The sequence below is a fragment of the Mugil cephalus genome, chromosome 10 (genome assembly GCF_022458985.1).
Source record: "Mugil cephalus isolate CIBA_MC_2020 chromosome 10, CIBA_Mcephalus_1.1, whole genome shotgun sequence".
Lineage (NCBI taxonomy): Eukaryota > Metazoa > Chordata > Actinopteri > Mugiliformes > Mugilidae > Mugil > Mugil cephalus.
Window position 1 is genome coordinate 20,979,508 of NC_061779.1, and position 247,618 is coordinate 21,227,125.

The window sequence follows — 247,618 nt, forward strand, 5'->3', positions numbered from 1 at the left end:
AATCGCAATCTACAGAGATAACAGCTGTCGTGTGATGCAACATCGGGAATTACAAAGCATTGAGTAGTTAAAATCTGATTTTTAAATTTCCCAGGCACATTACTGTGTGATGTAACTCACTAACCCTGTGATTGCTTTCTAATTTCTTTCAGCCTGTTTCATTTTTTTTTTGCTCCTTTGGGGCTTTAATTTCAAATTCATTGGTGTTTGAAGTCACTCCCAATGTAACAGAGCTGCCCATGAGACAACCATTTTTGTTTTAGTTTAATTATATCTTTCGGGGCCCTGTACATATGTAATTCCAATAGTTCTTTTTGTTCTGCTTTGGTCTCCACCAGCTCTGGGCTCGGCTCTTGCATTTCTAATATAAAATAAAAACATTTCATCATTATTTTGACTAAAAATTGAATTCTTAGTTGCTCCATAGGCCAAACAGAGAAGCCAGCCTTACCTCAGTAATATAACCAGCAGTATCGCACCATCTCTCTCTATATTATTACTCCTCAAGGTTCAACACTCTCACCTCTCACTACTTACTTTGTACAGTGTACAACCCTGTGCAATTTCCGACAATCATTATCTGTTTGCAATTCAGTACTTTTCATTGCAATTCAATGCTTTTTGTATATATGTCAATACTGGTATATTGTTTATTCTCTTCTGTTTTGTATCTTATTATTTTCATCTTATTTATCTTTTACACGGTCCACTCTTTATTCTGTACGCTGTTGCAAACTGCAATTTCCCCATTGTAGGACAAATAAAGGTTTTCTATTCTATTCTATTCTATTCTATTCTATTCTATTCTATTCTATAAAATACCGAAGATGAACAAAGTTTCCATCACAAGCTGGCCGCTTTGTGAAGCATGACAAAAGTTCTGGATGGGAGGATGGGAGCATTTCATATCACACAAGTTGTCAGAAGTTCAAAGAGGGTTCAGAGAGGAGTCAGACTTGATGTGACGTGAGCTGTTGGTGCAAACAGACCTGAGACTCCACCTGACGTCTCTCGCAGGCTGCCAACATTCCCTTGACTTCTCAAATAGCAGGTCGGCGTGCTGGAATCTCCCCTCTGATGACAAGTTTTTGTTTTTCTCTCGGATGCCGTTCGACCGCTTCAGTTAAATATAACGGGCCACTGCCACGGGGAGCCAGCTCTGGCAGTTCAGGAAGTCTGTCGGAGAAAAGACAATTGAAGCTCTCAAGGTGTGTGGCATGAATAATGGCAGATATGAAAAAAAAAGCATAGGTTGCAAGCACTTTCATACATTCGAGATGTGATTCTCTATTCTCCAATTCCATTCGATGCTGATCCATCCGTCAGAGTTTATTAGATACACTCGAGAATCCCATTTCCTGTAGTCTACTCCTTGTCCTTGAATAAATAACAATGAGACTTGAAATGGCTATGCTACACCTGGACACGTGTAAAGAATAAAGACCACTCAAATCAAATGTTATTCCAGGAAGCTGCCTTTTAAGCTGTTCTCTTTCTGTAGGCCTGTGTTTCTCAACCTGTACCTGGAGCCTGAGTTTTGTCGATGACAAACTGTTCGCAAATGATCCATGGGCGTGAGGGTGCGTTTATGTTGCTTTCTCATTTTACCAGATTGATGATAGATGTGGGATTAGGCTGCATCATGAATCATATCAGTGTTTTGCCAGTCACTTTTGAGACAACTGAGCAACTAACTCCTGTACCTGAAAGATTTTCTTACAAAGGGCGATAAATAATGTTGCAATCTTGTGGATTACCATAGAAAATCTAAACCACTACCACATTTAAATGTGATAAATACCACTGCCTTTCTCAGAATATGAGTTAACAGAATGTCGTTGCTGCTAAATATGAAATGATTATGGGTTTTGGTAAAATGTATCTATAAATTGAATACTTCATATCATACAGAGAAATACAGCTCGCACATATTCTCATCTTATTTTAGTTTATTTGCACATTAAATAATTCCCTGTTAAGAGCAACATGATCTATCTCGGCTGCTTGTCAATTTCATTAATCACTCGCTTAGCCTCTGGCACAAATTTTGACGGACAACAACAGCACACTTAAATGGCTACGTAAATGTCAGGTTTGTCGTTAGCACTGACTTTTGTCCTCTCCTGTCAGCAGGAAGCATACACTCCCACTTACTGCAGTCTCTTTCCATAGTCTAATGTGTCAACAACAGTAGACATCATTAGGGGCTCAGAGAAATCATCACAACACTGACCATCGGCAGACGAGAGTCTCTCTCTCCTCGCTGGTTCAGATTACCACGTTAAGTCACACTTACACACAGACACTTGCATCTGTCTTGCTTGCAAGTATGACAGATCTATGAGGCAACAGTCAATCCATCACTGGTGACATGTAAATACCCTTGTATGACAGGACCTGTCTCTTTGTGTATGACCCACCTAAGTATAGGTTCAGCCACGAATGGTGGTTACATTCTAACAGCCAGGGCGCTTATCAAATGGCCTGACTAGGACGGTGCGTCCTTGCTGCAGGAGAGCAGTGGGTAAACAAGTGCATCAAGACTCAGGCAAGTCGGGCCAGCCCTCAAGAGGCATGGATCAGAAAAGGGAAACACAAAGTCAAAAATGCTGTACATTCCGCAATGATGGAGCTGGTAAATTTATTTTGAACTCTTCAGGTAATTGAATTAGCACGGTAATTTGGGACACGAATGAGTGAACAACACTTCAAGTGAGTCAACATCAATGGGCAGTGTGCAGTTATTTAAGAAATGCTTTAAAATATGCTGCAATAAAAATGTAGATTGTTACAGGAGGAGTTACAGATTAAAAGAGACATTAGATGTGACTGAAGGAAACTCTGAGCAAACATTTGCAACATCACAGTTTACCCTATGTAATACTGCAGTAGATTCATTTATGATTAAAGTAATGTTGGTGTAAGATAGATAGATAGATTACTTTATTCATCCCTGAAGGGAAATTAGGTAAAAGATTAGATTACATTAGATTAGGTTTGAGAGGTTAGACACTTTATTTGGGATAAATACAGTGGGTACAACATAATTGTCAATGAATTGTGACCAAGATACCTGTCAAATCACTCGGTCAGCGGTTTTGATACTCGTCACCATGGTAGGATGGGAGAAGTTTCATTTTCAAATTGTGTTAACATTTATGATATCTTATACATCCATTATGAGAGGAAATATTGGTCTTTTATAACAATACAGTTTATGTACAATCTTTCCTTTTCTATATTCATTGTAATCAGGTTGCTTTAGATATAATCGGGAACCCAAGCTCTGTTTATTGCATCCCCATGGCAACAGAGATTACTAGAGACAGCTTGACTTTAGAGCACATAAACCTACCAACTCCAAATAATACTTCAAAATCACTACCACATACTTTTTCAACAAACAGGCTTTTTTCTTTTTTGTTGGCCTTTTACTTTTTGCTCAATTTCTCATGCAGATCTACTGAACACATCTCACCTGCTACAATCTCCATTGATAAGGCCTTTTCCAATTCCAAAGTTAGCCATCTCAGGATATAACTTAATTGTAATGGGCTGACTCCATGTTCAACAAATGGATCTGTTAAACACATTACAGAAAAGGGTGTACCACCTGAAGACATGGAACGTTTTTACCGGCTTGATTACTGATTATGCCTTGATTAACAGGCAGATTGGAGGAGCCATGCTAGTGTGTGTGTGTGTGTGTGTATGTGTCCATGTGTGTGTGTGTTGTAGTGTCAGCTTACTTGTGCACCCATTTCAGTGGATGCTATTGCTGTAATTAGCAGATGTGACACTCTTTGGAGCCTCTTGTAGTTAGATTGCTTAGTTTCCTGCATCAGAGGAGCCCCATGGTGGCCACAGTGTCTGGCAGATTTCCAGTCGATGCAGAGGCTGGCAGTGCTTACAGCTTAATCCTCTCTGTGTGGATGCAGGGATATAAAATGCAAACATTTTGTAGGCATGCCACGTTTTGTTGGTCACATTACTGTGAGTAGTACCCCATATTGACAAAGACCATTTAAATTAGTGTGTCTGTAATGCCCAGAATAAAGTCTCTGTGGTTTAAAAGCAAAATGCATGTATGGCACAAACACCTGGACTCATCTCTGTGTGTGTGCCTTACATCCCTGACCTAAAGAGTCATCTGTGTTCGGTAGCAAGGGTAAATGTTTTGCCTGGTCCAGTAAGGTCTCAGCACAAGCAAAAGCCTCCTAAGAATAGCACTTCATTAAAATTTAAGCCGGCTTGCTTCTACAACAACTGGCCAATCCATAATTTGCTTTGTTTCAGCTGGAAGTGAAGACCATCGTGTTTCCTGTCCCCCGAGTCACATCCTGATCATGTTGCCTCTCTGGCGAGATAAGAGAACAAACACTGTCAAGCAGCTCATCTGCAAGTCAAGTGTCACTCAGGTTCCCCGTGTTGCGTGGCAGCTGGTAATCATCGCGAATGAGAATACAGGCCACCAGGTGTGAGATATCTAATCTATCTCATCAGCCTGCTTTACAGCATGAATATGGAGATTCACATTTAATTATTGTACATTGTGCTCCCCTTGAAAATAGCTATATTGAATTTTGACAAAAAAATTATAAAAACAGCTACATTGTGTCTGTCACAGATTCTAAACACTGTGTCAAACAAGTGTCCACGGTGGGTCTTTGATTTGGCTAAGAAGTTGCACAGTTCCAGGCAAATATCAAAGTCAGCTCATTGCACTCCACCAGCTCGATGACTCATTGATGCTGTGCATCATCTAGAGGCTAAAAGATAATGGATATCCTAAACAGTCCTGACAGAAGCCCTCCATTCTTTGTCATTCTGTGAATAATGTGCCAGTGTTCGGTCCATCAGCTGTGTGAGAGCTAAATGGTGCTCCAAGCATCGGTTTGATAATGAATACTGGCTGTCAGATATGTCTTGGAAAGTTTGCTGACTGTTCATTACTTCAATCCCAATTAAAATAGTGCACTGTGATCGTTGACAGAGCAGACATTGCACATGCCTATTGAAGTGGATGACTACAGTATGTCAGGCCCTCCTTATCACCGCAGTGTCCATGTGTGGACATTGGCACACAAGTGCATATTCAAGGGAGAGTGATGTTGGCTGATATACAAGAGGGAAATAAAAACCATCTACCCAATACTTTATTACAGTAACACAAAGGGTGACATGTTCAAGCACACATATTGTGGCAGTAGGCTGCCTAATGTCTATGGGTGCTCTCACACCAAACTGGGAACGTTTATCTGAAGTCAGTTAGTTTGGGCTGGTGTGAACACAGCAATCACACTCTGTTCTGGAACGAATGAACCAAGCTGAACCCAGTTACAGAGCAATCCCAACTGCAATTGCTCACTGGAGGAGTCTGTTTGCAGTGTGAACACACATTACTGACAGCCTGATACTACTACCTTACAATTATACATCCAATAAGTTCACCTGACAGAGTGTCTGAGTTGGGCCTTCTCATCACGTATACACCATTGACTGTATAATTATGGAAACGTCTTGCCACTTCCTTGCACTGGCCAAACTGATGCTATTTTATGGGGGATACAGGCAGCACCATTTTGCGACTTCAGAGCCAGAGTCAATCCAAAAATGGAGCCACGCCACAATTACACGCTGGATTATACAGTGTATTTAGTTATTATTTTTTGTACAACTCTCACAGTCCCATGGGACCACTTTAGAACTGCTAATCGCTATTACGTCACATTCTGTTTCTATATTCACTATATTCTGTGCCAAATAACTAACTAACTAAACAGACATCAACATATTAACTACTAACTACACTCACTTGCCACTTCATTAGGTACACCTGTTCAACTGCTTGTTAACACAAATAGCTAATCAGCCAATCACATGGCTGCAATTCGATGCATTTAGGGATGTAGAGGTGATCAAGACAACTTGCTGAAGTTCAAACCGAGCGCTTGAAGTAGTAGACATTGTGATTCGCATTTCAGAAACTGCTGATCTACTGGTATTTTCATGCACAACCATCTCTAGGGTTTACAGAGAATGGTCCAAAAAAAGAGAAAATATCTAGTGAGCAGCAGTTGTGTGGACGAAAATGTCTTGTTGATGCGAGAGGTTAGAGGAGAATGGGCAGACTGGTTGGAGATGATAGAAAGGCAACTGTATACACCGGGTGCCACTCCTGTCAGCTAAAAACAGGAAACTGAGACTACAGTTCACACAGGCTCATCAAAATTGGACAATAGAAGACGGGAAAATCTTGCCTGGTCTGATGAGTCTCGATTTCAGCTGTGACATTCAGATGGCAGGGTCAAAATTTGGTACAACCTGAGCGTGGTTTAAATGCCACAGCCTACCTGAGTATTGTTGCTGACAATGTCCATCCCTTTATGACCACAGTGTACCATCTTCTGACGGCTACTTCCAGCAGGATAATGCACCATGTCACAAAGCTCATATCATCTCAAACTGGTTTCTTGAACATGACAATGAGTTCACTGTACTCCAATGGCCTCCACAGTCAACAGATCTCAATCGAACACCTTGTTGAATGTATGCCACGAAGACAGTTCTGAAGGCAAAAGGGGGTCCAACCTCCCATAAGTAGCAAGGTGTACATAATAAAGGGGCCGGTGAGTGTATATTAACTATCTAAAATGACTGAAACAAAAAAATATTTGACATGTACTTTAGTGTTTTAGTTTCTCACAAGTCCCATCCACTAATATGGAGGAGGTGGAGCTTATGACCTATACAGTCTCCAGGGGGAGCTCTACTGGCTTTGACTTTTGATGAGCAGTTCCACCATCCATGTTTATACAGTCTGTGGTAAACACATTTTATATGCATAGTCTAGATGCTTGTTATTCACAATATCCTTCAGTGTCATAGCTCTGATTTTAGCAAAGGTTTTCTTTGTGTTTCTTGTTTCTGTGTTTCTTGTCTTGTGTTAATCCCTGTTTTTGCCCTTTGATTAATGGACTGGTTTCTCCTTGTGTGCTCTTTCCTCATTCCTTTCACATGTGTCTCGTCACCCCTCTGCCCATGTGTATATATAGCTCCGCCAGTCCCAACAAACCTGTTTGTGGGCGAGTTGTCTGCTTTGTTACTTCTGTTCCCCTGCTGGTCTTAGAGTTGTGCTTCCTCATTTTGTATTAGTTCTTTCCAGATTTTAGATTTTTTGTTCTTTTTTACTCTGTCTCTTAACAAAAATGTAATCATTTCTAAGTTTTCATTACACCTGTTGACTTCATACACCTGCCTCATCCTTGTTTTATATATTAGGGTCCTACCACTACATAACCATGACAAACTGTACGCACATTGTCAAAATAAGTGACTGCAATAGGGAAGGGCTGAGGTTTTTGTGGTGAGCAAATGACTATATAAATGTATGTAAACGAGAGGCAGAGTTTTCACAACTGGAATATTTTGCAGTGAAAATAAGAACTGCCTCCAGGTCAATTCCTGGGTAAAATGCTGAAAGCTGCAGAGTAAGTCACCATTCATCAGACAACAAAAACTGCTTAGAAGCAGGAGAGCTTTTTCTATTAAACTGAAAGTCTTAAACTGCAGCGAGATCATTTAAAAGCAACATAGACAAAATGTTTTTATTTTGTTTGTTTCTCTATTGAGTTGATAATAGAGAAACCAGGAAATAAGACTTGGTAAGAAATTGTCTCATCTCATCTCATCTTGTACTACAGATTATCCTCACTAGGGTCATAGGGGGTGCTGGAGCTCAATTTGTGTGTGTGTAGCACAACAAGTTTCAGTACATTCGTGCCCAACCAAATGGCTAAATGAGAAACTAATGCTAATAGTAATCATATAGCATATTACTAGCATGATACAGTCAGCAGTGTGTTTATTCAAAGCATATTTGCTATTAGCATTTTACTTCATTAGTTTATGGAGTGTCACTGTTTTGGGGGTTTCTATTGGTTACTCTACATAAGTCATGCGTGTTCACATCCCATTGCTAGCCGGTGAAGTACTTTAGCTTTACATTGCTCCACCAGTGTGCAGATTCACAGTAGGAGGAGAGAGTGGAACTGCAGCACATGAACAAAAAAGAGGAGTGGGGGGACGGGGACAGCGCATATTTTACATACTGTGCCTTTAAGCAAAAAAACTTGCTCTAAGTACTGACCCATACTCCAGTCCAGTAGGTGGCAGGAATACAACTGCAGGCTGGTTTGCCATATAAACCAAAAGGCTGTTTTTGAAATCTCATTCAGAACCACTGACTGTATACTACAACACAGTATCTGGAGGTGAGCTTTTAACCGTTTTGTCTGTCTAGTTCAGGGGTCGGCAACCCGCGGCTCCGGAGTCGCATGCGGCTCTTTCGCTCCTCTGTTGCGGCTCTCTGCGGCGAGCGGTGCGGGGCAAGGACACCGATCAAAGCCGTTCACTTTTTCACGCTAACTAACTGCCTCCGAATAGCGGCAACTACCACTCATCAGTGAACGAGCGAGAGTTACACAACAACTGAATGACACTGAATGCCACACCACACTCATTGTTGTATAATCAACCAAAAAACACTGAACTCCCACAGTGCATTGCAGCACATTTAGTAGTTGCTATCGAGTATTTAATTCAAATGTATTTTTATTTTAATGTGTTATTTTAAAAAAAAAAAAAAAATATATATATATATATATATATATATGTAATTCTAAATTTGAATTGATGATGATCTTGTAACATTAAAATAAAATGTATTTAATTTTTTGTCGCTCAAAATATACGTCACAACTGCCGACGTGCGACACCTGCCGGCAGGTCCAGCCCGCTATTTATTGAACTTTTCGACCAGGTAAGCTAACCGTGGATAAATCCCTGTTATGTATGCATAATGCAATTTCGTTTTCTCTGTAGCAGTTGTTTCATTTCACAAATGCAACACACTATAGGCCTAGCATAGAGGTGAAAACGATATATGCAGTGTTATCTTCATTTTAGATGTCAAAGGGGTTTTGAGGCTCCCAGTGTTTTCTTTTCTGTAGGAAACGGATCCAAATGACTCTTTGTGTGCTGAAGGTTGCCGACCCCTGGTCTAGTTAATGCTAACCTAACCTGGGGACCAGATTGTTTACCTGCAAGTTGCTCTTTGTCCTTGTCATTTGTTTCTCATATTCTATTATAATCACTGACACAATCATACAGATTTTAAAGCCTAACATAGTTGATATTAATCAGGGTTGCTACAATACAAGCAATGCGACGCTTGGGAAGATAATCTTGGCTAAGCCTAGGCACGCCTTGGAGGCAAAGCCTGGACTTAATTTCTCAAGGGTAGTGAACTCTGGGATCGATTTGACTTAAACTTCCTCTAGTCTGCCCAATATAACTGTACCTGATTACCTGATTTCTGGGGTTATACTTTAGGTTTCATTAATTAAATTAATCTTTTAGTCAGAGTTCTTATCAGAAAACCACAGGTGATCTTTTTGATTCTTTGCAGCTACTTCTACACATTGGACACATGAAATATTTACTCACCAACATTCTGCAAAATGTGGCATTCTTATTCCTCTCACTGATTTGAATTGAAAAGGAAGCTATGTCCTTTTTTTGCAGGAAGATGAATCATGGGCAGCACATAAGGTCGGTTCAGAGTGGCATGACTGCCTTCTAAAAGGAGTGGAAATTGACAAATGGGGTAAAAATGACTTTGAAAGACATTGTGAGATGGAATGCTGCCCAGCATAGTCCTTACAAGCATGTCACCACCTCTCAGTAGGAAGGTCTTTACAGTTGTTACTAATCACAGTTCCCCTTGAGGGGGCCACGTGTGGTTTGATGGTGATGGTGGTGGGGTACCAGAGACCGGATAGATGCAATCTAAAAGTGAAAGTGTAAGTATATTTAAATGCATTCTAAAGACTATGTGTCAGTCTGTATGGGAAAAGCTACTCTACATGTGGCAGACTAAATAGTTAATGCTGATTTGTAATAATGCTTACCTTCATCTGTTCTGGAAACTTGTATTAAAAAATAAGGCTTTTGTAGCTCTTTCACTACTGCCATAGTGTTTTAGTGTCATGTGCTGTGTTGACTCATTGTATAATGTTGTGTTTTACTGTTTCTATTCTTATCAGCACTGCTTATACTGAAATTAACACTTTGAGTGGAGTGCCTATTCCCCATATTCACAGTAATGTGTTTTTTTCTAAATATATCCAGTAGCCAAATATGTTATTTCATTAAGAGCAAGTATTAATTTGTTTCTTGCTTTCAGCAAAGAAGGGAGAGCTGTGGGTAGCAGGCAGGGCTTTTGTCCGTCTTTACTGCATGCTGGGTGGTGAGCATTAAGAGCCTCATTCACAATAATCATGACAGTTGTGAGTCTGCAGAGGGTGAAATTTGTAAAGGTACATTGTGTAGTTACAGTGCATTCCCAAAGTGGGCTTTTTGTTGATTTTAAAAAAACATAACCTGTGGTTATACAGTTACAATAAAAATTCTTGTGCAAGAGCAATCTGGAAAACTTCGGTCCTGTTTGATTTTCCATGTCTGGAGTTGCAGTGGTGTGATAAAGTTGTCGCCCCCTTCCTGGTTTCTTATTATTCGCATGTTTGTCACACCTAAATGTTTTAGAATATCAAACAAATTAAAATATTAATCAAAGACATGACAGGTAAACACAAAATGCAGTTTTTAAATGAAGGTTTTCATTATGAAGGGAAAACAAAATCCAAACCTACATGGCCCTGTTTGAAAAAGTGATTGCCCCCTAAACCTAATAACTGGTTGGGTCACCCTTAGCGGCAACAACTGCAATCAAGCGTTTGCTTGTAATGAGTCTTTTACAGCACCGTGGAGGAATTTTGGCCCACTGATCTTTTCAGAATTGCTGTAATTCAACCAAACTGGAGGGTTTTCCGGCATGAACTGCCTTTTTAACGTCATGCAACAGCATCTCAATAGGATTCAGGTCAGGACTTTGACTAGGCCACTCCAAAATCTTTGTTTTGTTTTACTTCAGCCATTCAGAGGTGGACTACTTGTTGTGTTTTGGATCATTGTCCTGCTGCAGAACCCAAGTGTTGCTGTTTGCTGCAGTACTCACTGACATCTTTAACCGCTCGCTGCAGCAAGCCACAGTCCCCACCTGCCTGAAAACCTCTACCATAATCCCTGTGCACAAAACCTCCTTCATCACAGGGCTGAATAATTACTGGCCTGTAGCCCTGACACCAGTCATAATGAAATGTGTAGAAAGACTGGTGTTGCAACATATTAAGGTCCAGATTCCACTGGACCTTGACCGTGATTAGTTTGCCTACAGGTCCAACAGATCAACAGATGATGCCATCTCCATAGCCCTCCACACTACTCTCAGCCACGTTGAAAGCCCCAAAACATATGTCACCGTGCCTCCATCATCCTCAATCCGGTACCCTCTTCATGCCGCACACCTACGTTTGCACTGCCACCCGAGATACTAACACCGTCATCAGATTTGCTGATGACACAACCATCAGGCCTGACCTGGTGCAGTTTCAATGACCTCAAGATGTACAGGCCAAGGAACTTGAAGTCTGTGACCTGCTCCACCACCTCTCTGTTGATGCTTAAACCTGCGTGCTGTGTTGTCCTCAACCTCCAAGGTTGATGTGGTTGTCACTGCACCGGTCCAGGAACTAGTGGCACATCTCCGAGGACTGGGCTGGACTGTGAACACCACCCACTTTTTTGCTGAGAATGCTGAGGAAGAACAAACTCCCTTCACCTCTCCTGAAAAACTTTTAGTGCAGCACCATAGAGAGTGTTCCAACCTACGGATGTACAGTGTGCTACGCCAGCTGCACCACTCGAGTTGTCTCCTCTGACGAGCCACAACACTCCGTAGGGACCCCACTCATCCAGGGCACTCACTCATCAGCAGCCTCCCCTCTGGTAGACTGAGGGCCCGCACCAACAGACTCAAGCACAGCTTTTTCTTCATGGCTGCAAAAAGGCTGCTGAAGGAACATTAACCCACTCCCCTTGTTTCAGACAGAGACTTTATGATCTATTATATATTTATATACTTTTAATATATGTATTTCCTTTTAACACCTGACATTAGGTTGCTACTAGTGACTGCTACCAAACTAAATTTCTTTGTAACTTGTGTGCAACGACAATTGAAGTTCTTCAGCTTGAGGTCATGGACAGATGGCTGGACATTCTCCTTCAGGTTTTTTTAACAGACAGCAGAATTCATGACTCCATTTATCACAGCAAGTCTTACAGCAGCAAAACACCCCCATGCCATTACACTATCACCACCACATTTTACTGTTACTATGTTGTTCTTTCTCTGAAATACAGTGTGACTTTTTGCCAGATGTAATGGGACACACACCTTCCAAAAAGTTCAACTTTTGTCTCATCAGTCTACAGAGTATGTTCCCAAAAGTCTTGGGGATCATCAAGATGTTTTCTGGCAAAAGGACCAGGCTTTATGTTCTTTTTGCTCAGCCTTTCTTTTCATCATGAACTCTGCCATGCAGTCTCTTTCCTATGGTACATTCATGAACACTGAACTGAGGCAGTTGATGCCTGCATGTTGTTGTGCAGTCTTTTGTGACCTCTTGGACGAATTGTCACTGAGGTCTTAGGGTAATTTTGTTCAGTCAGCTGCTCCTGGGAAGGTTCACCACTGCTCCATGTTTTCACCATTTGTGGATAATGGCTCTCACTGTGGTTCACTGGAGTCCCAAAGGTTTAGAAATGGCTTTAACCTTTTCCAGGCTGATAAATCTCAATTAGTTTCTTTCTTATTTGTTCCTGAATTTCTTTGATCTTGGCATGATGTCTAGCTTTTGATGATATTTTGGTCTACTTCCCTTTGTCAGGCAGGTCATATTTAATTTGGTCCTATTTGATTTCTTGATTGAGTGTGTCAGTAATCAGGCCTTGGTGTGGTAGAGACACTGAACTCAGGTGTGATAAACCACAGTTATGTTTTAACAGGGAGAACAAACACTTTTTCACACAGGGCCATGTAATTTTGGATGTTGTTTCCCTTAACAATAAGAGCCTTCATTTAAAAACTGCATTTTGTTTATACTTGTATTATCTTTGTCTTATATTTAAATTTGTCTGATGATCAGAAACATTTAGGTGCAACAAACATGAAAAAAATACGAAATCAGGAAGGGTGAAAACACTTTTCACCCCTGTGGTGTCAGTAAATGAGGTTTAATAGTACAGGTCACAGAATTAAGGGGGAAGCATAACAAAACTGTTGTATTTTACTGAAAGAAGAAGGGATCTGATGAGTCTGTGAACAGCAGGGCACAGTAAAATGAGTTGAGAAGATGGAGGTGTGCAGCCTGTCACCCACAGATCCTCATCTAATGGCTCACCGTGGATGTTGCTTCTTGTTCCATTACTCCGTGGAATATTTTAAAGTGATTCCCCGTCAAAAGTTACAAAAACATCTCGCTTTGTTGATGCATTTTTAATAGATAATATCAGTAAGTGCTACATTCACATTGCATTTCCGTTGACTAGTTAATAATAAAAGTCCACTTGTTTTTTGTCTGAATCCTCAGAGATGGATTCTGCACTGACATCTATTTATAGTTTACATTAGCAGTGACTCAATACAGCATTTTCTGTGAAAGTAGCCACAAATACACGATAATGAAAATTTAAATGCCACTATTTGACCTTGAAACATTAAAATTATTATTATTATTTAAATCAAGTTGTTTCTGAACTGATGCACATATGAAACTGAATTTCTATTGTACCAGGTCAGAAAGGGACAAATGGATCAGAGAGAAGATATCAGATCATCAAGTTTCTGCTAGGCAGCTGTCCAGAATAGTTTCTGAATAGAACAAAACTCTATGCCCATTGAGATCACCTAGGGAGCAGTAATCAGTGAAGTGCTCAGTTTTCTCAATTTATAACTCTGCTGATAAATATGGACTCACTTGTTGGTGCCAAAGCCTATAAAATCTAGGGGCTATTTAATCACAATCCTGCCATATTAGTCTCATCCTAGCCTTAGCCCTGTCTCCGGTGAAGAATGGCCAGTCATGCTTAGGGTCATCCTGCAAGGCCTCTCATAAATTCCAGCAGCGTTACCTGTCTTCTGGGACTTGCTTGATAACACTCATTATTGCTCAATGACCTGGAGGCAAAGCTTCACTTTGGGCTTCATCACCTTCGGGCCTTAGCTGGGGAAACAGTCCTCCTTGCTGCTCACCTCTGCTTTTAAAAGCCATAAACTCATGCCCGACAAGTTAGCCAGGAGACAAGAATCACAAGCAGTGATTATTTGATATTGTAAAGTGAATTACACCCTGCCGCCCCTCCTCTAGAGGAAAGAAAGGTTTCTGGAGGACCAAAGGGATGTATCCAAGATGTGAGCGGTTTATGAGGCTCCTCAATCACACAGAGGAAGAGCGTTTGAAACTCAGTTCAACCCGGGGCGACAATGAAAGTTTGAAATCTCTGTCAGTGGTGAGATGAAATAATAAAAGGGAAGAGAAAAGGAAAGAAAGAGAGAAAGGAAAAAACCTCTATCATCTCCTGTGATGTAATTTTAACTCTGCAGTGATCATTTCAGTCCACAAAGATAAACTGACAGACAACGGGTATTCAAGATAAAAGAATGAACTGGAGACTTATATTCCAGTGTGTAGCGGACTTTTTTGTTTTTACTTAAACACTCTTCTAAACACAATCATGCTGCAACATATACTCAACAGAGGCGGGAATGCATTTCAATAGCGAAATAGAGCAAGTGTGCCCTAGGAGACTATTCACACCAGTGCTGATAGTTGTTAAAACCCTGTGTGCTTCTCTTCAAATGGATTTAGACCAGCTTGCGGATGTGAACAGGGCAATGGAGCAACACCATAATACACTCTGGGATGTTCACCTCAGGCAAGCACTCTGTGATGCTAAGCACCTATCTGAAAGCTGACAAAGAAAGTCCATTGATTTCTGTCTTTGTTTGTGGACTTGTTTCCATTGTGGGATTTGAGGGAAACAGAACTACCGAACCACTCTCAAGGTGGAGAAGGTGGAGGCTTCCCAACAGCCACTGGTTCAAAAAAATCAATCTATTACCATGTTTCTGGGTGTTTTTTTGTTTTTGTTTTTTTGTCTTTTTTGGTAACAACAGTTCTCTCAAGACTATCTGAAAACTGGGTCAAACTTAGAAGTAACATGTAACAGGTAGGAGTGCTTTCTGACCTTTTGGTTGTCCTGGGCCAGACATTCACCGGCGCGCCAAGTGGTTGGATGTTTTTGTTTGAAACCTTCATGTTTTTACTTGCTTTTTATTCTGTCATCTACCTTCAGCATTATTTGTTTCTTTACAGAAGGGCAGGTGTTTCGGCACTCCTAGCCACATTTTTGAATATATAGTATGTTATTTCATGTGTCACGGTGCACACATTAAGTCTAATGTTCAGGTTTAAAACATGGCGGACGAACATGTTTTCTATATTTCCTATAGTATCCTTTTGGATGTTATAAGTCTTCTCAAGCTGTAAAGAAATACATATTTCAATCAAGAGCAGAACTATTTACTGAAACAGAGGCAAAATAACTGCATGCTCACTGTTGATGTAACTGAACATTCAATTGCTGATTTTTATGCATATCATGACTCCATGCCATTAGCATTTTAACTAAACACTAAGTCATTGTAGAAGCAAACATCTGGATTCCTAGCTGAAAGATCAGTTGCCTTGTGACGTAACAAGAGAAAAGTCCAGGATGAGAATCCATAATATAACAGGTTTTCAGTTTGTTTAGTTTCTAATTCCTCTTGACCTAGCTGTGCACATGCAGGAGGGTTTTTTCTACATCCTAATTAAAGTTTATTCTGACTGGATGATAATGTGCAATTGGACAGAATTGGTGAATGGATGAGTGGTGTTAGGATAAACAGAGCTGTTGTTCTCACCAGCGGGTGTTTTATGCAGCGTGAGCAGTGTTTGTGTTAGCACTTCAAATGTACACTGAATGCCAGCAACTGACTTTTCTAAGTTTACAAGGAGCGGTTTGTTAAATGTTTCTTGCTACAGCTGGCGGTCCCTTTGGCAGATGCCTTTGTGGCCTTCATATAAAGAAGCTAGCCCTGATCCTTGCAAACATCTGGCCTCTTTAACTTGTGACTGGACCCACATGGGACATTACGAGACATGAAACACCTCAATAATATAAGCTTCCATATTTGGCTATATTTGTGGCTCGTTTGTGTCCTTGTTGTGATGATGCTTTTTGCGTTGTCAGGAACGAGTGCTTCTGGACCTTTTGGTTGACCTGGGCTTGACATTCGCCAGCATGCCAAACGTTTGGATGTTTTAGTTTGCAAACTTTGTTGTTACTTACCTTTTATTCTGTGGTCTCCCATCAGCGTGAAATTTTGTTTGTTAATGCAATTCAATTACATACAGACTAGTGCCCCCCATAACTGCATGTCGATTCTTTACAGAATGACAGGTGTTACGGCTCTCATGGCCACATTTTTGAATATCTAGTTTTCATATATTCAATCTTTTTTTCCTTAGTTATATGTCTTGCAGTGCGCATATTAAGTCTAAGAATTTAAAAGATATATAGGATATCACAATACAAGACTTTATGAGAGTTTCAGGTCTTTCGCAAAACACCTTTTCAATGGAAACACGTACAAAGCGCAATTGTATTTTATCAAAGTTTCAGAAAAATCACTTTCATTTTATGAAACACTGTAATAGAAACGCAGCTAGTGTCTGAATGGTAAGAATCCCTACCTGGAAATTGAATGAATTGCTCACTCTACAAACTAAATTAATAATTCAGACATGAAAGTGAATTCAATTTTTATTGCTGGTTTTGCTGGAAATGCCAGTTTATTTGAAGCATTTATCTCGTTTCTTTTCATAGTTAAAACAGGCGAGCCTTTCCAATAATACAATCATTTTAACAGCTTCATTTTGCACTCCTTCAATACCACCTTGAGCCAAATCTGAATTATCTATCCGGTGGGACGGGATAACCAATGTCGTTGTCTTAATATTCACTACTAATTCACTACTTTTTTTTTTTTCACCCAAACAAATGGAGTAATATATCTTGGAAAGTTGCGTTCACAAGGTTAATAGACATACCGTCAGAGTCAATCATTGAGGTGGATTGTCTCATCTTTCCCAAGGCTCACAAACGCAGCGCTGAGTGGAAGTCTCACCTTTGACATTCACCGTGTCTCAGAAATCCCGGATACCTCAAATGTTAGTTCCGTGTTGTTCTAAACTTTTTTGGGGGGAAACCTACCGAAACCAATGCACAGAGAAAAAAAAAAACAGGTTGTGAGGGCATGAGGTGAAAGTGGTACCTGGACCGCCGTGGCCCTGAGACCTTTATACTTTTTTTTATTTTATTTTTTTTCATGCAATGTGCAGAAGTTTTCACCTCCTGCTGGGCTGTAAGTGCTCCCAGGCCAGCGTGACCTGGGTATCATCCAAGCTCTTTTTCCAACTGGCTTTGCACTGAATGCCACAGCTGAACCACTCCAGCTGGCTCCTGTCACTATGAATGGCTCGACACAGAATGACCCTATGTCATTTGAGAAAAAAGTAAAGTGTTTTTCCGTGCGTGACATTTTTATTTTTTTCAAATCTACTTGCTATTTAAACTTCCACTGAAGTCTAAATGTTTGATTTGTTATCCAAATGAGCTCCACCTCTGTCAAATCTCAGTTCACTGGAACACTTCATCTAATGATCTGAAGCCAAACCTGAGATCAACCATCCTGCTCTAAAACAGCTGATCAGACTATAGGCCCTTGAAAGCAAAGCATTTCCTTGATTGTTAAATAAATGGCAACGCTCCTGTGAGCTCAAGCCCCGTCTTTGCTTTTAGGAACTTCAGATACAGCCGATCTTTCAACACTTGTCAGGCTGTTATCGCACTGATTTATGAGGACTCCTGTGAGAGGCATCAAGGATTTTGATAGAAAGTAATATTCTTCTAGGGGCGACACTGAGGAAAGTCATGCATAAATATTCTTGTCTTGTATTTGCTGGTTCTGCTTAGGACCTGTAGAAATTAAAATGCCATAACTGCTTATGTTGAAAAAAAAGCTGATTTGGAGTCTGAGCTGACACAAAAAAATTAGCTTTGTGTATCTGTTTCCCTGAAGATGAGGTCATGCGGGAATCATGGCGCGTCAGTATAATGCGTTAAACTAAAATTAAAAAAAAAAAAAAAAAAACATACATTGAAACACTTTGAGGTTGCATTGTTACTGAAAACAAAGATATCCTTGACAGATTTATAAGACAAGCATGGCCATGCACACATAAAGAACACACACACACACACACTCTGACCAAGATCAAAGTAGTATATCTATAATATAAAGGACTTGCGTAGGTTGGGGGTCAAATGAATTGCTCTAAAGGCACATACATCCACATGACTTCCAACAGAGGTCAGCCGTACATCACATGGTCCCCATCAATGCTGCCATCTCTGTGTTTTTTTAAAGCGCACCATGACAGGCGTCCCTGAGCACAAGTCAATCAAAGCCGTGCATTCATCTTCTCATATTGTTCATAGAGGGTCACGTTAGGCCATCAGGAACGCAAGCATGCGTGCCGCTCTTGAGGACGCTGGCCCCCCGTCACTCATCGCTCCGTATGTCTAACCCGGTGGGTCCAGCTTTGTGGTGTTTATGTGCAGCTGGCCTCTGAGGAACAGAGCATACTGTACATGGCCTGTGTAACCAGCCATATGTGACCCCCCCCCCCCTCCCTCGGTGGGACATAACTCACTCACATGTAAGGAGTGAAATACAATGACCTGCATGCGCCCGGAGGCTCGCAAATCTGCAAGCCAGGCTCTATTTCACGTTCATCCTCGCACACTTAAAGGGAGCTGACCATGATAACCTGGAGATATTGGTGTGTGTGCGTGTGTGTCTGTTTATAGTACAGACGGCCAGTGTCTCCGTGTATGCACATTGTGTACTTAATTTTGCTATTCATGACTTTGGGTGATCTCTGTTTTAGTGGGGTGGTTTAAATCTCTATTAAGCTGCATTTTTATTTCAACAGCTTTAACCCTCAATATGTTTTTTTGACAGCGAGACATAAAAGCAACATATTTTTTTCCTATGTCTTTTTGACCCTCATTTTGCCTTGTTCAAACATATGTTAAGTGTGATGCTTCCAGGGTGATCCAATAACAAGTGAGCAGCCCTAAGTGCAGGTGCGACCACACGGAAGAAAAAGAAGTAGGTGGCGCATAATGAGATCCAATCACCGAGACCACATTTGGAGGTGGCTTGAGCTGCATTTGACCACATCCTTTCATCAGTGTGAACACCCGTGCCTCCGGGCCCTCATGAATACCACATACTCAGCTGAAGTATTCTGCCCAGGCACAGATTTGCCTCACTTATTTTGTCCTGCGAGTTCCAATCTTGCTTTGAAAGTGTGGGAGTGCTTCAGATGATCACAAAACACACAGCCATCATTATAACTGATGGACAACCCCAAAAAGAGCAACCACCCTAATAGTTGTCTATTCATTAGTAGGGAAATCCCTTTAATATGATATTCCTTGTAGCTCTTAACCGACTAAACTAATTGTCTGAACGAGAATAATTTGCAGAATGAAACGAATGAATTTGAGGAGGCTGCGTATGAATCCGGCACTGGCATGTGGTTAATTAGTCCGGTGTCCAAGTTGATGTGTGTAAAGTAGCCAGGTGGAGTTAAATTATCATCAGTTATCATTTCCCCATTAACGACCGGCGCCCTTATTTAAAAAAATGTTTCCTTCTCCTTTCACCAACAGCAAGACATTACTATGCGTACGGATGCTTTCAAAGTTCAGCCTAGTTTAACGTGTATATGTTCAGCGAGCAAGAGGGACTCCACAACTGAAACGGGAGCAGAGAACCAGTGTTTTGAAAGAGCAGCTGTTTTCACAATATTCTACTGTGTTCACGTTTATTTGCATATAGAGCACGGAACTGGGATCTGGTCACATGGGACGCATGTGGCAATACCAAGAGTAAGCAGGTCCCAGATCACCAGCAGTTTGTTTTAGTGACAGGGGATGTGTATACCTCCTGTTGTTGCTCATGCAGTTCATGCATTTGTGCGCTGCCATACAGCATGTTGTGAGGGCCGACCTTAGGGAGATTGGTCCCTCCGTATGAGCCAGGTTCTCAGGGTTTTGTTTTGTTTAAAGGGAGCTTTTCCATGTCACCTTCGTGCTTGCTCTGGAGGTTTCAGGCTGGGGTTTGGAAAGTGTCCTGGGACAGTTTGTACTGTTATTGATGCTATATAAATAAAATCGAATTGAACTGAAGCGATAAAAAAAGCTTCTGTAAAACTGAATATAAAATTTTGACTCTCTATACACTGTTACCCTTAAAATTGGAATAAAAATATTTTTTATTTCGACCCATGAAATGATTGTGAAATTTGCATAAAGAGAAGAATGCATTAGAAAACAGTGTATTATTATGCAGTGTTTATCATTATATGTATTATTACATGTTATATTATAAGTATGTATTATTATAAGTGTGAATGCCTTTCAAACAATATGCCTTGTATATTAGTTTATATACCTATGTTATATATATCATGAACTTTCACCAGAATGCATGACAAGACAAAGAGTCATTTTTAATTCAGCGTTGCAGCCTAGCAACTGCTGAAATAGGAAACACACACATTATCACCAACCTTATCTGTAATCCAATCGGTCAAAGAGAATTGTGTTACAGGTTCAGTGTACCAAAATGCACAGACAATAAATGCATAGCCTTCAGCTTTATTGTCCTGCTTCTGTTACTGAGGCAATTGCATGCTATCCAAAGCCATTCCGCTTGTCAGTGGCAGCAGGATGCCAGACTGGGGGAAAGACACATTGAATGCAAGGAAAACTTGCTCTTAGCGCAGAAGCGTATCTAAGAAAGTGACAGCAATGTGACTTCAGAGCAAGAGAGAAGTCAGCAAAACTGTGACTGTAAGTGGGATTTTATTAAAGTTCCACAACGCTCATCCTGTCACCCACATTCTTTGCAAAATACAAGGAATGCCAGCGCTGAGGCCATAGAGGAAAAAAAGGTGATTCAACGAATAGCTCAAATAACGCAAATAATTCATCAAACAATGGTGGCCTCTCTGACTCTTGCCAGATCTCTTGTAATAATCCTTTCTGTCTTAACTAGTTTGGTTATCTCTCTTTCCGCTGTCTGTTCCTTGCAAAGCAGTCACTTTCAAAAGCCACTTTGTTCATAGTCAACAAGGGTGGAGGATTAAGTGCAGATGTCAACAAAGAGATGCTTGTTGATGTAGTGACTGGCACTAAATATGCACATCCGTCAGGTCTGGCCAGTTTAGAGCCCGCACACTGATAGCAATGGATTGGTCGGAGGATTACAAAGTAGGTGCTTGTTCCTCTCTGCCCAGCTGGCACACACAGGATACCACTGTGCAGTTTGGGCAAAGCATCCCACTTAAACTAGCCGAAGCCACCATAATCTGGATTCAGTGCAGAGCAAATACTTTCTTGCAGTACTCGGGATCCTACATGTAAACCTGAACCTCAGAGCTCCTAACTATATGGGTGAAAGATGTGTTGGTGGATTGGCCGCAATTCGCAGAGATGTCATCCATAATTCCTCCGTGCCTCCTTCGGCCGTTGCGTTGTGATTGACAGATTCGTTAACCAGTCGACTTGAGAGAATGGCAATTCGCCAGTGGGCCTAAAGTGTTGAGCGTGCAAGGCAGGGACTATCTCGTTTCACTGGAGGCCAGATGATGCCTCCGCTCGGGACTAATGACAAGGTCACGTTATTGTGGGATGCAAAGTCAAATGAATTTGTCTGTCAAACATGCAGATCTTTGTTTTTTTTATCCTTGTTGCTTTAATGAGGTTCATGTTTAGAAAGCACTCTTTCTTCTTTTGGCTTCTCTTCCATTCAGCAGGAGCAACGGGAATCGGTTTGGCTTAGTCACCAGACGAATATGGATTTTAAAACGGTGTATAGAAATGTATTGTATCAATTGAAATGACTGCATCTTTCACTAATGATTTCACTGCTTGGGTCTTCTTTTAAATGCTGTACATGTTTCAGGCAAGGTATCATTTAGACAGAGTACATACTGCAGCTCTGAACCAATGCTCAGTGAACGGTAAAAGCCTGTGGTGATACAGGTCATGTCCCAGTGGTAAATAGGTATAAATGTACAAGCACGGAACATGATGATGCTTGTTCAGCAACTCTTTGCGGAAGCAATCTAGGCATATAAGCCAAGTAATTCTATTCTCTGTATTTCATTGAAGTATAAACATATAGAGTATGCTGACCACGTTATGTGCAGGTGTCCTTCGGTTTGTGTTCTTTTTATGGACATGTCATGCAGATTAAATGCTGAAATCACCCATTTCCAAATGACCAATAGTCAAAAATATCTGTTCAACAGGAAGCGTTGCTCTTGAGCTGAAGCTGTGTCACCCGTCTGCCCTCATAGTGCCAACAGCCCGTCCGGGATCCTATTTGACAGAATATTTCTAGGTGTGTATCAGCCCATAACAATGCAAGTAAAATTATAGGCACACAGGCGGCGGTTGCTCTCCTGTCATTCACAGATTGGAAGACAATAGACAGATGATGAGCGATGAAGATGAACTGCCTTCCACCCAGCTGAGTGTCGCACTGAACAAATGAATTCCAAGGGCGCTCCTCATCATTTCAATGAGCTTTCCCCCCGCTATGTTTCAGCATAAATCATGTTAACCTTCTCATTTTCAAGTTCATTCATTTTTAAGGTGCTCTTCCTCCTGTCTCGGTGGCTGTGGGCTTTGTGGATGCATCAAAGGGATCTGATTGCTACGATTCCATTAAACCTCAAACTGCAGAATATTGTGTCGCTTTCCCAGGAATGCCAACTCTACTATCTGTCATAACTCAGTCCTGTCATTTCAACGCTCTATGTAGCATGCAAATGATCATGGCAGGTCCAAGGATATCTGCGGGAAGAAGGTGTGAAAAATGTGTGTTACGATGTCTCTATAAAACACAAGATTGATCTCTACCTTGACAGGAACACCCACATGTCGAACATGTGACACTCAAAGCAAGCTCGGAGTGCTAAGATGACAATCACTATCACATTTTCATTGGAATTCATGTTAACACACTGTGCTGCTGAGCAGTTCATTTATAGAGGCATTCTTTTCCTGTGCAATCAACAGACAGATTCGGAAAAATCTCAGATCCTCGTAAGCCGATTTGTGTGGAATATGTCAATTCATCTCAGGACAAACTTCATCAAAGGAGCCCAAACCTAATTATCAAAAGTATTTGAATTCTCTGCACGTTTTGTCACCTTCCACAGCAGCACAACCACCATTTAAAAACACAGAAAAATCCTGGTCCAACCAGAACACCAGCATTGGTTGCGCCTCCACGGGACATACGTAACCTACGCAACAAATGTAGCCTATGCCCACCAGTTCAAGTAATTTATACTATACAGTCCCTCTTGCTCTGTCAAAACACTAGTTGGTGCTGTGTCTTTTTCGCCAGCCGCGTTAAGTTTTGTTTCTACTTGCTTCACTTTCAGCAATGGTGACTGAAACTTGTCGAAATTTCTCCGAAGACGAGTCACACAAGTGTCTGCGTCTTTGAACCTCTTCAGTTAACATTTTCTCGATGTGTTCCATCTTTATTAATACAAAGCAGTCAGTTCAAAATTTCCAGAGATGGAGAAGCATCAGGATTTAAGCAGAAATATGCTACTATCAAGCCGACTAATTACAGCTCTGAGTCACCTTGATGCGTAGGTACATTTCTGCGAAGCTGCACGTTAGGTTACGGTGTTACGGTCCGTATAGGGTCTGAGCTATCGCCATAGCTACGCCGCCAAATTGACGCAGAAATATAAAATGCACATTAGTTCAGATGCTAATGTCTGTTATTATTGTAATTCCGCTTTACGGTGCATTTCCAAGTACTAAGTAGTTTAGTAATGCACATATAGACCTATGATAACTAAAGAACTCCTATTAACATTGCACATTGCACCAGCCAATTAAATCATCCACACTGCTCAATAGCACAGTATAGCAAACATCACCTTGTAATTTGACCTCCATTAAATACATACACATTTTATGGTGAATATATGAACACAAGGTAAATATTTATATTTGAAATTCATTCATGGATTTAATATTAAAATATGTAACTATGAGAAAATGTTTCAATAAAAGTTTACGGTTATTATTTTAATGATAAGAATGAATAGACTACTAAGAAAATAATCAATAGATTATTATTATTATTATTGTTATTATTATTATTATTATTATTATTATTATTAATAATAATAATAATAATACAATAATAACAAAACATACTATGTAGTGTTGTGTTAGCTAAATTTTTCACTGAATGAAATGTGGACTTGTCCTGTACATCCTTACAATACAGTGTCCCTGTTTCCTTCAACTCAGCTCAATAGAGGCATTCACTGCATCTAAAGTGAAATTGAAAAAAAGATTCCCACACTTTTTGTCAGTCAGTTCCTTCTACTTTATTTTGTCTTCTTTTTGAATTTCAGTTGAGTTTTTGGGACATCTAGAAACAATGTACCCAAGGTTGCAGTGGTAAAGTTCAATTATTTTTTGTAAAGAAAAAACATCCAGGGATGTCTCTGAAGTTCAATAAATTTCAATGAATTGGTTCAGTGGTTTCCTGTTTGATAAATCGTTAACCAGAAGAATCCAGCACAACCTTTAAGGTGGTTTGCATGTTTATTTGTGCGCTCTGGGCTGCTCTCATTCTTAATGGTTGTTTGTTTCGAGACTGACCAAGTGGGTCAAGGTTGAACCGAAACTGGACACAAAGACCCGTCCTCCCAATGGATTTCATCATGTGGTCTTGGTTATTCTGGTTTTCAGTGATGTGTAGTGAATGAATGAAAGACGAAAAAAGATTGTGTTCTCATTCTTCAGATGTTACCATATGATTATTATTATCATTGTTATTATTATGATTATTATCATTATTAGACTTGAAGGTTGCCTGAGGTTTGTATAAACTGATGTGTGTAGATACAGTACCAGTCTGTTTGGTTGGACGATATGCTCAGTTAAGGTCATACAGTGAATCAGTTATACTGTATATGATGGAGTTATGGCGCTATTGTTTTTTTTCTCATACTGCCATATAGAAATCTACCATGCTGTGGTTTCCATTAGAGTATAATTAACTGTATAATTTAGCACCATTCAGTTGAATCAGATAGACTCGAGATCAGATATAGTTTTATGAGAAAAGCTGTCTGGCACAATGGAAGACAATAACAAATCAAGAATACTTTTTTTTCTTCATTTGTATGAGCGTCTGATTAATGACATAAATATTTAAATGCTAATTATGCACATGTAAGATTCCCAATAATTTTTGTCATTTTCAATTTGGGGAAAAAATGTCTTTGGTAGTAGTAGTAGTAATAGTAGCCTTGTTATTCTCCTTGGTGTGTTATGTAAGTACTTTTCACAATAATGTTCTGTACTTGAATAAGTGTCGACTTTCCATTGACCGTTACAAAATCCTCAGTCTACGCTCAGATTGCTTCTCAACTACCACAACTCGACCGTGGCGTCATTAAGCAATTAGAGAGCTTTGCAGTTATATTGCATCAATGCAGTTTTGACCAGCCAAGATTTTATTACCAGAGAGGTGGCAGTGACAGTTCAATACCTTCCAAAAATACTTCGCCGGAACTGTGTATGTGTGTGTATGTGTGCGAGCGAAGAGATTGATGATTGACATTCTGACAGCGGCATGGAAAAACTGAACACCCCCACGGTTTTCCACTTAATCTACTGAAATGCAAATGCGTGACCGATCAATACCACAGTATATTTACTCCGTCGCCTTTTGCTGATATTGCAATTGCTTGAAACGTCAGGGGGTTGTGAAAACTCTTCTTTTTTTTTTCTTTTTTTTCTTTTTGCCAGTGCTGAATCGAAAGCTGCTGTGGAGAGATAAAGAAAGGGCCCGGCTTTACTCAACAACTGCCTGATACATCTGCGCTAGACAACGTCGAAACGACCCATGAACCAAAATGCGGTAAAGATGTCAACTGGTAGACGTAAGCATGAAAGCTGCTTCCAGGCTTTTCTTGATGGAGGAAAAGGCAAGCAATTTTGACACCATTCACTTCAGCAGTCCTCCCTTTTTTTCCCCCCCTCCTCACCCGTAATGGTGTGTTAGAACAAGTCAAGGGTTTAGATGCATTCAAGCAAATGACAGCGAGCGTAGATAAGGGCTTAAATGCTTCTCTCAGTTGTTGTGACAGGAGGACACAACGTGAGTAACATTAAAGATGGAATGAGTTCAAATATACTTGTTACTCTGGTTAACACCTTTGCATATTTCATATTTAAAATCCATCCACTGTTTCAGATTTTCTAATTTTTTTCATGAGCTGCATTGAAAATCCTTTGTTTGGACAGGAAGCAAACAGAGTGGAACTTTTACGTGACAACAACAGGAAGGAAACAGGGGGAAGTGAGTACGTTTTCAACTCAAATAATACAACAAACTAAATGTATGATTACTACATGCCTCCTGATGTTGCTGCAGTGACGAAGAATGTTCAAACTGAGGGAATTATCCAGATGAAAGAGACGCGATTGGCTTAACATACATAAATGTCTCTTTTTTTCCTAAAATTATTTAACAAGCAGAACATTAATGTTTAATTTCGAGCTGTGCAGATGGGGGTTGATTCATCAGGAACTTCTTAGAGATAGCTTTAATGGAAATTACTCAAACTAATTATGAGGATCAGATGATTTGCAGCATAAATTTTGCAATACTGGAATGTGCGGCTTATTTAACTGAACACAAATGGTTAAAATGTCTCAATCAATTATCTAAACTAAATTGAATAAATGAGAAAATGCTTCCCATTGAAGAGTGTGAGGGAGATTTTGTTTTGTGGGGGATTCTATAATGTCTAATGTTAAATGAATAAATTATAGCCCAATAAATAGTATTTCTGTGAGAGGGTTTCCACTTAACATTTACATGTTTGCACTCTATGTACAGAACAGACTGTCTGTCAGTGTTCATGGTTCTAAAAGTGGTGGAAAAACTAAAATCTTTTGTCTTGAGACAACAGTTAAGCGATTGTCACATATACTGTATCTCTTTTCCAATTGTTGATGTTGAAGTGTTGTTATTTCTCTAAAGATAAATAAATTTTAAACAACAACACGTACATATAAATAGCCTGAAAATAAACTCCATCCTCAGAGACATCCGTACAACCATCATTCACAAGAGATTACATGTTCATTATTTGTGTTTAAAAAAGAAATATACACTCACCGGCCACTTTATTAGGTACGCCTTGCTAGTAAAAGGTTGGACCCTCTTTTGCCTTCAGAACTGCCTTAATTCTTTGTGACATACTTTCAACAAGGTGTTGGAAACATACCTCAGAGATTTTTGTCCATATTGACATGATAGCATCACACAGTTGCTGCAGATTTGTCAGCTGCACATCTTTGATGAGAATCTCCCATTCCACCACATCCAAAGGTGCTCTATTGGACGGTGACTGTGGAGGCCATTGGAGTACAGTGAACTCATTGTCATGTTCCAGAAACCAGTTTGAGATGATATGAGCTTTGTGACATGGTGCATTATCCTGCTGGAAGTAGCCGTCAGAAGATGGTACACTGTGGTCATAAAGGGATGGACATGGTCAGCAACAATACTCAGGTAGACTGTGGCATTTAAACCATGCCAAATTCTGACCCTGACATCTGAATGTCGCAGCTGAAATCGAGACTCGTCAGACCAGGCAACGTTTTTCCAGTCTTCCATTGTCCAATTTTGGTGAGCCTACGCCAACTCTGGTCTCAGTTTCCTGTTCTTAGTGAAGGAATGGCATCTGGTATGGTCTTCTGCTGCTGTAGCCCATCTTCCTCAAGGTTTCATGTGTTGTGCATTTAGAGATGGTATTCTGCATTCCTTGGTGGTAACGATTGGTTATCTGAGTTACTGTTGCCTTTCTATCATCTCCAACCAGTCTATCCATTCTCCTCTGACCTCTCACATCAACAAGACATTTTCATCCACACAACTGCTGCTCACTGGATATTTTCTCTTTTTCGGACCATTCTCTGTAAACCCTAAAGACGGTTGTATGTGAAAATCCCAGTATCAGCAGTTTCTGAAATACTCAGACCAGCTCGTCTGGCACCAACAACCATACAACATTCAAAGTCACTTAACTCCCCTTCCTCTCATTCTGATGCTCGGTTTGAACTTCAGCAAGTTGTCTTGATCACCTCTACATGCCTAAGTGCATTGAACTGAAGCCATGTGATTGGCTGATTAGCTGTTTATGTCAACAAGCAATTGAACAGGTGTACCTAATAAAGTGGGAAGTGAGTTTATTAGCAAACCCAACATCTATGATGGGAGTCCAGTCACATATCTTTAACCTCGGTAGTGAGACAAATTAATTTCTCGCCTACTTACATTTGTTTACACATCTCTGAATCAACTGATTTGCAAATCACAATGTCTATCACACCTTCAAGAGCTATTTTTGTAATAATAAAAATGGCTCTTCAGACTCATTAACAACTATAAAGGCACCCTAATTATCCTAAGGGGTAAATTCATCAGTGTGTCTTGACCACTGTCGCTAACTCAAATATTTCGGGGGAGCATTTGAAATTGATGGAGCCTCATGTAGTCTGTGGCCAATGACCCACGCAGAGACGTATTGACTGGAGCAGGGCTATTGGAAAGATGTCAGGCTCAACAGAAACTGTTTTAGAAAAGTGTCCCCTGGAGGCTGCCTCTGTGGCTTCATTAAAAGTTATCATTTATATGTTGGATTTCTGCGCGCTGAGTGTGGGAGTCATAAGGTTAGACCAAGAACAGTGTGATTTTGTCCCAAAGGGTTCTTTAACTCTGAGCCCTCAGCCCCATGTCAGGGAGACAGATATAACAAATGGTCTCATGGATTAAATGGGGCCCTTTTTGTCTTTGCATTAAAGGTTCAGAATAAAGTTTCTTACTACCTACCTAAATGTCTATCCTTCTATTCATCAATCCAAACAAACTTGATTAAAGCCCTCAACATGGGATTCTTGAATATATAAACACTGTGGTTTCAGCACAAAAAATAGCCGTAGCTGTTGATTACAACAAAAGGCAATACATTAGCACAATATCAAACATCTGTGATCTTACATCTAATGCTAATATCACTTCAAACTGGGCAATTTTGAAGCTCTCTGTAATTTACACATGTATTGAAACCGTGCTATTTTCGTTGTGCGACCTGTAAGTTAGACATCACACTGCAATCAACACCACATAAGCTACACTTCCACAGCTCCACTGTTACTACACGCAGCAGCTCTCCAGCTTGAAAGAAACAAAATAGACTTAAACTTAGACATGAATAAAACATACAGAAAAGCACAATTTGTTTCTGAGTTTTACCACTGTACATAATCAAAGCACATACTGCAAAAATAGAATGTAATATTTTCCAGAGCCATTCAATATGAAATATTTAAAGGGGGGGTGCGATCAATGGGAACAACAGATCAGATAATATAAAACATTTACAAACGTAAAGTGCCTCTAGACTGGAGTAGTTTCCACAAAAAAGCAAAAATCACACTCAGCATTCACAAACTGAGTTTCTCTATCGACTTGCCCATTTCACTGTATTAACTGGGTGGCTTCTGTTGCCCAGTCAGCCTTGTTACCTTCGAGTTACTGCTGACTGGGTGAAGCAATTAACTTAGATTTTAAAGCTCACGCGACTTACACAACCCCGTTGTTGAAATGTGTGTATTGCTTTATTCTTCTAAGAATTAATTTTGTCCTACATATCTGGTATTAATCACACTTCTTAATCCCTCTTGAGCAGGTTTTACTTCACATCAGAACAAAGGGAAAGTCACTGACGTGTGGTTTGAGCAAAGAAGAACTGAGTGTTAATTTGAATAAAGTACCTGTCTGAGGATACATTCACTTCTCTTATGCAGCTGTGTCCTATCCTGACCTGTATATGGGTACATGTGTGTGAAAAAAAATACTAAAATAAAAAATCTGGACAATCTGTGGTGCACTTTGGCCTTTTGTAGGTCACGGGCATCCTGCATGTGACCCTGAACACATTAATGGGAAAGGATAGGTGTGTGATTGGATGAATGGCTCAGCTGAACATGTCATAATACATTTGACTGAAGGAGTAAGAAAGATCACTTTCTGAAGCATGAAGGTAGTTTCAAACCCACAATTTGTTTTTGCTTATTAAAGGCTTTGCCTTAGAATCTATACTAGGGAGATATTGAGTTAAATGTGTTCTTAAATTATTGATATTCTTTTTTTTTATATAGTCTCCAATAAAGCTGCCCAGTCTAGTGAACTTCAGTCCTTAAAGTTCAGTAACCTATGTCCTTCTGTGTCTGTGCCATCAGTTTGATAAGACAACATGATCAGCAATCATTTGATGACATCCACCCTTTAAATACTAGTTTACAAAATGTTGCAGCCCCGCGGAGCTGAGTAGCACCGCGAGACCCGTGAGCCATGAAAGAGTCTCCAGGTCCTCCCGCAACGATTTTAATCAGGAGCTCATTATGTCTCACACACAGAGGCCACTCAGTCACATCAATTGATTAATTAAGTGCCAAGGGCGCTTGGAGACCGAGGTGACAATATGATCCCTTGGGACGCGATGAAGGTCCGAAAGCAATAGCCGTTAAATAAATGGTTTTGTGGGTTGAGCCTAGCTGTCAAATCTCCCTATTTCTAATTAAAAGGAAGACAGTCCTCCCAACAATAACAAAAAAAAAAAAGGTAACTGCAAGGACAGGTGTTCTTTTTGGGCTTTAGGGCATCACGTAATGGCACACACTCCAGTGTTAAGTCCGTATGAGACGTAGAGGAGAGCAAGGAAAAGGATTTGTGCAAGCCAGCATCATAGTAAAGCATGTAATACAGGCTAATCCCGTTCCACTCACTCTACTGTGAGGCTCGGAACAATGAGGGAGCACTGGCTTGATTTTAGTGAAGCTACAGTAACAGCTGGGTAAATACGCACCGCCCAAGTGTTGGCCACTCGCTCACCCTCGCTGAATAGCATTAACACAGGTGGGAGTACTTCCACCTGTTTTGTCTTGAAAATCATGAACCGGAGTCATGGCTCTCAAGCTGCTCCTATAACAGAAGAAATAACACCGAGAAACATTTATTTGTGTCGCCACTATACGAACACTTGTTATTCAAATGCAGAGGATTATGTGTTTCTAGCTTTAAACGTGGACATCAACATCCAAAAGGTCTCTGGAGACTATGACTTTTCTGTTGGGCTCAACTGTAATGTAATTTATATCATGTAGTTACATAAACTTTGTTTCCAACCAGACACACAGTGGTGCACAGTAATAGACAAATTACTGTTAAATATTCACGTCTGCAGGATGCCATTTCAAGGTAATCTTGAAACACGTTGCTGCATTCACATGGACACTAGTATCCAACTAATAATCAGAATTGTAGCCCAGTCAGAATGAAAACGTCTCATGATGATGATTCCTTCCTTCAAAATAGTCTGGCCTGATCGGGCCTGGTAGGAAGGGATTTTCACCTGGTTTGTTCGTAGATAATTCAACTGAATACAAAAATATAAGTGCAAACATTTGATCCAACTGTTTCTTTCTGGATGGAATACCTTCATTCTTCGGGGCAAACATCAGGTGATGTGATGAGTTTCTCTAAGGTAAAGAAATACTGAGATAGCAAAACAACAAGGTGTTCAAACCACTGGCTCAAACAAGTGTTTGAAAAGATAAACGTTGCACTCAGCCTATCGGCCTATCTTGGTCATCTTTTTCCACTGTGTGAAGTCAGTGTTAAACTTGAGTGGAAAAAATAATATATTCTTCTGTTATGTTTTGCTAAATAAAATGCTCTGATAGGGTACATGCATGTCAGTTAAATGTTAATGTCTGGCAGCATGTGGTTTACAGTTTAGTAACATTTGCTATCTTTACATCAGAATAAAAATGTCTCAGTCAGAACAGAGCGGCAAGATCGGAAGGTATTTTTAATTGGATTGGGAGGGGTGATCTAAATGTTTGATAATCCTTTCAAGAACAGTGATCAGCCTAATATAACATATAAATTATCTCTCTGACATGCACAGGTTTGCCTCTTGGGTAATCATCAGGTGACACTGAAGTTTCCAGTAGGGACAGAAACATGGAAAGTTAAAAAACAAATTATTTAAACCCATGTTTACAAGCTCAACAAAGGTCAATGTAGGGCTGGGCGGTACACCGGTTCACACCAAACACCGGTATTTTTTTCCGTTATGATAAGAATTTTAATATACTGGCACTGCGAGAAACTGTTAAGCTTTTAATGAATGAAAAAAAATGTGTGCAAACTACAATTATTACGATAGTCGGCTGCGCTGCTATTGACGTTACAGACAGCAGATTAAATATGATTAAATATGAATTAATCAATGTGAGGTTAGCGTGAACAGCACCATGGAATATGTCAGCCTGTCTTGGTCCATCTCAGGCATCTTCTTTTATTGGTGTAAAGTTTCACAGTGGGTAGAACGAATGTTAACCTATATACACTGATCAGGCATAACATTATGACTATCTTCCTTATATTGGGTCATGTTGTTGGTGGGGGCCTTTGATATGGTTTGAGGGGAGGGGCCTCTGTGGATCAGCCTTGTTCCAGTGGTCGACACGCCAAGTTGTCTTGTTAAAACATTTATTAATAATGTGTATTACTGAGCAATAGCACATAGAACTAAAAAAATCATAGTGACATTTCACTGGGATATTTTCCAACTCTTTGTCACATGCTTTCAGTTAAATATAACCCATCTGATGCATGGAAGTCAAAGCTCGAGAATGAAAGTCAGCATGGGTGTTGGGAATAAAAACCTCCAGAGGGAGGTGTGTGTCTGAGTGTGTCCGTGCATGCGTGTGCACTGCCCAGCTGTTTACATCCTCCCTTAGGACTGACTTGTGCCAAATCAGGAACATGGTCACCATGAAAGGGAATTTTGCAGCATGTGCTCTCCTCCAAATCAAACGGCTCCTCCCTTGCAGGCTGCGGCCAATTACTGCTGCTTTGGACTGTGCAGACTAGAAGTGACTGAAAGCGAGGGCGCTGGTTTAAAGTCCACAAGTTGTTTTGTGGTAAATTCAGTCACAAAATGCTAAGATGAAACAAAACAAGCAGAGAAAAACGCATGTTTGGGATAATGTCAATTGCAAGCACAAACCTAGTAGCAGAATGTGGCTGAAGATGTGTGACACAAATATCGAAAAGTTTGGTTTGCTACTTTACTCTGTTCTCTTTTCTTTTGTCTGTGCTGCAAATTACATTGGAATGTAAATGTTGCTTTTAAAGTGGATTTAGAGCAGTCAAATTGACTAACAGAATTTGTTGCTCCCCTCAGCTCAACAGATGATTTAAGTGTCCTTCATTTCAATGCTCTCTCAATAAGGCGTTTATTCATTTATTTTTGTAAAGTTATTACTACTATTATATTAAAAAGAGAATTCATCATGCTCTGTCCACACTGCACCAAATACCAGATAAAGTTAGCTACTAGGTCACAGTAGTGGAAGAAGTTGGAAGTAGTTGTGCACAGAAAGTAGCATAACGCGCTGTAAAAGTAGAGTCGATATGGTACAACTTCGCCTTCGTCCAAAGTGCGTGAGGAAGGAAATAGTTCCTGCAGCAACACAAGAGTCAAGTTGTTCCATGTAATAGAAGTTTTGTTGGAGCACTTGGCCACTGCACTGTGGAAACACTGTTACAAGAATCCACATAAAATCCTGCACAAGTAGCTTCAGATTATATATGTACTTAAATTATCACAGCCTCCTACCCCCCACCCCACGGATCATCGTGACTAAGGAGCAATCTGTAGCGAACTAGCAAGATAACTGACAAAACCTTTAATGGAAAGCTGTGTGGTGTTTTTTTTTTTTTTTTCTTAAAGCGTTTACCTATGAATTTATTTTCCACCTGAGTGGCCCAGCATTTCGTACATTTTTCCACATGCGGCCCTCAGTGAACAATGTTTGGACATACTCAGTCTAAGCCTATCGGTGTATCAAATGGACAAAACAAATGTAAAATTAGACAAATCATTATAATAAAAAGCAGTTGCTGGGCTCCATCTGAAAGGCTGATAGGATAATTACTAATTATCTAAAACTGTTGGTTACTTTTTCACTGTTGTTAATGCAAGTCCCTCTTCACAACCACCTCGCTTGTTGCGGTAATAGACGGCAGTTTGGCCAAATTATTCTCACATTAACCTTTTTGTAAGAGCCTTAAAATAATCATTACTCTCTGGTCAATTAGCCCAAACTATTCCTCTGATTACCTTCTTTTGTTGGTAAAGCCACAATTACAGGCCTTTTAAATCATGATTTCATAAAAGGTCCACAGGCAGGCCAGGATATCGATGTGGGCACCTCACATGGCCTCTCTGTAGTACTTGTAGTAGAAAACTCTTGAAAGACTTTTTAGATGTATTGACTCTCAGCTCGGTCCGCAGGGGTTGAGCCTGGTGAGTTTCAGCATGGGCAGATTCCATTTAAGAAGATCCCCGTGCCATTTCCTACCGCGGTGCTCGCTCTGAGCCTATGCTCAGCTGACAGGTCAAACGCATCTCCATTCCCCTGTAGTGACAACCTTGGCGTGACCTTCTCAATCCAACTGGCCTTTTAAGAGAACATTTAATCAATAACTCCCATCGTGTAGAGTTTGCTTTCAACAAGAGGCAGAGATGTGCCCGACGCTGAGTCACCCCCCCTTCTGCTCTCAACTTAACCCTCTTGTTGCCCCCCATAAAGAATGCTTTTTATCACATGATAAGCTGTCAATTGAAACCCGCAACACTACAGTTAAGGCTGTCCGTCTCAATACCTATTCACACTGGAGAGGTGAATTAGATGGGACAGTTTTGATGTAAATACCAGTGGTCTGGGATAAAATTACCCTGTGGATTTACTGAGCACTGATAGCAACGATTTACACTTGAGTTGCCATCGTTCTCCTGATTGAACTCAAGGACACATACAAACATGTGTGTGCAGGTGACATGATACACTGGTGGTTTCACAGCATTCCACTGATCCACAGATGGCAGTGATGCACAAAGAAACGGGAACAATGCGTCGGATCCTTTATGAGGAAAGCAAAAAGGGATTCATGAGATCTGTACACACACAAATGCATTTCAATTGTTACTTGTGTTTGCCAATAAAGACTGTTGAAGAATAAAAGCAAGAACTGTGGAACATAGTTCTCTGTATGTGCAGAAAACGACTGTTCCACATTGTCTGAGCCTCACTGTCACCATAAATGGTTGCGTAACAGATATTTAGTGCAAAAGATACTCGATACATATAATGAACATGCATTGCACACTGAACAATGATCCTATACAATCAATATGAAAATCTAAGACACTGTTACGTCAATGTTAACAAAGATATGGGACCACTTCAGCCGTGAATCGATGTGATCATTGAAAGGAAACATGTCAGCGTAACCTTCATGTAGTCACACATGCCCAGGACCTTTTTGCCATTTAACGATTTGCAAATTAGGACTGCTTACTGATCATCCACGAGCTTCTCAGAGGCCAATGCTGCATGTGAAGAAATTGATTCATTTGCTGAGCTGTGTGCAACCGCTGAGGTTTTGTTAAGTTTTGCCTTGAGTCTCAATGATCGGCTGACGTCTCACGTTTAATTCTGGAAGGTGAACACCTCAAAAAGCTGCTTAAAATTTCAATTCCAAAAAGATCAGTCTCAAATAAGATGATGCCGCACACTGATCCACTCCGCGTGTTGTGTAAGTAGAAAACATCTACATTGCAGTACTGTTATTTGTTTTATGTATACAGCAGAACAGTATAGAGTGAGTCTATTACAAGGAAAAGCTTGACTGGAAACATCCAAATTCTGACTCACATCCACCCAGCTGACTTGACACTCTGCCTGGGGTATGATACTGAGCAGCCCCCTCCCTCTCTTGACATGAACAGGCCTCGGCTCACACTGAGCACATCCAGATGTGTTGCCTCCCGATCATATCTCTGCCACTGTAAATCGCTCTGTGCCTGGACCCACAGAAATCAGCTGACACATCAAAACCCCTGAAGGGGTCTTGATTGCGTGCAATGCCAGAAAGTGGGGTCCACACACAGTGCGCTTAGATCTGCACGCTTAAAAATGGCAGATTTTGTTAAAGGCTGGATGGTTGTAACCATCCTCAAAGTGTGCAGCTAGCATTGTCTGTGGTTTTAATGAGTCCAGTTAACTCCTCCATAGCTTAAGAACAGGCGCACTTCACATCTACAGCACCGAATACCAGATTATGCTTTTTTTAATGATAAATGTAGTTACACACAGTTGTCAAATTCTACAGCAGCTCACCTCCAAATGTGCAAATTTGAGAAAGAAAGGCAACTGATTGGTTCAAGAAAATACAGACAAGGCAAGAGAAGAACTGACTCCCCCACCCCACCCCACCATAACAGAATGAGTTCATGAAATACCATTCTCCAAAGCTGATGAAGACACATTTTGATGATGTTGAATAAGGAAAGCCATTCTGATCTCTCTAAATTGGCTGCAGTGCGGCAATATACAGTTGTCACCAACAGGCAGACGTCATGGTTTAATTTCATTAGAAATTGAAATTATACCTGGGCTATTAGTTAGCATTGATGCCAGACTGGTCTTGTACCCACTTGGTAGCTGGGCCTTTTCTATGTATAACTTGCATGTTCTCCCTGTGCCTGCGTGGGTTTTCTCAGGGTGATCTGGCTTTTTCCTCACAGTCCAAAGACATGCTTGTTAGGCTAATTGGTGATTTCTAAGTTGGCCATGGGTGTAGATGTAAGGGTGAATGGTTATTTGTCTCTATGTGTCAGCCCTGTGATAGACTGCGACCGGTCCAAAGTCAGCTGGGATACGCTCCAGCCCCCCTCGACTTTAATGAATGAATGAATGAACAGTCATTTCTACAATTTCTGCTCGATACTCTACTTGTGTAGCAAATTGCCATCTGTGTTCATTTGCTGAAACTCCAGCCAAAGTCTGTTGATTAAGCTTCTGAAATCCACCTTGACGTTTGTTGTGCGACTAACCTCATTAATCCATGTCAGATTCACACCTCTTCAGCCCTTCCAGAAAGATGCTTTGGATTAAACAAAGACTTGCGTGACCTGCAGCCTGCTTATGCACAGGTTTATGTAGTTACCTGGTTAATCTAGCGTGTGTGTGTGTGTGTGTGTGTGTGTTGAAATGAAGCTTGATCCTCTTTATAAGTGCTCAAGCCAGCCTGGCAGCATGTTTGCCACTTCTACAGTAATTAAGTCCGACTGGACTTTGGTGACCTCAGTGAAGCATGCTCAGTGATATCTGAGAGGGAAGGCTCAGGTTTTAATGAGAAAATTAAATGTGAAGTGGTCATCCCTTCATTTCATCCACTTGTAATAGTCAGACATTTGAAATTGTGGCTGAAAACTTCAGTTCAACTAAAGGGACACTTCTTTAATTGCATACGAGAAAAAAAAAATCACATGACTCTCGGTTGTTGCAGTGTTTTCTTAAGAAATAAGTCATTCCCGAAATATGCATGAACCAATTTGTTAACTATAAAAGTCGTGCATGTTGCACCGGAAGCACCGTCAGCTAACAATGCTCTGTAAAAGGCCAAATCATGTATGCTTCCCTTGAAAGAAGTTCATGCACATTATTAGCCAAACTGCGCCGAGCAAAAATCTCCAAATACTCCACTAAAATATGACCAACATGCACAGTTTATTGAAGAGAAGAGTGATGAAATGTTCCTCACTGGCATACAGCCTAAAATGAAGCATCTCTGAGCCAGAGTTTTGCGGTGATTTAGTCATCTCAAAGTTGAAGTGTTTACATTATTATTCCCCGTGCTGTGTTGGAAGCAATACGTATCTACAAATCAATAAGGAGTAATAATGTTCCTCAGAGCTTGACGGAGCTTTGATAGTTCTGCAAAGTCTTCTTTAATAGCTTATGTGTCATATATAATATGGATTTAAGGCGCAGGCTTCATTACTGCAATACATGGTGCAGTAAATTCCAATGCATCCACGTGCCTAGATTAATTTACGTGCCCATTCGCTCTAGGATGTATCTTTGAATAGCGCTGACCTGCAGGGCCCATGGCCATCTGTGGCCCTTCTCCACCACCCTCCCTTGCAGAGTGAGAAAAGCCCCAGCTGCTCTTTTGGCTGTGGCAGAAGTCACCAGGAGGAGTATTTAAAAATCCTTAATCTATCACTCTGCCCAGCCAGGCCTATCTCCCCCTGGCTGACTTCAAACCTACAGCGATTTGCACTGTCCATTCCACAAGAGAGACATTGTTACTGCATAGTTAATCTATCACACAGGGAGGGGGTGGTTGTGGCTGTGCACAGAGAGAGGAGGAGGAGGAGAGAAAGTCATTGGGATCATCCATAATCATTTGGAGATTTACTGGGCTCGTATGTAAACGACCCCTACGGTATCAAATGCCGAAGAAAGATTTCCCCTCCCGGGTTGCCTTAGTCTTTTTCATCATCTTTATTTTTATTTCATTACATCAGATTACCCCAGTGTCATTGGATCCCTTGCATCCTGTGCTGTAAATTGTATACCCGCTCAACACGGCACAATAGGCCTTGGAGGTAATCGGACATCCCACAGTGATAATAGAATTAGTAATAACTATTCAAAATGTCTGGTGGATACAGTATTACTGAACACTGGCTGTGCGACAGAGCAGCTTACACAGAGAGGGCTTCCTTTAATCGGCCTGGTCACATGAATGGTGGAATACATGTATCCATGCAGGGGATTTCTTTTTTTTTAGAAATTAACCGCATAGATTATTATTTGACGTTAATAGCCAGAGAAAAGCATATCTCACTCACAGGTTCATCACTGCACTAGTCTCAATGGTGCTTTTCAGCAACGTGGCGCTGACCTGAGGGCAGGTTAGTTATCAACCCCAAACAGCCACCGTCGGTTGTCCAAAGCAACGGAGCATTTCCATGTCTGTGTATGTGGACATTTTCTCCCCGGGTTTGGATTTAATAGAGGCCACCTTTGGTATGCTGGTTCAGGTTCCCTGGTGGGCTAAGCTCAGCAGTGGCAGGCGGACTTTGTTTCACCCATCTGACGTGTTCTGGGCTTTTTCTTTCTCAAGAATGATTGTGATTCTCGACCACTTTTCAGAAAATCAATGAGACCTCTTGGGGGTAGAGAGAGGGTAAAGAACAAGGTCTGAATACAGCAATCATCCTCCTCCAGCCATTACGATGCAGCATGGACAGTCAGGATCATATACGCACATAGATCAAAGTTCAGGCTTGGCTTATGTCCTACAAAACAAAATGAATCCAGTAATTTGAGTATGAAGACATGCAGACATTATGAAAAGGTTTTGAACGCAGAGATGATGCCAAGCTGGGGAAAGACAATGTATGACCTTTGCAGAAGAAAAACCTATTGTTGCTTTGAAAGTAAAGGCAACAGCATTTTGTAGGTTCCAGTGCACAGAATAAAAAGCCTATGTGAAGCTAAGCTGAGCTATTATCTTCTTTCATGTTATATTACGCTCTATTCAAGGGTTACTACAGTCTCTTTGACATTCTTTTCATCTCAGGTTTAATTTGATGTCTAGCACATGTGTGCGTCTCAGTGAGACATTGTGGAAACAACAATAAAATCGTAATGACTCTCGTAACGACTCCTGTGCAAATGCTCACGTTAAATAAGAGGATGAAACATGCGTAAATCTGAGATAATAGATACTTTTAGAATACAATGAAACCTTGAAATACATAGTAATTCCTCTGTCTCACTTTAAATTCCACATTACAGCACCTCGCCTTTCACATGTCATGGGCTGCAGTCAGAAGGAAAGGTCTGGTTAATTGGTGGTCACGTAAAGAATCTGCCAGTTGGCGCTATACTTCAAAGCTCTGGCCGGAAAAAGGTTTTTCTTTCTGCTCTGTTCTCAGAGACAAAAAAAAAAAAAAAAAAAAGATGGGGCGGGCACGTCAATTAATCCCATCCATCTCTGGGAGCTGGGACTACTCATTAAACACCTGTTTCAGCAATATTAGGCAAATTCGGTATCAGACTGGCAGTAGCTTTGACAACACAGTGAATCACAGCTAACATGAATGCGTTATGAAGACAGGGAGGGACTGGATGGGGTTTCAGAGCTGGTGTCTCTGTGATTAGGCCAACTCCAAGTATAGCTGGAGTGCTGAAATGGGAATGTTTATCTACATATTATATATGAACATAATCTTCCCCTGCTGATATTAAATAGATTTGATGCGCAACGTTAATAATAAATTTATAGCGTATTAATTTGTCTTGAAGTAAAAGAAAAAGTGTGGTTCGACGAATTAGTCAACTGGCTATACTGTAGTGTAGCAAGAGCATGTTGATGAGCACAAGTAATTCAGATCTTACTGTGCAAGTGTTAATGCAGCTCTCTGTGTTGATTAGGATTATTATACAATATGTTTAAGTCTAAACAAATAAAAACAGTGGATATAATTAGCGATTTGTTCTTGTAAATGCATGCAAACCAGCCAAATGGGCATATAATCACCACCAATTTCAAACCAGTAGTATCGTCAAAGCGCATCAGACCGCAAGTGATTCTCGCTTAAAGTCCCACGCGGTCCTTGCCCTGGTCACGGTTGTGTACAGTACAGTCATTACGAAAGCAATGAATGTGTTGTGTAAACAGACGAGAGCCGGTAATTGCAAGTGATTCCCAAAAGTTCCTGTGCGCTTTATTTTCAGCATCAGTGCGTTATTTCCTAATTATCTTGCTGTGCACTTAGTGGAGTATTTGGACTGGTGTTTGTCTCCAGGCAGCAGCATTGCATTCAGTGCTGTTGTCTCTCTTTGTATGTGTGCGTTTGTGTGTGTGTGTGTGTGTGTGTGTGTGTGTGTGTGCACCTGCAGGCAGGGCCTTGCTGGAGATCTGGCAGTGAGCGAGTGCATATGCGGTGAGACATATTCACACTGTGGCACTGATGACAAGCCCCTGCACGTGTTCAAACACATGGTGGGTTCCACTTAAGTACGGGCGATTAGAGGGACTCTGATCTTTCAGAATACAGTCGGGGACGTGCCCTCCTCCCATGTACGCAGGCTTCACTTACTCAAAATACAGCAAGGAGTGACGTAGTTCAGTGCCTGAAGGTGCTTTGTTCCCATAGTTCATTCACAGTGAAGTCAGTTTGTTCTCCTTGTGCCTTTCCTCCTCCTTGTGCTCCAGTTTCCCTCTTACAGTCGAAAGAAATGCAGGTCAGGTGTCCTGAAAACTGCCCGTAGATATGAATGTGCTCGTCTGTATTTATGTGTCAGCCTTGGGACACATGGGCAGGTTGTACTCTACAGACTGTGGTAACATTAAAAGAACATTAAAGCTGTCAACACAGTGTACACAATTATCTCCCTCGGGTACAGATGTGCTTGCCAGGGGTGGCTGAAAGGGTGCAACAAGCAGCCTCTCAGGTAGAACGCAACAGAGGAAGACTTCCATTCAAGTAGCGCTTATTAGTTTCACGCTCGTTGGGCTTTTGGCTGCGTCCATACATTTTCATTACAGCGAAATTTGTTAGAATTACTTCATAATGGGATCTTGTTTCTCCACGAGAAAAGCGTTTCAGCTTTTTCTGACACAGTTTCCAGCGTGGCTTGCGCGCATTTATTATTCTTCTCTAGATGTCTCATCTGTCTCCGTTAAGGAAATTGAGCTTCGAGGGGGAAAAACACCGGCCTTTTTACATTACTTTGGGAAAACACTGTTGATGAATTAAGAGTGCCGTACTTTTGAAATATAAGGGCACTTGTGTGTGTTGCGCATTGCGATTCAAAGCTGTTCTGATCTATTGACTGTAAAAGCAACAGGCGCAGGAGTGTAGCTTCAGTCGTGCGACGCCTGGTACCTACTCTCTCTCCTGCTCCTTTGAGAACATGTGAGAGACACAGTGTGAATACCTCATTAATATGTCACTGATTTAGATTCAAAGGGACAAAGCCTCCCGCCCACTCCTTAGCAAGCTCTGAGCATGGAAATCTCATGATAACAATTCAATTTCTTGCTTTCCTTTGAGTTTCACCACCCTGGGTTGCTGCTGTTCAATGTCTAGGTCTTTGGCAGGATCTATGCAACATGAATAATGCTAGTCAAAAATAGGGTTTGAAGAATATTCAACAGGGTCAAAATCTAAGTCCTCGTTTAACTTCCTGAAATATTATTTTATTCTATGAGCGTGTTGATGGCCCCTCGCTAGGTCATGTGGTGCATTTTCACAGCCTATTACAGCTGAAAAACAAATGAGTGTTGTCAGAAAGCATAACATGGATTTCACACATAGGCTGCTTGGACTACTAAAGTGTGGCATCATTTTCTATAATAAGAACAACAGCAAGCCAACACATCTCGAAGTGTTTGGTCTTTTTAGGGAATCTGAAGTCAAGGGCACAACAGCAGAACTGGCCCCAGCCTACATCTTTCAGGAAGCTTTTTTTTTTGTTGTTGTTCTTCAGGAATAACAGAGCAAACATGCAACTTTGTGAATGTCCTCCAAAGTTTTGTGTTTCCTCAAATATTAATTCCTGGTGTCTCTTTCATGAAATAGAAATAAGGACAACCTTAATTAAAAATACATAACTTTATACACAAAGGCATGTATAAATAATTCCACATGGCATTAAAACATACATGCTGCCGTTCCCCAACACTACATGGACTACTCTTACCCTGCGCTGGCTGGACTTGCATCACGCAGTAAGCACCTATCGCGCTCCACTCATGTCGCGGTGGTTGCGTAAATCAGCCTGCGTCAGAACAAATGTGACTTTCTCACACATACAAGTAAACACGACGCACGCAAACGTGATAGACAGGGAGTGAGGTTAGGGCGGGGGCACATCGCGCTACATCTCATTATCTTTTCAAATTCATTGCATTAGCATTTCATTACCATTTAAGCTGTGCTGATGATGTTGCTCAGAGAGCAGGAGCTCGTATGCCAGAGTCTGGCAGCGATACAGTGCCGTGTTGCTCTGAATAGTCATCCACTGGCAGCACCAGCCAGAATAGGATGATCATAACTATGTTTCATGCATTTGGCCCCAGAGTTTAGCAGTCAGGATTGTGTATTTATATGTCTGGGGTTCAATAGTGCATGGATTTTAGTTGCAGTTTCATGGTCAACAAAATATTTCTGATCTCGGATTGCATTTGAGTGCTTTTGTAAGTCGTGGACGAGTCCTTTTAAAGGATATTTATCATTTGCATGCATAGACCTTCATCCGTTTTATCAATTTTTATTCAAGTTGTGAATGGAAAGTTTTCGTTTTGAACGTTGTTGTATAAGGCTGAGTGCCTGAGGTTTAATTTCTGGTTGAAAATAGTAGTAAAGTATAACTAATTCACAAATCATGTACATACATCACTACTCAAAGGTCTTGGTTAAGGTCTTATCAGAGGTTATCAGCATAATGAAATCAAAAAACAGACACAATATCATTTAATAATCATTTAATTAATTGATTGCTCTTTTTTGGGGACACTGTCCACAACCTGCACGAGTCATGTTTTACACACAATATTCATTTTCACTTGTAGAAAAAACTATTAGGAAATTATCCTTTTTTTTTTTTAATCAAAAGAAATGTTTAAAAAAGGTTTAGATATACTCTTTTAAACTAGGCGGATTTTGGGTCCTGAGCTCAAACCAACTTTCAAAACTCCACTGTGTTACTTTCCAGCAGTCAATCAGAATTCCCAACTTCTGAGTCTCTCTGGAAGGCAGCATAACCCCTTCCTACCTTTTTACCACTGTTGCTGTTTACAACCCCATACCCTGTTCATTTCCAGGACACGAGGGCTACTGGGATTCTCGGGATTAAAAGACGACCCAGCAGGTGGGCGAGCTCCTCCGCTATGGGCAGCCTGCTTTTTGGCGTCAAGGAAGCTGAATCAGTCTTCACTTTGAAGACGCGAGCATAAGATTTTCTTTTCCTCTTTGCACTCCAGTCATTCTTTTAACTCTTATTTTACAAGGGGAAGTCAACTGAATAGGCATTTTCCATCTACAGCCTCCATCATATTCACACAGGCTCTTACTTCTTTTTTTTAAGAATTGAGTGTTTAGTTGTCTGCCCAAGGGGGTCTAGATGGTATTGACGATGCTATTTTTGCAACTATACTTTTCACAATGCTGAAAACTGCTTGCTTCAGTATTGTCCAAAACAGGGGAATCTTTTTAACCATGCTCTGCCCTGGTGCCCAAATGTTTACAACATATCATTCATGGTGGTGAATCAACAGATTCGGGTTCACGCGGCGTAAACTCTTGGGGAACTGTGTTTGAGACACCTGTCAGTCAACCTTATCAATCTCTCCCACTGGTTGTTGCCTCAGTTGTGTGTCTAGAAAAATTTGATTAATCCCTCTCATTACCTGCCCACTCTACTATACGTTTCTGCAACCTGCTAGTCTTCTCTTGTGTGTAGGCCCATTTACTGTTCAAAGGTATGACTGTAGTGTTGCTGTTATGTTGTACTCTGAAATCCTCTGACAGGCCCCTAGTTGAGTTTAAGAAAGAGAATCTACTCAAGAAATAATCATATTTCTAATCATTAATTAGTATTAGTATTATTAGTTTCGGAGCATGAAACAGCAAAGCCATGCCAGTCACATAATACACACGATGTATGAATTCAGTCTGTAATATCAGGGCAGCAAATACATGTGGACTTGTATACATATATATATTGACGTTTTTCTTTCATCCACAAATGCTTGTAAGACGAAAGTGTGCGGAAGTGGTCTTCAATAAAAGTGCCTCCTGGTCATTTTAAGCCAGGCACATTAGACCTAGCTTGTTGCTATGGCTACAGGCAGAATGAATTCTTGTCGTGGATCAGAGCTCGGTGGACTCATCCTCACTCTGACAGGCAGGTTGAACTCTAATTTCCCCTAGCATGTTCGACAGGACAGAATGCAAAAATAACACCAGCCCTAGTGGTCCATATGGGTGATTCTGGGAGGACCAGCTGCTCAGGGCTTTCAAGGCCGTAATCTTTATTTCACGCCCTCACAGATCCATTTTAATTTCTGATGAGGGACTGGTAGCGTGGAGGTACGAGGGCGACAATGAGCAGAAAGACTGAAGCACCTGTATTCATTTACACTTAGATTTTAGTGTTTGGTTTTTTATCGTCAGTGCCCGAACACCATCACAAGCCTGTAGTTCAGATATGAGTACACACACACACACACACACACACACACAATAACAAAAACTTTCACCTGTGCTGTTACCCAAGCAATGCTTCTTATGAATAGGAAACAGATTTGGTGCATACTAAAGCCCTCTCTGTGTTGCATTAGTATTACCAGAGGAGGATGGTAATTTGATTTTGCTTATGTAAATTGGAAATTTCAGTCAGTCATCCAGGCAGTGAAATAATTTAGAAGGAACCTTGGCAGTTCGGGAAAAAGGGCTATGCCTTATGTATCACAGAATATTATCCATAGTAGAGCAAATCCAGGAAACTTTATTTCACTACCTCCATGTAAAAGTGATGTAAGTGTAACACATCAATGGTATCATTGCCTTTGTAATTCAGACACTGTGGGTCCAAGCCAGTAACTGTGTGAAGCATTCAATGTTATTCCAAAAGTGGACCAGAATGGTCCCAGATTGTGCAAATTAACTAGAAAATTCCAGCTGAGGTGGTGATTCAGTTGGATTTCTTTTCCTGCATAGACTAAGATATATAGAACAAAGGGTGATGTCAAGTAATTACTCATTACTGAACTTATAGTTGATGCAAGAACTGAAATACCTTTTTTATGTTTGGTGATTATTTCACAAACTCCCATAAGACTGTACTGCTAACATGGATTGTGTCAATGTCAGTTGGTCTCTTGACTACCACAACTACAGGGCAGACTACCTTTGAGTTTTCTACAGACACTCATCAAATCAAATCAAATCAACTTTATTTATATATCACCTTTTGTACAAATGAACTGCAGCCAAAGGTGCTTTACGCATACAACAAAACATATATAAAACAAGCCGACAGGAACCTTCCACTTCCCACCCCTACGCACACAGACACAGATACACACAGACACAGACACACACACAAGTGAGCACAGATAAAAGGAATGACATGGCTGAGCATGGATGGACTAGTGAGGAGACACCGTCACAGAGGACCGTCCACACTAGGAGCTGGTCACAAGCCCTGAGTGAGGGGACAACACAGCAGGGACAACCCCAGCCCAGGCAGACCGAGGAGTCCATGCCACAACCACAGGCAGTGACCGAGGCCCCCCATCCCACCAAGCCAGGACCATCCCCACCGCTTCATCACAGCTCCCAGAGAGGACGGTCCTCAATGATAAAACACTAAAGTTGGAGGAAAAGATTAAAAGACAATAATAATAAGAATAACATATATATATATATGCTGGATAGGCCAATAAAAACATTAAATACATAAATAAACTGAATAAATATAGTGTTAGTCCAGCGTATATAAATCAAGCTAAAATACCTAAAATAAAGCTAAAAGAGACATTTAAGATTGGCTAAAAGCTAAGCTAAAAAAGTGGGTCTTGAGTCTCTTTTTAAAAATACCAACCCTCTGTGCAGCCCTGAGGTCCTCCGGCAGGCTGTTCCATATACGTGGGCCATAAAACTGAAAAGATGCCTCATCGTACTTTTTTGTCTTAACTCTAGGAACCACTAGGAGGCCGCTACCAGAGGACCTCAGGGCTGCAAGAGGCCGATATGGTAAAAGTAGATCTGATAAATATGAGGGACCGAGACCATTAAGACATTTATAAACCAATAAAAGAACCTTAAAAGTCAAGGTTCCAAGAGGATGAATAGTAAACACATTTTTTTCCTCCAATGCTATCATAAGGGCTGAACTAATGTCGTAATCTTTCCCTTCATGACTTAAAAAAAGTGTCTGACAATGAATTTTTTTTACATTTTTTAGACCCCTCACTAGGAGGTCCAATTTTTGCACATTTGGTGAAGTATTTTGACATTTGCGGGATAGATTGGCCAGATAATTGTCAGACATTTGTTTTTTGTGGAGGATGATTCCTACTGCCTTTGGTGAACCCTAAAATCGAATTCTAATCTAATCAAAGTTAAAATCTAACCCTAAAATTTAAGAATATCCACATGCCACAACAGCAGAAAAAAGCACTCAAAATGTTTTGCAGTGTGGGTGTAATGAAGTAGATCTTCTCCACAATGCTTTCACTGTGTCTTAACTACACAATTGACTGACATCTGTAAAAATTTCTACACTGTGAGATCGAGTGACTTTTGTAACTGCGTGAGAGAAAACAAACATAAATCAGTCTTATGAATGGATGCATCTTTCGAACATGTATAAAAACAAGAGACCATCTGTACCTACAAAAGAAAGAAATAATAATAACAAAATAATTATAAACAAACAAAAAAATTAAGGATTAGGAAGAAGTAAACACTTTAAAAAAATCCTACCACTTTTTCACTATACCTCAGTATCATTATTTATTCTATATAAACATCCATATAAATATGTAATGGCGCTGCCCTGCAGGGGAGGATTATATGCTTTTATTTTTAAGTTTTCAGTGTAAGTTAATAATAAATTCAGCTTTTACCCGAATTAACTGTCCGCAGTTTTCATTTAATGAACGCAATTCCCTCTGTAGACACCTTTTGTAGTGTAGTTGTGTGTGAATAGTTCATTGTGTCTGATGCTGCGTCTATATTTCCGCTCGGTGGGGCACAGTTGAGATGGCCCTGGTCAGCAGTGTTGTGGACTGGTGAACTGCTGCGCATGAATGCACGTGTACAGCGCACACTTCAGAACTTGAACTGAAGTTCAGGGCCCCAGAGGATTCTCCTTGGCTGATTTGAAGCAAGGGGTGGGGACTGTACAGGTCTCGCTTGCTTGGCTAATTGGCTCATTGACTGTATATACCTGCAGTTTAGGGAAGCTAATTCACATTTCATTCGTTAATTGTGTTATGGATGAGATGACTACCTGGCTAGTGTGCCATTTAGGAGTTTACCAACGAGCAGAAGTTGGAGATATACCACATTGACCGGAAGATTTAATAATTTCTCAAGAGTAAAAGGATAAAAGTAGGTCATTCAACCAGGAGTAGTTTAAGCTGACAACTTGCTGTCAAAAAGGCACTTGGTGAGTCTAATTTGTTTTTGGAACTGATAATCTAGTTTACATATTGTTTTAATTTTAATGGAATTTGTGTATTGCAATACATGTGTGGGACACACAACCTCATGGAACTGTTCATCTGTTTATGATCTATCTATCTATCTATCTATCTATCTATCTATCTATCTATCTATCTATCTATCTATCTATCTATCTATCTATCTATCTATCTATCTATCTATCTATCTATCTATCTATCTATCTATCTATCTATCTATAAACTGTACATATACATACCCACACACATACATACATGGGGATGGGTTCAAAGGGGCGGTTTTTGTGTTAATCTTAATTTGTCAGTATTCTCTGAATATGCTGCTTAACGATCTCCTGATAATGTTGAATTCATATTCATGAAAAAAGACATTTTTGTGTTATAGTGTCATTAATCACACATTTGCTGCAGCTCCTTTCTAATGGACCTTTCTAATGCACAGCGGGAGGCATCTATAGTGTACTGCAATGTGGATTAAGTCAGTCACTGATTCACTGCTGATAACCTTCACATTCATTTAGACTTATAATCTTTGATGTTGAAATACACTACATTGCCAAAAGTATTCACTCACCTTTACATGCATGTGAGCTTGAGTGACATCCCATTCTTAATCCATAGGGTTTAATATAATCTCGATATCATAACGAGTGTTAATGGGAATGTTTGACCATTCTTCCAGTGGTGCATTTGTGAGGTCAGACACTGATGTTGGACGAGGCCTGACTCACAGTCTTTATCTAATTAATCCCAAAGGAGTTCTATTTGGTTGAGGTCAGGAATCTGTGCAGACCAGTCATGTTCTTCCACAACACACTCTCTCGTCCATGTTATGGACCTTGCTTTGTGCACTGGTGCACAGTCTTGTTGGAACAGGAAGGGGTTCATCCCCAAACTGTTCCCACAAAATTGGGAGCATGACGATGTATGGCTTAGATGGAGCTGCTGGGCCATGGAAGCCCATTCAATAAAGCTTTCTTCGCTCTGTTCTTGAGATAATCTGAAGACGCTGTCATTTTATGTGGCCTGAGACTTCAATCACTTCAACCTTGCTATAATACTACCAACTGGAATATTTAGTAATGAGGAAATTTCATGACTGGACTTGTTGCATCCTATCACAGTACCACACTAGAATTCACTGAGCTCCTGAGAGTGACCCATTCTTTCACAAATGTTTGTAGAAGCAGTCTACATGCCTAGGAGCTTGATTTTATACCCTGTGGCCATGGAGAAGATTGGAACACCTGAATTCAGTTATTTTGCCAATGGCAATACAGTGTATGTATGAGCCTGTAGAATGAGTATATGCAAGTGCTGTGTCAAAAAAATTGTCAGTCAATGAGTTGCAAACATATGATATGCATGCTTTTTACTACTTATTAGTGCATCGCTTGTACTCACAAGAAAATAAATACACAGACTTGCTTCTTGTCCCCGTCCATGCTGTAGATGCTAATAACACCATTACAAAGTGTACAGATCTGCCTATCCATCCTGAACCCATATTCCTCTGCCACTAATGGACTGTCATATGAAAACACACAAAGAGCCAATCACATCTTTTATTAGTGGCAGTGTTTTTTCTGTCTCTCTCCGGTGGGAAATGTTGTTTTGCTGTCAACCCATCCCTCTTCCCCAGGCTTATATTTGTGGAGACAGCTTCCAATTAAACACAGCAGCCAATGACACATATCAAAATAATACATGCCAGGAACTGGCTGAAATTGAGAAAGTTGCAACTAAATCCCTCACTTTAGCCTGTGATGTGGATGGAATGAGGCGACGGCCACCGAGGATTCTCAGAAAAGACAAGCTGTGTAAGCAATTACTCCAACAGATGTGCATTCTGCTCTATAGGTACTACGTATGGCAGGTATTAGTCTTCCATGCATAGATTTCATGAATTCACAGTATTACAAAACAAAACGGTATGTGGCATTAATTAATCACACAGCAGCTTGTCATGAAAATCAAATTAATTCATGCTGCGCTTTCCAGCAATATCTCACAAAGGACCCAGTCAAGAAAGCTTAAAGATTTTTTTCGTTTTTTTCCCCGCTTCTACATCAAAACATAAACCCTCGAGCACCTCTGGTTCAGGAGTAAATTAATGTTTAAATCTAGAGTGCTACAGTGTAGTTTTGAAACTGAACTTAGCTCAATATGAGCAGTTTGTACCCAGGGGTAAGAAAAATAATAAAATAAAACGGGTCATGAAAAAATAAAATAAAAAAAGGAGTTGGAAAACTTCCTAATATGATATTTAATCTATTTTGTTTAATCACAAACTTATTCTTTATTCAGGAGATTTAATTGGAAGGGAGATTGTGCACTGTGGTAGCTGAGGCAGAAAAAAAATGATTATGTAGGACAAATTTCCAGGGCCCAGGGCCATAGCCAAATACCAAAGTGAAATATGTATTGCATGAGTTGTTTGCAAAACAAGCACACATTTATGAAAGCAGACATGGGGATGATAGTAAAAGTGAACCTTTAGCTTACAAGCATTATTTGCGCTGAATATGTCATGACCTAAGAAAAGCTTACACGACTTGTTCAGTGACTTAGCCTCCGGTTCCACACACTCATAAAACAGCACTTCACCGAGGATATTCTACTCAAAGCCAGGCATCTAGTTCCGCGATGCCGACTCCGAAAGGCATTCAAATTCAGTCCCCCCCCCCACGACCGATGCACACTGCACACCACTTCCATCTAGTAGCATTATTCAAGGTTTATGCAAAGTCATAATGCTGCTAAATTGCTCGAGCAAAGTTAAGGTGCTTAAGTGTAGGGCCAATAATCTGCCAGTCAGGAAAACATGACAACACTTTGCCAAAAACATAAATACATAAAAAAAAAAAAGGAATAATCCTCATATCAACTTTGCTTTTCTGCCTTTTATTTTCAAGTTACATCTTCCCTTATAGGAACAGGAAACAAGAAATATGATTACACTCTTGCTCGGAGAGATCAGTGGGAGGCTATTCAAATAATTCTGCGGTTATCTGACTCTGAATAATGCATTTCATAATCAGAGAGAGCACGAACACTGGAGGGACATATTGTATGTATTATTTTTGACTGATGGAATTTGCCAGCAGCAGTCCGAAGGTTCATCAACTGTGGAGCATTCGCTAAAGCGGTGACCTGCAGCGCCACGGGCCCGCCATCCTATTTCAGTGCTTGATATTTATGCTGCTCTCCGTAAGAAACATGAATCTGATATGCACTGTAAAGAGTTTGTTTTGATTGTAGATAACACGGGCACACGTACCTTAAAGCTATAGAAATAGTGCTGTGTTCATACTTACGTTGGTCTTTCCATTCCAGTAGTTTTCATCTAGCCTCAAAACATACCATTTATATGCAACAGGGTTATACAAAGGGAATCTATCCATTATTAAACACGTCCTAAAGCGCCTGTTTGGGTCGGCAGAGGACATGTATGAAGTTGCAGATATTCCTGAGTGCACGTTAAAAGGGTGGATGCAGTTCATGGCAAGTTTGCTCAAGTCAAATTTTGGCATAAAACTTGTAACACTCACCAAGTGTAAGAAATGATGAAATCTGAAACATTTAAGTTTATGAACTGGATTTTATCGCACTGCTGTACTGATGTGCCCGAGTTATTCCGGGCTAATGAGAAACATTCATTTAGCGTTAATTGTGGAGATTATTATTTCTCTGAAATGCATTCAATATTCTTGTTCCTTATTTATTAGGTTGTAGTGTTTTGTTTTGTATGCAGATCAGATTAGCTTTGCAATTACACACTATTTGGTTCAGCACTTATTATTCTATGTGACTAACATAAAAAAAGAGAAGGAGGAGAGACGACAGGAATTTTGACAAGCAGCCTGGAGACTCTATAGCCTCCACGTAAATGTCACAGAAACCACATGACAGTGTGGTCATATTATTAGAAATTAATGTTTAGAATTTCTGTGCTCCCCTTTGTGAACAATCATAATCTGCATGTTCTGGACCCGACGGCTGACTTGACAGAAAAACTAATCACAGCTCAGGGCAACATCTGACGGTTCTCAGTCATGAATATTGATGTTAACTGCTGGACCAAGGTGCTCATTACAGTATTGTACAGAAACAGCAGACTTAGTCTTAGCTACTTGGCCTTGTAGGTTTAAAAAATCTTAAACCTTAAAGTGTTGAGATCGTCTGCCTACTTTGCACTGCCACAGAACCATCCAAACAAGGCTAACCTTTAACTTACTTACAGTATTTACCTAATCACTGTACATTCAACACACTCCAGAAAACAAATTCTAGTTTAACCAGTTAATGCTAATTTAAAAATTTTACATTTCTGTGAATATATATATATATATTCTACCACACACAAGTTTGTATTGTAGAGAGGTCAACCGCTTGCTATGCATTCTGACATCACAAAGGTGGCTGGATTAGCTAGCTAGTAATTCTCAGTAATTCAGATCTTCATCCATATTTAGTTTCAGGAATTTAGTTGAGCTGAATTCTGAATATCAAACTTTCTACAGTATGTGTAATTTTCAAATACAGTATACAGTCCGTCAACATCACAAATATTCTTGTTTATCAACCACACAATGAGAAATCATGTAGAAGTAAAGAGTGAAAGTATCAAGAGTTTTGATTAGAAATAACAGCACAAAGACTCCTAGATGAACGTAGACCAGGAATCAGGACCTGGAGTGTAGATGCTGGTGGTTGTACAGCTGACTGGCTGGTGGAGACTTCGGTTGAAACCTCCTGGACATCCAGACTGTGGAGTGGAGATGGGGAGGAGGAGGGCTGCATGACATTTTGAGCTGTTCTAAGCTGAGTGACAGAATCTCAATGAATTTAAAGAACTGGAACTGGGGACCAGCTACAAATCGCCTGACGATATGGTGATGCTGAAATTGAATATGATGGAATTTTGACAATTTCAGGAAAATGGGAGAGATGGTGAGGAAGAGAATGGAGCAGCAGAAATAGTCCATACTGACTGTGGAGGGATAGAGACAGAGCATGTGATCAGACTGAACTTTTGTCTAAGCTTCACATGACCAAAACAAAGAGTTTTCTAAAATGTATTTGAACATACATGACTAGTCCAGCAGTAGTGGCTGCCACGTCCAAGTGATCCTCTTTTCATAAACACAGAAAAAGATTAACAATTGTGACAATTTCCAAAATCTTAAGAGACTTTTCTGACAATCTGGATGAAACACAAAATATTAATAGAAAAGATTTGAAACCTGTTATCCAAAAAAAAACCTTATGTTGTTGCGAGTTAAAGTATCTTGTTGGGTGTTTTTGGTCTGCGATGGTCAGTCAGCATCTATCAAAATTGGACCAGCGACAGAGTCAAGGACGGCTAAGGTTCACTGATGAACTTGGAAAGGGAAGTCTGGCCCATCTGGTAGGGTCCAACAGATGAGATGCTTTAGCTCAAATGATTGAAAACTGTCACACCACGGTGGGGTCAAGCTGGGTTTTTGTCTCCATGTTTTGTCTCGTCACTTCCTGTTTTATTTTGAAGAGTAACTTGTTTCAGGTCATTTGCCCTCCCTCATGTGTCACTCGTCTGATTGTCTTCCCTGATTCCCAATGTTTGTCTTTGTCTTCATGCGTTCAACCCAGCCTTGCCACAACCTTGACCACAATCGTGATTTGGATTTTGTTTTGATTCCTCCATAGAGAAGTTTTTTTCCTTTGTTTATGACTTCAGTCTTTTGTGTTTTTTTGTATGCGATTTTTAGTTTTGGTTTTTCTTGGAAGAAGTATTTCGGAAGCCGTTTTTTCAGTGCCTGCTTTGCTTTCATTGTCTTAGATTTTTGAACCTGTGCTTTCTTAATAAAGACTGTTATCAAAGAAACCTAACCCTTGGATCTGTGTCCTGCGTCCTAGCCTGGTCGTGACAAAAACATTAATGCTGGTTCTGATAGAAAGGTGTCAGATTGCACAATGCAACTACGTTCTATGCGTAAGGGGCTGCTCATGCTGACCAAAGTCCACCACCGAAAGCGCCAACGATGGGGACCTGAGCCTCGTCACATTTTCTTTTACATCATGTGCATGGCTGGTGTGTCTCCTAGCTTTTGGGAACACATGACATCATGATTCATTATGGGAAGAAGACCGCAGTGTGATGCTTTGGGAAGTCTTCTGCTGGGAAACCTTGGGTCCTGCCATCCATGTAGATGTTACTCTGACACGTACAACCTAGCTAAGCAGTGTTTCAAACCATGTACACTCTTTCATGGAAACAGTATGTCCTGACGACTATGGCCTCTTACACCAGGCTAATGTGACCTAAAGTAAAGATGGTTCAGGAATGTTTTGGGGAGCACATCTGTGGGATACGCTGGATCAAAAAGTCCAATCTATAGAGCCCTCACCTGCATAGATCACAGCTTAAAGGACGTAGAGCATCTGCTGCTAACATCGTAGTGACAGATACTACAGCAAACCCTCAGGGGTCTAGTGGAGTAAATGCCTTGGCAGGTCAAGCAAAAGGGGGTTAATACAATATTAGGAAAGTGGTTGTAATGTTATGCCTGATCGTCTGATATTGACATCAATGGTTAAATGACATTGATTGTTACTAACATTATGTTCCCTTTCTGTTTTTCACCCAAAACAAAAAATGTATTTTCTTGTGTTTCAAGCAGATATTTTAAAATATTCAGAATGTTTGTTTCATCAAGATGGTTAGAGTAGTCATCACCTCCTGGAAGGGTCGTCTGCTGTTTTGTAAAAATCAAATCTTTGAGATGAGACGCCCAAATTGGTGGTGCTTTTATAAATCAAACTGCACTGCCCGACTTTTCAGTTACATGATGGGAAAGAAATGCTAGTCCATTGTCTGTGCAACCATTTTGCTTGCCTCTTCTCATCCTAACTGCCGCCCCCATACCTGATAAGCCACTCTTGCTAGGACTGGATCGATATCGTGTTGTCACTCCACGTTAAAGTAACAAAAAGCATTTATGTGAAAATGTTACAGACTGTTACTTTAAGTGTTGACAGCCTCTCAATGAGGCCTTGTTTGCTGTTTTCCGTTGCACTCCCAGTCGCTGGCATTTCTTTCTGTGTAGGCTGTCTGTCAGGAAGCTATTGTCCTTGCTGTGAATGACACCACTGATATAGTGGTATCCATTTACCTGAATCACATGCTGATGAGTGCAGCTTGTGTTTATCCATGCAACGCAAGGAATCTATTTCAAGTTTAAAGGTATCATTTTGCGTTAGAGTGATAAATATAGTTGGGAGCCCTATCAGACACGAAGGACTATCAGACACACTTTAAAAGCAGAATATAATAGTCAGATAGTCTGTTCTTGTGACATTAAGGTGATGTGAACCTAGTCCATACCGAATAGAACAATACAGTACCTACCCTGTTATACAGTATGTGTGAATATGAATTTCCATTTTCCATAACTGAAGAAAAATCTAAACCTTATCTAAACCCCTAAATGGGCCTTGTGGTGGGATTGCTCTTTGAAACTTGTTTTCAAGGTCAACAGTTAATAGATAACCATACATAAAATATATAATAGGTAAGTATTTTGCTGGAAAGAATTTTGTATTTAGACATAAAACATGCAGCTACGTTGTTGCTTGGTGTCCATGTGACGGAAGGCTTCAGAACAGTTGTCATTTAGACCTTGGTGTTAGGTTGTCTTATGAATAATACATAATTTATATACATGACCTAAACCCTGATTTAAACATTTACTAAAATGAAAATAGAGCGTCAGCTGACCAAAAGTTTGACATGGTCTTTCACTGTTCACCTTCCCCTACAGCGTCTACTTGTTGTATATGCTTTAATTAATGCCAAATATTTATTAATCCACGCAATGCACATTTTATTCCAGTTTGAGAAGTGATTCCTAAAAAGTGAAGCGTAGGATATCACTGAGACTTTTTAAATTATGAAACTTCAAGTGCACGACCCGTGTTAAGTCAGAGCTAATGGTCTTCTTCAGACAGCCAGAGGCAGAGTCTAAAATTCCAGCAATCTCAAGAATTAGGGACGGCATGGGCTGAAATTAATGGAAATGTGCGGCACAAAGGACACAGTGAAAGCGACAACCTGTCAGCTGAAAGGGGGAGATGCCAGATAATACTGTATCTGCACAAGGTTGATCGACTAAGGAGACACAGGTGAGCTCAAAAGCTGACAGGGACGACACGAAAACACATAAATATAAATATAAAAAGAGGAAGCAAAAACAACCATATGAGAATAGTTTTACTGAAATGGCAAAGTCATCAGTGAATATAAAGTCAAAATATACAACAACATAACATTTGAACTGCACTTCAGAGAGTAGAATAGATATTTTCTAAAACCAGTCAAGATACTTAAGACCTTCAGGTTTTTAAGCCTTTAAGTCATTCATTCCCTTTGACATCTGTTTTGCCAAAACTCTGTATGTTTTCAAGTGTGATCCTTGTAACTTTTAATCATATAAACATCCATCAGCTTTTGGGGATTGGGCAAATGTCAGTCTTTGCTATTCCAGTAGAACCTGAAGGATGAATCAACAAAACAGTACACAAATCCACAGTTAGTGTCAGTCACTCTTCAATTTAGGCAGTACTTGTCAAAACTGCCAGGTTGAACGAATGAGAAGTACTTACTAGTTGAAACTGAGCTTTATTTGTCTTCGGTGCATTCTAGCACATGATTAGATGAATGGATCATATATATATATATATACTGTGCAAAAGTTTTCAGAAGGTGTGGGGAAAAATGCTGTAAACTAAGAATGCTTTCAAAAACATACATAATGATTGTTTATTTTTATGAATTTACTAAATGAAATGAAAACTTTAAGTCACATGAATATTTGGTGTTACTACCCTTTGCCTTCAAAAAAGCATCAATCTTTATACTTGCACAAAGTCAGTGATTTTGTAGGACACAGTGCTCGGCCAAGGAAAGTTAGTGCAGCAGATGAAAAACACATTAAGCTTAATTCCCCTACAAAATCTGAAGATGTCCAGCAGAACCATCAGCTCAGAACTGGCAGAAACAAGTGCAACCCAGGTACACCCATCGACTGTCTGGAGAGGTCTGGCCAGAAGTGGTCTTCATCGAAGAGCTGCAGCCAAAACCCCACCCCTCTGACATAGAAACAAGGCCAAGACACTCAACTATGCATGAAAATCTATCTATCTATCTATATACACACTCACTTGATGATAAAAAGAAATGATAGAAAGGCAATAGTAATTTAGATAACTATTTGTTACAACAAAGGGATGTAGAATAACATCTATTAATGTACAACACGTACAACCTTGAAGAAGATGGGCTACAGCAGGCCACACTGCGTGCCACTCCTGTCAGCTGAGAACAGGAAACTGAGACGACTACAGTTCACACAAGCTCATCAAAATTGGATCAGTGGTTCAGGCTGGTGGTGGTGGTGTAATGGTGTAGGGAGTATTTTCTTGGCACACTTTGGGTATGGTTTAAATGCCACAGCCTACCTGAGTATTGCTGACCATGTCCATCCCTTTATGACCACACTGTACCATCTTCTGATGGCTAATTCCAGCAGGATAATGCACCTTGTCACTGCAGTATATGGTCCTCTCCATTTGTTCTTAGCATCTGTTTTTTGTTTTTGGGGATGTCTATAAAGTTTAAAGGCTAAAAGGTAATGTACCAGTTGTCAGCTCGTAAAACTGCTAGAGGTAAGTAAGGAGATAAGTAAGGAGATAAGTTTTGTTTATGAATGGGGGTTCTTGGGGATGAAAACCATATATAAGGGGTCTGTAGGAGCTGAATGGGAGAGGGGATTCGACAATTGGCCAGAAGCCCTCTCAGATTCGGCTGTGTTTTTGACATTGTTCTTTCTTCTAAATAAACCTTTTTAAGTGTTCTTCAGCACATCAATATACAACATCACAAAGCTCATATCATCTCAAACTGGTTTCTGGAACATGACAATGAGTTCACTGTACTCCAATGGCCTCCACAGTCACCAGATCTTGGTCCAATAGATAGAGCACCTTTGGGATGTGGTGGAACGGGAGATTCTCATCATAGATGTGCAGCTGACAAATCTGCAGCAACTGTGTGATGCTATCATGTCAATATGGACAAAAATCTCTGAGGAATCTTTCCAACATCTTGTTGAAAGTATGTCACCAAGAATTAAGACAGTTCTGAAGGCAAAAGAGGGTCCCACCTTTTACTAGCAAAGTGGACCACAAATAAAGTGGCCGGTGAGTTGACATAAATGTGCATATGCAGTATGAAAAACAGGAAATCCATCAAACTTCAATGTGTACATCTATTTCTTATATATATGCAATATCTTGTGAACATCTATGTGCCTCCTCTCAGGGGGAAAAAAAAACAGACATATTCTGTTTTAGTGAAAATGTTCTTCAGAATCCTTAATCAGCTTAAAGAAAATAGATATTTTTAAAAGACTTTGCCAGGAAGGAGGAAGTGAGCATGCTAAACAACGTGTGTGCCTCACATCTGAACGTTACTGAAACATGTAATAATACCTGAAGGTTGGTTATTTTCTATTGTTCTGGAGCAAATAGATCTCTGTAGGGAGACATTTTCTTTTTCTTTTCTTTCTTCTCTTTTTTTTTTTTTTTTTTTTGCTTTAATCAAAATAAAATGATAAACTGCACAGCACAAGAGAGAATAGCTGTCAGAAACACATCACCCAACTCATATCCACCCTGGCTGAGTCAATTGCAGAGCTCACCTTGAGTGGCAGTATATAAAAACCCTGCCACACACAAATTATGAAGCTGTCATCAACATTGTTGACTTTGACACTCTTCACAGGCCAACAGCGCAAAGTGGCTGTACTGGATCCAGACTTTTATTTCCTTACCTCTGCCGACAATATTCTTGTTCATCTTTATCTTTATCCTGAGAGTAGCGGTGTAATGAACGCTCTTGGAGGGGCTGTATTAAAAGCTGTCAAATGAGGATTTTAATATTATTGCCACAGCAGCTCATAATGTTAAGACTTATAATAATTCTAGGCAGGGCTTTTAACATCCAAATGAGTTCTGTATCTTAATAACTTTTCCACTTGCCTCCCCTCCCTTTCTTTTTTGCAGCGCAGTCATTTCACCGATGCGCATCTTCAGACCCGCTTACAAATTTAAAAGCAGATTAAGCTCCAGTTCCTGGATCTTCTGTTATTACAAGCACTGGCGCCATTAAACTGTGAAACGAATAATGCCTGTTATAGACCTGATAATGTCGTAAATAAAGTCAGAGAAATAAAGGCCACAAATACCAAAAAAATAAAACAATTATTTTAACAAAGCATACGACACGACTTGTAATAAATTCTAGCACTGTGTAATACATCCTATACTGGCAAGCGTGCGCGTTATTTTTTCCTTGTTGCAAGTGTGTCCAAGATATATATCCTGTTGCTGGGAGATAACTTCTTTTCACACCAGAAAACCTATTACTAAAAGGCACGCACCTAACATAAAAGCAAGGACAATAGGCCCACCGTCATTTTTCAAGATAGCAGTCCTTTTCATTGTAGAGATTTCCAGTGTTTGGTAAAGGTCCTGGCAATAAAAGTGCAGCGTGAGAAACTGCAGAAGCTCCCCGAGAAGCAAAAGGTTTTATTTTTTCATAAACGTCTTGATATTGCTTAAACATCTTATGTGTTTGCAGAGGTGATTCCCTCGGCTCTTTTGGTCTGAGAAGTCCGGCTGTCAGCATATTCTGCCATAAGCTTACAAAATGCTCACTGCATGAAAATACAAATGCAATCATACCAACAGCCTCCGTAACAATCCAACACCGGCCGAGTTATAAAAGTATTATTTTACTTTTAGGCTTCATAAGTGTGATTTAAAAACAAACCAGGTAAGGCTGTATCCCCACTGGCTACTACACTCCTGCTGCTACATGTAGTGGATTATAATAAATACCAGGCTGGGTATAATCCTCGCCTACTCGCCAGAGGCATGTGTGATTTGTAAATCTCAGGAAAGTCAAATATTAAGATTATGGCATCAGCTGAGTGAGAGTGGGTAAGAACTAAATGCAATCCAAGCAAACGAAGCTACTGTAGAGTGGAAGTTAAACCAGGAAGCGCACGCTGTCTCGGTGCTCATAACAAAGGTCTAATATTTCCCTTAAGCCTAAAGTCTTCCTGTGTTTGTTCCCAAACCGATCGATGCGTTTCCTTTCTTTCGGGGCACTGGCAAACCATTTATCCCTGTGTCTACAAGTTCTTTCAAATCCTTTAACCAATATGTTCATTTCCCCATTCTATTACCCACCAAACTGCTGGTGCGCAGATGATGACACAATGCCACTTCATGGGAGATGTTTAATCCCATCTCATCGGTGCGGCCTGCCACACATCAGCGGAATAATGACTGAAAAAAAAAACTGAATCAGAAGAGAGGAGCATCGTAACCTCACTTACTTTACACGCACAATAATATTACAATATGACATCCAAATGTGGGGATTTCTGATTTTGACATGTGGATATAATTTTAGGAGCATTCTTTGTGCATGTATACAGTCTATCCAGGCTATGTATCTCGACTGTATTTTTTTTTTTTCATGCATCCTCCCTGGTTACAGACAGCTCACTTTTAAACTACTTTTATAAGAATTGGATATCAGGAGGTTTCTTTGAGATGTTCAAGATCAGACTATCAACCTTTTCTATAGAAGGGTCCATATAGCTGAAGAAAATGATTTTGACTAGCCTGTAAGAATGTTGTCTTTTCAAAGACAGAAAGCTGATTATCTTTTACACATGGACATAGACAGAAGCAAAGCAAACACAAACTAGTACCAGCACTGCAGTGCTAAAAGGATAGTATTTGTGTTACTGTGTCCACCTCATGGGTTGGAGGTTGGAGGTTGGAGGTGGCCAAAACTACAGCGTCCAAAATAACCACTAAGCTGTATGAACACCTCTCTGAAACATTCACCGAAATGAATAATTAAACATAGGCTTTGCTTCTCTATATTATTTTACCAAAAACACAACTGCAAAATAATTCCAAGAATCAGCCATCTGGGCATATCAAAGATTTTTATCTTCTATTGATTATTTTTGTCTTGTCTATGTGAGCATGTGAATCATGGACTTTTCTTACTTTTTTTTTTTATATCATGGCACCAGTGCTGAGAATCAAATTGAAATATCACTTGGCGCACTGAGCATTTCTGCTCCCTCCGTCTCTCCTCCTGCAGCACAAAGAGCAGTTCCACCGTGTGCTTTCTGTTCAGCCACGGGCTAGTCAGCTGTTGGCCTCTTTTTTATTTATTTATTTTTTAACGGCCTACTTTCCAACAAGAACGGGTTTTTTTGAAACCTGGGGATAAACGCTCCTGCATCTGCACATGGTTCCTGCTCAGTGCCTTAAAAGCAATAATTTGCACCATGGAGCTGTAGATGCTTCTTGCACCGTGCTCTCTGAATGAACCTCACGTGTGATGACAGTCTCGACTCAGGTGGATCGAAGCCAGGCAGGTTCACCCCGTGCCAGTGACAACTGCACAGGCTATGTGACACTACCATTAACAATATTATCATTATTATGTATTGCTTCATCAAGCAACAAATGTCTTTTATCTTTAAAGTTTCAGACCATTCGCGGTATTCACTCTCACCCTCTGCAGCTTAAACAACCAGAATGAGTCAGAGCCTTTGTCAGCATCTCACCCATCGAGGATTAGTGGTGGAGGATAAAACACTGCCCCTCGATTCACTTTAATTAACAAGAGTCAAGTCTGCCACCCTGCAGTATCAGGATAATAATCAGCAGATAGTCTTAAATGTGATAACCTACAAGTAGTGACACTGTTTCTGTCACTGTGATGCTGGAAGGAGAGGGGCTCTGCATCCACGCTGACAAACTCAAAACAAACCCAACACTTCCTCTGTATATTCCAAACTGAAACCTCTGTTAGTGTTTACATGCTCAAAGTGATAACTGTCCAATAACAACAACAAAACAATGTATTTATTTTCTCCTTTTAGGCATATTTCCCATCTCTGGCGTGGGGGCGGATGGATACAAACTACTGTATATCACTTTGTTTTCACAGGAAGACATCGGAGGAGCTGAGTCTGGTTTGAAAATAATAAATAAAAATGAGCAAAGTAATAAAAGCAATATAGTTTTGAACTCAAGGCTGGCCCCGGTGGGGAAAAAACACCTGCCACGCAGATAACTGCACTATGGACTGTGTCTGATCGGCTCAGTTTCTACAGAAAATATCAGATGTCTGATGAAAAAATGAAAAGTATCAAAAAATAACCTTTAGACATATCGTCATGATAGCAGTCCAGATTAGAAAAAAAAACATGAAAAAAAACAAAGGATCATCACACATGGATTCATAAGTTACCCAAGTCACCAGATCAACTGTGAATCACAATGTACACACAGCCAAATATTACATACAACCTGGCAAACCACAACCTAATTCAAAGGAAAGGGGGTTCATGCACGGGAAAGACAGGCAGTGTTGGCAAATTGGGTGATTTTTAATTGCGTTTTGTGTGTGAAAAATTTGAGAAGATTTGTGCATCTGGTTTTTGCCGCTTATGCACAGAGGAAGATGTCTGTTGTGAGCTGTCTTCACGTGACAGGATCTGCTCGTACCGTTGTTGGACCTGCTGCTTTCCAAAGAACAGAGAGGTTCTCCAGGCCTTGACTGCATTAGTATTTTATGACAGGTAGGCAGCGCTGGTGTAAGAAATTTGGCTTGTTAAAGTATTAAATATTGATCCAATTCTTTGGAAGTTGTTTTTAACTATCTGGAGTATCTGGCGACCCTGCAGGCAGGAAATCTGAATACTTAATAAAGCGCAGTGTGAATTCAGCCAGGAAGATTATCTTTATCCTCACTTATTTACAACTCTTCTCTCCTAGTTCTTGTAATCAGCTGACTGTGGGGGTATCGGGTTTGGCCATTCAGATTTAGTGATTATGTCAATCAGCAAATCATGTCCCTGCTGTCGAATTTAAATATATTCCTCCTCCTGCTGCTTTCAACTACTGTATCCCTACTACACCCCATTCACCTCCAGTCTTCACATCCTGGGTCAGAATCAAGTTCATCAGGGTCAACTCCTCACCCCACCCAGAGCCCAAAGTCACCATGAGAAAACACAGCTGCCTAGCCACCAAATAGAGCATTAGCAGCAACACTAAAGAACCAAACCAGCCCACAAGCATAACCTTATAAACATGTAGGCCACTTGGGAAAGCTATGCATAGAGCAAATCTAGCAGTAGGGCAGTCAGGACACAACCGTGAACTTTCAGTACACTAGTGAACTAATGGTACAGTATAGTTCATCCTTGACAGCTGTGTAGAAATGATGAGCACAAAAAGTTACTAAGAGAGTTGGTGCTAGCGCTGGTGAGCTTGGATAGAGTCTCGTTCTGAATACTTGTAAGGCAGAGAAAACTTAACCTATTGATTTTTCAGTGAATTTACTAATAAAAAAATGTTAGATCATTTAGTTTTGACAGCAATCACTTTGAGCTGGCTCATTTGGAGTCATTTTTCTGTTGATGAACAGGGAATGCACCTGCACATACACCGAGGTTTTAAGGCTTAGACACTGCCCCTCAAATATGATGAAAGACTGCCTTACATTTTCTTAAAAATGGGAAATTATGTGCAGCTGAAATATTATAATTAACACAAATGATGAGCGGAATTCCAATTGAAAACTGAAAGAGTGTCCTGTTGTCTATTGCTTCTTTGTTTTTTTTTGCCCTGTGAAAGAAACGCAGCCACAGCGACACCAAACAACACATAGCAAGCAATTTATGAAAAATTAAATAGCAGGCCTAAAAATAGAGAGAGCTCCCTCCAAGATTGGCAACTAATGTGTTGCTGCGCATCTTCGACAGTGGAATCGCAACAAACAGAATTTGTATGGCTGCCTGCAATGATTAGACCACAAAATACGCGTGCAATATATTAATCAAAGTGCACGTTTTCAGGTGAGAACTGACCCAGAAGCATTTAAGAACTGCCTTGGTGGCCTTAAACAGCTCGATGCCCATTAGCACATGAGAATCCAATTAACACAATGTGTTAAAAGACACAGGGTCATAATTAGGGCATGCACACTACCTCATGAGATTCGCCGTGGACGCGCAGGACCTATGTGTGGCTCGTCTGCGAGTAGAGCAGGAGCACGGTGTGTGGTGAATTCTGCTTGAGAAGTTTTCAGGTTCCGTTCGTCCCTGGAAAAACACGTCCAGAAACATTCAGCAAAAAGGAAGAAAAGCAGCGAAGCCAAGTTTAATGAGCGCCACAAGGTTGTCTGAGGCTAAAATGTAGCAGGAAGATGAATATGTCCATTAAACACAATATTATGTGCATTAGTACAGCATATTATTATACATATTTTCTACACTTTGGGTTAAACCCACTTATCACGAAAGAAAAAAGAAATCTGAGATCCAGTGAATGAATGAGACCCCTATTGTGTTTCTAGACACAATCTAATCCAAGTATTCAGTAAAGGTCAAGTGAATGATTATCCTGTTGGTCCCATAACCGGCTTTGCAATATTTATGTAACTTCATTCTGTTTAACTGATGATCTCAGCTGAGAAAATCTCATCTTTACATAAATTCTCTCCCCCCCCCCCTCATCTCCACAGTAGTTTCATTCCACTGCTCAACATTTATGACCGGCATTAATGGATTGTTTTGTCCCAACATCCAATCAATCTGTCATTCCCCCTGACACGCAACATTTATTTTGCTCTTCAGGCATTTAAAAAGAAACAAATTAGAACTTGCCCATCACCCTCGTGTGAAATCCTTGGGAATCTGCCCGTTCTCTTTCGGTCACGTCCGCTCTTGTTGATGTCCCTGCCCCTAATATGCTCATATCATATGATGCAGAGCAGCACTCTGAGTAGGATGACTTTCATCAGAGAAATGGAGAAATTAATATATTCCTACATTTTTTTCATAAGATGGAAATTGAATCAATTGAAAATTGGTCAGGGCTATATTACTGAATGCTTCATGCTGCAGCACAATTCAGACCTGGTGTGTGGATGGAAACTTAAAACAACGTATCATGTATGCAGCCTCTTCTATGTAGATGTAGCATGTTCTCCTGAGACAGACAGAATTAATTTTAAAGTTTAAGCAGGTCTAGAGCAGGGGGACAGCACAGAGCCTTATATTAGAGAGAGTCTGGCCAACTCAACTCATTGGCGCCATGTTAGATACAGGAGAGGGATGATTCTACAGTGTAACTCTATGGGGCAGATATGCTATGTTGAAATAAATGTCTTATTTTCACCATTAATGGGCTTATAAATGTTATTGCCAATGTATGTCAATAAGTAAAAGGCCCTCACCTAAATATCCCGGGGTCTACTTAATGCTTTGTAGTCCAATCGCCTCATCAGTCATGGAGCTGTGTTTACCTTCTCCTAAGTCTCCATGTTCATCCATCCCTATTAAAATTTTGAAATTACTCCGGAAAATTATAAATAAATAGAAATGGTGAAAATTTGCACGCTAGCCATAATAAGTACATGTCAATTAAATTTGGCTACATGGACATAAATTACATGCACACAAGGGTTTCACAGTGTATGTGATGGTAGCTTCTATTTTTCTGAGCCTAGATAACTAGCTAGCATAAAGCTAGCATAAGGTTGGTTAACTTCAAACTTCACTTTTAAGTTTTTAAGATCGAGGTACACATTAATGATGGTAGGACTTTATCTGTTCTGTATAAAATCTTGACCAGCATCAAAGAGAGACGTTGACATTTAGAGAAATCAGTTAACATCAAATTTTTTTCCTTTTAATTTTCTGCTCCCATAACTTTCTCTGTTTTTGTTCACTGGGGAAACGATGGATTCTCCCCCATCTTTTGCTGATCCAGTGCTGCAGCCATAGGCTGAGCACAGAGGCATATTTTATCTTGTAATCCAATTTTATTCTCTGTTATTGCCACTTCTCTGTGGGTGAATATTGGTTAGATGTATCTAAAATGGCACCCATGAAACATGTGACCAGCTCAGGACCAATCAACATAGCAAGATAGCTCAGACGGCCCATTCCCTAGTTGGCTAGACACCAATAAACGCTGTGCTACAGCAAGTCTTAGAGTGACTCCTAACTTGCGCTTAATGCAGGTCCACATAATAAAGTAAGTAGTGTTAATCTGTGCCTTAATTAACACTTTATATTACAGTCATTTATAGCTTGCCTATGGTACCCATACATCCCTCTGCTTTATCAGGAATATTTGGAGTAGCCCCACGAGATGCACACCTGAGCCACCAGGCAAAAAATATGGAAGCCTTTGCATCTCTTTTAGCAGTTTTATTGTTAAAAAAAAATCACAAGAATAATCTGCATCATTATGAAGGACCTTACACATCATTTGACAAAATGCACTGCTCTACAAGAAGCTGTGCTCGCAGATTTTATGTGGTATGGCAACCAGTTTTAAGCTTCACACGAATACCAGGGCCATTGTGGCTTTGTTACAGTGATCCCATGATATTTACAGAGTTTTTATCCCATTTGTTTTGCTTTGTCCTCACTTTAATTATGTGTTCCTTATTTACCGATTCGTTATTTCTACTTTTAGTTTGTCAATTATACAATTATATTTAAAGACTTATGTTTATAATGTTAATTAACAACACCTATGATTTGTTTCTGCCTGGCGACTTAATGTTACTGGTGGCGAAGGGGGGGTGGGCTCAGTAACTATATATTACACGACACACTTGTAAGTTTGCATGCATCTGAATTGTGTGTGAGCCGCACAGAGGAGTAGTCATTAATTAAATGATAACCACACATCCAAATTTCTGTCAAATGACTTCTCACATTGAAATGAATGACACATCATTTGTCTAATCTCCTTTGCCTGCTTCTAATTTACCAAGGTGGGACGCTGGCGTTCAACAACAGATGTTCTTCATTACGCTGTTGTTTATACAGCACATCTAGCTTTAGGCTGCAGCACGCTGAGCAACGGCTGATTCCATTTATTGGATACACAAGAACAACAGACCTATTAAAAATGGTGGTATGAACGACAGTATTACAAGACCCGAGGAAACAATTTCATTAATATTATTACACAACCAGTGAAACTCCAAAATTCTCCCCTTGTTTCCTTTGTTCGTAGGACTTGATTATTACTTTACAGTTTGGTTGGCATACCAAACGTGGAAGTGCAAACTCCAGGCAATATCTGATGTTCTCACGTAGAACTGTGATCTTCTCACAGGGGAGTGGAGAGGCTATAAAATCCAACAGCCTGCAGCCGAAGCTTCGCACGGTAGACAAATATGAGTTCTCACCATTTAAAAGAAATGGATTCTACAGGAGCAGAAACTAAAACAAATGAGAACACTATTTTATAGGAGAGTAGGTAACTCACTGGCGAGTTACCTGGGTCACAAAATTAAATGATTCCCCAAATGAACACTTGTATTGTCACAGCATAATCACCAGCTGACTGCATTTGTTCTCAGAGTGGAAGCACATTTTCACAGAGCCCAACATATCGCCTTTTAATATTTGGTTTAGAAGTATTGCACTTTTAATCATTCAGACCGTGGCTGAGCTCGTGACAGGGAACTTCCTGAGGGAAGAACGAGGTTTAAACATCATAAAAGGGTCATATTCCTTTTCCATAAACCCCTTTTCTCAAAAAGAGAACAAATCCTCTTTTAGTCATCCTTAATGTCCGTTCCACCTCTGACAACACTCTATTACCTAAATGGCACTGGGATCAAACCACCATTTTAAAAGCTGGTCGCATCAAAGCTTTAGCCATTACTTCTTTCTCAGTGACAGCAAATATTTTGTTTATGAGTCACAGCCTTTTCTGAAACTGGTCAAATGTAGAAATGTTTACCTGCAACACTTTCTTCTTTCCTATGTGAGGCAGGGCACCTGCGTAACTCCTTAGACATTTAGTTTTATTCAAATGTATTTATACCCATCAAGAGGTCAGATTATGGGGTTTCGTGTGAGAAAAAATAAGCAATATCTCCTTTTTCAGCAAAGCAAAATACAAATAGTTTTTCTCTATCTGACTCTGTCTCATTTGCCATGAGCAGGGTACATATGATAAATAAAATTCAATTTACTTGACTGAAGCCACGCCGATGTAAAACTAAGTAGAATTCTATGAATAGTCCATATTGCTCACATTGTGTTGCCCTAATTTTGCATTGTTGTTTCTTATGTTCAGTGTTCCCTCTTGGATTTCAGACAAACACAGTGTTGATTCTCTCTATGAATATCAGATGAAGATGAATATTAATCAATTCCCCTGGCAAGTCTCAACCGGAGTGAGAACTGAATCCCACAGCAAGATGTCTCAGTGAGGAGCGACAGCCCTGTAGCTCATAATGCTAGTCCTATTTAAAAACAATGTTAGGCCTATTTATTAGACGTGGGTGATTCTCAACTCTGACCTTACTTTACTAAAATAAAGATTACATCAAATCTACCTTCATTTCACAGAAAAGTAATTTAAAAAGTTCAGCAGGACTTTTTCTTTCCCACATTCGAAGGTTATGGTGAATATGCTGATGCAATCTTCTGCTAGGAATTTCAGATAACACCAGGGAGTCAGCTGGTAGGGGGAAAATCTGCTCAAATTCACTTGAAAAACCCACTCACAACGTGAAATCAACGGTTTTAAACGGTGCTACATTTGATTTGTTACCATTAGATTCAGCAGTCATGGCTAATAACAACAGAAAGTCTGGTAATTTTGGAGCAAAAAAAAAAAAAGTAAGCTTCAGCAGGGGAACAATCAAGGGTCAGGCTTGGTTCTGTAGGAGGTGATTTAAAATGCTGGATATAATACAAGGGTTCTGCGGGGGATTTGCATGCAGAGTGGAGAGGTGCTAGCTGAGGAAGGGAGGCTGTCTAGTTGTTTGTCTGCTTGGGAGACCATGCGTGCTGCTGCACCCAGTGGGAAGCTAATGACCAACGCACAGCGGCTACGCAATGAGGATCTCGTTCACAGCTCTCAAGCCTGTTCAGGCAGAGGGGATTTTCTCCTGTAATTGAAGCTGAAAGTGGGCCCACAAACCATTTTGGGGGAAAGGGTCCGAAGTAAGATGCTGGAATTGATACATGATGCTGACAAAAATATATTTTCAGGACACTTACAACACAGTGTAGCTTATCACTCATCATTTACTGGAAACTCATGCATCACAAATATATGTAGAGTAAATACTTGGCTAACTTACTGTATCATGTTGTGTTAAATTCTACTTTTTTTCCTAAATAAAAATCCCCAAATCCTCAACCTCATTTATTTTTGTTTTTTTTGCACGTTTTCATGTGAACACGCCTGGAAGATTTAGGTCTCAGTGGTGTAACATGAAAACAGCTTTGGGGTTGTGAATTAATGGAGTGCTTTAATTTGCTCTAGGCATAGTTGGCTGCCCTATTGTTAGCTGTCCCAAGAGAAGGCTCGCCCAGGTGTGTATCACCATGCAGATAAGAATGCAATATACAAGCGTGTGCATTCATGCTTGCCCGGCACAGACACACACAAACACACTGAAGAATGTTAGAAAATATTGCTTGGTATTTTACAGGGACATATGTTTTGTCTGACAAGGATTATTTTTTAATTCATGCAGGAAGTTAACGCAGTAAAAACTGTTATTTTGCGCTTCACTCATTACTGGGACCTGCAACTGTTTCAGTCAGCAGCTATCATATTTTTAGCTAGTTTTATGTAATGGCATCCAAATACACCTCCAAAGTAGAACAATACAAACATTATCTTCCATTCCTAAAATGACAACAATTGTGGTACTATTAATCCATTAACCATTAATTAACAAAATACATAAAACACACTATTAACAGGGCTAAAAACTCAATGCACAGTCAATTTAGTGCTACAACTTTAAACTTGCTTGGCGTGGCTAATATGAACTATCTATGCTATCTTTTTCAGACATCTCCCGCATAGAAAAAACATGGGTATCCTGAATGTTTCAGAAAGTTTGAGAACTGATAACAAATTTTGGTAAGTTCTGGTGTTGTGACCTTTATATTGATGTACATCAGGAAATGCAGAGGCAAATGGTAAACTCATTTATTATCTGTTAACACTAATCCTGTACAAGAGCGTGCGGTGGACTACAATCTGCACAGGTCGCTTGCACACCTACATCCAATTCAGAATTACCATGCATGTATTTGAAATGTGGGAGGAAGCCAGAGTGTCTAGAGTAAATGGCAGTTGGCATGGCAACTAGTAGTCAGCATAACGTCGCATCCTGTTTCTATAGCTTGAAATAACTAAGTACAACAAAAAAGTATGCATCATATTACATGCATTATATTAACTATCTAAAATGACTGAAACTATCCCTGAAAAATAAATAAATAAAAGAATAAAAAAATAATAATAATTTGATGTGTACTTTTGTAGTTTAGTCCCATCCACTAACATGGAGGGGGTGGAGCTTATGACCTATACTGTAGCCAGTCAGCAGGGGGAGCTGTACGTGCTTTGGCTTCACATTTGAGGTGCTGTTCTGTCAACCGTCTTTATATAGTCCACTGTATACCAAAGATTTTCGGTAACTTCTTACAGTGGCAGTTCTAGCTTGAATGGTGCCCCGAGCGAGATTACCCTCTGCCTTCTAGGTCAAAAAAAGCCACCCCTGGAAGCTGCACGTATTGCTCATGCCAACAACTTGCCCTGACTTCTCATGTTGTAATCACAAACTCACAAGTTCCATTTGATGTCAAAAAACATGCATATTTTGACATATATTAATTGCATGTATTAATATACTTATACTAGACATTTGTTTTTCAGCAAGAGAAGCTTTCTTAGTGACAGACAGCCAACACTGACCATTTGACTAAATATTTAAACCGTCTGGCTTGGTGAAATGCACCTTTTCTCTTGGATAACATTTGTACTTGTCACAGTGACAAAGTATAGCTGCAATCATAAAAGTCATTATCAAGGGCTTTTATTTAGGGTTTCACAGTCAGATGTGCAGTGAGTCGGCACAAACCAGAGTTCTGGCACTGATGCACCTACATAGAATCCAGTCATAAATAATGTGGTTAGCTACACCCGTGGTTGACAAGCTGCTGTGAGAAAACCAGAAAACAGAAAAACGTTGAGCACTCTTTAATGACCAGGCTCCTGATGAGTGATTAGACACAGGTGCAGTACCACCAGGACTTTACGTTAGCGTGTCCATCCCTCTGAATAGCTCTGAACAGCACACACAGCTCTGTGTTCTGTGGAGGAAATGCAGCATGCAGCATTGCATTGTGACTGTCAGAGGAGCTTCACAGTTCATTGTGAAATCCAACCATAAATACAGGCTGCTGTAAATCTAATCGTACCCTGATCATGCAGTGTAATCTGGGCTCCTGGTATTTATCAGTTCCCTGGAACTTGGCTGTGTTCAGATTATGCACATAATTCAGTGGTGGCTATAGATCTTTTACTGCCCTGAGCAGAATCTCAATGAATGGAAGGGTATGAACAAGTACTTTACATACCTATAACTAAATCATGGTGGTGGGAAAAAATGAAAACAGAACATGTAGGGGCATCACAGCTAAGATTTTGTTTTGCACCTCTCTTTTTGAAATATATGCTGTTGAAATGCAGAAGCAAAAGCGGAGATATGGCATTTGCTTCTTGCATTAATTTTAGGAAGGCCACTGGGTGTAATTGATGTGATCTCTGGAGTGGAGCAAATGCGTCGGTGAATGTTGAAACATGAGAGCTTCATGCGCACAACATGATCGGCATTCAAGTAAAATCCTCTGCAGTTGCTTGCGGTCGGGAAGCCACATAGGCATAGGTTGGCAAGGTAACGACTGAATGTCTTCATGTAGGAAATGAAAAAGGAAATGAAAGAATGAGGCAGTTGGAAATGTCAATATTTTTCTCAAACACATTATAATACTAGGAAGAACACCGTGCAACTAAATCAAACGCATGAATGTACAATTCATTATAAAATTATGAAGAGAACTATATAGCAATTCAATTAGTAAATATTACCTTTCTGCCACTTCTGAGTGCAAAACACAGTGTGTTCAAAGTCAGCAAACACATTTTAACTCAGAAAAATATATATGTGTACCGTAAGAGGGGCTTTTTTCTTGTCAACGCAGTAAACACAACCCCATTTGAAAGCATTTATGTGACTCATGTCAGGTCTACAGGAACCCTGAGTACATATGTCAACACTAGACCTGGTCATGAACAACATAACTGGGCACACTGCTCTGCTCTGAGTCACCTAAACGTCAAAGAAAGAACAAACAAAACAATGATGTCACGCTAAAGGAAGTCATTTTATTTAAACGTCTCTCAAATAAGCATTCACTTAGCTATTCACTATTAGTCATCACCAGTAGTGCATCTTTTCTCCCAATTCTCTTTTTTTTTCATATTTTTTTTCCCGCTCCCAGATATACAACTTCTTCTCATTTTGTGTGTTGTCATACTACTTTTAAGAGTCATGTACCAAACATTTAACTGATCTGAGTGTGAAGAGTTGTGTCAGGTGGGGCCCCCCTAGGGAGGGCTCCTACTGTCAGGAAAAATTTAGCACATTGCCACTGCTGTAATTTAAAGTTTCCCTACCGGCCTTGGTCCCTGAGCGATTTGCCTACCTTGCCTGTTGACAAGCTGTGTCTCTGCGTGATGCTGCACTGAAGTCCTCTTAGATTTTATTGATAGAGCGACTCGTTGAGACAAGCATAAGATAAAACAAGATTGTGGTCCTTGTTGTAATAGGAAGATAATAGGAAGATGTTATAAATAGACAATATCAAGTAGTATCAGAGCAAAAGTTTTTGTCATATGATTTTGCTTTGTTCCACTGAAACAGTCTTTCACGTCACTGTGATATCTACTATCAGGAACATGGCTGTGTGTGGTAAACGGCACTGAGTCAAGTTCAGTTGCTTCAGGCTTTTATCATCTGAGCTTCATGCATCGGGCTGTTTTTTCCACTAGCTTTACATCTACTAACAAAAATTGTTGTTGTAAATGGACATCATTGTGACCTCTGAAACTGCAATTTTGCTCAAGGATGCGTAGGTTTACCTAGGGGAGCCCTGTGGAAATCAATTTTATCTGCTGAAGATGGGAAAGGTGGATGGTGCTAGTGTGATCGCATGGTATGACAGGAAATGTCACGCTTTTAACAACAGGCTCTTTTCATGTTAAACAACATGTGTTACAAAGTGTGCTCTGAGCACTGGGTTAACAGATGCAGAGCCATTGTGCAAAACATAATGCCTGCAGAAAACATGTGTGTTTGATGTGCTACAGCTACAATAACAGAGCAAGAGCAAGCTTCACACCTCCACTTCCTTCATGTATGTGCACTGGGGCCGACACGTACACTTCTGAGAGAAACATTTCCAAGGAAACAAAATCTAAATTGGTGTAATAACTCTGTTATCGACAGTCTACCTGTGCTCCTGTCAGAGAGATATCAATATTCATTTCCATGTCCCCACACCTAGCTGCTGGCTGCGGCATGCTTGACGCTCGTTTGTGACTCTGAGGACTAATGAGACACGAGTCGCTGTGCCTTCTGGCCACAAACACAAAGAGTGATGTAGCTTCCGCCGAGGAACCCAGAACTTCTGTATTATGTCAGTTGTGGCATTTTTCAAAAATGCTGTTTATGTTATGTGTTTGAGGATGTTTCATTTTTTTCATTGGACATGGAAAGCAAGCAGTGTGCTCATTTTGCTCCTTATGACGGGTGTAAATCAAAAATTATGCTCTTTGTTTCACACACAACCGCTGTGAGAATATAAGAAACAGTAAAGAAATGGAGTGACTGCGAAGGCTGAATTTGAAATGCTGCATCTTGATAATCTGTCATTAAATTTCTACAACAACAGGGATATAAAATGGTTTTTAGATTGTTGCGTTATAGAAATTTTTCTGATTATTTTAAAGGCTGTGTACAGCCACTACTTCAGCTATATTTCTGAAATTTTGATTCCTTTTGAGCTCACAAGTCATAAACCAAAAATAAAAGACACAAAAACTCACTGTTTTTACAGTACCTGGTACACTCAGTCATGTATCTTGGCTAGAAATGCTACTGCAGCTTTTTAGACCGATTCCAAAAAAACAGTAAATGATTAGTTGGTGTCAAACTTTTCGGTGCAGATCATTTTAATTTGGCAATCAAGACAGGAGAAGTCTAAAACACAATACCATGCTGCACCTGTTTGGACATTTGGACTTTATATGTTCTCCAGGCTCACATCCTACTAATTCTTCATAAACCCCACATACACTTTGGTTATGTGATGTTCTTCAAGTGCTGTTAGCTCATATAACACTTTGACAAAGGGACAGGATGAACCAATTAGATGGTCCTATTATTAGCCTGCAACATTCAAGACTATTACCAGTACAATCATGTGATAATGTGTTTAACAGGCTAGCTGCCCAATCATTGTCTCCAACTACTCCGTATCAAGATTTAATGAACAAATGATAGTAAACAATCAACGAGTTGATTGTGCAAACAGTCGATATGTAACATAGCGCAGTGTGTAGCCTGTTTGTTGTGTGTATGTTACAGTGGTCAATCTATGGAAGATGGGAAACTAAAAGACTACACTCAGTATTGTAAATAAGATTTATTTATTTATTTTATTATTATTTTTTTTTAATTTAATTTAATTTCTCATGTTAAGATGTCCCCAGTCAGCATTGGTTTGCAGGCCAGACTAGCAACAAATGTTATATACATACATTTTGTACCATCTCCTGCCTCAGGCCCTGGGGTCCTATGCCACCCGCAAATGGGTATACTACTTTACCTTACCATGAAAAATTGACCATGCAAGCAAAGAAAATTATAATCAGCAAAAAGAAGCCAAAATCACCAGCCGAGTGAGCACAGGAAAAATAGAAAATGGCAAATTAGTTGTGAGGATGAGTAGTGCCAATCTTGTGGCTGACTTGGAAATAATTTGTAGAACGACGGCTTCCCTGATTGCTTGAAAATCAAAAGTGCATGTTGCCTTGTCAACAATCAAGGGAAAACTTCGTGACCAGAACCCCAGCCGACGAAAAAAAGACAATCATTAAATGTAAAGGTGATCATAACGGTGTGTGTGAGTTCTGGTTCTCTGGTTCTTTAGTACTTTTGAATTTAGGAAATTGGATTGGCGTTGGCTGTCAGACAAGAAGACGTCCTGCTCTTATCCTCTTGTCTCCTGACCTTGAAAAGGTTATGTTGGAAATGGCTTTTTGAGAGTGACATTAAACTCACCTCTCTCGTCGCCCTGGGAAAGCGATGGTCTGATCCCCTCTTGTTATCCAGCGGAAGGCAGATAGTGACTCCCTGACAACATTGGGACTCAATTGCCTGTGCTTATTATCCTTTGGCATGGAAACATCTCACGTCCTGCATGCTGCGCGGGCTGACCTCTATTCCATCACTTAACCGCTGATGATAAGATGGAGGAGACTGGCGCTGACTTATTCATGTTAAACCAATCGAAGGTGAATACACAACATGTCAGAGTTCCCGGGTCAATCATGCTGACATGTGTCATGTGTTGTTCGGAGAATTCAAACGGTGGTATGTTTGTGTTTTGGTTGAAAAACAGTAACATACTATTCGAGCATGAAGGGGCCTTATATGGCAGATTGCATTATTAAACATCCTGCTTTGAGCAATGTGCAGTAGAGCATTAAACATTCAATATCACATTCTGTTGCTGGAGTAAAGGTCAGTGGTGTAGGGTTTGGTAAGGCTATTAGATATCTGCAAGCTAAACCGATCAATGCTTGCTATGAGGGCAGCTTCTAGCTATAAAGCACAGGGCAGTCTCACATATTCATGTCAAGATGTTTGGAAATGAATGGATGAGTGGGCACAATAATACTGCACGACACCTATTTGTCTCAAAAAGCCTAAAATATTAATTACTGCGTTTAACTGGTCAAAAGACTACTGCTTTCAAAGGATTTCATTTGTTTTGTTGTTGCTGTTTTGTGATGATCTTTTGTCTCTTGTCTTTGGTGCCCAGTTCATTTAGAATTAAATGATGTTTACAGGGTTTTTGAAAAGAGCAAATTGCTGTTGTTGTTTTTTTTTACCCATCAGCAGTTCAGCTGCTAATTTATTTTGAGTTTTAGTCACCTCTGCGTCGTTAATTTATTCTGTTATCTTTTTAATTTACCATTCGGCTCATGAGAAGCCAATTAAAATAGAGTCGAGTTTGTGCCTAATGCGCTGGAATGAAATAAAAATGACAAAAATTGAATCTTTGTTTGAATGAGAAGTTAATTAATCATGATTCCGTGAGGTATGACATGTTACATGAAACCACCGGATGTAGAATCTTGATCCTTTTATGAAACTAAACACAAACTTGTTTCATTCCTGTGATAAAAGAAAATCTTCTGAGGTTTTTCTTTGGTTAACAAACTCCCTCTGTGACATCAGTGTTTGACAAAATAATTTGTCAAGAAGGACGTTTGCTGCGCTGCATGCATGTGGGCGCGTTGAATGTGCGATCTGCTCGGAGAGTGTGTCAAAACATCTTCGCATGCCATGTGTCCACATTTTCAAAGGTGCAAAGACAGCGATCATATAAACCCTCCGAAACACACAGTAGACAACTCTAATGGGTTTTTCAAGCAGTTTACTGCAACAAAGACTTTCAGGAAGTTAATTTAAACTTACATTTTTGTGACTATACAAAAGGCATTGGGCCTATTTCTAATCTGTAGCTTATCATACTCTGATATTTTTAATATTATTAATAAGAATTTAGTATTTTTGGTAAATAAAGCAGAGTAAACTAAGACAATATATGATAATAATCCACTTTTGTTCATGTATGGATCTGAATAGCGATACATTTTCCTACAGCAAAATGACTGTAGCAAAACGAAGCTGCATATGTGATGGGTACATAAAAGTGGACAAACACACATTTGCAGGTGGAAGTTTAAGTGCTTGAAAAGGGACAGTTTTATGATGCAACTTTGTTCATGTTAAACACAGCCAAGAGTGAAACAGAAATGACCTGAAGTGGAGGGAAGTAACGGGTGGAACTCAAAGTGTTGGAAATCTGTCTGTCTGAGCTGTCACACACGCGTATAACCGGGCGAGCACCACTCATGGGCCAGACGTGTGTTTGAACATCAAACGTCCGCGCTGTCAGGTAAGACGGCTATTGGCTATTTGTGGCCAAAAGATGGACTGCAAAAACGGCCGAGCTGTCAAACACGACCAAATAAAACCAGACGGGTTGCATCTGAACACGGCTCGCTCGTGGGATGCAGCGGCCTCTCTGAGAGAGGGGGAACACTCTTACTTTTAAAAACAACCACTCCGGGGTGCAGGCAAAGCTTCCCTGACTCTGCACTGCTGCCGTTCAAGGAGCAGACGTGTAAGGAGTTGAAATTCATCCAATTCTGAATCCATTTCAGATCACGTGATAAGGACTCTCATCTGGCTAATAAGCCCAAATGCTTTGACCTACCAACCCATTTTTTTTTTGTTGTTGTTGTTTTGAGTTAGAGATTCAGTTAGAGTTAGAGATAGACTCTCATTTGTCTTCAGAGTAAATTACACAGTGTTAACCATCTACAACACCATAAAGGTCCTTTCGTTTAGCATAATGTGACATTTAGGTTTCAGTGATTTACAATGAGGAGATGGCACATCTTTTGCTAAATCAGGGTGTGGTCTTGGTCAGGAAATCACGAGGAAGTGAAATCTCTGAACTTATCTCGTGAGCGATCAGTTACCAGCGTCTGTTCAGTGCCCTGTTTATGTTGTCTCCAGTCATTCACTGGTGTTGTGATATAATATGCATGGGTATTTTTGCCTCACAGGGGTGATAAATAGTTGCTGAAAACCCCTTGAAATTTTTCACACCCACTCCAATTACACTCTTCTGCAATCATAACATTTCATTTTGCCAAAACGAGCAGAAACACGAGGCGGCTGACATGAAGGCTCCTGGCATCATGAAGGTCTTATTAGAGTCTAAGCATAAATTTTTAGGAATCCAAATAGTTTCGGTAAGATTGAATCCAATTGCAGCCAGTGTGTTGGTTAGAGTGTGTGGATTATTGCGGCAGAATAGCCCATTTCCCAGGTGGTGAAATTCGTCACCCTCCATATTGTCACAACCATGAAACTAATAGCACTGATACTAAAGCCTTTGAAATGCTGCCGCAAGTTGTAACCTGCGCCCATGTACTCCCACCTAACTACGCTTCAGACGGATAAATTCTTCAAGGCATTATATTACCGTCCCTTTAGTATCACCACGCTCGCAATGGCTGTTAATCAGGCTCCAGAAAGTTAAGTATTTGCGCCATAAAGCTTTATTCCCAGAGCAAGACGGCAGACATTTTCACTACAGTCCAAATCCTGAGGGGAGCCGCTGAGAACTGAGCTCAAAATCCAATCAGATGAGGGAAAGAACAAAGAGGATTGATCGTACTCGTACCTATGTAAATTATTGACAGTGGACTGTGCTGCAGGGTAATCCAGTCACAGAGAGAGGGGAATGTAATTTTGGCCCACAGGATCTTGGTAAACAGTCCAGCGGTTCTAACAAAATAATCCATTTCCCAGATGGTGAAATTGAACTGGGGTGAGCACTTGTTCGTCTGTCATTCTGTTAAGTCTAGAAATTGGGTTCGGGTTTAATTCAAATGCTCATGCACATTCAGCATCTTGCAGCTGCTGTCTTTGTTTGGTAGCTCACCTGGACTCACTGCTGCAAGGCATTGTGGGTGACTATTCTTATTTTCATGTCCTCTTGAGGGTCGTGGGGGGGTCAACGAGCGAGAGGCGGGGTACAGCCTGGACAGGCCACCGGTCTATCACAGGAGACAGACAAGCATTCACACTCAATTGGACGCGGATAGCCAATTTTAGATTCTCCAATTAACCTAACGAGCGTGTCTCTGTATGGTGGGAGGAAGCCGGAGTACCCGGAGAAAACCCACACAGACACAGAGAGCACATGCAAACTCCACTATTGTGCAATCCTTTTCTTGTAGCCTTTTAAACTCCTATAGGCTTTATATAATAAACGTGCAGTCCTATAGGCCTATGCTGCAGTATTGCTTTTATTTCACCATGGTGATATAATATCCTCTACTTATTGGTAGAGCCTCTACTGCTTTGTCTTTGTGATGCCATATGCAGCATTTTAATGCTACTGTTCATATTTCAAATGCTATTTATAGACTGATACAAAAAAAAAAAAAATACTCAGAGGATTAAACTGAGAGATAATCTCACCTAAAAACACACATCACAGGGAAGCTTTACTAATAATCCTGGACTCTAAAGTCCCATCTAGGCTTTTACTACGCCAGGCTCTGCTTCATGGGCTTTCACATATAAAAACAATGCCTACATTAAACACGCAGGCTCAGGTATGCAAGATTTATATCAGCACCTCGGCAAAGACGTTTTCCTGTAAATGACTGTCAGCTCGCCTATCTGGTTTCGCTTCACGAGGACCTAATGTTGATAAATGACGCTGTCTTGTCAAGGTGGTTTATTTATGGTCGGCGTGCAATGCCTGTTGTGGGCACAGCTCAGTGACTTGACGGTCTGACCCACCTGCAACATCTTGCATCTGAGCCTTCTATCTCTGCTAGCCAGAGGCAGCTCTGCCTGTGTTCAATAACACGCCAATAACTTAAATGGACCTTCGCCACTGTCCAAGGGTCACTGATTTACTTCGAGACTAAAAAAATCCTTGTTTGTTTTTCATCAAAAAGAAATTAATAATGAAATAATGAAGGTGGAGGAGGAAACCTCCACCTTGATCCCCCCTCCCCCCTTCCTGCACACTGTTTATTAACTAACAGAGCACATGAATGCTTTATTAAATGAGAAAATATTGCAATTCAGACAATCCTCTCCAGTTGAGTTTGTTCTCACACTCCTCTGCCCTTAAATTGATTTCACGCTCTATGGCTATCTGCATGGGAAATAATGTGCAGCATTATTAACTGGGAGTAGGGGAGGAGAAAATCACAGGGGAGGACAGGAGGCTCTGACTGAGAATCTGGGCCCCAGATAAATGCTTCCAGTCTGTCACCCAAAAGCCACATCCAAATCCAAAGTGGGTATTCAGTGGAAATTAGCATTGCTTCTCCTCAGGATAGAGCCATTTGAGCTTGCTCTGTGTTGGTGGGTATCTCTACTATTCTTTTGTCTCCCGTGCCGGAGGTGCCAACCTCCTCTTCCCTCATCAGGACTAAATGGATTTCTGTCGTCGCTCTTTAGACCAGTTTGCAGGGCAATGTCACTGTAATTGGGCTGAATCGCATAAACAAAAACTCAAGGCCTGACTCTTTCATTGTGTCTCTAATCACTGCGTTGTTTAATCAAACTCTTTTCTTGCGAAGATATATAAAAACAATTTAAACAATTTAACCAAAGACGCGTGGAACTAAATAGCCCATCTTTTAAGATCAAATCCTGGCAGCTGCATGTAAAGTTTAGCTATTCCTTGCTATCTATAAAATATATGATCAGTATAAATGTATGCAATTTGATGTGATCATTAAATAATGCAAAATCACTTTTGACTGTATGGAGGAACGCAACGACCACAATTAAAAATAAACGAAGAAATAAATAAATGACTCTTTTCAAATGGCGCCTTCAGAAGCCCTGGATAGTTAAATGCTTGTGAGTTTGTCTCTGGGCAGCATTGCACAGCTTTCAGGTGCTGGAGAAAAACCAGTTCAACGGTGGATGATAGAATATAATGTTCAAACAACGTGATGACCCACAAATACATAAGGATGCATAAAATAAGTTATGACAATGTAAGGAACATGCAAAAAGAAAATAATATAAAAAAAAACACACACAGATAATTACATTAAGAAATCAATTCCAAATAAATAAAAAAAACAACAAAAAACAAAACAGAGCTTAATTACAACACTAAACACAACAGTAAATATTTTTTTTTTTTTTTTTTTTTTTTTTTTTTTTGTTATATTCTTGCAGCTGAAAGCTTTATTACTTCAGTGCGTGAGTGTGACCATCACCAGCCCTCCCTGAGAACTGTCCTGTTGAACTTTATTGAGTGTAGTGACCTTGTGTGGCAGGGAGGGCAGTGCTACACCTCAGTGAATAGAGGGGGGGAACAAAGGAAAGAAAAGATGTAGAAGGATGGACAGTGGAGGAGATACATGTGGTGCTGGTAGGAACTAGTGGAGTACAGGGTTCTGTGCTTCCCAAGTCACCTCACTCAAGTATGACTGGGTACAAATGAGAGAGTCCAGGGGGGGTAAGGGTGTCCCAATGGAAGGAGAGAAATCTGCCATAGGGCACGTAGTGACAGAGTGAAAGCGAAAATCCAGCCCTTAATAGCCGGGACACATCAATTCTTTTTGATGTGATCCAGCACGGGCTGGCAGGTGACAACACACATGCATGTGGGCATTCCCTAAATATGAGTGAGACCATTACCAGGGCCCAGAGTCAGGTCAGAAGCCCCAGCACCCGAGAACCTCCACCCCAGTGTGGGGCGCATGGGTGACAGGACCAGAGAACCACCGTAGCCACGGGGCAAGCCACACCCCAGTGCAGATGGCGAGCGACGACCAACACCCCCAGACCCGCCAAGCAAGCACAAGTCGGTGCAGGCCAGAGCAGCCCCCCATACCCCCCACACTCCCCAGCCACCGCAGCCCGTCCACCCACCGCCGCCAACACCCCCCCCAAAGACCCCACCCCCCGCCCGCAGGGCAGCCATGGGCACCTCTCCACAACAGTAAATAAATGAGAACTGAGAGTTGGATAGAGCTGACATTCAAAATATTAATGCAGACACAGAGAGACACAGAGTGTTCATAAAATTACTATTTTAGGTGTAAACATGATATATGGGTGTAGCACACACATGCATGGATAACAAGAGAGAAGAAATTAGAAGATTGATGTGCAGTGCATCAGAGAAGTGTCCCCAGCAGCCTCAGCATATAGCACCAACTAAAGGGTGGTTCAAAGTGGCCGGAGCCACCTCTAACCATTAGCTATATTAAAAAGGAAAGTTTGAAGCCTAACTTTAAAAGCAGAGAGTGTCTGCATCCAACTGGAACCCTCACTGAGCCAGTCACGCTGTGAGTTCACATCCATTTTCCAACAGCCCTAAATGCTGCAGACCAGTTTTTTTCTACACTGAAAATCTGTGTGCGTTCTACACATTTTTCTAGTCACATCAAATCCTCAGTGGTCCCTAAAACTCTGAATATACAAAGATTAGCCACAGCATTATGACCACTGACAGGTGAAGTAAATACTTCTTGTAACCATCTTATGATAATACAACATTCTGCTGGGAAACCTTTGGACCTGGCATTTATGTGGATGCTGCTTAGACATGAACCACCCACCTAGACCAGACCAGGCACCTCCACCCCAGAGCAATGACACTCCTTGATGGCAGCAGACATCCCCAGCAAGATGCAACCTGACCCTGAGGCCCTTCCCCTCAACCCATAGCACCCAAAGACCCCCACTAACACTATTCTGTTACGAGACACCTCAGGACACCCTCAGAAGACCCATCTCCATTCTCTGATGAGTCACAGCTGTTTTGGAGGCACAAGGGAGACGTACACAATAATACAAAGGTCGTCATAATGTTATGCGTATGTATACACATTACCACATTTATTTATTTCATTTTATTTAACCTTTAGTTAGCGAGGAAGTCCCATTGAGATTAGAAATCTCTTTCACAAGACAGACCTGTCCAAGGTTGTAGCCGCACAAACTCAAAGGATTTATTTGCCAACTGATAGCTAAAAAAAAAAGCTTGTACAACTGTGCCAGTGAAGAGCCTCTAATATACTCAGCAAAAACACTATTTGAAACTGATTGAATAAATATATGAAATATTTCACTGAAATTAAATATATTATGTTGCTGCAGTGAGTAGAAGCTCTGGTGGGAATTCTCCTGTTTAAGTAAATTCCACATTCTGGGTTTACTTCTTTATAGTCGTACATATTTAGCTGTTAATGATCCTGCCATGTGGGGAATAGATTGAAGAACAAAACAAGAACAAACACGTTCATCTCTTCATTGTTGCTTGCGCTGCCAGTGCTTCCACATCAGAGAAAACAAGCACAAACTGAAAGGCCCCAAATAAATGACAGCTTGGAAAAACACTGAGTCGGATATATGGGGAGGATAAACAGTAGTAGAAGATGAGATGAGATGAGATATATGGCATTAATGTTTCTAGGAGAGGAAAATCAAACTCCTCATCTGCTGCCCAGCATCACAAGTGGGGTCCTTTGATGATCACAGGAAAGCAAATTTCACAGTTTGGGTTTGACTTGGCGGGTTTTGATATCAAATCACGCCTAAGACTGAACTCCGTCGATCAACCAGCGCGAGCGTTTGTCGTCGTGACAGATCTGCTCGGCGAGCAGTGGGTGCTGACAGCAAGGTGATCACAGCCTCAAATTGTGTTCCTCTTGCGTAATAACTTACTGTTTGCAAGATACAGGTGTGTGTGGGTTTCTTTAATAGGTTTTTATGAAATCCAAATGGTGTAATGTTGTTTACCGATGTGATGACAAAGTAAAAGGGATCCTTTCTGTTTAATTCAGAGCTAAACAGGTTAGGAGATGGCACTTCATTAAATCAGGTAGTTACATTTTAATATTACAGATGGCACTCTCGTCTCTTTTATAGTTGATTAATAGAAACCATTACAGCATCTGAAATGGAAATACTGCCCTCACGATGAATAAACAAAAGCACACAATTGTGTCCTTTCATAGATATGACAACGTGACAACTAGACATACTAACTCAATTAAATAATAAGTAACATCTGAAAACAATTACTCAAAAATGTTTAAAAAGCCTTATTCACTGACCTGCATTCACTGCCTCTGTGGAACCACACACTTTTTCTCATGTTTAGTAAAGTAGTTTCCTCCACTGCCCCATAATGTCCATAATGTACCGTGGACCAAAACACCTTACATTCACTAACGCTGGCAGTAATCTTATCTTACATTAGTTTTTGGGAAGAAAGTCATTTATGAACAAACCCATCTACAAAACACTTTGACTCCAGCACTCATAAAAGGCTAATATAATGTTATCAGGTGGCGTTAGGCTTCATTTCAGTCAGATATCTTTCATGTCGCTATCTGCAGGAATGTTCCAGGATTAATGACGACACAGTGAGCGGTGAAAAAAAGAGATGGAGTTCGGAGACGATAACTGGATTTACTGAGGAGAATCCATCAGTTGTAGCACTGCAGAGGAGAAGCGCTTGAAGACTACTGCTGCCTCGTGTTAACCACGTCCACGAGAAAAGCGCACATGAGCAGCCTTCTCTCGTGGCTTTGACAATACAGTGGTGTGAGTGCAAAAATATAAGAAATCAGGAAGGGGCCAGCACCTTTTCACACAGCTTTATATGTTTGATAACGTCTGATGTGCTGAGTTTTAATGTGTGAAGTGAATGGTAAATTAATATATTATGATTTAGTTGTATGGATGGATTCTTTGTAGTTGCATGATATGTATCGATAAAATATAGATTTCAAATGTCCTCACATTTCTTCATCCCTTTACATGTACTATGTTACTGTATGTTACCTGGTCATTAGCTCATCAAATGTTAACTTTTGTTGCTTCTAGATCCCAGCCGTTGCTTATCAGTGGTTTTCTCATAACTCTATATTCAGTGGTACTAATGCCAAACATTTTGTGTACACGCCTTCCCGTATCACAACGCATTATATTTGAAGGCAGCATGTGCCACATACTTTGGGATAGATGACAGTAATACTAATCGCCAGCTGGATACTCAAAGCCCTTTGAAGATGTAACACTGAAAGTGCAAAAATGAGACGAAAGTGTTTTTTAACTGCTATTGCTTATAGTATATATACAGGCATAACATTATGACCACCTTCCTGTTATTGTCTATGTCTGTCTTGTGGCTCCAAAAATGGACATGGGTCTTCTGAGGGCGTCCTTTAGTGTAGGACAACAGGACGTTGTTAGTGGGGGTCTTTGGGTCCTATTGGTTTGATCAGGCAAGTAACATCCACTTCATCAGGTACACTTGTGTGTAGAGGTGGTTTAGACTTGGCTTTACATTTGGATCACAAACCGGAAGGGTTGGTTAACAAAGACTGGGTACAAAACGGGTTTTAATACTTGCAGTAAGCTCCAGGACAAAGTAAAGAGTAAAGAGCTGGAGTTTCTGTCATCAGTGGAAGATTCAAGGACCTTGAAGGAACAAACCAACCAGCAACGCATTGATACAAACATGATACAATTAAGTACAACTACAAAACGCGGCCTCTAAAATTAACAGTTGAATCACCAGCTCGCTCAGTAATTTTTAGACAAATGCTGAATACGACAACCTTGCTAAAGGTAAGATTTAATGAAGGACTGTCATACTTGAATGCGTTCATTTTCACTAGCGTACCTAATGAACTGACCAGTAAGTGTATTCATATCTTATATGAGCATCTTGTATGTTTATTCATAAACGATGACATGTAAATCACTGTCAGGTGGAAATATTAACAACAACACTTGATTTAAAATGAGTAGTTGCAAAGTGAGGTCTGAGTTTATCAGGAAAACAAAACAAAACAAAAAAAATGCAAAATTACTTGATTAATAAATGCATGGATCACTACAACTTCAAAAAAATAATATTGAAAATAAATGTGGACATTAATTCATTTATGTGCGGTGATGTAAAAATGTGAAAAAAAAAGATAAAGAAATGGGGAGAAGGTTATACAAAGGGCCCAAATAAATATATACATTACATAGAGGATATTCAATTTAGCATACATTTTAGAAAAATGAATTAGTACCTTTTTTCACATTTAATTTCAATTTGGACAGTTTCAGTGCTCCGTATGCAGTTAGGCTAACCTCAGTAAAAGGTTTGAAATTGCTTTGCTGTGTTTCTCCAAAGTCAAAGAACTACATGACAAGGCAAATTCTCCATGTGTAATATGATAACAAGGATAAGGACATTTATTTCTCATTATATTTCTACAACAAAATGATGTTGGCACTCAGAACACACACAACATTCATCTCCAGTCCTGTACCCAGTGTTTCTTGTGGAAACTCTTGAGGCTCCTTTTTGCTCTTACAGCTGTACCAAAACCTGGCAACCCCCATTTGGACAAGACTAATGGAGGCTGTGCACGGTCGCCATGGTCAGCTATTCTTCAGTGACAAATATTTCAAGCACATAGCACACCATAAAACAGCAGAATGTGTATTTTTTGTGTTACAAAAATAGGATAAATGGGGATGCACTTACAAATCTTTGTAGACCTGCACCTCTTGAGCTGATAAGTGGCGTTGGATGAAAGTAATGTAACTGTTGTTAGTAGGTGTATTTTTTTCACTTTAAAGGATTTTGTTTCTCATTTTTTCCCCCCGTACAATGTTGATGTATTCCTTTAGCATAATTGTCTTTACATATACGCTCCATGTGTTTTCTTTAAGGATTCCAAGAGCTGCCTTTACTCCGTGGTACACAAGCTAATTTATCAGTCTTAGCCTCATCTGCTTTTGATTCAGTTCACTTGTCTTAGTCTCCCCTGTCAATCTTTGATGCACTGTTGGCTCTGAATCATTTTTCAAAACGTTGAGCAGAACGCAGACGGAAACAGGGACGGAATGAGACAGAAAGTGGAATCAGAAGAAGATCTGGTCAGCAAAAAAAGAGAAGAGGGGGAGAGAGAAAAAAAGAACACACAACAAACCTTGCAATCTGGCTCATGATGACACAGAAAGTGCTTTTTAATCTAATAGAGAGCTTTTGAGCTGTGAATTAGTGTGTGCATGGAGTGGAGGTAGTAATCCTCATTCTGGCATAAGCTGCTGCTCTGAGTCCTCCTACGCAGCTACAGGGTGAGACAGACAGTCCTCAGTAAATTCTCCTCCAGTCTTTGGAGTCTTAGGGATGTATGAGAATATTTTGTAAACACTACTGAGACAGCGCCCGGTGTCTGGTCGAATGCTGCAGAATGTTTGCTGCACTACTTAGTGGCCTCTCCAGCATTAGTCCATGTGTCATCTTCTAGACGATGTGCTCCACGCTCCATTTCCGTTTAAATCCTCTCTGCTTAGTGAACTGACCTTGGAACCATTTGGCGTCTGGTGCCTTGCTCAAAGGCATTTTGACAATGATGGAGGGTTTGAGTAATGCTAGCTGCTCTACAGTCACCGGCTCACATTCGACTTGTATCATTACCACCACCAGCGTCATCATATTAACATTTCAGCTCACACGCTCTCAGTAGCACATTTCAGTTTACCTACTTTCCAAATCGAGGAAGTGGAATTCCATGTTTCTTCTCTTTCCTTTTTTTTTCTAAAGCAAGATAATTTCCGTCACTGAGTGACTCACTCTGCCCAGGACACATAATGGGCGAGGAGAGATAGACACTGAAGGCTGAGGGGAGATTCACAGCAGTCAGGGGAATTGGAGCACTGCTGTGGAGGACATCGACTCAGTCTCCTGGGCCAGACACCGCTCTGTTAAACCCAACCACATATTTCTACTGTTTCTCATGCGACCCTCCCGCATCCTGCTGTCCTCTCACTTTGTCAAACGGCTACATCCCAAGAGACAAAAGGAAATGGCTACTTTTTCAGCTCATTCTCCCAAAATAAACATAGGAATAGTAAGATACAGCACTGAGCTACAGGAGTCACATGTGTAGCAGACATCTGACCAATCCACATACTGGGATGAGGACCTCACACTGATATGTCCTTGTTTTAATTCCAGTGAAAGGGTGAAAGTGGGTTTTGGAAAGTATTCTCTGCAGGAGAGACACCCAGGATCTACAATAATGACTTTTTCACCCGCAACATAACATTGACCAGACCTAGCTCTCTCAACCCAGAAAGAAGTGCTTAGTTTTGGCAGGATAATAAAATTTACAGCAAGAGGTGGAACAGTTAATGACCTGTGAGTGTCACCGTGGATTGCACAAAGGACACTGTTCGTCTTTTCTTGGGAACGTCCTCCCTTAGATAAGACTGCTCATGGAGCTTCTTTGGTAAGTAAATGACTCGTATTTGTTCTGATTTGTAGAAATTCATTCAAGACACCATGTTATACATGTTAAAACTGCTAAAGTACATACAAGGATTATGGAACAGAAATGAAAAGAAATGTGATTTGTCTTTTCTTAAATGGAAGTATCTAGAGCTGTCATTTGCTAGCCTGACGTAGCCACACACGATTCTGATCAGAATATCAGCCTGGTTACACACCAGTGGGGTTTCATTTTGGGGTAAGTTTCAACCGAAACAGAAAAAACTATCTCTGCACTGAACTGGACAGTCCTACAACCGATCATAGCCATTTTGTTGTGAAGTTTAATAAGTTAGCCAGGCTTCCAGGCCCACTTTTAGAGTTCTTTCTAGACTTAGACAGACTTCAATGATCCACAAGGGAAATTTCTTGGTCACTGTAGCTTGATTGTTAATTAATAATGTCTAAATTGTGTACCCTGACTGGTGTTTCCACTAGCTGGCGTATGCACTGGAACTGACAATTGCCATGGCAACAACTTTGGATGATACTCATACAGTTGGACATTTGCCCTGTGTCTGAACTCGTTCACTCACTCCCTGACCCCTGCTCCCTATGTAGGGTTGCACTATATAGTGCACTTTATGGTGAGCTCAGTCAAAACAGCAATCGGACACTACACGCGTCATCGTTTGCGGTGCATTTAATGACATCACTGCTGTCGCATCATTACGTGTCAGACTGCCTCAGCTCCCCTGGTTATCCCATTATAACTTACACATTACTAAAATATGATGATTGTGGAAACAAATATGTGTGATATTCACGAAATATAACAGTAAAAAAAATGTGCCTCACTAACAGCAACTAATGGCCATTAACAGCGGCGCTGCTTGAGACGGAGTGCATGATGTAATATCGACCACCCGTTGAGTGACCATCAGGTGGTCACTACTTTTTGCAATTCTTAGGGAAATTTTGAGTGCCCTATGTAGGGCATAGAATTTGATCAAACATTTTGTAGTAAGAGGGTGATTTCAGACACAGCCTTGGTCAAAAGTCACTTTAAAGAATTAAATGTGTCACAAAGAAAAATGTTGTTGTTACCAAACAGTACTAAAAGCTTCTGTGTGTACTGAAAACATCACTATTGTTTTAATAACTAAAACGTAACAGGAAACAGTGCTATTAAAGATATATAGATATATTTTGTCTATTTTTACTGAGGTTATGCTACACATGTCTGTGACATTTTACTCAGCAAAACTTGTTTACGTTTCACTAATCCTTTCTTTGCAGCTCTCCTTTCCCCATCCCCTCCTGTCCTCCAACACGTTGTTTTGGAAGCATTTACATAAAATCTGCATTATTCATTGCCTCCCAGTGCGATTGGCTGAAGGCATTGGCCTCCAGGTTCACCTCAATCCAATCTAAATACTACATACTGAATAATGCAATTCAACACCACATTTTTACTGTGAGAAATAAAGAACAGAGACTTTACGGAGAACATTTAGAATGGTACTAAAAACACGTGTGAGTATTTTATAGCCAGAAGTCACTAACTTATCTTAAGTACTGCTTGGCAATAACAGAGAAAAAGCCTTTTCCTAATGTAAACTTTCATCCGCAGAATTTCAAATATGGAATAACTGAAGAGAGGGTAAATACAAGTAAAGGCAACAAGTTGAACATGATCAGTCTGTAAAGTGGATACATTTGCTTCAGCTCATGCTTGCATTTAAGGTACATTCACCCATTAGCCACAACAATAAAACCACTGACAGGAGAGAAACTATCAATAATGTTGACCATCTTGTGACAATATAATGTGACGAGAAGTGCAGGTTGACAAAAATGTTAAGTGCATCCCGTTTATCTTTTTTCTTTAAACCCATGCACAACCTCCATTAGTCTTGTCTAAATGGGGGTTGCTATCTGTTAATTGTGGAGGCTGTGGTTGGTAGCACTATTGAATTGTATTGTGTTGTATTGGTGCCTTATTGTTTAATTCAAACCAAACATTATGACCACCGACAGGAGAATCAGTGGTATTCGTGTGAATGTTACTTAGACATGTCCCACCCATCTAGACCAGACCAGACGCCCCCACCCCACAGCAGTGACACTCTTTGATGACAGCAACTATCCCCAGCAGGATGCAGCCTGACACAGACACACACAAAAATGATTTAGGACAAGCACAAGGTGTTGACCTGGTCTCAAAAGTCAACATTTTGTTACCAGACACCACAGGACGCCTTCAGAAGGCCCATGTCCATTCTCTGATGAGTCACAGCTGTTTTGGAGGAACACGGGAGACCTACACAATATCAGGAAGTGGGTCACAATGTTATGTCTGATTGGTGTATCCTCCATTTTCAAATGAAGTCAATGAGGGCATATGGTAGAAAACACAAATTACTCGCAAGGTCATAAACATAATCCTAAGCAGCTCAGTATTGAGTGGCAGAGTATTAACCAGCTAATTAATCATCATCAATATCAATTAATAAAAACATGAATACTGGTGGGGCACAATCAATGAAGGGTTAACTTCACTTGCCAAAACAAATGGCAAAAAAAGAGAAAACCCTTAGTTCAACTTTTACCTGTTTAGAAATTCAGTGTACTTAACAAAAGATGCTGCACTGACCAAACAAATACACAGCTACCTTACTATAAGTCAACACTTTAGCAAATAAGAAGCAGTGTAATTTATGGATCTGGTACTGACACTAGACACTACTACCTCAGTAACTAAGGCTGCATCGCACTACCAATGCAGCCCCTTGCAATTTTAGCCCACGGCAGTTTTGAATCTGAATGCTGGTCTGAAATATTGTTTCTTTTTTCAATGTAGGTACAATGTGAAGATGCAAAGTATAAGCTGTGTTGTTGACTGTTGTTAGTCACTGTTAAACTCATTATTATTTTAGCGAGTTCTCTCCTAAATCCTCTCCTCCTGCTGAGCTTGACTCAGAGGCCCAGTGTTAGAGGAAGGCTTTCTGCGAGATGCGACCTGCTGCTGACGCATCCAGTGAACCCGTGCCGCGGACAGTCATGAGACACAGTCTCAAGCTTGATACGCGGATGCAACAAGCCAATGAAACATAATTTATAGAACAGAATAAACAACAGATGGCACTGCAACAGCGTAAGGTTTTAATAAGCAAACACTGTCATTCGCAAGACACACCCCTGTCCCATCCTGTCTCATAAAAGATGGTTTGGAGGTATGATGGGATGCTTGCAACCTAGAACAAAGAAGCACCTGTTCTCTTATGGTTTGAGGAGGCTGTGTCAAGCAGTGATAATGAGAACTGAACATCAGCCACAATTCTTTTTTGTTTGTGGGATTTGATTTTCTCGTGCAGCACCAAAGTATTTCTCAGATTGTTAATGCAGACTGACAATTGTGTTGTTGTTCTTTATCTTCTTGGCAAACATCATAGGAAATGCATTCAAAGAACGTGCTGCAGTTTCATTAGTTAATACCCTCAAACACTGCAGGTCTGTGCTGCAAACCGGTACTTCTTTTTAAGGGAGGTCATCATGGTCCCCTCTGTCGTTTTATTTACCCTGGAAACGAATGAACAGAGTTTCTGTTTTGTTCTGTCTGAATCTCAAATGAATCCGTGTTCTGCTCTATGTTTCCAGAGGGAACACTTCTTGCCACATCTGATTTCACATCTCATCCGCCCTTTCACAGAAAAATTAGTGACAGATAAGGTGTCTTGGATCACTCGGCAGGGCGAGAAGCACACACCTTTCCAGTTACTTTTAAAAGCACGGCCTCAGGCGGATTCATGGGGAAATTTCTGTGTTTTCATATTCCTTGGTTAGAAAAGAACCGTGCCGCCTAAGAAGCCCAAGAACGGCAAAATGCCTTTGGGGAATGATCACAACCAACACAAAAGAGGCACAGATACATCATGTCATAGCTTTGAACTGCAGTATAATGCCAGCGATGGAAAATTGGATGAGAACGTCAAAGGTTTCGTAAGTGTTTTTGACTTGAACTGATGTCTGCTGCAGTGGCCCAACATCATATTAAAATAACTGCTGCAGAATGTTTTGTCAGATCCTATATGCACGCAGTGTGTTTACCTCTCCGAGGAACTCATGCATGTGCTGGTCAAGATTGAGAAAAAGATGCGTTTAAACTAAGGACACACGTACATGGAGAATAGACACCGTTGCACAGGGTGCCAACTCTGATTAACACTGATGCGGGAATTATTTTTTTGCACACAAACACTTGATGACCTACAAACATGACATGACATCGTCAATTGATCAGGTCAGTTTTTGGGAAATCTGTCAAGTTCGGAGAGTTCAGTGTGAAAACTACAAAATCCTTCAGTTCTCTGATTACCAGCTCAAAAGGAGAAAATCCTAGATTAGAGAAGCTTGAATTGGCAAAGATTTTGCTTGATAGCTGCATCATATTTTGTGGAAGAGAAAAAATAGACCTCCCAACAAATGCACTCTTTAGGTGCTAGATAGACACATAACTGATAAATGGACATACACTCATAGGCTATTGAGGTACACAAGTGAAAACAAATGCAGTCCTGCATTTGTAGTGCTGTTAAACAGGATTGAACTAAATACAAAAATGTTTTTGTTGGCCATTGACTAAAACAGGGTTGTCAAAATAAAAGAAACATTACAACACAATACTATTAACACAACACAATACAATACAATTCACGTGTATTCACAATTTTTACGTGTAGAATAAAAAACAAGGATCTCAGTGTGCTCAGTTGTATGACTGCGATGTTGAACACACGTAAGCCTGTGCCTTCTGCAGTGAAATATCAGCACCAGCTTCCTATTCATCACATGCCCTGGGTGTTCAGTTTCTGCTAAAACTGATTAATTGTTCAGACGTGAAAGGCCATATGCTCACTTTGCGGTGCTATTGTAGCATTGTACTGCAGTACTGGACATGTTCTCATGTTGACTTGTCAGGCTTATGAATCAAACATGTGCTTTTCAAAGGAGGCAACTGAGATTTACTGGTGAAAGCTGTCATTAAACATATATTCACGCTCACATTAGATCAGTTTCAATGCCTTGGACGATGGTGGACTGACACAAGCCCAGCAGACGACTGTACAGCTCAAGTAAGAAAACACAACAAATGAGAATGCGTGGAGGTGTATCTTTCCTTCAGAACGAAATTTCCTTCCAAAAGCTGTCATGTTGCTTTGAGCTACACATTATAGTCAGATAAGCAATTGGTTGTTTGGCTAAAAATCCAGTAATTCAGGTTGAATTTTGTTCTGTCAACAGTCAGAATGAGCAGAACTTCTAAAATGTCTGGCTCTTGCTGTTCGAAGAGGAGCTTTCATGAAAAATACCAGATGTTGGAGATTGAATGAGTGCTGCACCAGAGGCTTTTGAACAGATGATTGCGTGTCAGTAACAAGGTTGTAGGGCAGCACTTTGAATTAAAGTGGAAATAAATAGTCTAGGAGTCATTTTAACAAACGCGTGGAGACTGCAGTTCGCCAAGTTCCCCATGGGCCCTCACTTTGCCAGGTGAAGTTAAGGTGAGATGAGCACAGCTGGCTGGGCTCATTCGTTCCACTCAGCTTTCTAGACATTAAAATATACTGTGTCTACAGGCTAGCAATTTTAACTCACCTTCAAAAGCAAACAGCGGTATGTCTAGACTTGATTTGCCCTAAACTGTCTTTCCTCTTTCTATTTGTTCTATGGTGTTTAGTGAATCAAGGAGACGGCCGTGTATAACTACACTTGTATCACTATTCAAACTGAGTGAAAGAAAGGAACACACGCTCTCAACAAAATAAAAAAGGTTACACAGCTAGTTTGAATTTGAAAAGGGAACCAAAATAGCAGAGACAATGAAAATCACAATACTGTGAGGTACACAATGTCTAATTGCAGTTAGTATAACATGAGGGCATGTTAGGAGACTAACCGGGGCACAACGGGACAGCCATGCAATTGTTTGGAGCTTCATGAAAAAAAAAAAAAAAAAAAGAAAAAATGAGAGAGGGGGGCTACATTTCAACATATTTTGTGATGACAACCATCCACACCATTCACTCCCTTAAAACTATGAAGGCCCCACAGTGTATCAACAATACTCGAAACACTTAAAAATACTATGACAGATTTTGCTAGTTTGTACTAGGGGGATAGCACAAGTACTAACTGATCCACTGGATTAAGCATGCATGTCGTTTTTGTTTGATATGGCTACACTGCTTTGAAAAAATATCCATGATTCCCATAAGAGTTGGGGTACATGAGTATTTTATAAACTATGTAAAAATGATAATAATCATATAATTTGATATTATAACATATATTGACCAATATATTTTAAAATAATCCATGAAACCATTAAAATCCATCCTTAATGTTGTTTTGTGGTACTCTCACCGTGTCACTTAAGTGACATTAGAGCTAGCCTTTCACTTTTTAGCTAATTGCTTGTCTCTGCTTTAGAACAGTAAGCAATCTCAATGGCTAGGACCTAATTAGCCTGTTAGCAAGAGCTTCAATATTGCAAAAGTAATTCAGAGAATGCTGTGCTAAATAGTTAGCTTGTTCAAGGCATACAGAAGGTGGCTAACAAGATATAGGCTGGTGTCGTAAAATTAATATTAGCCTAAGCTAAAGCTAGATCTGGTAAGAAAAAAATAAACAGATGTCCCAGCCTGACAAGTCAATATTTCATAATTAGTTAGAGAATGAGTTTGCTAATGGGTACATAAAATATAATTAATTTTTTTAATTTTAAAAAGGTGTGGGACTTTAAAAACATTGCTGGCACCATTTCATCTCAATCTTTGTAATAGTAAAGCAGAAGCACAAATAGAGAATTCTATTGTTGGCTGTGTAGCCATTATTAAAATGTAGAATAAGTTTTTGAAGCGCAACAAACCTTATACTGCAGTTTCATAGAACAATTTTGAAAGAAACTGCAAAAGACATAATATTACACAAAATTAAAATATATTGTATACCATAAAGCAAAAACCTTGGCTCCTCAGTATTCTCTAATCTTGGGTTCATTCCAAGTCTTCTCTGTATGTTTGTTTTTAATAATGCGCCTCCCTGTTCGTTCTACATAAGTTTTATTGATTTAATTTGGTCCATTTGAAATCTGGGGGAATTTATAAGTGGATAATTATTCAGCAACAGAAATCTCTGAATTTGATGGAGGTCTCATTGTCTGACTGCAGAAGTAAACACATTTCATCCTGTCTGTCCATTTCCTATGTCCCGTGCTTAGCTCACCCATTCACTCCCCAAACCCATGACGCAGAATAGAGGAATCATCCATCTTCACTGTACACATCTCTTATGTAAACAGCCACCCACGCGGACGCCTCTGCCACTTCTTCTGTAATGTCTTGTGACACACAGATTTTCTTTATGGCAGAGCCTTTGACAAAGTACGTAATTGAAAATCTGGAGTATGAGAAATTTGTGAATTATAAATATAGGTGCTGCAGATGTGCATGAGTTTGTGCATTTGTAGCTTCATTCACAAAACTCCAGGAGTAAGTAAGCAGGCCTAATGGCCCAGTAGAGCTGACGGACTCTAGGTTTCAGTATGGCTTGTGCATTGTTATATTTACAGATGCTTTGTAAGCCAGTAAAGAACTGTTTCATCTGGGCCACAACCACGTGCCGTTATAAATACCGTTTTGTTTAATACATTGAGTTTCAAAAGTTTCAAAACATCACATGTCGTAGACAACTTGCAAAATAGGCCACAACTCCCATGTGAATTATCCATGCGGAGATATGTTTTGCATTTAATCAAATGTTTCCCCTGCACATGAAAATATTTTTACATAAAATGGCACGAGGCACAAAGTGAATTTCACCTGGGAATTGAAATTGTCACAAGCTAATCACGTGGTATCAGAAAACAAGATGAAAATATTAAATTAAAGCATTCTCTTTCCCTGGGAGAAAACTGGAAACGTAAAATAAATTGTGTTTAGGTTTTGCTAAGCTCACTTTTTTGATAAACAGCATAATCATTTATATAGGCTTTGTTTTGTCTGGCAACCCTACTGTGACAACAGGGCTCTGGAAAGTCACTTTGTAGAAGGATTAAATTATATTTTGGCTTTCTCCTGAAGAATTTCTGGCAAAACCTGAGTGCCTTTCTAATGGGAAAAAAATGATGAGGGATTTATCCCATTTTGGAAGAATTCCTCTCCTGGAACACAATTAATAGGAAAATACTCCTGTCTCCATGATTCATAATGGCCATATTCACAAATGTACAGCTAAGTAAGTGTTCTTTATTGATAAAATATTTTTTATGAACAGTGGTTGTTAAGTTTGTGGCCAATTTTAGCGCAGTGTGTGGATCCTTTCTTTGTAGAGATCAGCCTCGTGTCAATGGAATCCTGCGTTGTTATGGTGACTGACCCTCCAGGACGAGGGGTCATCTTCCACGTTCTCTCTGCTATGTTTCATTTCAACCGCCCACTTCTTCACTGTGCTGTAATAGCTGCAGCTGGTCCTAGTGGGACCTCGCGGACCCCCCTGTGCAATAAGCTCTGGAGCTCAAGGTAGCACTCGGCTACATGAAGGCTGATTTCCATATTCTTAGACAATGGTGGCTTGCTAACACGAAAAGGTTAAGCTTCAAACTCTCTGCATAATCACCCAAGGAGCTGCACAACTCATATCCTTCTACCTTAGGCCACAGACCCGTCGATCACTCTTATCGTGTAGTTAATTCTGTAAAACAAGACCTAGTTCAAACTGTAAATCTTCAATACATTTAATTGTAATTGTAGACAGTAGATTCATAGACCCTTTGGATGTATGTTTTCTCTTTTTTCCTCTTGGTTTATTTGAAGATAGTTTGTGATGAAATAGTAACTTGCGATCATACAAAGGATAAAGAATAAATGGCTTAAGTGCAGTATAGTGTACCAGTTTTTATGCAAAACTAACCTAACCTCATACTTCCCACTAACTTGCATTAAATAGTTTTTAACCACTACTTTAAATTCACCTTCATCCTTGTAGGACTTTCTGTGCTTTCTCAATGCCCTCTCTCATCCTGACTTGTGCTGAAACAGTGGTTGCCGCATCAACTAATACTTAACAAGGAGAGATCTAGTAGGCGCACAGTGACATTTACGGTGAAATATGAACGTGAAAGGCAATTGTTTTGACGGTTAATCTGCGAGGGGCGACGGCGCCATAGAGCTGAATCCCAAACAACAAGGGTAGACGGGGACAGGACCTGGAGTTTACATGCTGCTGATGGTAGAGCAGTAGATGAAGTTAGCAGGTGGCTGAGGGAGACTGCTGATTTGACCATGGGGAGGTGGAAATGGGGTGGTGCAAGGTTGTGCAGTAGATGACCTGTGGATGGAGTGACAGAATGACAGCGAATTTAAAGTACAGGGACCCGGGAACGGTCGGGAGGAAGCAGCGACGCAGAAATTGAGCATGGACTGATTTTGACTTTGTGGGAAAATGGAAGAGATAAGGAAATAGAGCGGTAGCCAGCATTCACCAGAGGGAAACACATCTTCTCTACTGAACTTTCACCTAGGCTTCATTACTGTGTAACTCTGTAAAATAGGATTATTATTATTATGCTAAATTCCATAGGTATGAGTTCAGTGCCAGGGACAGTTACAGTATATGTTGTTATTGTACCGCTGTCCCACATTTGTACTCATTAAAGCACCACATGCATTACTCCTTTTTCCATTACTTTCACATTTACCACAATCCTATTGTAGAGGCCTTGTTTGTGGATAAGCCTAAATGATGGTAGTATGTGATTTTTTTTATTTGGCCTGAAGTTAGAGAAAATGCATTTACCTTGCACAGATTAGTTTCGAATTAAACTTATATAACATAGAGTCTAAGCAATCAGACCTTTCCTGGTCGCTCCACACGACTCATTTCTTTGAGCAAGTTTAATTATCTTTAATGGCAAAGTCAGGCTCTGCATATCTAGTGAGAAACAAGGTCCATTCCTCATAAATTCATTATAATGTTGGGTCTGGGTAGGTAGGTGGTGGTGGTGGTGCTGAAGGCAAGTAAATGTCTCATGTCGTTTATGGAAATGCAGAACGAAGCTTGCTGCAGTATTTTTACTTTGATTAGACTGCGGAGGAAATTATCCATTGAAGCAGAAATAATTAATTGTAATCAACCTGTATAATAAGCCTACGTGCCTTGAAGAATGGATATGTTTTCAGATGTGTTGAAATAAATTTATAGCCTTTGTGACTGTGTGCAGGGCGGAGAACTGACCTAAAGGTGCATAAAGCACGCACGGACACGCTACTTTGGTTGGTAACAGAAATTATTTTATTCTTTTCTGCATCTAGCTCTTTAAATGTTCACTTACTGTTGATGTCACCATTTTATTGGACGATGAGAAATTTTCTTGACAATTCTTGATCGTCACTGTCCTATGTAACATGCTCCACAGTCACATTCTATGTCTAAGTTTGCATGTGTGTGTTTGAGGTCGAGCATGACGCCGGCAAGATCATCCTATTAAATTTCATGCAGATTTCACGACAGAGAAGAGATAGACGTGATCTCATTGGCTGAGTAAAAAACCAAGTGCTCGGACCAAGAAATCCACCACCCATGTGTCGGATGGTCTGGGTAACGTAACACGGATGCTCAGAGACAAGACAAGAAGCCGTAGGGTGGGGTGGGGGGAGAAAACTGATACTGTAAAACCTTCTCACGCTGCTAACTGGAAGACTGTAATCTAGATAATTACTGTAGCTAGTTTACCTTCCTGGATGAGTTCACAGAGACTGTGAGCTAATCTCATTCACAGGTTAATACCTACGTCTGTTAGAACAGCTGTTGTTTAAGTGTTCACCTTGATCATTTGGTTTATTTTTGAATTTCACTCCTGGTGATTAGATCCAGACAGAATCAAGGCTCAACCGAACGTAGCTATGCTCATTCTTAAAACATAACATCAGCATAAGCCAGACTTAACCAGAATAATGAATGGTCAGGTTCTTCAAAGTTCTTCAGAGGCTACAACTACAAGTTAATATTTTTACATGGACCTGCAAAGATATTGTATTACAATTGCTAAATTGATCATCATTAAAGGAAGGTGCCTGTGAACTGAAAGTATAGAGAGAAACACTAAAAAAACCCATTCATTTTTAGCAGCCACCAATTTAATTTAGCCACCGTTATCATGCAGGGAATCATTTTTCCTTTGTGTGTTGACAATTATGTCATTATATTTTTGATTAACTGGTGGTTATTCTAATAAACTAAACCAAAACCCTTTACAGTTCACTACAGTCCAAAGTACTCCTCTCGGAGTAAAAAAATGGATGTCAAACATTGACCAACACCGCAGTGCAGAGCGGAGCAGCAGGTAGCGGGTACAGTGTCAGACTCCATGCCTGGTGTACTGTTACCCCTCTAGATCTCGTGAGTGTCAGTCTCCCCTATAAGTTTCACTTTCAAGTGTGTCTCATCCACAAAGCAATTCTCTAATGAGCTGAGTACTGTCTGTGCATGTATTTATTTTTGCTTTTACAGTCATGACAGTGTGTTTACTCCACGCTTCAATTACTTAGGGAAGTTAATTTCAGATTACTGTTTTGCCCCGTCTGTCTATAATAGTAAACATTTACCAGTTTAGCGTATTTTTATACTGATAATTAATTTTCTTACTTAAAACCAAATCTTTCATTCACACACAGTCGGGAAATAACTATCAGTAAAAATCTGATTTATCAGAATTCATTAGTACGAAGTTTTTTGTTACTCATTAATACATACAAAAACAATGAGATGCTGTCTGAGTGTCTTGGGCGTAGCCCAACCACACACAGACACACATGCATATGATATCCATAGAAACATGATATCTTGGCAATAATTTGTACCACTTTAAAACCCCATCATAATATAATTCAGGTCAATAAACGAGGCTTTAGGCGTCACTAGTTTCAGACATAGACTCATTTCTATGAGCTGGTCTAAATGACGTGAAGACATTTTTTCCTAAATCATAATTTCAGCTACAGTGTGCCAGGGACGGGCTTTTGAAAAGAAGTCACACTGCTAAATAACCGAAGCCTGATTCAGGCGCCGCTTCAAAAAACAGGAACGAAAAGTAAAGGCTGTAGCTGTAAATCGAATTGAAAAATGACACTCTATCTATAGGTGTGAGAAAATTATGTTGAATTCAGTCTGTGCCATTTAAAACGTGAGGAGTTGCCGCAGCAATATTTTGACAACCGTGTTTATTCCCATCATTTTCTGCGCATGCATGTAATGCTTCCTCTTTTCTATTTGATAGAGTGAGAAGCCTAAGCACCCATGCAGTGATAAAATAAAAATTGGGGGAAGCCTTTTATGTGAAATGTGACATAACCGTGACCATTAACTCAGCAATTTGGAAGCCCTGCTTCAACATTGCCCACCTGCAGAAAAGATATGCTTTTTATGGAGCGCTTGGCTGCATGATGCCCCAGTGTGTGTTATTCCTCTTTTATTTTCCTTGCGACTCTTCAACTTCTGTGTATTATCTTTTCATGGTTCATGCGTGTGCGTCTGGGCTTTTGGAATATAAGCACATATTGGAGTAACTGCACCATTGCTTGGATTTTTTTTTTTTTTTTTTTTTTTTACTATATCTCAATCTGTTCCTTTTTCAGTAGTGCCAAGATGTAGTGTTACACACCTGTTTTCCACTGTTCTTTCAAGCGCCGCAAGCTCTCAGCTTCTCCCTCTTTCTTGGTTTCGGAGATCATAGAGCTTTGAGTCTCTTGAGTCTCCCTTTAATGTGTCAAGAAACTAGTCCTGAGGTAAATTTACCCCAGGAGCACTTGGTCTCTGCAGCTGGATGTGTCACAGATCCTGTCAGAACAAGGAATATGAGATTAGGGAGCCATTTCTTCCCCCACCGGTTTAAGTCTGTTGTTTAGGATTGTTGAGCTTGAGACAACCAGGCGGCAAGCAGAAATTCAGATCTGCTGTCTTCAGGGGTGAAGTTGTATTGCCGAGACTTCGAGTTAAGGCTGCTTAAATCTTTAAAAAGGTCAGAAGTTGGCTCAGCTGTGGCGGTTTTAATGATCGGTAAGCTCCAGTTTTTTAAAAACTTTTTTTCGTTTCCCACACAGTGATTGTTGTGGGCTCACTCGTGCTTCGCACGCAAACATCCTCGCTTTACCGCTGAGCAGATTCGCTAAAACAACTGAGCCTGGGGAAGGCCCAAAGGCATCTCAACAGTAGTTTAGATGCCCATGAGCAGTGTGTGTAATTTGGTACACCATGAAAAACAGCTAAATCATAAATTTGTCTATATAGCTGGTATGAATACAATTCGTTTGTTATGAGTCTAAAGAATATTACTTTCCAGTGGTATCTTTTGTCATAAGTGTAGCCCAAGTCCCAACTGGAAAAGGAGGTTTCGGAGCAGCTGCTACTATTAAATGATTAGACTTCTTGTGGCACCCAGTCTGTATTTTCAGGTGACAACACCAGGTGGTTCCTCAAATCTCACATAAAATATAAAGTGGCGGGGGCAACAGCAACCGAAACAACAAGTTTCTTCAGATTGTTTGAAAGTTTTTGCGACAGCAGACGACTGGGTGTAGGCCGCTTGCAGATGCCGCTGTAATCTACTAAAATGAAATTAGTCAGGCTGTTCCTGAATAAGAACAGAAGTGTTCAGGCATCTCCTCTCTGGACAAATAGAGATTAAACAAACAAAATATGTGCATCTTTGCTCAGTCGTGTAGAAAGCTGCATATGCGCTATCCATAATCGCACCCACACGCCGCACAAACATAATGCAAATCAACCGGTGTCACAGGCGTTTGACGCAAACGCTCAACGAGTTCAGCTAGTTTTACACCTAATGTTGTCCCTTTTAAAGATGCAAACTGCAAAAAAAAAATCAATTATGTGAAATAGAAGAAAGGGCCATTCAGTCTTTGTACTGGATTGAGCTTTCTCACCGGTGAGGGACTTCCATTGTGTTTGTGCAACTTTGCAGAACCAACCTGCCAAGGCTGCCTTTGTGCCTCCATAGAAACCTCAGTGCAGGCTGTACTGTCTCTCATGTAAATGCACTTTCGGTTATTGGTTGGAGATACATTTTCACTGTGACTAACTTATCTTTTCCCTTTTCAGTTTGCACAAACCGTGATCAAATTGTTATATCTTGTCATCCCCTATTTGTTTGCATGACAATCAATGCCATGTTTGCCATTCATTCATTTTGTAGATTCATTCATTCCATCTTAGACTCATACACAGAAGAAAAGCAAATGTAGATGCCTCTGCACGGTTATTAGTCATTGTTTTGGAGCAGTTATGATTTTAATTTTTACACTGTATGTGTCCCAGCGATGCGTCCCAGTAATGGACTAGGGAATGATCTTGCTAACCTTGATGAACTTTGTAGTTATTTTTTAACATCCTAATTGCATGGTTCCTCATAAGTCTTTTGCTCATTAGCCTACCACTGCAAATAATCAGACGAAATACACAATTGTGTTTCACTATTTAAAGGGTCTGAACACATTTATGTTTTCATAAATACCATAAATTCACAGATTAATTGCGTATGTCGCCAGATGATTTGAACTGGCAAACTAATAATAATGAGCAACTCATGCTGCAATCACGACATGAAAATTACAAAAAAAAAAAAAAATAACTAAACGAAACGCGAGGATTTGAATTTGAGCTCATGTCTAATAGATGAGCAGCAAACATCAGCAACCACAAAATTCATAAAGCTTTGAACAGCAAGTGTGTCCCAGGGGTTTTTTGACTCATACAAATCTCACTTCGTTGGGCTCCCTATGAAACATTTTCACTTGTGCTGTGTTTGCTGTCGTGAGTATTTGCATTGAGAATATTTGTGTATGGATATGATGTATGGACAAACGGACATTTTCTTAATTTGCTCACCTGTTTGTATTTGGACTTTCTTGGCCACTGCAGCTGACTCAGGAAGGCTAACAACCTTTCACACTTGCTCAGTTTGGAATCAACAGACAGCCACATGTAACCACATGTCCTTTGAATGTGAGATCAAGCCAGTGCACATGGAAAGAATCCTATGCAGACACACAAAGATAATTTAATTTAGATTTAGATTTAGATTTAGATTTAATAACTTGTGAATATAAAATCACATAAAGGAGTTATTTAACTGATTTGGCTGCTTTATTGTTACGTTCTAAGACTTTATATATGTCCTGGAATTTCAGCTGTCATTCATACATGTGGGTAAATATTACTTCATGTCATCAGTGACTACTGGAGAGTAATGCTTTGTTTTGAAAACTCATGATGAATTATTCTCTTCACTCCTTGTCATTTAGTTCATTTGTAAAACCCCTGTATGATGTATTGATGTGATTTTGGTAAGAAAAAAAGATGTAATTCCAAAATCAGGCTGTGATTGAACGTCGGAAATAAAGGAAAATAAAAGTATTTCAGGGTTCTCTGTAATAAGACAATTGAAGCATCCCAGGGGCTCTCCTCTGTGGTGCAATGTGAGAGAGACATGGTTTTCTCAACCTCATCCCTCTCCTTGTTACTTCTTTTACATAACTGAAAGAAGAGCAAAGTTGGGCATTTCCATCCCAGTGAATGAGAGGCAATTCTTCTGTGGGCTCATGCAGCGAGATTGGCGAAAAATCTCAAAAAGCTCCGTAGCTACGGTATGAGGTGCCTTGCCAATGGCTGATCCCCAGGGCATTCAAGTGCTTTTTGACATCTACACTATATAACTCCAAGGGATTTGGGTCCCGTAGAACAACCGGATTGATCACGGTTCCTTTCCGTGTTGTTAAGTCTGCCTGAACATTTCAACATTGGAACTTGAAGATATCCATTGATATTCTAAAGTTACCCTGTCATACAGTTATTACTGCAATAGAAAATTAGTGTCTGCCTCAGGAAATTGTTCTATGTGATGTAGCACACTCAATAGATTAATTATGGTGCTGTCAAATATAAGTGATTTTGAATATGTCTACTTTTTTTTTTTTAGAATAGCCTGTAATTAACATCAGTCAGTATAGAGTTCTATGTGATGACGCCGATACCCACCTCTAACCTCTAGCACAGCTGATCACAATCATGACAGGATTTTTAACATGGACCATCATTATTTTTAATGTCTGAACGTTTGTTCAATTTGGAAAGCATGCGTTTAATTGGGCTCAGCTGTGTTTTGGGAACTATTTCTTTCTGGAGTACATGCCCTGAGCGATTCAAGCACTTCCAGCATTACATAATATATAGGTATTTGTAGTTTCATCAGGATTTTTGTGCATACTGCATCTGATTTTATATATGACGTATTGTTGTGTATAAATAGTTTGGAAATACCCTTTTGTCCTTAAGTCATAATATATATGACTAACTGTATCTGGTCAGAGGTCAGATATTTGATCCTGTTTCCCTCAGGACCAGTGGAGCACAGTTTGCAGTGAGTAAAGGCCAAGACACTCAAACATCTCCAAAGCGGCCTTTGAGTTGATTATTGCTCTTCCTGTCTATTCTGGGACTTTAATCCACCTGGGAACATTAGTTAGTGAACACCAGTCAATAAGTTCAGTTGATCAATTGGGTGAGACTAATTCGATAGTGTTGAAACCTGTGGCTTTGTGGAATTGTCTTAAGATGAGAAGGTTACCTAAGGACTCAGAACAACTTAATTAATACTATTGAACCCTGAGAGGAAATGGGTATTTGGTTATTGCTAAATATATTGCACATTAAAATGATAAAATATTTGATAAAACTAGCCCAGACTAAACTTAAAGATGATACTAATGCGATGCTGAATTATCTAGCTGATTATTTACTATTATTTAATAGCTGCTGATTTTTTTCCCCCTCTAATAGTACATATAATTGTGGTTAGGGTTAGGGAAGCACTAACCTTGAGGCCAGCCATATTTGTGGCAGAAAGCAGGTCTACAGTTGTTCTGTTGGGAACTGATAATGCTCTGAGAAAAAACCTGCCTGGGCAATCAAATCAAATCGTTCGGGTGGGCTTTAACAGTGCACACATGAGCGGACTGAGCGGAATTTGTTTGCAAAAGAAAAAAGGCTCTGATTGGTGGTAGAACAATCAAATTGGGTGCAGTGTTTGGTTGAAACATGCCCCATAATTAAATCCAAATGTTGTGTTACCAGGCTCTGCCAGGCTAGGGAAGCACTACTAAGCCTATCAAGGCAGTTGGAACTAAGGATGTGAAAGTCAATATGCTAGTTTTCACCATTCATTTTCACCATTCTTAATGTTTCCCTTGAAAGCTGTTTCACTATAGCTGGGTTTACATGGAGCCAAATATTCCGATTACAATCGGTTTAGAAGCCTGAATGAAAATGCTCCATATAAACACCTCAAACGGAGTATTCCTTTTACAAAACTGATCGAAAGTAAATGGTGAATCAGAATGGAGTCAAGCTCTGTTCTGTCTGCACATGCTCTGTCTTAAAGAGTAAATGCACAGTGACGTTCCAGTGACATTTCCTCAACTAGTCTGCGGCGCTGCGGAGAGCTTATTTTTAATAACAACTCTGAAAGAACTAAGACATTATTGCACGCTTAGACGACAGAAAAAATAGAAATATTAAACTGCCTAAGAAGATCCGTCAAAAATTAATTGAAGCCGGGATAGACCGAAGTGCGGAACCAAATCAGAACCTCTGCAAAACAGTGAAGACCGGCTACTATAAGGCTAAAAAACACCCCACAAGCTTTCCGAATCAAGGTGTTGCTTTAAGAACACAAATGTAAGAGCAATAGCAACCACTGCTGATTAGATGAGCGATCAGTCACAGAATTATTTTATAGGATTTAGATTATCCAGATCCACACTATTTGCCAACCGCCATTCAAAGGAAGAAGAAGAAGATGTTTTCATCGATCTGTCACATGTCTGTAAAACGGCCGTTACCATTAAAAGTATTGGTACATACATCACCTCACATGTACACAGCTCACCTGAAACCTTCAACCGAAATGAGAAAAAAAAGTCTCCATGTGAACCCAACTTATAATTACTAAAGAGCTTCTAAATAAATAAATAAAACCGGATGGTTGGCATCTCTAATTTTACTTCTTCAAGTGCTTCTGCAATCTTCTGTTGCAGTGTTCATGTACAGTATGATGAACCTCTAACATCCCAGAGATAACATGATGGCACTCTGAAGGACTACCCAGGCAGAGAAAAACAGAGTAGCAGAAGGCAGGTGGATGAAAATAATGAAAAATGAAACACACACTCACCTGCAGATATCTTGGTACAATGCTGACAAATGGGAGCAGCAGCCTCACGGTGCTGTTTGAATCAGATCACATCGTCTATCGCGCAATGGCACCTGCCTCAGCTTCCCCATCAAATTTCAGCAGCCCGCTGTCCTTGAGGCAAGTAGGCAGAAATTATTCACAGAATGGTTACCCACTTCAAGGTGATATAGCAGCTGAGCTCTCAATTATTTCACTGTGACATTTTCAGGACTTGTGCGTGGAAATTGGAAATACAACGGAATTACGGGATGGATTGGCCCCTTTACCTCCTCGCCTATTTACCTTGATAATAATTGCCCAGATCACCTTGGTACTACATCTTCCTGCAAACAATTCACTGCCACGTAAAGTGAGCACAAAGCATCGGCTCAGTATCATTTGTGAGTGTACATTAGCAGGCTGCCAAAAAGATGGTTTTAATGGCAGACAGATGCAGCCTTTTGGCTGTCATATATTTTTTTTTTTTTTTTGAATTGGGAGCTCATGACTCTTTCATGGGGTTGTTAAATAAATAAGAAGGGTAGAATGAGTCGCCCACAGAGACGTGGGCTGTGCCACAGATTGCCTTCTTGGACGCCATCCTGGTCCATGCTTGAAAATCACGAGCTAGCCAAGACAGTAAAACAATGGCATAGCAGTCAAATGTGAGTAACAGTGTCGGGGGTGGGTTGATTGGGAATCAGGTGTTTTTTGTTGTTTCGTTTTTTTTTCTTTTAGCAGCGGGGCTCAGGGCTCAGTGTTTATTGACTATGCAGAACTCTCAGCTCAACATCAAAGCCCAAGCTAAGTCTCCTCATGGGAGCCACACCAGACATAAACCCCTGAACTCAGCAGGATCAAAGTCTCACCCACTATTCAACTTAAAACATTTTAAATAAATATGAATATTCTGAATATTATGTGGCAAATATAAATAGAATACCCACCACAAGGAGATCGTCTTGTGCACAATTCTAACGGTAATTACAGGGGATATTTTGAGAAAATGTATAGGGAGTTGGTAACCATAATTCTTTTTCGAGGCTTCTTTTTCAGAAATGATTCACTACAGTAGTGCGGAGGTTTTCACATTCATATCTGCTGCGCGAATGAGGCCGCTGTGGTTCTTTTCACCTGGGAATTGTCCAATAAATGATCTTCAGGATGTGCAGGACAAGTTAATAGAGGACTTGGCTCTTTATCAGTCAAGATGTGTCCCAGCTAACAAAGAGATAAACCAGGGCTGCCACTGTCTGGCTCGTACGACAGGGTGTGCTTCATCCTTCAGTCATGGGAGTCTGTAACAAGACAAAGTGCTGTGTCTCGCTTCCCAACTATTCTAGAAGCCAAGTTCAGTCAACAGCCCCCAGGAACCAACACTCTACCGCTCAGTCCCGAACAAAAGGTTTTGCCACTTTGATTCTGACTTTCACCCAAACAAGATGAGACACTTTGTTTTTGTGTGTCCGGTTTCCTTAGAAGAGCCGTAAAATGCTTTGCCCGGGGACTTTGGTAAAAAGTAGGAATTAGTCATGACCAGCTGTGTTCACATTAAAGCTAGAATACGATGTTTCCTTTTAAACCGGTATCAGCGTGGATGTGTGGGAAACACTAAAAGCAGCACTTTACTAAGGTTGAGGCTGTCTGCACACTTCATACATCTGTCATGTTGCATGTGTCTAGAATATCAGCCTGGTCTTATGGGATTTGATGAAATTGACAGAAAATGTAACTGAACTGATGCAGAGATTAGTGTTTTTTTTCATGACACCAAACATGAGTGATGTACAGTATTTAATCTGCAGTACCTTGGGTGCCTTGACCACATATAAGAAATGGAAACAATAAAATGTTATAGTCCCACTTTGTAAACGAACCTTAGTGTCTTGGACGACGGGATGTGTATGTGACTGGAACACAACCATCGACCTTCTGAGGTGGACTCTCGCAGACGCAGAAGATAGCGACAATTAAAATGACAAATTTTCATACATGCAGTTCTTTCCATTCTACTCTCTGACACAAAAAAAATAAATGTTTGTCCATGGATATGGATCAGCAGTTTAATAAATAGGCATATGATTTAATCAGTTCAGACTATACTGCAAGTACCATAGAATTTCAGTGTAACTGCTTAACATCAGATGAAATCTTGTGTATCCTTATGTATGTTTTTTCTTCTTTATTTTATATATTTGATAAAATGAGAACATAACAACATAACAATGTGCTAAACTAGTAGGGTGTAGGGTTAACATTTTGTATCAAAACATACAGTAACAGACTGTATGTTTTGATGCAAGGTTTAGTTTCATGGTAAAGTTATAGCACATATTTATTGGTGAGTACATGAATAACAAGCCCTCCAACCTCAGGCTGAGGATTGCTGGTATTTTTATTTAATCCTGCTCTCGTTCCTATTTTGACCCCTTTTTCCAGAACATTAAGACCCGTGCAATGATCTGCACATGATGTTCTGGAAATGACTGAGAAGGCAAATTATGTAAGTGCATTAAAAACTGGTTCAAACTGTCTGGGTATACGGCTACTCACAGAATAAATGTGAGCCAATGTCTCAGCAAAAAAAGTACATTTTACTGGAAAGAACAGATTTTGCGAAAAATGAGCCACCTTTAAAATGTGTCAGTTCTGTGACGCCTACTTCTGCCAGACAGGTAATAATGTAAACTGTTATCACAGAAGAATGAAATGATTACTTAAAGGGGGACAAAAACGGTCATGTGTGACTTTCTGGGAAATTGTGGCTTTCAGAGTTACCGTCATGTTTTTTTGAAAATTGTTGTTTGCGGCTATATCCCATTTTGCCTTAATGATGCGTGAAAATTACAATCTGCGGCAGATGAAGTTTTACAACAGCGAAGCAATAAACTCAGCAAACCACAGCATTCTGAGTTAAGCGTGATAAGCTTTATCCCTCTAAGCTGAAATCGTCCCCTCGCATCTTTGTGCTGCGCTTTAAAAAAAATAAATAAAATGTTTTATGTAATTTTGTAACAAACACATTAAATTCAACAAAGCAGTCTCTTATATATAATAATATGTATAATATTATACATGTTACATATTTTAAGACTTCACATTGTGTGGAATCAAAGGATCTGACAGCGGTCCTGTTAAGTGATGAATGGAGCAGATTAGTGGATCTCGATGCTTCAGGATATTAACTCGTAATTATTTGAAATGTAGATTACTGACACCTGAGAGGTTTTCAGATAGCTTGGAACTGCATGTATGCAGGTGTGGTCCTTCAAAAGCCCCATTAATATCTGAGATCTTTTCTATTGTGAATATGTGTACTGTTTTGAGAGATAATATTTAATCTTAATTCAAAATGAATTCAACTTATTCAACTATACAAAGAAAATATATTTCTGGCGTGTCTTCACCTACTACCACGGTGAGCGGAAGACGAATAGTTGGTCAATACTCCAGCAGCCCTTGTAGTGTATGGAACAACTTTATTAGGCCGGTCTCTATTAGGTCTTATAAAGCTGCTCCACATATTACTAGTGTTGCAGGAGTCTTGAACTTTTATAACCGCAAATATGGGACATTTTATAAGCAGCATACAAACCGATGAAGTGTTCAAAACGCACACAAAACCGTATGTATAATTTATGTGTATACAGCTTCACTCTCAACAATTTATTTACTGTTGGATCTCTTGAAGTTAGCTGATTCAAAGGGTTGTTGATGTCTGCTCACAACATTATAATCAACAATTGTAACATCAATTTGTTGCTTGGCAAAGACTCATAACTGGAGACGTGCAACAGTGCAGCAGTAGTTCTAACACAGACCACATTCTGTTTGGTGCCGTTCCCTAATTACACTGATTAAGATGTAAGCGTTTTCAATTAGACGCAAGTAAGGCATTTTGAATTAAATGAAAAGCACTCTTGGTTTTACATCTGTTTGTGCTTATTTTATCAGTAGATTTCTGGGATTAGTTGTAATTTCACAGAATAAACAGGAGTGTTAAAGTTTGTATATAGTTCGACTGAAACAAGTGAATTAACATGCAGTAGGTACAATGCGGAAGCACATACACCTAAATAGGGTTTAAATTGGCTCCTTTGATGTGGATATGATGTGGATATGAGAAACAGCCGACCTGCTGTGAGTTAAGTTTCCACATCTAAATATAAATCACAAGTGGCTTTCTTTTTGTTTTACTGCTACTCTGTGACAGAAGTGACGCCAACAGCAAATTCCCAACCTTGTGTTCTTTACACAGTGTTTCCCAGATGCTGTTAGGCTTATGGTTTGGATGAGTGCAAGGAAAACCCAGAGGTGTGTCTGTATTTTCATGCTCAGTTGAGGAGAGGCGACTTGTCGCGCGGTGTCAGAATCCATCAGCCTGTTCCTGACCTAGAATTTTAAGCACAGATCTAATATGTGAGGAATGAAAACAATGGATGTCTCCATTACTCCCTGGGGCGAAGAGGCCTCAAGAATAGCTTCTCTCCTCCTCTATTCTGGTTGTCTGTTTTCAAGTCAGAAGATAAATGAGCCTGCTTTGATACAGCTTGAGGGGGGGGGGAAATAAAAAGAATGTCTTAAGTCCCCGCAGAGTCCTAACCAAGGCAGTAAGGATGTGGAATAAAAAGGAATGGCACAGACATCCAAACTCAAGGCAGTGCAGCGTCGTGTTTCATGAAACTAGGCTGTCCTAGTCGTATCCCTGGTCATTTCCCATAACCTTCAAAGGGTAACCTAATTTGCTCATGTTTCGCTAAGAGACATCCCAGAATAAAACTGTTATTCAGTGACTTATTTTTGTTTCATTTTGAAGTTCCCTAACTAATGACTTTACCATCATTGTCTCTTTAAAATTACAAATGTGCAGAGCAAATTGATAATATTCCCGATACATATCATAATGCCTGTGGTCCCTCACTAATGGTGGTTAATTAACGTTTAGAGGCCAGGCAATTGAACATGTGAACTACCATTTCCCCTGTAAACAAGTAATTAGTGGTGAAACATATAATGGTAAATTACCTTGCCATCTCAATCATCATTTAATGAGGTAATCAATCAGAGACATCCAACGTTTTCTTGCTCATTTGGTCACTGATACTGGAAAGTGTTACCATCAGCTAGAATTTAGCCTGTGCTTCACTATATAAACATTAAAATAAATTTTGCTTTATTTTATTTAGGTCCACCATGTTTTCATTTGTGTAAAATCACCTGTCAGTTTTTGTCAGGTGACAATGAGCTTTTCCTCTTCCACTGTGACAACCATGTTTAACCACCCTATTTCCACAATAGCCCAATACAGAAGAATCAAACACTGGCCCTAGAGACCTTCTCCTAGAGGGACTGTTGAGTTTTCTGCAGTTTGAAATATCACCACTAGAGGCCGTTAAATCCGACAGACTGGTCCTTTAAGAAAAAAGAAAAGAAAGCATATTCACAGCCCGAAAAGTAATCACTGCTGCGCACTGTGTTTGGTCTAAACCCCACTAATTAGACAGTCAGGTCCTTACTAACCGAAACTTTAAAATCAAGATAGAAGCATCACTTGTTTAAAAAAGTCCATAGATTGTTTAATACAACATACCATATTCTCAACAATTCAACATCAACAAAATTTTGTTAATTAAAAAAAAAATCTGCATATTACCTTTATTGCACAGAACAATTTGAATGTATTTTCCATAGATTTCTTTTTTAATATCTTTTTTTTTTGTAAAAAGTTGGCTTGGACTACATCTTCAATATAGTCCAGGGTCAAAATAAAAATGAAAGAACAACAAAAAACAAAAAACAGAATCCCGGGTTCACTCGGGACAAAAAAAAGGCTAGGTACAGTAGCCACACTTTAAACAAAGAGAGCATTCATAATCAGCAAGAGGGAGAACCATGAGCCATATCCAGTGTTTTTTTTTTTCCTTTATGCAAAACGGATTACACCAAAGCTGCTTCAGATTGCTCCATGGGTGAAACCATCTGTGTCACTCCAACCATCTGCGTATTCAGTCCATACTTCCAGCCATTACGGTGTCGTTATCTGTCATGTCATCCATCATAAATAACTTATCCTTTATCCTCACACACTTTTGCAAAGCCCAGCTGTCCACAGTGTGTACTTGGAAAGGTAAGGCCGAAACCTCATGTCTCATATGCACGACAAACCGGGAGCAGAATGTGCAGCAGTTCTTTCCCCCACTGACAAACAATGCACATTTTTGAGGGAAAGAAAACCTGTAAATGATCCTGGAAGGTCATATTTCCATGGCTTTGATGAGGAAAGAGGGGGTATCATCATGAATAAAGCATTAATTTCTCTTTTTTAAAAATTACAGAAAAAAAAAACAATGACAGAAATATTCTACAGCTTGAGGAGCACATTGTTACCAAAAAACGTGAGCACCACAACTTTTATCCCCCACAATCATGTTGAGCAAAAAATAATACCATTACATAAGAGTGTTTGAAATGCAGTTTGAAAGGTCGGGGTTAAGCGCTTTTATTATCAAGGTACTGAGGCCAACCTTTCTATTTGATGACTAAACTGCAGAATAGATGCTGCATCTTTTGTAGTCACAAAGTATTATATCAACAACATCTCACACTTCTTTCTGTTTCGTGCCCTTAGTCCATATGTACGAACTCCATTCTATCTGAAAATTAGGGCTGATTGACACTGATATCAGATGCTGTGCTCAAAGGACTACGACTAGGATAGTAGAGCGTTTAGCACTGCTAAAATCTTATATTAAGAGACACATTTAACAACATGATTTTATGCTTCTTTTCAATACTAAATATTGTTGCAAATGTTTTTCTAAAAATCCAACTGTCCTTACAAACTGGTGCTGATATTTTACAGCAGAGAACTGGTTTTAATAGTAAAACATGAACAATCTGCCAGTTTCACTAATTTTTGTCTTTGCCTTCAGTCATTGAGGTTACTTAATGCCCAGTGTGATCTGTTTGGCCATACCCCTTATTAAGTGTACTTTCTCTGGTATGAAGTAGCTGACATTTACATTGTGTTTTATCACTGGCAGGTCAGTATTTCCAAGAATTTCTCATTGTAGAATTCATTGCATATTCTACAATTAGTGGGACTTAACCTTTCAACATGAGTGTTGTATTGTGAAACACATATACATTTGATGAGCCACAGAAAAATCATGACTGTGTGAAAGTAAAAAGAGATAAAATGTAGCACACAGCATTCACAATTGTAACACTGATGTACTGAAGATACATCATGTAATGAAGATATACTTGAAATGTAACAGCCTTTGTATAAATGTGCTCATCAACCCATACAAATCTCATTCATCACAGGACGTCTAACCTTGGAAATAAACAACAGTAAAAAAAATAAATAAAAAAAAATACTGACAGAAAAAAACAAAACAAATATGATATGCCCCTCGTACTCTGGCTGTTTGAAGTGTTGTTGTTTTCAATATATTTTTCCCACTAAAAATCCATAGGAATATGAACTGCTTATGACAAATCTGCCTTTCAATCAGTGCCCCCCACAGGCCATTTAGAAACCACCAATGCCCTGTAACACTAGGTGTGGTTTCATTCCCGCTCACTTTTGAAAGTCAAGGAGTCCATCAGTGAGGAAAAAACATATTACTCTATGTTAACAGACCAGGATCCACAGGTTTGTAGGAGAGAAAAGAAAATGTCTTCTTTTCCATTTGTCTTATATTTAAGTTCAATATTAATCAATTCCACAGGTTAAATCATTTTCATGTTAAACTTGCGAGGAGCATCCACTGTGCTGCTGCTCATGCCAGCGTCCGATTTCCGTGGCACATACTCGATCTCGATGTTGTGCTTAGTGTTGCCTTTACCTCTGCTCCAAAGGAAGAGCAGTACCAAGCAAAACAGGACGACGCCCAGAAAAGAGATAAAGCCCATTGTGGTCGCAATGATCAGTGTCTTTATATCAAATGGGAAAGGGACATTGGCCCTTGTACCGTTAGCACCAGTTTCTGTCGGCTGGTTGGATATGAAGGCAAAGGTCTTGTTGGGCTGGTGTGGCCAGTCAGGGGAGTAGCTATGAATGTGTAAGTGAGCAAGAGAGGTGTCGTTTCCACCTGCGTTGCTAGCTATACACACGTATGTGCCATTATCTTGAATCTGGGCATAACGCACCTCAAGGGTGCCATCTGGTAGCACAGAGAGCCTTCCAATCGTCTTGGTGGTGATAAACTTTTTCTGTGGAGAGAGCCACATTATCACAGGAGCAGGATCTCCATCTGCTTGGCAAGCAAAATGAACAATGGCTCCCTCATCGACAAATTTTTGCTGGGCTTTGCGATCCCTAATCCTAGACTTGCGACACGTGAAGTAGTTTGGTTGCAGAACATCCGGGAAGTCCTTGAACTCTTTGCCTTGGACAAACTCAGGAGAGGCACAGGTGGGCTGCTGCCTGTTGAAGTTCAGTCTCCAGCGTCGTCGGAAAACCCATAAAAGTCGGCAGTCACAGGCCAGGGGGTTATCATACAAAGCAAGGGTCTCCAGGTTACCAACTGAATGGAATGCAGACTCCTCTAAAGTGCTAAGAGAGTTCCCAGACACATTGAGAATTTTCAGGTAGTTTAGACCACGGAAAGAGTATGGCTCAATCATTGCCAGCCTGCCCCCAACCAGGTGAAACTCCTGCAGACGCAGAAGATCATGGAGCTTATTCCCCTCAATGGTGTGGATAGGGTTGTATGAAAGATTAAGAAACCGCAAATAAACCAAGTGCCGCAAGGCTACGTAAGGAATTGTGGTCAAGTTGGCATTAGCAATGGTCAGAGAGGTGAGATTTAATCCATACAAGCAATTTGGGGTCATAGTATCCAAATATGGCCAATTGGCTATTTCCAACACTTTCAGCCGGTAGAGCCGTTTAAAAGAATAATCCCGTATGGCATTGATATTGAGGTGGCGCAGCCTTAGAGTGATCAAACTGTGGAGGTGGGTAAAAGCCTCTGTTGGCACAGAGGACAAGTTGCACTTCTCAAGACTCAGGTGCTCAAGGCTACTTAGGCCATGGAACGCCCGGTGGGAGATGAAAACCAGGTCATTATCACCCACCTCTAATGACCGGAGGTTGTACAAATCCTGGAACATGTAGTCCAACAGGATGACAATCTTGTTCTCACTTATGTCCAGCTGTGTGAGATTGCTCAGACCTGTGAAGACACCAAGCTGAATCAGCTTAAGCTTGTTGCTACGCAGCCCCAATGTCCGCAAGCCATAAAGGTTGTTGAATGCTCCGGGTTCAATTGTGGCGATCGTGTTTTCACTGAGCTCCAGGTGTTCAAGGTTCGGAAAGTTGGCAAACTCGTCTGGGTTAATGGTTCTAATGCGATTTTTGCTGAGGTCCAGCAGTCTTGTTTCAGCAGGAATGCCCTCAGGAACTGTCATGAGCTTCTTGCGGTGGCACATCACGGAGCGCTCTGGAACATTGCACTCACAGCGGGATGGACAGCCTGTGGTGGAGCCAGACAGCACGGTGCCCAGCATCAGGATCAGAATGGGCTGCCAGCAAGCCACCAGGTAGCTGTGCCCAGTCGCTTCCCCGGCCGCCATCTTATCGGTTACCTGGGGAGATGCAGAGAAAAGGTAAAGTTTTATTAGAAAATTACAGAATGACAATTTCAATTTCTTAAAAATAGATTTTAGGGGGAAATTCAGCACAGTCTGAAGAACACACTAATATACACTAACTGAAACACACACACAGGTGTGTAAGGTTTAAAGTCACTGAATGATGGAACGATCAAAATTGTCGTTTTCTGCTTGATACTGCAATTTCCCACTACATGTAAAGGAGGGGGATGGCAACAGTCTGAACTTCTTTAAAGCACTTCCTTTTGGGCACTCTGCTCCTCTTCCAACAGCTGGTTATTTCAACATTCACAAGTGTTACAAGAACGGTATTCTTATGTGACACAAACGCTAGCAGAACAGAATATGAATCCTGCTGCAATATTCATGGGCAGACTAAAGATGAATAGAGGTTGCCTGGAGTAAGGTATGTGCTTGCATAATTGAGTGCTCACAACTTTGACTTCACATCTTTCACTTTTCTACACAGATCTTCAAAAGGTATTTTACATGAAAGTAGTTCCAGGGAGTGCAACAAATTCTACCACCCCTATCAGTGATATAGAAGAACAAGTATTTGTACTGACCCTAGCAACAAAATAAAAAGGCAAAACATTTTAATAATCTCCATATATCTTGCTCTACACCCCCATTGTGTTGGCTATGGGATGCTGAACAGCATTTCCGCAGCACACGTTGCAGACCATCAATCAGTCAATGCTATCGGCCTGATTTAAAGTGAAGGGGCACAGCTTCAAGTGGAATTAACCGCATTTTTCACTAATCTATGTCACGCTGCGTCACAGACACATATGCCGAGCACATCTGTGTTTGTTCTGGTACCATAACGTGTTTTTCTTTCATCCTATACAGATTTCTTTCTACTTCAAGTCTGAATCTGCAGTTCAAACAGCGGGGGGTGGAGCAGGCGCAGCAAGAAGACACAGTTAAAGATGGATGGTGGCAGATGTGATGTATGTGCTGTGGTTGACAGTAGGCTCACGCAATCTCTTAGGATAAAATATAGACCACGCACCACCAGGGAGTTGAATTCAGAGAGATAAATACAGGATTTAACAGCAAAAAACAAACCATATTTAATTTCAGTGCCATCTGTTAGTGTGACTCCCTTCCACCAACAATGCAATTAACAGAATTCCCAGTTACATGAAAAAAAAATGAAGACATTACCAAGGACATTATACAGCCAACTGAACATCATTAATGGTATAATTTGCAGTGGTTAAGAGATATTAGTTGGTTAAAAGGGCCAGTATTATTCAGGTTTCATTAAAGTAGTTATTTCCAGCAATGAGGAAGGGCTGCTAATCAGACAAGAGAAAATGCCGAAAAAAGAACCGAATTCCTTTGCATCTAATCTGCAGTCATCTTAAGACATGTCTCTAGGGGAATCCTGTCTGTGTGAGATGGCCATTTTCACCACACATAGAACTTTGCCAGTGGTACATAGTTTAATGTCTTGTTCTAAATTCGTCTTTTAAGTCGATTTTCAATCGGGCCGCATGGAGCATCTCCAAACGGTCTCCAAAGGATAAAGCACACTTTCGTGGTTCACTAGATCCGATAGACCATATCACACGTGACAGATTGAGACTGTAGAGAAAAGGGAATAGAATCTGTGATATCATGGTTGACAGTTAATTATGGGGTGACATGTCACAACCATTGTGGTCACCACTAATAACTGCTATTCTCCAGTGAACCAATAGACAACTGGATATCAAACTCATCATGAAAGGGGGGGTTTATGGGTTAGATTTACTTTGCTCAATTTCATTTTATTCCCTCTGAGGTCAAGGTTCAGATGGGGGATTTGATGATACCAACTGTAATCAAGTGATGTCAAAACAGGCTCAGATGAGAGTATGTCTGAGATCAGGGACCGGCACCATGGCTTGCCGTGCTGCCACATGTAATCATTCTTATATCTTAACCCACATTGATCAAGTCAGGGTTGAGTGCTGTGAGTGGTGAGTTGCTACGGCACCTAAGAAGAAGAGATGGTCTTATCACAGGTTCGGATCCATCTGTCAGACTCTATCATGTGGTCATCATACCCTGGATATAAGTCAGTGAGATGCTATTATGTCCAACTCTATTACCAATGACACTAAAACCCAATCAGGTAAATGATCAAACCATAATTCCTGTAGGTAAAGCTCTGTGACTGCAGCTTCAGCAGGTTATATACCCTAGGCAGCCATTTTAACAAGTCCTTCCACTCCTCTTCTCAAGGTACACATCCCCATAAAACAGCACTGCACTCGATTACTCAATAATACTTCATCATATCAAATTTTATGAAAGAAAAATAATGAGAAAAACCTTTTGAAATCCAAATGTTTCTTAGACGATATACTAGCTTGAAACTATATGTGGCACATGGCTTCCGCAGCAAATGTTGAGGAAAAATGTGGACAGGCAGGGACGCATTAAGATGAAGAATGCCATCCACGAGTAAACATTTACAGCTCTGTTTTGTTAATGATCTGGCGTTATCGTTCCCTCGCAGGCATGTAGTGTGAATGCCTGGTCTTCATTCCAATCAGCACTCCAGTGAGCTCCCAGAGAATTACATTAATTGAGGCGAAGTGAGAGGGGGTGTGCCTCTCAAAAGGATGAATATGCTGGAGAAATAAGACAACGCCGTTCACTAAATGAGGATCCACTGGTCCAAGACCAGTAATAACTAGATCAGTGGATGTTGAGATTAATGTCTTTGTGCCAGCATCTTCTGGGACACTGGTGATTTTGCTTCACGTTCTCTGTCCTCCCATTACAATAGAGAAGCAAGAGTGGGCAACCAGATACACAATCAAAAGGGAGATGTACCTTTAGAAAAAAAATAACTTTATGGGGGTTAGCTATTGTATATTGTGAGAGGTTACTCTTATTTAGTCTTATTGTAAACTGCTGTTCTTTGCTGTTGACGTACATATATATGAATAAAACTTAAGCAGCAAAATTGTCACTGTCAATTCCCCTATAGTTCCCCTACAGTTGTTATATTATTACAGCTCAGCTCAGACATTTTATATGAGTATTAAACAGGGTTCATGTCCTCAGTTGACGTAAGTTGTCGAATGTTTTCTGCCCATGTTGCTTTCACATACAACATCCTATCACTCCCTGAAATCTTAAGGCATGCATTTGAATGAGGCTGTCAGTCACCATTAAATTCATCCCAATAAGCACAATCCGCCATAAGCGGGGATAGGTGCTTAGACTTAACCACCTCCCCAAAGCTTTTGATTTGCCTGTCACAAGACATCACTCCTGAGCCTAGTTTGATACCATTGTTAAACACATGTAAGCTTATGGGGAATCCGCAAGATGGTAGTGACGTTATCTGCCGCGCAAAGTGTTAAAAGCATCTAAAGCTCATTCTTCCGCCTACTGCTTAATCAGCGGCCAGGTTAATCCTGAATGGACAGATACAGCAGTGTAATTTTATTTACTGTGCCACCTAAATGACTTTGATAGTTTTTCTCAACTGTTTGCTGTGAACGTATACACTACTCCACTGTCTCCTCCTTGACAAATTCCAGAATTTGTATTGTTGTAACGTGTTATCATTGCAATATGGTATTTGTATCAAATATCTACATTCATCCATCATGTTTTATCATGTCAAAACTAATCTGGCTCAGAGGAAAAAGGGAAATATTAGGCCACACCGCTGAGATTAAATATCAATTAAAATGCCTCTTGGTTCAATACCAGTGTAGTTCTACCATATGTAGCAGCTTCCACTTATAACACAGAACACATGGCTAAATTCATCTTAACTAAGAATTTCTGACCTTTAGCTCCACGAGTGAGATCACTTTCACACCGCTACAGTATTGCCTAGCTAAATTGCCTAGCTAAATTTCGAGAGAAAGGTTACCATCGTGTCATTGAGAAACTAAGCCGCCTGCTGGGATTGCAGGCTGGCTCTAGACCTGCGAAATGGCAGGGCTTAAATGTAAGCCGACGCCCGACAGATGGACAGCAATGCCCTAATCCAGGCGAAGAAGCTGCTCGGTGCAACAAGGTGCAGATTTCCAACAGTGGCCAGCTGTTGTCCTGACAAAACTCTGCCGTGAAACCTGTCGACATGTCCCTTCTGAACTTCACCTTGCAAAGGGTTCATTTATCGTTTCAGTACCTTTGGTCACTGATGCCTTATTTCGTCACAGAGCAATGCATACAGTTAATAGAAGGAAATCATTAGTGTGGAAGCATCAGCAGTTTTTGAGAGAAATTCATACTGATGGGGGAATCCTATAATCTAAAATTGAGTCGCTAACTCTAACTATACATCAGGCAAATTGAACACTGGAAGCACTATTTAGTAATATGCAAATCGGTTTGACAGCACATCAAAGAACAGCCTCCAAAGAGACATCGTCTTTATAGCTAGCAGGAGGTGGCTGGGGTGGATGATTGGCATATAAAACTTTCAACTCTCACGCTAAAAAAACATGGTCCGAGTATCCAGACTTGTAGTCTGGAAGTTGCCTCAAGGACCTGTAGTATCACAGCCATAATTGCCTTGTCCTGTGTATTTGTGTTGCCGTTTAGCTGCTTTGAATCATTTCTTTGAGGCAGTGTTGTAAAATTCTGGGCCAAAATTGCATTAAAACCCCTAGAGATTAATTGTTAATACAGGTAACATTTCATAGGATAAATGATTAACTGATCAACCAAGTAAATAATTTTGAGATCAGACAGTAATGACTGATTCCCAGTAAGTTATACTGACCTTTGCTCCATTAGTGTGGTAGTGGATAGTAATAAATGTTCTTGTCATTATTTAAGCAAACAAACAAACAAACTGAATTATTTGTATTTACTAATAAGAGAGTGAATATACAGACAGTTAAATGCAATAAATAAAAACAAGTTGCTAATGACATTGTCAGTGTCAGAATGGGTGCAGAGTTCAGAGCTCTAATGACTGTGGTTGTCTAAACTTTGAAAGTCATGTTTCATTACAGCCAAGTTCAACCAGGCTCTTAATTTGGGCTCCTTCTTCTTTTTTTATAATTTTATTTTATTTTTTAACACGTGTAGTTGGATGTTATGGTGCTAGTATGGGAGAGTGTGTCCTTATAAGATACTCATTAAGCTAATTAGCCTTGTCTCCAGTGCTCTGTTCAGAAAATCACCATTATCTCCCCCTCCCTTCTTTTCTTAAGGAGATGAGTTTTCAAAGACGAGCGTCCTACAGAATGTCGGACTTTTCTTAAGTGGAACCAGGATTTTGGGAAACCTCAGATCAGCTCACACTAATGAGAACACACTTTTTTCTTTTACAGCATCCCAAAGTAATTAAAAAAAACACACACATCGTTACACCACTGCCTGTTGAAGAAATGCATAAATTGAAAGTGAAACCAAAACGATTCAGGTTGCCATTACACAGACAAACATCTTGAAGTAAAGTAAATCTAAAGTAAAGAGCGCAGAGAAAGACCGAGCTCCCAAACAAAACGTCTTGAACAGCCTCTCCCTTTTTTCCCCCAAAAAGTTTATGAGAAAATTCTTCCTAGATCGTTCACATGAAGACCTTGTGTTATTTTTGTGTACTGTTTGCTCCCATAATTCTGTGGCCCCCACCTTGAGTCTCACTAATCTTTTGGGTTGGGGACAACTTGCTGACAGAGCCGTCAAGACTTGATGCAGTTATGTCAAAGGGGGCATGCGGTTAGACATGGACTCTTCGCCGAAACACCGCGGGAGACAGCGACCTTCTGTGCTCCGGAGGCAAAGCTGAAAACACTGCAGCCGTGGCAATAAATGTAGGAGAAACAATAACCGCTGAAGGTCACACGGCTTTATATTTTATACCGGATACTGATCCTAGATGAGTGTTTGAGTGTGTGGGCTGAACCTGGCCTATTCTGTTTAGTTTAGTTTGGAAGACAGAGACGGAAGCACTAACAAGGCCCCATGAGGTGCTTTTTAGAGTCTGTTTTAAGCAATGGGCCAAAGAGAATATGTCTTTTTTTTCCAGTCAGCAGCACTTGTCATAGTGTTTTATGCAATTTTTAGATCAAACTTTGTTCCACTGAATATAAATACAAGCTTAGAGACTGCTCTTACATAAATGATTTACTTAGCTGTTTGGTTGATCCACACATCCCGCTTCGATAAATCATTGATCAGTGAAGCGAATTTATCAAGCAAACATATCAAATATGTTCTAGATACCTAAATATGCGGGCGGGCTGTTGCACGATGACATAATCCGTGTTTCATTACATCGCAATCATGTTGTCAACAAAGTCAGATAATCACATAAGCAAAGACGATTGTCAATCAAAGGTGTTTTAGGATTCAATTTGCCAACGAAATTAACCTTGTAGAAACAAGGTCGTTAAATGTTATTTCATGTGAGCTGTTCATGTTCGACTTTAGTGCTGCTTTAGATCATACAGTGCACAAAACAGTCCCTGAGTCTATATTAAAACTTTATTGCAAACCTTTCCCATTCTTCAAAATTAAAATGAGGAAGATTGTTTGCACTACAGAGTGTGATACGCACAGTAATTTGAGCCCGCAATTAACAACAGTTTGGATACATGTAGTTAAAGGTTTGTATTTTTCTGAAGCAAAGCCGCAGCATTCAGTGTCTTTTCAACTCAAATTGAAAGAAGAAAAAAATAAATAAATAAAACACTTGCTTTTCTGACATAAAGCTTCTGATTGGGAAGAAACACTGTCTCGCCGTTATTACTGTAATGAATTCACCATCTATTGTGTGAAAGGCAAAGGAGCTTAGGCGAGTAAACAGGTCCCCCCCTTCGCCCCTTCGATGAAAAGCCATGAAAACACTTCCTTATGTAATCACCCATCTCTTCTTCACCTCCACGAAGCGGCTTTCTTTGCACGATTTTTAAATCCAATTTACATCGAGGGGCAGCTGCGAAAGAATCAATCCAAAGCACATTTCATAATGAGAAATGTGCAGCCCCCTGAAAACGCCTTTGACGGCTTCAGTTGTTTCTTTTTTTAATACTCAAATTAAACGTTTTATTTGAGATACGTTCTATAGTGCTCTGCAAAGGTTCTGCAGATACAGCTGAGGAACGTATAAAATCTGAAACAAACCCGTCTAACTAAACCACATATCCCTCCAGAACCTCCAAAGGCTTTCGAATAATCCTCATTTTTGCACAGAATTAAACGTTCACGAGTGAAAATCAAGCCCTTACCTCCTCTACTGCACATAAGCATTCAGAAGGACGTAGTGTTAATTTATGAATGACGGTACTTATGCAAATCGAAAAAGCAGTCCTCACGCAGGGCTATGGGGGGAAGAACCGTCATTTGAAAGGTGAAGACGTTAAAATTGTGCAAATTCACCATAAGACCCCTGCTGAATATCTTCACAAGTTAATTCAGCGGTGGAGGGAGGATAAATGATGGTTTTTGCGAAGGGTTGGGGGTAGGGGGGGCTAACATATTACTCTTCTCACTCAATTTGTGAGTGAGTAAATCTTTTCCCTTCGATGAAGCGAGTGCATTTGTCACTTGCCTCGGATGTGTAAGTGTGTTATCTTTTTGAGCGGGCTCTGATGTTGCCTTATGGAACAACCGCTACGTCGACTCCTCCATGCAGGTCTGTGGGATGGATCGTCAATAGCAGTGACTACACCGCGAGCTGCACTGGCTCCTCAATTAATTAAGCGAGTCAACATGGAAACATGCCTTCGTTTCCTGATGAATAATTTAAGCTATAACTTATCAGCCACTTGGAAGCGTGATGGGCACAGTGTGGGGAGAGGCTCAGAGTCGTATTGACTTTAATTGTGACTGGCATCTAAAGGCTTTCCTCCCAGTGTGGCGAAGAAAATGTCCCCTTCGCTTAGGCGAGCCTACAGCTCACAGTGATGCCTTTTAAAAGGAAATGAGCTGTAATTAGCTGATAGAGGGTTGACCCTGATGCAGAAAACGCCACAGTAATGCACTGGGATCACACAATTTAGAATACTGCTGTTGCGCACTGAAGCAAAGGGAAGCTCCAACAATGCAGGGGTTGTGGGTAACAGCCCTGTATTTTTACTACAAGTAATTACAAAGGAATGATTTTCAGACTGAAAAGTTCTTTGCCAGCCATCCACTCTAGTCTTGATGGCTGAATAGAAGATAGGAAAGACAGAATGAAAAACCAGCTGTCGAGAAATCCAACGAACAGATTCCTTCCATTGTTGGCAAGATGTTAAGTATTCATCAGTCTTTTTTATTATTCGAGAAGCTGTGGTGCATAATCAGTGGCTCACCAGGAACCTGGTCTTTGTGATGTTCAACCTTCAGCATCTTGTATTAAAGGCTGCAAGATGCTGAAGGAAGGAAAAACACAGTATTTAGTTCAGTTTAGCTGAAAAACACCAAACTGCTCCGCAGACATGCCAAAGACATGTTTAACATGACATTACTGCTGTGGTCCATCTCTAAAATACATGCATGGATGCATACAGTACGGCAGTCACATTTCTTGGTATTTGCAGTCCCTGTTAGGGTTTAGTGTAGCGACGGTTTAAAATATGCCAGTTCGTAAAGCACCGATTGCAGCTTGCAGATTTCTCGAGAACTGCTCCTAAACAGCCATAAAAAAAAAGAAAGCAGTCAGTGAACTAAGGCGGAGAATGTACAATGGGCTGTCAAATGGAAATTATATTATAGTACTATATAATAGTCTGAATTTTAGTGATCAAAAACTGTTGTATAAGTTCTGATGACCAAGGCGGACTGAGATAAAAAGCAAATTTACGACAACAAAAAGAACACCTCACAGCTCGTTTACATGACTTCGAAGCTGTGCTCCAATGGCAACTTCATGCCGAGCGTGAAGTAGATCAGATGAATGGCTGTCGAGAAATGCAACGAACAGACACACGGGCAGATTCCTTCCACTGTGAGATGTTAAGTATTCTTCCATCTGTTTTATTATTTGAGAAGCTGTGGTGCATAATCAATGGCTCACTAGGCCCCTGGTACTTGTGTTGTTTAACCTCCAGTATCATGGAGTAAAGGGTTTCAGTTTCTCAGCCCATCAGCCCATCATTTATCCAACTCAATTCTGACAAAGTAAAAACAAAAACGATTGTTCAAAATGCCATAACCGGTCTCGACACTAGCACCTAACGTGTCCACACAATTTTCTTTGTCTTGATGTTCTTCATCACGCTGAAGCTGTCATTTTCCATTTTAATTTTCCTTTACAAATAGACGAGTACATACTTCATATCGGTTGCAAGGACATCTAATAATGCACTCCTCGACCACAACAGCCACTTCTGTTCAAGCAAGGAATCCGGCAGCACTGAACAAATTAAAACAAGAATCGTGACTTCCGCCTCCCAAGGCTTTCCTCCCACTTCTATATGTACCATTTCACATCTCGCCACTCTGTTCAACAAGACCCGAGGAGAAAAATTAAATAATAGAACAACCTCCACCTGAGGTCGACGTTCTTGTTTCTTTAAATGGCATAGTTCTTTCAGATACTTGTTTTTATGGGGCGTGCATGGAGGTGAACTCAATTCAGAGACGGACAGGAAGGACAGTATTTCATGAATTCACAATGCAGTGGAAACACACCTTCAGCAAGGTGTCAAAGACACAAGAAACAGTGTGAAACATTACCTTAAAAGCAAAAACAACAGAAACGTCTGATTTTATTATTTTTTTTGGGTTGTTTTTTTTTTTTTTTTTTTTTTTTACCCGCCACATGGTTCCTGATTTATAACTCTCAAACGTGCACTCTTGAATAAACTGCCTGCGCAAAGTCACTTCGGTTTTCTCATTTAGGATTTATCTCTTCCCACGCGAGGGCTCAGACAAAAACACTGTCTCATGAGTGCTTTATCGAAAACCAGAGGTGCATTATGAGAACTGCACGAGTCAGCCAAAGCTCTTCTCTGGCAGATTGTGTTTATGCACCGCAGCAAAACAAAAGGTGTTTTTTTTCACCCCCCTTTTTCTTCTTCTCCTTCAGCCCAGCAACAATTAGTGACAGGTCTGCTGTGTATCGCTGAGGTCCTCTCGTTCACCATTTATTTATTTCATGGTCGGGGTATTCTGGCTGTTGTTTTAATGAGTGTTGAGCCAGACGTTCATCGGCACACTTTCAGCCTTAGAATATAATGAGAGTGGACCCAGAACAACAAGCATTTGAAATTCATAGTGCTGTTCGTGCGCCAGCAAACAGTGACTCAGGGTCCCTGCTAAAACTAAAATGAATCACCTGATTGTCGATGCAAACGAAATGGCGTCTGTTGAGGCAGGCGAGCTGATTGTAAATGAATCGTCCAAAGGCTACGGTCTGGAAAGCCATTGATTCATAAAGCTTTCTGCTGATAACACAGACGGGACAATTGAGACGCAGTGGTGAACGCGCTTTACGCTGTCTGTTTATAGTGGGATTTGTTAGGCGGTGTAGCCGGTGTACGCTCTCCTGCCAGACATGCACACAAGGCTCGAATCAATCAAAAATTAAACCAATCCAGGTAGGGTTGAGGATGCGGTACTGAGATGTTTGCTCAAACTGAGTGGTAGTATTTTCCAAAACCTGCACCGCAGCTCATCAATAAATCCCTTCGTTCTCGCCTTCGGCATCCAATATTTATATGATAACACAACATGTCAGTGCTTTTTTTTTTTTCTCCACAATCCACAGTGAATCGAGCAGACTCGGCCGGCCCCGCTGTGACTTCGGCGCAGAGATAGGGGAGCTTAATCCATGTCCTCTGAGAGATCGCCCAGAAAGATGAAGCCTTAATTAGCCAGATAAAACCCCACATAATGACGCTATTGATATAGACTGGGAAATGAAGTCTAAGGAGAACAAAAACACAACAACGGAAGAAAAAAATCCACAAAGACTTTCGTATGTGAGATGGCTGAGATGGGGCTTTGGGGGGACGGTTTGTGGAGTGAATGCCGTGGATGGTAGGAAGTGGGCCCGTCCACTCTCACTCTCATCTCTCTAAGCAATCCACCTGCTACAAATTCTCTCATAAGAAGCTTAGAGAAAAATGCTGACCTTCATATAATCAAAGATTATATGGGAGAAAACAACAACAGTTTTGGAGTACTTAAGCAATAGCGCTCCTGGGAGGTTCAAGCAATTAAAGGCAAAATTACTTGTCTAAGCTGTCCTGGCATCCTCCCGTTCCCTATCTCTGGTTGCCTGGAGTAGGAGAGCAGGTCATAAAGATAGTGAAAAGCAGGGAATCACATCGCTGTAGCTCTGCTAATCCTGGGCGTACTAGAGGGAGCGAGATCGCAGTTTTAGAAAGACAATCTAGGCATTTCACATGCTACACATGGATCAATGACAAGGTGACCCTGCATAGTAATACCAGATGGCTCTGGTTTGGTGGAGACACCGCAAATCCCTTGTCAACGCTTGTGCCCCACTCAGAAGAAGTTACAGAAAAACACATTCGAACTTTATCCCTCTCAGCTTCGAATCCTTCCAGAAATTCTGCTAAAGACAGATTTTAAAGGGCACAAGGCCAAAGGAAATGTGTGTGGACTAATACATCTTAACATCAAGAAAAAAAAAGGAAAGAAAAAACTCATTAGATTCAACTCATATCAAAGCCCATCCTGCTTCAAATGTGCAGAGCCAGGACGTGAGATCCGCTCTGCCACTCAGGCCTTAATTAATGAGAACGACTGCCTTTTTTCCTCTGTTTCCTCTGCAAAGAGCAGCGCCTTTTGTCCAAGCGTGCTGACTGGCAGATGATATGCTTGTGGACACACATTTTAGAATTTCATCTTTGTAGTGTTGTCATGTTATCTTCGTCGGCATGTAACTTGTCACATTCAGAACACGTGTAAAGCAGCAGCAGCGGCGACGGCAAAGATGAAGATAACCACGGCGAAAAATCTTTTCGAGCCTTAAAACTTTTACTTGTGCTGTCTGGATCATTAAACACGTTCTAACACCTATCTGACTCCCCATAAGTGGTATCTGATGGGGTTAGCCCCCATTCCTGTTGTACTTTTTGCCCATTTGGTAATGCGGGGGCTTTTATGTATTCCATGTGGAGCTTTCTGGACATTTTCTCTTTCCGGACTGAAGTTGTAGATACAATATCTACCTTGACAACAATTGATTTCCCAGTGGATCCTGCTCTACACCTTTTCCTTGATGACTCAAAGTTTCCTATCACAGAAAAAACACGTAAACTGTGGTTAGCAGGTATCGCTGCCGCCAAGAGATGACTTCCAGAGATGGCTTCCACCTCATGTTGGTCAGGGGCTGGGTGGGATGGAATAGATGGAATTAAAAAAAAACAAAAAAAAACACGTTCTTATTTATAGAGCCGACCTAGGTATGAGGGAACAGGAATTGTGGATCGACAAACAAGCGTCAAACCTGTTAGCTATGAGGCTATATTTGAAGCCTCGTTCAGAATTAAGAACTGAAATAATTAATAATTATGACTAATTATTATTAATTATTTTTCTCATTAACAACTAAAAATATCAATCTATGGATACATTTTCTTTTTGACTCGAACTATTTTTTTTTTTTTTTTTGTGATTTGGTTTTAAGACCGTTGTTCTGGAGGAGATCTGGAGAGAGCCACAGCCCCTTTGTCTATGTTTAATACACTACACAATTTATAAATAAATAAAAATGTATGGGTTAATTAATAATGAAATTGTTGGTTCTAGTCGTATTCTTATTACTGTTATTATCATTTTTAACAGTCAACTAACTGAAAATGATGACAGTGTGAGTGACGGCGTTGTGTACGTGATAAAGATTACAGGGCTGTTATCCGTTCTCAGCCCGGCGTTTGAGGCTGATGTGAGCAGCTGTAGTAAACGGACAAAACACTGCATATTTTTCTTATCGTTGTTTTACTCATTATTGCCAACATGGCAGAAGCAAGCGCAGGGAAATGCAAAAGAGAAAGCTGCATAATTTATTTGACATTTGCATATCTACCACAGGTTCAGGAGCAGGGTGAGGAGGGGCCGTGTTATGGACGGAGATTAACCCCAGAGGTTACTTTTTGGGGTAAGAAACCTGCTTCAACAGACGCAACACATTACTTAATATCTTAAGCATGAACTGGATGTATATTGAGAGGTATACATGTTCTGTTGTGCATTCTGTTGTTTTTCGTCTGACTCATTCTGCCACCATAATAACTTTTTTTTCACACATTTTCACCTCTGAGTGCTCCCTCGGTAAATCAGTTATGAGATGGAGGGGTTAAACTGCCTGTACCATCCTCTTGCCCTACATCAGCGCTCCTCACACCTGATCTCTCTCGCCTCCCGATTCCCACAGGTTCCCAAACTACTTTGCACTTCTGTGGCAGCGAGTCGCACGCCGCCATCCAACAGGGTCAAATGCCATTTCATTTTCTCGTCTTTGATCGCTGTCCGGCTCTTTCATCAGCCTCACCCTCCCCTCCTGCCCACATGCTACTGCCACCATTTTGCTGGCTGAACTGCCATCACTCGTCCTCCTGTGACTTACAGAATGTGACTGGAAGTGGCTAAAGTTAAAATACAGCTGTCCGCAGGTAACGCGTTAGCTGTCATTCAGCTCCGGCTTGGCAAACTGGAAGCTGTATGTATGCTTTGCTTTTTAAACAGGATGAAATATATCAACCACGTCCACCACAGTGTGCAGTTGGGTGTCACATAGGTAAAGGTCAAACCTTCATATTAGTAATCTGCTTCTCTGCTTCGAGTCTATGTATTAAGTTCTCTGTGACTAAATACCTCCATCTTCCCACCATATATTCATGTACTGTGCAGCTCAGCTGAGAAAGGAGAAGCATAGTTTACATGAAATCTACTGGTAAATGCACCTCACCCTGACATTTGATGTAGACAGAATGCAATTATTGCTATTATTGTGGCTGTTATATTGTTCTGACCATAAAACTTATAACTGTGCTGTGTACCTTCTAGATATGACACACCGATCAGCCACAACATTAAAACTACTGACAGGAGAAGTAAAATACATTGACCTTCTTATGACAGTGTTCTGCTGGGGAACATTTGGACTTCGCATTCATGTGGATGTTGCTTAGATATATACCACCCACCTAGACCAGACCAGACACCCCCACCCCATAGAAATGACACCCTTTGATGGCAACAGCCATCCGCAGCAGACTGACACAAACAAAAAAACGGTTTGGGAACAACTCAAAAAATATGAAAATCAGCACAAGGTGTTGACCTGGCCTCCAAATTCACTAGATCCCAAACTGATCAAGTATCTGTGGGATGATCCACAGACGCTCCTCCCCTCAACCCATAGGACCCAAAGACCCCCACTAACAACATTCTGATGTCAGACACACAGGACACCCTCAGAAGACCCATGTCCATTCTCTGACAAGTCACTCCTGTTTTGGAGGCTCAAGGGAGACCTACATCATATTAGGAAGGTGGTCATAATGTTATGCCTGATAGATGTACTGTGCCCTACAAGTAAAGGATTGTGAGAAAAAAAAACAAAAAAAAACAAAACAAATCGGCACAAATCTCCAGATAATGAATACGCTAAACATTTGAACAGTTATGTTTTATTTAAAGAATTAACTCCAATGAAAAATAATGTATTAATGTTTAAACATGTTAAATCATTCAGCGTGATGCAGGCATGGTGAAGTGTTTTGATGAAAGTGCATTCATGTATACAGCATATGCTGTGCGCTGGATGTGGATTCAGAGAGTCTAAAGACGGGCTTCCTCTTCTTTCTTGTTTCTACATCATTATGAATTAAATCCTTTTGCTTTGTTCGCTGCTGGTCAGACTAAATAAGCAGTTTTGACGGATTACTTTGGCTCTGGAAACTCGTGACTTGGGATTTGTCATTATTTTTGAAAACCTCGTGGAGCACATGATGACATTCGGAAGGAAAAAGAAAACACAATTAAAACAATTATTAGTTGCAGCCTGGATTGCTTCTGGGTTTCTCACAGTTTGTGGTATTCATACTTTTTTGGCATGATTTAGAACGAAACTGGAACACACTGCGACCAAACAACGGCTCCTCTATGAAAAATAGACAGGATACGGTGTTTAAATGCCAGACAAAAGACAAATCCCAGGTGACACAATCAGGTGTTTCATATTCAAGATACAGGCTCATTCCGAAATATGTCAACAGAGTAAGTCGCTTAAATTTACGTGTCAAATATTTGATTATCCTGATCATGATGTGACTGCTGATGCGGATGCGGCGACGCAGTAAGCTTTTCTACAAGATGAGAGATAGCCGTTGGTGAGATTATTGCTGCTTTTCTGTGTCTAGCAAACTAACATCTCTCCAAGCCACCCAGTCTGGTCGATAACCTGAAATCTGAACTCTTGTTTCCTCCCTGCACTTTCGCTCTCCTCCATCAACAGTATTAGCAGTTCTTTGTTACAATGTTCCGCCGTTCCTTTCTCTCTCTCTCGCTCTCTCTCTATCTCTCTCTGTGACTTGACAGCGAGTGGGTGAATGAAAGCCAAAGGGAGGGGGGGTGAGAAAGAGAGACAGAGCAGACAGGCAGAGAGAGCTTTCAGGGAAGTTAACCCGAGAGAGCAAGATGGAGGAAGAACACCAAAGAGATGGAGAAAGTGAGCTTTTAGGGAACTAAAAGCCTGTGCCCCTTTATACCTCAAAGCAAGGCCTCTGTTGGACTCACTTGGACCGCATTATGAATGGGAACAGGCTGTCAATGGATGAAAAGCAACTTCACTGGTCCGACCAAAAACATTCATTATTACACAGGATAAGATGTTACAGTCCCTTGTAAGGGGATAATGGGCTCGAAGCACATTAAAATATCGAACTATCTGAGCATACTTTTATCCAAATATCATGAAGGACAGCCTTTCTTTAATTTGGAAGCATTTGCACAGCGGCGGCCATGTTCTTAATGAATTCAAATGGAGCTGGTGGTTTTTAATGGAGCTTTATGATGCCATGAAACAGCAACAGGAAAAAAAAAAAGAAAGAAGAAGAAGAAGTTCAGGATGGTCTGTACTGCACACTGCTTAGACGAACTCTAAGCTGACACATATCAGAAGCGCACGGCAAAATACATTTTAAAAGCTATTAGAAGCATTTTGAAATGAGAGGACACCTGTGGCAGGTTGGGTGTATATGACAACTCAACACTTTTAAGTAGATCCTCAGTCAGCCTATATAACCTGGATGGAGAGTGGAGAGTACTACTACGACACCTGAACGCTGAACTCTCTAAACTCTGAATCTCAACGGGGTATTTCAGCAGCCACTACATCGGCAAAGGTGGGGCACGAACACAAATCTTGTTCCCACTTGTGTAAAATATCACATGCTCCATTCGAGTGCTCCTGTGTAAGTGGAGCTGCCGCAGTCCTGCAATTGTGCTTCCAGTCGCCCCTGAATGGCACCGCTTGAATAGATGCCTGCAGTAGAACAGATGCTACGTATTGTAATTTTGCCGCACAATACTAATCATCACCACTGCAAAACAATTTATTCAGGCTTTGGTTATGAATGCATGCACATATATCAAACGGGACAATAATATTCAGTGTCTACAGCTGGGAAGGAGGGGAAAGCGCTGTAAATAATAATGGATATGAAATTGACACCACAGAGAAGGACATCATGTGTAGGGCCATCGCTTGTCATGCCTCTGTTGTGTCCGGCATATCTAGTCTCATAAAGTACTCACAGCGCAGCCATATACTGCACACATGAACATGTAAATGAATGAGATGATAGCATTTGCTTTGGCATGATGACACTAATCTGAGTGGGGTGTTTTTCAGCTCCAGCCTCCGATCCAGAGCCGCCAATCTGAGCCATAACAACCCACTAGCAGCAACAGTCATGCGATCATCTTAAAGATGGGTGTTTAAGTCTTCCTGGCAACAAAGGTGCCAACATAGGCACTCATTAGTCCCTGTGCACTGAATACAAATGTCCTCTCTGGAGGGTTACTGCCTCAGTAAGGACAACAGCATCTTCCACACTCTTGACCCATAACCTCATCCACCATCACTGTCTTTTTTAATGATGCATCCTCCGAGGGGCCTCCCAATGCTTTACGGCCTAATGTTATTTCAAGCCCAGCAATAATGGGAGTTTGTTTATGTTGAAGTGCTGGGACGGCAGGGAAACAGAAAGATCATCAAATAACTGAGCATTATTGGAGCGCAGTCTTTATGTGGATGATGCTGTGTTTGGGCTACATGTAGACCGTAGCTGCTGCTATCTGACGACATGTGGCAATTCTTTGCTTTTCTTCACACACGCGTAAAAGCCGAAGCGTCTGTCTCAAGGGGTTGCTGTATGCTATCCTGAGCGGCGTTCTTGACGTGATAAATGGAAATTTGGTGTACGTTGAGGATCAGGGTGCACAATAATTATTTTAATGTGCCCGACATCATGGGATTAGCGAATCATGATTACAAATTTGATTCTGTAAGTGACACAGTGAAAGCCACTATCATGCTGATAAAGGTGAAGTGGAGGGCACAGCATGGGTTGCACACCCTCATGTTTGTTTACACGATGCAGCATTTTCAATAGGAACCGTAGGAATCCAGGACAAAATAAACCTATACGAAAAGAGCTTTGTTGAGGCTTTTCACCTTAAAATATGGATTTCTTGGTTTTAGTAAAACAGCAGCAGTTGCATTGTTGCAAAATTTTGCTGAAAACAGTGCCGTGCATTAGAGTACATCTGCGTATACACACATACCATGGATGACAAGCAAGTGCCACATAACAAGGTCCAATCATGTGGTGTTTTCATAAGTGGCATTCATTTTGGGCAGGTTAGTCTCAGGGGAAACACAGCAAATAAACAGCTGCCCATACTGCAGAGGAGATGCAAAATGCGCCTCTGCATGGACCCTCTCTGAGACACATTTCCAACCCTTACTGTATCAGGAACAGCACTGTCGAAACTACAAATGAAAGACCAAAAAACGCTGATGGCTTTTTGTCAACACTCGCAGCTGCTCCTCATCCTTATCTATTTCAAAAGACATCCACCAAGGACAACAGTGGCTTGTGAACAAGATCCACCCTCCCCCTTCCATCAAACAGCTACTATGATCCCACCACAGACCTTTTATAAACATGCCACCCAGCCCCGGGCATCACTGTGTGAAGACAGTGGCATCAAGTGGAATGGCAGCCGGCACTTATAAAAACAACATAATTGCTGTCCCGTGTGAAAACTCCCCGCACCGTGTCATCCTAACATTATGTAGGCATCATGGCCTCACAACTGGGAGCTAATAAACACCTTGTCAGTACGCTAGGTGTCAGCTTTACACCCAGGATAAGTGTCTCTAGGAGACATGCTTACACGTCATAAGACAGCATTAGCACGCTCACTAGCACTATTGATCATTTAGTGTGCTGTGAGAAGACAGGCCTGTGATCAGTCATCATGCGCTAACATCACGGTCCACGCCACCGCCACCCACTCCGTCTCGACTGCTCCTTGGCCCCGGTCGGCTGTCAAATCTTTGGATGAAGCTGATTTCATCCATGAATGATTAATGCCGCGCGCTCTTAATCTGACCTTACCGGGTGGCTTTTCCATTCTCTATCTACGTGCGATTGAATTACAGGTACACTAAGGTATAACCATACCTCACTGAAATGTAACGCTGTTATGAAGAGTGTGATGTTCCTGTGATATGTGATCCTCTGTATTATACTGGCCACTATGCAGAGGTTTAGCTTATTGCAAACATTGATCAACGTGTTGTAATTCAATAAAGTGTATCAACAGCGGCATGATAATGTAGGGGAGGAGGAAGACGGGCATTTGCTACATGCGTCCTGTACACAGGCTAGTGCGGGCCAAAGAGGTGAATCCTATTGACGGCTGTATAGCCAAGGTCAGTGGCCGCACATTTGTTTAATGAAGGCAGCTGGGGCGTCTGGACAAAGCGGATCTGACACCTCAGGAGCCTCTTAACTGCTCCAAAGCAGCCATGATTGAGTGAGCAGCAGAATCTCAACCCATAGAAGTAAACATTCTAACCTGACAAATTTTAACCATCATACATAGTGTGATGGTTAAAAAGGGGCCATTCTAAAGACACTAATGAGTCCCTCAACATAAACAGGGACAGAACATGGCACTCTGGGGTACGCTACCATGCACCTACAGTATGAAGCCTCTGCTGCCACACCCTTGCCCGTGTCTCTGTGTGATATCTCAAAGTGTATCAGCTATCTATCATCTCGGAAGGTGCGCCCAGATAACAGGAGAGAGGCTGCTACTACCGCTGCTGCTGCTGCCACTCCAGCGACAGGAGGCTGCTCCTGTTCTATCTGGCTGTCCGCTCCCTCCGGCTATTTATAACCAACAGAGCTATAGCACTTTATGAATGCCCGCAGGCACAGCATCACACAATCTTCTGATACTCTGCCGCAACACCTTTTGTGTGTGTGTGTGTGTGAGCGTGTTCGGGCATTATACCGCATACATTATACATCTATAATATTATACACGTTATAAGAGACAGTGCTGTACAATAAAAGGGGGGTAGCAATTCGGGGGCCCACTGTCACATATCCCCCCCTGCAAAGGCTGCCATGAATAACAAACAACAGACGGAGTGTGGCACCACAAGCGCCAAGTTTCATCTTGCGTCTTGTGTCGCCGCAGTTGAGGCTATATATAGATCCCATGACTGTTGTCTGGTTCAAAACAACGAGTCCCAAGTCGTGTGTGTGTGAGGACGAAAAAAAAGAACAGAAAAGAAAACTGCATTTCTACATTGGTGCAGAAGCCCGCTTGCCTCCACGCACTGCCCATTTAACAGATAGCCATCTTTGCAGATGAATAAAATGGCAAACGAGGAGGATCACGACAGCCGCACACTTCCACGCTATGAGAAATGTTATCTCAGCAAGCCTACGTGGCCAAATAAAGGCTAGATTAAGATAACATTTTGCAATTCACTCCCCTCCCCACACACACACACGCACATACACACTCCATATTCTGCCTCGCTGTCTCTCTCTCTCTCACACACACACACGCATACACACACATACATTCGCGGGACAATTAAATTTGATTAATGCTTTAAGCCTTCGTCGTCCCAGACGTGCACACGTACGCGCTGAAATGACCAGGAAGGCAGATTAAACTGTCAAAATGTGAACAGATAACAGATTTATAAATGAATTCGGTATCTGTGTGGATTAGATGTATTTATACCTGCAGAGGACGCGCCTAACCACACTCCAGTCCCCGTTTGCTTTTCTGTCCTGCCAACCGATCCTGCCCTAACCAAGTCGGACTTGCAGGATTTTCATTTTTTATTTGATTTCTTTTGAGACATCGGGATGATCTGGAATGAGTTTCGAGGAGGCATCTTAAACGGCCAGGGGCAGATTAGAATTCACGTCTTTGATAGATGCTGTCTCCAAAGTAGCCCAGAAAAGCAGGCTTCAGCTGCATCCTGGATATCCACCTCCCTTAAAAAAAAATCTTGGCCTCAACCCACATTAAACCGCACTGACATATGCTGAACACTGACACGTATCTACATAAAAAAAAAAAAAAAAAAACGAAACATACGAAACAGCTATTTTTTCTTCTTTTTTGGCTTTCTTGGCCAGACACTCACCTGCTGTAGCCTTCACTGCTTCCGAGCATCCTTTCGCATTTCTCCCCGACGGCAACTCCCAGACACCAACACTCAAATTGAGACGCACTATCTCAAGTCCATCGCTTTGAAAGGCAGCTTTGTATTAAAGAACCAACGCACAACAGCAACAAAAAGCATCAAAAAGCAAAACAAAAACAAACAAAAATTCAAATCGGGAACAGACGCAAGCCAGCCGTTTCTTAAAGGTCTCCAACCGGTTCTCCCCACGACGGCAGCACCGCGGTTCTGAGGTGACAGCAGTAGTTAAAGCAGGCAACCCACTCGAGCGCGCACATACGTGCGGCGCGATCCTTCCTCCGTAATGGGACTCCTTGTGCGCCCGAACTCGTTCGAGGATGAGTGCAAGGGGAATAAAGAAGGAATGCAAATGGCAGGTAGAGAGAGAGAGAACACACTCCCACGCACCGCTCCCGATTCAAGCGCACGGCTCCTCGATGCAGTCTCTCCACAGCCTCGCACTCCTCAGCGCTGTGTGACTGGCTGTCGTCAGTGGCACGGGCAATCCGCTTGCTAGAGGGAGGGACGGAGATGATCGGCGGAACGCACTCTGCCCGGTGCCCTACTCAAGTGTGTGTGTGTGTGTGTGTGTGTGAGCGCGCGCGGTCTGTTCATTTGCTGCTTTGTTTATTTAGACCACGAGCGTCTCCTTAACCTGTCCAGATTCGTCTGGCCAGGTTTCAGCCTCCCGTCCTGGAGCGCACAGAGATGTTGACGCGCACGCATGCGCGCGCACACGCACGCGGGGCAGATTTTTTTTACATTTTACAGAAAATGCGCTGTGGTGGCAGGCTATAACAATAACAAAAAAGTGCCACGCCATCTCTACATGGTGCAGATGTTTTAACGACAAGCTGCGGCAAATAAATAAAATCACATTTGAGACTGAAGTATAGAGAACTCTATAGATGTAGAGATACAGAGAGAGGGGAGTGGGAGTCCACAAGAAATGAGCAGTTCCTCTTTTGAGGGCCTGATGGCACTGTGGGCTTCAGATACTGCAGCAGACTCACAGCCTCTTCTAGGAGGCTGGCCTTGGAGTGTGTTGTCTAATACATATCTGATCCTTTATCTGTCTCCTGTTGTTTTAAATGAGGTCTGGGGGAACTATCAGTCAGAGACGACAGAGAGAAGGAGAAAGAGCAAATATCATGTAGTAAACTGTTATCTTGTTTAATCCACTGCTCATAATTTCTTTGATGTGACCTGAGGATGGTTGTTCTTTGATTATTTAATACTGGGAATTTAGCATCACCTTATTTCCTTAAACATTCTGAGCTCAAATTGTGCTCAAGTAAACACGTTTTAAATGCGTTTAAAAGTGTGGTGTATTTTAGTGGCTAAATGATGGTACTTCTTTGTAATCACTGCCCAAGATGTACATTGATTAGCGAAGGTTTGTGGGAGGACAGCTAATTCAGTGGATTCCTTGCAGATATCTGCTAACACCAGCTTCTGCTCAACCGTGAGAGGTTCCAGTTCTGAGTCATTAGTTTGCTGCTTGTAGTGGCCAGTGTTAGAGCATAATCTCTGTAGTGGAAAGATAAATAAGTAACTGAAAAATCACTACTTTTTACATTTGATTCTTTTATAAATTTGTCAAAACATCAAGAAAACAATGATCTAACAGGTAGCAAATGCTTTTTATACAATAGAAAAACACCAGTGATCCGACTGTATGGTAACGGGCCGTTTGTTTATATAACGCCTTGGTTCTCAAAGCGATTTACAGTCACAATGATGCATCTACCCATTTGTTCACACAAACACACACCAGCATCAAGTACTTGGGGTATTTGGGGTCTTGCTCAAGGACACATCAGCGTGTGGTCCATGTTCCCAGGAACCGATACATAAGCACCTGTCTGTCAAGTCCAATTGTCTGCTTTTATGCTTGATTTTGTTTATATATAAATCACATTTTTGTGACGGAGACCGCAATAATAGGGAATGAAATGCAGTTCCTCGTTCATTTCTCTCAGTGGCTGGATGAGCACAGAAGATTCACCCTCCTCCTTCAGTGTTTGTACACAAAATCTACTTAAATGTCTTTTCTACTTCCTGCGTTGCAGTGATTTCTTTAAAAGTAACTGTTTTAACATTTAACTCCTCCAACTCCAACGTGTTCCATCAATTCCAGGCACTATCATTTTTACTATGGGACTAAACCACAGTGGAAGAGGAATCACACTGTCTGCTAGTGTTTTGATGACATGACCACAGAATGATGCAGGCATACCTGTGCAAAGCTCACAATGGCATTGGCCAGTTGTGTAGGCGCCTGGGTAGAGGTAGGTAGAGGTAGATATAATGCGGATGTATAAACCAATTTTTTAATTTGTCAAGGACTAATTAACCTGTAATTACTGTGATTAATGGAAAATTAGGGTAAGCAAATGCAAAAAGTGGTATCTTTAAATTTAGATCGAGATGTATTTTAGGGTTGAGAGGGTACAAGACACATTACTGCACTGAGATTTTAAAACCCAAATGACATTTCATGTATCTCACGCACCCTACATCATCTGACACATTTTCCACTTGTGTATTTCAGCCAAGTTTTCACTCATAGCCCACAACAGAGGTAATGCTACTAAAATGTTTGTCCAGCAGTGTTAAAAGTGTGTCTCTGTCTTTCCTGCCTTCCTAAAGCCTCTCTGCACAGACCCTTAGAGCAACTTAAAACCACTCAGGCATCACAGCTACATGTGAATGTCATCAGCATCAGTTCACGCATGGCCACGGCACCCTTGCAATGAGTACAGGGTATTTTAGAGCTGTTCCCCACTGCCTGGCTGTGAAACCATTCCTTAAGGGAGGGGCCCGGGCCTTTACTTTCCAGATCACTTCACTAGAACTGACCAGATACAAACTCGACAGCTCCTTTTGTCAGCTGACATTATATTTCCCCCTGGACATGACATTAAAGAAGACACAACTGAAATAAGTTTCAAACCATGATGCTTGCCAGTATCTTTCATCCGAACATATGGGCCATTCATCAGCTTCTCTGTAATCCTCTATGAGCAAAACAAATAAACAGCCTATTGTATCGGTCAAATGTGTTTGGAGTGCTGCTAGATTAATGAAAACCAGACACAATGAGATTAAATGAAGAGAAAACTAGCTTTGGCAGGATGCACTTCAGGTTCAAACCCGACTGGGGGGTTTCAGCATATAGTTTGCATGTTCTCCCTTTGTCTGCATGGGTTCTGTCCAGGTACCACCATCCAAAGAAAAGCTTGATGTCCTGTCCAAGGCGTACCCCGCCTCTCGCCTGATGACAGCTGGGATAGGCTCCAGCCCCCCCGCGACCCACTAGAGGACAAGCGGTTATAGAAGAGAATGAGGACGCACTTCATGGGAGGGAAGAGAGAGAATGCTAAGTTCATGGTCCTTTTCCTTTTCCTCTCCATCCTCTCTGCCCTGCTAAGAGCTGCAAACAACAACAGAGGTAACAATGGATACCTAGTGACGCCATGGGCTTTGAAAGCATCCCATCAATAATTAATTTGTTCTGCTGTGTTCCTCAACACTGTCACGCATGCCTGTCCTTAATCTTTTGCTATACTGGACGTGAGGGGATTGTGTTGCGTGGACACTCATGACACTGAAAGATGAATGGGTCCGTGATTAGATGATAACATATATGATAGAGTCATTCTGTTCACTGACAGGGGAGAGGTTTTGCATACTAAACTGCAAGCGTCAGTCCTACTCTGGCATTAATACACTTCCCAGAGTCAGTGTAAGCGAATCGGACTATTGCAAGATTTCTGTATTGGTGTGAGGACGCATTTTCAGGCCAAATTACAGAATGTGCCTGCAAGCCAAAGGAACTTCCACTTCAACTCAATTTGTATTTCCACATTGCCAAATTCAATGGGGTTCAGAATGATTTCACCCCCACAGTAGAAGACAAAAGTAAACTTGAATCTAAATTGTCTTTAACATAAAATGAAAACCTGATTCACCAGTGGCACATTATTTGTTGGTCACTAAGGTATCTTTTGGAATGGAAACATTGCAGACTGAGTCCTACCATGCATTGCAGCTATCAATATTGAATAGATATGTCTGTATGTTGTTATTATTACAGCAGAACTCTTGGTTCCCTTTATGGCATAGTAGTTCATGATACACAGTTTTACTGTCATACAATGACAGACAGAATAGCAAATTAAGTTGTGATCCTGTCATTTTTCTGAGCCGTGCAAGGCCAGTAGACAGAGAAGTTCTCGTATTTGCATTTGCATCATGCTGTGGCAGAAGCCCAATCCCAACACTGTACCGTTTTTCTGTCAGGACATGGGATGAGTAGCTCTGATAATAGGAACATGCACACATATCTCTCTGAAAACAATCACTAAATTCTGCTCCATGTACAGTGGATGTCCTCTAATGAAAAAAAATAAACGACTATAAAATAATAAATTTCATTTTTATTTGCATGTGAAACTAACAGAAACTGAGGTTTAAGCCCCACTTTGCATCCATTAGCATGCTTCTGTGTGGAGCTGCACTCACAGTCAAAGCAGAATTCAGCACCATGGACAGCACCATGGTCAGACAGGCAGAGACAGACTGGTTCACAGTGTGGCTGAGTTAAAAGAGCCGGATACAACCATTGATTGCTCTTAAAGATGGACGAGCCCTCCGTGATGTCACCCACAGGACTCTAAGACACCGGCTTTGAAACTCAGATCAGCCTTACCCTGCCTTAATCACAGCCTGTTGAAAAATGATTGCTGGTGGATAGGCGTTTGACACCTAGGCAGACAGCTAGCAACTTGAGACAGCACCCATCAGCCAAAGTGGTCCCACCTGTAATAATGCATATCTTGATATCTTGAAATGACTGACTTTAAAAAAATATCATCCCTGTAGAGTTGCAAGAGGAAATTAACTATAAAGACCAAAACTATTGTTTGTAACGTGTTGATTTCTGTTGCAGAGTTGGACATTTGGAATGGAAAATACCCTGTGGCCCAAAAAGCGTTTCCCTATATACTAGACCATCTAAACAATGTGCACTATTTTTTGTTGGGAAAACAATTTTCCTGGCTGGGCAAATTATTTATATCTGATGTTATAGCCCACAGTCACGGAAATATCATGTTCTGTTTTTACAGCAAATATCACAAAAGGCTAGACACAGTGGAGTGAAGTTACTCGCCCAATTATTTCCTTTTCTGAATTTATTCCAGTCCACGGCAACGACAGACAGCCTCTCGTGATGCAGCACCTCAGACAGGAGGAAGACATTCTGCTCATGGGTGTGAAAGGGTTATGCTAAACATGGCCTACTTGGTCATGTCAATATTAGACGGGTTTTCCCGGGTTAAAAAAAATATAATAAGAAACCCTGGTGGGTGAATGTCAAAGGTGCAATCAGGCAGCTGGCTCCGCTACAAAAAGTCAATACAGTGTTCATTTTGTACACAGACACCATTTCCGAGTGTATGTTTGCAATATGATATGTATCTCTGTGTTTATGTCTTACTTAATGTATGTCGGAATGTAAACACGGCTACAAACCTTTACCTGCTGGTAGCTGTTAGGTTATAGTATATGTTTCCCTAGGAGATCCAGGAGTGTGGAAATGGCATTTTATATGTATATATATAATTTTTTGTGTGTTAAATTAACACACAGTTAACAGTGTAAACATCCCTCCACGTGGCCACTGCTCGACCAGTCCATCTCTCTGTTCTCAACTCCTTGAGACCTTTTTAGCACTGGCTCCCTTAGAACCTCAGTTTTAACAAAATGCCACCACACGCTTATCCTCCTGACCTTAAAATGGCACATACATAAGCAGCACGGGAACTTATCATATTGCTGAACTCTTGAACTTCCTTGTGAGTTTTCTTTTCCTGCTGTACTTCCACTGCACGAACACGCAAGCGTGCAAGCACATAAAATACTGTAATTTTGGTGCGGCAAATTCATTCCAAATGATCACGGCACGTGCAAACAAGCAAGTACGGGGAGTTAATTGGAACGTGGTTTACAGAGTTTTCACTCTGTACCAGTACCGTCAGAGAGCATTGATATTGTTTTGTCGTGGCACATCGCCTCAGCTTCTTTCTTTGGATTTTAACTTGTGACATTAATGCTGTGATTTATTGTATTCTGAAAGGTAGGAATAGAGATACCATGGACGGAAATATAACTAACCTAATTGCTTACACACAACCTCTTTCTCCTACTTCCGCTGACATAAAATACACCCGTCCAGTGACTCACTCATTGTCAGTCACAGTCGCTCATTTGCCCTGACTTGTATTATTGTGCTGCTATGTGAAATGGCTAGCGCCGTGAAAATGGAAAGCAGCACAGTTGGCGAGATTGGAAAGGAAAAGGACCCTCAATGGGCTTTGAATTGCCAAGGTCCTGAACAAGCATTGTATAATGGGCTCGCAGGCAGCAACCACATGTGCAAGGGGATTTGATTTGGCATTGCTGACATGAGGTTTTACTCTTACAATTGTATGACCTTCCAAAATACCCATTTGGAGTCCAGCAGTCATACACAAGAATAATATCCTCTCATAATGATGATAATAATTTTTTTTTTTTTTTTTTTAGATATGTTTTAGAAAGTGGATGTTTTAGTTTTGCAGCATGACATCCTCAGATATGGAGCTGCCGCAAGTTACCGACAAGTGGTCAGAAGCTGTAATGTTGCAAAGGTGTCAAACGGACGTGATAATGGGAGTCATCAAGATCATGAAAATCTGTTTTGTGGCAGTGCACCAGGGGACGATCTTAGTGATGGCTATAAAGATGAAGTAATATCTTCAGCAAACCACAGAGCATCTAAGTACTCATAATCCTAGATGAAGTAGTTACTCAAGGTCATCACGAGGGAGCATTTCCTATTTTGTATATCCCCGCACAAGTGTGAAAAATCATTAGGTGAGAAAGAATGCTACCTAACTCCTGTGTTGCTCTGGAATCGTTAGCACAACACTACCCCCAAACTATTGTATAACGAAGAATAAGTGCTTCACTAGATTTGCCTTCCAAGTGACATTAATAAAAATCTATCTTCGGTTTGAGAGGGATACGAAGGAGCTTATTCAACCCAATTGCAGCAAATTGAACCCAGCTCTGTCGGTCCAGTGATCATATGAGCAACACTTCGTCTTCAGTGGTTCAGATTTCCCACAAAACAATTGGCACACTGCTGCTCTCTCACTGCTGCTCGAGAAAGGCTGCAAAGAAAAATGATGCTCCCATGCCGTTTGCACACACTGCTTTGGGCAGACTATCATTCCCATTAAACTAATAACAGTTAGCTTCTTATCTCATAATGTCTTGGCAAAGTCACTTCCACCCTTGAACAAAAACACAACGTCTTTGAATACTGGGGCTTAATCTATCTCTGAGGCCCAAATGAGAACACATAATCCTCTGCAATTTGCCTTCTTGTATTATACATTATCACTGATTTTTACTGCATTTTTTGATATACTTTTTTTTTAAACTTTTTTTTTGTGTGGGGGGGACAATGATGTTGTCCTTCAGTTCAGTGAGTAGTTTGTTGCTGAAACAACAAAACTGCTGTGCTTAGTTTCTAATACAGGATGAGTTTCTCACTCTGTCGATTCATTCGAGAAACTTGTGTTCAATTTTTAAGTAGTTAGTAAGTGTTAACTAAGCGTGAGCCACCAGGGATCAGAAAGGCAGGCTCCAGGCAGCCTCTTAAATCTACAAAGCGTAGTAAGGCAGGAAACGGTGACAGTGCACACTATGTGATACCACAGAAATGCATATAGACAGCATTTTAAGTATTTCAGGAACATTTCTGGTGACATGGTAACACATTTTGCATGTTTTACCAAGGCTGGACCAGAGGAGGACAGCAATGACCTATTTCCTGTTGAGTAAACTGGAGAAAAACTTAAATGTGCTTCTAGTCGCTGGAATATATCGACAAGTGCATTTAATTTTTTTCCTGCATGGACTTCACATGTAGTCTTTCATCAACAGCCCTAACAAAGTCCATGTTTTAAGGCTACGCTTATGCAAGGATTACATGTCCATTTCATTACTTTATTACAGTTTATTAATTATCAATGTAACGACTTGACCAAACATTCTAGTTCGTAAGTCAAGTTCAAGTACAGGAGGGAGTGCTTAGTCACTACAGTGATGTTTGTCCATTTACGAGTAGAAGCAGAGAAAGTTCATACATGCCAATTAAAGGAAAATGTCATCTGCACACCAAGATATGTGGTGTTTCGGTCATTTGTTACTTACTTAAGAGATTTAAATGGCAATTTATTCAAATGTTAAGAGAAAAAGTGCAGGTAAATATTCTTACTTAGTTGCAGTTTGACAATGATTTACTATGTGAATATGTATTTTTTCTATTAGGGGTCACAGCCGGGCCTTTCTCCTGGCATTTAAGATTTGGTCAGAAGTTAGCTTTTCCGTGATTTTACTTTTAAAAGTAAAAGACGAACGCCAGAAATAGCGCATGGGTAAAGCCGAGTGAAACTAAACGCAAAGGAGAACAAAGACAAGTTTATCATTCCATATGCTTTCCTCAAACCAATACAGAACAGCGTGCAACGTTCTACAAGTGTGTACATACAAGCGCTTTGAGACAAAAACGTTTTGACTGGTTCTATCTGGAAAACCACAGAACATATGAACCTTTATGATGAAGGTTTTTGCAAACAGCCTAACTATCCTTTAAACGGCTGAAAACTAGAAGGATCTTTTTCATTATTTTGAAATGTCAGAGTTCATAGCAGCTCTTCAATTCTTACAAGCGGTGTCAGCCTTGACAGAATAATTCAGCAACTGCGGTAAAATAGGTCCAATTATAACAAAGATAGCTGACAGCACATGGGGGGGATGCTGTTTGTCTTAGTCCTAACAGTGTTTAAGTGCTCACAGAGTAGAAAGGGCATCCAAACTCTTAGACTGAGTGGCAGAAAATGATGGCAGGTAAAGGGAGTTGAGCAGCGCTGTTATTTTGGTGAGATCACCTTGAAAGTCAGAGGAGCGCAATTTAGAATCAACACTGAAAGCATTATTTACTCATCAAGGTACTGTAACTACCTTGACACATTCATTTTTGACAGGGTTCAAAAAGAAATGTGTTGACTGTTGTTCTCTGCGTTCTCATAAAAACATACTAGTTCTAGTGATACATGAACTCACTGGGCTTTTTTGGTCATGTTTTAAACATAAAGGCCCCTAAACATGTCATTCTCTGACGGCGTTTACGGTGGTCGCTGTGCTTCTTGGATTTTAAATGTGGGGGAGGAGGTGCAAATATGGCAACCGCTTCATTTTACTATGTAGTCTCCAAACTTGACTTTAGTAAAAGCATGTGAACATTACAACACAACATGTGTACTATTATTACTATTATTATTATTGATGCATTAACATGCAATCAGCAGTTAAATGCTGCAGCTAAGATATTATCATATATATTTTATTGTGGGACACTTCCTTCTGTGTGGATTCTTCATCTGAGTCTAAGGGGAGAACTTTTTTTCTTTTCCTACCACATTCAACCACAGCGTTAGGCTGGCCATCAGTGACTGTCACCATGTGTCCTCAAGCCCGTGAACATGGTCCAATCAGCGTAAAGCTGTGATCCATGGAGTACTGCTGGTCTGCCTCTAAGTCTGATTACAAATCATCTAATAAGGCTGATGTATTTCAACTGTAGACAATTTTTTTAGACAGTTTTTCCTCTTTTTAAGTTGCTGTGGTGGCCAGTTTGGTAGCCATCAATATGTTCTGGTGGAAGTCAATGGGTCAGGAATGTTTGAATGCTCTGGTCATGCTGATTATTTTGCTATGTCAGTATACTGTAATGCAATAATTATTTGTACAGCCCTTTTCTAATACACTTTGTCAAGCTGAAATACAGAAACTCAAGACATGACGAAATAGACAAAACGGTAAGGTGATAAATATTAAAGAACACAGAGAAAACACAGACATTGTATAAAACGCTTTCCTTTAAAGTAAGTTGTGTGAGAAGAAGGGAATGAGTCTTCGGGTAAAGAGCCGAGAACTGGTGATGAAGAGGAATTCATTGGTCATACAGATGGTTGAGGAAGTGTATTTGTAATTGTGATAGATGATCATAATGGACATGTTGAGGTGATAGTAGCACTGTTCAATTTTGTATGAATTCCAGCTAAGTTTGTCCAAAGTGTTCTTTAACACCTAGTGAGTAATGTAATTTAAACAGAGAGTTGTAGGATATCATTTATTATAAGCTATAGTAAGCTGGAATGGTTGAATAGTCAATGTTTTAGTTCATAGAACATTATTAACTCCAGTACCACTGCCACTCTTCATTCTGGGTTTGCTGCGCCTAAAATGAAATGTACTGAACCGAATCAGCTGACTGTGAAGAGTCATTTCATTTTTCATTAATACTTAAGTGGTTGCCTTTGAAACAAAGTGTGCTGAACTGTTGAATGGCAAGCAAGTAGTGGTTACTAGTGGTATTGCTGCCTGAGCTCAACAGCAAAGAGCAATTATTCAGTGCAATGTGACAATGTCTGGTTAGGCCATGGTGACTGTATTGTCCCATTGAACACATCAACTTTGCCAGCATCTTCACACTTGGCCTCCCTGAGAAACTTTGGCTGCAGCTTACAATTTTAGTCATAATCTAGCAAGTAGTAGTTAGGAGCAAAACATTAAAATACTCTTTTGAAGCACCTAAATACAGTACTTCAGTGAAATAATTTAATTACTTTGCAGGACTGGGTAGGAGAATTCAGTTTAGCTCAGGTTTCAGGATGTAAAACACATTAATAAATGCAGTTCCACATCTCAAAAGTTTAAGGAATTAAAAGCAAAACAAATTAAAAAGGAATTAAAAACAAAACAAACTTGAGCCTCATATACTGTACGTACATTTAGCACCGCTGCCAATGTCGTTACATCCCAAAAAAACAGCCACTGGGGTTTTCGTTTCACCAACGAGACAAATGTGACAAATGTGTTTCCCTATAGACAAGTATATATTATATTACAAGCAGCAGTTTGGCCTCAGACCCCTGCAGATATTCTGCTCATGGCCTCTGAAACAATGGCTCCGTTTTTATTTATTTTTTTCATCTGCCGGGCACCATCCATTGCCAGGGCTGCTCACCTGTCACCCTGGCGCGCAGACAATGGCTTCCTGACATGAGAGCCCCTTGTAAAAGATGTTGCCACCACTCGGCCTCTGTGCAACGCACACGCGCACATCAGAGTCCCCACAAACAAGTGGACGCGGACAACAGTGCATGACTGCGCGCACACAAATCTAATCTCTCCCTGAATCAAATCCCAGGCCTTTGTTTTCCAGACAGTAAAGGAGGGTGAGGGAAAGGCACTGGAAGTGGTGTACACTGGTAAAGTAATCACTATTTCAAGAGGTTTGGGGGTCACACTCCTCACTAACACCACACTGTCCTGAAGGGTGAAGATATTTCAATCACTTTATAGCCACCACCACGGCTTTAGTAAATTGTTGACAGCCAAATCCGTGTCGATCCGTTGAGTGATTGCATGCTGTGGAAGGTCTAATCTCATTTTCTCTTCAGCCCCAGACTGCCGGTAAATGAACACACACCGAGTTGAGGTCTTCGGTGCACTTTTGCCTTTATGATACAACATTGCATCACACAGCAAATGCATTTTAAGGGAGATATGTGCTGTGAGCAACCATCAGTAACACTTTAAGTGCAGTGCAGGGTATAATGCAGTCCAGAACATGTTGCAGCTGTCCATTGTATTTTTCACATATTTGAAAACTGGCCTCACAGTAGGCAAATGATACAATGGAACCCCTTTACTCCTCACCAAGGCTTCAAATAAAGGCATAGGCGGTGTGCGCTCATGGATTTTGCTGATGTCGAACACATTAAAAATGCTCATAGGAGCCCAGCGCTTCTGGCTCATTCTCCAGTGCAAACTTAATGCTATTCATGCATTTAATGGTGTCACTAAAAGACATGAGTCATGGAAAAATGATGGGCTGCGCTATATGAGCTGCATTGCTTCAAAATGACTATCCCGTGCAAAACTCTATACGCCAAGAAACATGCTAAATATCTATTGTAAAACATGAGTGATTATAGTGGCATCCGCCTCAGACACTCCAGTGTTTATTGTGTCACTTGAACTATATTAAAATAAATAAATAAATAAAAAAAAACAACGTAATCTATTTAAGTATAGCTTTTGATTAATAGCAGGAGAACGCGAATACACTTGAAAACCTTTAGCATCCATACAAATACCTGCCTACTCAGCAGCGTTTTATCATCAATCCCAGTGGGACCTCCTCAACATTCTACCTTCTAAGGTATTTGCTCCGTTTGGTGCAACAAAAACTCACGCCTGCTTTCAGCCTGTTCATGAAGTATTTATCAGCTGATCCATACTATCTCGCTAAATGGAATACTCTAAGGACATACTTGGTGCACATACGTACAAATATAAATTTATCTATATTACGGCAGACAATGGAAGTTCCATCATGTTGGTATCCTCCCAAGGTTTCACTTTCCCCTCCTTTCAACATGACAAACTGTCTTTAGCAGACTGGATGTCATCTCCTGTTCATTAGAGATCCAGTGGGGTGTCAAAAATCCATTACTTTTTAAACATCATCTATTTTCGTAGAAGAATGTTTTCATGCTACGCAAACGCAGACAGACAGCTTGCTTTTCACCAGCCACTTCACAGTAAAAAACGCCTGAGTTTGCACCAGGCTAATGGCTTGCATCTGATGCCTCAATTGAACAAGGTGACGACTTGGGCCCAGACTGCTCCCGCAATGTGTTTTGTGTTTATTCCATGACATTTATTTAAAATCAAATTTGAAACGTGGATGCTTCGTAGCAAGAAGTTTGGGGCTGGAGTCTGCCGTGGGACTTGTGTGTGCGCAGTTTGCATGTTCGTACATTGGGCGTTCTAGTTTTTTTCTTTCCCACATTTCAAAGGCATTTTAGATCAAATGGCGATTCTAAATTGGTTTTAAGTGTAAGTGGGAATGGTCGCTTGTCTCTCTGCGTGAGCCCTGTGATGGAACACCTGTCTGGGTTGTACCCTGCTTCTCAGCAGATTCCAGCTGGGATAGGTCCTGCAACCGTCTGTATGGATGGATGGATGGATGGATGGATGGATGGATGCATGGATGGACGGATTGTCTATTATTAGACAATAATATGAAGGAACAGTTCATGATCTATATGAATACCACCGAATCCCTTATTTTCTCTTCTGTGTGTACAAAAATTAACATAGATTGATTCTTCTGAACCACCTCTGAATGGTGCACTATTGCCAAGAATTTATTTAAGAATAACTCTTTGACACAAAGTGGTATAATACATTTATCTATTACCACTTAATTTAGTAGTTGTTAGCATATACTGAATGCCTTAGGGTGCTATTATGGGCATTTTATTTAGTTGTTTATATCTGTGATTAATGCAATGCACCACTTGAAATTCTTCATTTAACTTCAAGTTTTACCCATCTGGGTTCCATCTTTGCCTTCATTCGGAGAAATAATTTAAAGTCCTTGAGCGTTTTCCTATGACCTTGCTGGAAGTCTTGCCAGCTGCTATCAGAGTTTTGCACCGCACCGCACGGTGTCTGGCTTATTACTCACAATGAATCAAATGCAAAAACAAAATCCACAGTTCTGTCTTGTTTGATTTACAACAATACACATCCGAGCGCAGGCAACCCACCGCGATCCAAAGTCTGTCAGAAATGCCGTCAAACAGAGCTGCATCTGTCAACAGATGCTGGAAACGGTTCAAGCACAAACTAGAGGAATTGACACAAAGGAGAGTTTGTTGTTCTCCACACTTTTTAGTGAGGTGAATTAAGCCGTTCCCAAGGCGTTGTCAGTGTTACAATTGCACTGTCTGGAATGTTGACTTAACCAATAACATTAGTAAGGCTGATAACGTTGGTACCTCTTTAATCTGAGAGGTTTTCCTTTCAGTCATTGCCATCCATAGACAGGTCAGAGGGTAAGACTTTCTACAGAGCCGTAATTTTGTCACAACACAAAGCACTTACTGAGTGCTGTCTTTTAGATTTGAGCCCTGACATCGTGACTGAAGGCCAGAAAGAAGCACTATTAACTTAAGTTTACTGCTGTCTTGTTCAATTTATAACTACGCGTTCAATGACTCTTTATAACTGCTGGATTCAACAAAGTGATAATTAATCCAAGATATCAGCTGGTTAGAGTCACATTATCTATGAGAGAGTCCAACAGCATTTTCAATAGGAATCTTTAGAGTTCCTGGTCCTATTACAAAACCTCCTTGATCACATGGGCTTGCCCGTTCTCTGTAAAACATCAGCTGCCAGATGAAATCTATTTTCACTACTGAGCCTTTTTTCCGTTTGTTTGTCAGGATGTTTTAAGTTTGGATGCAGCTATGATAAAATAGCAATTTCAGAGGAGCATGGAGATCAGCTGAGCAAACAGGTAACAGCAAATAAAACCATTTAACCTCTCGAACCTGTCAACCCTGCAGAGGCAAAACAGCAAATACATTAATGCTTGGGCGTATACATGCAACAGCCTACGCACGTACACACAGCTAAGTGAGAGGCTGGATGAAGCTTATATCACATTCAGACCGGCCACTGCAGTGTGTCAGCGGAGTCTCATTATTTCCATGGTGTTTCTGAGGCAATTATTAGGTGAAGAAATGCTGGCTCCCTATTGGGTGACTTTTATTTGTTCCAGCATTATGGCCATTTCTCAATGTGTGGCTCCGAGCAACAAGCCAGTCCCTTAGTGCAGTGTGTTTGGTGTTTGTGTGTGTGAGTGACTGGGGCTTTGGGAGTGCATTGAGATTCTTATTAGCAGTTTCGGTGACAAAGAGCCAATGCTGAGATGGCTGCTGGGACTTTAAGTAAGTGACTGAAGGGTCAAATGTTACGACGGACTCTGTTTTTCTTTCATCTGGTAATTAGAGGGAGCTCAACTAAACCACGCTGAGCAGGGAAACAATGCAGGGAGCTTCATGATGACTCCCTACGCTTCTCAAAGTTAATCTGCCATTCAGAGGGTCCAAATACATACCAGCGTCAGAGGAGAGGACAGTTTGGCCTAGTAGTGCTCATCAGCGGAGTGGGGATGAGAGTATTACTAACTCCTTAGTTCTGCAACCAAACTCCATCTCAAATTACTTATTACCGAATCAAGCAGTTAAATCCACCAGCAATAACAGCAAATGCTAATGAGTCTAACTAAATGTGATCACTTCTCCATTCAACTTTCTACACGTTAATTCTGTCTTTGCTTTGAGACATACCTCACAGGGAAAATAAGTGTATCCACACCTTTCAGAGCACAACAATAGGCAGTGAAGAGAAAAGTATAAAGCAGCACATTGTAAAATTTGCCCACCTATTGACCTCTATCTGTTACCTCTTCCAGTGTATCCCACAGATACTTGATCAGTTTGGGATCTATTGAGTTTGTATGATTTCTGAGTGGTTCCTAAACCGGTTTTGTCTGTGTACCTGTGTCAGGTTGCATCCTGCTGGGGATGGCTGCTGCCATTAAGGAGTGTCATTGTTGTGGGGTGGAGGTGTCTGGTGTGTTCTAGGTGGGTGCTACATGTCTAAGTAACATCCTCATGAATACTGAGTCCAAACATTTCCCAGCAGAACACTGAATTATCACAAGATGGTCAATGTTATTGTACTGTGAGTGGTTTTAATGCTGTACAGTAATCATATTGGTCCGTGGGTAATGTGTGTTGTCACAACAAACAAAACTGAAGAAGATACTTGGATGAGTGATGAAATGTCTTCAAGAACCCAGTTGCCCTTATTTCAGCTTATTTTTTGGATACACTATGAGAACCTTCACATATGACATATCCTACAAGAGGTTCCTCAGCTTTATTGAAAATAATAAGAAACCCCAACTGAGCATAGCAGTCTGGTATATTATATATGGAGCTCTTGAACATGCAGCCGGACGTATAGAGAAGATGGGACAGTGTCATTTTTTTATTTTTTATTTTTTTATTTAGTTTAAATCCATGTATTAATAGTTGTGCTGGTGCTTGGTTAGAATTAAATGAACTTCTGAGCAAATCTATGCATTACATCTATATTCATGTATATTGTTACAGTTGGAGGAAAACATGGGGAAGAAACATGCTGTGAAATGCATCTGGTCTATGATTAAGAATATTAAACACAATTTGCATTCCATTAGCATTGCATTTGTACATTTGGCTCGGCCTAGGCTCCCCTACTGATTAATCACACTTTTTTCACGATTGTTGATGCATGGCATAGCGACTCTGACACTAAGTGCCTGATCTTCCTGAGAGTATATAGTTATTCTGTGAGTAATACCTCAAGCTGCACATGCTGTCAGATATTAAAACCTTTCACTGTGGGAGGACCTAGCACATATGAGCAGTTTCTTGCCTCAGAAGAAGAAGCGTTATAGTAGCAGGTGCCTTCTGGACCAGGAGACCACCGTGGCGCTGCATTTCATTTACAGAATATTGGTTTGAGACTGAAGAGGGAAGCAGTGATTGAAGGTTAATTACATGTCAAGACTGGAAACGGAAAGCCATGAAACTATTTAGCCATTTCCCCTCCAACAATTGGGCCCGTGACATGAGTCGTTCTGCTAAACCGAGTTAAACGAATCCAAAATAAGGCAAATTCATCATCCACTACAAATGATTGACTCCACATTAGTGGATTCTGTAAAGGAATGCCAGTCTACAGCAGAAATGGTATGCATTATGTGGCGTCCAACATGTGACACAGAGGAAATTAAAGTAGTATGTGACCATGATGATCAGTCGTTAAAACCAGCAGCAACTTTTTGGCCACAGTGCTGTCCTTTTAAATGTCACTCCCATTCACAAAGTTCCCAGTGATGCCAAAATATTCCAGGATAAATTGAAGGAAAGGGTTATGAAACAACAATAATATAACTAATCTAATAACCGCTGATTAAATATTGAGCACGCTGTCAGACCATGTCCTCGCTTCAGCATTTATGAATTAGTCATTTGCCTCCGCAAGGTAGAAAACAGGAAACACGGAAATGAAAATATGAAGATAGACCACAGGCAAACTCTTGTACAATCCCTCAAAAGTTAACATTCGTCTTTCATATTGCACATGGTGCTTTGCAAATAAATGCAATAAATAAAAGCTTGGTCCAGTAGAACATATGGCACCGTCATATATCATGTCAGGATTTGTTGAAACATTTGAGGACAGTGTCAGAAATCATGAGTTGAATTCAAATAACAAAGGACATTGGACCAACAAGACTAATCAGACCAACATGCAGCATTGTCTGAAATCCTTTTAAAGCGTAGTGAAGTCATGTTTGGCCTCAGTTGGCCTCATCATCCCAGAGCTGGTCGGCATATGCTAAGAAATATGGAAAACAGGAAAAGAATTCTGCCAACAGAGTTCTGCCTCAACTTTGTCCCACATCTTTCTTAATCTAATCAACTCTGCTGCCTCACTCGCCAGGCAGAAAGCCAAGCCCGCATTTCTTTTTCATTTGTATTCAAATGCACACTATCCGAGTATGTATGTACAGTACTTCACATTGTAAAATCAGATTCTGCTAAGAACAGAACACCACAATCACTCTCCTGTCGCAATGTTCTCCTCACAGCACTCCCTCGCCTCAGACTCCCTTCCACCGGAGTCCTGACTCAGCATTAATCTCCTGGCACGAAATTCCCTCTCTCTCACTGGGAGGAAACAAATATCCACATGTCATCTCCCCAAAATAACTCAGACATGCTGTAACTCAACCTCATTTGGCAAATGTGGGGAAAAAAATGATCGTCGGTGAACGATAGGTATTTGACCTTTGACTAATCAAATCGTTCATCCTTGCATGCTTTGTCGAATTTCTTTCTTATCATCATCATAAACCTTATGATATATCACTGACCAAACTGAGGTATTGTACATGGGACTCTAAAGCACACTACAAAGATATAAGTATGGCTGTTGTGGGTATCACCTCAATTATAACCCTCGACAAACAAATCAAGCGACACAGGCCAATCAATAGTCCCCACTTCTGTTTCACGGGGTACAGAAATCGCCGCCCTCTGAGGCAGTTCTGTGGACACGGCTCTGCTTCAGTCTATTTAGGAGGCTCACGACGGACCCCGAGTTTCCCGTTGATGGCTGAAGTCAAAGAGGCCCTTGTCGCAGCCTTGGTGAGATTCTCAGAACGAAAGGTGAGGCAGGCCAGCACAAGCATCCCACTGATACCAAAGCCAATAAACACTTGCTGCTCCCAGCTGGAGACAAGCCAATGCCACAGGGAAGTAGCAGGATTAAAAGGTCTCCTGAACGATTGATAGGGCAAGGTGGGCTCAGGAAAGCGTGTAGAATGACACACACTGTGTCCCTGTGTATTAGCGGTGGCGTATAATGTATTTTTCAGCCGAGAACACAAATAATATTATCACTGTCATCGTGTGATTCAATTCCAGCTGCAAAATCCAATAAAAAAAAATACATCTGGCACAGTTTTAACCCCCACGGAGGAAAGTAAATTGTGTACCTTGTAGTCAAATAGGCTGGCCGACTGTGTGGAAGAGGACTTTAAACATTATATTTAGAATTTAAGAATTTGACTAACAGATTAAATATAAGAATTTCATTGTTTACTGTTATCATTAATATTGTAGCATTTGAGAAAAGAAAAATCTGTACACACTCCTGAGGATTTAGATATTTGTCTGAGATATTTATCTACTTTCCCCTTTTTTCATCACTCTGCTGTTGGCTGTCAAATAAACACAAGACTGCACCTGAGTGACTTGGGAAAAAGTAGTATGATTGGAATAGGGGGGTAAAGAAAAGAGGTTGGCCCTCCTGCTGCACCGCCATGGGCCAATAGTTTGGAGAAAAAAAAAAAATATTAGTAGTAATCGAAAAACTGTCCCGTCAGACACACTTTGACTGAAAACTTTTACAAGAAATGTGCTTAACATTTGACTCTGAAGCCCAAGGTCAATAAAAGAATAAAAGAGCATAATAATTACTTTCATAGTAATAAACTCAAATGCTAAACGTTTGACAAGACACTGAATGGAACATAAACTGTGCTACATTAAGATCAAGTGGGATCAAGTACTAATAATGATATTTAGTTATAAAGCCTCTCTCCCCCGTCCCATCCTGATTACCTTCTACAGAGACACCATTGAGAGTCTGCTGACCAGCTGCACCCCCGTCTGGTTTGGGGCCTACAAGGCCTCTGACTGGAAGTCTCTGCAGATATTAGTGAGGACAGTGGATTACCGGGTCCCCACTCTCCTCCATCTGGGACACTGGACATAGGCGTTGCCTGACCAGAGCCCAACGCATCTCCTCTGACCCCACCCATCCCCACCATGGACTGTTTTCCATGCTGTCCTCTGGCAGGAGGTTCTGCAGCATCCACAGCAGGACGTCCAGGTTCAGAGACTGTGTATATTCACTCATCTCATATTCACTCATCTCATACCATATATAGTACACCACCAACAAAGATGACCTGATTTATGCAACTCCATTCAAAATTATATGACCAACATCATGTGTGTAATTCATATAACAGAAGATACAGGACACCACTAACCTACACTGATCAGCCACAACATTAAAACCAGTGACAGGAGAAGTGAATAAGATTCATTACCTTGCAAACAGCTTATTTCACCACTTTGTGTTTCCATCCCTAAGGAGACCCTCTTATTTAGAGAATTACACAATTAAAACAGACACATCATGTCTATTAGGTGTTACATCTGAAAAACAGCACAAGGTGTTGACCTGGTCTCCAAACTCACTAGATCCCAACTATCTGTGGGATGACCCTCAACCCATAGGACCCAAAGCCCTCCACTAACAGGTTTTGAAGGTACACGGGAGATCTACACAACATTAGGAATTGGGTCATCATGCCTGTGTATCTGTGTATATGTTGTTGGTAGCGCTGCCTTTTCCTCAGTGACTCAAAGATTGTGTGAAAGCATGCAGCCGAGCTGAGGAAACAACTTCATACCTCTAAGCTTCTGTCAGTTGAAACTGTTAGCTCTGCGCTTTCAGCGTTCATCGAGCAGCTCCTATTGTGTATATTGTGTAACGACCCTATAGTCTCAAGCCCACCTCTCTAATCACTAATTCACAGCCCCCACATTAGCTACACTGGTTTTCCCACTTTCAACATTCTCACGCTTTATTAATGTTGTAAAACGGAATCAGATGCAGTCTATAAGGAGCACTTCGCTTCACGTGTAGAGAGAGTCATGAAGGGCATGCTGACCAATCAAAAGGTTTATGATTCAAATTATTTATTACAAAAATAATAAAAGATGGAGGATTCTTACAAGGAGCCCCGCCAAGATATCCTAAATACGTTCACGCCATCCACCCTTTTCTTCTCACCACTTGGTTTTAATATTTCTGCATGCAATTTCTTTGCAAGGACCACTGCGCCACACTCAAAAGAAGGCCTTGCACCATTATTATGAACTATATCATCAATGAGTCGCTTGAGGTGTTGTGACAGGCCTGGATGGCCTTGGAACAGGAGGTGTGTGTGCGTTGGTGTGTGTGAGAGGTGCTTTTCAGTTTGAAGTGCTTTGTTTGTACAGTGAACACGTTGCTCACAGCAGAACGGCACAAAGTGTGTGTTTATTAATAGAGCTGGGAAAGGGAATTATTAATAAAAACTGTGAGCTTGATAACCGGACCTCGAAAATAGTCGTGGTGAATTCTAATAAGCATTTCTTTTTTTTCTTTTTTTTTGGTAAATGTTGGTGAAATCTGAAAATGAAACCTAACCTGACATCTGAACAATTAATCTCGATGCTCTTCCATTGTGTAAAGCAGATGCTAATCTTAAACATGACCCTTTAATTATCTTCACGTCTCAGGCAGAGTAGAGCTCTTTTGCCACCTTTGTAAACTCGCCTTTGCTCTGCCGAAATGTCGAAATGTGACCTTGCTACGTCATTTTGCACGGCCCCTTGAGTCCTACTTAGCGCCTCGCTTTTAAGGCCAATGTCACAATGTTGTGGCATGAAAGAGGTCTGTGACAAACAGGCCGCATAATTGCTTTTGTAAGGAACTCTTTTCGAAGTCTCAGGGGTTCTTATGGGATTCCCATGATAGTACCATTATCTAACATTGCTTTCACCTTCCTGACGTGGTAGGCTCAGAGCTGCGAGGGACCTTGGGCAGAGGAAAAGATTACAAGTCGAGCTCCGGGGGTTCGGCGTGCGATCACCTTGATACATCTCGTTTGCAAGTGATTTATTACCCTTCTGTTTTTTTTCCAATGATCCCCTATCCAGATCATTAAAGCACCTTTGGCTTGAACTCCGGTGTGGCGCACACCGTCTACAGCACCTTCCCACCCACTGACCCGTGTCTCCAATATCGGAAAACCATCCTTCAAATTCTGCAAAAAAACTAAACGAAAAAAAAACTAAACAAAACAAAACAAAAAGAAAAAAAAAATACAATACTAAACAAATTGCTTCTCACTAGGGAGTAAATGACTCTTTCACAATCAATGCTATTTTCCTCAGATGTGACACATTAGTTACTGCCATTTGGCACCCCAGAAGCTTATTTGTCAAACAGCTGGTTCCTGCTCTCAGTGAGTCTGTATTCCAGTTAAAAAAACAAAACAAAGAGACTGAAGAATACATTCATCCTTAAAACAGGCATGATTTAGAATCGAACATAACACGTGCTATTAAACATGCTTAAACCCCACAGAGAGCATATAAATCTTGCGCGTGCAGGTGCCTTAGATGATGTCTAAGGCGTGATGTGAGCGCACACACCTTCCCACATCGCTAGGGACTGACTGGGGGCCTAATGGATTATTCTTGTGATCTGTTTCTCATGTCATCGCAGGCAACTGCAGTATTCTCCTCATCAAACTCCCTGAAACCAGCGCTGGGAAACCTAGTCTCATTAAAGCATTACTTACAGTGCTACTCACTGTAAGTTGCCACATTTTGTTGCCAGCAGACCGAATAATTGGCTGCATCAATTAAGGTCTCCTTACAGTCTTACTGTCACACAGCGGCCCGCTCCACTGCCTCACCAGGGCCTAAAAGAACAAAGGATGTCCAGCTTCACCTGACTGATGCTTCAGTCAGTCATTTTAGAACAAATTACTGTTGTTCTCCAGTAGGATACAGTCAAGTTGTTAACCCTCAGTAGATTTTGTTGCAAGCGTCCTTGGGTTCAGGGAGGATATTAGGAGTAAGAAGCACATTGACTGTTTCATTTTTTGTTTTCTTTGCATCACTAAAGCTTTCAGAAATTATTTAAAGTCTTTATCAAAGAGCGTCCTTTTAAAGCAACATTGGCTTTTATATCACAGGGTCATAAAAAACTATGTGAGGACCCAAGACATCATTCTACATTTACATTTGCCGTGAGGGAGGACCTGTTTTTGTCATACACTTCTACTCTTGACCTTGTGGAGGACTACCTCTGTGATCGTTTTATTCCCACACTTCTACCTTGCCTGGAGAAAACGAGGTGCTGCTCCAACTGGCAATTTGCAAAGCTTGCGAGGCTGAATACTGGTAGTTATTTATTTGTCTTTTACTGTGGGTGTAAGCCAGTAACACACACACACACACTCACACACACACACACTAAGGGTTTAGCCTCCGCTCACAGATGTGACAAAATCTTCTGTCGTCTGCTTTGATCATTATTCTGCTTAAAAAGCGAATCTAGGACTAATGAAACTAAAACATACAGCACTTCACCAATATGGTACGATCCTTTTCAGGTGATGTGCAAGCTCTGGTTATTAAAGATATTTTCAATTCTAGTAACAGCAAAGGTATTGAATTTGTGTTTAAATTGCTGTTCTTTTGATACTAAAATAACTTCATTCCTTAATAACACATAAAAGATATGTAAATGCAAATTCCTTTTACACGCAAATTTTTCAACGCATGTGTATTTTGCAATTATGACTTCAGCAGCAGCAAATAACTGTACCCTGCAGAAGGTGAAAAATATGCCCTGTAATGTCACAACAGTCAAAGAAGAAGAAGAATGCAAATGAGCAGAAATAGAAAGGATCAAGGGCGTCATTTGTGTTGATTAAGGAAATAATATAATTACATTTTAATCTATTGACAGATTTTTAAAATGATTCCACAGTCTTTGTTGAATAAGTTCTAACCAAGACATAGAAAATATGGTTTTATGGAATTTATGATTCAGGTATGACTGTAACAATGACAAATTTAACAGCTTTAGTTGTCTCCTCAAATTTAACTTGACAGTTTGATTGTTAATGACAATAAAACATATTGTATCCTTCTTCTCAAATGGATTGTTTACTCAGATAGGCCTCCCAAGTCATTAAATGGCACTTGGTCAACATTCGATTGTTGTCCATTTTTAATACGTATGGTTTAATGGCTCAGTCATCTGGAGCAATCGTAGAAGTCACAGCAGATTACAGCTATGACAGGGGCGTTGAGGTGACACCATTCTCTGCACTGTTTAATCATGTTTTCTCCTGAGTTGGACTATTATGACAAACTGGATCAAATGTGCTTAATATTTGATCCTGGTAAGTTTCCCCCCCCCACAGTTAACATGACTTGTTAAGTAATGCTCTTCATGGCGGGAACATTGGTTGAATAAACGGCCTATAAGGCATTTCAGCTGAACTGCAAAAAAGAGGAGGCTGCAGTGGGTCGTTGATTTAATAAGATGAAACACTGACAGTGATATTTCTGTCAGAGAATATTTCACATGTAGCCCACTGTTGTGACAACTATTAAAGACCATGTTGCCTTCGCCCGCACAATCACATGTCCTTCCCCCAATGACTCCTTATTGAATCAAGACACACATGGCATAGTAGACATGTACTCCACAACATGTGAGATGTTCAACTGATAAGCAGCATATGGAGGCAAGCTGGAGTGGTGCTCATCCTGCTTTTAAATAATGACTGGCAAATCATTTTGATTGTGGAAAATGGGCATTTAGCTTGACCCCTTCTGTCTGATGACAGTCGGCTAAGAGCTTGATTTATGTCAGCGTCTCTCATAGGAGGTGTTGAGGGTAAAACAAATCTTGATGTAAGAGAGGTAAGAAACGGTATCTACATGGCTGATCCCCGGTAAGTACAGTGTTCAAAGCAAAGTCTGCAGATGAAACTCTTCAAAGGGCATATTTCATAGAGTGGATGCAGAAAAATGGGACTCAAATATGATGCCAAAGCAGAAGAGAATTGTAGAAATATAATAACTATAATATAAAGAGCAGCAGCAGCAGCAGCAGCAGCAGCATTACTATTCTTGAAGCTAAGCACAAGTATTATGAAAAAAATAAAAATAAATAAAATCTAGGAAAATGAATTTGAGCTGAAGGGGCAAGTTCGACCTCACATGGCAAATGGTGCAAACAGCAAATGCAGTTTAATACTGCATCTCGCCGAATTCTGGGAGCACCAAATTGCGGTTTTGATAAGGAAGCCATAAAATCACACTGTACATCATTCTGTGAGGAACTGGGATCTGATATTGCGCTGCGCACGGCGTAAGTCTGGGAACAGCAGGGAGTGCTTTCTCACAGAGAAAGGAGTTGTTTGTGTGAGAAGGTGTGTGTTGGAGGTGTGCTGCCTGTCGCCTTGCAGCTCTTCATCTAACAGCTCCCTGTGGGTGCCCCTTCTTGTTCCGCTGCTCCCTGTAATACTTCACACTGATGCACAGTGTATTACTACCTCAACCAAAGATAGTTTTTTTGTTGTTTGTTTGTTTAAATTTAAATCATACCTAAAAAAAAAAAAAAAAAAAAAAAACTTTGTTTCGCAAGTTTTGAGCAGGACTAAGTTCATGAGTTGAGGAGATATTCAGTTGTGTGGCCACAGTAACGTTAAGATATAGAAGATATACAGACAGGAAAACAACGGGACCATGAGGTTCCTAACAAGAAATGCTTCTACTAATGGTGAATTGTACTACTACTGCAACACGTTAGCAATGTAATTTTTAGTCCATAACATGGGATGTGATAACACTATTTTTGTGTTCAAACGCGAGTGTCTGCGGGGATGTAATTATTCCCGTATACAATTAAGTATTTATAGAACACGCTCCGCCAAAAGTAGTTTGGAAACTGGCTTAAGAAATACGTTTGTGAGAGAGGCAGCAGGGAGGCAGCAAAGAGAAAGGCAACATTAGTCAGTGCATGAGAAATGTACGTCTTAACAAATACGTATAGAAATGCCACTTAAAGTGCAACATATGTTCTGGGGTTTCTTTCTCGCACAGGCCGGAGAAACAAAACAGCATTTTTTGCAGAAGTCAGTTAGCTAAGTTAGCGTGTGTGTGCGTCTGTGGTGTGGGAGCGCATTAATCAGGTTACGGAAATAGGATTATTTGCTCTTGTGTAATAGGAAATGATGCAGTTGGTGAAGGCAAAGAGTATACTGGTGGAAATAAGTAGAGCCTCGTCTTCATTCCTTTCTTCTTAAAAGGCAGACTGAACAACAATTGTGCAGCAGCTTCCTGTGTAGATTGGTGTGCGTCCTTCACTGATAGCTGAGGTTATGTCGCCGTGGAATGAAATTCCCAACAGAAAAAAACTGAATCAACAACGAGGTAGCATCACTGCCCGCCCTGTCTTACTCTTAAATATAACGATCTTATCCGCAGCATCCAATCGTGATCGTGACCGACTTCACGTTCAAGAACGGCCTGGTGGAAAGACAGAGATACCGACCTGCAGCCAAAGGATAATAAGCTGGACTGAACCAACTGAACGGCCCATGTGTCCATCAGCAGCTATGCCCAGTAAAAGTGTCCTTGACCTTGAACGAGGCACTAAAATCCAGCGCACTCAATTACTGTAAATCAAGCCTGATAAGAACATCAGCCAAATGTCCCAAATAAAATGACCATAATGAAAACCATGTATCAGGAAGGGCATATAAACACATCTCAATGGAAGAGGGCTGTAGTAAAGTGTAATGAAAAGGGCCATGAATGACCAGTTAGAGATACGGTGGCATATAATTTCACCACACAGCAGACTTCAAAAGTGTACTCATTCACTGTGCGTCATGTATGCTTCACCTTCATTAGACTTAAGGTGTAATTCATAAAGTGCGATAGATAGATAAATAGATTCCTTGCCTTGATTTTGTGAATCTTTCTCCCGGTGAAATGCTCTGTCCATCATACTCCATCCGCTTTACACCGTTTCTCGTCTGTGAAATGCATCAACAGCATATTTGATGTTGAATCAGCTCTTAACACTTAAACTGACCTTGGATGGGGCTCAGTAGTATAATCTTTGGTGGCCTGGTGCCCCCGTCGATACGAAAGGTGGTGACCTTCATGCACAATGCTTTGCAATCACTTCAAAAGCAGATTCTCACCTCAACACGCGAGCACGCAGGAGACAACACCGAACCTCCTTTGAGCCCCGAGATCTTTAAATTCTAAAAACAAATCCGACTAACTGCCAGAAATATATTTCATAGATCTGCATGGTTCAAGCGGGTGTCTCCTTTGTAAACTGCAAACTTTGAGCCTGTGATCTAGCAAGAAAAAAAAAAAAGAAGAAGAAAAAAAAGGAATCCTATTCCCACCTGTGGTCGTCCTTTAATTTCAAAAAACACATAGATGTCCTTCTGTCACTTCTTCTAAGCAAGGTCCTTGTGGAAATAATTACAAAAGCCATTTCATATTTAAGATTAATGACTATTGAATATCAATTTAGGGGACAATTAAAACATACATCACAAGCAACAAAGATTAATTCCCTGGGACATTTTAATATCGCATCTCGTAATGAGCCGTGGGTAACACACACGACACAAATTGTTGGAAAATAACATGTATTTGCATTTGTTCTCCCACTGAGTGTCAACAGGCGCGCTAACATTCATGTAGATTATACTTCAAATCCCACTTATTCTCTTATTAGAGATGAGCCTTTGAGTGTGTTCATATTCCATATGCAAACGTCTCTATGTGAATGTGCCATGTGTTTCTATGGCAACAGCTTATGGGAAAAAAACAATGGTAAATATAGTGTTTTTTACATTACATAGCTATTACTGCGCAGGGCGCATTCCAGGAATCTTTCTCGGCTTCTCCATATCAGCGTTACAGTCTGCTTGGTTGATAATTTATTAAGCTACATTTCAGTCTCACAGGATTGCCCTGTGACACGTTGATATGAATCTTAATTGCACAATAAAAACGACAAAAAAAGGGGGTTTTCCCTTAAGGATGTGTTTATGTGCAACGCTGCCACCGCTGGGTAGTCATATAGGAACGCACATTTCAAAGCGCTGCCTGGGTGGTACCTTTTAAGCATGTGCCGTGTGCTCACTCAGACATGTACAGTTGCCGTTTATTCAGCGAGACAATGCAAAGGAGAACTTACGTTTCACAAAGCTGTACCATGTAAATCCCTTTACACGATAGAAATATGGCCCCTGCATCCTCTGGAAAGCTGACCTTGGATTCTTGTTTTGCACTTTGCAGCGAGGATTAGTGGAAATCTTCCACAAACACACATTTCGCTCTAAGAGATCTGGGCCTATTTTGCCTGAGCTTTATTTAAAAAATGCAAAACAAGGCTACTTTTGAACTGCAATCTGTGGCTATTGACAGAAAGAGGAAAATATTGTGCAAGGGGCTGATTTTTCCTCTTATCACTTTTTTTTCTCTCGTCAGAAGTAGGTCGAGCTGAGAGGCGAAGAAACTTACTGATATTCAATTCTGTGAAGAAGAAAAGACTTTTCAAAAGTCAAGCTAAACTCTTCGGCAACGTGACCTCCCCCTAAATTAACAACTCTTTTTTTTTTCTCCAAGCTGTTTAGCTCTCTTTCAGCTGCATCTTTGGACCAAGACCACTGAACTGCAGATGTGCACTGAATAACAAGATTACAGCGAGTAAACATCTCCTATTATTTTCCATTAAAAGTACAGACCTCGATCTTTTACATGTTCTAAATTTGCCTCTGCTTTAAGGAAGACGTCTTTTTATAATCCTGACCTCATTTTTAGGACACAAATATGCAAAAAAAATTACATCTTACATTTTTAGATTTGAGCGTTAAAACCAATTTGTAGGTATGTAATCCAGTAAGGAGGAATCATAAAGTCGGATCATTTACTCTTTTTATGTTTGTCCTCATGTCTGTCTTTACTGTGATGTTTTTTTTTTGTTTAAGCAAACGAAACTAAGTGTTAAGGTTTACACTGATTTATTTTTTTATTGTATTTTATATTAACACTTTATTTAAAAAATAAAATCTCTCACAGATGAGACAAACCACTGAGCCCTAGTTAGCATTAGGAGTGTGGTAGCAGACCATTAGTACGATAGACAAGCTTTGGAGCTTAACTACTCTTTTTTTTTTTTTTTTTGGCCCTTTTCACACACCATTGAGTTGGTTCGTATTTTCGGGTGACATTTTAATTGCGCCTGAAATTCCTATGTATTCTCTGGTGGACTGACGTTGATTTTACAGGTACACACCTTGAATTAAATGTACAACAAGTGTACAGGTGAGAGGCTGTTAATCACTGTGTAACACGATTCTGAAACTCAAGATCACAGTTTCTTTTCAGCCTGTTGCCTCCTGTCACTCCTGCCAGGGATAAGGAAGTGTAAGCAGGCAGCATGCATTCAATAAAGCCGTACATATTGCTAAATCTCAGCAGCCACAATGCTGAAGCAGGAATATACAATGGTAGCCCTGCCATATTTGATGCGTAAGGCGCGGGCGTGAAAGAAAAGGTTTTTATGTTCCCCTGCGGTTTCATTTTTTCTCGTGCTGAAGGGTGCCTTTGGTAACATGCTTACATGCTGTATCATGTGTTTACAGTATCTGGTATAACCCAGATACAGAAGAGCCGCACAACACGAACAAAAAGGCCTCCTCCATCCATCAAATCAGCCCAAGAAGTGTGTGGATTTGAAAAGGCACATTGTGAATTATGGTGTAATAAAAGACACAGGGGCATTTCTTTTACTATATAATAATATTCGGTTTATGCCAATAGACGTAAATATTCAATTATAAAAGCAAACTGCTGCCATCGGCTACTTATTTATTATATCAGAGTGAATGTTGAAAGTATATTTGTACTATTTCCAAATGCTGTTTATGTGAAGTTGTTGAAATATATTGCTTGTTCTGGATCATAAAATCACTCTATGATGATGGTAGTGCGCTGAAATGTAAGTGTATGTCCTCAGGCATTATATTGACTATATGCATGGAAGATGGTTCTCAGTTTGGAATGTGATTTCATGCCTAAAAGCTATAAAAATAATGTCTGGATGCACACTATTGTGATTAAACATTAACGGCATCAACAATACATAAATTACTTTTCGTATTGGGACCGTGAAAGAATCTGACTTTCAGGTCATTGTTAAATCTGTTTTGGGGTTCAGACTATGAAAACAGAGTCTGTTGTTAGCTGACCAATGACCAATTTACAAGAACACAGAAGAGTGCTGTCAAAATCTTTTTTTGTCAAGGTTTGAAAGTCTGTACACAGGTAGGTATATTTATCAGGTATCTTGTTTTGACAGCCTAAAACAGTTTATTGGGATTCCAGTGAATTTTATTTGATTTTAAATGATTGGCGTAAATTTTGGTGAAATCAGGAAGCAATCTACATTTGACAACTTGTATTAAAAACAAAAGGGGTCCAATTCCAGAGAAATTGTGTCTAATTAGACAGAAATATGCGCTGCCCTAAAGCACGAGAAAGCAATTACGTTGCATGTACGAAAAAAAAAAAACTGACTGCTTCAGTCAACCCTTCTTTGGGGAGAGATTCATGAATTTCACATCGAGCAAACACAGGCGTGGAGTCTAATGATGCGTACAAATAAATCTTTCTTGAAAACTGACAGGGAGAGCAGCGTGTTTGAAATGTTATCGCTGTGATGAAAACTAGAAGAGGCTAAAGCTAATCTTACCAACATGCTGTTGAAAGCACTTTCTGCAAGCTTTTCCTGTAAGAATTGCGTACACTGATTTTAGAGCAGAAAGCCAGTGAGTGATACATTTTGTCCATAAATTAAAGAACAGTGACTCACAGGGATCAACTACATTTCTAGAGGCACACTACTGGGATTGAAAATGAATGGTACTGCAAATAAAGTACTTTTTGTACTGGGGGAAAAACAACCTGTTGCTGAGAAAACTCTCACGCTATGTAAAAAAAAAAGTTTTTACAGTGCTTTATGATATGTCCTGGCGTATGAAAACTAAATCTATTGTAACTGTAATCGGGCCATTTTGAAATGTGTACAGATGTGACTTAGCGTCATTGTCTGTTTACACTACAAACCCCATCAGGTTTTGTAAAGTATCTTGAGACAATATGTATTGTTATTGAAGCGGAATAAATAAAACTAAATATAAAAAAATATAAATAAACTAAATTGAAATGAAGTATTAAATACTTATGGTTGGAGGAAATGAGGAAGGGAGTCCACAATCTGTAGAAAGGAGGTTGAGGTGAGTGGACGGGTCAATTAAACACTGAACAGGTTGTCTTTCTTTGTTATAACCAAAGGACTTTATATAATGCCACTGCCATTCATTTTCAATCACAGTCGTGTGTGCGCCTTGACGTCATGAGATGCATTGAAATGACATTTAGTTGATGTCTGTGACTCACTGTCTCTTAATAGGTATCCCTACCTTGCTCTCTGTTAGAAAATCAGTGTATGACATTGTTACAGTAAAAGCGTTCAGTTAAAAAAAAAAAAAAAAAAAAAAAAAAACTCCACCTTCAGGCTTTTAACATTAATATTGGTAAAAAATCAGCTTCAGTCAGGAATACTTTCCTCTTGTAAATTAAGAAACACTGACTCACGGGCATCAACTAAATGGCATTTCAGTACATCTCAGGATATTTAACTTTACATTCCTCCCCTGTCTTTTTGACAAGGATGCGGTTTCTCACTGTAGAGAATATTCATGTTTCAAAGGTCAAGTCGTGGGGGTTTTGTATGCAGGGTTGAGTGCAAGCCTTTGAACAAGAACATTTCTCATTAGAGCTCGCTGAGAGGTGTCCCTTCATTGTTCTTATGCAAATGATGAATCATTTTCTGATGCTGTACATAGTAGTTATCCTGTGCTGCAGAATGTATAATCTATTCTTAAGGCAGCGAATAACAGCCTTTGATACACTTCGCTTATATTTGGAAGAATAAAACTTTTGAGCTTTTGTTAAATATCAGGAAGAGGGTTTTAAATGTGTTAATATGCTTCATTGGTGCACAATTGTTGGGCTTCATGGTGTGCATTGTAATTTTTAAAAAACAGCAACAAAAAAAACATTTGAATTGGCAGTGTTTGCTCAGATTGTGGTGAGTGATTGGCAAGAGGAAGAGGAACTGCCAAACTATTAGATTTTATTATTTGATTGTATTTTAGTGATGAGGATGGCATACAAGCAAAGATAAGAACACTGTGTCCCGTGAGTATTGTCTATTTGAGGATGCCTTAGAAACTGCATCTAAGTATAATATCTGTACATGGGTAACATCGTTCCCTACTGCACTTCATCTGGAAATACTTTCCTGGTAAAAATAGGTTTGTTGTATAATGACTGTAAGCCCACGCTTCGGTAGTTTAACATTAGTAAACCTCATAAGAGCCACAACCAACCAACCAAACAACCATCAGGAAGGCTCTCCAAAGATTGAAACGTCACATTCAAAATGCTGCATGTAGTCATAGACACGGTAAGTAGGGCTATTTTCCATGTTGGCACCTTACAGCAGCGCTGAAAATACAATAAAAAAAAAAAAAAAGACCCAGTAGCTCAGCTGTGTGTCTCATACATCTTCAGCCATGCGGAAGGCCGTCCGTCAGTTTTACTGCACATCGGCTTCTCCTAAACGCAGCATCGATGACTGATGGCCCTAAGTGCAACTAGATAACTACGGCAGGGGATGATAAAAATGTGAAAACACACATCCTAGACAGGAAATTGGCCATTTTGGATCAATTCGCACAGAGGGGCTGAAGTGATGGCGCTTCCTTCAGTGCTCCTCCGTTGAAAAGCCGAGACGCCTGGTTGTCCACAGGGAGATAGTTACAGTTCACTGGACATATTACCGAGGTACACTAACCTAATAGATCTCTTTTTTTTCTGTCTCTCCTTAGCTTCCTCTATTTCTTGCTGCTACAGAGGCAAACCTTAAACAGAATAAGCCTGTCATGAAAAAAAGTTGCAGTCAATATCGTGGCGATCTGCAGCAAAATGAATTGATGGAAAGAAGTAAGTGAAAAGAGGGCTACAGAACGTGGTAAAATATCATCAGAGGTGCAATAAAATAATGGCCGGGTGATGAGGAATAATGAGGAAATGGATCACTGAGGATTTATGGTGAGTGAAGGATCAAAAAAAAGACAGGTTGGTGTATGAAATTATGAGGTGACTCACCTGCATTTCAGTGACCTGAATCTGTAAATATCTGTTTAATGTTGTTTTATCTTTTCCCTCGAATCTTTTATCCGTCCGTGCACCACCCGTCTGAACCGGAGAATTGAGCTGAACTCTACTGAATGTCGATAATGATAATGCTACAGCTGATCTGCAAGGTATATAAGGACATTACAGAGGTGAGCAGTTTAACCTGTCTTGTGCAGTGCAATCAAGAAATTGCATACCATCGCTGTATAATCTGACAAAAAATCAAGACTGTCTCACCAACTGAACTCAGACAGACTATTCATAATACAAATGTGCTTTAATGAACCCTATCTTAAAGAGATATCTTTTTTTAACACTGAAATAAACGTTGATAAGCTCAAGTCGTCTACAGTTAACCCTTTGTAGGGCACTCATTGAAAGTGTTATTGTAGGGAATATGAAGACTTTATTACTTTTGTGAAAATTTTCGAAATTTTTCAATTTCTTATATAAAATAAGGGTCAGTGAAGTTACCATATATAGTTCCCGAACCTTGAGTGGTAAATAAATGTAAACATGTATTTAGACATTAAAAAAGTGCTCATTCGAGCACTTGTTAACACACATTTTATCACATTAGACAACATTAGGACACTTCTTCATAGCACCTAATAATCCAGCTGTGCTCATGCAGAGGTGCACCTTGCAGATCACATTTAACCTGAGAATGTTGCCTTGATCTTCGTTGATTGGCTGGGTGAGAGCCACATGCATGTTGACCTCACTGGGAGACATGGGGACGCAGTTTAAAATGAGCGTGGTAGTTTCAAAATGTGGTTCCTCGCACCATAAAGGGTTAAAACCAGACAGTCTGTATATAACAAGCTGTAAAAAACACTTTAGAGCTGATTAATAATTCATCTGTTTGTTGTCAGAAAGTGTTATCGGTCTAATGTTCATCTTATTACATTTCAATTGAAATCAGAGGGCTCCATTACTGGGGTAGCCCAGTCTCCTACGAATATTACGTTGCAATCAATATATTTGGTGGAAATGTAACTGCAGTTGGGTTACATGTAGCATCAATGTGAATTATTTGAATAAATTGTTCATTAATATATTTGGCTACAAGTTGGAAGACTTTGGTATCTATTTGTGAATTGCTGACTCATAGCACTAAGTTAATTGTTGGTAGTGAAAGATAAGATGAAATACATTCACAGTGAGTCTATGTATTTATTTTCATTGGCAAAACCACAGTGTTTTTCTGTAACCTTAAACAAAGTGCGTTTGTTGCGCGACCCTGACCACAGACGGGAGTCTGGATGCAAACTCTGGAAACTAACGTAAGAGAAGAATGCTTTTCACGCCCACCACCCACCCCAACCACCACCTGTCGACTCTGATGCATTTCAACATGTGGTGCTTAACACAATACAAATGAATGTGGCCGATTTTCTTACAGAGCAGCCATAACTAACTGTTAATTAACCAGGGCCAGCTGAAATGCGAGGGGCTCTGCCCCAACAGGCAAACAACACTGAACACTGGTGGCACAGATGGTGGTGAATTGACTCCTGTAAATGATGTTTTTCCATTCATCCATTATCAATAACCACTTATCCTGTAGAGTATAATCGGGGACTGGAACCTATCCCTACTGGCATTGGGCAAGGGCTGCTGCACACCTTGGACAGGTTGGTAGACCATCAGAGGTAATAACACCCATTCACATTCATATGCACATCTATGGATAATTTAGAGTCACCAGTGAATCTCCAATGGCTGAGGACTCTGCCCGCAGGTTCAAACAAAGAACCACTAACCACTACACTGCTGTCCCACTATTTGCATCTGTATTGATTTACTAATTAATTATAATAAGTTATTATAATATCATTTGGATTACCTTTTCTAGTGACACCTGAGAAAACGAGTAAAAGCACTAATGTGACAAGTCACATAAGTGCTGATACTGTAGCAATATATATTCAACACAAGTGTATTTCATTTGTTTTCTCACAGGACGGTACATCGTCGTCGTCATCATCGTTTTAGCTAGCAGCATCTAAAGCATGAATCTTTTTGTGGGCATTCATAGCACAACGTTTTTACTGCAGTAATATTTCAGGAAAAATATAATTTTAGTTCTTTATTGGCTTTTGCTATCTAACCATAACGAAACCCGACACCACCCAACTAGGAGAGTAATATTGTAACTAGTTGGTGCATTGAAACACTGTAGCTACTTGCCCACAGGGGTTCTAAAGCGATGTCTCTTAGACTGTGACTTCAATTAAGCCAATAAGAAGAGAAGATCAGATATTCCAACATCTGAAGTGTCTTTTCTGATTGCTGCGTCTGATTTGTAAGGTCTCTTTTAATAGCATCCTCTCAGCACTGAATGCAAAATGTCACTGATGTTCCTCACTGTTGGCTGTTTTTAAAATGAGTCAGACGAGGCCTACAGATCTGGTGCATATCAACGCACTGAAGTTAGGGATGACTTCCCCACTAAAGTCAATTTTTGTATCCTGCGTCCCGATCAGCAGGAACGTCTCATAATTCTGGTAGTGCAGTGATACTCACAGGCAGTAATAGCTGGCCTGCTGATTCCAAAGAGCAGCTGGATCTGCTTACTGAGCACAGGGTGGGAGGCTATAGGTGTGAACTGGGCAACGTCTCCCCTTAATCCACATCCCCTCGCAGCGTTCCCTCTTCAATTGATGAGCCACCTGCAAGAATCAAACAACAGCGGAAACCTTACTCCCATGCTAATAAAACACCATTTGTCTATTGTTGGCAGCAGAAACAAACTGCAACTGCAGTACAAGAATACTATCATTTTGGTTAGCAAAGAATTCAGTGATCACACAGCCAGATGATGAGATGAAGAGTTCAATCTTTATGCTTTTGTTTAGCTCTGTTTTGTAACTGTAACTACATCTGTCTACTGTTTTCACTGTATTGAAATGCTCAATAGAAATGACTGAACATGCAGCGACACCTTTCACGTACCCTGTGTTAGTATATAAATGAAAGACTTAAGCAATCTTTAAAAAAGATCATGAGATTCCAGGAATATTCTCAAAAGACTGACTTTTTATTGTAGTTTAAGTTATTCCTGGCTTAAACAAGTGACTCCAAACTAACTTCAAAACTAACTCCAAGTACATTCTCATATCTCAGCATAAATCAGTAGGAAACATCCGTCTTAAGCAGAGAGAACAATGACAAGATCATTCAAAGACAGAGCTGTCAAACTGTCAGCTCCAGTAATGAATGAATGTCCACCATTCACAATGAGAAAATATTTACATGTGCAGAAACTTCACACTGCAGGATTTCTTTGCAAGAGAGCACAACAGTATTTCAGTTTTCACAACTGAACTCGTTGCCAGTAATAACCACATGCTCCATTTGTCTCTCAGTGGGTGAGAGAAGATCAGACTTCGAGAAATGCCAAAAAGATCTGAGATGTTTCTGTAGTTTTGGGCGCTTCAGTTAATCTGTTCATTAAAGAGATGCTGGCGAAATAATTATTATTCACGTTTCCAATTACTGGTCTAATTTTGTACAGTATCTGAATTTTAATGTAGAGGCTACAAGGAACACCTAATGACCCTTTCAGCCCATGAACATAAAAGCATTTGACACTTAGATCTAAAAATCAGAAGCTACCATATAATGTCATACCAGCTAAGCAGTGTTTATCAGCACACAGTGCGAAAGGCAAAGAGCACCAAATGGCTTCGCAAACATTTGATCTTCTGTTGCATACACATGGAATTAGCTGATGCATTTAAATCAGAAGGAATGCAACTTCCCTTTGATTTCCTGGCTCGGAAAAGTCAGACCTCAGATCCAAAGCAAAGTGCTGGAGCATCTGTGCTGGTGCAATTTGTCTGCAGAGTTGTTGGCAGTAGACTAATAGGGACACCTTGTTCTTCCTCTGCAAGATGTTCGACTCCTCATCTGCATCTGATCACTGGTATAACAATTAATTTCTGTGCATGACTTTTGGTTTCAGATTACTTGCAAGCATGTGTGTTACAGCTTAACTGTCACGAGTGGCATAGGTTGGAAGCTGGAAAGACACTGTATTGTTCACTTGAAGCAAGTTTAGTAACTACACACATACTGTAATGATTGTTAGTTAAATACAGCAACCATTCATTGATTTGGTTTCTTATGATGAGATCTACAGGAAATGTGAAAGCGTAAAGCGTATTAACAGCGGGAAGGTATGGTTGGCTTGCAAACATTTATCTTGGTAAGAAAAGCAGGAACAATATACAGTCAGAGTGAAGAAGCTTTAAAAAACAACAACAAACTAGGTGTTGGTGTGTTCAGCTGGATGGTAAGCTTTGGTTGGAGTTCATATGCAAAAAATAAAACAACAGCAACCAAAGGAATAGAAAAATCTTAAGTAGCATGTAAAGTAGTATTAAGAAGTATACGTAAGTCCAACTTGGGTTTTGTTGAAGGTCGGGGTAAACACAACAATGACTTTTAAACTTTTGACAGAACAGATTGCTGGCCTATTGACTCTAAAAATGACAAATGTGTGTATAACCATGTCCAGATTTGTGGCGAGGCAAGGTACTGACGTAGTCCAAAAGTAGACTTTCGGGAGAAAAATTGTTTCTTGTGTCAAACCATTACCTTTTCACCTAATCGACTTGTTTTTCCCATTATAGACTGCTACTTTCATTTTTAGTTGTTGTTTGGTTGCATTTAGACAACAAAACTACTTGGCTAGGTCTAGAAAAATGTCATGGTTTGAGTTAAAAGTGGCTCCAGCAGCCCCCGCGGCCCTAGTGAGGATAAGCAGTAGCAGGAGATGAGATGAGACGAGTTAAAAGTTCAACTTTTTTTCTGTCCACACAATCAAACACCAGCTGCTTCAGTCACCTTGAAATTGTGAAGTACTTGGGATCATCGTTTTTTTTGTGCTGTGGATGTGGGATTTCCAAACCATGCTTGATTGCCCACCATGTGACTTATATTAAATATTATGTAAAGAATCCTCACAGTATTTAAATCTTAGAATGGGCACCGCTCGCTGAATAAGCTATATTATGTGTGGCTTCTTTCTGATAATGTAAGCCCCTTGAGCTGTCTGAGTGAAACCTGGAAGTCAGTTCCACGTGACAACTGCTGCTGGGTATTTTAAGAGTGAAGCAGAGCCTGATAAGGGAATCACTGGCCCATTGTTTCCCCATTACGAAAGCTGTCAGTCTGGGTGTGCAAAAACGCTCCCTGCCACGCTGTCACATTTACAGGACCTCAGAGAATATTACCCCTACCTTCACTGCCACCACAGCAAGCGGAGCAGCAAAAAGCTAACACATGTTGTCTGGGAAGTGTAGCTGAGACTCAGGAATCACACAATAACCTAAAAACATGCTACTTCTCTTTTGGTAACATTGGAATAACAGGTGAGGACAAAAGCACACAAAATTATTAGAAGCTGAACTCCATACGGAAAAACAGGCAAAGATGAGTCACTGACAAACACCATGTGCACAGAATTTAACATTTAAACATTCAAAATGGAGGAGCGGAAACCAAATGAAACGCTTGAGCCCAACGGATGACGAAGTTCTTGTTTAAAACTTCTACCGGGAAGCACAAAAGGAGAGCAATTCCAAGGGTAAGAGTATGATATAATAAATTACATAAATGTGTGCGTAAGTGAATCACAGCTCAACCGCAGCGAAAGCCCCAGGGATGGAAAAAATAAAAACTTTTCTCAGTTTCTCAGTGCGCTACTATGATTTTACAAATCACCTCCGTGAGCACAAGTCTTTGCTACTGATAGCTTGGGACTCTCATTTTCTCCCGGTGTCTGTGACAAGATTAGACTATCTCTCCTTGTGCACATGGATGACTGGCTCCTTGGGGTCGGTCGCATCACTCTTGCGTCCCCTCCCTCCATCCCAAGGCGGAAAATATTTCTATTTCCGACAGGATTAGCTCTCACCACAAGCCACCTGACAGGCGAAAGCGTCACCCGTTCGGCACACGCCCCCACCCTCACCCAGGCTCCCAGCAGAAAATATCATGGCCTCACAGTGACTAACAGGGATCATGGGGAGTTTACATTACAGCAGCGTGCACAGTGGGCATCGCAGCTCCAACCTCTATTCGACATCCCTGTCTATAGCATTATCCACACAGGATTTTTGAGTCCTTTCTCTCAAGCTGCACATAAACCTGCAGCTGGAATGGGACAGTACACACAGGCCGTCACCACAGTCAACAAACAACACACTGTAGGCTCATCCCATAGCGACAAAACTAAATAAATAAAGAAAGTGGTTAAGATGACAGCTATTAATGCATGCCAAAGTATTTTGTACATCGCGCTGCAAGACGTTGTTTGTGAGTTTAGTAGAAAGCCCTGCTGCAGTTTCTCTTATCTTCATATGGGGATAAACTTTCTGTCAGTGTGTTCTGTATTACACCAATACTCTTCTCTAATCTGGTTCCTGTAATCCTCAACCAAAAAATCTTCAAGCAAGGGATCCAATACAAAAAAAATAAGGCTTTCAAAGACACACGCAGCTTGAAATCTGTTGTTGTTGACAACCCAGTGAGGATCTTCCCAAATTCTTTGTCTGCTGGGAAAGTCTGGCGAAGGGACGATTAACGACCTCACCAATGGCTTTGGAGGGCCGTCTGAGCAGAACACTTAGCACAAACTTCACTGCTGGGACTGTTCTGTGACCTGTGGTAGAAACTACTTTTACATTCACAAGCTCCCAGGGAGGAGGTGTTTACACTGATTGGGCATGGTGGCCTTATTATGGGGGTGAATTAGTGTGTGATAAAATAAAACAACGATCCTAATGTGTACTGATGTCTTACAGATTTCATACTAATTTTAAATCAACATGCATTTCACTTTTGCGTTTATTAGCAGAGCCAGAAAAGGGAATGTTAGTGAGAAGGCTCTCTTCTCCAGGAGTAAAAGTTAATTATTTAAATATACTAAACTCCCATCCCAACATGTATCAAATATAGTTTTTAAACTATTTGCGAGAAAAACAAAACAAAACAAAAAAACCTTCTAGGACTATTACTGCTGTGGTGTTAATGTATTTTGGCAAAAGCAGAGACTCAGCTGCTATATTAGATTAGCACTGATGAAGTCAATTAAAACAAGGATATTCCTAAACTCTTGCTAATTTACAAGTCTATTTTACTCACGCTGTTTCCTTGTCATGAGCTGAGGGTAGTTAATCATAACTCAAAACCCAGCTGAACCACATTTGGTAACATTTCTACCCAACTTCCACAGCCAAGCTGCTGAAGGTGTAGCTCCCCTGTCACTGCAGAGTTATTCCACTGGAAGGAACCAAAACGTCCATACAGATCGGCAACCATTCACACTTAAATGGGAATATATCTGTGCACTGTAGAAACATGGGAGATGTAAATAACCCAAACACAAAGTGGCAAATGTTTTCTTACTTGGAAGTAGTATGTCCATTGCTTAGAAGCATCTGACATTTTACTTTTTAACAAACACAGATAAATAACACGGCTGAAATTGACTGTGTGTAATGTCTTCCCTAATTCATTACTCTTTGTTGTCATGTGTGAGAAACAGCAATCAATGTGTCACTTAAATGCCCTGAGCAGAACAATTTAACGCATTGTGTTTGTAGTGTCCATGCTATAATCATGCTCCAACTTAAAAAAACACCACAAGCTAAATGGAACTTATATATAAACTTACATATAAACACACAAAAAAGCACCTCCTGTATCTTTAGACAATTGTAAAACACAACACAATGGTACCTTAAACAATTGTTAAAGGTACCATTAACACTAGAGATGGACATCGAGAACCAGTTTTTTAAAAGAAGCGGTTTCAACTGGTTCAATTCATCGACATCATTAGCCCTCATGCTTATCGATTCCCATTTTTAAAATGACAGAGATGGAGAAATCACCATAAACAGCAGTGTAGAATCACACTACTACCACACTGACGCCGTGGCTAAGGCATCAAATTCACACAGAGGTATAAACTGTGCGTTAGTGTCATTTTTAAATTCAAGCAGACACGTGTACGCTCAAGCTAAACTGGCACCTCTACGTGTGAAGCTTGACTTGAGCGTGAAGTTAACGTCATAAGATATTGTTTATGTGAGTGCTGGAGAGATTTAAAAATAATCACCCTACTATCACCTAGATCCTCTTTGTTCAGTGGCTAAAACAGAAAGGCTGAATGCGTTCATACGGGAGATAATATATGTGAAAGAGTCAAACTAGCTGTTTCCATTTATTTATTTTTTTGCTAAGTTATGCTAATGTCTCGTGACTACAGCTTCATAATTAATTACAGACTACAGAGAGTGGAACTGATCACCTAGCTCTTTGCCAAAAATATTTTTTTGCCATGTGAAACTATTGCTATACTTGGAAAATTTGTCTGCACTAACATGAAAAACTGTGGTTTTAATGCTTGCGGGAGCCAAAAGAGAATGAAAAATCTTTTCTCATTCAGTAATTTTAAAGGAAACTGCTGTATCTCTCAAATCAATGCATATTATATGCCCTGATTACTTCCTTCACAAATAAAAAGAACAAACGGCAGAAAAATCCCCAAGAAACACTTCTTGGTTTCATTTTATTCACCCCAATCAAATTATTCGAGTGATTTCAATTTCCTTGTCCTTCCTGATCTCCATGTGGGGTTTACAAGACCAGGCCCTTTCCATTTGAATAAGAATGGAGCCAGAACTGATCACCATGGCATAAAAACTTCATATCGTTAGCTTAATAGCATAATTGCCTAAGTCATTATCTGACTTCCTGTTACTACATATATATAACAGTAAGTCAAAAAATGACTTGGTATAGAAGTACCTGAGTCTCAGTGAGTCATACGACAGAAGGTGCCAAGGTTCTGTGGGACTTCAGCTTCCAGACAGACAAACAGGTCCTGGTTAACCAACCAGACATAGCGGTGGTGGACAAGGAGCAGAAGACGGTGGTTGTGATAGATGTGGCGATACCAGCTGACACCAACATCAGAAAGAAGGAACACGAAAAGATGGAGAAGTACCAAGGGTTGAAAGAGCAGCTGGAGCAGATGTGGAAGGTTAAGACGAGCGTGGTCCCTGTGGTAGTGGGATAGTGGGGCAGTGAGCCAAGCTTGAGGATGACACAGATACCACCCTGCAGTTTTTTTTTACATTACCGGTCAAAAGTTTTAGAACTGCACGCAGTATCCTCTGGTATAGTTGGTCAGGGCTCTAGACTTTAACCCTACGGAGCTGGTTTGTGAGAACTGCACATTTCTGGAAACTTCTGCAACAAAGCTGGGAAGAACTCTGAAAAATATTTGATTTCTATTTTAGAAAGAAAGAATGTCACAAGTGTGTTCACATGTTAAATCAGCCAAAGATGGCTGCTCTACATCTGACGCCTTGCCACGGGACATCAGTTTGACATTAGCGATATGTGTGTGTCAGAACACAAATTAATTTTTATTTGAGGCCGTCTTTCACTTCTCACTTTTTCCAACCGGCTGCTTCTCTCTGTCTCTATCACATCGGCCTTCCATCTGCCCAGCTTATTATTCCTGTCACTGAGTGAAACATCCACCACCCCTGTAATTGGATCTTTTGTGTAATTGTTTTTTGATCTTTTTTTTTTCTTTTTGCATTTGCCCCATTGATTTCTTTTAGTTTAGGCTGGTTTGGAAGTTCATTATCAAACACTGTTGTAGATGAAACATACCAAACAACCACGACCAGCTAAAAGGTTTGTGGTACAGTCGGGTATTTAAAGCAAAGTAGCCCATCCAAAGTCACAACAAACACACATTTGGAAACTACAGTAATAAATATGTGCATCATCAGAAGTTGTTTCAGTGAGAGACCGAAGCAGTGTGTCATGGTTGCGTCCCAGACATCTGGTTGACCATATATATACACACTACCAGTCACCATATACACTACCTAAAGTTTTGTAAAAACTGTGACCAGAGCTTTTAAAACTTTTCACTATCTATTGACCCTAAAACTAGCCCAGTGCAAAAACACAATCCAAATAACCACAGTCAACCTCCCGTGGGGCAACAGAAAACCTTTTGACATGCAAAAGTAATTATGTTCTCCCTGAGTCTTTGTTTTCATGGTTCACGACTCCTGCTACCCTCTCCTAGCCTCCAAAAGGAGTCTGAAATCATTTTAATGACTTCATTTAAAAGTACAACACAATCAAGATAATTGGAGGAACCAAGCAAAGTTTGGGTGACAGTCAGGGTTTATGTCTGCACCACTGAGGGGAAGGTGCCGCGAACGCCGACCTTCGTCCCAGCGCCAGTCTTTAATTGAGTGGCAGCAATTTAACTGGGGCAGAGGATAGAGGTGTCCTGGGAGCACGCAGCTCCACTCTAATTAATGTATAAGCAATTAATCAATTACTCATTTGTGAGGAGCAGTTTACAAAATTTACTGAACCTACTTTTAATTGTGTTGGTGTTTGCTTTAAATCTGCATTGCGTCTTTGCAGCGGTCCCGCGCTGCTTAGGTACACTAACCCACGGTTTGGTCATCTCAGTGTACCATAAAGACAACGTGGAAGCTCTGCCATGATTCACCATTTTCACCACTCTGTGGCAATTTATAGGTAATCCATCACACAATTTGCTCCACAAAAGCAAATTAATCATCAGTGCACAATTATAATATCATTAAGAAGCTGTGTATCCCTGAAAATGATGCCTAAATGATTTCATGAATCATTTCGTCTGAGGGGGGAACTGAATCCTCTGCCTCGAAAGTTCAGCTTTGTTAATTTTGTCACATAACACATTAGCACAGAGATTTCTCGGGTCATGAACCAATACCCTGAACAAACTAAAGTTATTAATTTCCATGTGGTCTAAGAGAAAAGCCATGCAATTCTGTTGGACACAACGGTTTGACAGTATCTCACAGTACACACTTATGTGTAATGAGATTCCCTATACATTTTTCATGTTATATCTTTGCTGCGGATTATTTAATTGTATTCTATTTCTTAATATGTTTGTATAAGTATTTTATTAGTGCAGTGGAGGAAAGAAAAATCTGCCACTATAATTTGACTGAATGACTGAAAAATTACTCAGATTCAAGGCTACCAGCCCCATGGACCCTATTTTTTGGTCTTGCTTGATCTGCTCTCAGAAAAGTTTTCTGAAATGGAGTCAGCGAGCCATGACATGAAAAGTTAGTCAAATAAATTATTTTTTAAAAATTCATATTGCCTGTACTCTGACAGTGTGTAATAGAGAGCATCAAAACTACTGGCCTTCAACCACTGGCACATGGTCTCAGTTTTCTAAGCAGTTGCCAGATTTATTTCTCCATTTTCCTAATGGCTCGTTGTCTTATAATGAAAATCGGAAATACCGCCCTCACTTACTTTAATTGTAGTTTTGGTTGGCATATTTGTGTAAAGACACAATTGTACTTCTAAGAAGTTAACAGATGGGATTGAGTTGCTGCAGTTTTTTGTTTGTTTGTATGTTTGTTTTTTTAACTTTGAATAATTTTTCCAAGGGTGTAGCATTCTTTCAGGCCCAAAAAGCACAGACATCTTTGTCTACATTAGGGAGGACATTCTCTGATAAAACCCCAGAGAACTATTGTGACAGCGGTGAAAAGATAAGTTGCTTATGAATACAGTGCCCCATTCTGGGTCAAATAAACAAGGATGAATCACAGCGAACAGATGATTGTAACTGAAAGTAGTCCTATGAAGATGAAGCACATAAACATGCGGCGTAACGTAGTGACAGACATTGATGGATATCAGTGACGTTCATCAACAGGGATGCTAAGAGATTGAGAAGAATTGGGAAAATATGGCAAGACCTGATTGCACGTGGTGCACCATTCATTAATGCACATCCCCTGCGTGCAGAATGTCTTGGTCTCAAGACTGTCTTGACAGACAAAGCATGCGCGGCTCATGTTGACCCGTGGGCCTGCGGCGCCGCCATGAATATTAACGACGCTACCAGGAGACCAAGGGGACTCATTAGAACACTGGGCCATTATTGCAGAGCTACTGTAGCCTGAATGCTGTAATCACTATTGGCCTTCAGCAGGTAGATTGGTAGATTAATAAATTTTGATATTAAATTAATCACTTTTTATTTTACTGAATGCAGCCACTCAAGGGTACACAGACGTCTATCAGGGATGAAGTGAGATACCACTATTTTTCCTTTCGATCCGATACCAAGTAATACCAAGGATAATTATCCTGATACCAATATCGATACTTTTAGACACAATGAACATTGAATGTAATATGAAAAAAATTATTTTATACCTTTGTCTAAGAATTAAACAAGCAGCCAAATATCAGACCCTGTCAACCTGGTCTTCAGGTTAGAATCTGATGGAACTTGAGCTTTGACAACAAAGGTCTCATTTTACGTTCTCTATCATTTCTCATTTACATGGTTTTGTTATGTGTTTATGCCTGTGATGGGCACTGTGATGTATTTTCCCTGTACACCTTGATGTTGCCTGCCTCTCTGAAGGGCTTCCATCATAGAGGTCTGTTTCAGGTGTGTCATTTCCCTGTGCACCCTCTCTCTTGAGTGTTTTACTTTTCCAGAATTGATTACAGATTCCGTGTCAAAAAAGCATTAATATTCCTTGTGAAAGCGGACTTGTATTGATATTCTGATTGATTCTAAAAAACACACGTCTAGATCGGAAGTATCGATATTTCTGGACTGACACGCACATCCCTAATGTTTATCTCGTGGTGACACAGAGCGTGCGTCCACAGCTGGAGTTTTGTACGGTTGAAGGCAGGAATTATGCAGAGGCACACACGGTCCTTATTTCCAGACCAAAAAAAATAATAAAATAACACCATGCTACGAGCAAATGCACTTCACCTTGAGCATATGTCTTTGAATGCATGTACGAGAAGGCTTCATGATTTATTTGCAACATTACAGCTGCTCCTGTCTGCTTTACACATCCTGACTGTAGCAGAAAAAATTCCCTACCAAGGATGCTGTGTCTGCCAGATGTTACCACCAACGTTATGCACAGTCTCGAGCACACAGGGGTCCTAACCTTGAAACATCCCTATGAAAAAGGTCAACAGCATGCATTGATTTCTGCTGACTCGGTATCAAGGATGCTATCGCCCCATCACCAGCGCCTTTGGTGGCTTGTTTTTTAACCCCTCTCCAGAATGATTTTCAGTCAGTTACTTCATTCTGTGTGAACACTAATAATTCAGAGGCACATTAAGCCCTCCCATCCCTTATGATCGGGATTTTAAGTTCCAAGACACGCTTAATATGCTGGTATTCCCTCACTGATGCTTAGAAGATGATTTATATTAGTGCTGCCACCCGACACCAGATTTGCCACGTGGCACCACAGTCAAGTTTATACGCAGGGACATTTAATTCACAAATAGAACGGGGAGCGGTCCAAGGGAATGGAAGGAGAAAAAAAAAAAAAAAGAGAGCAAGTTCTAGAGCAGCAGATGGCTTGACGACTTGAGATTTTGGTGTGAAACAACTTGAGATTCAGTTGACTCAGAAAAACGTGCTGCCAAAAGCACTTGAGCTGATTTCATAAGCACAAATGAGATAAAGTGCAATGGAGTGGCATTTTAGGGTCTCGAGATTAATGGTGAGTGCGAATTTGTGATTCTGTAAAACGTCCAACTCCTGACTGGCTGGGGCTCAGAAGTACAAACCGTCTGAATAATTTGGACGGTGAGATAATAAGATGCTGACACATTTTCATGCAGTCTCCCTCAATGGCTGAATTACTGAATGAGGATTTTGTTCCTTGTTGTAAAGTTGCAATGGGCGAGGAATGGTGTTGAATTCCTGAACCACATTCTGCAGAATTAATTAAATCATGAATGTGCAGTTCTTACGGAAAATCGTAGTCTGGAGTTTGCTTTTGATGAGTTCAGTTGTGTTGCTTTAGTATTTACAGTACTTTAAATTACAGCAGGCTGCGTGCTGTTTATTTGCCTGTAATTTGTCGGTGGTGTATTTCCGCATACAGAGTTTGACCAGCTGGTTACAATCCTATAAAAACAATAATAACAAAATATTTTGTTAAAAGCAATAAAACAATAATTCCTGTAATAAAAAACTTGAAAAGCAGGAGTCTGTGAAAAGGAGACCACAGTGAAAGAAGTCGGTTACCTCATTAGCTCAAAATAAAATAAAATATTTCAGAAATTTTGATTATGTACAAATGTACATATTTCCACTGAAAGGTGTTTTCCTAATGAGCTGTAACTCTCGTAAAATCTCGTCGTGCGATATCTCATAATCCTCTTGAACTCTCGTCACACGGGACTTCATCACCTCATATGTCTGAAAAACCACCTCACAAGAGCGTAGAAGTGTTTTAGCTTTAGATATCTGAGAGGGTTTTCAAAATGTATTTCTGTTACCAGTTTTTTATTGCAATATTTAGGCTCTGTGCATTTCTAGGGGAAATGGAAACAGAGCAGCTGAGAAGCTGGAGGTGTGCAGCAAACAGCTCACATCAGTGTGGCTGTTCCTTCAATAGATAAACAATAGTGGTAAGTGCTAAGCTTGCTGCACATAGTGCTTTCATGGTGAAGCTGCAGCAGTAGAAAATGTTCTATGAATCTCTGAACTGGTCAGCTCTCTTCTGATGACGATAGAGCAGTTTATATTTATATCTAGCTGTCCCCAGCGATGTCACAATGGATAACTGGTTCATAATAATGCAGTTATATAAACAGTGTAATGCTTTTATATGTGTATGACCTCATACGATGATAGATAGAAATTTAAATAAGTTTAAATTCAATTTAAAATGACACATAATATGTCTGGCATATTATTTTTTTACATTTGTATAGTGTTATTGGTGTCACAGTGCATAAACAGTAGCAGCAAGTGGAGGTAAGCGTTCATTATTGTGAGATCTGATCTAATAATCTGAATGGGAAATCTCACTGTTTTTGTCCAAAAATCAAAAACAAAACAAATGATTATAAATTACCTCGCAACTTTAATGAATCTAACGTGCATTAATTTCAATAGAATCTAAATAGAAACAGCTAACTATATTTTTCAAATGAATGCGCAATATTGTCCTGTGAAATGTAGAGAAGATGCTGCAGACCTCAAGCGTCATGCACAGCTCGTTTCTGTACAGAATAATACAGTACATTTAGATTTATGTGGTAAAACGACAGTGTAAATTAAATATTTAGGTGACTTCCAACCACCACCTGGTCGCTCTCACAGTAAAATGCTAAGTCATGGTCTGTGAAACTTCCCTATCCCTTTCTTTTTTTTGCATTTGGAACCAGAAAAAGTGGAAAAACTGAGATGAAAGAATAAAATCTGATCACATCTCAGATGAGGTGCACACACGGGTCTTAAGATCTAAGCAGTGTGGGCTGCACAGGAATCTGTCCCCCTGAGATCCCCCCATCCCCACCACCTCAACTCACCCCCCCAACTCATCTCAGTAGCCTTATCTGTGATGTGCAACTGATGAACCTCTGAAAGACTCTCGGGGTTTCACCCGTATGGATCAACTGACAGAGGGACGGTGGGTTTGGTCCATTTCTCTCTCACTTGGAGATAAGCCGCGTCCGTCAGTTTGATTGACGTATCAAAGGAGGGCAGCCTCTGCCATTGTGGGGGGGACTTGACTTCCACAGATTGTTTTTCTTCAGACTGGTTTCTAATGTAAACACTCCGCACAGACAGACATGGCTGCTTTGTTTGCAGTAAGAAAGACGTATTATGGTGCTGCTGTATTGTTAGTACAATGAGACCTGAGAAATGAGAAGTGGGCTTCGGCAAAAGAGTGAAAATGACAATAAGTACGGCTTGAGAATGCGCAACAATGGCGAATTCAGCCCCACAGATACACGCCTGGAGTTGCAGGCGATCAGCATGTTACAGAAGAACGTGAATCAACTTATCGGTTTGAATCATAATTGCAGTTATTTTTCACTGGCCTTTTATTCGGCAGCCTACTGGTATCATTTTGTTTCACGCGCACACTGAGAATGAAAGCAGATGGAAAGAGTGCCGCTGAGAGATACGGCCGCGGCCGCTCGCAAATAAGTGAAGCTTATGAGCAGTTATCAATATTAATCTTAGCCGTCATTTGGAAAGAAAATCTTATCTGTGGAAGCTTGTTGACTTCAAGGCTCCGCGGGTAAATAAAAGCCTGCGAATACTGGCCGAGGAGCCAGTGTCACACAGCAAGGCAGAGCGAGGGCTTCACAGTGAAGGACTAACAGCAGCTCTCTCCTTTGATACAGCAGCACGCTGTTCACCAAAAAACACACTTATCCTCAATTCACCACTGCCTCAAATGAGGCTTCAATTATTTAGCCAGGGACCAACAAGGAATCATAACATTTTAGTGCTAACGGTGCCCTACGTTGGATTTTTCTCTGCTTTCTACGGACTTCTTAACACTCAACGGTCTTCCGAAAATGTGAGTTCTGCTGCCGGGAGCCACATTAAACGCATTCACATCACACCGCTGCCAACAAGACTCACCTGACAATACTTGACAATAGTTGTTTCAGACCTGCACGGGCTGCCTGGTCTGTTCCTGTTAGACAGTACACAATGTTAGCAAGCAGCACAACAAAAAGGGTTTTGAGGAAAACAGCATTTGCAACTGGGGGCTCGTGCAGGGATTCATACATCAAAGGCTGGAGGGCCCCGGCTAGCGAGAATCGCAGAGGCTGTTTTGCATTCACCCCTCCGTCCTTCACAAGCTGCACGGGCACCAGCAGCAACCGGAGAAGCCGCAGAGAGGTAATTGGAAATTCAGCTCCACACTAAAGGGCCCACCGTTTATCAGACAGCGGTACAGTCGCATTTTACCCGGCTACTTTGGTGTTGAGAGGATTGATAGTTTCTCACAAGTGGGCTGTTACAGATGAGTCTCATGATGCAGCTGGGTGAGCGCACTATTTCTGTGTTTGGTCACCCGCTGCTTTTTTTCAGCAGATGCTACCGCTAGCATTAACAGATTGCTGTGTTTCTTTCTTTTTCTTTATTAAACAGAGTAAAGAGACCACAGCTAAGATATGCCAGCACTCCCATATGATTATGATGATGATAATTATGTATGTAGACTATGTACTTGCATATGTATAATTGGGACATACTTTGGGTCATTGGTTAATGTACATATAAATTAGGTGAAACTCACTAATTATGAATTAAGAAATATAGAAGCCGCAACTCTTTCTGTGTTGGCTATGTATGTATGTGTGCTTCAACACATGCAGGCCAAGAGTCTGGAGGCTAAACATCGCCTAAAGTCATGAATGTGAGTTGCAGTGATAGAGTGCTTAGGGTTTCTCCCTAACTTCCACACTGACCCAACTAAAAGTAGCCTTTTAGGCAGTTTATAGTACATTACCATCATCATGAAGACCCCACCGGATGGAAGAGTTAACTCCTTCCATCCATTATCTATAACTTGTCTATTTGTAGAGGTTCACAGAGGGCTGGTAAGTGTTCCAGCTGGCCTTGGCTGAGGAGTGAGGTTTACCTGTCAATCACAGGGCTAACACATGCTAACTACAGCCAATTCACCAGCTGTCCTAATGTATGGACTCAGGAAGGAAGCGCGAGCACCTACAGAGAAAACCAGCACAAGGAGAACATGCAAACTGCACACAGAAACATCTTGGTGTGATGCAACAGATAATCACTGCACCACCATGCCACCCAGGGATTAACGTGGAAAAAAATCCACGAGAAAAACTGCAGCATCTACTTCTAACCCTAAATATATCTTCTACTTTTCTAGTTTTTCTTTTCATTAATTTTTTACAGGGAATCATGTGAAATAAAAGTTTGATGACATGTGAATAACACACATTTGTGTTAATTTTAGGGATGCATTTCACATGCATTTGTCTAGTTTAAACCATTTAAAAAAAAAAAATGTTTTGGGTCACATTGTGATTGATTTTGAAATTTCATGGCTCCAAGAGGGAATCGTTCCAGCTTTAATCTTTCATATAGAAATCTTGAGATTTATTAGGTAATTATTCTTCTCAAATTTAGTCACTTTATTGTTAGAGGCACGTATCACTCTTGAAGAAGGCTTTACATTTAGTATAGCAGCAGTGTGTTTTCTTTAATCATTAACTGAAGAAATATATTAATAAATATGATGTAATTGCTTGGTAAATCAAAAGTCATCCTGTTGCTTGTTGACTTGCAGAATTGCCTAATAGCGTCATTAATGTAATCAAAAATCTGTTTTCCATTTTATTCTTTCCAGCAGTGATAACACATCTGAAATGAAGAGCACTCAAAACTGAGAGCATCAGTATTTTTGTTGTGTAATTTCAGCTCACCGCTCAATACCCATTCACACAAGTTTGTTTTGTGAGGAGTGGAAAAGAAAGGGGAGGATTTTTTCTGGTGTGTTTACCAGTAAGAAGTAGTGACCTAAATTTTCCATCTCTCCTACTTCCTGTCTAAAAACTATCCTTATTTCCTGTTTACAGATACAGCATGTGCCATCTGTGAGCCATTATCATTAAAATCCAAAGACTGACACCCCGCTGGCATGCTGGCTGAGAGATGACGGAGTGAACAGGAGGAGACGCTTTTTTATTGTCAAGACAGACTTCAAGGTGACAGGTGAGCTGTCGAAATTTTGATTGATTGCGCTGAAATCCAATAGAGTCCAATAACGCACAGCTGAGTCAACGCACCTGGATCAATACAGTCCAGCTGACTGACTGCTATTTATTCCTCGCCTCTGTGAAAGCATCATGTAATAAATCACATGCTAACCGCCAGGCCCTATAATTAGATGGGGAGTCATGTTTATTGTTAATTACTGCCAAAGTCAACTGAACATAAACGCAAGGCTAGTTTCACTTGATGTGGAACTTTAGTGCGCACAAGCAGGTTTGGAAGGAAGATCGATGCAGGTCAAAAAAAAAACAAAACAAAAAACACTGAGATCTCCAGAAAAATACTCACATACTTAACCACTAATGAATTGAAGGTACATAGTCACATAATAAGCTGCATAGCTATCAAATCATTGGTTGTCCAAATACAGTGGTTTATACAGGATTTACTCTTTTACTGATCTGAAGCATTTGACATTACATGATTAGTTTTCCATGCTAATTTTACACTTTAAATAAAACATATGTATATTCCAACTTCAAAAATCAAAATACGTTCATCATCAATAAAACTAGAATGCTCGTGAAATTGAAAGGGTGCATGAAATCAAATTTGTAGAGGTGATAGTAGATGAGAGGCTAAGTTGGAAACCACGCGTCAAATATATAGAGTCCATAGTTTCAAGAAGCAGTGCTGTCATTCACAGAGCAAAACAATCACTGGGCCATAATTCTCTATTTTACATATTTACATTATTGTGCTGAGTTTGGGGATCACCTACTGCCCTACAGAAAAGAGCAATAAGGACTATCCATTAGGTCAAATACTCACAAATCTACGTTTTATACAATCAAAACCCCTGGAATTCACTGACAATGCAGCAATGATCACGAAAAAACAGACAACTGCCAGACAACATCCAAAAAATGTGTGTGGGCGTTTGAATGTGTATGTATGCATTGTGACAAAGGGGTGAGAGCTTACAAGCTACGCTTCATCTCACTCCTTTTTGAATGCGTCATTCATTTCTCTTTTTTTCTGTGTTTTGTTGTTGTTCGCTTCCTCAGGTTTTCACTTTTGTATTGTGCTGTGAGGGGAATTTGTTTGGCAGCAATTGGGAGAGCTTGTACTGATTGCATATTCGGAATAAAAATAAACAAATGAATATGAAAATTTGTTGATTGTCCTTTTAATGATGTTAATCATTTTTAATTCATGTGTATTATTTTTTATTTTGTTTGTTTGATTGTTAGTCCTAAAAAAACAAGAGTTACATAATTTGCCATTTTGTTCTTGATAGCTAAAGATGTTTATCCGTATTTTATGATTTTTTGTTTTACACTCCAATCAACTCATTTACAGACAAAATACTACTGAAAATTAACAAGTAATGAAATAAAAAACTATTAGTTTTCTATCTATCTATCTATCTATCTATCTATCTATCTATCTATCTATCTATCTATCTATCTATCTATCTATCTATCTATCTATCTATCTATCTATCTATCTATCTGCATCTTGTTGCCAATTCTGACCAGAGTGGGTAAAATAAGGTTTTAGCTAACTTTCATAGTGACATTTTCATCTGAGAGTCATTATTGAATTCAGTCCTTTCTATATAACACAGTAATTCTATTGCTTGGCCATAGTATACCCTGCTCTCATGTCATAAAAGTGGCGTCAGTAGGTTCTATAGAGTGGGCCGTAATGGTTTTTGGATCATTAGTCAGTATCAAATAAATCTGAGTTTAAATAAACAGCTGGTGCTGCTACAGTCCAGTACTTTATGGTGAAATCAGAACACAACAAAAGCAACATTAATATGTAGCTTTTCTAACAAACTCAAGACACTTGTATACTCTAAAGATGTTAATACGTAAACTGCTAAGTCAAGTAATATAATTCTATCATCAAGAGATGAAGGTGTTACTTAGTGAGCTGAAGAACAGAAACTGAGGAACAAACTGTAGCAATTATTATGGTTATGTTGCTTAATCATCACTCTGCAGCATAACAGGAACCGTTTGAATGGATATATAAAGTCGCCCCAACCTGTGAATCAAACTTAACTAAAACCAGCCTTGACAAAGGAAATAATAATTATCAGTCTTCATCTGAATGCAGTCTAATCTCCACCTTACCTATAGGCATCTCAACTTTGGAGAACTCGTAGCCGTGTTGCAGAACAGCAGAGAGACTTCACCAGATGCCTATGTTAGATAACGGTGCATACTGATGGCAGCAGACCTTTCACACCTCTGCATCATACTATTTCCCAAGATTAAATAATCCAGCATTATCAGTTTTAATTTAAAGTTAAAACATGTCTCTGAAAGCCTGTTACTGGGATCAAAATCTGCATTTCTAAACTCCTCCATTGATTATAGATGATTCTGGATCTTTAGAAAGGGTCGAGGGTATTGTTGAAACCCACAGATTGGGAAGAATTATTCCATATATTTCATGAGCCGCATGAAGTTGAATTATAGATAAGGCAGCATACCATTGTACCTCACTGAGCTGCAGCGGGAACCAAACCAAAGTAGAATTGATGTGAACCTGTGCATATAAATACTCAGATTAGGAATTAGACAAAAAGTAGGAACAAGAACATCTGCATTCTTCTCTCTGTTCTGGACTGACCTCTGCTGCTGTGGTAATTTCATGCTGAGGATGTGACACAGACAACTGTACATTCAACAGCCTCTTCAACCTGTGACATTTCACATGCAGAGTAATTAGTGCGCAGGCTAAAACTCAAACTCAGTGTCGCAATTTAATAATAATAATAATTTGCAAATAATTATGTATCAGAGAGCAGATTGTGTTTGCCGTACCACTTCAAATATATCATAGTGCAGATAATTGTATGACTAGTATAGTAGGACTATGGGGATTCCTCTCAGTTATCCAGGGAGTAAAATGTCCAGAAATTAGATGCAAGTCCATTGACTAGCAGCTGAACAGGTGACCTGCACATACACCGACCAGGCATAACATTATGACCACTGACTAGAGAAGTAAATAACATTGACCATCTAGTGACAGTACAATGTTCTGCTGGGAAACTTTTGGACCTGGCGTTCCTGTGGATGTTACTTAGACATGTACCACCCACCAAGACCAGACAAGGTAGAGTGGTTCAACACACAGAATGTCTTAGAAAATGTAAACAGTCATGTGTAGACTCAGACTTAGACAGACTTCAACGATCCACGAGGGAAATTGCTTGGTCATAGTGTGACGTCACGTGTGTCATGACCACACATTAAAATGTTTGCTATGTCTGTTATAAATTTGTTGTTTTTGTTTTCTGCAAAGCCCCTATTAGCCTCAATGATTGCTGCCATAGAAAAGAAAGCAATGAGATGTGGAATCAGAACTGTGCTCAAAAAATCAGCTTTCAGCAAAATACATAATTTTTATATATAAAAAAAAAAATCCACCATGCTGCACATAATTTCAAGGTCTGTAGTGGATGTTTCTTACCTATGTAAAGGTGGTGTGGTGCTTAGTAGACTACTGTTGCCTCACAGCAGTGGGGAATATGAAGTTTGCATGTTCTCTCTGCACCTGTGGGGGTTTTCTTTGAGTTCTATCTGCGCCCTACCGGCGACCTTTTTTCATATATAAATAAACTATATTCACATATTTCAATTACAATTTCACACCTCTTTCATGACAAATCAAGTCCAGATTGAAATGTATCACCTCTCAGCCATCTCAAATGTTGCCATGACAATAGTCAGAGGATGGGTCTTGAGTTTAGAATCTGCTGCGCCGTGAGATGCTCATTTCTGGTCAAGTGTTTCCACATGTATTGGTTTTATTGTCATGACATTTGGTGCAGATGTTCACATTCCCCGCAGGACAGTATGCTTTGTAGGAAGACCTGCTGCGTTCAATAAGAACACCAGGAGTGTACATACATGTACTGCATATACACCTTGCTCAAGTATCCTGAAACAAAACAGCAATCTGCAGCAACCCACCACGGCAGCTGTCCTGGTACCCTGACCTTCCTTTAAAGAAGGGCAGACAAAGACAAAGCTTATCTACAGTGAGCAAGAGATTATACTGTAGCTTAGCAGTGATTTAAGAATTCAGGTTGATAATCATCCTGTATTTGAATGGGCCTTACAACTTTTAAGCCTTTTTCATGTCAATTAATCTTTGCTAATTCTAGTCATTAAAAGTAAAAAAAAAAAAAAAAAAAAAAGCAGGCTGTTAAAGAATGGAACCAGTTAAACATCTCCACAGCCTTACTTCCCTATTCTATCCCACTGTCTCGTACTCAGGGCTCAAGGGAGCTCTTGTAGGGAGGGAAAAGGGGGTATTTTTAGCAGATTCCACAATCCCTCCTGTAAATAATTACCCTAGTTGCGGTTGAGGCTGGTGGCTCATTGGATTGGATGAACATGCAGCGTCAATCGTCAAAAGCAGAGCAAGCCAGGAATGGTGACATGGACCTATGCAGGCCTCTTGGTGATATGAAAGACCAAGGGATCTGCCTCCACCGGAGCGTAACTGGAATATTGGAGTGATGGAATGGGTCGGCGTGAGCCAGCACATTTCAAATGAGCTGGGTAAGAAATTCCACAGCAGCACTCTGTGTGAAAGATGGGAATGGGAAGTGGTGCCAGTCTTATGCTTGGGAGCTGTTGACTGCACATAAATGTGTAAAAATAAACTTACATAACAGGACAACCAATTTCAGCAAATGCACATTTGAACACCCACAAGTGCTGTAGTGGAACTGCTCGGTGGCTAGCAGTAGACTTCGGTTGTGTCGGTCAGTTCCCAAATGTGAGCGTTTGTGTGTGCGTAGCACTCTCTATTCTTGCAACTACTCCCCTAGGTCTTTGGTGTAAACAAGAATATGCTCTTAGCCAAGTTGCCTGATTAAATAAGGATGAAAGAGAAGAACCTCAAACAAGAAGGTCAACCAAAGTCGTGCTGTTCTGTGGTGTACTGAAACACATTTTTAAACATAAATAATGACATGGCGGGGTCACTTAAGGTAGGGATTCTTTTGGTATCTCCTTGTTTTTAGCTTTGACTCAAATATTAATACCAGTGAATCCAAAAGCTTGGACAAACTGCCAAAAAGAGGCATTGATATTAGAAAACATCACAAAATTATTGCTCACTCATCAATGACTACTTTATATTTTTCCCCTCCCACAGCGCTCCACCAGAAGGAGTGGGATGTTCTTTCTATATTCTTATATGTAACTAATGCAATTTAAGAATAACATGTTACTTTGTGAGCTCCGGGGTTGACGGCCTGTACATTTGCAAACAGAGTTTGGCCTCCTGCTACCCCCTTTCATCCGTTCTGCTGAGCTATGCTATGCTAAGCTTGACTGATTGGTAAACCTTGCAGATGAAGATGAGAGTGCAATTGATTTTCTAACCTAACCTGGCCAGAAAGCGAGTGACCATATTTTCAAAAATGTCAAGTGTTTCATTTAAGAGGAAACGCACCCTTCAGTGGAAGGGAAACTTCATTCATACTCTACTCAGTCCAGCTGTACAACAACTCACCAAGATAACTCCATGTTATTCATGTTCATTCACATTACTGCGCTTTATTTCACCTCATCTATCTTTCCTATGTATATATGTTTATTTCTGTCCCTTTTTCCTGTAGATTTATTCATATGCACATTTTGTAAATTTGGTTGGTTATACTATTTTGTTTCATTTTATTTTACTGCATTTTTACTTTTCTTTTTTTTTTAAGTATCTCCACCTATTTTTCAGTTTACTAGTGTGTCTCTGGAGTGAGACCGAGCAATTTCCATTCTGTATGAATAAAATCTGTCTGTAAGGAGAAGAACTGTGTAACCAACATATGGAGTGTAATAAATATTACGCCAGTTAACTGTAGATCATATGTGATGAGCATTTTTTTTTAATCATTTATGTATTTATTTTTTCATTTTGATTGTGTGGAGAATAAAATATTTAATTAACCTTTCATCTCACTGATAAAGTTGCTCAAACTTCAACCAAGAATGACTTTCAGGGCCAAAACGAGGAGGGCTATGATTGCATTGTCAACAGATTCTCGGGGGCCTTCACTTTTATCATCAGAATAAGCAGCTACGCCTTCTATGGGACTTTATTGGGACTGTTTGAAGAAGCTGACGCAATTCCCCCTCTGCTGTGATGTCACTGATGTTAACTAACTGGCTTTGATCTATTTTATTTTATTTTTTTTTGTGGGGTGGGGGTGGGGGGGCTTAGTAGTTAAAGCTGCATGGCTGTGTCATTTCTTTCTATCTAAGCCTGCCTTATATCTTCGTGTGCAAGGCAATGTGCTGGGTTTTACATATCCTCTGGGCCCGCATAAAAGAAACCTAATTTGGCCAAACAATATCAAATCCTCCAGTGACATGTACAAACCGTGAACCTGCTCGATCAGATCAATTATGGAACGAGTAACATCAGTCATTGATTTTTAAAACCCGCTTGTCCAAGAGAATTTTCCCAGCCGTCTGTCTGCGCCTCCCCAAATCAAAGCCTTCTTCTATAAGCCTTGACACGATCCATCTTTGCCACGCATAAGGAAACATTCTTGAGGTTTGTCTGTGGGTGGCTTTATGCGGGTACAGCAAAAAAAAAAAAAAAAAAAAAGCTAAATAAAATAAATCTCCAGAAGCAAACAGTGTTTCCAAGATGGTTTTATCTGCACGTCTCATTTGACATCTACAAGTTATCTGTGACGCTTTCTGAACCAGTTTGTTTTTAAGTCCACATCACAGAGATTAGAAGTACAATTCAGATAACAGAAAATTATTATGCAATGTTAAATGTGAGGTTTGACTATAATAAACACATCAATTAAAATTTGAAACTCTTGTAGCAAGAACTTTTCTTTTAGCCAGTTAATTATGTTGGTAATTATATGCAGCTTTTAATCGCTTAGTAAATATTCTTGCAACCCTGTCAAACTCATTTGACACACTACCCTGTCCTGTCAGACGCCTGTGATCTAAATTTAGCTCTGATGCTGCGGCACTTGATAAGCAACGTGAAACGTTCCGATTGTCACAGACTGACATGAGCGCGCTTTTCCTTGTATGAATGCTTCATGGAGAAGCTTGGCTCGTGTGTCCGGTGTTAGTTTGCATCTCTAATTCAGTACTTGGAACTAAAGAGGAATGGCATCCAACACATTTCTCAAGAAAATGTCACCCTCTTTTCACTCCTTTAGAGTGAGTCGTACCTCTGTACTTCCCTCCCTAACTGTTATGACACTTATAATAAAGTTGAACAGTATAAGAGTTTCAGAAGAACCTTTCTGAACACAAAGGAACTTCTCACTTTATCACAATTTCTGACTCAATAACCTACCACTTGTAACCTTTCTAGAGTGTTAACAACAAGAAATTCTTATTATAAGAAAATCTTAGCACTAAAGTCTTACATAAATTCTTAAAATTTGACTTCATACAGTGACATAAAGCTATATAACCACATGAATAACTAATGCCAGTCCCAAGCTGGTGATTATTGCATAGAGGGAATAATTTTTCCACATTTTAGTGCAGAAGGTCAGATGGGGCTTTTAAAAGGGCACTAAATACTTTCAGAGTCTTCATCAGCTTTCCCATCTGCTCGTTCCATTGCTTCAACAGCATCAACTTTGAGACAAACATTTTAATGCCAGTGCATTTCACAGAAGTTCAGGCTTTTAAAATACCACTTCCTCTGCAGGCAATCCTCCATAATCAACCTATGTCCACGTATAGCATCATTATGTGGCATGAAGCCCGGTAGACACATTTCTGTGTTATTTTGTCTATGTTTAGGCATCAGAACAGAGACACAGCTCTACTAAAAGAGGTCAGACTGCACTGAGACCGAAGATAAACTAGAATACTGCAAAATAAATATTTTTGACATATAAACCTTGTCAAATATTTGGATGAATTCCATGGAACTGGGCACTAAGCTGAAATGAATGAATTGCACACAGGATAATACACAGTGTAGTACAAGAATATACTGGATACTGGAAGGTGATACGGGATAATTGCATTGTTTGTGTGTGCATTCTACAAATGAAAAACTAAACTCCAAACCAAACTGAAAAGTAAACCAGGATACCAGCATGGACATGCTGTACCACCATAATTTGGAATACTGTACATAATGCAGTTTTATGGGTACATTTTTATTTTGTTGTTTTGAAGAACTGGCCTCAAACAACTCAGCAACAATGACACACCGTAGAGTTGCTCCTTCCCTTCCAAAGTAGAAAATCTGACTTACAGGATCTTACTTAGTGCTACCTTACTTCTTGTCTGCTGGGAAAATGGCCCTTTACTGCTTGTATCAATTAAAATTTCATGGCGATGAGAGACATTTTAAAGACCGGGCTTCCTTTAAGTTCTCTTTTGTTGTTTTGTGTTGTTGCCTTGTTAAAGTTATTTTAAGTGTGAAATCCCAAACACGCTACAGCCCCCAAAATCCATTTGCTAAAAACTCATAAGGGTTATCATGACAAAACTCTCTTTCGTGCTTGTTCACTATATTCATATTCATCAGCGCCTGCACAGAAGTTGCACTAGAACTACTATAACACTATAATAACTGTTTTATTCTGTGCATACATGTGCACTACTTTTGGCCTTGTCCAGTATTTTATTATAATACTGTAATATTGTTCTTAAAGAAGTTGAAATACAGTGTGGTAATTGGCTGTCCTCCTGTCTGAAGGGACTCTCTAAACTAAGGCACAGGTAGGAGGTTATGTGTTCCTGACAAATAGTAGATGCACCTGAACAAACAGCACTCACTGCTCTTAACAATGGAGCCTTTATGTAACTTCAGTCTTTCCCTTTTTTGTGACCCTTGCATGTACAGCAGTAGAAACAAAATCAAGGGTACTTCAGTAACTAGCAAATGTCAAGCCTCTCCACATAGTGGTCCAGGGCCCATACCTTTGTTGTATGTCTGCTAAAACTGTTACAACACAGAAGTAGGATGCTGACTTGCTGATTTTTCTGTAGAGAGATATGTAAATAACACGTAGTTGATGGGCTATGCCCACAGATGTCCTTATTTAAAACGCTGAAGAAGCTTCTCAAATGAGTGGCAACACGCCTGCAAGAAACTCTAAAACTCCAGTTGCCTTTCCTTAACATTTTTGGATAAATAACATGTAACAAACCAGATCCAAACCCTCTTTGAATGTTTGACACGAGATCCCTAAAGGATTTCTACTAATCTTTTGCAGTTGATCTTGATGCTTAAATCGGATCTCCAATTTTCTTGCCTTTCACTTGCAATGCAACAACTTCAAATTCAGAAACATGGAAGAGCTGAGCAGAACCCTCGCAGTGGAGGACAACACAGAGAACAACAGTGAACATTTTGAGGAGAGGCTTCCATTTCTCATACGTCCATGCTGGAAATCGATATCATTGGCATAGTTACATAGTTATAGACACATACTTCATGACTACAGCAACACATTCAGAACGATCATCCACCAGCAACCACTGATGGAGTTGAACGAATCAGTTTCATTTCAAGGTACATCCACAAGGTTTTCTAAAGCTTTCAACTTGGATATGGAAACGTGATGGTGTCCATCGAGGAACGGCATTGACTGTGTTGTCATCTCACAAATCTCAGTTGAAAGAACTCAATTAAAACTCACTTAAAATCTGTGTGAAAACCAGCAAAGGCTCTCACATAAAAGTATGTTTTAAGTCGCGATTCAAAGGAGATCACAGACTCAGCTGACCTGTCTTCTCCAGGCAGGTCACACCTTATAATCACGAGGTGACTAGGCGTTACCTTGAAAGGCATCTGGATTCTGATCACATGACTATCCATCTTGCCACACTTCAAGCTATGTGTCTGTGGCTTATCCACAGGGATCAGGACCAATCAACATCTTGTAAGGAGCTACAGGCAGCTATAAGTGTGTTTTTAGGTGTGAAGGCAGTCACTGAAGAGCAACTTTTATGAACAGTTTCTTTACACAGACAGCAGGAATGATCTTCCTAAACTATATGGTGTGTATCGTTGATGGCTCACCCAATTATCTGACTAGAACTGGATATTTTGAAAGTTCCTGCTCTTTCTGAACCGTTTTTCAGGACACTTGATGGTTCTGTGTTGCAAGATATCAGTTGCATTAGGTTACACCAAGCAAACCTCTCTGCCTATCAGATTGTGGCAAGAATGAATACGTGTATGTGTTATACAGTGTATACTGAACTATATATACTGCATTGTCCATACAGTATAAGTATTATACAACACCCTAATGAACTTCTGGTTAGCTACTAACATGTTTTTATGTTGCGTATGTCCCCATGCTATAGGGAGCGACAAGAATCGAAAGTTAAATCTAACGTATTTTGCTCACCATTACTGAGTGATCCATGTAGCGTGAGGTTATTGTGCACAGTCTATGCAACTAGCATTAGCTGTCTACTATGACGGCTCTGCTTACAAGAGGAAAAGTTTTGAACTAACACACTTACTCTTAACACGCTTTGATACACACCAAATATGTGCACCTTTTTCATTAAACTTTAATTTGTCCCACGCTCACTTTGCTTGTTCACATGCTGATAGAGTCTTCATTATATTCCTATTACAATGCTGTAATTTAATGACTCCGTTGAGCTACTGATGTCTCCGTCTCGCACTGTCATGTCTCTTTGGGACTTTAAAATCGGAGGTGAATCCAAATGCGCAGCGCATTATCACTTACAGCATGAGCTATTCTAGTCATTATGATGTTCAAAAGTCCCAGTCAATCATCAGACAACCTCATGCTATGCAGAAAAAATATGAAATGTCTGTCACTGTCTGCAATGAACAATACAGAAACCTCTTTATTCTGGAATTTAGTCAGTAGACTCATCATTAACTGTCATTAGGAAAGCAAAATAGTCTAACAGTAGAGCTAATATCACACCCGTTGATGTATAGTAAAGACAATGCCTAGAGGATTTTTTTCATTGACGGACATTTTCAAATAAGTGCCAGAAGTAGACACTGAGAGCAGAGGTCACGTAAACATAGTCACTGGGTCCCATAAGTGTGTTTTACTTTGTCAAATCCCCTAGACATAACTCAACGAAGTTAGAATTTGAATACCCGGATATGTTAGTGAAAACCAAAAGGGCCAAAAAGAAGAGATTAGATTTTCTAATCCAAATTTATGTTTTGTGACTACTAGGGATTACATATTTTCTTCAGAGGGTCTTGATGACTTTAGATAAAGTAGGTCACCTTCTTCTAAAGTTGAAAATTTCAGCATCGTACAAACTTTACAAAATCTAACACGTAACATCTGTTACAGAGTTGAGTGTCACTCTCTAAAAAAAGATGCTACACACTATCTGGAGTCACCTTTCGAGCCTTCAAATGGGGTGTTTTATTCCTCTCTTCTTTTTTTGAGTAGTATCACTTCAAGAGTTTCATCCTATAAGTGGCTTTTTACACACCTAAGCTTCTTCTTCTTTTTTTTCACCCCCAACAACTCCTGAGCTATTAGCGAAACCTTCCTAAAAAGTCACAGCACATACTGTATAATTCTGCTGACACTAAACCTTCAAAGAGAAAATCTACAGCAATAACAAAGGTCTCTCCAAGACATGGGGCTCTCAGACTTTTCAGGCGGGATGAGCCGAGGAACACCGTGCAATGCACCAAGTTTTGGCAGAGTTTGAAATTGCTTAGACATGAGCCTGTCCTAAAAAGAGAAATGAATAATTATATGAACTAAAGGAAGACAGGGAATTAAAAAGAAAGAAAGAAAGAAAGAAAGAAAGAAAGAAAGAAAGAAAGAAAGAAAGAAAGAAAGAAAGAATGCTGAGCATGAGCCTAGTGAAGAGATTCAAGGTGGGAACGGGATGAAAGATCTTGTGGGCGTGAAAAAAGTGAGAGAGGGTAGAGGGAGGGAGATTGGAGCAGCTAGTTGTGAAGTGCACGAGGGAGGGAGGAAAATATGGAAGGATGATAAAGAGATGGCACAACATCTAAGACTAGAAGTGCTTCTCACTGTCCCTCCTTCCCTCCCACTCCCTCTCATTACCACTGTTCGAGCCAGCTCCTCTCTAAGTGTCATGCTCCAGACAGGATGTCGCTGTCGTCGTTGTCAAGATTATTTGTGCCTGTAACGTGCAGTTCAGGTGATGCGGGAATTTCAACGCCCATCTCCAATGCCGGCAGAAAACCAACATATGTCAGTCCGTCTGTTTGGAAAGGTAGAGCATTTAGGGTTTCAATAAAACACGGTATAACACTAACAGGTGAATATAGAGCCGATTTATGCAACGTACTGGATGTATGTTGTGCAAATCTGTTTCATATCAATCCAAGTGTTTGAACAGTAAACAAGGCAAATACTAGACAGCTCTCACCTATGAGCGCATATGGGGACAGCGAATCTGCTCCCTAACACAGTATATGTTTCTCCACAGCATCGTTTCAGGTGGCTTATTTAATGTGAGGCAGGTATATTAGCATCTAATAACTTCTGCAACGGAGGAACTGACGTTCCAGATGAAACACGGATCTTAAGAAGTAATTGTGGCTCAGGGGGAATGTCAATAGCTGTCTTTTCAGAATACCAGCTGGCTCCTATTCTTATCGACAAATAAATACGGTTATTTATGACTATAAAGCAAAGAATTTCCAAAGACTTATCCATTAAGATAAGTCGTTTGCAGTAAATATACTGAAAATGTCATCTGAATTTCAATGCTCAGCCTGTCATGGTCCAAATAAATTAATAAATAGTCAATGTGAAAGTAGCATGCAGATGTTTGCTACCAACCTTTTAGATAAAGCAGCCATCAACAATATATAGTTTTTTTTTTTTTTTTTTAACTGCTAGGATGTGTGTGATTTGATGAACTGACAAAGAAGCAATGCCTAACTTCCATCCTCCAGTGTTACTGAACCTTTTTGTGCCATCTTTAGACTTAATGTTTTGGTTTTCCCAGTGTGCAATCTCAGACAGCATTTGCTTCGTTTCCTGCCACAGCAGGCAGTTGATTCCATTTAAAAACCTGTTAAACCTACTGCATGCTTCCTGCACACCATCAAATGGCCAGCCAGAGAAAGCTACATCATACGTTGTGAAGAAGCCTGGCATCTAGCAGTTAAAATACCAATCATTTCTCCGGATTGGAGCAGCCAGAATCAGACTCTAAATGAAAGCAGAATTCTTCCCCATTTTCCTGCTGGATGTGAACTGTGGAACCATGTCCTAACAATATTGCATTTTTCTCATTGTTTTCCTTCGCTAAATAACTAACAATAGAAAAGAGTAATTACGCAGCTTTAAGGCATGGTGAAATGACATGGAGAGCTCCAGTTTTGGTGTTAGCGAAGTCATCGGCTGGATCATCTTTAATGAATAAATAATGAATGAATCATTTTGTTTTTTGCAGCAAAGTCACTTCTAAATGATCTCATAATATTTGAACAAATCCCTGATTGTGTTGTTATTGTGAACAGTACAGTCTACTTCTGCAACAACTGCAAGAATTGCAAGAATCAACTCATCAGCTAGTGGCTTATCTAAAAGAAAAAAAAAAGGAGTTGCTTTGTTGTTCCTCTGCAAGGTGATGGGAATCATGAAAGAGAAATGCCTGCAAATAATTGGTACTATTCATGAAGTACATTAAAGCCATTGTATAAGCAGTGAACCCAAACCAAATATCAACAACAGCAATCATTAAACTCGGGACCGCCTCTCGTCTCAAATCGTCTTCCTCGTGGCATAGAATTGCAGCAGTAAATCTAGCGTGGCCTTTAGCCATGGGCGCCGCTGTGCGTCAACAGAATTATGTATGAGGATGGCACCCCAACCTGCTCTTCATCAGGGTGCTGATTGCTGGCTCTTATTACTTGACTTCATATTGATTTCATGGCGTGTCAGCATGGGATCGTGATTCACAGGCGTTTGGAGTGCTGCATCAACATTTTCACTCCTGGCTGACCCAATATGACACAGCGGTGTCCTTGGGTTAGGTTCGTAACATTAACGGATGTTTACAGCTGTCGTTATCTCAAATTAATGACAGAGAATGTCAAATGTAGACGTACGGAAGTGATAGCACAGCCCGTACTAGTATTATCGACATGGGCTAATTTTAGATGCTCGCTGCTGATCTCTAACCTGGATGTGACAGCTGATCCTTGCAACAATGGCTGGGCTCTGTATATATGATCTTCCAATACAAAACAATAATATGTGAGAAAAAAAAAAATACAATATATATAGAGTCAGACATTGCGGTTTGGTTTGTCATGTCTATTGGAGATGCAGTCCTTTGCTTGTGATAACACTGCACACAAACCAAACAGTATATATTCATTAAGAAAATTAAAATCTGTAATATTTTATCAAAGGAAAAAACCAACAGGGTCCAGGGTGTTCAGGAAGTTTTTTTTATACATATAACAAGGAGGTGCTCTTTGGAAAGGGACACGAACAGCTCGAAGGAAAAGTCCAAGACCCTCCTCTGGCACAAAAACTCAGGGGAAGAAGTCAAGGTTTGTCGCTACGCGTGGGTTGCATCCCAGTGCCCATTTTTTACCACTTACGTTTTAAACCATTTCATCATGAAACAGCCACCTCAATAGAGACTTTTTATATATATTTTTTTTGTGCTAGAGGAGTGCCTTGGACTTTTCCTTCGAGCTTCTGCAATATTTTATATTAACAAATGACTATATAAAATGTGAATGGGGCTGTTTGTATTGTCAAACCCCTGAAGAATTATGATTATGGTTATTATGCCCAGTCAAACTTGACTAAAGAGCTTTCATATGTTTCGCTATTTTTCTCCTTTCAGTTTTTAGTTTGGGTTTTACAAAAATAAATCTCTGTTGTTTGAAATCAGTCTCACCAAACTTGCCAACCTTTTTCCCAGTTGTAGTAGTTTTCCTTCTAAAATCGTGTACCGCCGATACACAGACATAGCTGATGAATGTAGTGGCATATTTCACAGTTTTCATAATGAGAAGCTGGTGCAGACCAAAGCGGAGCAAAAAGAAATTGTTAGCGTTCGCTAGAAGCAATGTTCAAACTGAAACTGTAACAACACAGACATGAGAAAGAAGCATACTACAATTTCTACATATAAAGGTGAAATCTACATCACAGTTTTACAGTTTGGCTCACTTGTTGGATCTGTTGACTTAAACACACATCTATGTTACAAACATACATACATACAAGTGACTAATGCATTCACGTAAAATCTGGCATAAAAGATATAGCTGATGAATCTGCAACAGTGGTTTCATTTTATCGAGGATTGGCAATAACAATTAACATCTTCATCTAAATTCAGGTTTCGATTCCTTAATCACCTCTGATCTTTGTGCTATTTCATATTTGTGTATGCAGTGTTTACTTCTGAACAGTGAAGACACTGCCGGCAGTGTCCTTAATGCTGTCCTTGTGTCAGGTCAAACTCACTTGGCTGTCTGTTTTTTCCATGCTAAGATGCTCAAGCAGAGAAATAAAGGCCACTGAATCCTCTGTTATCTGTTGTAAGGCTATGCATATAAAATACGTAGCATGCTCATAAAGACTGTTAGAGAAATAACATGACTGAAAGCTATACCTGCAACAAGGTGTACATCAGACAACATTGTGTTAGTGTTTGGAACTGTACTTACAATTTACAGTGTAAAGAGCCAGGTACTTTCTGGAGCATTTTCATTAGAGCCAATAGTGTCTCCTTCTTTCTCTGTCATGTTGCCATGGAAACAAGAGAAGAACACAGGAAATAAATTTATATTTTCTCAGAGTAGAAAGACTAGTCAGGTTATCAGCCCGTGTGCTGAAAGTACAGGAAGTAATCAGGGAAAATAAATAACACATGTGAAATATATGACGTAAAAGACGTCTGACAAGTCAGCTGTGGGTAATTTACTGTGTCACACTAAGGGACAGAGACTCCGTCAAATAGTAAATATATTAACAAATAAATTCCAGTGGTTTTTAAGCATGTTATTGACTTCTTGAAAATAACATATCCCAAGATTCATTGTGCAGGTATCAGTAACCTGATACTTGGAAGAAAAAACAAGGTTGGTACATTCACTGTGGGATTATCCTCTGTTGTGGGTGCTGAGTCTGTGCTTGGCTTATTGCGCATATTTCTAAAATCTGGTTACAATCTAAACAGTGATCTAGATAAAGAAAATCTCTCTCAAAGCCCGTAAGTTTAATGACATCATTGAAATATATCATGACTTAATTGTATGTGTTGGTTATATTTGAAAGGGGTTTAACAATGGCCAGAACTATCACAAAATGCTAAGTGATTAAGAAGTAATTTAAAATAATAAGATGTGGCTGAAGTCATCCCAGTGGAATCTTTGCCCCTTGGAGGGAGGCTTAATGCTTAAGGTCCCGTGTGATTACATTATGTAAGGCCACTTCCGTATTGATATTCAAACACACGGGGTGGACTGCATTAAGCTAAAAAGCCTGAAAATAACTGCAACAGAGCCATGGGGTCACTTGTTTTTCCACTCGGGTTGTACTCGCACCAAGCAGGGTTGAGATGCACGATGTCTGAGCAAACTTGATCTCCGTCCTTCCCACTCAACGCCTTGTTTTGAAGAAAAGTGCTGTTGGTTAACACGAGAAACATTTTACCTAGCAGCTTATTAGTGTCAGAATCCCGTGCTTGGGCAAGGTTATCAATCACACCAGATGCACAACTGAGCTATGTCTGGGAACTACGCCCAGCATGGAAAGTAGCTATAAGTAGCACTAGTAGCTGGCATTGGATGAGAGGAGGTGTTTGTAATGCGAAATAATACAGACTTTTCAACATCAGCACTAAGTTACAGTACAAACAAGCTGAATTTTACCTTATGTCAGCGCGTGTGTGTGTTTATGTGTACGTGTGTGTATTGGGAGGGCGATGCCGACTCACTGAGTCAAAAGTCAATAAATAATTGAAGAGCTGCTCCGGTTCCACAGTCTTCCCTTTGTCTGCTTTTGTCTTTAATTAAGAGGCTGTGCACCTGCTAATCCTGAAGTTCTGTGTCAGGGAGACCAAAGTCACACAGGACACGAGGACTCTTTCGAGATGTAATCAAACTTTAGCAATAAACGAGTACAACAGCTGCAAGTCAACAGGAAGAGGAGTGATTAAAAGAGAGCAGCGATGCACAGAAGGAGCACAGTTACAGAACAGTACTTAATAAAATCAAACAAACACTTTCTGCTCTGTTTGTATTTTTGCATTGTATTGTGCCTTACATCAGAGCGCACCCTCCACGGAAAATTAAGCCAACAGACTGCCGCTCCTCAAGTACAGGGGAATACGTTTCACGCTGTCTGAATAGTTTCGAGGCTCAAAGTTATGCATAATTAAGAACGTGGCTGCTTTGAGTGACAGATGTGTGCCATCACAGCTGTCTGGCTAGGTGCCAACCCCTCGCCTCAGCCCATCACTGACTAACAGCAGTGGAGCACTGAACTTGAACTCAGACAATAGAGACGGTCTGGAGTGCACACACACTGCCTCGCTATGTGAACTCTAAGCTGCTCTGGTGAGGAGAATAACACGCCTTCAGTGCCTGATTTGTCTGGACTGGGCAGAGATGTTCTTCGTCACTGGACACTGAAATGTCAGGATACTTTCACACCTACATTTAATTCCAATTTGAGGAGTAATTGATACAATATTGTTACAGGGCTGCATCTAACCTCGGTTTGATTTGTGTTCTCGGGGCACGCCCTCAACACTACACGCTTACAAAGTGTTTTTTAATCAGTTATAATGTTAGAGGGAAATCAGGAAATGATAGATTTCAGGAAATGAGGAAATAATTCAATTGAAAAAGGAGCATCATCAGGCAGTGTAGATGTGTATTGCAAGTGTCTACGTTTTGTTTATGAACAACGAGTTAGGTTTGATCAAGCAGCTACAGCGAGTAAAATAAGTATTGAACACGTCATCATATTTCATAGTAAGCATATACAATCTTCTAAAATGATCTAAATGTGCTACTAACGTGAAACATTCACCAGGTGTTGGTAAAACCCAAGTAATCCATACATAGAAAGAGACCAAAACAAACAAGTTCAGAAATTGTAATAATGTGTAATAATGTGAAATGACACAGGGACAAAGTATTGAAAATGTTGTACTGATATTTCATACTTTGTACAAAAGCCTTTGTTGGCAATGACAGCTGCTCTCATCCAACCAGACTATGTTCTCCAAATGTTTTACAGGCTTGTCCAAATGCTGTGCAGCAAACTGTAAACGAGCTTCAACGTGCTTTTTCTTTTGGCTGTTGAGTTCAGTGCACTGCTTATTGTTTTCTTTGAAACAATTGTACCTGCTAATTCCAGGTCTTTCTGAAGCTCTCCATTAGTTGTCCTTGGCTCTTGGACAACTCTTCTGATAATTCTTCTCACTCCTTTGTCAGAAATCTTGTGAGGAGCACCTGGTCATGGCTGGTTTATGGTCGAATGATGTTCTTTCCACTTCCGGATTATGGCCCCAGCACAAGTTTAGAAATCCCACTGTAAACGATGCCATCAGAATGTTCTGCAACAATAAGGTTGTGAAAGTCTTGAGAGAGTTCTTTGCTTTTACCCATCATGAGATGTTCCTTGTGTGACACCTTGGTGATGACACCTTTTTATAGGCCATCAGTTTGGACTGAACCAGCTGATATTCATTTGCACTGGCAGGTGTCTTGGCTTCCAATGCCTTTTAACACCTCCCTTTCTGCGTATGTTCAATACTTTTTCCCTCTGTTTATTTTACATAATTAAACATAACTTAATTTCTGAGCTTATTTGTTTTGGTTTCTTTCTATGTATGGATTACTCAGGTTGTTACCAACACCTGGTGAAAATTTCACGTCAATAGCACCTTTAGAAATATGTTTCCTATGAAAAATTGTGATGTGTTCAATACTTATTTTACGCGCTGTATATGCTGGGAAGGTGCACTGCTCCTGGCAGACACCTCTGAAGGAGAAGAGGCGCTCTGGGGGCACACAACAACCTATTCATCTGACAGTTTCTCCTTCAAAGAGAAATCAGGTAAACTGCTTGGTTATATAATCAGAAGTGACAGCGTTGGGTTGTTGTATTGGGTCCGTGGGTAACGTGTTGTGCAAACAAATCGCTTTGGGGAGCAATTTCAAACAGGCCGAGACCACCCTCTCTTACCTTTTTCAGCTCGATTGATTTGTTCCGACACAAAGTATGATTGCTGAGCCCAAACTAACTGAATGCAGGATTCTGAACAACGACCTCGGCATGAAAACACCCTCAACAACTACACAGTAGACCTTCCCCTCAGCCTCTTTTTCACTCAGGTATACACAAACGCACACACACACACCAGCTTCTGTTTTTCAAAAACCAATTAACCTGTTATCAGTCACTAAAGTAGACTTTAATTCTGTGAGTTTCCTATAAGACTGTTCCACATTAATGGAGTTACATAAATAACTGAACACACCTTTCTCTGCTTTTTGATGGGGAGCCAACACATAGTGGCCCTTTACCTCGCTCTTAAACCGTCCTGAGCCTCATCCATCTCATCACTGTAAAGTAAAGTATAGATTTAGTGATAAAATCGAGATTGCTATTGATGAGTTTTGTGGTTGTTTTAGGGCCAATAACAGTTCCATCTTTAACATCACGTCAGGCTTAAAATTACAGCTGCAGATAAACCACTGAGAGGAGATACCTTTAAAATACTGATTCATTACACTCACCCTATACCTCATTACTTAGAGAAGAGAAATGCCTGTGTATTGTTACCTCACATTCCTGATGCAAAGAATGAGGTTCTTCCAAATTAACACAGATGTTAACCTAAGACGCATTCGTTTTCACAAACCAACCAACAAACAAACAGAAGTCACCTGAGTGCCATGGAGTTGAATTTGTTTGTAACTCGATAGCTCTGATTGGTTGTCTTTTTTTCTCTGAATCTGTTAAACATGCCCCATAATAAAACCGTGTTTTACCAGATTCACATTTGTTGTTTTCTGCTTTGAATATGAATGCAGGTGTTCAAAAAATCCCATTTTTTTCCACAGTGTCTTTGTGTGACCTCAGCAGCTCATGGCTCTTATTTGAAGCGTGCTTTTTTTTAAAAAAATAAATAAATGAAATAAACAAAATGTTTCTATGCTTGCACAAGCCCGGATAGTTCATTAATTTCAACTGAACATGTTTAAAAGCTCACAATTTCGCTAAACCCAATTTCAGCCCATGCAAATAACAAGCAACACTGTTTAAATCATTAAATGCAAATAAAGTGGTTTAGCCTTTCTATTTAAAAGACAAAATAAATCACAACAAATGGGGGTAAATGGAGTCCTGTTAAGAGACAGCACACATGAATCTGCACTGTAATTGTCCATTAGCTTTCATCCTCCCACACAGGCTGACATCGGTGCATGACTTTGTGTCGTGTTGGTGAACATATTTCATGCACCTTTGCCTTGGTGAGTGACCTCTGTGCAGCTCGAGCCACCGCTTGCTGAGTTGTATTTGCATAACTGCCCCTACCTGCGCGTAACTGTGCGACTGCTTAGCTGTCTTTTGTGCTTAAACCTTCGAATGGTAGGGGTATATAATGCATCTCCAGATTCCAGAGTCATAAAACTCCTCATTTGCTTCTTAAAGCAGTAAGTTTATGATGAAGTGAGGGTGACTCGTGCAATAGCCTGTGGTGACTTCTATTATCTTTATTCAGCGAGATGTAATTTAAGGATGTAAAAAAGCATAAAGTGAACACTGAGACTCTTCTATACTTCTGTATTGACATGTGTCATCATCCTTTTTGCATTTTTAACACGAAACCATAGTGAACCTAGATGATGGTCACTTTTAGATAAACAAGACAACACAAATGAAACACAGTAAAGGCGTATTCTATCGCTCGTTTAGTCACATGCTTGACTAAACCGGAAGAAAAAAAAAAGAATCGTTTAGACTGGAAGGCAGAATCAGGCATTATTTAGTTTTGTATTGACTTTTCATGAAGCCATCACCGAAATAACATCAGATGCTGAATAATGTTGCCCTGCAAAACTATTTTAGCATCAGGTGTTAGGAGGGAAGCAATCAAAACGGAGGACCCTGATTTGCAGGCATCACCGTGCTGGCGGCTCCTGATTGAAATGAAGGAAACCTGCTGAGTGTAAACATTCTAGAGAGAAATGACAAAGGAGGTACGGTGCACGTAGCTGATTGGAGGGGTTAGAATGGTTGTTTAGTTTAGTGCACCAGTCGATAACAAGCCCAAATTGACAGTGGCGACAAAATGCGTGATTTTTTTTTCTTTTTTGTAGTGGGCCGCTAATGTTGTCGTACAAGATTTCACACTCTGACTTGAGGGAATACTCAACCAAACGCCGCGTCGTATGAGTTATTTGGAGGCTGGATCTCTCCGTCAATAATCATCCATGACAGTAGAACGCAACAACACAACACATACTGAGAGTCATGGTATGATATGTAGGAAAGGGCCTTTTATTGAATATAAGAAACTAAATTTCAAATCTGCTCTAACAATATTCCTAGAGCAGTACTCATAATAAATCAGCATGTTAACACAGACGCGGCACAATCTCTGGAAATGAGATGGAAACAAAACTAAATGTGTGAACATAAATATGGCGCACAATAAAAACTGAAACTGGATCACCAAACAGTCAAACAAACGCACAAGAGAGCAGTTACTAGAGCAGCGTTTGCTGCACTGCAGCTTTGTGTAATTACTAATGGTTGGCCCACGAATCGAATGACCCTCTAAGACTGTTACCCCTCAGGACGGAATATATGTTCGGCATTCATTATTTAAATATTCTGAATAATTTTGCAGCGCTAACAGCAATTACATTAGGACGGTCATTCTGGTGTGCAGCGCCAGGACAACTTAACTTCTCAGCTTATGTATGGAAGAACCAAGTAATAACGGTATCACTAAGAGATAACAGATGGCGTGTTGGCTGTATTTAATGTGTAAAAACTGCTCACAGGCCCTGTTCAGACCTCGCGACCTGCGAGTATCCAGCTTAAAATACAGGTGTGAACTCACACATTTTGAGGTGGTGTGTAGTGGGAACCCACAATGCGTCCTCGGTTACCTTAAAGACTGCCTACTAAGAAGCTGCTTATTTTTGCGTTTGAATTTTGCCTCTTTCACACAGAAAAAAGCGCAATTGCCATCATTGCAATTGGTCATCTCAAGAGGAAAAATATCCCACTTGTGATGTGTGTTCATTACAAAAATGAGCCTTTTAAAATATTTTATCCTTGTAGTTGCTAACTAACTACATAATAAAGACATCTAAACAAGAAATAACAAATTAAATCAGTGTCTGCGAGTACACTGCTGCAAAACTTAATATGCAACTTCGAACAATTATCACATACGCGTGACAATTATCCAGTAGTTTTATCCATCACAAAGCCAGGGACTGACAGCAGAAAGATAGCGTTTCCTTCTTTCATTCATCCATTCATTCAGTCATTCATTCAGGCATGGGCATGTGAATGAAAAGACTGGAGATTTCTTCTTTCCCTTATGTCTCTATTCAATCGTGTATTGTCCTTAAATGTCAATAGGCCTTAGACTTTTAATGAAGTTGCAAGAGCAATTTCTTGTGTTTCCTTTGGCATTAAGTGAACAGATGGGATAAAGCTGCCGGATAAATCCCCCTTCCCTTCATCTATAATTAATAAGAAAAAAAAAGCATGTAAAATTAGGAATACCTCATGAATACTAGGCTTTGACTGATTACCAATCATTCATTCAGAATTTTATTTTTTTATCTTTACTTATTTTAAGGTGAAGGGTCTTTGATCAAGGTACAGATCAAAATGCATCTGAAATCTGCGCTCTTTGTAATCTCTCATACTTGGCCAACAGCAAAGTAGCTACAGCCTGAGGGGTGAACTTCTCTATAAACAAACCACCAGAACGGCACGATTAGATGTCTTCATCGACGTCTTAGCTCATACACTTTTGCACAAAGCAACTCTGGACCCGATCAAAGGGAAATTCTGCAGAGCGGTGGTCGCATCAACAAATCATAAGTCAGATAGGGATTGCTGATAAGAAGTTGTTGCATAAAAAGTCATTTAACCCCGCTTGGGGATGGAACAGTTCTTAAATGGCTGCCAGTGCTGTAGGAGATGAGCACAGTAGGAATACATAAATAAATGAGCAGAGCGCACTATGAAACCAACCACGAGTGCAGGGTGTGTAAAACCAAAGCCAGCAGAGGCTATGTGGTGGTCACAGTGGTGGTGAAAGCAGCAGCACTCATCATACAGTCTAGAGCACACGGCAGCAGTGGTAAGTGATGGTGTGTTCCGGTCAATGTAGCCTGCATCCCATTAGTCCGACACCCCTTTCCTCCTCCTCATTACATGTTGTATCGATAACCGCCAAGTCAAGACATCGACAACACAGTCATGTAGATTGTAAACAGATGAATGAAGGAAATATAAAAGAGTACTTTTGGAAGGGCTGCATAAAATACAGAGGTGGTGAGTCAGAATTTATCAAGCTGAACTGTATTCCAATCAGTCTCTATGGATTTTCCTCCCACATTTAGAAGATGGTAAGAAATGCGTGAGGCAAGAAAACGCGTTTAGTCATATATGTAGCTGTAGACATTCTAAATGCTATATCCACTCGTTCTGGTCCAGTTATTCTGTTCTCAGGTGGAAAATATTAAACAAAACTGAGTCTAAAGACAAGCTAGGAACCCCTGTGATTCTGTACTCAGGCACGGCAGCGCTTTGATCTTACACCAAACGTCTGCGAGTTATCAGTATCCACTTGCTGATATTTTGAAGGTATCATTTATTTATTTTTTTCATTTTATCTTTTTTTACCATTGTTTAAGTGTAATCAAGAAGGCAGGTTGTTTCAGGTTGCATGAATGTAAAACAAACTAACTGGAAGTTTGGTTTAATTCCACGACCCAGGAAACAGTGGTGGTACAGGAAACAGTCACTGTGCCTGTGTACACGCTGATAACTCATAAACCATACACTTGCACTTTAAATGCTTTGTGGATGCTGTCACTGCATTAGCGGACCAGCCTCCGCTTTTTGTTTTAATTTGCAAATGAACTGCTGTACTAGTTGACTAGTTTGCCACACGCTTTCCTCCTCATGGGAGGAAATAAAATAAAGCAAATAAAGCATTATGAATATAATTAAATTAAAACGATGCAATTGCTTGCTTGCATTTTTTGATCAGTATTAGTTATTCCTATAACTGCAGGCTAAGGCTGTATATTGTGCAGGTAATTTGAAATAACCTTGACAAATTTGAATGGTGACAATGTTGTTTTATCACTAAACAATCACCGATATTATTACAATCTGTTCTAAAAGGGACATGAGTACATGTATGATATTTCAATAAGGAGAGACTTCCTTCTAAGTGAAATGAAATTATGATCGATGCACAATGGAAGAAATGCCAATAGTAACCCAACAGTAACATCATCAGGTGTGAGGGGGGGAGGGTAAGGCCATGTTGATTAGATGAAACACTGTCTGGTCTAATTAGTGGTGCTAGTGATGACTGGAAGAGGAGAAAGCTCAGCCTGGACCCCAGTGAAAAGTCTGGGGGAAGTCTCCTCCGCTGAAATGACATCTGACAGCAGAAGAGGAGAACACACTCAGAGTCTGAAAGCAATGACACGATTGGCCGATTGAGACCATTGGAATGGATATGCAGGAAAGTTTCAATATTCGACTGAGAGAAAGAGTGTCACAAATATGTGACAATGGAGAACGTCTTTCTGTCCCGAACTTCCGCCGAGCTTCATTTCACGACAAACCAACCCAACCGACGCTTCACTAAAGCGCAGTCATGAATATCACAGACCAACTGACACATCACAATCAACATTAATATACACTACCAGTCAAAAGTTTGGACATACCTTCTCACTGAATTGAATTGAATGAGAAGGTATGTCCAGACCTTTGACAGGTAGTTCACGTGTACTGTACATAATCATAGATGGCATCCATTGCTTCGTGACCTCATACCCTTAATAGCCCCAGAAATAGCACTGAGCTTAGCCTCAGTCTTCTCAACGATCGCTTCGTCCCTGATTTTAAATTCCCTTTGCTAAAATATTTATAATTTTGAGAGAGAGAATTGTAACGCTTCACCACCAGTCATAACATTTAACACTCCAGGTCAACCAGAATGTAGCTGTTTGGATGAGACCAATATCGCTTTTTGTCAGACTGTCAGAGGCACCCAATCTTTCAGCTCTTTTATTGCTCGTAAAGCGACTCAGTTCCACAGAATGACTGGCACGCACCTGCGCCACCATCAATAAAAAACAGCTTTGGTGAGTGTTTTAAGCAGCTGTTAACAGCTACTGCAGAACTGGGACAGCAGGTAAATTGATATCATAAACCGTTTCCAGATCAAAGACAAAAGGATATGGTGAGGAGCTGACAGTACCACCAAAGGCGGTTACATTCAGGCGTACACGCAGGAGCGGTAAGTTCACGGGTGAGCCCATGCTGCGCCAGATGATTCAAACTTGAATTGAGCGTGATGCCTACTTTTTACACGCTGTGAGGTATTTTCATCCTGTTTCACTCTTACTTGGATATTTGGAGTAAACAGGCAGGGATTTTTTTTTCTTTTGTACTGAAAGGGAACAAATGTGAGCGATCTTCTGCCAGATCTTCACTCGCTTCAGGTTGTTATATCACAAGACACTCCTGCAAACCATATCAAATTTAACCTGTGAGGAGCAGCCAACAGCTTAAAAAAAACAAAAAAAACAAAAACAAAAAAAAACGTCCTAAACTCATCTCAAGTTTAGTCGGCGCTCGTAGCTATTTTAGTCCCATCATGTTTTCCAGGTAACAGATTGTTTAGTGCCACTTTAAGCTGTGAGTAATGCAGGCAGGAGCAGAAACTGCCATTTCCATCTTCCATCAACAGAGAATGCAAATAAACACAAAAACCAAATTGCCTTTAGAGATGATGTTGAGTCGTGGCTGTTATATTTGTCTTATCTGGACACTTTGTCAGCTGACGTAAATGAGATTTGAATGTCAGCCGCACTAGCTGAAGGACACGTTCGTGACAAATACCACATAATCTGCTGGGTTAGAATTGAATAAATAACCTGCAAGACTCACATTTAATTTTGTTGAAAAATGACACTTTTAGAGGACATTAATTCACAGAAATAAAGAAAAAAAAAAGACAATTTTCTGCTTATTTCTAAATCTTGTAAGTGTGGCCCACAGTTCCACATCCCCATCAACAAGGATACATTTAATCATTTCTGTGCTTATGTCCACAGTGAGAGATTTAAACTCCCTGCAGCGCACAGGCTTACAGAACAAGAGCCAGAGAGACACATCTGAGTGGAGCACAGGAAACGTCCCAGCGGGAGACAGACGTGAGTCCAACGTAGTGTATTCTAAAATGTATGTATGTACATTTTGGCTTCAAATTTAAATATGCTGGTAAGATTTTTGCCAAATTATGACGCACTTATGATGGTGACAAAGTGATGTAGCCGCACCTGAGCTGGTTTGCAATGTTCTCCCTGTGTCTAAACATTTTTTTTGTTTGTTTGTTTAGTTTGTTAGTTTTGTTTTCTGGGTACTTGTGAGGTTAACTGGTGATTCTAAATTGGCAGTAGGTAACGGATAAGCATTTCCATTTCAGAGGTATGCGCTATATTTCACTTCCCTGTACTGCTCTGTACTACAAATTGAACTGGTACAGAACTACTGTAACTACAGTAGTTCACAACATGATATTAGCTTTATTTCAGATTGTACACCATTTAAATGTGACTTTGTGTCGCTCGCCCTGCCACCACAAGCTCTGTACAAGCTGCATTACAATTCCTTAATCACTGATCGAGCTCAGATTAAGAAACAACACTGCTTAATGTTCCATTAAATTAAATGTTGTACTCATTCTGTTTAAGCAAAACAGAGGTTCTACTCTGCTCTTATTATGTCTTGTTGGCTTTGAAAATATCCGTCCAGCAGGTACCTTTATGTCGCCTCCAGTGAAAATTAAATCCACAACAAAGAAGGATAATAAAAACAGAGGCAGAGGTTGTTGAGCAACGACAACAACTACGATTTGACTGAGGCCACGTAACCAAACCTGTATTATTTCACTAACAAAGTTATCAGGAACCAAACAGTTACATGGTCTGTTCAAACTCGCCAGACAAAAATACACAACTTTAACCAAGAGCTGAGGAAAAATAAGTTGTCATGTCAGAAATAACAAGCAGGAAAAGGTCAGACATTGTGACCGCTGTGTAAAAGCTAGGACATGAGATAAAAACACCCTAAAGTACAGATTTAAAACTGAAACCATATATGCTTTATCTCACTTGTGCAGGAAGTATAGTGCATTGGCTTCAACTCAAAATGTTAAGCGGAGGTTCCCCTTGAGGATTTTCTGTTGGAGAGCAGGATTCTTACTTCCCTCGGCTATGGCAAGCCTTCCTGAAGCAGCAAAGCATCTTGACAACACCCCACCGCCTTCATGCTGGTGGAATTTTGTGTGCTGCTTCAGATATAAAAGGTACACGTCTTCTTTAATGATTTTTTTCTGGGTTAGCAGTAGTTTTCACCTTACCACTTTCCCATGGGAACCATTTTAGCTCAGGCTGTCAGATAGTGGGGTCATGGCCACTGACCTTTATTCATCCTAGAGTGGTCTACGGTTCCTTGGATGTTTTCCTCGAGACTTTGGAGACCCGCGTTGCTTTTGGAAAAATTTTGGGAGGTCGAACACTTGTGCACTTCAAGGTTCACGGTTGTTCTAATCCTTCTCTCTTTGTGGATATTATTTTTCACTCAGGATCTCTGAGAGCCTTAGAAACAAATATTTTTAAACTTACCCAGATTGACACACCTAATTTACCTTATTCCTTGAGTCTTCTGGAGTTTCTTTGCATCTTAGCATAATGTGCCTCTGCTGGGACCTTCCAGCCACCTTCATTCACCTTCATTCATCAAACATAGTCAAAGTCAGTCATGGTGTGATTGAACAAGGCTGGTAGTTATAAGGTCTTTGTGCGTCTAGTCCAGCTGCCACCAGTTATGAAAGATGATTGGTAGATTTACTTAGACCTTAGTAACAAACAGGCTGAGTACTCACAGCCAATATTATATAAGCTTTTTAAAATACATATGCATACAATCCTCTTTTAGATAGAAGACTTCAAGGGGGAGGGGGTTGCATACTTTTTCACACCAGCATATTTGAAATATTTATGACTTTAATAAACTCGTTGCTTGCAGGGAATGACCTTTTATCTTTATATTCATATAGTCCTGTTACAATATATCATAGCAAACTGTATCTGGCCCAGAGTTACAAAGTGGGTGCAAGCCAAAGAAATACAAAAAGGAAGTTTTTTTATATTTTATAAACATCAACATTTTCAGACTTGGTCTTTGATACAGCAGCTGATCGGAGCCTTTTAGACATGAGAGTAATATGAACTCTCATGCATAATGCAGGACAAATGTCATGTCAAATGATCATTCATGGTTTGGGGTTGGTGTATCAAATGAACCATTTAGTCTCGAAAAAGGCTCAAATTGACCCTGAAGAGCACTTGATTTACTGAAAACCTTAAAGGCCTTTCAAATGCAGTGCAGGTTTCTCTTGTCTAAGTACAAACACCTAGCAGCACTGATCCCCTGTCACAGATACGTTGAAATCACTGGAAGTGACTACAAGAGACTGATAAGAAGTATCAGCTACGACAGGTGGTGAAAAGTGTTTTTTTTTTTGTTGTTGTTTTTTTTCAGGAAGAAAATGTACACAGAAGCAGGGAAAACACTGGTGGTGTGCTAAACTGGCTCCCCGCGGTGGAAGACGGTCCATCTGTTAGCAGTACCAATGAGATGAGATGAAACTTTGATGATTTGTGCCAGGAAATGGGGCCACTGCAGCAGCAAAAAATCAGCTACAGACACAGCAAGGCAATCGAGTGTAAACAAGAATGCGGAGAGGAATACTGGCCTACAGTAGTGTGCGTATGGTTAGATGGGACAATCCATGATTATGTGTAACATCCTGATGAAATCCGATCAAGAGCAGGTTTAACACCTCACAGAAACTGGTATCTATTAAATCCTCTTGCGGAAAAGTCAGTTTGTTGGTCACTGAGAGTAAGTACCATTGTCCTGATTTTGTAAAGGAAATCTTTCACCAGGAGTGAGGAGCCTTGCAACATTTAGATCCAATCTGACACCAAGTAACACCAGGGCCACGATCAAGAAAACTGAAATAAGTAGGTCAACACTTAATTACATTCAACATACTTGAAACTATCGATATCATATCATCTAGCACTATAGGTCCCATTTTACTGAGCTGTGATATGGAATGGTGCTATAGCGCTAAACATTTGGTATAGAACCATGGACAGACATTATGATCGGGCAGTAATTACTCACACGTGTAACATCTTTCTCAGTTAACTCAGGTTGTTACTTCAGGGGGGAATGACAACTCTCTTCAGGTCCTCGGCAGAGGTATATTTGACATATAGATCAGCCAAAAAATGCGAAGGAAAGGATCCATGACCCACTGGTGAATGTCCACTTCAGTTGGCTGAAAAGTTTGCTTGACATAATATTTCTGGTGGCACTCTGGATCAAAGTCAAGGCTGAGTATCCCCAAATAGCCGTAAAATGTAGATTCTGTTTCTAACATCATGTCTCTGCAAAGTTCTGGACTGAAGACCAACTAAAACTAAACTTGCCCGATAATTCTGCAATGGGACTGCCTCATTGGAGAAAAATCACACCCGCTATGGATGAGCTGCAATGTTGGTATACTGTATGCACACAACATTGTTAACTGTCAATAATCACCTGGTTTGCAATGCAAAAAAAGCAAACAAGTTGTTGGGCGCCATAATGTAGGAGAAATTATTCATGAGGCAGAGGTAACATTAAATCTTTCATTAACACTGAATAATTAGAAGAAAAAAGCGCTGTGCCTTTACATACAAGAAGAGGAAGAAGAAAAATGGCAGTGTCACTCTGTTTTTGACTCTGATATACTTTCCTTCAATTTAATCAACAATCAACAAATAAACAAAACTGGGATTACTAAATACGAAAACACAGACTGAACGCTAACGTGTTTTATTACCAGGTCCCTCATTTAGAGCTATTAGGATGCAAAGAGAACAAAGTGAGAAATTACATGTACACTGTGGATATAAAATGTGCACACAATGCCGTTTCGCTCATGTCCAATTACAAAGAGGCGTGTGTGTTGCTAGGTCTCCATCTTATCAGAAACTGCAGATGGAAGCACAATATGTACAGGGAAATGCCGTCCTGCAGTGATAATCAGACTCTATTTATCCACATTGATCGACGTGGAAATGGCTGCTGTTTGTATAGAGTATTCAAAGTTCTACATCAACCAATTTCACACACACACACACACACACACACACACACACACATATATATAATTATTAATCAATATTATCAAATTCAGTACTATAATCATGATACATGTAGAACATATACAGCAAGCTAAGACTGCAATAAAAGTATTTTTGGTTCGCATGCATGAGCAGCCAGCACAGAAGCAAGCAAACAAGCAAACAACAACAACACCCACTAATTACATGATAGCGTATATGAATTCAGGTCACGCTGAGTGCCCCTCTAGAAAATGGAAAGCATTGAGAAGGGGCGGGGCCACGCCACCACCTCATTTCTTATTTCACCTATTTCTGTCAAACCTGCAACATCTAGACTGACAGGCTGACAGCTAATAAACAGGCTCCCTCCTCAGGGTCTGGAGGCTGTTTTTGGAAGTGATCCGGTGATGGGTCAGCCCTCTGCTCACTAGTCTTAAAAATAGAACAAAACAAAAACAAACAAAAAAATCAACGCTGTCTTTGTGGCTGATCTGACGCTTTATATCTCTCAATAATTTCCCTGCAGGGATCAATAAAGTGATCTTCAATCTTGGTATTCCCTAATTTGGACTTTTATGCTCTTTTGTATCATATTGACTACTTTTGTATTACACTACTGTTACTACCATATTCATCTCCATTATTATAGTCAATTATTAGCAACAATTATAAGGAATGATATTGCAATTGACAAAATATCAAATTAGCAATGTTATTTCCTCCACTTTGCATGCAATTATTAATTTAGTAATCATCTCTTTCCTATTTTTCTTTTCTTCCTTTCTTCCCACATACACATCACATAGCACACACACCTTGCACACCTTATATTACATCTGTGGTAATACTAGTCTGTGGCTCCATTTACGAGACATCCTCTATAACAAAAGGTCCTAAGACAACATAAAACCAAATCAGCTTGTAGTTGGGATGCCAAAAAAAAAACGTGCTCTGCGTAAGAGGAACATGCTGTGATTAATGATTTCTCAAAATAAAAATGGTAGAGACAGATAACCAGATTCTTTAGCTGCAGCACTTTTATTTCACAAGCGTGCAATATGTGTGTGTGTGTGTGAAATCACAGTCGTTATTTATTATTTCATTATAATTAAATTATGACATAAGGTCATTCTCTGTTGTTGTTGTTGTTTTTTTCTTCATTTCTTTTTTCTGTGCGTGCCTGCCTGCCTGCAAGCTTTATAATACAACCCTGAAACTAAACCCAGTGTGCTCAGTGGAAACGTGTGACAAAGATTACGTTATTAGCCTGACCTAGAAGGGGGTTGGCTGTAACTGGCAACAAACAACAAAGAAAAACAATACCCAGGAGGAACCTGTGAAAATCAATTTCCAACCGGTTTCCCAACCAATTTCTGGTAAAAAAAAAAAAAAAAACTTTTGGAGGACAGCTGGTTTTGAAGATGATATCATAACAAAATTGAGGAATGAAAAATAACTTCCATAGGCCCTGGCAGATAACGACATAAGTCACATAAAATAAAGTCAAATGGCAGCTAAGCCAAGGTGAGTATGTGTATAGGGCATGAAAGTACTGTTATTCAAAGAAGCGTGTCACCATATTTTACATATTTTCCCACCAAAGACTGAGAGGTTCCACAATCCCAGTCACATAAACACTGTGGCTTTAAGGTGCTGATTGCCTCGCTGCGGCATCAAGGGACAATTTGGGATTTCTTTCTCACTATCTCCATCCCTTTCCACACCTTGAGGGTTTTGTTCACTGTCTGTTTCTGTCATAACGATTTCTCCACACTTCATATTCAGTCACAACATTCTATTTGAACTGGAGATAGAGTGCAAATTACAAATGAGCAATTGCTCTCCGATGGCAGCTTAAAGTTGTCTTTAAAGTCTCAGATTCCCATTGATACATTATTTGAAGTATTCACTTACATTGCTGCAAGATACTTCGGATAAAAGTGACCAAGAAATTGGAAAATGCTATTCATATTTTATGACAGTGTCGACATTAGAAGGGGTTATAATCGCTCTTTTTGTCACTGTATGTCCCACATACACACCAGTCACAGTGCAAGTCAGATTAAGAGCAAAGAGGGGGCGCTTCGATTACAGCAGTAAAGTGACCCGTTTCACAGAAAGTTCACCTCATTTTGGTTGCAAATTAAATGTCAGCTTTGGTTTAAAGGGCTGAGCAGGTGGCCTCATGGAATACCAATCTGCTGCGGCCACTCCAACACATCAACTTTGTAACGCTATGGGTAATTCAATGAAATCTATTCAAAGTTTTTTTTTGTGAAGTTTTGCTTTGGGTATGTTTGCCCTTTCAGGTACACCAATTTATAATGACATGTCATCTACCTAAAGTTGAACAATTTGAGTCATCAGAATAGGAATGCTCAGGCCCATCCCATTACTGTCAGTTAAACTGTGGCCACAATTAAAAAATAACTCATCTTCATTGGTACCTTTACTTGGCTTCAGATGTGGTCATGACATTGTGATGTCTGATTTGAAGAGGACCTAATATGTCAATTTCCAGCTCCATATTTTTATTTTTTGGCCTTACCCAAGTAATTCACTGTTTCAAAAAATATTATGTATATGTCAACCTATGTCAGCAATACAAAGGAGGGCGCGGCTGTGCAGGGGAGGATTATAAGCTTTTATAGGTTTTCCTGTGTCCTGTGGGCAAGAGAGTGCCTCTCTTTGGCTGATTTCAAGCAAGGGACTGGGACAGCACAGGTCTCACTAGCTCAGCTAAAGCATGTAGGGTAACTGTAAGCTAATTCTCATTTCATTCATTCAATGCATAATGAATTGAGGTGACTACTTGGCTAGTGTGCAATTTACGACTTTGCCACTTGAGCAGTAGTTGGACGTAAAACGTTTAAGAGCACATTGACCAGAGGATTTAATCATTTCTCAAGAGGGAAAAGACAAAACTAGGTAATTCAACCAGGAGTGGTTTGAAAGGAAAACTTGGTTAACTGTGAGCTTTTCAAAAAGGCACTCAGTGAATCTAATTTATTTTTAATCTAAATAGAACTGATAGCGTGGTTTACATATTGTTTGAATTATAATGGAATTTGTGTAATGTGTTCCTGGCGATACGTGTGTGGGTGTGTGTGCGCTTCCCACGGAGATGTTCACCTGTCTGTGGTGCTGAAATGGCTGTTTTGCTGTGGTATATTGTGTTGTGACTTTCTATATTGATTGCTGTGTATTGTATTGTGCTGTGTTTTTTTATTATTATTATTATTTCGATTTTGAGTATTTGATATTGTGAGATGCTGAACACTGCCATTTAGTGGCGCTATTGATATATGTCGTCAGACTGGCATTTTTGTGTGATGGCATTATCCAGCTGCGATTTTGTTGTCACCTGTTTGTTGAGAGGTGCTATTGTCCCCTCTCTCTCACTTGCTGCTGTGTTTTTGCTGTGAGGGTATTGATTATGGTATTTCTGGATTGCATTATGGCATTGCCCCACCAGAATTTCCAAAACAAAATCACCACTGGTAGAAGGTAACCCCTAGTGGAAATAAATCCCTAAACCAGCACAATATCACAATCTCCACAGAGTTATTGGCTTCGCTTCCTTTTAAGCTGATCGCCTGTGTATTTTTTATTATTACACTAGAAGGCTTTCCTGAACCACAATATGATCAGCCGATAATAATACCCTAGCAATGTCCATCACAAACAGATCATCGCTAGCTCACCACTGCCGCTTAGGATGGGCTTCAAGGGTCTTTTCCAATTTGGCTTAAGTGAGGAAAACTCACCTGAGCCTGGCCCTCTTAAGGCCATTATAGTTGAAGAGTGCAGACAGAGGCAGCCTGCCACCGCCTCAACCTTTTCCATCTAAATCCCCTTTCTGCTGCTCCTGGCAGCCTTTACTCCCCACTGGAGCAGGTAATGAGTAGTGATGCAGCGTTAACGTCATGCTATGTAGATCACCCACCCTAGGAGGTGATGATACTCATTTACAAACACATGCTACAGACATGTGCCACAATGCACACACGCACGCACATGTTTTCAGTGTATGTACAGGCACATTACAGGCAAAGCTGTGTGATCCACCATGGGGCCAATAAATGATCATCTTATCTTATTATCTCTGGACTGTTGATGAAACATTGACCCATTGACTACAAAAGGCTTACATAGAGCGTACAGACTACATAAATCTCTCCAGAACCTCCCGCAAAGAAAAAACTCAGACAAAGAGGTTATGACAGTCTAGGCTAGACCCTTTGTCACAAACTGTCTGACGTGGATGCCTGGTGCAATAAATTATTACCAAGTCTGTAAGGTAAATCTGATGTATACTACTAAAACATCACTGAGGCACAGACATAAGTGTGACAGCCTGAATTGTTGAAACCGATGGAGTATGACTACATGGGAGAACCCAAACGTTATTTTACATGTTAGACACAAGTGCTTTTATCTTATAAGTTAGAACTCAGATGTACAATTATTGAAATCCAATGATATTGATAAAGTCCATGTTGTAATAGCACTGATAAAAGGTGTAAAGCACCCTCCAGGTGCAACAAAACCAATAGGAGAGCGAGAGAGACAAGAAGACACCCACACAATCCTGAAAAGAGATCTAATCAGGTTCTGAGTGGAAATGCCTGTGCGGGTAGACCACTGGAGTGTAGAGGCTTTAGACAACTTTTCTAAAATTTGTTCACACGAGAAAGCACTGTCCTGTTCTACTGAGAATCTTAAATAAACAGTTTTTGAATTTCAAGCATTTGGACCATGTACATAAACAAGAGATCCCTGCAATGTTTGGCCTTTATCGTACTTTCCACCATATCACATCCTAGGTGACCCAAACAGCCAAATTAGTACAGATTACAACAGATAGTGTAATCAGTGGAGCTGGATTTTAAAAATCACTTTTCTTGATTTAAGTCATAAAATCCACAGATCAATCGTTAAAATATATGCAATTTCCTCCATCTTATCGTTAGAAATCTCACTGGTTTCGCAAAATTAGTCCAACTGTGAGGGAGATCTAAACTATGACAAGAGCCTCAACAGTGAGAACACCATCAAGCCAGAAAGCTAATTGGATTCAAAAGGTATGACCACAGAATAGAGATGCATTAACTCAAAGATGTGCCAACTAGAGTTACGCTACAGTGGAAATACTACATATCTCTGGAACCACTGACAACATTAACAAATAAGTAAAACTGTATTTGGGACACTGAGAACCAGGATTGCATCAACTCAGTTGGATACCCAGTCGTAATTAGGTTTCTCAGCATTTTTTGGTCAATGCCTTGATGTTTAGGATTAGACATTCTCAGGACCACAACAACTGGGGTGCTTGCTTCAAATTAAATATGACATATCCTTGTTATATCTGTCCTGGAGCATGAGGACAATCCTCAGTTGTATCATACAAAAGCCGATATACTATCTACATCTTAAAAAACTAAATCAAAATGCACTACTCTTCCAAGTTTCTGAGAAATCTGTCTGTCTGGGACTGGAGGCAATTCAAAACTCACTCTACACAGTCAACTATATAAAATGTATGTGTTGTTGTGAAGGACTGCCATGTGCAAAAGGCAAAAAACTATTTCTGATGGAAAACAGCCAACCAAGATGAGTGACCAGAATACTAATGATGACAGAGATCTGGCGAATATAAGCTCTTTCTGTCACATAAAACCTCGACTGGCTTGGCGCTGTTAAAATGCACATACACGCCGACGTTATATGGGCCAACAATTGTCTCGACAACATCTGGTGCATTTGCTAAATATCTACTCTAGCTGTCTTAGGGATGCCTAAAGTTGTTTTTTTTTTATTTTTGATGAACATAAGGCTGCTCTAACCAATTTTTGAATTTCCATGACAGATATCTTAGTAACTCAAAACTGAACTTCTGCAAAGCCCTATGCTTACTGGAGTATGTAATGATTAGGTCTTGCTTGTCAACTGTCTTGTTTTGTTTCTTTTTTCCACAGTAAGCACCCAACTACAGGCTCGGCTGCTTGCTAACAAGCTCATACACATGATCATTTGACTGTGACAGGAAAAGCCTATGTCCACTCTGGTGCATGTGGCAATCACATGCTCACGTGTGATCTTAAAAGCCGCTAAACTGATCAGCTACATTTGCCCTTGTTGGACCACATGTGTGATGCTGGTACTCATACCTTCAGTGTTCTGCCATGTATGCCGACTTATTCTCTAACCTTGTAACATTGGGAAAAAAAATTCAGTGAAACAATTTATTTTACAGCTCTTTCAGACAGTGCCTTTTCCTGGTGAGCCCAAAATAGAGCTCTGAGTGCATCATCCACGATGATTAGAAATATTGGCAGCTTGCTTTACCCTGTGTTTTCACTCTCGACTGCCGATGATCATAGTGGAGACTTCAGTACAGTCAGGACTGGGAAGTGATCCAGGAACGATGCTCGTGAAAGAGGCACCTCTCACCCAGCTGTGCTTATGCAATAGACTAGCTCCTTTGAGACTGAAATGAATCTAAAACAAATAAGTACTATTTTCAGAGTTTCAATTATGTCTTCTTTTTTTTTTTCTTTTTCAGTGAATGTTTCCAAGCAAGCTGTGAGTGTTACTGCTTTTGGGATATTTGTCACAGAGCAGGGTCTGTGAGGAGTCTGTCAGAGTAACACACACACTGGGAGATAAATGAGGTCGAACGTATCACCATTTTTGACTTTACCTCCAACTTTCTGTGTGTGTGTTGATTAGGTAAATAGGTAGCTAGGACTAATTTCGACATTAAAAGTGAGCCATGATAATGACTCCGAGCCGCCAACATGCTGACTCACTGACATTCTCAGGGGCTGAATGCACACGGTACCTGCATACGAAAAACCTGCATACAGATGGTCTCAGTTTCATTCACACATTACAGCAGACAATTGTCTAGATTATATAAAACCTGCGGTGACTGTGAAAAACATCCTGAACCACATATTGATACTTCATCAAGAGGGCACATTGAGTTACCTAATAGGTGTGAAAACCTACAGCGCTTGTATGCACGTCACAAACGGAGAAAAAACAAAAACAGGGTCTGAGAAATTGCCTCTGACGTTAGGCCCCACGCTTTTTGACAAATGCAAATTAATGGTGGGCTAAACCGAGGTGGTGAAAATCTGAAATTAAATTAGGAGAAAATATGTGTTAATTGCCAACTATTTGTCAAAGCTCTCTCAGTGAACTGTTTGCTGCTGAGTAGGAAGTTAACCCCGTTATAGTCATTTCTTGTTGGTTGCAGCCTTCTGTTTTTATGATAAAAAGAGGAAATTAAAGATTTACCATAAATATGAAGGCATTTCTATCATTACGACATTGCAGCTCTTGATGTTTGGCAGCTATGACACACATGTGACCACCCCCCTGATTTCAGTAGGTGTCACTGTACATGTGCCAAGAGAAGCTATAGAGCTTTAACGTAATTATAATTTTGTTCATCATTAGTTTAGCTGTAAGCAACTATTTGAAACAAAATTAAGAGGTTAAACAAAACGTCAAAGAAATTGTAAAGGGAGACTGATCTTGGAGGCAACACAGAAAATATATAATTCCAAGCAGAACTGTGTCAAATTCACTAGTTCTCTTAAGGTGCATCTGACTCAGTGCACGCATATCCCCTCATCAGTAACGCTCCCTGTCGGAAGCAGATTCACTCAGTTGTGGGTGAGTGTCAGAAACTGTATTTCACTGTGTGACAAGGAAGAAAGAAAGCCGAGGCTTTCTGTTCACAGTATGATTCCGCTGAACACAAGCAGTGTTGGCTCATGTGCTTTCTTTTCCTAGGTGTATACGTAAGGCACGAAGCATCGGGGTGCTGCATATTATTAAAGTGCATTAAGGTGACTTTGCAAGATACAGTCTCCAAATTATGATCAATAAAACCAGCACTGCGTTGTGTCCCAGTAATTACAGTGCACAAGGCCGTGCTTTAAATGGAGGCCAGGCTCCATTTAAAACATGGAGGTCATTATGGAGATCAAATTAGATTATTCATAACTAGATTTGAGATCAGAGCATTGTTGCAAACAAGGTTTGCCCATTGCAGTTCTTAAATAATAATAATAATAATATTTGTACAACACTACAAACTAAATTGTGATAAGCATTATTGTTTTTGCTTGTGTACCTGCAGTAGTTCTTTGATAATCAAAAGACCCTTCACCTTAGAGCACTGGCTTAAAATACACTGATCACTAGCAGTGAAAAATCAGCATGAGGCATTTTTTGTGTATTATTATATATTAAGTGCATAAATTCATAGATTGCTGTTTACATAACCTCCTTAGGAACCATGCACATTCTATCAAATCCAGCAACTCACCACGAGAAATGAACATGGTGAGCCATGTGCACGGCTCAACAGAGCCAGCTCCTCAGGTCAGGTTTCAGATGTCCACCTACGCCTGGGAGACAAGGGGCACTCTTTTGAGGCTAACAACGTCCACATTTTAGCCAGAGAAGACAGATGGTTCAAAAGAAGAGTAAAGAAAGCTGTTTATGTGAAACTGGAAAACCACTCTCTGAGCAGAGGAGATGGACTGAGACATACTTAATCCTCTATGTACAACACACTCTAAACACACTGTATAACCCAAAATGTTTTACAGCCAACCTTGAACCGATTACAAGTGAATACCTGCTTGTTTCAGGTAGGGGACAGCCACAGATGTTCTTAATAAAACCATAAACTCCCCACTCGTCAACGGAAGAAGCTTCTTAGATGAGACGTGAAATGTCTTCAAGCAACTCAACAAGTCCAACTGCTTTTGTTTCAGCTTTGTCTTTTGTTTTGTTTTTTAGATTAGAATAACCTATGTTTATACTCATTTGAGTATTACATTTGGTAAATGCATATATTAGAACTCATATCTATCAGAAAAACAATGGCAGAAATAGTTTGATTATCACATGCGGAAATAGTGTAGTTATTGAAAAGCTGAAAGCTACTGTTTAGTTGATAAAATTCTAAACAGTGGCATAAGACGTGTTGCACATGCCACACAAATGAAAAAACATAATATAGCCACTGGTTTATTTTGTCTGTATGAATGAACAGATTAACATATTCATTCATATTTGCAATTCTTTACTTCTTTATCATGGAAAACAACAATAATTTGACTGAATTGGAAACATTTGACTTGTGCTTTGTACTAATTTCCCACAGTGGCAGCACATCCCAAATGAAAACTGGTACAACAGAGGAGGAACTGTGATATAATTTTGCAAAACATCAAAATGTCAGGGAGGGATGTACCCTTTGCTGAGAAAACATAACAATCATCATTGTGGTGGCCTAGTAATACATCCAAATACAAAAGTTAAAAGCAGTTCCTGAGGGTTCATAGAGCATCATAGGGATAACTCAGTGAATCCCCAGTGTTGACTGGAAAGGAAGAAAAGATTAGAACTTGACTAAATTGATTTAGTTAACTTAAATGAACAGAACTCAAAAGCAGTGATAAAGCCAATAGAAAAAGTGATTGGTAATTTAAAAAATAACAAGGCCCTGGGACCCGATCAGTACCCAGGAAGTTCTATAAAGGCTTGAAAAAAAAAAAACCTAGCCCCTTTACTGCAGAGTTTTTAACTATGCACTTAATGAGAAGGAGAACAAGACAGCATTTGGCAGATTAGATTGGTAGGATTTAGAAGCGCTACTTGAGAAAATGGATGTCCCGTCTCCATTGCTTTTTGCAATCAGAGGTTCTAGTAGAACTGATAACAGCCAATACAGAGATATCAGATTTCAATTGGAAATAAAACATATAAATTATCACTATACGTGGATGATATCATTCTGTATATCAGCCAACCTTGAACCTCCATTCCATGAATGAGTCCAAATCAGAATGCTGATGGAAGAATTCCCACTGCCACTGAGAAATAAAGTGTCTTTTAAAAGGCCTACTCATGGCTTCTGACACGTAGGTTGAGTCAAATGAGCAACCTAGCTTCCTGGGTTGAATGGGTTAACCCAGCACTTGGGTCAAAATAACCCAGAACATGTTCTGTCCCATCGTTGACCAACCCTTGGCTGGGTTATTTTTTAACCCAGCAGTTTTTAGAAAGTGGGAGAAATTGAGGATAAAAAATGATTGGAAAATATCTACTTGGAAAGTGAGGAAACAATATCCAGGCCAAGAAGTATAGTTAATATTAGGGATTTTCTACCAAATAGGATGGATCTGGATTTTCAGGGCTGGGCAGAGAAAGGGATCACTGTAATCCATCAGCTATTCAAAGGATGTATTATTAAATCATTTAATCACAATTGAAAGATAAATATGGGCTCAGCCCCAAGGACCATTTTAAATATTTACAAATCAGAAGCTTCCTCATGTCACAAAAGATTGGGAGCCAGTATTAATTAGCTCCAATTTAGAGAAGGATAGTATGAAAATAGAATCAAAAGTGTATAAATGCTTGCATTTATAACAGGGGATACCTTAGATATTATGGAGAAATGGGAATCAGAAATATGTGGCTAATGAGGACAAAGACTGGGAAGGGGTGTGTGAAAGAGCTCATAAAAATACCAATAGCCCAGCCTGGAAAATGTGAATAAGATTTTTTTACAATTTAAACTTCAGACCATACACATATCTTCTGGAAATGCCCAAAATTGAATTCACATTGGCAATGTATCCACTCAGAGATATTATCTGTCCTAGGTATTGATTTAATCTTGGACCCTAGGTATTATATTGTAGGCCCCAGTGGGACTGGTGGATAGTCAGAAAAAAAAATATATTGTGTACACTCTTATTGATTACAAGCCAGATGATCGCCTTATCTTGGTGGAACCCTCACCTGCCCACAATACAACAATCGCATAAAAATATCATTTCCATATGTTCCATGGAACAAATAACAGTCAAAATGCAGTTAAAGTCTGGTATTTTTTCCAAAGATGTAAATGATGTGATTGATTATTTTAAATTGTCAATTTAATCCCTCCAAGTCTGTATTTACTTATAACTGAATGCACTGTATTTATGTCTTGTTAATAGAAGGAAACTGGTCAGTTCAAAAAGGATTGTCTTAACTCTACTTTTTACATACTTTTATATTCATGTGTATACATGTACAGTGGTATACAGCCCCTTCCTGATTTCTTCTTCTTTTTTTTTTTTTTTTTACATGTTTGTCACACCTTTCAGATCATCAAATTAGGACAAAGATAACACAAGCAAATGCAAAATGCAGTTTTTAAAGTTTTAAAGTTTTTTTTATTATTATTAAGAGGAGGCAAAAACCTACATGGCCTTGTGTGAAAGAGACTGGACAAAAAGGCATTCCAAGACGAAAACCACTGCTGGGCAAAAAGAACATAAAGGCTGATCTTATTTTTGTCAGACAACATCTTGATGATCCCCAAGACTTTGTGAAAATACTCTGTGGACTGATGAGACAAAAGTTGAACTTTTTGGAAGGTGTCTGTCCTATTACATCTGTGGTAAAAGTAGTTCAATTCTGAAAAAGAACCTCATAGCAACAGTAAAATCTGGTAGTGTGGTGGTCTTGGGCTGTTTCGCTGCTTCAGGACCTGGAAGACTTGCTGTGATAAATGGAACCATGAATTCTGCTGTCTACCAAACGATCCTGAAGGAGGATGTCCGGCCATCTGTTGGTGACCTCAATCTGAGAACTTGGGTTCTGCAGCTGAACAATGATCCAAAACACATGAGTAAGCACCTCTGAATAGATGAAAAAAACTAAATGAAGACTTCGGAGTGGCCTAGTCAAAGTCTTGACCTAAATCCTACTGAGAGGCTGTGGCATGACCTTAAAAAGGTACTTCATTTAAAACCTGCATTTTGTGTTAACTTATGTCATCTTTGACTAATTTATAAATTTGTTTAATGATCTGAAACATTTAGGTGTGACAAACATGAAAAACACACACCACTGTATGTATATTTGTATGTACATGTCGCAAATATTGCATTACGCTGGCAAACCAATAACTGATAAGCTTTTGGTTTATTGTGATGTTTCGTAACAGATTTGTAATTTTGTTAAAAATAAAGGAGTTCGTTCAACTATTCTTATTCCATTAAGTATTTTACATTTACAGTAAATTATTTGTTAAGTCAGTATATCCGTGAAGGAGACTTTAACACAATTCGCTGCAAATTCTGATATGTGCTGTTAAAAAAGGGTAGGATTTTGGATACCCTTGTGGTAATAAGCTAACCTTTGCCTAATGCTGCTGTAGCAGTTTTGCCTCCTTTAGGAATTAAATGCCCATTATGAAGTATATTAAAGCCTTTTCCACTGAATTTCATTTAAACCATCATAGTGAGACTTTTACACCGTGTGTTAAATTTGTGTCTAGCCAGTGAGTCCACCAGGATGAGCAGCTCAAATCCACAGGAGCTCACAATGCTGGTCCACAACTATGGACACCATTAGCTGCGAATTGCTGTAACTAATTTGCCAACTTCATTTCATGCATCATTGTAAATCATGAAACCACATCGGTAATAACCATTGTTCGCTATAATGGCCCTGAGAATGACTGCCTTGGAAGTTGTGGAAAAATGAGTTGTAATTTCTCATTTGGCGACTGGCTGTATCAGTGCTTCTTGGCTGTGGGTGGAGAAGCATTCAAGGACAGCGTGAGTCACTCTTGGATGCAAGTCAGCCACTGCATGACAAGCCTTCACTGCAGCCGAGTATGGTGAAAATGACTCCTGCTAGCAGTGATATCCCATGTGTGTGTGTGTGCGTGTGTTACCAAATAAACCAATCAATTAGCAGATTACGGCTGGTTCAAAAATCTGCTTTCATTTATCAGTGATGCATCCTGGGATATCTTCGATTGTGCTTAAACCCTTAAAAGTGCTCTGCTAAGTCAAATCTGATCCGTGCAGTTTATTCTAAAACCCGTGAATCCAGTCTCATACTGTTAAAGACAATTCAGCACCTTGGGTGTCCAAACTAACAAACTGTTAAACCTTTGCGTGCATGATGTGTGATACACTAATTAGAGGAAACCATTTAGTGCTCTGAATTTGAGCCAGTCTGCTTGCACAGACTGTATCTCACAGTGACTCGCCAACCTGACTGAAGCTCTGCAATACAGTCGTCGCAAACATGAGCCATGTGCGGCACCTGCATTTCAATATTCAGCAGCATCAGTCAGCCATGCCTAAGTGCTGGGATGGAATTATAAATGAAACAGAAGCACAAAGTCTGCCCAAGGTGGGTAATTTGATTTATCTTTTATTATTTTTCCATCCCCTGGTTCCGACACTGAAATGGGAAACGTGATAAATATTGATGTCCTTTCCAGGAAATGCAGCCAGGCATGTGCAAGATGCAGGTCCTCGTCTATCTATCACATGTTTTCCTTTGGAGATGTGTGGATGTGTGTGTAAACTGACCTCCTCAATGCCAAAAGACTGAGCCTCAGAAGAGGTTTGTCTGTCTAAAAGCCCATTCTGAGGCGCATTAGCATACGCTCTCTCTTTCTCAGTTCATCCCATCTTCCTCTCTGGCCTCCTGTCAATCTCTCACAAGCTATATTATTTCTCATTTGTTCTTTCTGTTCTCCATCATCCACTAGTAATCTCCCTCTCCTACCAGCACAAGCTCCCCCCACTCTGTCTTTGTCTTGGATACCGAGATCTCTCACCCTCTCCCCTCTAACAAGCTCTCGTCTCCCTGTAGAGTTGATAGAGACAAGAGTGAAAGATGGACGGAGCATAAAAAGGCAGCTGTGTAGATAAAAGGAAAGAAAATCCTTCAGTGTGTAGAACAGACCAAAATAGCAATGTCCACTTTGCCCATGAAGATGCAACTCACAAAGTGAAAAGTGCAAAAAAAAAAGTCTTCAATTTGTGTTTAGTATTGATTCTTATGATGAGAATTAGAACACTACGTGATCAAAATATAAAAGAAATTGTTAAAATAACTGAATATTTATCATCCACAAGTCATCCATCTCCAGTCAGTACCCAGGGATCTTATTTAAAGTCAGAGCTGTAGACAGAAGGCCCCATCAGGTAAGCAGGCACATCAACATGGTGGGAGGACGTAATTTTACATCCCAGTCCAAGCCAAGAATATCTCTGCAAGTGTATGTGCAGGGCTGCAGGCGAGCCTCCAAAAAAGGAGTCTAAGTCCCACCTTGACGCATCACACCTACACAACATACTGTGCGAGCAAAAATCCACACATTTTTCCTATGTCATGAGCAGAAGGCAGTGCGCACATGGAAATACACATCCGCACACTCAGAGTCTACATCCGTGCTCCCTGCCAACAGCCACAGCATGCCAAAACTAATGCTATCACTCGCAGGTAAACCATGCAAAGTTATCTGTGAGGGATGGGGGCTGAAAATAACAGTTGATCAATAGCGAGAACCAAGTGGAGCATTTTTTTCCCCCCCAGCCTCTGACAGCATGGGCAACGCTGCTGGTGTCGGCACACATTTCTGTTCCCTGCTTCCTTTCCTATACTCTCTCTCACACACACACTCCCCAGCCAGCCCATCCTCGTTTTCACCCTCTCTCCATGTCCCACATATCTCGCTCTGCTTCATTTGACTGCTCCTCCGTTCCATAATGTGCACTGCCTGCACCTGTCAATATGTTATGAGGAGTAAATCAGGTGGGAAGTGCAAGAAAAGGAGACAGATATACAGAGAGGGAGAAGGACATCCTTACCAGAGCTGTAATAAAGGAAATCCAGAAATTGCTTGCTTCATTCCACAGCGGCTGCTCATTAAATCCAAAATTCTGGGGAAAGGGTTGAAGATTCCATCGATATGCTGCCCCAAGAGGAGGAGAATGAGATTCTTTAATGGAAAGGTGCTGTTAAAAAAATGTGGCAAACATGCATAGGGAGAAGGATCTGATATCCAAGTCCAGAGCACTTCATGAGTCCTTCCCGTCAGCTGCGGAGCCACACGTGTATACACACTGACACATGCGGTTCACACAGAGAGCAACACACATACACACACGCGCACACACTCAGACAGGGAGGGTGTATCCTCTGTTAGTGTCTGCTAGGCTGAAAGATTGAGGGAGAGCGAAGGAGGGTTGGAGACGGGGAGAATGAGGAGCACAGACGAAGGGAGGGGATCTGGAGAAAGGCAAGGTGGAGGGAGGAGCTGCAGTGTGTGATGAGAGATTGAGCGAGGGGACGGGAGGGGAGGGGAGGGGAGGGAAGGGGAGGGGAGAGTCTCTCCATTCCTCCTTATTCCTCACCCCAGCCTGAATTGCAGTGTGAGCTGCACAAGCAGAGGAGTTAATGAAATTATTTCGCCACGTCTCTGTCTGAGAAGACCGCGGGTGATGCTGAACACCTAAACGCGGGGATGAAAGGGGGAAACCATGGAAGCCGCCACAATCAGATCTGTTTGCGCATCTGAACGTTGACTAATGTCCCTCGCCCGTACACAAAGCCAAACAGATAAACAAGCTGGGAAGATGGCAGAGGAAGATGAGAAAGGGAGGAGGCTGATGGAATGAGTAGATAGCCGATGTCTAAACACAACCAGATGGTCGGATAGTATATCTGAAAACAGCTCTTCTTACTGCAGCATCTTCTAGCTCGCATCAGCATCAGCATCAGCATCTCTTCTCTATCTTAGTAACACAGATACAAACTTACTAATCAGGTACACGCTGTAAAAAGCGAAAGACACGGAAATCTGACAACAAATTTAGAGCAGCAAAAGATTTCATTTAATAACATCAGCAACGTGTTTTACTTATTTCAAAATCCAATCAATGACTTCAATTTGTGACAAAGTAATAAAAAATTGATCCAATTCCATTACTTTCCCTTTAAGCAACTTTGGTGAAAATCAAAGTAGACAATCATTTTTACCAACGGTCTTTTCTGACCGTATGTATGTATCCTCCGAAACTGTCCAGCCCACCACGTACATAGCAACATGTTTCCACCAACACATTGTTTGAATGGCGCAGTGGGCATTCCTCGGCTGACATGACTCACTCTATATAATCCTACACTGGTGATTCACGCTCTAAAACGGCGTACACTTCCAGGCAGGGGTTAAGAGTATGGGTGGCATAAGCGGTCAGGACACCCCACTGCGATCCAGCTTACAGACAGGATTAGGAATCAGCAGTGGATGGATGGAAGGCTGGTGGGTATAGCTCCGTGGATATCTTTCTCCTCAGTGGAGCCGTGGATGTAAGCAAGAGCACTTCAGGGGCTGAAGCGCCTGGTTGGCCTGACAGGAATAAACTCTCTGATGTGCCACAGAAAGATTTGTTGAAAACGTATTTTACCTTTTCAGATGCAACTTTGAAATAGACTGGTAGAAGTGGAAGTGGTGCCAGTTGCCAGATGGGGCAGTGTCAAGCACATTTGGTCGGTTTTGAAGTGACCAAAGTGGATTTACCCTTTCCGAGGTACTGTGTGTGTACATGGAGTGAAATGTGAGTAGCTGTGGTGGTTGGCTGTTGCAGCTTGTTGCTGGATGATTTCTATGCTTAGACCGCACTGTTTTTTAGGATAGGCTGCACTAGTGTATGCAATCAGAGTGGCCAAAAGTAATAAACTCAGTATGAATCAATTCTGATCAGCTTTGGACTGGAAACCATCAGCTGTATCATCTCAGTGGAATAAGTCACACTTTTGCATCAATAAAAGGTATCATTGTGTGGCGGGGCGGTAGGGCTAATAAATTGTACTTAGTTATTTTACACTGAAATCAGTATACTTGTTGCCAGACAACGCCACCTCAGGTACTCACCCTAAGGACATTACTATTACCAGATCTTCGGTTTTACACAATACAGGTCCGTTGCTCGGCAAGCAAGAGACGTGGCCCATGAAATTAGTCACAATAATATTTTATTAATACAAAGGATCCAAACAAAAGAAAATGCAAAAACAAAAGTTAATCAAGGGCTTCGGCCTAAAAGTAGCTAGGGCAAGCGAAAGGAGGGGTCCCCAAAGTAAAAGTTCCCCAAGACACACGTGAAAAGAGCACACCCGTGAACGACCCACATCCCTGGAAACGGCACAGCAGACAGGAGGATCTCCTACGATCACCCACACCACTACAGGCCGTCAGCCCCTGAAACAAAAAGAAAAGCACCAAATATAATCAGCAAATATACAAAGTTAAAATATCACCAGATGAAATGATAAAACTGCTAATACAAATCAAATCGCCAGCATCAATTGAACACAATCGGAATTGAATGAAAAACGAAATCCGAAAGTGTGAACCAGATAAAAGGGGTCACGAAACCCTCACTAAAAAAAGAGCGGACGCTGGCAGCCGAGAACGGGCTGCTACGAGCCGCGGCGAAGGCGAACGACCCAACCACAGGTGGGCGACCAGCGCAATAGGACGGACGGCAGCAAAGCACCGCAGCACGCCGGAGCCAGCCAAACCCGAGCCGGGAAACAGCTGCACGGACGGACAGGAACTTGAAGCAGGACAAAGCAGCAGAGGTCATGCAGACGGAAGGGAGCCAATGGAGGTGATGGACTTGATCCTTATGGTACAGCACCTGTTCATGCAACCAGTGAGACGAGGCAAGAGCAGCGAGCCGCTACCAGCATTTACCAGACAAGGAGACCACATGGAGCCAGAATCCACCCACAGCCCCTGTTGCAGCCACACAGGACGTCCCGGAAATTACGCCAGCGGGAGACAGAGGGAGGAGGCGTAGGAGGGGCCGCTCTTTTATCCACGACCCCATCATAATTGGCTCCTGGCCACGCCCAGCCGCATAATTATATGCTGCTACATTCCACCCCCTCCACCTTGCATCGTCGACCCGACGATGGACACTTGGCACACAATCTCCGTTAGTTCCATGGTCTAAATAATGCAGAGACTGCGTTGGACACAGAGGCAGGAGGAGCAGCAGCCTCTGCCTCTCTAGTAGGTCGAGGAAGATGGTGGACATTGGAGTGTTGCCCAGCAGTTACCCGTGAAGTCCGGCGTGGGGCCACAGGGCCCGAGCAGAGCGGACCAACAGATGGACCAGCATCAGAACCCGTTGCTTGCACAGGATGGCCTACAGAGGGCTCCTGTCTCAGAATTAACAACTCATAGTCAATTGAACACTCCTCCTCAACGGAAAGGTCTACCAGAGGTGGTGAAGGGGAAACACAATCAGACCCCCCGTCTCCGACCACAGCCTTCAGCTTAGATCGGTGAACCTGCTTGGCCTTGGTCCGATCCTCTACCGGGGCTATAGTGTACACTGAGCCACCTCCCTGAGGTGCCCTCAGCACCACATACCTGATGGAACTCCACCGGTCCTGAATCTTATGGGGTCCCCTTGCCGCAAAGTCCCGTAGGAGGACCAACTGACCCTCTTGCAGTGGCTGTTCTTTAACCTGCCTACCATGGACTTGCCTTCTGCGTTCTGCAGCCTGGTGCAAACGCTCTGTGGCACCTTCAAATGCTAGCTGCAACCTAGTCTGATGTTCACAAACCCATTCATGAACAGTCCCACCCACAGGGCTCTCCACTCGACCCAAAAGAAAATCTACAGGCAGCCTAGGCTCCTGACCAAACATCAAGAAAAAAGGCGACTCACCCGTAGTTTGATGGGGAGTGGTATTGTAACAATAAAGCACCTGGGGCAGGCACACACTCCAGTCCCTCTTGCGAGAGGCTGGCAAGGTACGCAATAAATTGTGCAGCGTGCGATTAAACCGTTCACACTGACCATTCCCCTCTGGGTGGTATGGGGTAGTGCGCGATTTCACAATGCCATATAAGTGGCACAGCTGCTGGATCAAAGAGCTCTCAAAATTACGACCCTGGTCAGAATGTATGCGAGCAGGGACACCGAATTTATAAAACCATTCAGATACCAGAACCTTTCAGATACCAGATACCAGAACTCGGGACCCGCTGGTCCCGAGTTGGGATAGCCATTGTGTATTTGCTAAACACGTCGGTCATCACCAGAACATTCTCCACTCCATTTTGAGTGGGCTCAAGGGTGGTAAAATCAATGGCAAGGATCTCATTTGGACGTGAAGCCAACAGGCAACCCAGATAGCTATGCGCTGTAGGGTGAACATCCTTGGCCACTTGGCAGCGCTCGCATCCCTTACACCACTGGGCCACGTCGACAGACATTCCAGGCCAGTAGCACCGGGACTGTAAAAGTGCCAATGTTCGTTCCACACCCTGGTGCCCATGCTCCTGGTGGACCTGAGTAAGAACTTCACGGATTAGCACATTTGGCAACAATAGCTGAAAAACCGCTTCAGCACCATCTGAACGGAAAACCTGGCGATACAGAACACCATCCTTCTGGATGAGGCGGTCCCACTGCCGAAGCAAGGCTAATACAGGCTGAGATAACTGTGCCCGCTCCTCCCGATTGGGACGCCTCCCCTTTTCCCAAAACCCCAAGAGGCTCTGAATATCTGGGTCAGCCTGTTGCAGAACACAAAGCTCAGGTGGAGTGTGCTGTGGCAAGGCTATAACCGCTGCTTGCATCACGTCTGTTTCTTTCAGCTTTAAAGCCTGCTGTAAAGGCTCAGGTATTACAGTACCGGGGAGCATGGCCCCGACATCATGAGGACCGGGTGGACACTGACGGGAGAGAGCATCAGCATTTAAGTTATTCCGTCCCGACCGATACTTAATCTGAAAGTCAAACGCAGCTAGCTGTGCAACCCACCGGTGTTCGGTAGCTGACAGTTTAGCTGTCGACAAATGGCTCAACGGGTTGTTATCTGTAAAGACAACACACTTATTGCCAAGCAAGTACTCTCGGAATTTTTCAGTCATGGCCCACTTAAGGCCCAAGAACTCCAGCTTCATGGAGCTATAATTCGCCATATTCCTTTCCGAAGGCCTCAACCCCCGGCTAGCATAGGCTATTGGCCTCACTTTGCCTTCTTGCTCTTGTGAAAGAACAGCTCCCAAACCACCGTAGCTAGCATCCACCTCTAAGATGAACGGGAGTGAAAAATCGGCATAAGCGAGCACTGGGGCTGTGATGAGTTTCGTCTTCAGTGCCTCAAAGCTCTGTTGGCACTCCTCGCTCCAACACCCAATGGCCCCACGCCTAGACTTTGTCGTCTTGGTGCTGCCAAACTCCACTACCACCTTATGTAGCGGTGCCGCCAATTTGGCGAACCCCTCCACAAAGCGCCGATAATAGCTGGCAAAACCCAGGAATGAGCGCAGCTCTGTGACTGTGGTGGGTGTTGGCCATTTGGCCACTGCCTCCACCTTGCCTGGATCAGTAGAGACACCCTCACCTGATATCACGAGCCCCAAATAACTTACTTCCTTCTGGAAGAAAGAGCATTTACTCAGTTTTGCCTTCAGGCCCTCCTTTTGAAGACGACCCAGCACAATGCGCAACCTCTCTAAATGTTGTTCTACTGTTGATGAGAACACAACAATATCATCCAGGTACAGTAGCAGCGACTGACATTGTTGGTCCCCAAAAATGCGCTGCATCAAGCGCTGAAATGTGCTGGGGGCGTTACAGAGGCCAAATGGCATTCTGTTCCATTCGAACAAGCCGAATGGTGTACAGAAAGCCGTCTTCTGCCGATCTGCCTCAGTAACCGGCACCTGATTGTAGCCACTGGCCAGGTCCAGAGTAGAGAACCAGCAGGCACCAGATAACGCATCGAGGGACTCCTCTATTCGAGGCAAGGGGAAAGCGTCCTTACGAGTCTTACTGTTAAGTTGTCGGTAGTCGACACACATACGCAGACTACCATCCTTCTTCCTCACTAAGACAATAGGTGAGGCGTAGGGGCTGCTACTCTCCTTAATTACTTGAGAGGATAGTAGCTGGTTGATGTGTTCCTTCACGATCTCATATTCAGATGGGGCGATACGCCTGTAGCGTTGTTTAACTGGCACATCATCAACCAAAGGGATATCATGGGAGATGAGGTCAGTGCAGCCTAGATCCCCATCATGAGCCGAGAACACAGAGCTGTACTGCCTAAGCAGGGACCTCACCTGGCCCTGTTCATCAGCGGGCAGTGAAGACAAGTCCATGTTTTCGACTTGCTGTAGCGGAGTGGACACAACTATCTGAGAGGATACCGAAGCTACACGTGGTGACTCCTCAACTCCTGGAGGAAGGCTAACCACGCTGACAGCGTGTAGTGTGCCAACAACCGTGCGGGGGTACAACACCACATCGACCGAGCCCACATTAACAATTGGTATGTAGGCTGTACCTCTGACCACCCGAACCAAGGCTGGGGAAGCTAGCAACCCAGCCGGCAGACCACTCTCTTGGGGTTCAAACAACACTGTGGGGCCTGAGAACTGCTCAGAACAAGTGGCTGCCACCATCTTCATCACCCCACCAGGAATCCGCCAAGCTTTCCTACCACGAACCTTCGCTTTCCCTGGGCCATCATGCGGGGCATGCATATTTCCACGATGGCAACACTGTAGTGCTTGCACCAGGGGTTTAGTGGCTTCAAATACACAGGGCTGGGAAAACAGAGCCTCACCGTACTGCACAAAAAGCTCCTGATGGCATTTACGAATAACGTTCATACCTAAAACACCGGGCACCTGAGCAGGCACACCACCAGGAGGGTCCCGTACAACCAACACTCCACAGTGGGGAATCACCTTGCCAAACAGTTGTACCTTGAGCTCCAGGTAGCCAATGTAGGGGATGGCCAAGCCATTAGCAGCACGAAGCTGTAACCAGTGACAGGCTTGCAGACGCTCCTGCCCCCAAGTCTCAAAATGCCGTCGGAAAAAACTCTCCGAGATGGTGGAGACCATTGACCCAGTATCGACCAAACTAGGGACCTTCACTCCACCCATATCCACCTCTAAATGGGGACAAGATGAGATCAGCTTAGATGCCTCCAAGCCACTGGAAACAGCTTGTGAGCCAGTAGTGGCCCCATCCGAACTGTGGCTCTGCAATTCGGTGGGCACTAGTTTTCCGACCTGGAAGCAGAACGGGCCTGTCTACTGGAATTTAATGGCGGTGACTGGGCATGTGAATGGGGCGGTGCGCGCACTCCATCACAATCCCTTGCAAAATGGCCAGGTTGATTACAACGTCTGCATATTACATGGCCAAAACGAGATGGACGCCCAGACTGAGGAAAATTACGCAGTTGTGCAATGCTCTCTGTAAGCTGGTTAAGCTGCTCTTGTTGCCGCTGCAACATCTCCCTCATGTCAGCCATCTCGGATACGGGAGGAGAGGGGGCAGGACTACCTGCACCACCTTGAACACGGTACTGGATACCGAACACAGAGGGGACCGAGTGACTGCGGCCTCTAACACCACCTGGTAAACCTTCGCGTTCCCACCTAAGTGCTTCTGCACGGACATCAAGCAGGGTGGAGGTAGGCTGTCTACGCACAAGCTGCTTTAACTCCCGACGCAGGGAACCATCCAAAACATGCTCCACAAACTGGTCCCTCAACAACGCTTCAGCATTGGGCATGCCAGTGGGCGCCTGCTGTCTTACCCTTTCCATGAGGCCCAGCAATGCGAGGGAGAACTCCTGAAGAGTCTCCCCCTCCTGCTGCCTCCGAGAGAAGAAGGCCTCCTGCAGTGCGACATAAGACTCGGCACACCCATATAGCTCCTGCAAGACGGTGAGTATTTGGCCAGGATCCTCTCTCACAACACTGGACTGATATTTCAATTCATCTCTAGCTTCACCCTCTAAGTGGTCAAACAGGAAAAATGCTTGGTCAGCCCGGGACAAATGCCGAGCCCTCATACAGGCCTGGACCTCCTCCACCCATTCACTCAAACCTATGCCCGTGTTACCCCGGAAGGTGGGACACTTTCTATCACGGGGTACAAACACCAGTCTCTCTGTCACAGGGGCACCGGAAGTGGAAGGGGCCATAAAGGACGCGGAGGAGGTTGATGGTAATGAACTAGGGCCAGCACGTTCCTGTCTCAGGCGCTCATTTTCTGCTTGTAGCTGTGCGACTAACTCTCTGAGGTCCTGTTCTTCCCCCATGACTACAGCAAAATTGCAATGGGAAGAGCACTTATCTACACTAGCACCATATAAATTGAACCTATAGTCAGGAAGCAATCTCACCAAACCTCCATGAACTCCAATGAAGACCACTGCTGCTTTGTCCTTTAGTTTGCTTCAATGTGCCTGCAAGAGAAAAAAAATAAATAAAAATAAAGTAATCAGAGCATCTACAAAAAAAAGAAAGACCAACCAGGAACACACGTCTCTGCCTTTAAGAGCGATCCTGCCGGCAACGCCAAGTGTGGCGGGGCGGTAGGGCTAATAAATTGTACTTAGTTATTTTACACTGAAATCAGTATACTTGTTGCCAGACAACGCCACCTCAGGTACTCACCCTAAGGACATTACTATTACCAGATCTTCGATTTTACACAATACAGGTCCGTTGCTCGGCAAGCAAGAGACGTGGCCCATGAAATTAGTCACAATAATATTTTATTAATACAAAGGATCCAAACAAAAGAAAATGCAAAAACAAAAGTTAATCAAGGGCTTCGGCCTAAAAGTAGCTAGGGCAAGCGAAAGGAGGGGTCCCCAAAGTAAAAGTTCCCCCAGACACACGTGAAAAGAGCACACCCGTGAACGACCCACATCCCTGGAAACGGCACAGCAGACAGGAGGATCTCCTACGATCACCCACACCACTACAGGCCGTCAGCCCCTGAAACAAAAAGAAAAGCACCAAATATAATCAGCAAATATACAAAGTTAAAATATCACCAGATGAAATGATAAAACTGCTAATACAAATCAAATCGCCAGCATCAATTGAACACAATCGGAATTGAATGAAAAACGAAATCCGAAAGTGTGAACCAGATAAAAGGGGTCACGAAACCCTCACTAAAAAAAGAGCGGACGCTGGCAGCCGAGAACGGGCTGCTACGAGCCGCGGCGAAGGCGAACGACCCAACCACAGGTGGGCGACCAGCGCAATAGGACGGACGGCAGCAAAGCACCGCAGCACGCCGGAGCCAGCCAAACCCGAGCCGGGAAACAGCTGCACGGACGGACAGGAACTTGAAGCAGGACAAAGCAGCAGAGGTCATGCAGACGGAAGGGAGCCAATGGAGGTGATGGACTTGATCCTTATGGTACAGCACCTGTTCATGCAACCAGTGAGACGAGGCAAGAGCAGCGAGCCGCTACCAGCATTTACCAGACAAGGAGACCACATGGAGCCAGAATCCACCCACAGCCCCCGTTGCAGCCACACAGGACGTCCCGGCAATTACGCCAGCGGGAGACAGAGGGAGGAGGCGTAGGAGGGGCCACTCTTTTATCCACGACCCCATCATAATTGGCTCCTGGCCACGCCCAGCCGCATAATTATATGCTGCTACAATTGTCTATAACCAACAGGTAACACTGTGAGGTTGTATATACAATGTGCTGCCTTCACCTGGAAATCTTGGGTTACTGGTTATGACACAAGGAGTGCTTGGATTTTTTTTAGGAAACTTCTGGCATCTGTAATGATTTACAAATACTCAAATATGCAAATATATACTGATAAACTGAGGCCCCTTCACGATTTGTAAACAATGTGATGATTTTTGAAGGGCGGGGCTTAACTGGATGAACACATCTCAAACACTATAGCCTGTAAAAGACGGATAGCATATTTGAGTGGATTGTTTTGGCACAAATGAATGAGGAAAACGCATATTTTAGAGAATATACTAATACACTCACTCCCTGAGACTGTGAGTGTAATTTTAAAAAGTTGACCCTGACTGATGGCACTATATTCACCGAACCTTACACCCCTGGACAATTTGACCATAGGAGGATACAGAGGGGATGAAGTCTGGTCTGTCTTTGTGTCAAGTTTGTCTTCTGTCAAGTGAGGCCTCTCCAACAAAGATATTACAAGAAGTAAGTGGAACCACAGTGGAAATTCAACCTCTGCTTGAACACCCCAGAAACGTACAACTAAAGTTGTGTTAGCTAGCGGTTAGCACTAGCATTACATGTAACAAGAATCCCCCAAATAATTATTAACTTAATATTATTTGTCAAATCGGGATCCATCCAGTGAGTGATGGACAACTTGAAAGGGCTTCCCACTATACAATGGCCAGACATTTACACGTACCCAAGTAAGAAACCCAGCGTCTACATGAAAAGAAAAGTTGAAGGCATACAAATTGTTAAGACGCCTATAACAATGTCTTAAATAGACATGTGCAAGTTTTGCAGAAGAATTTGAATGATAACTTTTGTCCCTACGAACACAGAGGGGCTGTCTTTATCAATTGAAGCCTCTCAAACAAAGATATTATGAAGAAGTGGAACCACTGTGGAGGGTAACGTAGCAAATGCAACTTCTACTCGGACACCCAACATACAACTAATGTTGCGTTAGCTAGTGATTAGCATTAACATGTAACAAGAATCTCGTAAATAAGCATTAACGTAAAGTAATTTCAGTTCAGTTTCAGATTTTTCGGTTTTGACCCCCTCAAATACAGAAAGATGACGTTTTCATGGTTGAAAATGACAGTATTCGCCTCAAGCTTCTCTTTGTTTTGCCTCCAGCTAACACCGTGACGTCACAGTGATGTAGGGCATGAAGGGGTCCATATTGCAATATATTAGCTTACATTCAACGTGACATTTCAGAAAACGTCAGGTCACAACCTGTGAACTCAGACATCAAAGTAATTTTCCAGTTACAAGGTTGTTAATACCAAAAGAAAACCTGAATATATGGATTGTTGTGTTGAAAAGTCTGAGGGCATTTTGAAGGCATCAATTAAACACATCGTCATGCTCGCAATGACAACCGATACATGCCTACGTTGAACAGGTATATGATTTGAGACATGCTGCACATCTACCAACTCAGTATGACACCATGCTAACATTTACTAATTAGCACTGAACCCCAGAGGAGATATGACAGTTGTAGGAAATCAGTAAAGCAGTCATTTGTTAAAACAGCAGCTGAATGACTTTAAAGAATTGTTTTAGGGAAGATTAAGGTATTGCCATAGACAGAAACTGTAGATCCCGAAGCACATATGAAAATACAATAGCTCAATAGCAGGGCTCGGCTTGAAGCGTCACTTTTTTGCTATTCAAAATGATCTTCTTTTGAAAAATACAATATCAAGTCCTCTGATCAATTTTTAAAAATTTCCTGAATCCTCTCATTAGAAATCTCACTGCAGTTAGTTTCACATGACAAATCTACAACTACACAATGAGATGAGTTCGCGTGTAAGGGAGATGCAAACCACAACAGGACCTACAACCCTGAGAGTACCGTCAGGCCTGAAAGGTATGACAAAAACAAAGTTCATGCAAGATTTGAAACTGCAGGTAAAATATTGTGGAAATAACACAAATCTCTGGCATCAATGACAATATCAGTAAATACAATGACATTGAAATCAAGTGAACCAAATCAACCTGAATCAGAACTGAAACTATTCATGAAATGAGTAGCAATACCCAGCCCTAATATACACAACAAATAATCATGTAAAATAAAACAGCTTAAAATGCAGTGTACAAATTTAAGCGATAAAAAGCAGGGCTTAGCTGACAGAAAAATATAAAGCTTAGAGTTCTCCGTCAGACAGAGGTGAGGAGTTGTAAAGAGTTATAAAGAGCTATTGCTTTGGGCAGAAAAGATTTCCCGTATCAGCCCTTGTGACAGCGGAGCTGAATCAGTCTGTTAGAGAAAGTGCTCCGCTGCCTGTCCCGTAGGTGGTGGAGAGGGTGATCAGGACTGTTAGAAAGGATCACAGTTTGTTCAGTGTCCTCTTCTCCACCTCCAACAACGAATATGTCAGGTTTACAGCCAATTACAAAGGCGGCCTCCTTGATCAGTTCATTCAGTCTGTTGGTGTCGCCAGCTTTCATGCACTCCACAGTAAATTATATTGCACTGGCCGCAGCAGATTGGTAGAATAACTCAAACATCCTGCTGCACACGGAGGGATCTCTGGAAATAGAGTCTGCTCATCCCCTTCTTCAACAGACTCTCTGTGTGTGTGTCTCAGTTCAGTATGTTGTCAGTTTGGAGGCCTAGGTGCTTCCTCCAGCATTTCAGCATTCTCTGCCAGGATAAACTTGGGCTGTGTAGCAATAATCTTCCTTCAGAAGTTAGTCTGTTGGTCTCAGCCACATTCAGAAGGAGATGACAAAATTATGTACCAGTGATCTGCACTCCTCTTCCTCTTCCTGTCCATCCCTTGAACAACCAACCACTGCGCAGTGATCGTCTGCAAGCGACAGTTGTACTAAAAGTGTGAGGTATGCAAGGTGAATGGAAGCAAGAAGGAATGCTACAGTTCATGTTGGTGGAAACACTGATGTAAAAACATTCATGGCAAACATAGAGGGGATTTCCATTCAGCACACAAATCAGTAGGTGCATCACTCATGCTGAGCTTGAACTGACTGAGAGAATACCTTTGCATTGTTACAGAACTGACCGAATGTTTGCGCGATACTGTGAGACTAGAAGCAACAACGGGCTCCTAACCTTGTAATGCTGTGTCACAGCGTTAGGTGGAAAAGCCGTGGCAAACGAGCACAAATGGAGGTTTAGATGTAAAGATTATGTGGAAAGGTCACAATAACCAGCAGTCCATGAGAAATCCAACACCCCAGCTCTGATCCTTTTTTCTGTTTTGTAATATAATATACAGCAGATTTTTGATTTGTACCTCAAAGCGTTGCTTATGACATATTCAGGTGTGTGTTCTTCTCCTTGGCCAAGTCAAATAAATATATTCATTAAAGACAACAAAGCCTGACTTCAGAGTATATGGGAAGACTTGACTCTGAATACAAATGAGAAAGGTGTTGTACTGTGTCTTCACACTGCGCCCTGTACAAACATACTAAGCCCTCACAGGTGATTGCAGCGGTTAAATCCGTTGCTATGGCTGCGTGGGCGTACAGAACCGATGCTTGACTGACGTCTCCCAGACTCTCCTCTTGGTTCTGTAAGTCCCTTTATGGCTTTGAATTAACATTTTAATGAGTGCAGGGAGTTGAGTGAAATCAATAAATGCATCTGTCATACTAAAAAGCAAGTGCTGCGGCGTCTTTCTGTGTCTGGAATACGTCCTCATTTGCTATTTGGCGCACATTTAACTTTCGTCATAATATCTGAAGTGTAAACTTCTTGCTATACATGTTGCTCTATCTGTACTTGAAATTCCATACACAATCTTTACTATAAATGGAAAGCTTCTCTTTTGATTCTGTGGGGATGAACATGCAAAGCAGCCACAGTCATGGCAAAACCTGGAAATGTTGTCCGGTCTGAATGTAGTTTCAGATTTTCTGTAATTTCTGTTACCTCACAACATCGTGCAGCCTATCAGCTGTCTCTGGGAGCTTCACTTTGGACTCAAGCTCTAAAAGTTGTGTTAACACATAATTATATTGACAGTTAAATAAGGGTTGGTCATTTCTTCAGCAAAAAAAAAAAAAAAAATGCTGGTTCCAACGAGTCATATTATTATTATTATTATTATTATTATTATTATTAGTAGTAGTATTACACATGCAGGGTAAACAGAATATGTTGATATTTCAGACAAAGTCCTTGACGTGACAATAAAATTCTAACAATGAGTTTTTTCAGGCGCAATAAACAATTAATCAAAAGGACAAATACCATTAATCGCACCTCCACATTAAAACTCAGTTACCTGCCATAATCTGCCATGCAAGGTATGTACCTCTGAGAGCTGCTTTCAGTTTGCCTGCGAAAAACTGACAAAAATGGGAAGATGTGA

The 247,618-nt window shown here is 40.7% G+C and overlaps 1 protein-coding gene and 2 long non-coding RNA genes across 5 annotated transcripts; all 3 read right to left on the minus strand.

Moving 5' to 3' along the window:
• Nucleotides 1–112,421: 112,421 nt before the first annotated feature.
• Nucleotides 112,422–233,873, minus strand: lingo1a (leucine rich repeat and Ig domain containing 1a). Of its 3 annotated transcripts, XM_047596990.1 has the most exons (4): nucleotides 233,546–233,873; nucleotides 204,021–204,091; nucleotides 172,238–172,383; nucleotides 112,422–116,464 (listed from the first exon to the last, which is right to left on the minus strand). In XM_047596990.1, the coding sequence occupies exon 4, from the start codon at nucleotides 116,450–116,452 to the stop codon at nucleotides 114,605–114,607; it is 1,848 nt and encodes a 615-aa protein (XP_047452946.1). In that variant the 5' UTR covers nucleotides 116,453–116,464; nucleotides 172,238–172,383; nucleotides 204,021–204,091; nucleotides 233,546–233,873; the 3' UTR covers nucleotides 112,422–114,604. The 3 variants fall into 3 exon arrangements, with proteins under 3 accessions (XP_047452946.1, XP_047452947.1, XP_047452945.1); XM_047596991.1 differs by lacking the exon at nucleotides 204,021–204,091; XM_047596989.1 differs by lacking the exons at nucleotides 172,238–172,383; nucleotides 204,021–204,091; nucleotides 233,546–233,873 and adding an exon at nucleotides 137,118–137,785.
• Nucleotides 233,874–235,695: 1,822 nt separating this feature from the next.
• Nucleotides 235,696–236,689, minus strand: LOC125014410. Its single transcript, XR_007113509.1, has 2 exons — nucleotides 236,437–236,689; nucleotides 235,696–235,938 (listed from the first exon to the last, which is right to left on the minus strand). It is a non-coding gene; the product is annotated as an uncharacterized LOC125014410 (long non-coding RNA).
• A 5,582-nt stretch (nucleotides 236,690–242,271) lies between these two features.
• LOC125014409 lies at nucleotides 242,272–243,052 on the minus strand. Its single transcript, XR_007113508.1, has 2 exons — nucleotides 243,013–243,052; nucleotides 242,272–242,514 (listed from the first exon to the last, which is right to left on the minus strand). It is a non-coding gene; the product is annotated as an uncharacterized LOC125014409 (long non-coding RNA).
• Between the last annotated feature and the right edge of the window lie 4,566 nt (nucleotides 243,053–247,618).

Coding starts and splice junctions, on each gene's coding strand:
- lingo1a (XM_047596991.1), bottom strand. CDS start 116,452: ATGGCGGCCGGGGAAGCGACTGGGCACAGCTACCTGGTGGCTTGCTGG.